We start from the raw sequence: 288,358 nt of genomic DNA on the forward strand, positions 1-288,358 counted from the left end.
GGAGAGGCCAAAGCAGCTAGTTTTTGCATGGCAGAGTACCAGAGAGAAGAGAGCTACACAAACCAAACCCCTTGCCGTCAAGTGGATTCCAACTCATAGTGACCCTATAGGATAGAGTAGAACTGCTCCACAGGGTTCCAAGGAACGGCTGGTAGATTTCAACTGCCTACCTTTTCATTAGCAGCCGTAGCTCACCCTAGCTCATAACCACTGCACCATCAGGGCTCCTGTGCAGGGAGAAAAAAACCCTGGAAATCTGCACATGTAGAGTGCACAGCTAAAGAAAAATCAGCACATGAGTGTGAGGAAACTAGCAGACACTGGAGAAATGATTAGAAGGAGCAATCCTGGGAACTCACAGAGGGCCAGAAATCGTTCATATTTCCATCAACTAGAGTAGAAAATTGTAATCTATAGGTCATTGGGTACAGTACTTAGCACGGTTTTGCCTCAGTAGTGGGAATAAATGTTGCTTTGATCCCACCTATCAAAGCTTAATAGCAAGATTCAAAGGACTATACTGTTTCTGAGTAACTTAACCACATCCCATAAAGAAGCTCAAAAATATTGGTAAGAATATAAAAATATTCCAGCACCCAAAAAGGTAAATTCACAGCATCCACTCAAAAATCACCAGCTATGTAGAGCCCCTGTGGAAAACAGTATGATGATTCCTCAAAAAGCTAAACATTGAATTACCATATGACCCAGCAATTCCACTCCTAGGTATGTACCCAAAAGAACTGAAAGCAGGGACTCAAATAGATACTTGTACATCAACATTCACAGCAGCAATATTCACAATAGCCAAAAGGTGAAAACAACCCCAATGTCCATCAACAGATGAATGAATAAATAAAATAGGGCATATACTTAGAATCTTACTCAGCCATTAGGGGGAATGAAGTTCTGATACGTGCTATGACACAGAAGAGCCTCGAAAACATTGAGCTGAGTGAAGTAACTCAGACGCGAAAGGACAAATATTGTATGATCTCACTTACATTAAATAACCAGAATAGGCAAATACGCAGAGCCACAGTTTATTAATGTGGTATAAGAGGTGGTAATAATGAGGTATTGATTAAGAGGTACTGATTTCTTATTAAGGGTGATGACAAAATTCATAAGCAAATAATGGGATGGTTGTACAACGGGGAAGTGTAATTAATGTCACTGAATTGTACACGTAAAATTGTTAAAAAGGCACTTTATATATATTCTACCACAATTAACAAAAAACTATGAAAGATATAAGAAACTCAAAACTACAATGTCTTAGATAAAAAATACACTAGATGGGGTTAACAGAAGATTAGACATTATAGAATAAATACTACAATAAATACAACTAAACATGAAGATATAGTATTAGAAGCTATACAAAATGCAATCAAACAAAGACTAAAAAAAAATGAGCAAAGCTTAAGTACAGTGTGGGGCAATTTCAAGTGGCTTAATGTATGTTTATTTGGAGTCTGTAAAGGGTAGGACAGGAAAACATATGTAAATACATAATTGCTGGAAAATTTCCAAATGCAATGGAAACTGTAAACTCACAGATCCAAAAAGGTTTATCAACACCAGGCATAAGAGACATGAGCAAAACTACACCATGGTACATCATAAAGAAATTGCTTAAAGCCAGTGATAGAGAGAGAGAGAGAGAGAAAAAAAAAAACGAATCTAGAGAAAAATAGACACAGTAGGTACAGAAGAATGGTAAGAATGAAAACAAAGGCCTTAGTGGAAACAACGCAAGCTAGAAGACAGTGGCGTCATGTCTCTAAAGTACTAAAACCGAACACAAAACAAACAAAAGTATCTACTAGAACTCTACAACCAATGAAAAAAAATTTCAAAAAAGAAAACAAAATAAAGGTATTTCCAGACATGTGAACCTGAAACAATTCATCACCAGCAGACCTGCACTAGAAGAAATGTTAAAGGAAGTCCTTTGGGCAGAAGAAGACTAATATCAGATGGAAATCTGTCACTATCCCAAGGAAAAAATAAAGAGCAACTGAAATGCTAACTACATGGGTAAATATAAAGTACTTTTATTGTTATTATTACTTAAATCTCTTTAAAAGTTAAGTGACTGTTTAAAGCAAAAATAATAGCAATGAATTTTGGGTTTATAACACATGTAGAAGCAAAAGCAAGACTCATCTATATGCTGCCTACAAGAAACCCATTTTATATATCAACTGTTGGTTAGAAATGAGAAGGGGCTTTCCCTAGTCTTTAATTAACTGCTATTATTATTATTTTTTAAACCATTTCCTTTAAAGTGCCTTGAATCATTATAAAATGTGCATTTAAATATATATGTGATTCTTTCCCTAAGCATTTTTGATTTCTCTACAGCTATCTCTCCTTGGCCCCTATTTTGGGTCAAAACTAACCACAGAATATAAAATCACGGCACAAAGGGAAACCGTGGTAAAGAAACAGACTGGAAAGGGTTGTGCTAGTTGATCAAAGAAAGCACGTTAGAAGTCATTGCTGAGAAAATAGGATTTTGCTCATTCTGTTTCACTGGCTGGCCTGTCATGAGAAAAACATTAACTGCACTATTCAGGTCTGTAATTGACTCATATGTGTCTACGTTTAAGTGCAATGGTATTTTTAACTGAAAAGCACCATTAAAAAAAAAATCAGCACTCTTTTTGGGTAGCACTACGTGAGTTATGCCTGAAGATAAAGGGTTGTTATGTGCCGTACGGGTTAGAATATAAACTGAAGAGTAAACATTTTAAGTAGAAGATCTTGGCTCAATAATTGGGGAAAATGTTCCAACAATTAGAATGTCTGAAAATTGGAATGGGTTAACCATGTTAGTTTCAGTCATTTGAAAAATTAAAATAGAGGTTGGATTCAGGGCTGTGCTAGCCTATAGGGAACTTTCAGTAAATAAGAAAAAGGGACCCTTTCTGGTGGATGACTTAATAAAAGTTGCTGCCCCTGTGTAGCTATATGCCCAGCCTGGTTACCTGGCTTAGGAAGCAGTCAATGGCATAGTTTCAGCTCCACCTTCCCCCTCAGAAAGCAGCCTTTGTGCAGTGTCCTCTTGCTAGAAATGTTGTAGATAAACTTCTCGAGATAGACATGATTTGGAGTTGATACCTTCCAAGGTTGGTAAGTCTGTATTCCTGAGTGTTACCTGGGTATAAATCAGTGCTTTAGGTGTCCCAGTATCCAACAGATCACGTTCAAAGAAGCACAATGCAGCAATCGTAAGCAGTTTAAGAAGAATTTTAGTCTTTACTAAACCACCCTAGTGCCTCTCAAAATCCATTACATGAGATCCAATTTATAACCTGCATACTATTTCCCAAAAGACTCTTGCCTCACTCGAGCCTGGCTCAAGTCCTTCACACTTCATAATTTCTTCAGAGGCTCTCACGTGCCAACCCCCTAAAAGCCTCTCTGAAACTCCAGTCCATGAGCCTTCTCTCTTTCCTCACTTTCTCTTGCATCTCCCATCTAGTTTTTCCTGTGTCTATTCTCCAGACTCTATATTGAGAAAAAGGAAATGTGTTGGCAAAGATAGAACTTTCCTTAGTTTGGGCGAGAATGGGGAGAAGTTGAACAAACAAAAGTAAAATTTCTCAGAAGTGTGTTCTTTTGCTCTCCTTATCCCCTCTCCCCAGCCCTTTTGTTGTTAGGTGCCATTGAGTCAATTCCAACTCAAAGCAGCCCTGTGCACAACCAAACAGAACACTGCTTGGCCCTATGGCGTTTTCACAATTGTTGCTATGGTTCAGCCCATGTTTGCAGCCACTGAGTCAATCCATCTCGTTGAGGACCTTCCTCTTTTTCGCCCATTCTCTACCAAGCATGATGATCTTCTCTAGGGACTGGAAACATGTGCAAAGTATGTGAGACGAAGTCTCACCATCTTCGCTTCTAAGCAGCATTCTGGCTATACTTCTTCAAAACAGATTTGTTCGTTCTTCTGGCAGTCCATGGTATATTTACTATTCTTCACTAATACCATAATTCAAAAACGTCAGTTCTTTGGCCTTCCATATTCATTGTTCAGCTTTTGCATGCATATGAGGCAATTGAAAACACCATGGCTTGGGTCAGGCACACCTCAGTCCTCAAAGTGGCATCTTTGCTTTTCAACACTTTAAGGAGGTGTTTTTGCAGCAGATTTGGCCAATGCAATGAGGTTTGATTTCTTGACTGCTGCTTCCATGAGAGTTGATTGTGAATCCAAGTAAAATGAAATCTTTGTCTACTTCAATTTTTTCTCCGTTTATCATGATGTTGCTCGTTGGTCCAGTTGTGAGGAGTTTTGTTTTCTTTATGTTGAGGTGTAATCCACACTGAAGACTGTTGTCTTTGATCTTCATCAGTAAGTACTTCAACTTCTCTTCACTTTCAGCAAGCAAGGTTGTGTCATCTGCATATCGCAGGTTGTTAATGAGTCTTCAATCCTGATGCCTAGATCTTTGTATAGTTTGGCTTCTTGAATTATTTGCTCAGTATTCGGTTTGAATAAGTGTGGTGAAAGGATACTATCTTGATGCACACCTTTTCTGATTTTAAATGACTTTGTTCTGTTGGAACAAATCCTCTTGATCTACGTACAGGTTCCTTATGAGCAAAATTAAGTGTTCTGGAATTTCCATTCTTGGCAACGTTGTCCATGATTTGTTACGGTCCACACAGTCGAATGCCTTTGGATAGTCAATAAAACATGGGTAAACATCTTTCTGGTATTCTCTGCTTTCAGCCAAGATCCATCTGACATCAGCAATGATATTCTTTGTACCATGTCTTCTTCCGAATTCAGCTTGTTCCTCCTAGCGTCTCTAATTTTCTCTCTCCATCTAGTTTCCTGATTCTTTAACACCATAGTTTGCATTCCAGCCTGAAATATGCTAAATAATCCTTGGGTAATTTCAGGAGGAGGAACATTCACATGTTGATAATTATTGCGTGGACACTGTTTCCACAGATTCCTCTACTAGATACTAAGAAAAGAGGTAAAGCAAGTTCTGTGAAAAATCCTACTCACAAAGAATTTACAGTCTCATGAGCCAGACCAGATAAAGTCACATGAAATAAATATAAAGGAAGCAAATCAACAGACAGTGAAAATGAATACAACTTCACATCCACGACTGGCCTTAGAGTTAGTTACCTGGATGTTGAACGCACAATATGCGCAGAACTTTGAGTCAGAGAGAGAAAGCTTCATGGAAAAGGTAAGAGTTGAGTAAATGTTTAAAAGAGGAAAAAGAAAATGTAGCTAGAGAAATTAGTATAGAAATAGATAGAAGAGTCAAAGTAATATGCAGCAGATAGTGAACACACCTACTGGAACAGGTGGTCCAGGTAGAGTGGGAACGGTGAGAATGCAACTCCCTGTTCTCTGAGCTCCATGACACTTGTTCTGTGCCTTGAGTTACGGTTATACTTTTTTGTATTTTCTTCAGTAATTAGTAACTTCTAGAAAATAGAGACAGAGTCTTTTACTTCTCTGGCCCGTCTATAGCACCTCACACATGGTCTAGCAAATTTTGGTTGTTAATATGTATTTGGTGAATTAAAGAGAGTTGATGGTTCTTAAAAGAGCTTGACGCTCAAGGCAGATATTTTTTACTAGTTAACCTAAACTATTGTTTTGGTTTAAGAAGATGTCTGCCTTGAGCATTATGCTTTTTTAAGAACTATCTATATGGGGTCAAACTGACAACAGCAACTTGAAAGATTAGCTAGGAAGTTTAGGGGGCAGTGAGTTTATGTTAATGGGGGAAGAACAACTCAGAAACGGAGGATGAGAATGGTTACACAACTCGGAAAATGTAATCCATGTCACTAAATGATACAAGTAGATACTGTTGAATTGCTGTATGTTTTGCATGTATATTCTCAAAACAACAAAATAAAATTATATAAAACAAATGGAGTTGATGGGAGGCTAGTCAGAGGTGCGTAGAAGAGTGGAAAAGGGTCACATTGCTTATGCTAATGAATTTATTTGCCCTTGGAGATAACTGGCCGTTCAAACATTTAAGTGATGTGATCAAAATGATGAAGAAGAATTTCTCTGATGTTCCACGTGTGGGACAGAAGATGATAAGTTTTTTTTTTTTTTTTTGGTTTGTGTAGGGGCTACCTGGACATTTGGGAAGAGAGGTCCCCTATAGATGATACATAATACTTAACTTTAGTCATTGAAACTTTTGAATAAGAATATTTAGCCTCCTTGAATTATATGAACTGGTCAAATTAGTCTGAGAATTTCATGTGTATAAATGCATTTCTTCATAAAGTTTTTGGTTTTGCTAATTAAACCACAGAGTATGTGATATTATGCACTAGAGTAAGATTTTGGCATATTTTATTGATGTGTCAGTCTGTTTAGGTTACAGCCTTAGAACTACCCTCTGGGGGTAGTTCTCCTCTGTCCTATAGTGTCATTATACGAGTCAGAATCAACTGGATGGCAACGGGGTATACAGATTCATCTTCTGAAAATCCTGTTCATGGGAATTCTTTGTTGCTAGCGTTTAGTATAATTGTTTTGTTTTTTGATGATTGAAACTGCACAGATAATAGCTGTCTGTTGATTAGGGATTTCAGTCAAACTTTCATTTTCTCATTTTGTCAGTATATAAGTTTATGACTTAGATGTGTTTTGAAAAATATCTTTTTTTGTTGTGCTTTAGGTGAAAGTTTCTCATTAAACAATTAATATAGAAATTGTTTTGTTACATTGGTTGCCAAACATGTGATGTATGAACACTCTCGCCTTCTTAGCCTTGAGTTCCCCATTTCTATTCATCCAGTTTTCCTGTTCCTTCCTGCCTTCTCATCTTTGCTTTTGGGCTGGTGTGTGCCTTTAGTTTTACACATATATGGTTGAACTACTTGTGTTATTTTTTGTTTTACAGGCCTGTCTAATCTTTGGCTGAAGGGTGAACCTCAGGAGTGACTTCAGTACTGAACTAAAAGGGTACCTGGGGCCATACTCTCTAGGTTTCTCCAGTCTCCATCAGATCAGTAAGTTCGGTCTTTTTTTTTTTTTTGAGTTTGAATTTTGTTCTACGTTTTTCTTCCGTTCTCTCTGGGAACCTCTATTGTGATCCCTGTTAGAGCAGTAGGTGGTGGTAGCCAGGTACCATCTGGTTGTGCTGGAATCATTCTGGTGGAGGCTGTGGTAGTTGTGGTCCATTAGTCCTTTGGACTGATCTTTCCCTTATGTCTTTGGTTTTCTTCATTCTCCTTTGTTCCAGACGGGGTGGAACCAGCAGATGTATCTTAAACGGCCACAAACAAGCTTTTAAGACCCCAGGCACTACTCACCAAAGTAGGATGTAGAACATTATAAACTATGTTATGCCAGTTGAGCTAGAGGTCCCCCGAGACCATGGTCCCTACCCCTCGGCCCAATAACTCAGTCCCTCAGGGAGCTTGTATGTGTCTATGAAGCTTCTGTGACTTTGTCTGGTCAGCTTGTCCTGACTTCCCCGGTATTGTGTGCTGTCTTATCCCTGCACCAAAGTTACCACTTATCTATTGTCAGTATTTTTCCCTCCTCATCCCTCCCCTCCCTTATAACCATCAAAGATTGTTTCTTTCTGTGTGTAAACCTTTTCATTATGAAAATTATCTTTATTTATTTATTTTTATAAAATAAAAGATAGAGACAGTCCTCCCCTGGATTATGAAAGTCCGACCTTTGGACAACTGCCCTAAAGCCTATTATGTTAAAAATTGGAGTTAAATGGAATAGTTTATAACAACAAAAGCATGCACTACTTTGTCTACTTTGTGATGCTCATGAAAACATCACTCAGTTTGGAAACATTTCTAAGTATTTTACATGCATGGGAAGGTAAAATATATACTATATACTAAGACAAACATTTGACTGATGCTAAATAAGAACCGTATGTACCTGTTCTGACTTACTTACAAATTGGACTTAAAGACAGACTTAGGAACAGATCTTGTTTGTAACCCAGGACTGCCTGTTCTCATTATAAAATCCACACACTTATGGTATGTATATAAAACAAAATTAGATTGCTGTTTGTGAAGGAAAAGCAACATAGCATTTTTATTAAAAGTGGATTTGCATTTATCTGGTGCTTCTACCTTTCAAACTAAGAGAAAGGGTTAAAATGATACAACAGTCACTAAATGGGGTTCTATCTATAAGGGTGAGGCCTTCCTTGGGTGATCCAAACAGTTAAGCACTTGGCTACTGACTGAAAGGTTGGTGGTTGGGCCCCCCCTAGAGGCACTTCAGAAGAAAGACCTGGTGATCTGCTTTCAAAAGGTCACAGCCCTGAAAACCCACATAGGGCTGCCTTGAGTTGAAATCAACTAGTTGCCCCAAACCTGAATTATCAGATAGTTTGGAAACTTAACATAATGTAAGCAATTGGGAAAATACAAAACAAATTCTATTCTGTAGATAAAAATAAAGAGTACATAAAAAACCAAACCAACCCCATTGCCGAACAGTGGATTCCGATTCAGACTCATAGTAACCCCATAGAACAGAGTAGAGCTTCCCTACAGGGCACTGGTCGCAGTAGTTAAGCATTCCAAAGCTAGCCAAAAGGTGGGCAACTCCAGTCTACCAGCCACTCCTTGGAAACCCTGTGGGGAAGTTCTACTCTGTCCTACAGTGTTGCTATGAGTCAGAATCGACAGCAACGGGTTAATGAGTACATAGATATCTACATATAGATAGTTAGGATTTATTTATTTTAAAAATAAGGTATTTTTGCACAGGTTGAAACCAGTGGTATCGTCTTTGGAAGGCTGTGAGTAGCTGTTCACCTAATTTAAAAACAAAGGGAAAAGGTACGGCAGGGACTCTTAAAAGTAGCCAAGAGATCCTAGCACTTTGTTATTCTAAAGGCTTCCAGAAATCAGATTTCAACTCTCTGGACAAATGGGCATTAAAAGGGGGTGTAGTGAACTATATATATGGTATTCTTTTTCCTGGTTTCATGTTTTTACTTAATAAATTGAATTTTTGGTTTAATTCCAATAGCATAGCTCATAAATGCAGGCTTTTTCTTCTGGGTTGAAAAAATAACAAAGCAAGAATCTTTGGCAACCTATCTGTTCTATTGTAAACTGTAACACCCTTTCTAAAAAAGAGAAACTCCCCAAAGTTATGTGAAAGGAAGCTAGCCCCTCCCTCCCACCAAAAAAGGTTGAGGACACCTCAAACAGTAGTTTGAACCTTTCTGAACCATTCACTTACAAGAGCCTGAGTGTATGGATTACATGAGTTAGAGAAACTCAGAGAAAATTGAATGAGCAGTTTCAGAAACAAGGAAGAACTTCAGCCACAAATATTTGCTTATTGTGATGCTTATTTTCCTAGCCCATGAGCTGAAATTTCAGTTTCTTTATAAGAATTGGCTATGTCTTTCCCAGACCAGGCAGTACGCTATCCGAATGTCTCTGTATGAATGAAAACCTCATTCATCAGGGAATAAAAATGATAAAAACTTTTAGCAATGCCCTGCCATATTTCTGGGTTTTGTAGAACTGACAGTTATCTGATACATTGAAAATATGTACTTCTCAAAGAAGGCTGGCTTTTCTGACTATATTTTGCATGGCAGACCCCTCTGGCAGTTTTATGTGTTTGCAAAGCTTGTAGGGGGAGACTGGACTCCCTGAGTGCTTCCTGTTTCATTAGCATAACCCCGCCCACTTCCAACACACGCCCAGAACTACCTCATTAACCATTTGGGATTGGAGCCAAAAACATAAGACTACAGAGAATATAAGGGGGAATTACCGGCGAAAGAGCTCTAGACCAATTTAAGACTAAATCCATGACTTTTCCAAGATCAGAAAATATTGCGATAACAGGAAACATTTCTCCATTTCATTCAGATGAGACTCCAAGGTTTTCATCTAAAAAAATTTTTTTTAATCTAGAATAATTAACTACACTATAACGAGACACACAGCCCAGCTGCATATATTTAAGTTCTTTTGTTAATCTCTCTCCCTCTCTCTCTTATTTATTTCCTGGGTAGCTTTGACATTGTAAACCGCAGAAGAGTTGGAGACTGGCATTGAAAGGAGGTGTTGGGCAAAGGTTTTTTTCTTTTTTAAAGAAGTTTACTTCAACGAGAGGAAATCTGACAAAATGACAGGGGCAAAGAGGAAAAAGAAAAGCCTGCCCTGGAGCAAGATGCGTGTCCCTCATTGTGAAGACATTACGAGGTGGTGTAGAAGGCGGCTACCTGTTTTGGAGTGGGCGCCGCAATACAATCTGAAAGAAAACTTGCTTCCAGACACCGTGTCTGGATTAATGTTGGCAGTTCAACAGGTGACGCAAGGTAAGGTACTGCGTTTCCTTTACCTGTTTTCTTCAGAATAGATGTCACTCTGCTTTCATGGAAGTGTATTGTGATCTAGGATCAGCAATTTAGCGAATGAAATGAATATTTAACTGGAGAAATAAGCACACTGAATATGTATGTATGAAAGTTTTCCTAATTATTATTATTATTATTTTTTGCTATTTTGATAGCTATTAAGCATTGAATGAATTTTTGAATGGCATTACATATTTGCAACTTTAAAATTCATGCTGTATAAAAGAGTAATCGCAGGAGAATGAATTTCTATAGCTTGACCTTGCTGATATAGTTTGCAACGTTTGCTGAATCAAGCTATAAAATATCTCCTGGCTTGAGCACAGTCTTTTGTAAGCCTAATTAGCAGCACACAGTTACATGTTGTAGCCTTGAGAGTTGCTATAAGCAAGAACAGAGCTTTGTGTACATAAAAGAGGCTCTTTGCCAAGATCATTATTTGCAAAGAGAATCCTGTATGTCCTCAGAGCTTGTGTTTTACTGGACATGCTGATTTACTTCTGTATCACTTTACCTACTGCATCTATTTCTTAACAAAAATTTGAACTGGTGAGGACTCGGATTTTAAAGCATATTCTTTCTCAAAGCATATTCCAAACAATATTCTGGATTAGATAGGTGTTTCCCTTGGTGAAAGCCAGCTAACTGGTGTGCGTGTTTACGTGTTTTCCTTAAAGGCATAGTCACTGTAGTTTTGACTGATTCAGGTAACAATTTTCTGCTCAGAGTAAGGAGAGGAATGGATTTCTCACCCTTGAGAATTAGAGCAGTTTCCTTGGCACAGACTCTGTAGGTTTATATTTCTTTGCAGTTTCACTGCTTCTCTGGTTTTAACTCTTATTCATACTGTTAACTTATAAGCACTCTTTTAATTGAATTATTCTGTAGCTGGAACCAACTGGTTTGTGTATTTGTGTTTTTATTATAATTAGGAACATCTGCACTAGTGGCTTTACTTTAGGATCCATGATACTGTCATGCTTTATGGGATTCCATTTCACTGAATAGTCTCGTATTACATTTTTAATGACCATTTTGCTAATAACAATGTATAGTAATCTTTCAGAAAAATGTGAAGTAAATAATGGGTACCAAGCCAAAAAAAAAAAACAAAAACCCGTTGCCTTCAAGTTGATTCCGACTCATAGTGACCCTACAGGACAGAGTACAACTGCCCCATAGGCTTTCCAAGGAGCAGCTGGTGGATTCAAACTGCTAACCTTTTGGTTAGCAGCCGAGCTCTTAATCACGAGCCACCTTATTTTTTAAGTCTTATTTTTACTTAATTTTAAATTTAAAATTAAATACCATAAGTGCTTCAAAAACTTAGGTGATGAATTTGAAAGGGATTTTTTTGCCAAATAGTTTCAACCTATGTTTTAAAATTGTTTTGCTTTACTGTAATATAAAATGAACACGAATCATGTATTTTAAAAATCATGTTTCTGCATCTTTGAACATATCAGATTAAGAAGGAAATTTAAGATGTGAGAAAGTTACCTGTGATACATCATTAGTGGTGTCATTCATGTTTAAGTCTTTGGTAGTTAAATGTGTGGCTTTTATTTGGGTTTTCATTTTGAAACATTTTGTTTTATGAGTCATGTATTTCATTGGTTATAAAGAAACACAATCGCCAGCCCCTGAACGATGAGAAGCAAAATGCTTACACAGTCCTTCTGTCTTGGGAAGGCATAGATTTAGCTGCTGGTCCTCTTGGAAGGCCTAGTAGTATATGGACAAGACTAAGACTTTTTGTTGGCTTATGAAAAGATGAACCTTAGAAGTACCTACTCTTTTAAAAACAATCCTCTCAAGTTTTCTCATACCCGTCTGTTATGGAGAATTAAAAAGTGAAATATCATCAGCTACCATTTGTTGTAAGGGCACTGTGCGCAACCCCTTAAATACATTAGCTTACCCTGTTGTTTTTCGTTGTTGTCCAGTCGATTCTGACTCATGGTGACCCCATGTGTGCAGGGTAGAACTGCTTCTTGGGATTTTCAGAGCTTGGCCTTTCAGAAGCAGATTGCCAGGCCTGTCTTCTGAGGCATCTCTGGATGGGTGGCCTCAAACAACCAACTTTTCGTCTAGTAGTTGAGCACTTCATCATTTACACCACCAAGGTTAGCTGTATCCTGACACAATTCTGAGAGACAGTAGTCACATCTCCATTTTACATGAGAGAAAACGAAGGCTAGAAGAGTAAGTCATTTCCCCTGGACCTCATACCTGATAAGAGATAGAGTCAGAACTTGATTCCAAAGCCAACACAGTTAATATTTTATACTTCTACACTGCCAAAATAACCAACCTTTTCATAATACCAATGTTATTAGTAATAGAAGACATTTCTTTGGACAGGTACAATATCCTTTTTTTCAAATTACTTTTGCATTCAGGTTTCATCCCTGCAGTTTTTAAACTCAAAGGCAAAGTAACAAGAAAAGTAACTACAGTAGGATATAGAGTAAGGAAAGCATTTAGATATCATTAGCTGCTATTTGTGTGACTATAATATCTGCAATCATTATCCGTGGCATTTCTTTAGGAAAATTAGAATAAAGAAGGGATAATTTTTACCTTTGCATCATGACACAAAAGGAACGAATACCTTTTTTTCACTCTACTGATTTTTTGGAGAGCTTTTCAGGTACTCAGCCTAGTTAAATTATATTAAATTGTTGAATTCAATGTGTTTTTGACCTACACATATGGCAAGTTTATATGGTCCAATCTAGGATGGAAAACAATCCAAACTTGTTTTCCATCCTTCTCTTCCTAGAAATGAATTTAAAACTAAGGAGGACAATGGAAATAACAATTGAGTGTTTTCTATATGCCAGATACTTAGCACTTAAAATTACTTTATTATGGATTTCCTAATTGTTAAATAAAATAGATGCTTTTCTTTTTTTTTCAGTTCTCATACCTGACATATCTATAGCATTTTTTGTGTTGTCTATATCCTTTCTAAAACTCTTCCTCCTCTTAGTTTTTATTTACTGCTCTTTTGTTTTTCTCATACTACTCTCTGGCCTTCTCTTCTTACGAGCCTCTACAGATTTGCCTCCTACTCTGTCTACCCATTAAACATCAGTGTCCTGGAGACTCTAACCCTGGCCTCCTTCTCCAGAAATTCTGTGGGCAATTTCATCTGCATACAAGGCTGTAACAACCATTACTGTGCTAATAAAACTTTCTTCTCAACCCCAGATCCACATATTCAGTTAGTCAAACCTAGAACATTCTACAAGCCCTTCAAATGCAATATTTAGACTTCAAAGCCAAACAAAGTGAATGGCCCCACCATCTTAAAAAACAGAATTGTAATAATTAATAATAATAACTGTTATTATTAGGCACAAATATAAATGCTATTCTAAAATCACTTGATGTGTATACAAAACTGAAGCTCAGTGATGATAAATAACTTGCCTAAAGTCACATAGCAACTTAGTGGAAGAGGTAGGATTTGAATTCAATGGGTCTGGCTCCAGAGACTATGCTTTTGCCTTTATACTAGACTAACTCTCATAGAACGTTCTGAGAGTCATCGCCAAGTTTTCCCTGTCTTTTACTATCCTACTCACTTCCACTAGCAAATAATCAGCCACCAGGTTCTGTTGTTTCTACTTCCTAAATATCTTCCCAGCCAACTAGTCCTGCTTCATGTTCCTGATGCTGCCCTAGTTCACCCTCTGAACTATTGAAATCATCTAGTGGATCTTCATCCTCTGCTCTGTCTCCCCCTGTAGGCCATATTCCATACTGCAGCCAGAGTGGTCAGAAATCTAAACACATTGCTTTCCTGTTCAGAATTCTTCAGTGACCCTTTATTTCCTCTAGGATACATCCCAATTCTTCCGCATAGCCTATTAGATCATTAATAATGTGGGCCCCTTCATACAAAGCTCTACTCAAAGAGATATCTCCTCTGAGAATCCTGCCGAACTCTCCTGGGAAGACGTATATCTCCTCCCCTCCTACTTCCTTTGTACTTTTTACATTATCGCTATTAGGCCTTAGCACAATGTATCATAATCTTTTGGCACAACTCTTTCCACTGTGGTCTGTATGCTTTGGGAACAAAGATAATGTCTTAATCTTTACTCTTGTAGCAACTTCTCTATTGCCTGGCACATAGAAGTAGGTTTTCAATATGTTTGTTAGAAGAATGAGAAACAATTCAGCTCCGAAAGTTATCTTGCTCTATTGAACTATGCTGCTGCCCGAGGTAGGAAATTAAATGAAAATATTATTGTTTTCGAAATAAACTTAAGATGCTGGTAGTAAACAATACATTAAAAATAAGAGTACCAAAAAACCAAACCAAACCCATTGCCATTGAGTGGATTCCAACTCATAGTGACTCTATAGAACAGAGTAAAACTGCCCCACAGGGTTTCTAAGGATTGCCTGGTGGATTCAAACTGGTGACCTTTTGGTTAGCAGCTGAACTCTTAACCACTGTGCCACCAGGGTTTCCAAAAATACGAGTACTATAATTAATTTCTTCCAACCCCTCCTACTTTCCTGAAGTTACAAACTTGCAACCTTGCAGACAAATCTGGTAAAAGACATGTTTCTTTTGTCCCAAAGAGTGTTAGCTTTTCCTTTAGCCAATGTAGATATTTCATATAAAAATCAGATGCCTGGCTTCTTTTGGAAAAGGAGGAGTTACGGCCATATGGGACCCACATTCCTATGAAGAAAAAATCTGCTGGACCTTTATAGAGGCTGCCGCCTTCAGACAGGGCATGACTTGTTCATTTTGCCCAATCCCCACTGTGCACGTATGCACTGATAACTCCCTTCCTGCTGGTATTCCCATTACCTGCCTAGTCCTACAGACTATGAACCTATGGGTGTTTGAATTTATTTCCCCTGCCAAGACACTTTCTTACATATGTTGTTGAAGTGCCTTCGATGCACCTTTGCATAAAATCTTTAAAGCGAAATTACGTAAGATTACATCCTTAACCTAGATCCATGGAACTTTCAGGGTCTGTTAACTTGTACTAACGCATTCTTTTATAGTCCTATGTATTTTATGTTACTTATTAAAAAAGGATTCTGGGAAGGTGTCCATAGGCTTCACAGACTGCCAAAGTCATTGCCCTCTCCCCAAAGTAACTAACTATCAGTGCAGATGTGTTCATTTCAAATTAATATAAAACAAGCTTTAGGCCATTCTGTCACTTTGTTCAAATATTTCTTAAAGGAATTTTTATATAGTTTTGGATATTTTAAAAAATTGGGAAGCTCTCATTACTAGCACAGAGGTAAGAACTGTTATAGCTAACATTTTCCACAGTTATACTTTTTAACTGATATTTCATAGCACTTTATTACAAATTTGTTTTTTTTTTGTAAATGAGCAAGTATTCATAGAGAATGTTATTGACTTAAAACATGTCACCAATATGGTTGGCAAGCTAAGTAGTAAAAGACTTTGGTCTCTAGAGTGTTTAGTTCACATTCTAGCCTGGATGACCACTTGGGGAGAAATAATTACTTTGTTTCCAAGCTGATAACTCAAGTGTTGAGACAAGATGGGCGCCTAAGATGCATGACTTGCCATGTAAGACCTAATCCCCTGAGGAAGAAGATGAGAAGGTTTTGCTTTGCATTCCAGGGGATCACCTAGGATTTTTATTCCTAAACCATGAAAATTTTAAGCTGCCATAGGGTTGCCTGATGTTCAAACCACAACGTTTTGAACCACAGGCACAAGATGGATGTTCCTTATAATTATGCAGAATGTGTGGCATTACTGGCACCAAAACATATGTGTGGAAGCTGAGCCTCACTGGGTTCCTGAGGGGGGCTTAGCGACATGTGGAACAATAAGTGGAAATTCCTGAAGCATACGGCATTCCAAGGATTAAAGGCTTGCCTGGGAATTTCTCCCTGCATGGTCACAGCCTGGGGAATACAGCACCCTAATATTAGCTAGGAAACCCCAGTGGCATAGTGGTTAAGTGCTACAGCTGCCAACTAAAGGGTCAGCAGTTCGAATCCGCCAGGTGCTCCTTGGAAACTCTATGGGGCAGTTCTACTCTGTCCTATAGGGTCGCTATGAGTCGGAATAGACTCGATGGCACTGGGCTTTTTTTTTTTTTTGGCTTTAGTATTAGCTATGTATCTGTAACCCAGCCCCCTTAATCACTATATCTTCCTGCTATTAACATTTTTTTTTTTCCTCCAGGAACCATGTCAGCTAAATATTGTACTTGCCCTGACCCCATAAACAATACATCCAGGAGCTAGTAACACTTCACTGGCTTTTCTCTTCTCCATTTCCCCTCGTCCCTTGGCCCATCCTCAGCATAGCTCCAGGCTCCAATCAGCACTTCTGATTGATTTCTTTATTTTTCCGAAATGTAAACGGACAGTGATTTGATCTAAGAGGCCCCATTTATATATTTCTTCACTTAGGATAACACTCCTTATAATATTTAGAACTGTCCACATGGAAGAGCCCCTGGGTAGTGCAAATGGTTAATGTGCTCAGGTACTAACCAAAAGGTTGGAGGTTCGAGTTCACCCAGAGGTGCCTTGGAAGAAAGCCCTCGTGACTTAGTGCCACAAAAATCAGCCACTGAAAATCCCATGGAGCACAGTTCTACCGTGACACGCATGGGGTCACCATAAATTAGATTTGACTTGATCGTAACTGGTTTTTTCCACGTGAATGGAAAATTGGAATAAAGTTCTTGATCTTCTCTTTTAGGGTGTTGAGAACTTGACAATGTTTGCAAGAAAATAGATTGGCAGTGAGTGTGAGGATGAGGTGTGTGCACTCCATAGTAGTAGACTTCTGTTTTTGCCAGCACATAGCCACCCCTGCTTCTTTTAGTAACTGCAACTCAAATTTATATTGGAGAACAAACCCTCATCCACTTTTAGTACATGTGGTTTGGGTGGGATTTTACTTCTGGCTTTAGTCCAGGCTGCCCAGTGGACTGAGTCCTCCTAGACCAGGATTCTCAATGTTGGCTACTCATTGGAACCACATCAGAGCTTAAAAAACACTGGTACCTGGGTCCCATCCTATATAATTAAATCAGACTTTCTGGGAGTAGGGCCCAGGCACTGAGGCATTGTTTCTTCTTTTTCTTTTTTAAAGTGTTTCAGATTCTAATGTGTGGCAGGATTGAGAGCCTGGTCCAGGCAAAGTTATTGGTCTGACTGAATTCCTGTGGCCCAAGTCTTGATAATTAGCACAATTCCATACACCCACCAGTGATTTCTTTCTTTTCTTTTTTTTTGGAGGGATGAGCTCAGCCTCCTAGGCACAACAGGCCAGTTATTTCTTATGTTAAAATGGTAATGGAAGTACAAATGACTCCAGCGGTCCAATCAGTCTGGATTCCAGTATATGTGTGGTACCTTTTATGCAGACATTTTTCTTTGTGCTGGGTCAGCTGGCAGTAAGGACAATGTGACGCTATAGCTTCCCAGGGTTTCTGCAGCCTGAGAATGAAGCTAAATATCAAAAGGCATAGCAGAGAGAAACCAAGTCCTAATGACAACTAGAATACATTTTTTCCTTTGCCTATATAGGCTTAAGTTGGATTACTTGTAATCACTTTAACTATACATACGAGTGCTATTACAAGTTAAAGGTATTACACAAATTGGGTCTAATCTTACAAAAGCTAGAAAGATAGATATCATTCAAATTTATATTTCCATGAGATGAGGAGTTTGAGGCTCAGAATATTAGGTGACTTGTCCCCAATTCTGCTACTGCTAAGAGGGATGTACAAACCTAAGTCATCCAGGCTCAATTGCTCACCCCTCAGAGCCTTCTGTTTTCCTATTTGCTTCTAGCATAATGGACATAATCTAAGTGGGACTAGGGCTGAACTCCTGAGACTCCTTCCACCTCAACCTCTCAGGCTGCCCCCTCCCCATGACATGTCACCTTCCTTGATCAAATAAAATTCAGTCTCTTTTTGAAATCAGAAGAGGGTTCCACTGGTGGGAAGAAGTACCGGTACCATGCATGGGCAATTGTTCTTGCCCTTGAGGGTCTTTCATTGCCCCCCTGCTAGGCTGGTTTAGGATGGGAAAGGGAAGAGAGACATACTTTGGCTTTGGTCCTACATGTAGCAGAGTCGAGATGAGATAAATGTTCAGTTGAGATTTCGCTTGTTGTTAGGTGTCTTCCAGTAGGTTCCAACTCATAGCAACCCTATGTACAACAGAACAAAACACTGCCTGGTACTGCTTCATCCTCACAATCGTCACTATGTTTGAGCCCACTGTTGCAGCCACTGTGTCAATCCACCTCCTTCATGGTCTTCCTCTTTTTTGCTGACCCTCTACTTTACCAAGCATGATGTCCTTCTCCAGGAACTGGTCCCTGAACAGCATGTCCAAAGTAAGTGAGACGAAGCCTCACCATCCTCCCTTCTAAGGAGAATTCTGACTGTACTTCTTCTAAGACAGAGTATTCATTCTCCTGGAAGTCCATAGTATATTCAATATTCACCAACAGCATAGCTCAAATGCATCAATTCTTATTACTAAAGGCTAGGGAGCAATAAAAGGCGAAAATAGAGTACGGTGAACCCATAACCAGCCTTACTCATCTTTCTTCATTTGGACCATTTCATCTCAGTTTTGACTCTCTATCAGAGCAGATGCCATCTCTCACCCTTACCAGTCCCAGCCCAGACCACCACTGTAGACATTACTCTCTCGCATTATGAATCCAAGAGAAGAAGGCTTGTCTTGGGCTCTCCCCACCTTTTTGACACTGGAGATGACTGCCCACCAGGCAAGAATCCACTCTTGTTCATGGCCTTGAGCCTCATCAGGATGATTCCATCTCAGTACAACACAATACCCACTTATATGAAATATCTAGAATAGGCAAAGTATATAGAGACCAAAGTAGATAATAATGGTTGCCAGGCATATGCTGGAGGGAGAGGAAAAGGTAAAACTCATTGCTTAGGGGATACTGAGCTTCTGTTAAGGGTGATGAAAAATTCTGGAAATGGATAAGTGTGATGGCTGAACAACTTGATGAACATAATTGATTTCACTGAATTGAACATGTGAAGAGTGCTGAGATGGAAAACGTTTTGTTACACATATATTTACCACAATAAAATACAACAGCAGCAATAAAAAACCACAATGGCCTTTTTTCTCCAGTCTTTGTTTTTAATCATCTTTTCTTTTCCCTATATACATGTTTTTTATGAGTTAATCCATTTCTATGCCATCAATTGCCACTTCTCTGCAGGTGTATTGTAAAAATTTATTTCCAGCCAAGTTTTCTTTTCCTAGCTAGATATAAATATTCAGTTGCCTATTGGGCACCATCTCAATGTCTCTTGGGGACGTATTTAAAATTGGAGACATCATTTTCCCTCCCCCAAACCACTCCTTATCCTGTATCCCTTGTTATATGGACATGCTTGTTCTTAGAATTCCTTGAGCCACACCATTGCAAATGGCTTTATGTCTTTATCGCTCTACATAGTTCCCTTGCTTCTCACCATTTTGTAGGCCCTTTTCATTTTCTCTTCTACCTTCCTTCTTGTGCCTTCCCTCATGGCTCACTCCTCAAACTTCAAATGCTTCCCCGGAATTGAATCCCACCACAGGCGTGTTTTGATTGTCTTGTATAATGCTAGAAGCCAAGATTTAAATATTGCAATATTTCATTTTAATATTGAGGGATTTTTTTTTTCTTCATTTTAAATCTAAACATCTAACAACATTGGACCCATATTTCCAAATGGCAACAATAAGCTTGACTGGTTGACTGGTGCCTGCCCCCTTTCTATGGGCGCAGACTTTCCAGTTTGTCATGGTCTCCAAAACTTTATATTCTTTTGTCATCAGTACTGCTTCTGTCCTGTTGTTCATCCTGCTTTATCTAAAGGCAGGATGATCTCAAACCCAGCTAATCTCCCTGAGCCTGGCCCCTCAAACCAGGGGCCTATCTATGGAAAATAGTGCCTATAGCAATTCGTGTTAAATTGCTGAATGATCTCTCACAGCTGGGGATGGACACTGAGATGGCCAATAGAAACTGCTCATTAGCATCCCACCTCAAGTGGCAACTAGGGTACCACCCTACCTTCCATACCTTAGTTAGACCTCTGCCTCAGACCTACCTTCTCAAATGTCTTGATTCTGTCTACTTCTTTCTATATACAGTGCCACAATCTAAGTCCCATCTTCCGCATCCCCATCCATGAGAAAGAGCTACACTTGGAGGGGTTATAGTTGAATACTCTGAAAAAGACATGTTACCTGGTAGGAGAAAACCATGCCTAAGTGTGTATATATTTTTTCTCTTCTATTAATTCTTATCCATGCTACCAGCATGATAATAAGGTCAGGCTGGCCTGAAGTTGATCTCTGATATGTTTCTCTCCCTTTCCGCAATCAAATCCAAACCTTAGCTTTATAAATAAGAAGGAAGCCCCACTTAGATCTCAGGTCTAAATTCTGCTGTGCCATTCCAACTTTGCTAGAGCTCTGCTTTACTCACTAAGTCAGCTAATATAGTAGGACTTTTATTGACGTTCCCTAAATGCTACCTGTATATATAGTTCCCTTGAGATCCTCTCCAGGGAAAGGGTAATTAGCAGGACTTGATTTATTGAAGTGCCATTTTATGTAATGCCATATGTCTGTAGCGAATCAAATCTTTCTAGCTTCTTAAGACTGCCACTTTGTTCTCGATATTGATCCACTTTTTTTTTTTTATTACCGAATATTCATTTCATGGTATGCTATGTAGATGGGATTTTACTGCTTCTTCATGCTCCTAAATAGAAGCATAAAAATTTTTGGTGGCTCTCTAGCTTATACAACCTACTGGAAGCATAAAGTATCTGAAAGCAATACTCTCTTTAAACTTCCAGTAATAAAATGTTCCCACCCTTAGATACCCACACCAGAATGAGATCTTCAAGGCTGAAATAACAAGATCATGTTCTCATTTACTTTTGTACAAATTTCTAACATAGAGCACAGAAAAAATAATAAGCTCCTTGTGGGCTGGGTTGTTGTCTTATACTTCTCCATCTCTTTCCAAGAACATAGCAGAGGTCTGTATTCTTTCAAATATTTTTAGAATAGAAGTGGATAAAGAACCATACCAAGATAGAATAGCATTCTTGAAAACAAAATAATTAGATAGGGGTAGGTGCTTCCAAGAACTACACATAAGAAATCAAACCCAAACTGTGTGGGTAATGATGAAGGGATATTTCCCTCTGGTGACTGGTTGGCAGTGGTCTTCAGTGTTGTTATTAGCAAACCGCATTATAATCAGCTGCCTGGTTCACAGATCAGCATGCTCAGGGTTAAAAGGTACTACAAGCAGGTCTCCCAGGGTAAATATACATATATTCAAGAGCCACAATTGTGTGAAAACAAAATTCCTACAGAATCAAAGAAGGTCAGCGGTTCTAAACACATTGGGGATTGAGGCAAATCACAACATGTGGGTCCTTTCATCTTATAGTTTGTTATACAAGTGAAATCTCATACTTGAAACCTGCTCCTCACTGGAAAAGTCTTTGCCTGCCCAGCAGGGACGGATTACCCAGCAAACAAGGTATGCAGGGTTTGCTTGTGTTTATTTACTAATCTGTAGTGCACGTTTCACCTGTTTTTCACCACCTCAAAAATATATAAAGAAAAACATATGCAATGATAATAAGAAAGAAAGAATATGGTTTATTTAAATACTTGCTAGTTTGAAGCAAAGGAGCCCTGGTGGCGCAATGCTGAAGCGCTCGGCTGGGAAAAGTCAGCGGTTCCAACCCGTCGGCAACTTTGAAGGTGAAAAGACTGGCAGTCTGTTCCGGTAAAGATTACAGCCTGGGAAACTCTATAGGGGCAGTTCTACTCTGTCCTGTAGGGTTGTTAGGAGTTGGAATTGACTCAGTGGCACACAACACACACATGCAATTTGAAGGGAGTTGAAATAGGAGTGCTTAGCAGAGTCTAGGTGTTAAAAAGCTTGTATAACATACACAGTGTTTGAACTTATTTTTGAAGGTGATGGAGAGCCATTGGCAGCTTTAAGGAGTGACATAAGTTTTATGTTTTAGAATGATCCCTCTGGCAGCATCTTGCATTGCATGTTTGAAAGAGGCAAAGGACTAGTTAGGAGAGGCTGGTTAGGAGAAACTCTTATTCAAGAAAGAGAGCATTGTGGTCTGAACAGAGAACAATGGAAGAAATGACAGTAGGAATAGAGAGAAGAAGACATAGTCCACCAGTGTTAGGTAGAATAGATAAGATTTCGTTGGTGCCCCACATGATGTGAGGGTAAAGAGAAAAACATATTTTTGATGACTTCTAGATTTCTGAATTGGGTGACAGAATGGGTGTTGATGCCATTTTCTGAGACAGGCCATAAATAAACAAGGAACATTAGTGTTTGTTTTTGTTTTGTTTAGAACACTTGTTGTTTTGTTGTCATGGAGGGGTTGGTGGTGGAAGGGACCAAAATAAACACTTCCCATTTTAGCCTTGTCTTTTTAATTGAGATATCTTCAGTTGATGTCCATTTGGGTATGGGGCTCAGAAGGGAGATCATTAAGATGTAGTATATTTAGTGGTTATGATCATGGGATTGGATAATTCATGGATAGTTTGTAGAACAAAAGGAACAATCAGGATGGAAGGAACCTTGGGGAACACTGATATTTAAGAGTGGTAAGTGGCTGAGGAGCCAGCAGAGGGGAATGAGAAGACATAATCTACAAACATTATGGTGTTCTGAGAGCCAAGGGGTAAAATTTTTAAGAAAGTTGTGGTTGATATTAGCAATTTGAGAAAAATATGTATATGAAGCATAGAGGTCCCAGGACAAAAATAGTAATGCTTAGAAATTAAAAGAACTCAATAAGAAGAGGGCCCTGGAAAATAAGCCAATAACAAAACCGGATGCACTAAAACAAACAAACAAAAAACATTTGTGGTAGAGTTGATTCCAACTTGTGGCAACCCCATGTGTTACAGAATAGAACTGCCCCATAGGGTTTTCTTGGCTGTAATCTTTACAGGAGCAGATTGCCAGGCCTTTCTTATGCAGGACCTCTGGGTAGATTTGGGCCACCAATATTTAGTTTGTTAGTCAGCTGCAAACTCATTGAGCCACCTAAGTACCAAAACAAATGCTTCACAATTCTTTAGGAACCTGGGCAACTTTTGGAAAGGCCATTCATTTATGAAAATTGTGTTCCTCCTTCAACCTTCACATCAAGTCTTACCTTCCAATAAACTTCCTGTGATTATGTCTTCCATCATTTCTCTACCTTCTCTGAACTTTGACTGCACTGACTAGCCTATAAATTGCACGTGTAATTGTTCAGTGCTGGACAATGTTTTGTTTCAGGCAAAAACATTATAGTTCATATTTTGTGTGCTTTTTTTCTCTCATGGCATTTACTGTGGATTTGGGTACATAATAAGAGCTTTATAAGTGCTTGTAGAATACTTATAAGACCTCAGTTTTGAGTTCCAGCTGCATCACTTGGGCATTTTTTCTAAGTTTTCCTGTATGTAAAATAGAGCCCTGATGGCACAGTGGTTAAGAGTTCACCAGCTAACCAAAAAGTTCATCAGTTCAAATCCAGCAACCACTCCTTAGAAACTCTGTGGAGCAGTTCTACTTTGTCCTATAGGGTTGCTATGAGTCAGAATCAACTGGACAGCAAGAGGTTTGGTTTTCGTTCTTTTATATGTAAAATGGGGATAATAATACCTGATACATAGAGTTACTTTGGAGATGAAATGAGAGAATGTATAGTGCTCGGGGCAGAATCCAGTACAAAAGAAGTGTCTAATAAATGGTTAATAGTTTTATTTTTCTCTTCTCCTCCCTGGTCAGAATATAAACTCCACAAGGACCGGGATTTTTACCTGGGCTATTAATTGTTATATGTCAAGTGGCTGGCAAGTAGTGAGTGCTTAATTCTAGGTAAATGTTTTTCTACCTGTAGGTTTTAGTTTTGCTACTTGAAGGTAAGAAGGTAAGAAGAGGGAGAATATCAGCTTTGCAAGACATTTTCCAAAGCATTAAAGTTTAAGAAATTCTAGGCATCTTGCAAGATGTTAAGGACAACCCTCGAATTTGCCAAGAATGAGTACTTCAAACTTTACTTGTAGCTTATTATTGATATTAGCTGCTAGATATATAGCACTTAACATCTGCAGGTACTCTGTACATGACTGTGCACCTATTTTATTTCTCTTCCATTTCCCTTTCCTCCCCTCTCACCCAGTTGAAAAATAGAAAAGAAAACAAATCCAAAGGGGACTGGGGGAGAGATGCTGAATAGCCTAATTCGCCTTTTAGGCTCATTGCATCTTTCTATTTGGGTCTCTAGGCATGTGAGCCAACACTATGTACATGACTGGGTAAAAGAACATTTTAATGACTATCAATATCCCATGGGTCCATGATCACTCTCCTGCATAAACTGTTTGGAATATCACTGGAGAACAGTACTGTGCAGAGAATGTCATCGTGATTGCTCTGGCCGGGTTTCATGTGGCTAAGCTGCCGCCTCTTCTAAGGCAGCATTGTGTGAGACGGGAGTGCCAGCCTGGACGTCAGCTCCTCCGCTCTGACAATTGCTCCTCAGTGTTGTTCAGCGTCAGAGATTAGCAATGTGTGTCTTTCCCCCTGCTGCACACTGATCCACTTGAAGCTGGTGAGCTAAGTAATCCTCTCTGGAAGTAACTGGCTTATCTCTATGTAGTAAATTAACCCTTTCAGAGTCTGATGGCTGTACTTAATCCATTTTTGAAGTCATTTAAAGCATCACAGCCTGCAGAATAATGTTATCTCACATGCTGGTCTAATGTGGACTTTATTATGTAATTTGTTCACTAAGGCTAAGGGATTCCTTCTTTTGATCCCCTGAACATTCTGATTTTGAATGTAGTTAAGTAACATCATTTTTATTAAAAATATTACAAGGTGGGAGTGACATAGAAAGTCCTACAATTTTTATTAGTGAGCCAAAAAAAAAAAAAAAAAAGGAAGAAAAAAATTATGGGGTTTCAAATTCCAGTTTGAGAAAATAAATTCCCTACTAATTTGCATTTGAGTATTATTATTACCACTACTTTCAATTCACATGACATATTTTACTTTTCAAGGGTGTAAATGATCCTTAATATAATACTTACAGGCCCCGCTCCTATCCATAAATCCATAGCTATAGTGAAGATTCCAGCAGATACAAAGAGTAAAGACTAGGGTTTGCTATGTAGGATTTTACATCTTAGAAAATTAATAGACACTGAGATTTGACATGCATAAACCTGTTTAGTTTATAGCAAGGTAGTCATGGCAAGGCACATAAGTAAGACCTCACAACATTCATTTAGAACTGAAGAATTTGAATTAACAATTACAATGTTAGTAACAGTTGCTAATGTTTAATGGTTAGAGTCCAAATCTTTAGACTTCAGGGTTTTACCTTTAAGGAGAGGTCTTCGGAGGAAGGCTTAACCATGGCTCAAACTTGGTAGAGGTTCCTCGTAGCTTGAGTCCAAGGTCAGCTCTGGTAGACAGACTGTTACATTGCTCACTTTTCTCAGTGAGTGAGCAGAAATTGAGGGTTTATGTGTGGATTTATTACCTTGGCTCCACACGACAAGGGCCAGTGTGATGTCAAAGACTAGTTTGTTGGGTCTTTTACTTCAGGATTAGAGAGTAGCCAAATGACATATCTTCAAGTGTAGAAATCCGGGAGGTTGTTTAGATTTATGTCTCAATGGTAGTTTACAAAGATGAATTATGTTATATCTTCTTTATCACAGCATGTCAGGTCAAAGTCAACTTAAAGGTTGTTTATGTTCTTTACATACTGCATGTTTCTATGTTTCTACGCTTAAGTTCAGAAAGTTCCCAAATAACTTCCTTACAACTTACAGTTTCTGGTGACTTATAGTTAATATTAGAGAGCATCACAAAGGTAGATGTATTTCTAAGTTCATATTATGAGTCCTTATAGATATGTACTTTGAAAGCATAATTGTGCCTTATCCTTATGACATTTGAGGTCATTATAGAAACATACAGAACAAGGTCCATCATAATTCTTCTCCAAAATCAGGTCTCCTTGTTGCCATGACCACTTCTTCCTCTGAGGCTTACCTTTGGACCTGAACCAACCATCCTTCTCCCCCTTCCTGCAATCACTGGGCCTTTCAGAAGTTAGAAGTTTATGTGAGCAAAGGTTACTCTAATCAGAATTCAAACTCACATGTCCCTCTTTTTACTTCGGTTAAATTTTGCTGAAGCAAAACAATTTTTTCCCAACAATCTATTTAAAGCTTTCAGCCAAGGACATGAAATGCTGATTTTTTTTTTTTTTTTAATGCAGTATCTCTTATCATCCACTCCTTTCTACATCCCACTTACTTTTTTTTTTAATTTTATTTTGTTTTTAAGAATATACACAGCAAAACACACACCAATTTCTACAGTTTCTACATGTACATTTCCGTGACCTTGCTTTCATTCTTGAGTTGTGCAACCATTCTTTATGTCTATTGTACTTTAGATGAAGGTTTACTCAACCAACTAGCTTCTCATTGAACAATTAGTACACGTATTGTTTTGTGACATTGGTTACCAACCCCGTGGCATGTCAACACTCTCCACTACTCGACCTTGAGTTCCCTATTACCAGCCTTCCTGTCTCCTCCTGTGTTCTAGTCCTTGCTTTTGGGCTGGTATACCCCTTTAGTCTTGTTTTGTTTTAAGGGCTTATCTAATATTTGGCTGAAGGGTGAACCTCAGGAATGACTTCATTACTGAACTAAAAGGGTGTCCAGGGACCATTCTCTCTGGGTTTCTCCAGTCTCTGTCATGCTAGTAAGTCTGGTCTTTTTTTTTGTGAGTTAGAATTTTGTTCTACATTTTTCTCCAGCTCAGTCCTGGACCGTCTATTGTGATCCCTGTCAGAGCAGTTGGTGGTGGTAGCTAGGTACCACCTAGTTGTGTTGGACTCAGTCTGGTAGAGGCTATGGTAGTTGTGGTCCATTAGTCCTTTGGACTAATCTTTCCCTTGTGTCTTTGGTTTTCTTCATTCTCCCTGGCTCCAGATGGAGCCTCACTCTCCTTTTCTGAGTTGTTCCTGCCCTATTAACTTAACCTCACTGCCCCTAAGACTCCTATCTAATCTTTCCAGTTGCTGTTGTCACTTTGATCCCATATAGATAGTTCTTAAAAGAGCATAATGCTCAAGGCAGACATCTTTTACTAGTTAAGCTAACTAATGTTTGGTTTTAAGAAGACTCCAGGGGATATTTTCAGTTTAAGGTTTAAAAATTATCTCAGGGCAATAGTTTCAGGAGTTTATCCAGCCCTCTTGCCTCCATAAAGCCCATAAGTCCATGAGAATTTTAAATTCTGTTCTGCATTTCCCCCCTTTTGATCAGGATTCTTCTATAGAATCTTTGAAAAAAATGTTCGGTGACGGTAGCTGGGCATCATCCAGTTCTTCTGATCTCGTGGCAAAGGAGGCAGCTGTTCACAGACACAATTAGCCACACATTCCATGTCCTCCTCCTGTTCCTGACTCTTCTTCTTCCTTTTTTGCCCTAGGAAAATAGAGACCAATTGTTGTGCCCTGGATGGCTGTTTGTAGGCTTTTTTTTAAGACCCCAGATACAACACAACAAACTAGGAGGCAAAACAGAAGCACTAAACACATTACTAGGCCAACTAACTAGGTACATCCCACTTACTTTTGGTTTGTTTCACATGTAGAATATGAAAACCACTATTATAGGCTCATTCTTTTCCTCTCTAGAGGCTTTCATATTCTGAAGTAAATATGGTAAGAAGAAAAAGGAAATGGCATATTTCATGAACATTTGAATTCACACTGCACACATGCCTCTTGTTCCTGTCATTCATGGTCACCACCTGATATTTAAGTCCTTTCTTTTCTTTCTCTTACCTTCCTTCTAATACTGCATTGTGTATCCTCCTCCTTGCCTTGTACAATGGTATCTTCCTTGCTAGCCTTTACCCCAGTATACCCTCAGAAGCCCCTCTTCCTTACTGAATACATCCTACACATTCAACCTGTTCACAACATACTCTTTTTACCTGTTTGCCTTAAAATATGGCTCTCTCCTACAAGGGCATTATCTCCCAGACCTCCCTTTTAAGTAGAAGTTAATCATTCTTCCACAAGCCTTGGCAATTCACGTATATAAACACATTATACTTACATTTGCGTGCTCAATATGTGCACTATTCAATAATGCATCCACATTTGCATGTGCCCCTTCCAAGGCTAACTTTATCACATGGTCAGATATTTTTGTAAAATTTGCAAAAGTAAGATTTTATAACAGAAATTGATTAAGAACACTGTATTCAACTCAGCTTCTCTTGGGTCATTATTCCTATGTCTGGAGGTATTGGAATGGCTGCAGATATTTCTGGAATCTGTCTAAAAGGAAGTTGCCACAAAATCCTGACATTGATAGAGATAAAATAAAAGGCATAATATGGCACTATAACAGGGGCATTGTCAAGAAACCGGTTAATCGATGTCTGTAATTCAAATAATATTTAGGTTTCTGCAAAAGAAAACTTGAAATGCTCTGAAGTCTTAGAGCTATCAAGGATCTTGATAGAGGTTTTCCCAAATTGACAGTTTAAGCTTTATATGATGTTATTAACTAATCACAAAGCAAAAATAAGTTTTTCTAAGTGTTAATGTTAAAAAATAAACTTAACAATGCTCTCTCAGCTTGATTCCCCTAGAAATTAGAAACTGAATCAGAGGGCTTATGTGTTACTATGTTATCAGGGTGTGCAAACTCAGAGAGCAATAGTGAGGAACTAGGGAAGTGAGAAGGGAGGGAAAGATAGTAAGAGGATGCCTGCTATGGATCTGGCCACCCCTAAAGATAACTGATTGCTCTATCAATAGGACCTTACCCCTAAGAAGCTATTACCTGCATCTCTAGATGCCCTCTCAGTGGGGAGAAAAAGGGAAACATTTATTCACTAGCTTACTCTTTCATTAGTCAAAGATTTTACCTCATGGGTCTACTTCTGAGTTGTCATGCATGAGCCTGGGCATTAACAGATCCCAGAGAGGTGCCAACAGGGAAGCCTTGGGGTTTGAGAAAAGAGAGACTGTCACATGAAGCCAGAGAGATCCCCAGGGACAGGTGAGGCCAAGAGTACCTGAAATGATGCATAGGAATACACAAGAGGGAAAGCCAAGATTATTTTTCTATTCTTTCTAGTGAAGATATTGCAAAAATCATTGTCATATGAAGAAATATTCAGAGACTATATAGCCTAAAATTTTAGGAAAAAAAAAATAGTTATAGAGACAGTTAATTAATAAAAATACCTTTTTTTTTTTTTGGTGGATATTTGACCATGGAATTTGCCAGCTTTTTAAAATTTGTAATTTGGTGTGATTTCTCATTCTAAATAAGTATTCAATTTTGTAACTAATTTCATGCTTGTAATTTTATCTTCATTTTTCTAGAAAGGGCTCCCAAATTGTATCAAATTTAGGATTCATAAAACTTTTATCTGCTTATGAGCTTACATTTATCCTATCTGAAAACTAATAAGGAAATAAACAAACTTAATTTTTTCTTGATCGCATGTCCCCATTTGGCATCAAGCCTGTTTCTCTCCTCTCTTCACTAACATAAGTTTTGAAAGATTAGCCCATATTTCCTGCCTCTTCTCCCTACACTCATACCCATGCCTTGACCTGCTCACACTTGGCTCCTAAGCCCTCCACTACCCAGGAAATACTCTTTCTAAGATCACCACTGTTCTTTCTATAGCCTAGTTCAATGGGCGTTTCTGCTACAGACTCTTTTTTTTTTTTTTTCTCAGCCCTGGCTTCCGTCTACCTTTTTCTTCCAGTTATTTTCTATGTGTCTGGCAACTGTGTTCACTTTCCAAGTTTTGGTGTTGACCAGGCCTCTGTCTTCAACCTTCTGTTCATCTTACTCTTACCAGACCAATTTCTTTGGGTGACCAAATCAGGGTTTTAGCTGTCATTTAGAATATTTGTGATATGTCCTGCATCTTTGGCCCTGTAACACTTCTATGAAGAAGGTGGTCTGTGCTAAAACCGTAGATCATGGAATTGATTTGTGTGTTTTGTTTTGGTGTGTGTGTATAATACTATTTTTGTATGATAGAACTAGATTTCTTTGGGAAATGCTGTCTCCTTCTCTACTGCCTCTACCTGGATATCTGCAATAGATTCCTAACTGATCATCTTCCTGTCAGTCTTGTGCATCTCCCATATAACTGCCTCAATGATCATCTCAAAAAGAAGCCTTATCACGTTGCCCCCATTAGAAGAATCTTCTGGTGGCTCCCATGAAACTCAAGATAATGCTTATATTGATTTCAAAAGTCTCCATCAAAAATGGCAAGTTGCATAGGTTTTATGCACTCATTAAAAAAATCCATTAAACCCACTGCTGTCAAGTCAATTTTGACTCAGAACAACCCTATAGGACAGAGTAGAACTGCCCCATAGAGCTTCCAAGGAGCACCTGGTGGATTTGAATTGCCGACCTTTTGGTTAGCAGGTGTACCTCTTAACCACTACACCACCAGGGTTTCCTCTGTACTCATTGTATAAGGTGAAAAAAGTTTCAGAGATACTTTTTAAAAAAATACCATGCAAAATATATAAGCATGCAATTTGTTTGTCACACATAACAATAGTGAACATGAGTAGTTAAAGCAAAAGGAAGAAATGATGAAGTAAAAGGGTTGAACAGAAGATTTCAAAAGACAGCTCAGGAAAACAAAGCAAAGTATTATAATGACATATGCAAAGACCTGGAGATAGAGAACCAAAAGGCAAGAACACGCTCGGCATTTCTCAAGCTGAAATTACTAGAAAAAAAGTTCAAGCCTCGAATTGCAATGTTGAAGGATTCTACAGGGAAAATATTAAACAATGCAGGAAGCATCAAAAGAAGATGGAAGGAATACGGTCACTATACCAAAAATAATTGGTTGATGTGCAACCATTTCAGGAGGTAGCATATGATCAGGAACCGATGGTACTGAAGGAAGAAGTCCAAGCTGCACTGAAGGCATCGTCAAAAAACAAGCCTCCAGGAATGGATGGAATACCAATTGAGATGTTTCAACAAACAGATGCCGCACTGGAAGTGCTCACTGGTCTATGCCAAGAAATTTGGAAGCCAGCTACCTGGCCAATCGACTGGAAGAGATCCACTTTTGTGCCCATTCCAAAGAAAGGTGATTCAATCAAATGCAGAAATTATCAAACAATATCATTAATATCATATGCAAGTAAAATTTTGCTGAATATTATTCAAAAGTGGCTGGAGCAGTGTATTGATAGCGCACTGCCAAAAATTCAAGCTGGATTCAGAAGAGGACGTGGAACAAGGGATATCATTGCTGATGTCAGATGGATCCTGGCTGAAAGCAGAGACTACCGGAAAGAAAGATGTGTACCTGTGTTTTATTGACTATGCAAAGGCATTGGACTGTGTGGATCATAACAAATTATGGATAACACTGCGAAGAACGGGAATTCCAGAACACTTAATTGTGCTCATGTGGAACCTGTACATAGAATAAGAGGCAGTCACTTGAACAGAACAATGGGATACTGTGTGGTTTAAAGTCAGGAAAGGTGTGCGTCGGGGTTAAGTTCTTTCACCACACCTATTCAATCTGTATGCTGAGGAAGTAATCCAAGAAGTTGGACTATATGAAGAAGAATGGGGCATCAGGATTGAAGGAAGACATAATTATCCTGCATTATGCAGATGACACAACCTTGCTTGCTGAAAGTGAAGAGGACTTGAAGCACTTACCAATGCAGATCAAAGACCACAGCCTTCAGTGTGGATTATACCTCAACATAAAGAAAACAAAAATCCTCACAACTGGACCAAGTTGTCAATGATTTCATTTTACTTGGGTTCACTTTGAACACCTGTAGAAGCAGCTGTCAAGAAATGAAAAGATGCATTGTATTGGACAAATCTACTGTGAAAGGCCTCTTTAAAGTGTTGAAAACCAAAGATGTCACCTTGATGACTAAGGTACACCCGACCCAAGCTATGGTGTTTTCAGTCGTCTCATATGCATGTGAAAGGTAGACGATTAAGAAGGAAGACTGAAGAAGAATTGACGCCTTTGAACTGTAATGTTGGGGAAGAATATGGAATATACCACGGAGTGCCAAAAGAAAGAACAAATCTCTCTTGGAAGAAGTACAACCAGAATGCTTCTTGGAAGCAAAGATGGCGAGACTGCGTCTTACATACTTTGGACATGTTGTCAGGAGGAATCAGGCCCTGGAGAAGGACATCATGCTTGATAAAGTAGAGGGTGAGAAAAAGAGAAAGACCCTCAGTGGGATGGATTGACAGAGTGGCTGCAACAATGGGCTCAAGCATAACAGTGATTGTGAGGATGGCGCAGGACTGAGCAGTGTTTTGTTCTGTTGTACCTAGGGTTGCTCTGAGTCAGAACCAGCTCGAGGGTACCTATCAGCAACAACAATTTAAGTATCATATTTTTCATTCAATTTCTCCTCTTTCAAAGCCATTAGTTTTCCTTTTTGTAGCCACCTCTTGTGTTTAATTTGATCTTCCTCCCTAGGAACACTGAGACCTCTTAAATTGGTTCTAATGGGATTTTATGTCCTCCCAGCCCACATACAAATTTGGCTGTTAGGGTTTTTCAGACAGGAACAAACAAGTACCAGTGGAAGCCACAGAAGCTTCTGTCCTTGTCAGCAAAGATAAATCATTTAAGACACAGGAAGATCTTCCCAGGACTGAGTAGAATAAATCTTCTCTTTTTATTTATTTATGTTTTATTGTGTTTTAAGTGAAAGTTTACAAATCAAGTCAGTTTCTCATACAAAAACTTATACACACCTTGCTATGTAACCTTAGCTGCTCTCCCCATAATGTGACAGCACACTCATCCTCTCCACCCTGTATTCCCTGTGTCCATTCAACCAGCTCCTGTACCCCTCTGCCTTCTCATCTTACCTCCAGACAGGAGCTGCCCTCCTAGTCTCGTGTGTTTACTTGAGCCAAGAAGTTCACTCCTCATCAGTATCATTTTCTGTCTTATAGTCCAGTCCAATACCTATCTGAAGTATTGGTTTTGGGAACCATTCCAGTCCTTGGGCTAACAGAGGGTCCGGGGGCCATGACCCCTGGGGTCCCTCCAGTCTCAGTCCAACCATTAAGTCTGGTCTTTTTACTAGAATTTGAGGTTTGCATCCCACTGTTCTCCCACTCCATCAGGGATTCTCTGTTGTGTTCCCTGTAAGGGCAGTCATTGGTGATAGCTGGGCACCCTCTCATTCTTCTGGTCTCGGGCTGATGTAGTCTCTGGTTTATGTGGTCCTTTCTGTTTCTTGGGCTCATATTTACCTTGTGTCTTTGGTGTTCTTCATTCTCCCTTGCTCCAGGTGAGTTGAGACCAACTGATGCATCTTAGATGGCCGCTTGCTAGCGTTTAAGACCCCAGAGTAAGTCCTTTCTTAACTCTGGGATTTCTTTACACTGTTCCAATACTTCTTCAGATCCACATGGTCAGTAGGATAGAGCAGACCTTCCAGAGTCACGGTCACAAGGATGGGACAGCTGTTCTCTGAGGAGCCTCATAAGATTCTGCTGGCCAAAAGCCTCCTCTTCTTCCCAAAGCAATGGTAGAATCCAGCTTTTTACTCTAGGTTTCAAGGAGATGCAAGTGCATTTCTCTGCCATTCATTTCTTGGATCTCATCTGCCACCAAAGAGAATACAGTTGAGTACATGTGATGGTAGAATACACTCTGACTCAGATGCTCCCTCCTAGTCCTGCCAATTTGCCTAATCCAATTTTTGTATTATACTAGAGAAAAAATTGGGGAAGAGAAAGTCTGCTATTCTGAATCTTAGATAAGTTTCCACCACTTAGATAAGTTTTTACATCTAATTTTATCTCCTGGAACTCTCTCAAATGAATTCCCTTTGCTAGCCATACCAAGTGACTTGTCATTTTGGGTAAAAATCAAACTTTTTTAGAAATCTGTTCCTCTGCACATGTACCTTCTACCTAGAATGATCTCAACCCCTCTCCTCGGACATATACTCTTCATACTTTTTCACCCATCTATTACTCATCCCTCAATACTCAGTGCAAGTATTTTCTCGTTTGAAATCTCGGGATCCATCCATTCAATTCCTGTCTTAATGTTTAGTTACCTTTAGTAGCAGTGAATCGAAATATGTATTATTTAAGTCTCCTTGAAACTCTAAGTGTGAGGTAAACATTCTAGAACTTTTTGTTTGAGGGAAACTCAGTTTTAGAAAGATATCAGTTAGGAATCTATCATTACATGTGATAGAAAACACAAGCTGATGTGGCATAAGTGAAGAGGGGGCTAACTGGATATGTAAATGGAAGTTCTGGGGTAAGACTGGAGTGTCAGGGATGGTTTGCCATAGAGGAACAAACAGTGTCTTCAGGATCCCAGCTTTCATTCTTTCATTGTGACTCCACCCTCAGAGTCTCTCGCATCATGGAGGGCAAATAGTGACTCTAAACTTACATCTTCTTGGTTAAAGCTAATTGAGAAAAGAACATTCTTCTCATTCCAGTGAAAGTGTATTGGCTTTTCATAGGCTGTGCGTGAATCTTGTGCCCTTCTCTAAGCCAATTGCTTTGGTGAGGGGAATAGCAAGCTGTAACTGGCTAGGCTGAACCAAGTGTGTATATTCCTATGCTCTGCCCATGTGCTTCCAGTGGAAGGAGTGATTTCCTGGAGGAAACTGAGAGCAGCTTCTACCAATAGTAGGGAGAATGGAGTCTGGGTGGCTAAAAACAACAAATGTCCTACACAGGAGCTAACTGGCCTGTATAGCCAGGAGGCAGGCAAGTGATGTTATCCCTGTGTTCTAGACAGGGATTTCATCCTATGGGAGAAGAGAAGGAACAAAAACACTTTCTGGGGCTTTGAAGTGTTACACGCATGTCTCCTTATCACTGAAAGATGATTTAAGAAAAATTCAGCCAGCCTGTTGGGGGCAGTCTTTGATTAAGTTGGAGCAGGAGCTTGCCATTTTGTGTGCCATATGAAGGTTATATTCTGTATCTAGAACTGAGAAGTGAATATTCTGAGCTATATGTGGGAGTTAATAGCAATTTACGAAGTATTTAGAATTCTAAAGACAACTGAAAACAGCTTTCCCTATTATCTAGCTGTTAACCTAGAAAAATGCCTCAAGTTCACCTTGCCGTTCATTTCCTTTGGAGATTGCTCCAAATAGAATTAATACATGACGTGAGGTTATTTGTGTGACATACAGAATCCATCTTGTCCAGTTTGCCAGTAGCCTGCACAGAAGCATTCTATGAACTGTATGAGTCCAGACTTTATGTGTGTGTGTGTGCCCATATGCCTGCAACTAGCTTGCATTATTAGACTTATAAATGCACGAATTCTGCTTCTATTCCTGTGACAAATGATGCTTCATTTGAAGAGGAAATGAAGTGAAATGTTTAGCTGATAGGCCATGTGTAGTGACTGTAAAACTGATTCTTATCTTCCCATTATCCTGATGTTAAGCGATTTCATATATTTCCGCTACCCCCTTAGGAATTCAAGAAAAGCTTTCAAACAGGAAAAGAGGGAGAGGAAGAAGGAGATGAGAAGGATGGGATAAAAGAAGGGAGGGAGGGAAAGGGAAAGAGGGAGAGAGAGAGAACACAGAATTGCATAACACGGTCATATTTGATTCAGTAGCTATCCCTACTTTCTAGCTGTTAACCTAGAAAAGTACCTCAAGTTCACCTTGCCTTTAGTTTCCTTTGTTCATACAAGCTGCCCATTCGTTTTCATTGAAAAGGCTTCTCATAAGAACCTTAAGTCCTGATTAAGGAATGCAGCACAGGATTGAAACTTTCCTTTCCTTTCTTTGGGTCTTGTTAGAATTTTCTCCAAATTCTAAACTCTTTTTCTTTCCTTCATGGAATTATTGGTGCTTAGCCCTTATTCCTTGGAATGAGAATTTTAAAATGCTACTATATTTAGCAATTCTAGGCATTAATAGGAGTCCTGGTGGTGCAGTGGTTAAGTGCTCAGCTGATAACCAAAGGTCAGTGGTTTGAACCCACCAGCTGATCCGTGGAGAAAGATATGGCAGTCTGCTTCCTTAAAGATTACAGCTTTGGAAAATTTATGGGCAGTTCTACTCTGTCCTGTAGGGTTGCTATGAGTTGGTATCAACTCGACAGCAATGAGTCAAAAGGTTAGGCTTGAATAAATACCAAAATGTATACAAATACCTCTGATGCTCAGTATTCAAGAAGTCACTCTACCACCACTATCCTGAATCCCCAGGCATTTATAAGAAGTAATTAAGCTTTTGTCACGGGTTAGCTTTTACTCTTATCAAGTATCTTTACTTAGGGGGTGTTATTTGGATAGTGGTATAATTTATCAGGTAGTGTGACTTATTAGGATAAGAATCTCAGCATTGGTTTAAAATAAATACCTCAAATCCTAGCGTTGCTTTTCTACCATAGCCAAAGGCAATAATTGTTCTGTGAGTGCAGCGTTTCGTACTGAAAGCATTTTTCTTTTTCGGTTTTGGTTTGGTGAATTAAAAGAAAAAACTGAATATAGTGCTTTAACATGATATTGAGAAATGAAAATGTTTATTAATTACCAAAGTGAAAGTTTTCCATTTTTGCAGAAGATAGGGAAAAGCTGTCAATGGTTTTCTGCATGGTAGTTCCTCAATTACTGGTCACAGGTAAGGCAGGTTAGGTCTCACAGGAAGGGATGACTTTTTCTCATTTGCACAAGGGTGCTCGATGTTCTAACAGCAGCTCTGGATAGACGCAGCCTGGGCGCAGAGGCCAGGAGCCTTCGAAGGGCTTTGCTGGAGCAGAGCAGCCTGGGTTCACCCTTCTTGATATTTTTGTGTAGAATTTCTTCCTTGTGTACCAGAAACTGAAGATGCTAATGGAACAATTAAATTATATGACTTCTTTATACTTCTTTTTTTTTTTTTTTGGTAAAAATTTTTGTGGACACATTGTTCTACAAAGCTTTACAAGACCGACCACACTTCTGGATGTGGTTGACTCATCTTTTAAAGTTACAGGCGTTGAATCCTAAGAACATTTGTCCTTGAGAAGTCTGCAAATATAATTTCTAGTGATGGTAGATGGGCTTAACTTTTACACCTGAGTTTTGAGCCAGCAGTTCTTCAAAAGACCATATTTTACATTTAGCAACTTAATCTTTAGAGACTTATCATTTGGGGACTAAATTGCCTAGATACTATTTTTTTTTTTTAGATACTATTTTTGACAACTCAAAATATAAAACTTAAATTATATTGTGTTGATTTAGGGATTTTGAATTAGAAGTACAAAGGATATGATATCATTTAATATTCATTAAGAATAAATATTTTGTTCCTGTTCAGAATATGAGATTGAACTCTTCAGTATTAAATGATCTTTTAATTTCTGTCTCCTCCTGCTCCCTCTAGAAATTGACACCTAATGGTGTTTTGCGGGAAGGATTAACATACTAGAAGGAGTTAATTTTACTGGAACGGTTTTCCCATTGAGCAGTGGTAGCTTTTGTGTTCTGGGTAGCATTGGAAGCTCCTTAACTAAAGGTGGAAACTCTTTTGGTATAGTGGTTAAGTGCTACAGCTGCTAACCAAAAGGTTGGCAGCTCAAGTCTACCAGGCACCCCTTGGAAACTCTATGGGGCAGTTCTACTCTGTCCTACAGGGTTGCTATAGTTGAAATCAACTCGATGGCAATGGGTTTTTTTTTTTTTTTTTTTTGTAACTAAAGGCTACTGACTGTAAATTATTGTTGTTCTTGTATTCATGCCTGAGGGAAGTAAGACCAATGCTTCTGGGTCCTAGCTGCTTGACCTCACAACGAAGAGGTATAGCAACTCAGCCCACAAAATGTCGAGTTCCCAACAGGGTGGCTCCCTATATGTAATTCCAGCTCCCGTTTTGCAACTTTGGATACATCACTCAATTTCTAGGCTCAGTCTTTCACAGTTCCCAAACTGGATTTTTCTGAGTAAGTGTTATTACCTGGATACAGATAAAACTAGTCTGACTGAAATAAAAATCCGTATGTTAAAATATAAAACATCGTCTTCTCTGTGATAACAGTTCTCTTTATCTCCGATAGTGATTGAATCACCTCTTAGTAATCTCAGCCAAGAGATTAGAGTTGTAGCAGAGGGGGAATCGGAACTACCTATCTCCTTCATGGAAACTCTGGTGGTGTAGTGGTTGGGTGCTACAGCTGCTAATCAAAAGGTCGTCAGTTTGAATCCACCAGGCGCTCCTTGGGAACTCTGTGGGGCAGTTCTACTCTGTCCTGTAGGGTCAGTGCATTTGTTGGTCAGGGGTCAGACAGTGTGCCTAAGAAAGCTATGCTTCCTTCAGCTTGGGTGGGAGGTAGAGGAGGGTGCTCATGGTCAATGTTCAACTTGGCACTCAGGGATGCTTAGCAGTGCCACGAGCCCTGAAAATGTTAGTGATTTTGATATGGGAATGTAGAGTCTGTACTTTTCTACTGTAAAAACCATTGCTACATTTACTAAACCTATTTTGTCTTTAAAAAACTGCATCTTTAAAGACTTCTAGTGACCATTGTTTTGTGGTTGTATCCACCATAAATCTTCAATATGTGATTTTTGATCTTTAAAAAGAATTGTCCAGATGATCTCAAGTTTTACACATTCCCTCTCTTTTCCTCTTTCTCTGTCCCCCAGGCCCTTTTGGTGCCCTTTGGCCTAATAGCCATTTTGTTTTTAATTCTTTGACACTTCTGTTGTGTTGCTTTTCTCTTACCTAAGATTAGGTAATAGACTTATAAGGCTATATATTAGATTATATTAAAAAAAAAAAAAGTTACCATTGAGTCTATTCCAACTCATGGCAACCCTATAGGACAGAGTAGAACTGCCCCATAGAGTTTCCAAGGAGTGTCTCATGGATTTGAACTGCTGACCTTTTGGTTAGCAGCCATAGCATTTAACCACTATACCACCAGGGTTTCCTAGATTATATTAGATTAGGTAATAAAGATATCTATTAGCATTTTCAACAATTTGTTTTTTCTAAATAGTTGAGTTGGAGAGTTTTAACTCTGCTCTTATTTGAATTGAATATCATGTTTTATTAACCACTGAGAAGAGTGTAGATAATTCTACTAATTTCTAACTAATTAATATTTTCACCATTTTTGAAAGATTGAATGTATTTTAGCTTGTGTCTGTGTATGAAAATATGTATGCAGGTTATCTTATGAACCAGAATAGAAGTTAATCAGAAAAAGACAACTTTGTACTGCCTCCTCTCCTTTTGAGATGTGTATGTGGGGTGGGGAACGCAGGAAGGGTCTTGTAGTTATAATTTTCGGAAGAAGTTTTAAAGTACTATATATCCGACTTAGTCCATTCTTCCTTTATTTTGCGCCATTGTTCATTTCCATTTAGTAGGGAAATAGATTCCCACTGAGGGTGAATGACACTGTTACTTAAAGTGAAAGTTCAGAATCAGTGTAACATGAGATAAAGGAAGCATCTACATGGTTTCTGGTACTCGGAGTATCCACTGAACTGATATTTTGCATTTAATTTAAAGGTCTGGAGGCTTTCTTAAAGATTGAGAGTCTACATGTTTTACATGATTATTCCCATTTTAACTTGATATGAATATGAGGTTTAGAGAGATGCAGTTTTTCAGCTAATTTTGTTGTGGATTTTATTTGAGATAGAGAGAGAGGTAAGTGTTATTATAATAAAGCCAGCAGATAAACCAAACAAACAAAAAAAAACAAACCCACTGCCATCGAGTCAATTCTGATTCATAGCAGCCCTATAGAACAGGGTAGAACTGCCCCATAGAGTTTCCAAGAAGCGCCTGGCAGATTTAAACTGCCAACTCTTTGGTTAGCAGTCATAGCACTTAACCACTACGCCCCCAGTGTTTCCAGGCAGATAAACAGGAGGTACCTATTCAAAGGGAGGGCAAACCATTTAGTTTGTATTTCAGTTGCCTGGTGCAGGCAGAGTAACAATGTGGCCAATGAGTCTACCTCATGCCAGTTCCAGTCTATGGGTATTGATTACATTGATCAAAATTTAGTGCCCAGATAAATCATCCAAAATGCTTTGTTAGTTATGTCTTATGCCCCTCCCCACCATTGATTCGGTACATCTGGGAGATCTTCTGATAGGTGAACCTTATTTTCTCTTACTGTAAAACTCTCCATTTCTGTCTCTTAACAGGGGTTTTTTGTTAGGTAACTCATTCTGAATATGGATGAAAAAAAGTTTTCTAGCTTTCTATATGACTGGTGTAATGCACACCACCCACCCCTACCTGGTTGCTGTCCAGTTAATTCCGACTCACAATAGTTTTTTTTACAAAGTTGCTCACACTATAAATGCCCAGGGGTTCTTGTTGGTAGAAGTGGGAAAATTTAGTCTTCCTGTGCACACCTGGCGTCAAGACTCATCGCTTAACACCATCCTTCCAATCAACCATATTGCTGCCTCCAGCCCTGCCCATGCCATATTCTAGAGCAGCCTCTGCTACAGTCTGTTCCTTCTTTAGTCACTATTTATTTTCACCAAATATTTAGAAACAGATTATCAGTAAGCAGCTACACAGATAGTTTAAAAAAATAAAGGAAAGAATGATCATTTATAGACCTTTCATGTGTTTTAACTATAGCTAAAATCTTTTTTTATTGTGCTTTAAGTAAAAGTTTACGAATTAAGTTGGACTCTCAACAAAAATTTATAAACACCCTGCTATATACTCCTAATTGCTCTCCCCTCTAATGAGACCACACACTCCTTCCCTCCACTCTCTCTTTTCGTGTCCATTTGGCCAGCTTCTGACCCTCTGGACCTTCTCATCTACCCTTCAGACAGGAGATGCCAACATAGTTTCATGTGTCTACTTGATCCCAGAAGCTCATTCTTCACCAGTATCATTGTCTATCTCATAGTCCAGTCCAATCCCTGTCTGAAGAGTTAGCTTTAGGAATGGTCCCTGTCTTGGGCTAACAGAGGGTCTGGGGACTATGACCTCTGGGGTCATTCTAGTCTCAGTCAGATCATTAAGTCTGGTCTCTTTTTGAGAAATTGGGGTCTGCATCCCACTGCTCTCCTGCTCCCTCAGGGGTTCTCTGCTGTGTTCCCTGTCAGAGCAATCATCAGTTATAGCCGGGCACCATCTAGTTCTTCTGGTCTCAGGCTGATGTAGTCTCTGGTAGATGTGGCCCCTTCTGTCTCTTGGGCTCACAATTACCCTGTGTCTTTGGTGTTCTTCATTCTCCTTTGCTCCAGGTGGATAGAAACCAATTGATGCATCTTAGATAGCTGCTTACTAGCATTTAAGACCCTAGATGCCACTCTCCAAAGTGGGATGCAGAATGTTTTCTTAATAGATTTTACTATGCCAATTGACTTAGGTGCAGCCTGAAATCATGGTCCCCAAACCCCTGTCCCTACTACGCTGGCCTTTGAAGCGTTCAGTTTATTCAGGAAACTTCTTTGGTTTTGGTTTAGTCCAGTTATGCTGACCTTGCCTGTATTGTGTGTTGTCTTTTCCTTCACATAAAATAGTTCTTATCTACTGCCTAATTAGTGAAAACCCGTCTCCCTCCCTCCCCGCTCTCATAACCATCAAAGAATATTCTCTTCTTTATTTAAACTATTTCTCGAGTTCTAATAATTATGGTCTTATACAATATTTGTCCTTTTGCAACTGACTAATTTCACTCAGCATAATGCCTTCCAGATTCCTCCATGTCATGAAATGTTTCACGGATTCATCATTGTTCTTTATCCATGCATAATATTCCATTGTGTGAATATACCATAATTTATTTATCCATTCGTCCATTGATGGGCACCTTGGCTGCTTCCATCTTTTTGCTATTGTAAGCAGTGCTGCAATGAACATAGGTGTGTATATATCTGTTTGTGTAAAGGCTCTTATTTCTCTAGGATATATTCCAAGGAGTGGGATTGCTGGATTGTGTGGTAGTTCTATTTCTAGTTTTTTAAGGAAGCACCACGTCAAAAAAATCTCTTGTATTTCTTGAAAAGTATTTAATGCATAGCTACAAAGTCTATGTACTAAAAGAGGAATTAAACTTCATTTAAAAAATGGTAAAAGTTAAACAGTAAAAATTATTGAAATTGGATCCAGGCTCCATAGTGTGCATAATCAATTGGCCTAAAATTCAAGGGATCCAGATTTTAACACCATCTCCCTTCCTCAAGATTCTGTAACTTTCAAAGTTCCTTGTGCCTGATTAAAAACCTATAATTAAATTGATAGACTTGAATGTATGTGTCTGAACCTATCTTAACTAGCCATTTAATGCTAATGAACAACCATAAACAAGATCATTTTGATGAACTACTTCTCATGCATATTTTGGTCATGTTAAATCACCTGTGCTTATTTAGACAGGCTTAGAAAAATTTTCTATGTGCATATAACATATAAACTACCTAGGCTGTAGGCTGCACAAGGAATAAAAATGAGCAGTTATGAGTTATTTCTTACTTTTTGTATTTAAAAAAGTTGATTTTTTCAGTTCACCATTAGAAAACATACCTGGTATATACAGATTAGGGTCCAATGAGTGGAAAGCAAATGGGTCCATACATTGGCCCTGCACAGTGTCAGTTTGACTGAGCAACCAGCCAACTTTGAATCTGTGTCCTTTTTGTTCCAACCTCAGTCACCTTTCCATGTCAGCCTTCTCATCTGCCAGTGGTACCTGGTCCCACCCACCTCACAGACCCTGTTGGGCAAATAAAATGAAACATGTAAAAATGCTTCTAAAATCTAGGTATATGTACATATATTTTGCTGTGATAATATCCAACTTACCTTTGTATGGAAGACCTGAACCACCACTACCTTGTAGATGTCTCCGCAATCAAGGGAAAACATAGTAATCCCAATAATGGTTTTTGGAATCGAAATATAAACACAGCTAATGAGTGAAATTTCTGTTATTTAGGACAGTAACACTAGACTGTTGTTGAGCAAGAGGAATAATTAAATTATGGTTCATTTTGTCCTTTAAGAAACCAGTATCCATTCTATTGTGTTATGGATTGTCTTGGGGTTGTAAGATGTTCCTAATTACCCTGGTCTTCTTACAGGGTTGGCCTTTGCTGTTCTCTCATCTGTGCACCCTGTGTTTGGTTTATATGGGTCTCTGTTTCCTGCTGTCATTTATGCCATATTTGGAATGGGACGTCATGTTTGCACAGGTAATCATTTCTATGCTTTTGCTTTTCATGTTATTAATGAAGGGGATGTAGAAGTGACCGTTACTGATTTTATTTCCAAAGCAGTTCTTGCCTCACTGTTAAAAACGTCAGCAAATATTAGAGTAAGACGTTTAACTTTCTGTGTCTCAGATACTCAATACATACTGTGATTTATTGCTATATAACTATTTTTTTAACTATGTAACCAAAATTATTGTTAAGAACTCCTTGTATTTTTAGGCTGCAAAAAAAGACCATAAAAGAAAGGGGGATATTCTGAATTTAAAATGAAATGAGAGATGGTAAGCATTTTTAGGAAGATAAGACTAGAAATTTCCTATACTTTAGGTTATTCAAATAGTGAAAAATATTTTAAATGTACTTGGCATTTGGACTAATGATCTTTTAGGTTTCCTCCAATCTAGATTCCATAATGCCGTTTGATTAGTATAGTTCTTGCCTTGCCTAGCTCTGTGTTACCAAGTAAAATGGTGAACTGTTACAAATATTCTGATAATAGAACAGGCTGGTTAAAAACAAAACTTGGGTTTTGGAGTTAGGTAGATCTGAGTGTATGTCTCTTTTCATTGTTTGAGACTTACATGACCTTGGGCAAGTTTTTTACTATTTGCTTAATTGTAAAATCGCAAATAAATAAAGCAAAATAAAACAAAAAACCTCTTATGACTGTAAAAGACTGTAGTGAGAATTAAATGAAATAATTGAGGTACAGTGTCTAGCTTAGCACTTAGTATGTAACTTAATTAGTTGTATAGTAAGATTCAATAAAAATTAGATATTATTATTCTAAAATAATACCTTAATAAATGTTATGAAAGTCATAACAATGGAAGTATTTTTAAACTGAAGTTATCCCTAGAGACATTTTTGTTTATTTTGTGTATGTAAGATCTCAGCCTCTAAGTAATTCCTACTTCTATTTCTTCAGTGATCAGTTTGTGTTATTGAATGTCTTAGTTTCCTATTGCTGCTATAAGGAATTACCACAAGCATGGTGGCTAAAAGCAACACAATGTATTGTCTTAAAGTTTGGAACATCAGAAGTCTGAAATGGGTCTCACTGGGCTAAAATTTAGGTGTCAGCTGGTGTTCCTTTCTGAAGGGTGTAGGAAAGAATCTTTTTTCTTACCTTTTCCCAATTCTAGGGGCCACCTGTGTTCCTTAACTCAGAGCCACTTACTTCATCTTCAAAATCAGCCTTATAGCATCTTCACGTGTCTTTCTGACTCTGATTTTCTGCTTCCCTCTTCCACATTTAACAGGCCCTTGTGATTTTTGTGTGTGTGTGTGTGTGTGATTACAAGAGCCCTGGTGGAACAGTGGTGAAAGAGCTCAGCTGCTTAACCGAAAGGTCGGCAGTTTGAATCCACCAGCTGCAGCTTGGAAACCCTACGGGCAGTTCTACTCTGTCCTATAGGGTCATTTACAATACTGCTACCTGAAGTGTGGTCCATGGGCCTACAACATTAACATTATCTGGGAGCTTGTTGGAAATGCAAAAGCTTGGCTCCCATCCCAGATCTATAGAATCAGGATCCGCATTTTCACAAGATATTCAGTTTATTTATCACTTTATTAAGTGCCTCATTATTTTTTTTTGTCCTAACATAGCCCTCCCAAATGGACATTATAATGTACATATTTAGGTGAAAATAAAGGCCCCAAATTCAGAAAGGTTCTGTGAGATCACAGATTAAACTCGCCTGTACATGGATTACAACCCACATGCGGCCAAATTTAAAGCCCAAGCTTTTTTCTTTGTTAACAGTCTGCTCAAGAATGAACTTTTATTTTGTGTTGATGAAAACAGAGAAAAGCACAACAATGAATTAAGAATCCTTGAAGCCTATTATTTCTGAATTATCCTGCTTCCTCATTTCCTAACAAGTTAGTTTTATTTTTCAAAACATTTGAATATGTCAGCAGGAACAAAAAAAGATTGTTTCCTCTGTTAAACAAATGATGAAAGAAAAAGGCAAAACTAATTTGCCCAATAGGCCATAATTACTGTAAAATGTCAAAAATACATGATTTGATATGTGCCTAAATGTACATTTACATAAACCGTGTTATCTCCTAAGGAATCATTGTAGACATTTTACTGGTTGCCTGGTTTTGAAATTGCCATGTGTATAAGACTCTGTTTTTAACATGTCTTATTAGCTTCTATAGGAACCTTGTAGTCTACTAGTTAAATAATATGGGTGAAAAATACATATAATTTACAGACCAAGTATAATCAATATATCACACTTTTTTAAAAAGAGGTTATGATTTTTTAATTGTAAGTATATATAAAAAATTTGCTGTTACAACATTTTTTACATGTATAATTTGGTGACATTAATTACATTCATCATGTTGTGCAGCCATCACCACTGTCTGTGTCCTCATTTTTTCATCACCCTTAACTCATCGCAACCTTATAGGACAGAGTAGGACTGCCCCATAGGGTTTCCAAGGAGTGGCTGGTGGATTCAAACTGCTGGCCTTTTGGTTAGCAGTAGAGCTCTTAACCATTATGCCACCAGGGCTCCTAATAAAACCTCCAAAACCAAATCCAAACCCATTGCCGTGGAGTTGATTCCAACTCATAGTGACCCTATAGGACAGAGTAGAACTGCCCCATAGGGTTTCCAAGGAGCACCTGGTGGATTCAAACTGCCGATGTTTTGGTTAGCACCCTTAACTCTTAACCATTGCGCCACCAGGGTTTCCAATAAAAGCTTAGTGCTCCCTTAACAATGACTCCTTCCTTCCCCCTCCTTCCTACCACTGGTAACCATTAATAAACTTGGTTTCTATAAATTTGCCTATTCTTGATAGTTCATATAGATGAGATCATACAATATTTGTTCTTTTATGACTGACTTATTTCACTCAGCATGTTCGCAAGGTTCATCCATGTTGGAGCATGTATCAGGACTTCTTCTCTCTTTCTGCCTGAGTAATATTCCATTTTATGTGTATACCACATTTTGTTTATTCATTCATCTTTTGATGGACATTTAGGTTGTTTCAAAGTTTTGGCTATTGTGAATAGTGGTGCAATGAACATCGGTGTACATTTCTCTGTTTGTGTTCCTGCTTTCAATTTTTGGGGGTATATGCCTAGAAGTGGAATAAAAAATGAATCAAAAATCACTTTATCTTGGATTTACCTTCAACTTGGGCAAAATACAATACCAAATCACTAAATGCAATAATGAATTATGTTAGAGGCATCCTAAACAGCAAATAATTCATAAAGTCAAAGTATAAAAGCACAAATTAGCTATTTTACTCAATAATGTGAATTTTCTTCTTTTTATTTAAGACACTACAAATTTTTAAAAAGGGAATAAATTAGTTTATTCTCATGTCTTGCAAAGAATATGTCTTAGAATAAAAAGGAAAAGGACAGAAGCTAGGGTGTAAATTAGAGATTTTTTAAAAAAATAACTACGTTTAGCAATTTGGAGAAAATATTAGGGAGACTATAAAGGGTACTTGTCAGAAGAAAAAAAAATAAACAGCGTGATAGGTCTTAATGCTAGATGATGCTATATGTGACTTTTCATTTAATCATTCCCTATATTTTATAACTAGATATCTTATCATCATCTTGCAAATAAGGAAACTGAGAAAAGTTATGTATGTGACCAAGATCACAAGTTACTATCCAGAACTGGGATTTGAACTTAAAAAAAAAAGTTTGTTTAACTCTGAGGCCCGTATTTGTTTCCCATTAGACCCCTTATACCCATAGAACTCTTTTTTTTTCCTCCATAGAATCCTTAAACTACTAAATGAGTATTATTTAAGGATACCACTACTAGACTTCATAAGCCAACCAGGGAAAAAAGCTGAGAAGGTGAGGGAAAGACTAGAGAAGCAGAGGGGAGGTGACACAGACAAGGAGAGACCTGTGAGGTGGGGCAGGTAGAATGTCATCCACAGCATCCTCACCTGTTCTGTGGGAGCTCCGATGCTCTGGATTTCACTCACTCCTCGGAAACAGCAAAGTAGCATCATTGCTGAAGGGGCCACCACCACTACCACCAGTTGCCATAGGCTCAGTTCCGATTCACGGCCACCCTATGTGCGTCCGAGTAGAATCCTGTGCCACAGGGTTTTCAATGGCTGTTTTTTCAGAAGCAGACCACCAGGCCTTTCTCTGAGGTGTCTCTGGGTGGACTCGAACCACCAACCTTTTGGTTAGCAGCTAAACATGTTAACCATTTGCACCACCTGGGGACTCCTGCTGAAGGGCAGTACCCCCATATCCGTGTTGGCACAGCTACTGCTGGGAAAGTCTCTCTCTGGAGATGTTCTTGAGATATCACTCACACACTGGTGAGGCTCATTCTCCTTCCTCCAACAATGCCTCCTTTTAAAAAGTCCTTTCTCTCCTACCATTCAGTTCCCTCCTATCCTCCCCTACTTTCCAGGAAAGATAGACCTTAAGTCAAAAATTAACCATGGTATCTTCATTTTCAATTCCACAGTTGCTTTTATTTATTTATTTATTTTTATTGTGAAAATATGCACAGCAAAATTCAGTTGCCTTTGTATAAAACCTTTTACTCTGTGTTCTAGGAGATTTAAAGATCTTTAGACACACATTTCTACCCTCAAGTGTATCAGACTTTGAGAAGTCCTTTTGTGACATACCCTGAAAGAACTGTTTTACTAAGACCAGCTTCCAAGGTGACTGTTCCTTACTTGGTGTTGCTCGTATTGGCCACTAGTATCTTGCCTCTAATTCTCAGATTAATTCCTTGATGAGTTCTTAGTTTAATACTTTATGATGAAGACAATGAGATTATTGTTAGTATTTTTGAGAATGACTTAGCTCACACAGAGAACTGTAATTGATTTACACTATATATTCTGTACCACTAACTCTCTGGAAAAGAAGAACAGAATAACAGAACATAATAGAACATTCTGATCTTAGTCTTATTAAGATAATAACTATCATTTATCAGATGCTGAGGACATGACATACATTGTGCTATGTACTATATTACATTATCTCATTTAAGCCTCATAGCAACCCCATGGGGTGAGGAATATTATCTGTTTATAAACAAGGAGATTGAGGTGGCAGTGCTGGGCTTTTAGGCCAGGAAAGGGGCCACGACCACCATGCTGTTCTAAATCCACAGCACATGCTACCATTCATATCCAGCAAGACAAGAGGATCGTCTGTGTTGGATTTCCACAGGGGCCTGTTTCTGATTGACTCTTGTCTCTCTCATCCTATGCTGCTGAATACTTTGTGTTGGGGTGTCTGCATCTTGCCTTAGGCCATTTTTCATGAAGTCTCACATATGAACCGGAACAAAGCAAGATCTTTAATGGGCCAGGGGGAAGGTTATGCAATATTACAGTTTCTCTTGTTAACCCCCTCTGTGGGAATCAGCATTTCCCTGTCCTTGCAACAGCATTCTCAGGCATACTGTGCAGATATGAGAGGCATCAAGGCTCTTGGCAGGAAGAAGAGAACAAACCGAAAGGAATTTTGCGTTTGTGCTAGGCCGTGACTATTCCTGGGAAGTACCCGTCTAATGACAGCAGACAGAAATGGTATGTTTAGTCAGTTTAAGTGCCTCAGCGTGTTTTTGTACTATAATGAAGGTGTACTGTGCAATGCGACAAACTGTCCCTGGGTGGCCCAAATGGCTTGCGCTCAACTACTAACCTAAAAGATTGGCGGTTTGAACTCACCCAGCAGCCCTGCAGAAGAAAGTCCTGATGATCTGCCACTGTAAAGATCACAGCCCAGAAAACCCTATGGCGCAGTTCTACTCTGTAACACATGGGGTCGCCATGAGTTGGAATCAAATAGAAGACAATGAGTTTTTATGGTGTTTTTTAAATCACAGAGGGTAGGAAGGTTAAGTCTGGCTGGGAAGATCTGGGCTGGATCCTTGGTGGACATGGAACTTGAGCCAGATCTTGAAAGGCAGGTAGGGTTTGCACAGGTAGGTTGGAGGAGCCCGTACTCCAGGTAAAGAGCTCTGTATACTTAGCCACTGGACTTACTGAGGTCTTTATATTTATCAGCTCATTTCTATTCCTTTAAAACTCTGCCATGTAGGTGTTATTATCCCCATCCTGTGGATGGGGCAGTTTAGACTCAGAATAATGTACGTTAGATTACATCATAGATAAATGGATGAATTGGATTCAAATCCAGACCATGATCTCTTAACTGATCTACTAAGGGCAGTCTGCCGATCTGCACAGAGATGGAACATATATGGCCCAAAGGGGCATAGCAAGGAGACGGGTGTGGCTGTGTGTTGAATGGAATTATGTACATGTAGGCAGGTTTCTGTTTATTGGTGGAATGTGGTATAGAGTAGGGATGTGGGGCAGATTATTTCTAATACATCTATTTGGTTTGACAACATGGATTCAACTTAAATGATGGATTCAACTTAAATGATGGATTCCAACATTTTTTATTGTTTTTTTTTTCCTAACAAGACCCCGTGCTCACTTTTTTAGGCACCTTTGCTTTAACGTCCTTAATATCAGCCAATGCAGTGGAACGGCTTGTCCCTCAGAGCAGCCAGAACCTCACCACACAGAGCAACACCAGTGTCCTGGGCTTATCTGAATTTGAGATGCGAAGGATCGGTGTGGCTGCAGCGGTTTCCTTCTTGGGAGGAGTGATTCAGGTAAGTAACATTGAGACTTGAGAATAAACAAAGCGGGAACAACAGCACAGCGGAAGCAATTTAGTGCTTTATTTTGATTCTTCTTCGTGCATTTGTCTCTCCAGATAGGTAAAGTGCTGATGTGTTTTACCTTTATGGAAACACTGTCTACTGCATAGAGTAGTTACTCTCTAAATATTGGTTGAGTGAATGAACGAGTACCAAATTTTGAAGTTATAAGGAAACAGTGTTTGACTCTATAAGAATGGGCTTCCGTATAAGGCACTGAGGCAGTCCTTGTGCTTACAGTGACCAGACAGTCACTTCGCAATGTTTCAGGAGAAATCCCTACATGGGAAGATGTGACTAGATTTCTAGAATCCTAACCAATTTTAGGAGCCTCTGGATGGTACAAACGGTTAATGTGCTTGGCTGCTAATTGAAAAGCTGGAGGTTTGAGTTCACCCAGATGGACTCAAAGAAAGGTCTAATGATTCACTTCCATCAAATCAGCCATTGAAAACCCGATGGAGTACAGTTCTACTCTGACACGCGTGGCGTTGCCATGAGTCAGAATTGATGCTACGGCAACTGGTTAACCAATTTTAAGATTTTATGACTTTACTGCCAACATCAGTAACAGGTGGCTCTTAGCTTGTCCCATAAACTTGCTGGCCTTTGCTCCTTCCAGCATCAGGCATGTATGTTGTTGACAGGTTCGCTGTAGTCTTGCTAGTTCTTTAAAATGTCAAAATTTCTAATTTACTGTTTTAAAACATTTGTCACTTTAAAAATTAGATAACTGAGAAGTAAGTATAAAAGTAACAAAGGTCTAAATATTAGAGCACGAATTTGAGTCTTTGATCACATTTTTGCTTACTTCCTCATTTTAAGCTGAATTAAGTGTAAGTATCTTTCCTGAATGTCAGTGTTCTGAATCGGTTGATGCTCTATTTTATAGCGTACCATTATTTATAAGGTCAAAGATCGCATAAACTCCAAGAAGGGAGAAAATAATTGATGACTGCCTGGAATTGAATAGTAGGAAGAAATGATGTGACCTAAAAGGAAGATAGCATTAAAGTCTCTAGAGTTACACTGCCTTCCAGCTATGTATAAAAGAATGAAGAATTAAGGATGTCAGCACAAAATAACTCAAGTCTTCATGGTTCTTTAGAAAACTAGTCTGATTGGCAGCTTTGCCTAATAAATTGATTAACCTTGAAGATCTAGCAGGTAGTTGCTATGGCTGATGGCTTTCATGAAATAGAAACTAGTGTTCTGAGTATCTTGTTACCTTTGCTATATTTTTTAAAGCACGGATGAAGTCGGCGTATTCTGAGTCTTACACGGACAAGCTCGGCACCATTTTCTTCCTCCTTTGGCTTGTGTGGAAACCCTGGTGGTGCAGTGGTTAAGTGCTACAGCTGCTAACCAAAAGATCGGCAGTTCGAATCCGCCACGCGCTGCTTGGAAACTCTATGGGGCAGTTCTACTCTGTCTTGTAGGGTCGCTATGAGTCGGAACCACTTGGGGGCACTGGGTTTGATTTTTTTTTTTTTTGGTTTTTGTTTGTGTGACACCCTCTAAGAGATCTGGTGTTTGTCTCCATCTCAGAAATAATCTACCATGTGAACTGGTATTCAGACAGGGATATGTTACCTTGGATTTGGTGTACGTTTTCAGAAAAATCCCTGTACTAACACAGCAAAGACAATATTGCTACTCCCTCTGTTTCAGTTATATTCCATTCACACCCCTCTTTGAATTTACAATTTTTATTAGTTTTGGACTTTCTATTTTCTTTAAAGCATGGGACAAATAGTTTTAGGTATACATCATAACGACCCTATAGCATAGAGTAGAACTGCCCCATAGGTTTTCCAGCGAGCAGCTGGTGTGTTTGAATTGCCAATCTTTTGACTAGCAGCCGAACTCCATTAATTAACATGCTAGCCTATCTAAACGTTGAAGTTTATATATTTTATCATGTTAAGAAAGTATTCATTATTTTCTCTTTTTGTGAATGTTTTTAGTAGAAATTAGAAAAGTGTTAAGTATTGCTGAAGGCTTTTTCAGCATTATAGAAAAAGTAATGTGATTTTTTTCCCTTTTAAATCTATTACATGGTACATTATATTAATGGGCCTCTTAATATTGAGCCAGCGTTAAATTCCTGGGTGAAATCTCACTCGGTCATGGCGTATTTTATTCTTAATGTGGTATTGGATTCTGCTTGTTATTTTTTTATTTACTACTTTGACATCGTTATTCTTTCGTGGTATTGGACTGTAGTTTTTTCTACTCTCTTTGCCAGGTTTAGGTATCAATGTTTTACCTGTTTCTTAACCTTCATTTCCAATGCTTTGGAGCAATGGATAGCGTATTTGGACAATCTAGTCTTTGAAGATTTTGTAGAATTTTACTTTGAAGTAATTTGTTGGCAGGCACTTGGTCAAATTTTATAATATGTGTTTCCCTAGAAAATTTTCATTTCTATCTAGATTTTCAAACTTATTTGCATATAGGTCTTCAAAATGATCTTATGATTTTTTTTAAAAAACCTTACATTTCAAAATATTTTTCCCCTTTGATATTTCTTATTTTTATTTGTACATAAATTTCTTTTCTTGATGAAATTAACTAGTGGTTTGTCTATTTTGTTAATTCTTTTTTAAAAAACCCAGTATTTTGAAATATTAAGTCTACTTTTTTTCTGTTCGCTTTCTCTGTTTTTTTTTTTTCCCTATTTTATATTTACTTTTTTTTTTGGTTTTTGAAATGGGAATTCAATTAATCTATTAGCATTTTTCATTTTTATTGATGAGAGTATTTTTATGTTAAAAATTTTTCTTATGCTTATTGCTTGAAATATTTTATAGATTCTTATATATAGTTTTTCATTATCAATATTCTTAAGAAATTCTGTGATTTTAGTTTATATTTTCCCTTCTGCCCAATAATTGTTTAATGGAATGGTTTTTAATTTCCAGGTAGATAGGCCTTTTTGATTTTCAATTTTGTTAATAATTTCTAGTTTTATTGCATTGTGGTCAGAGAGTATTATTTATAATATTTCTATATTACCTAATTTATTAATGCTTTTCTTGTGACCTAACATGTGATCAGTTTTTATGAATTTATTATGAACATTTTGGGAAGGGAAGGTATATTCTCTATTATCAGTGTGTAAAGATCAATATATAGCCATAAATTCTGCATTATTGATTATGTTGTTAAGTCTTCAATAGTCTTACTCATCTTTTGTCTACTTGATTTTTCTTGTACTAAGGATGGTGCATTCATTATTGTAGGCTGCCTTCACCAAAATAAGCAGATCTTACTTTCTAATGATTTGCTTACCTTTTAGGTAAGCTGTAGTATGTGTGTGTCATAAACATAGATGTATGCAAATGTCTCTCACTCATCATCATTTGGGCAAAATAAATTATTTATGTTTCTAGTATAAATAAAGCGCACTTACATAACTGCAATAATGTGATGTGATATGTTTCTGTGGTGCACGTTGGATTATGGTTCATTTTAAACAGCTTTATTGAGGTATAACTGACATACAATAAATTGCAGATATTTAGAGCAGTCCCTGAGTGTCGCAAATGGCTAGTTAGGTACTCAACTACTAGCCAAAATTTGGCAGCTTTAACCCACCCAGAGACTACTTGAAGATAGGCCTGGAGATCTGCTTCTGAAAGATCACATCCTTGAAAACCCTATGGAGTAATTCTACTCTACACAGGAGGGGTTGCCATGAAATGAAATCAACTCAGTGGCAACTAACAACAAGCACATACAATATGATAGGTTTTGGCATATATAAATGTATATATACACACATACATACATACACACCAAAAGATGCATTGAAAGAAGATGGAAGGAATGCATAGTCATTGTACCAAAAAGAAATGATTGACTTTCAACCATTTCAGGAGGTAGAATATGATCAAGAAATAATGGTACTGAAGTAAGAGGTCCAAGCTGCACTGAAGGCATTTGTGAAAAACAAAGCTCCAGGAATTGAAGGAATAGCAATTGAGATGTTTTAACAAACGGATGCAGAACTGGAAGTGCTCAGTGGTCTATGCCAAATAATTTGGAAGACAGCTACCTGGCCAATGGACTGGAAGAGATCCATATTAGTGCCCATTTCAAAGAAAATTGATCTGACAAAATGTGGAAATTAACAAACAATATCATTAATATGACATGCAAGTAGAATTTCGCTGAATATCGTACGAAAGCAGCTGCAGCAGTGTATCTACAGGGAACTGCCAGAAGTTCAAGCTGGATTCAGAAGAGGACATGGAACAAGGGTTATCACTGCTGATGCCAGATGGATCTTGGCTGAAAGCAGAGAATACCAGAAAGATGTTTAACTGTGTTTTATTGACTATGCAAAGGCATTTGACTGTGTGGATCATAACAACTTATGGGTAACATTATGAATAATGGGAGTTCCAGAACACTTAATTGTACTCATGAGGAACCTGTACATAGATGAAGAGGCGGTTATATGAACAGAACAAGGGGATACCGCATGGTTCAAAATCAGGAAGGGTGTGTGTCAGGGTTGTACCTTTTCCACATACTTATTCAAGTTGTATGCTGAGCAAATAATCTGAGAAGCTGGACTATACAAAGAAGAACTCAGCATCAGAAGTGGAGGGAAACTCATTAATAACTTGAGATATGCCGATGACACAACCTTGCTTACCGACAATGAAAAGGATATGAAGCACTTACTTATGAAGATCAAAGAGCATAGCCTTCAGTATGGATTACACCTTACTTAAAGAAAACAAAAACCCTCACCAATGGGCCAATAAGCAACATTACGATAAACAGGGATAAGACTGAAATTTTCAAAGATTTCATTTTACATGGATCCATAATTAACACCTATGGAAGTAGCAGTCAAGAAATCAAAGGACACATTGCATTAGGCAAATCTGCTGCAAAAGACCTCTTTAAAGTGTTAAAAAGCAAAGATGTCACTTTAAGAACTAAATGCACCTGGCCCAAGCCTTGGTGCTTTCAATTGCCTCTTATGCATGTGAAAGCTGAACAATGCATACAGAAGACCAAAGAAGAATTGATGCCTTGGAATTATGGTGTTGGCAAAGAATATTGACTATACTATGGAATGCCAGAATGGACAAATCTGTCTTGGAAGAAGTACAGCTAGAATCCTCCTTAGAAGCAAGGATGGCAAGACTTTGTCTCACATACTTTGGGTGTGTTATCAGGTGGGACCAGCCCTGAAAAAGGACATCATGCTTGGTAAAATAGAGGGTCACTGGAAAACAGAAAGACTCTCAACAAGATGGATTTACCTAGTGGATGCAGCATATGGGCTCAATCATAACAACAATTGTGAGGATGATACAGAACCAGGCAGTGTTTCCTTCTATTGCACATAGGGTCACAATGAGTTGGAATCAGCTAGATGGCACCTAACAACTACAACATACACACATGAAATTATTACTACAATCAAGATAATGAAATATCCATCACTCACCCAAATTTTTCCTTGCCCATTTGGAATCCCTTCCCCCACCCTCTTGCTCTCCCCAACTTCCATCCTGAATACCAGGCAACCACTGATCTGCTTTCTGTCACTATAGATTAGTTTGCATTTTCTAGTGTTTTATATAAATGAATTCACTGTACTGGTTTCTTTCACTAAGCATAACATTATTGTTATTTTCTAGTTCACTGTAATAGTTTTGTAACATGTCCAAACCAACCACCCAACCACCCAACCAAACACCCAAACACCCAACCACCCAACCAACCACCCAACCACCCATCCAACCACCCACCCACCCAACCAACCAACCAAAACAACCAAACCAACCAAACCAACCAACCAACCACCATACAAACCAGTTGCCATGGAGTCAATTCCGACTCAGAGGAACGCTACAGGGCAGAATATAACTGCCCCATAGGGTTTTGGTTAGCAGCTGAGCTCTTAACCACTGTGCCACTAGGGCCCCTGTAAGATGGTAGGAACCCCTATCACTAGAACTCATGTAATTTCTGATTGCTGCTAATACAGTAACTAAACAGACTGGTGTGGGGATTTTTTTTTGTTTTTATTCTTATCTATTTCTAAGGCAATTTAATTCCTTCATTTTGCAGAGAAAATCTTTCAAATGTAACTGATGCAATTTTTTGCTATCGGTGTTACTTTTCAAAAAAAAAAGAAAAAGGAAGTTCTCTAGCTTAGCTAAAACGCAGTAGCAGCCAAGATAGGAACTGCTTTCTCATTCAGGGCAATGAGGTGTTAATTTCAAGGCAAAGTGGAACCATTTAAAATGCCAGTATCAATAAGCCTTTCTCTGAGTGTATGGGGTGAGGAAGGGACCACTCAATAAGAGTCAAGACATTTAAAACCATTGTTCTCTTCTCCCTGCAGTTTTTATTATTCTCCATGACAGGCTCTTTGCCCATTCCCTTTTCCAAGAATTCAACAGGGTCTCAGGTTGTCTCCTGCCCATTTCCATGTGTAAGTTTCCCAAGATCTACTTTTATGAAAAAGTAGACAAGATTTCTGCCCTGGAGGATAAGGGGGTATACAGCCCCTTTGTCTGATTCTTAGACAAGCTTGGGGTGACACAGGGGGGTAGGGTATCGAGTGACAAAGCCTCGTATTATTGTTCTGATGCATTCTGAAAATACAGTGTTATTTCTTCAGGGAAGATAAAAACTAGACTTAAATAAGAAAGTCTCCATTTATTTTTAGTTTCGTAGTAAATAAATTTTTGAAAGTATTAAATAATAGAATAATGAATACAAAAAGGACTTAAAATGTAGACTAGTTTACTCTGCCTGTTCAACATGTAATACTTATCCTTTCCAGAAAGAAAAGTCATTGACTTCATTCTTTTGAAATGCGGAAGGGCAGTCTAAAATCTCTTATGATAATGTTTCACTATCTTACAACTATTATAATCAGGAAGTCATTACTCTGCCAAATCTAAATTTTTCCATGGATAGTTTGTACCTGGTAGATTTTTATTTAGAAGTTAAGAATAAACGTAATAAAATTAGAAGTATAACATTCTTAAAATTATAAAAATGAAAATTTCTCATTAAAAACAATAATATTTTTGTCCCATTATATGCCAAGCTTTGTTCTAAGCTCACTACATGTATTAATGCATTCAATCCTCATCAGCATTTTATGAAATATATATATAGATGAAAAAAAAAAAGAAGACAAAAATCAGTTGCCATCAAGCTGACTGTAACTCATGGAGATGCCATGTATGTTAGAATTTGGACATAAGTGACTCTTTCCACGTGCTCCTATAGGACATTGTTCATGACCTGACCTTAGAAGGCTTCTCAGTCTACCAGGGAATATTTTTTTTTTTTTTACCTAGTTGTCTCCCTCTAGATAGTGAGTCTATGTAGAAAAGAGACTTTATATAGTTCCAGCAGCTGGTGCTTAGTAAATGGGAGTTGAATAAATTGAACAGGAAAAAGTTAGTTAAATGTTAGTGTATCGCTGTATTAAATAACTGAAATTAAGTTTTTTTTTTTAACCTTTTCAGATTTACCACTTTCTTCTCTACTCCCTCCCCTTCAAACTAGGATGTAGGAAATGTGTCTATAGCTGTTTAAATTGTAACACAATTCCTAATGAAAAAGGAGTAAGAAAATTACAATTTTCTAATTTGATCATGGATTTTGTCAGATTTTATCCAACTCAAGGAAACACTGGTGGCTTAGTAGTTAAGTGCTACAGCTGCTAACCAAAAAGTCTGCAGTTTGAATCCACCAGGCACTCCTTGTAAAGTCTATGGGGCAGTTCTGTTCTGTTCTATAGGGTCGCTATGAGTTGGAATCGACTCAGCGGCAATGGGTTTGGTTTTTTCAGTATCCAGCTCAAATGTGGAGTGACCCAATCAATGAACTTGTCCACATTTTCCCACAAGTGCCACACTTCATTAAACCTAAAAATGTAACTACTCCTTCACTCCCAACTTCCCTATGTCTTTTAATAAGGCGGAAGGGCCAAATTGTTGTCTAACCCAGAAGGCTTGACTCTCACTTTCTCTTGATTCAGGGCTAGTTTTTGGCTTGAAATGTCTAGAAACTGAAAAGATTATGGTGCCTCCTTCAACCACATAATTCCTAGTAAAAACAATTCTTAAGGCCAGTGAATTTCTGACATATTACACATGAAAAAAAAAAAATCAAATTAGAAATCATGTTTGTTTTTGAAGCAGATGATTAGTTTGCCTACTGTAGGTAATCCAACATAGCACACCTCTCTGCCCTCCATCCCTGTTGTCTAGTTTAGGTTCTTTTGTCCTTTTTCTTTTAGCTACTCCTTGAATAATAACCTTTTAAATGACCATTTGTTCCACAGTCTATTTTCAGATAAATCCTGCCATGCTCAGCTCTGATTTTTTGTGCCAATGTGCAGCATATTTCTTGGCAAAATCAGGTGTTTAATAAATGTATAGGCGAGTACTGTCACTCACTCCTGCAAAGCTTCCTATTCACTGGTTTTGAGGTGGTCCATATTCTGATTTCAAAATTTCTTGCTTTATTTCTGTTATTCCCTTTTGGGTAGTTGTGTTCCTTTTAAGCTAACAACTCTGTATGCTCTGAAAATATCCCATGTGTTCCTGATTGATACTAATACTCATCCTCTTTCTGGAATGTTTTCTAGTAATTTCTCTCTCTAGAATTCCTCTGTAAGTATCAAGGCAAAATATTAAGCCTATCCAGCAGTATTCCCTTCTCCCTCTGATATCTAGTAGTATTTTTCCTATTCTTTATGTTTTTACTCGTGCCATACCTCTGAAACCCAACAGTCTGCTGTCCTCTGTACAGACCCTCTTTTTCCCCCATATCCATGCACAAAGAACTCAGGTACTCTTTGTGGACACCACACATGTTAGGCTTACCTGAGGATTCTGTTGGAGAGGTGGAGGAGTTTTTCTTTTCTTTTTTTTAATTTAATGAGAATTTTTATTTTAGAATAATTTTAGATTTACAGAAAAATTGTGAAGATAGCACAGATTATATCCATAAACTCCACACCCAATTTCCCCTATTATGAACATCTTACATTAGTATGAAGTATTTGTCACAATTAGTGAACCAGAACTAAAGCCCATACTTTATACTCAGAGCTCCTTAATTTTTACTTTATTATTATTATTATTTTTTCTGTTCCAGAGTCCAATCTGGAATCTCACATTACATTAAGTTTCATGTCTCCTTGAGCTCTTCTTGGCTGTGACAACTTTTTAGACATTCCTTGTTTTTGATGATTTTGACAGTTTTGAGGCATTTTGGTCAAGTATTTTGTAAAATGTCCCTCTGTTGGGATTTGTCTGATATTTTCCCGATGATTAGACAGGATTTTTGAGGAGCTCACAGAGGTAATGTGACGTTCTTACCACATCACATCAAGATTACAGACTATCAGCATGACTTATCACTGTCGATGTTAACATTGACTGTGAAGTTCAGGTAGTATTTGTCAAGTTTCTCTAATGTAAAATCCCTCTATTGCTCCCATTTTAATACTGTACTCTTTGGAAGGAAGCCACTATGTACAACCCACACTTCAGGAATGGGGGTTATGTGCCGTCTCTTTGAGGGTGGAGTTCTACATGTTACTGGAATTCTTCTTCACGGGAGATTTTCCTATTCTCCCCTTTAATTAATTAATCTATTTAATCATGTATTTAATATCAGTATGAACTCAAAGCTACTTATTTCATATTTTGGGTTGTAATCCAGTACTACTTGTCTTAGTTGTCTAGTGCTGCTATAATAGAAATATTACAAGTAGGTGGCTTAAAAAAAAAAAAAAAGTATTTTCTTCCAGTTCAGGAGGCTAGAAGTCCAAATTCAGGGTGCCGGCTGTAGGGTAAGGCTTTCTTTCTCTGTTGGTGCTGGAGGAAAGTCTTGTCTCTTCTGAGTTTCTGCTCCTGGGTAATCTTCATGTGGCATAGCTTTTCTCTTCCTCCATTTCTGGTTGATAGCTTTTACTCTTTTTTATATCTCAAAAGACATTGACACAAGATACATGTACATTAATCCTGTCTCATTAACATAACAGATACAATCCATTCCCAAATGGGGATTACAACCCCAGGCATAGAGGTTAGGATTTACAACACACATTTTTGGGGAACACATTTCAACCCATAACATTAAACCCCTTGGTCCCCCCAAATTTATATCCTTCCTGCATGCAAAACGCATCCACCCCATCACATCATACCAAAACTCTTAAATCAACTCTAAGTTCAAAATCTCATCTTCTGAATTATCTAAATCAAATATGGGTGAGAGTTTAGGTGTATTCCATCCTGGGGCAAAATTCATCTTCATCTGTGAAATCTAGACTGTAAGTTATCTGTTTTCAAAGCACAATGGTGGAACAGGTACAAAGTAGACATTTCCATTACAAATAGGAGGAATTGAAGGAAAAGAAGAGAAAACCAGCACCAAGCAGGTCCAAACAGGAGAACACATTACATTGGCTCTCAAGGCTTAAAATAATCCTCTGTTCTCTGAGACCATCTGAGCAAAGGCCCTGCCCTCCATACACTGAGTTTTGGCCATGCTCTTTGGATTCTGGGTGGAGACCCCTTGGTCTTGAGTTTCAGCCCCATCCTCCAGGCTCCCTGGGATGGAAACTCTGTTCCCTTGGCTTTGGGTGGCCCCATTCTCCTTGTCCATCTGAGTGGCAAGCCTGTATCCTTGGCACTGGCAGGCCCTGTCCTTCTGTACCTTGTGCACGGAAGCCCCACACTCTCAGCTTTGGGCAGTGGCCCCATCACCCTAGCACACCTTAACAGCAGGCCTACACTCTGGAACCGAACTGGCAAAGTTTGGACTCTTCAAAACCTATGATGCTGTGGCCCCCATCCTTTGAGATCCAAGAGACCGTGGTTCCACCTTGTGAAATTGAGAAGTCCCTGCTTGCCATGTTCCTTCCAACAGTTCTGCTGATCTCTAAGCTGCTCCAAGGATGGTCCTTTTCTTTTCTTGGAGGACAACAGACATAGCTCCTTTGGCCTGTTTCCTGCCTGTAGAATTCCAAGAGGCAGACAGCATTCTTTCCTTTCATTCTTCTCTGTCCCATTCAGTCTAAGCTGATAGGGTTTTTGACTATGGTAGCTGGTTAGATCCATCAGTCACAGGCTTAATCTCTTTAACAAAAGATTGTGTAGCCACATCCTTGGTGAACATTCTAAGACACGTGTTCTTAATTTGCACAACAGAATTTTCCAAATCTTTAAGTTTTGTTTTTATTTTGCAAAGTTCATTTTTAGGTCCATCTCTTTCCTCTCACATTTTACGATAAATGGCAAGGAGAAACCACATGGCCCATTTAAGATCTTGCTTAGAAATCTCCTCAGCCAGCTATTCAAGTTGACCACTTACAAGTTCTACCTTCCACCAAACATTTGAACTTAATTCAGACAAGTTCTTTGCCACTGTGTACAAAAAAAAAAAAAAAAAATTGCCCTTCTTCCATTGTCCAATCACCTGTTCTTCATTTTCTTTTAAAGCTGCACCAGAAGCACATTTAACATCCACATTTCTAGCAACATTCTTGCTGGCACCATATTATTCTCTAAGAGGTAGAGACTTTCCTCTGTATTTCTCTTCACTTCCTTCTGAGCCCTCACCCATAATATTGACACCCATAATTCCACAATAGTCAGTGCAAGGCAATCTAGGATTTTACTGTTAGGCACTTTAAAACTCTTCCAACCTCTACCGATTACTTCCACATTTTAGGTTATCTATTAGCGCAGCGGAAACCCTGGTGGTGTAGTGGTTAAGTGCTATGGCTGCTAACCAAAAGGTCAGCAGTGCAAATCCACCAGGCACTCCTTGTGAACTCTATGAGGCAGTTCTACACTGTCCTATAGGGTTGCTATGAGTTGGAATTGACTTGACAGCAATGGGTTTGATTTGGTTTATTAGGGCAGCACCCCACTCTCAGTACCAAATTCTGTCTTAGTTGCCTAGTGTTGTTATAAATGAAATATCACAAGTGGGTGGCCTTAAGAAACAGAAATTTATTTTCTCCCAGTTCAGGAGGCTAGAAGCCTGAATTCTGGGTGCCAGTTCTAGGGGAAGGCTTTCTCTCTCTGTTGGCTCTGGAGGAAAGTCCTTGTCTCTTCTGAGTTTCTCTTCCAGGGCAATATTCATGTTGCTTGACATCTCTCTTCCCCATCTCTGCTTGCTAGCTTGCTTTTACTCTCTTTTATATCAAAAACATTGACTCAAGATACACCCTACACTAATTCTGTCTCATTTACATAACAGAGATGGTCCATTCCCAAATGGGATTATAACCCCAGGCATAGAGGATAGGATTTACAACACATATTTTTTGGGGGGACAAAGTTCTGTTCAAAATACTACTTTATTTTTTTTTTTGGCTAATATGTTCCAGCTTTTGCCATTGAGAGTGCTTTCAGTTTGTTCTGTATTCAGTTGACTTATACCCACCATTGTGTTTTCTTTTTCGAGCACTTCCTTCTTTTCTGGTACTACAAACCGTCCAGGCTCATAGATATTTTTCTTGCCCAGTAGAGCCTCACCTGTTTCTCTAAGGAGCTCTGGTTCCTTTTGTTGGAAAATGGTATTAGAAGCCATGATCTAGGTGTGCTCATTGCAACTGGGGCGTTGTTGCTCCTAAGCCCTGTTTATTCTCCTTTATGCTTCTGTTTAACACCCCTCCCATCATCATTTAAACTCTTTGTATAAGCTCTTTTAAAGGATTAAATGTATCTTTATCTTAGTATTTGATAGTAACCTGTGCTTAGCCTCCAGTAGGTGTTCAATAAACACTGATTGAATGGATGAATAAATAATTTGGTATAACGTAAGAGCCAGATTTTAGGCAAATCCATGTACCAGGAAATATATGCTGTGTTCTATTCGTTTAGGTAATATAGTTGTTTCTTCTGCATGCTCTTCTTTTTTCAATATTTGAAGGCCGCTTGAAAAAAACAAAATGAAATCTGAGATACATTCAATTTATATAGAACACATGGTGTTTATACAAGCATTACCAAAAAGTATCATGTTAGTGAACCTTACTAATGTGTGTCAGAGGTTTTCAGCATTAGCCCAGAACATCAGCATTACTACAAACAGCTGAAATATATTGTACAAAACACAGTTTCTTATAAAGTGTTGCAAGGCCAAGTTTTGAGAGTAGGCTGGCCAGATTAGAGTTATTATCACCCATATTATTAGTAAAAGGATATGATGTGGGTTGTTTATTAAGTCATTAACTTAAAAAAATTCCTTAACAATGGTATAAAATTTAAATACTGGTCCTTCAAGCAAAAAACTCTAGAAGGACTCCCATTTTATATATTTAAGTTTCACATTAAACATACTTACATCTGTGTACCCCTTTTGCAAAACTTTGTTTTTTGATTATTTGCGACCCTCAAGCTGTGTACATCAGCCTTTGCATGGTAGATCCTAACCTCAATGTGAATAAACTTTTGGAATTTCAGTGATGGGGAAAGGGAAGTTTTTCGATTTATTTTCTTTCTTTCTTTTTTTAGTTTCTGTCTTTGTCTTGGGTTATGGAGAATGTTGTCATCCAGCAGAGAGTAATTTCTCCTCAGTTAAATCTCCCATGTTTGCAATCATGCTTCACATGCCCAATGGTTTGTATCAGGTATGAGATCTTAAGGGACTTGTTGATTTTCAGAGCCAAGAACTCTCCATTTTGGAGATTTATACCATGCTGGGAGAATTTTTTAAAGCATAAAAAACTGTACAAATAGAATATTACAATAATATTGTGAGTCGATAATTTTTAAAAGAGGATACTCCATCATTTTTGATTTCTGTGTTTCTATATTTTCAGCAGCTTGAAATGATTGAACTCTTTTTATATCTTGTACTTTTTCTGGACCCTTCCATTTTTAATATTCAAGTTGTAGAAATGACAAAGAAGCTGCTACTTGAGGATAATGGTTTAGCTGGAAGTGGCAAACCAGTTCAGGTTTGGTAAACATTGGTTCTCAGGCACAGCAAATCATTAACCCCTCTAAGTAGGAGCTGGAATTTAGGAAACAATCAAAAAAAGAAGGTAAAATGGTGATCTAAACAAAAAAAAAAAAAAACAAACCCAGCGCCATCGTGTCAATTCCAACTCATAGCGACCAGACCTCCTAAATTAGTTTGATTCTCAAAATAGATGAGATATTACCTGACCTGCAGATGAGAACTTTCCAACATTCCATGTGTGCATAAAATTTCATATACGTAAACAGGCTTAGGAAGGTCAAAGCTTTGGATTGCTCGTATGCTGCATTTAATTGAAATGGAAATCCAACCCTGGTGTTCATTTTACCCTCATCACCTGTAAGAGTTAATGTCATAAGTCAAAAGTAAAGAGATACTTGGGAAAATAGGTTCAGTATTTTTATTAACTGATTGTGTTCTCAGGATGAAAAACAGACTATAAATTAAAGGTTACCAAGAAGATCAGCATGTTCCACTTGTATCCACACCATTGGCTGCTTGTGTAATACTCTCAGAATATTTCTACCATGACAAACTGACACATAGTTTGTAAAAAATGCTAGTAGCAAAGTCTGCTGCTTTGGCATTCTATGTTGGCAGTAACGGATTGTTGGATTTCTACTTTGGCAACCCATATTATTTTCTTTACTACATATTGAATAAAGGGTGGCTGGTAAACTGCAGGAAACCCTGGTGGCATAGTGGTTAAGTGCTATGGCTGCTAACCAACAGGTTGGCAGTTCAAATCCACCAGGTGCTCCTTTGAAATTCTATGGGGCAGTTCTACTCTGTCCTATAGGGTCGTTATGAGTCAGAATTGACTCGATGGCAGTGGGTTTGGGTTTTGGTTTTTGGGTAAACTGCAAGCAATTCAAATAAAGTTCTTTCTGCACTGTGATGGTTAAGGTCTTGTGTCAACTTCGTTGGGCCACAATTCTCAGTGGTTTGGCAGTTATGTAATGATGTAGTTTGGCAGTTGTGAAATGATGTAATTTGGCAGTTATGTAATGATATAGTTATTCTCCATTTTGTGATATAATGTAATCACCTCCATGATGTGATCAGCCAATCAATTGTAAGGGGGGTTTCCACGGGGATGTGGCCTACCTCCAATATGGATGGATAGTCTGGCAAAGCTCATTGATTTTTGCTAGCTCTGGATCCTGCAAGTGGTTCATCATTATCCAACCTCTGGTTCTTGGGACTTGAGCCAGGAGCCTGCTGTGTTGCCTGCTGATCTTGGAATTCATTGGGCTTTACAACCTGTGAGCCAGCAGCCTGCTGGTCTTGGATTTATTAGCCTCCATAGTCCGTGAGCCAGCAGCCTGACATCTGACCTGCTGATCTTGGGTTCATCAGTCCCTGCAGCTACGTGAGTCAGAAGAAGTCTTCAGCCTGATGCCTGACTCATGGACTTGGGGCTTACTAGCCTCTACAACTCTTGAGCCATTTCCTTGATATAAATCTCTCTGTCTCTCCCTATTTATATATACGCTTCACTGGTTTTGCTTTTCTAGAGAACCCAGCCTAAGATGTGCACTGCTAATTTCTTCCAAGTTTTCTACATTTGGAGAATGTGGTACGCTCCCTTGCTCATTTTCAAAACTGGTGGCTGATTTCCCAGGTTGGGTAAAATTCATATGACACATCCTGGTGTTCCTGGTGCATCACACATGCTGCACAGTTCATAGGTTTCAAAGTTCTTTCATATACTACTTCACATTCACCTTACAACAACTCTGTAAGATAGTTAGGACAAAAATCACTCTAACAACTTATAGATGATGATGAGTCTTGGAGAATTTCAACATGTCTTCTATAGTCACAAAGCTAGAACTTGGTGGAGCCAGGATTCAAACCTAGGCTTTCAAATTTGAATCTAGGTAACTCCAATACACTCTAATACAAGTTTGGAGCTTTATTGCTTTTGTCCAAGGAACATTGTTATAAGATGATAATGTGGAAGTGGTATATTCTACAAATTATGTTCTGCTGGCAACAGATAACTTTTTATACATCTATTTTCATCGCTGTGAACTCTTTGATAACAACCTCATTGCTCTTCTTCCCTCCGATTCCTTTAATAGTTAATCTTATTTTCCAGCAAAAATTTTAAAACCTGACGTAAATATTATAATTAACATACCGAGAGGCTATGTCAGCAAGCTATGTCAGCACAACCTACTTTATTTTCCTTTTTCCAGTGTGGATACTCATGATTGTAATTTAAAGTTACTTTTAAAAGAGTAACATTTACTTTTTATAGTTTCCATGACCAAGTTCACACAGCAGTACTAAGTAAAAGAGTGGGTCATCTTCTAAAACTGTCTACTTATCAATGGAAAGACGTGAGTGATGAAAAGATTTTTGGTTTTTCTTTTTGCCTTTTGCCCAGCAGGGCTCAATGCACAGCTTCTACTCAGGAGTTAATGATTTGTCTGGGCATGAAATGGTTTGGGAATGAAGGGTAATGCTAGGAGCAGTGAGGGAATGTTCATGGAAAATGATTTTTCTACTGATTCCTGAGCTTCCTAAGACATGTCTCTTTCCTCTATCTCTGTCATTTGCTCTTTCCCATATGCAAGTAACTCCTGACATGTAAATACTTAATACTGGTGCTGAAGAGCTGGTTAACAGTGTATCTGATCAAACAGTATGTTTCCATTTCTCAGAACCTGGGAGAAAATGAAGGATTGGCTTTCTTTCCTCAGTGATTTTGAGGTTTTAAGCCTACTGGGTGTAGTGAATTGTTTCTTTCTTTTTTTTTTTTTAATTCAAGTTACAGATATGATAATGCAAATTTGATTTCTCCTCTGCAGAGCCCCATATATTAAATGACTTGAGTATATTTCCCTTTCTCACAACACATGTGAATAGAAAAAAAGAATAAATAATAAAACTAATTTTGCTAACAATTTTAAATGAACCACTTATTATACCTAATACTATTTGGAAAGTCTTGGAACCTAGTAATATTCTCAAGAAAACCTAAGGTATTGTGTATATAAAGTTAGGAAACCCGTTTCATATCAGTTCTCTGTGTCTGTGTAAAGTGAAAACGAAAAATGCTCGGATATTAATTCCCCTAGGAGCTTTGATGAGTTTCATCTGAAAGTATCCTCTACCTCTTTCTTTGTCCCCTTAGTTGGCCATGTTTGTGCTACAACTGGGCAGTGCCACCTTCCTGCTTACAGAGCCTGTCATCAGTGCGATGACAACTGGGGCTGCTACCCATGTCGTGACTTCTCAAGTCAAGTATCTCTTGGGAATGAAAATGCCATACATATCTGGACCACTTGGATTCTTCTATGTGAGTTTTCCATATGTCTTTGTTCATATATTGTGTGTGTGTGTTTTACAAAGTAGAATTTGTTTAATTACAATACTGAGATTTTTTTTAAATAGTAAAGCAATTTTGGTATTGAAATAAAATCTTTTAGGATTTTTAAATATGATTTCAGGTGTGAAACTAGTCTAACGGAGTGATATCTACTAATTTTGGAAACAATTCCTTATATGAATAATTGAGTATGATTTAAGACAGGGCATGATTAGAAAAAAATAACTTGAATTTTTTTGTGCGCCAGATATATTTCCAGTTACTAACGGAAGACATCTACTGTGATTGCAGCCCATTTTAACAACAGAATACTCTACCACGTTTTATCAGTATAGTGAACCTGGTATGGAATCCAGTCAGAGACCTGGTCAAAGCTGGTGACTGGAGCTCCAATAGCAGAAAATCAGTTATTAAAAGCCAACCTGACCTAAGAGAAGGAGGCTTGGTGGTGCAGTGGTTAAATCACTTGGTTGCTAACCAAAAGGTTGGCAGTTCTAACCCGCCAACCGCTCCGTGGGAGAAGGATGCGACAGTCTGCTTCCATAAAAATTCACAGCCTTCGAAACCCTGTGGAGCAGGGTCGCTATGAGTCAGAATCAGCTCATCAGCACTGGGTTTGGTTTTGAGTTTTAACCTGAGAGAGGAATGTGTGGCCAGTTTCAACATATTATTCTAACAATACTCCATTGTTCTCGGTCTCCTCTTGAAGTTTCTTCTCAGGAACTCCTATTGGTGCTTTATAAGAGAATGATTTTCTTACTAATTAGCTCCTTGAGGGCAACTCAACTTCATTTTATTTAGTGTGATGCTATATAAAAATAACATTGATGCTGTTGATATTACATAAAAGTGAGAGTATTTCCATCCTTCAACAACCTTCTTGAATCTTATTAGCTCAATAGTAGTTCAGTATGTGGATGTATGATAACTTATTTATCTACTTCCTTGTTACTGAGATTGTTTCTTGTATTTTATGATTATAAATGGCCCTGTGGGGGAACTTCTTTAGGCATATTATTATTGTCTTCATTGCTTATTTCATTAGGATAAATTCCTAGCAATGGAATTACTGAGTCCATATATAACAATTTTGTCAAATTTCAGCTTTGAAAAATTGTGTCAGTTGATGTTATATTCTCACCTCATCAGTTCCAACTCTGGTTATTACTGTTTTTTAAAATCGTCACTTTAATATGGTTAAATGTGTGTTTCTCTGATTATTGGATGATGTCGTTAATAAAGATAGCCATTGGCAGCACAGACCTATAAGCTTGTTCCGAATTCTTGTGATTTAGGATGAATGAATATCCTGCTCAGTGATTCATTCATTATAAGGAAGCTTTAAACCAAAACAGAACACTGGAATCTGGACTTGGAAGCAACGTAATTCCAAGCTCTGGGTCAAACAAAAGCAGACCAAGGTAGCTTCAAGTTGTTAAGTGATTAGCTAAGACATTTGGTTACCAAAGGTCTACATGGCTGAACCAAATACGTGATAGATTCTGCCTTAATGACCTCTTGGCTGGGAACTGGGGTACCCTGGACTACTACTGTCTCTACTTTCGTTGATTGTGTTAGAAGCAAGGTAGGCTAATGCAGGGCCGACATTTGGCCTTTCAGGCGTGTTTCTCTGCTGGCAATATGCATAAAATGCTATGTTAAAGTCTTTTTGTATAGGACTTTTTTTTTCTTTCTTCATTTTGTGTTCTTGTGAGGTAAACTGCTAGCTACTTTATCTCAGTCTTAGGTCAAGCACTGTGAGTTTAATAAAGGGACCCTTGTGAGGTCTCACATTAGAATGGTGTGAGATAAAAACATAGACATAGTTTTAGATCGTTGGTTTTAAATTCATACTACTCAGTTGGTGGAAGCTATGCTTTGTGTTGAGGAAAAAGGAAGAAAAGTTTCTCTTCAGTGTCACAGAGTTCTGAGCTGTTAGTCTGTAAAGTAGAAAAGGTGCTTTTGTTCTTTGCTGACGCTGCAACTTCAAATATTCTGGTGATCTGAGCATTAGATTAAGGAATAAATTTGCATCATGTATAGGTTACACTAGAACATTTGGAAAGTCTGCTTTGGTGCTGTTGCCATTAAAACCAAACCAAACCCATCACCGTTGAGTTGATTCTGACTCATAGAAACCCTATAAGACAGAGTAGAACTGCCCTATAGGGTTTCCAAGGCTGTAAATATTTATGGAAACAGACTGCCACATCTTTCTCCTACAGAGCAGCTGGTAGGCTTGAGCCACCAACCTTCCCATTAGCAACTGAAAGCTTCAGCCACTGTGCCACCAGGCCTTAGATAATCTGACGATGATAATAATAAATCAAAAAAAAAAAAACAAACCCAGTGCCGTCGAGTCGATTCCGACTCATAGCGACCCTATAATGGAAATCTGAATTTGCCCCTGGATCATTTCTCTGGTATGTGAAGGAGCAGAGCTGGAGGCATTAGCCTTGGTCATCAGGTCAAAGACATACAGGAGAGTAAATTAACACATTCTTGGGATTTTTCATTCTTTGCCTATGCTCCCTGCTTAAGAGCTTTCAGCCACTGATAGATCGGTTTTGAAAGCTGCTCAGGCTGATGGGAGGTAAAGAACATATTATGAATATTCCTTGGTACATAAATTAGCATCTACATCATGCCCCTGTGCATGACCCAGTCACCGCTCCTAATAGTCTCAGGTGGATCACCCACTTTTATCAACAGAATTTAGGTCAGCCAATCAAAATGTACATTAATTAATTTTGGTAGTGGCAAGCCCTGGTGGCACATTGGTTAATATCTAAGGCTGCTAACTGAAATGTTGGCAGTTCAAATTCACCAGCCACTCCAATCCACCAGCTGCTCCTTGAAAACCCTGTGGGCCAGTTCCACTCTGTCCTGTAGGGTCACTATGAGTTGGAATTGACTCGAAGGCAACAGGTTTTAGCAACCCTTAGTGTTCACTTTAAGAGATAACAGCCTTCTGCCTTGACCCTGTTCTTAGGTGACTATAGCTTGGCTTCTCTTCCTTTTGCTGCTATAATTGTTTCCACAGTGTCTTCTTCTTGGGGCATGCCTGATTCTGTGCTACTAAGAATACAATTCTCTACTGCAAATAGCTAAAATCTCCACTCAGTTCTTGCATTAGTGGAACGATTTTAGGGAACAATTTGAATCAGATACAGGAAACTGTATGTGTCCAGCTATGACTCCTCAAATTATAGAACAAACCACCAGTGAGCTTGGCCAGAGGAATCTCCCCTAAACATGGTATAATACTTTTTCCTTCTCTGCATCTGCTATGTAGAGCCCATGCCTACCAGTGCCAACAAGCTTAGAGTGATTAGGCTGCTCTGTTCTCTTCTAGTTGAATGCAGTTAACCAGCTTTCTCAGGAGAGGGGTTCTCTCAGAAGTGTCAAGCCCTACCAGGCTTTCCTCTGGTTTTTGGAGCACCCTCCCAGAATTCCTGGGGTTCACGTATGCAAAGGAACCCTCCGGAATACTGTCTTGACTCTCCTGTTTCCCTGGGAAGAGTTGGATATAAAACCAAAAACCAAACCTGTTGCCATTGAATTAATTCTGACTCATAATGACCCTATAGAACAGAGTAGAACTACTTCCATAGGGTTTCCAAGGAGCGGCTGGTAGATATGAACTGCCGACCTTTTGTCTTTTAACTACTGTGCTACTAGTGCTCCATTTTTCTTTTAGTTTTATATTTATATTTACAGATTTTTTTTTTTTTTTTGAGTTAACTTCTATTTCTGGTGTTTTTATCAGGGCCCATAGAATCATGGTGTAGTCCCTGGGTGGTACAAATTGTTAATGAGCTCAGCTACTAACTGAAAGTTTGGAGGTTTGAGTCCACCTAGAGATTCCTCAGAAGAAAGGCCTGGTGATCTGCTTTTGAAATATCAGCCATTGAAAATCCTATGGAGCACAGTCTACTCTGACTCACATAGGGTGGCCAAGAGTTGGAATCAACTTGAGGGCAACTGGTTTTAAAAAACAAACAAACATAATCATGTAGATATTAATTAATCTGTCCTTTTTTCTTAAAGGGAAGCAAGAAAAATAGGGGAAAGAATTTTAGAATCAGAAAGGTTGGGATTCAAATCTTAGCTTTAGCCTTGACCTTGAGCAAATGACTGACTTCCAGTTGCTTGTTTTGTAAATTGGTGGTAATAACACCTGTTAGCCATTCACAAAATGAGATGCTGGGAACATAGTAGGTATTCATTAAATGGAAGCCATTATCTTTCTTCTTACTAGTAATGAATTCTTAGATATACCGAATTATAGATTTTAAAATGTGCTACTTAAGTAAAAATTAGAGCCCTGGTGGCACAGTGGTTAACATCTCAGCTGCTAACCCAAATGTTGTCAGTTTGAGTGTACCAGCTGCTCCTTGGAAATCCTATGGGGCAGTTCTACTCTGTCCTATAGGGTCGCTATGAGTCAGAATTGACTCAGTGACAATGGGTTTTACTTAAGTAATAGATACTAATGCTTTTTGTCTATCCAAAACCCATTGCTATTGGGTCAATTACAACTCAAAGCAACCCTATAGGACAGAGAAGAACTGTCCCCTAGAGTTTCCAGGAAAGGCCTGGTGGATTCAAACTGTCAGCCTTTTGGTTAGCAGCTGTAGCACTTGATCACTATGCCACCAGGGTTTCCTTTCTGTCTATAGAGGATTCTTAATCAGATATACAAAACTAAATAATGAAGCAAAGTTGTATCTCTTTTTACAACTTGTCAGTAAAAATCACTTGAAAATTTATAGAACTTAAAAAGTAAATCCATCTGCTTAATTAATGAGTCATCAGAAATGTGGAAATGTTATATTTTTTAGTTTATTTTTATTAAAAAATATTTCCATCTATTTAACTCACCCCCCCCCCCCAGTTATAAGTACATCTAATAAAGTATAAACAGGGCTGCAATATATTTAAAAATAAGCAAAAGCAATTGTGTTATGAAGACCACTTTTGTCTTGGGACCCTGACTCACCAGTTAAATTGTTCTGTTCTTGCCTTCTTTAAGATTCAAATAATTGACAGCTTGGTTCCTCACACAGATTAAGACGGAAAAGTTAAATACTTCCTGTCGAGTTAAAAAAAAAAAAAAAGCATTTTTTTTAAATTGAGAAATGATGAAGTATCATTTCATTAGAAAGGATGTTTTTTCCCAAAAGGCACAATAAAAATCACAAAAATTCCTAGTTTGTATTAGCACATGTGGATTTCTTTGAGATGGTGCCAGTGTCTCAGCCTGTAGCAGCCTATGATAAATTTGTCAAAGCTGGTTTCACTGGCATAGCTTTATATAGATACCGTTCTAAATAATTATGTACAATTCCATACATTAAACCCAAGAGCAAAAGGCAAGCTTGGCAGTCTAGTCAACTACCCTTCTTGGAAGTTTTTATTTCCTTCTTTAAAAATGAAGAATTTTGGAGCAGGAAAGCAGTTTCATTCCCACCCCTATGCCTGAAGTATAAGTGAAGCACTTTCCCAGTTTAGATACCCCTCCAGGCTGCAAAGCAATAATCAAGGATGTTAATAAAGTGGTAGAGAAATGTCAGAAGGAAATTGGAGCCAATGAAATGTTTTCTTTTACAGGGAATGAGATCACAGTTAAATATGTACAAATGAAGTTTATATGTGGAGAACAAATCTACTTTGAAAACATAGGGCCTCTGGGATTCCTGAATCAAGAACATGCTTTGGTGGTTTGTGAAAGCCCACATTTTCTCTGCAGTTATGTGACAGTTCTATTGTGAATTGCAGGGATGTTCAATATACCCTGAAAAATGGACAGAAAAAGTTAGTTGAAGGGGAAAGAAAAGGGGTATCCATCTGCAGCTTGATTCAATCAGTGATGCCAAGGATAGAAAATGTGGCAGGTTTAATTTGGATACGGAACAATTCTATGGAAATCTGTAACAAAGGTTCCTTTAAAAATCTAAATCAGAGGGCAAATATTTTTGCAACTCAACCGTCTTGGGCTAAGCACTCTCCATCCCCCACTGAAAAATGCATCACCACAAAATCCAGTGTTCAAGTAATTCAAATTAAACTTATTTTTCTAAACAAGGGATGGCTGGATGCCACCGGGGCCTTGGCACACTTGGTTGTGCCTTTGGTCCAAAAGAGTATCATGTACCCATGTTGTCTCTGGCTGTTTAACATACCATGCTTCTCCTACATCACATTTTAATCTGAGACTTAATTTATCCCTTGAAGCAATAACACATGGATTTATTCCCAGTATGGGATGCATTTATTGATCAGAAATTTGGAAATAATGATGTAAAAATGGATGGAATGTTGGATTTTTCTTCCTTTTTTTGTGTGCGTGCTAATGAGAATGCAGCCTTAAGTCAAGATTCAGCTTAACATTTTTCTTGTTTTTTCCACGGTGTGTACTGTTTTAAGAAGAAGAGGGAATTGGAGAACTTGATCTTAATGATACTCATTCTAAAATGTTTAATGATTTAATGATATGTAGGCGAAGACATGAGTCAGAATCAGCTTCACAGCTATGGGTTTGGTTTGGTTTTTTGGTTACGCAAAGGCAAAGTTTATAGGAGACATCAAACTCTTACAAACAGAGAGTAGCAACATCAATTTGGGGAGGTTCAGAGATGGCGTTATAGATCCCTGATCAGTACTTTAGATCTGCTCAGAGGTGGGGTTCAAATACAATCAAGTGGAAAGCAAGTTGGGGCTGGGGAAAGAGCACACCTGGGCAAAGTGGCTCTTGTGTACAGGCTTTAGCTGCTTCAAAGAGCAAAGGCTTGGGCTGAGAGCTGACTTTGGTTTACTTACCTGCAGAGTGGGAGAGTTGGACTGAATATGAAGCTTCAAACCCTGAAGTGTTCAACAAAATAATCTGTGAGCATTTACAATTTACACATGGATAAGTCTGCTTCTAGCCTTGCTGTTTCAGAATCTCTAGCAGGTTGAGTATGAGGCACCCTTGATGAAAGAGCCACTGAAATAGATTTGCTCAAATATTTATTGACCGCCTAACGGTCACTGAGAATGCACTTGAGAAACAATACCCCTGTTCCCATGGGGTTTTATGAAAGTACTGAGGAGGAATGTGGAATAGGGCAGGAGAAGTTAGACAAACAGTGGTGAACAAGATAGTCTCAGAGAGCGTTAATGAAGGAAACAGGATGCTGTGAGTGAGGCGGATAATGGAATAGAGTGAAGGGCGTGGGTCTGTTTAGATGAGATGGTCACAAAGACTGTTCTGAGAACAGACCTTTGAGTGGAGACCAGAATGATGAAAGAGACCCAGCCGTGGAAAGAGACCCAGCCATGGGTTAAGAGTGTTCTTGGGATAGGAAACAGTAAGTGCAAAGCCCCTAAGGCAAATACAAGCTTGGCATGTTGGAGGGACAGAGAGAATAGTTTCGGTCTTAAGAGACTTCCCAGTGGAATTTCAGAAATTCTGTAACTGTATTCCATTAGCTCCTGAGGTTTGGCTATGAGATCAGACCTTACTTGTGTTTTATAGACGTTAACAGGGAAGACATGGGTTTTACGATGAGACAAACCAAGCACTGCCGCCCAGCTCCACTGCTTTAGTCTTAGTGAGCTTTAAGCAATTTGGGGGTCCCTGGGTGGCACAGTGAGTTAAGGACTTGACTGCTAAATGAAAGGGTGACAATTCAGACTCACCCAGAGGTGCCTTGGAAGAAGGGCCTGGAGATTTTCTTCCAAAAGGTTACAGCCTTTAAAACAGTTCTACTCGGAAGCAAACGGGGTTGCCATGAGCTGGAATCTACTTGATGGCAACTGGTTTGGTGTTTTGGTTTTAAGCAATTTGCCTAATCTCTCTGAACCTTATTTTTCTCATATGCTAAATGGAAATAATAATGCTCACCTTGTATTGAGATTTTAAATGAGTCACTGCAAATAAGATGGCTAGTATAAAAAAAGAAAAATATAGTGCCTGGGAATATTAGCTCTCACATTCTTCTTGAGAGTGATGAAGTTTAAAGTCTCTCCATTGTTTTTACCCTCAACTGTCTTCTCCCTAAAGGCTTGTGATACAGAAAATATGAAAATTTCTCCAAGTGCAGAGTAGAGAGAAGGAATTTGGGTGAATTCAGTATATAGATATAAGTAGACTTTCACCAAATATGTGTATATTAAGAGAAGCAGTCATGGTCCCTGTACTCACAGCTTTTAGACTCAGGTGGGAAAGTGTTATTGCTTCCCTTGTACTAACATGATTCTGCTGCCAGTGTTGAAGGCCCGACAAGGCCACTGGTTTGGAAGAGCTGCTATTCGTGACATGCAGCAAAGTGTCATCAAATCCCACCACTAACAATCCTAACCCGAGACTCCATACTCCGTGGTAGTCTCCAGTTCAAAGGCTGACATCTCCCTACCACATCCTGAGGAAAAAGGAAGCAGCAGGCCATCTTCAAAATGTTATTCACTAGACTAAAAGAAAAGAACAGTGAGAGAGGCTTTGGTAAAAAGGTAAAAGTGTTGGTCTAGGGTTCAGGAGACCTGTGTCCAGTCCTGACTCTGTGACTCATAAGACAAATCACCTAGGGCAATTCACTAGCCTTTGCAGCATTGGTTTCTACATCTATAAAATTATAGTGCAGAACTGGTTGATTTCTAAGGTCTTTTCAAACTCAAACAAGTCTCTTCTAAAATCTTGCCCTGGTTAGGTACTGTTATGAATTGAAATGTGTCCCTCTCAAAGATGTGTATCAAATTGGCTTGTCCATGATTCCCAGGGTCGTGTGATTGTCCACTGTTTTGTCATCTGATGTGATTTTCCTATGTATAGTAAATCCTACCTCTATGATGTTAATGAGGTGGTATTAACAGCAGCTGTGTTAATGAGGCAAGACTCAATCTACAAGATTAGGTTGTGTCTTTAGTCAATCTCTTTTGAGATATAAAAGAGAGAAGTGACCAGAGAGACATGGGAACCTCATACCATGAAGAAAAAAGAGCTAGGAGAGTAGTGTGTCCTTTAGACCTGGGGTCCCTGTGCTCAGAAGCTCCTCAATGAGGGAAGATTGATGGCAAGGACCTTCCTCCAGAGCTGACAGAGAGAGAAAGCCTTTCCTTGGAGCCAGCACCCTGAATTTGGACTTCTAGCCTACAAGACTGTGAGAGAATAAATTTCCCTTTGTTGAAGCCATCTACTTGTGGTATTTCTGCTACAGCAGCAGTAGATAACTAAGACAGGCACTTGGGGTGAAATCTTTACCACGGCTACCCACCATGCCTACTTAGCTATGATAGAGGCTCAGTTAGTTGGCGTTCTCTCTTAATGGATAGTAAAACTTTCTGTTTAGTGTTATTCTGCTTAAAAATACTTCTATCCTGGTTAACTTGAAAAGGAGGGGATTTTCTATGGTACATGTAATTCAGAGGGTGAAATCTCAAGTCCCCTTTTCCCTCTTTGAGTTTATTCCCATAAGTAAGAAATATTTGATTTGGTAACTGTATTAGTTTTCCTGTGACTGCTGTAACAAATTACCACGAACCTGGTGGCTTAAAACAACAGGAATTTATTCTTACATTTCTGGAGGTCAGGGGTCCACATTCAAGGTGCTGATAAGGCCTCATTAGTAGTTTATACCTATTGTAGAGTGCTGATAGATTTATTAGAGCTTGCTGATAGGGCTATCGTTGCGCTGTTTCTCAAGTGAAACACAAACCTATTTATGACAGATCCTGAATAAAAAGATAGTACAGGAATGGTAAATAGTGATGTTAAAGGGTCCACATGTTCTTCTTGGTACAGAAATACCTATTAGAATGTTCATTGTGGTCCCTTTACAGATAGTTCAAATATATGCTCATCGTTGCTACTGAACAATTATCATCAAGGATACACTAATACCCTTAAAATGGTACAATCATTTTTTCTTTCAGATAGATTTTGTCACAGCAAAACCTAGACCAACCAGCATGCTAGGGGAAAGGATATTTCAATTGATAGAATTCTCTGGTTAATTGAGGACTGAGCAGAAAATTCATTTAGTTTGTAACACTAGTTAATATTTTCTAAACATTCGAGTTCTTTTTATGTGTCTCACGAAGTTCAAGAGTGAACACACTTTAGATTTTTATTCTTGCCTCGGGGTTCAGGGCCAGTTGTACAATGAGAAACTGTTGAATAGATATGATCCCCATGCAAGCCTTGGGGGTCATGTGTTTGCTTAGTTTTTTCCTAACTGAATATTAACTGCAAACTTTTTCAGCCTTGGGTTTTCCTTCAGTTTTATAAAAGTAGAGTAATTAAGAACCTAATTATTTGGATTGGATTAATTATATCAAAGATGGATTATTTAAAATTTTACTGTAGTATTACCTTAATATTTAGCTCAATGCCTTGCACATACTAGAATTTTAATAAACATGTTGAATGTATAAATACATGATAATTACAAATCCCCCCAAATTTATGATATAGACTATCTTGGTATTGAGAAAGGAAGACTCTGGTTCTTTCCTCTCCTTGTTGCACTGCTTATCCAATGTAAAAGCTACCCCTATTTATGATTTATTGTTAGCCCAGAGTATTCATTCATTCATTTATTTAACAACATTTATTGAATACATACTGTCTGCCAGAACCTGATCTAGGAATTCATCAATGAAAAGAAAAATCAGGTTATACAGATGACCAAATAAAAATCCATTAAATAAATTGTGTGTGTGTGTGTGTGTAAAATCCGTTAGGTGTTTCAGAAAAGCTTATGCTCTAAAAAACAGAATAGGGAATAAGATATATACACTGAATATTTTATTCTTTGAAACATCTCAAAATGGGTTTGTGTATGCACACAAATATTTTATGTTTTATGTCAAATTTTAATTTAAATGGTCAATTTAAAGAACTAATATTTTGGTATCAAAATGAGCTAAACTCCTGTTTTATTAAATAGATTTGTAGATTCTGATAAAAAAAAAAACTTATCCATATACATATAAACATTATTTTTGCTTCTCTGAGATCTGGGAAGCAAATGATCCTCCCCAATAGGATTTTTTATCTACTGGAATCTCCAGTGTGTGACAGCACACTCAGACGACAGGATTTATGCCAGAAATGGGAAATTTAATGTTACCTAGAATGTCTGGACCTATATTAAATGAGCAAATGTGAATATGTATGTGTGTCTATCCCTTTATCTGCCCTATTTGGGTCTCCATATGCCATCCATCTCTTCCAGTCTGCTGTGACTTGTCTACATGGGTCCACATGACAGTCGTTAGAGCCACACTCCTCACAGCCTGCTTTTCTATTGTGTTCTGATGCTGGTTGTAATGAGCCTCTGCCCACCCCTCATGTTCTTCTCGAGCATCTTGTGAGACATGCTTCGCTCTACAAGTTATAGTTTAATCCAGACAGACAATAAGCCACAGGGGGGGTTTCTCATTCCTTTCATTCTGGGGTGGTCATTTTTATTACTACAAACACATGTTCTTGAAATGCACATGACAGCAAATTTGGTATGGCTTAAGGGTTTTGCATGTTTCCTCCCTTTCTTGTGGAGGCAAGAAAGTCATAGCATACTTTCAGTGTCATGGGCTGGGGGTGGGGGACAGAAGGAATAATCCTCTAAATGGTTTAAATTATCAGGATGTTTGGCTTGTTTTCGACAAATCATCTGAATAATATCCTCTATTTTATCCTTGGGTCTTGATAAACCAACAGAAAGCCATATATTTGGATAAAATTTTCTCGATTTCCTCTTTGCCCCATCCCTTGTAGAGTGTATCTCACTGAGAGCATTTTGGGGTTTTGTCCTGGTCTCTGAGTGAGGAGTAACTATGGAAAATGGAATCTGTTCATTTGCGGAAGGAATGCTATGGACAATTACTATCCAAAACATGGAGAGATAGAAAAATATCATCTGGATCTTAGGTAGCTATGATACTGTAGTACCTAACTTTCCCCCCAGTAGTATGGAATAAAATAGAACACTGTGAAAATATAACATGAAAAGCTATTTGATTCCTAATTTATTCCTTAATGTACCTAATATACAACAGGTGTTTTAACTATGTAGCCATAGGAGATTCTGGGTTACTGGGATTATCCTAAACTGTTTCCCCCAGTGAGACTTCACTTTTAACTGAGTACATGTAAGAAACACCATTACTTACATCAAAGACTCATTATAATCATCAAACGGGATAATGCATTTAAAACTCTTGGAATACTGCCTTGTATTTAGTAATTACCCAATTAAAGTGAGCTCTGAGTATATTTTCTTTGTTTCAAAGAGTTACAGTGCTAATGATAACATAGAATAGAATTGAGATTCAAATAGCTTGATATTACATCAGATATTATCCCGATCCCTGCACCAGATGGGTTGAATTCTTTGAAAACGTACTAAACAGAATTTTAAGAAATACTAAGGCAAATAGTCTCTGTAAGTTCTTTTAGTCATTTTTAATGTTTTCAGTCATAGTCAAATTATATTTCAGATGCTAAGGAGAAGGGCAAACAATACCAAAATGTTGGGCTATTATCTGAATAGCCTGTATGATAAAAACTAGTTTTATCACCTAAAACTGGACTTGAGAAATCTGCTGTGGACTAATAAAAATAAAGGTGTAAAAAGCAGATTCCGCATCTTCTACAGAAGGAGGTGTTAAGAGACATGTCAGAGATAAGCATTTTGTTGTGTGCCTTTGAGTCAATACGAACTCATAGCAACCCTATAGGACAGAGTAGAGCTGCCTTATAGGGTTTCCTAGGCTGTAATCTTTACTGGAGTAGATCTCCAGGTCTTTTCTCCTGTGGTGGGTTCGAACTGCTGACCTTTTGGTTAGCACCAAGCGCTTAAGTATTGTCAGAAGGACTCCTATAAGTATTGTAGGTCTGTTAATAAAATCTTTGAAATTACACAAATGATACATCTTTATGAGAGGATATGAAATATTTAGACAAGCACTAACATCTCCTTACTCAGAGCTATTAACATTCCAGTTATATCTACAGAAAGTATGAAATTTCATTTTATTTTCCAACAATGTGGTATCAAACCATACATATTTATTTGAAATCTGCTTTTCCCACTTAGCACTGTAACACTAAGGCCTTTCCATGTCAATGAATTTGTTTTCCAAAATAGCCAGTTTAACGGTTATACCCACCAAAACCAAACCCAGTGCCGTCGAGTCGATTCCAACTCATAGCGACCCTATAGGACAGAGTAGAACTGCCCCATAGAGTTTCCAAGAAATGCCTGGCTGATTCGAACTGCCCACCCTTTGGTTAGCAGCCGTAGCTCTTAACCACTATGCCACCATAAAAAAAGACTGTTATAATTGTGTGTATGTAACCTAGTGAATTCAACCTGTTTTCTTGTTACTTTCCTCTTTGAAGTGTTTCAGTTTCTTTTGCTGTTTTAAACAACGCTTTAGCGAATATCTTCCTCACCTTGTAAAGCAAATTAAGGCCTTTTCATATGACCGTAATTGTACTCTTAGCTTAATTTCTTGAAGTGGAGTTGCTAAGGCAAAGAATAAGCACATTTCAGAGGTTTGATAAGTTTTATCAGATCACCAAAAAAAAAAAAAAAAATTGTGCCAATATATGGGCATGTGAGTGCATGAATATAGGGGCAGTAGAGGAGGGTTCCCATTGCTTCCCTCAAATGTCATAACTGATTATAACACTGATTATTATCATTTAAAAATAATTTGTAATGTGATAAAAGAAAAATCATTTCTAATTGTCTTAATTTACATTTCTTTAGTTACTGCTGTGGTTGAGGTCTTTGTTCTTATGTTTGCTGGCCATTCAAAATTTTATTTTTTGTTAATTGTATATTTATTTCTGTTTTCTGTCCATTTTTTATTAATGTGTACATTTTTTACGGCTTCAATGTTTACATTTAACTCTTTTTTTTCCCAGAATTCATTTTATTTTGCTTAATATTTGTCCAAACATTGTATACTGAGTAATTTTTTCTATAATGCAGCTGCTATGTTTTTGGCTTTCTTTGGTTTCTATTTTTTCGTGGACACTTTATACTACATAGTATCATATTGTTTCAATTGATTTTACATTATTATACACACACACATATATACATGTACATATACAAGACTCCTGGTGGTGCAGTGGTTAACAGCTATAGCGAGCTTCGTCTGCTAACCAAAAGGTCAGCAGTTTGAATCCACCATCCGCTCCTTGAAAATCCTATGGGGCAGTTCTACTCTGTCCTATAGGGTTGCTATGAGTCAGAATCGACTCAATAGCAACGGGTTTGGATACATATACAGGCAGTCCCTGGATTACAAATGAGTTCCGTTCCTAAATCTGTCTTTAAGTTGAATGTGTACGTAAGGCAGAACAGTTAAGTACGGTTCATATTTAAAGTCAGGTAGTCAAGTGTTTGTCTAGTATATAGTATACCTTTCTATGCATTAAAAATATTAACGAAACACTTCCAGATACACTAAAACATCTTTAACATAATAATACAGTAATAATAATGTTTTGATATATGTCATAAAGTAGCACCCATTTGTTATTATGAACCATTCTATGTCCCTTGAATTTTTAATATAATACACTTTATGGGCGTTGGTTTGTAACTATGGGTTGTATATAAGTTGGACATTTGTAACCTGGGGACTGCCTGTGTGTGTGTGTGTGTATATATATATATATATATACACACACATATATATATTTTTATGTTTTGTGGTATAAACCCATCATAATTTTTGTGTTTCAAAATTATCTTAGTTATTGTTGTACATTTAATATTCTGTATGACTTTGAGAAGCAATGTGTTAATTTTCCCCACAACAAAATTCTAACTGGATTTCTTTATATCAAATGTACATGTATAAATAGGAATGAATTTAGGCTAGTTATTATTTTTCCCCTGTAGCACTTACATTAGTTGCCTGGTGCTGCCATAACAAATTACCACAAACTGGGTGGCTTAAAAGAACAGAAATTTATTCTCTCACATTTCTGGGGGCTAGAAGTCTAAAATCAAGATATTGGCAGGACATGATCCCTCTGCGGGCTTTGAGGGAGAAGCTGTCCTGTGTATGTATTCTAGCTTCTGGTGGCTGCCAGTAATTACTGGCATTCCTTGGATTGGGGCAGCGTTATCTCCAATCTCTGCCCCTATCTTCACATGCCTTCTTGTGTGTGTGTATGTGTGTGTCTACATGGCCTTCTTATAAAGACACCAAGCATTGGATTTAGGATCCACCTTAATCCAGTATTATTTTAGCTAATTATATCTGCAAAGAGCCCATTTCCAAATTTGTTCATATTCTGAGGTATTAGGTGGACACAAATTTTGGGGGGATACTATTCAACCTAGTACAGCATTCAATTTAGGGTTCTTTAAAGTCTTAGCCTATCTTTTTAATGATAGAACAGATAGTTATATAATTATCAACAGTATCCTAAATATTACTGGCATGCAGTTGAATAAATATAGGCTTTAGTTTTAGAAAAGGCTTTGATTTTATTCCTTTTCTTTGATATTACTCATATATTTATCCTTCTTTTCTGCCAAGGTGGATTATCCCAAGTTACCAATATTGACTGTCTGATAAATTGTATCTTCTTCCTAGAGAGTCCCTGGGTGGCACAAATTGTTAAACACTTGACTACTAACCGAAAAATTGGTGGTTTGAAACTACCTAGAGGTGCCTTGGAAGACAGGCCTGGCGATCTGCTTCTGAAATGAATCTCAACTGCAGACCTTTTGGTTAGCAGCTGAACCCTTAACAAATACGCCACCAGGGTTTCCTCTGAAATGTCACAGCCTTGAATACCCTATAGAGCAGTTCTACTTTGCACATATGGGGCTGCCATGAGTCCAAATCAACTCGACAGCAACTAACAATAGCAAAAACCTTCTTCCTAGTTTCAAGCAAATTCTTCGATGTGAATATACATTCAGCTAGGCTTTCTTACTTTTCAAGATAGATAATTCCATTGATTTCTTGACAATATTTTTCTTTAAATCATACACACCTCCCATCATAATCTATGCTTTAAAGTTTTACAAGTATCATCTTTAGGCAGAACATTTTTCCCAACCCCTTTCCCTCACCTCCCCTCTATCCATAGCCTGGATAATTTCTATTTATCTTTTTTTGGGGAGGGCTCCCCTGACCACCACCACCTCTAAGATACTTATACTTTAGGTGCCCCTTCCACATCCATAGCACCATACTGCACTAATCTATTGCTTTACTTAGCAATTCCTCCACTAGACTGAAAGTACCATTCCTGAATGCTGGCAGTGCAGCTATATTGTTCACCACTGTAGATCTAGCACTGGGCATAGTGTTTGACATAAAGTGTGTGGCAATAAACTGATAAATACTGAATGATTGAGAACATGGTTGTGTTTTACATTAAGTCACATATATGATGTCAGTCAAATACCAACTCTTAACTCCTTTGGGTACAGTTTGCATGTGTATTTGTTTAGGTGGCTCAGTGTAGAATTTTCACCTTCCATGTGAGAGACTGTCTTAGTCATCTAGTGCTGCTATAACAGAAATACCACAAGTAGATGTCTTTAACAAACAGAAGTTTATTTCCTCACGGTAAAGTAGGCTAAAAGCCCAAATTCAGGACATCAGCTCTAGGGTAAAGCTTCCTCGTACTGCTGGCCTTCTCATCAGTCTTCTCCTGGACTAGATTTTCCTCGCAGGGACCCCAGATCCAAAGGATGCACTCTGCTCCCAGCACTGCTTTCTTGGTGATAGGAGGTCCCCTATTTCTCTGCTCACTTCTCTCTTTTATATCTCAAAAGAGATTGCCTCAAGACACAATCCAATCTTGTAGATTGAGTCCTGACTCACTAACACAACTGCTGCCCATCCTCCCTCATTAACATCATAGAGGCAGGATTTACAATAGATAGGAAAATCACCCAGTACCAGGAATCATGGCCCAATCAAATTGATGCACACAGTTTTGGAGGACGTAGTTCAGTCCGTGACAGACCCAGGTTCAGTTCTGGCCCACGTACTCCATGTACACCCACCACCCATCTGTCAGTGAAATCCGCATGTTTCTGTGTTGCCAAACAGGTTTCAGCAGAGCTTCTAGACTAAGACAAAGTAGGAAGAAAGGCCTGGAACTCTACTTCCAAAAATCAGCCAATGAAAACTCTATGGATCACAATGGTCCTCTCCACAACCAGTCACGGAGATGGTGCAGAACTTGGCAACATTTCCTTCCTTCGTGCATGGGATCACCATGAGTTGGAAGCTAACTAGATAGCAGCTAACAACAACAACAGCATTTGTGGAATAGTGGTGGGGGTGCCTATAGTTTCTTTTCTGCTCTAAGTGATGATTATGCATGGAACTATTTACTAAACTAATGAGTTATAACATCTCTGTCCATTGAAGTGTCTAGGAAGGAACCAGAGAAGTCAGTTTCTCCAGTACTTTCTCTGTATAGGAAGGTGCAAACCCTGAGTTTGATGGAAAATTTAAGAGCAAAGCAATTTTGTACATGGAATTGAATATGTAGATATGTTCTTCATCATCACTGACCTCCATTCCTGCAGTCATTTAAATCGTTTTGTAAACCATCGCTGAGTGTATTTGGGGCCAGACTTGGATGTTGGTATATTGTGGATGATCCTGAATTATGTTTGTATTTTCCCTATAGATTTATGCATATGTCTTTGAAAACATCAAGTCTGTCCAACTGGAAGCGTTGCTCTTATCCTTGGTGAGCATCGTGGTGCTTGTTCTTGTTAAGGAGCTGAATGAACAGTTTAAAAGGAAAATTAAAGTTGTTCTTCCTGTCGATTTAGTTTTGGTAAGTATGAAATCAACATTTAGACATTCTGCAATGCACCATTTGCCAGTTGTTGGGGTTATGTGCAAATGCTCACTATATTGTCTATGGCAACTCACAGCTACTCCTGTCTCTCATTAAAGTAGGGCTAATTTGCGTAGCTATACATTAATGTAAGGACAGGAAACATTTTGAATCAATAATTAAAAAAAGAAGGCACACATGTTTCAATTTATACAGCATTTCTCATACGCTCACAATTTCATACATAAAAAAGAAAACATATAGCTTAAGATTTTAAATAAGGAGACGTTTCTATGGGTGAGACTCAGGTGATCTCCGCCATGATCTTCTGGAAAACAATAAAAAGCTCTATCACATCCTATTTGTGTGGCACAACCGTAATATACCTAAAAATATTATCAGTTGACAAGTGTCCATTTATGATTGGCAGATTTGTTGACGTTTTTGTTACTGATCCAATTTTACTAATATTGAAATGATACTCATTGTTTTCATTGGCCAGGGCTGGCTCTCCAATTTTTTTGTTGTTGTTGTTGACTCTGGCAAAGAAATAAATTATACTTTACTCTCAAAGCTTAGTACATTAAAAAATATATATATCCTTTTGAAATTTTAAGATCCGCTATAGGGAACTCTCGACTAAACCAAGAGTTAAATTGAAAATGAAATATTAACACAACCACAGTCTACTAACTTGTCATTAATAGGCTTTGGTTTTTTAATGGTCTTTTGGGTTAAACATGTAATATGTCAAGTGGTGTTTAAATAAATTCCTATATTGTAATATCCTTTCAGACAGTTAAAATGATATAGGTTCGTGTAAATTTATGCTAGCACCTTGGAAAATATCTCTGAAGGATAAGACTGATGCCTATAACACTAAGAAATGGTTGACATTTCCCCACATCTAAGCCACGTATAATTCTGTACTCTTGGTTATTTGCTGCAATACATGTAACGTGTGATCTGTGTGATGTGTATGTTTGTGTGTGTGTATTTCAAATAAGCCATTAAATTATAGGATGCTATGATTATTAATTTTAAAGCAACAACTATAAAACTTACCATCGTATTCCAAACACCTATAAAACCCCATTGCCATTAAGTTGATTCCAACTGATAGCAACCCTATAGGACAGAGTAGGACTGCTCCATTTGGTTTCCAAGGAACAGCTGGTGGATTTGAATTCCTGAGTTTTTAGTTAGCAGCCATGCATTTAACCATGGAGCCACCAGGGCTCCATGACTTATAGATATTAAGAAATGCTTATTATATCTCGGGAAGCATTATTACATAGTTTCATGAAACCAAAAAAATAAAAATAATCTTAGGGAAGAAGGTCCTTGGGCTAGTAATAGAATAGTTGTTTATTCCCCGCAATAATAGTAAAAATTCTCCTTATAATAAAATAGAAGATAATCTATACAGTCCTACTTCTAACATTTGCAAGGTCCAAGGCAAAGTACCAATGTAGGCCAACATACTTAAAAATTATAGATCAAAATGGTAAATGACATAGGCTCTGTAGCTCTGTTTTCTTATCTTTACTAATGTACCTTAGTGATGACCTTGAAGGCCAGGTTCAAATAGAGGATTCTCCTTTTCCTTGACATTCTGCCAGAACGTGGGAACATGGAGAGAGCCAGCCTCTGGACCTGTCCCTTCTCCTTCCACTCCAGGTCTGTTCACCTACAAGGGGATTCATATGTACAGATGTGGATATCCCTACCCTATGTCCAAGCTCTAAACATATCCCCCCTCCATGACCACTTCCACTGTCCTTTGACCTCCCCTTGGGCCATTCTGGAAGGATAGGCTTGGAGAAGTGACCTGCAAGCAGGATTGGGGCCATTTGGGGGAGAATTGCAGATCCCTGAGTACACATAGGGTGGCCCATATAGAGGGATATAGGTTTAATTTGGGCATATTTCCCTGCCCCCACAAAGCTCCCATCTTATGGGAAGGTCTACAGTTGGAGATGGGCCAGATTGGGACCCTCTAAAGCACTGGGCCCACTCAGGGCAGGATACTCTCTTACCTAGGTGCCACCCTTGTACACACTTATGATAATGAAATAATATTGAAGAACTGATAGCTAGACTGATAAAAGAAGTTTAATTATGTTAATGACATATAGTGGGGAGGTAAGAAACTGCCTGAGAGACTAAGCCAGTGACTTGGGTTACTTAATTTTCATGTTAGTTTTGTGTATTGAGCATCACGCACTCTTGCATTTTCAATAAGGATCCAGTATCTTGGGGCTATGGTATTTTTTTTTAAATTTTTTTTTTATGGTATGTTTTCTTTTATAGTTTACAATATTTTATGACCTGGTCTGAATGTTTCATCACAATTTATTTATTGGCTTAGGAATTTGAATTTTTTAATATGCCAATACTTCTGATTCTAACCTAATGGCTTATATCTTTAGCTACTGGTGTCTTTAGAAAATACTCTAAGTATATCATAACATTTACAACGTTTTTTTTTTTTTTTGACAGTATAGCCTGAGTAGTTGTGTTCTTCTTTTTAATCTTAAAGGCTATTCTTCTTTTTGAGCCCATTGGATTTTTAAAACCTTTGTAAGTTTGGCCAAGTATTATCATTGTAAACAGAAATACACATACAGAAAAAATTCTGCTAATTGGTATTATTGGACATTGTTAGATATTCCTTATTTTGTTAGTGTGATTTCCTTGTACTTTTTTCTGGCCACGTATATGATAAATTTATACTATAAATGGTTAATTGGTATGTCCTGTTTAACAAGAAAAGTGTGATATATAAAGAGTTCCAAACTGAAGTCATAGCCTTGTGAAATTTTCAGTACCGATTAAAATTATGAGAAGAATGAAAGGAGAATCTGAAAATAGCTTGAAAGCATTAGGGTGGCATGGCTTGTACAACACAGGCTAATCTGGGCTCTGATATCCACTTTAAAGATGTTTGTAGTGCAGGCAGAGAACATCTTACCTTCCTTGCTATCTCTCCAGAACAGAAGCCCAGGGCGCCTTGAGACTCCAGGATGGCAATATTGAAAGCGTTGAGCACAACAGGGTATCATCTTGTATGTTTTACTTCAGGAAATAATAAAAGCTCAAAATTCAAAAATATTCAAGGAGATTGTAGATCATCATTGATCATTAGGAATATTTATGCAATGTCTTAAACTCTTGAGAAGACGCTGTCGTGAAGAGAAAATGTGCTGTCTTACATAAGAGACACATTTCAGGTTGGATTGGGATGTCTGCCTACAGACCACACCTATATTCTGTGCTTTGCTTTCCTTCAATATTAGACATAATTGGGTTGATACAGGGTAGCCTATTAAAAAGTTCATCTTATGAGATGCCATTTAATTTTTGAGACTGTGAATTAAGTACTCTCAACACTCAAAGGATTTTTTAAATTAAAAAAAACTTAATTTTTGAAATCCGTGTAACTGCTGCATTAGTCTTGACAGTCAGGGGAAGCATAACAATGTTTACTTTTAAGCCTACTTTTAAGGTGTTTCAGAGGTCAGTAATACAGTTTTCTCCTTCTTTTTTTTACACGGAATCACATAGATTGTTGCTGCATCATTTGCTTGTTATTGTACCAACATGGAACACGCATATGGATTAGCAGTGGTTGGCCATATTCCAAAAGGGTAATGTAGTTTCTCTTGTATTCTTTGTTTGTTCATTTTTGATAGAGAAAGGGAATGGGTGGGGTTGGGTATGGATTTCGCTTTTTCAAAGGCCTTGTATGGGACAGGAAGCCCTGGTGGTGCAGTGGTTAAGGCTTTTGGCTGCCAGCCAAAAAAAAAACAGGTCAGCTGTTCGAACCCACCGGCCATTCTGTGGGAAAGACATGCGGCGGTCTGCTTCTGTAAAAATGTGTAGCCTTGGAAACCCTCTGGGGCAGTTCTACCCTATGCTATAGGGTCACTATGAGTTGGAGTTGACTCGGTGGCAGTGGGCTTGAGGGTTTGGGTATGGGGCAAATTTCTAATTCCTCTCTATTTTAAAATGAAATAAATAAAGAACTACAAGTATAGAAAAAGAGTAAATTCCTAGACTGTTCACCTATTACTAAGGAAGCTGATAACTGTTTTGTACAGCATTGTTTCAGGTAAAAAAAAATTGGAAATTATTTGAAAAATAAATGGAGGGTATTGTATTTGGAAATTAGAGTCATGCCAGGGATTTAGCCTGCCATATTCCCCGCCATCCCACATATTCTTATGACGCTTTTTACTTTACTTAAGACATAATAAAGGTAGGCAGGTGTCATCTGAAATAGCAAACCCTCAGGCCTGGGTAGGTATAATGCCAAGAGAGAGGATGGAAGTAGAAAAGAAAAGAGAACATGTGGACATTAAGAGGACATTTAATGGAGGCAGAGGTGTTCACGTTAATAGGGTGGTTCCAAATATAAACTGAAGAAAAAAAAATGAGGCGATCTGGGAAAGGGGCAGTGTCATATTCTCTTTTAATAGGATGTATACACAACAACATTTATAAAAGTGGGGCGAAGGTACAGATGCTGGCTCTTCTAAATTTTTATCCTTCAGTCCCAAATTTCGGTTTCTAACTACATTAAAATGCAGGAACAGTAGAAAAATTCTCAGCGATTAAAAAGACACATAAAAAAAAAAAATCCTCTCTTTATCCTATGTAGGCTAATGGTGATTACCTGAATCAACTTGAATTTTCAAAAGGGTTCTCTGCGTTTCCACTTTTGAAATGTTTCTAGAACAGTTAATTGGTTTTAATAATTAGGCAAGCTCAATTTTCATGAAACAAAATTTTTCTGTTTTGAGATGAGCAGTTTTATGCTGCATATATCTTAAAGCCTGAAATGATACAAATCAATTTGTCTTAGGGATAAATTTTAGTAAGTAGGTTAAAAAAAAAAAAAAAAAGATATGTTTTTCTTCCATTCTTTTTAATTCTCCTTTATTTTGAGGGACCTCTCCATAGCCTGAGGAGCCCTGGTAGTGCAGTGGTTAAGCACTTGGCTGGTAACCAAAAGGCTGAACCTACCAGCTGCTCCATGGGAAAAAGATGTGGCAGTCTGCTTCCATAAAGATTTACAGCCTCGGAAACCCTATGGGCAGTTCTCTGTCCTATCAGGTCACTTTGAGTTGGAATCAACTCGGTGGCAGTGGGTTTGTTTTTTGTTTTTGTTTTTTTTCCCCAGACTCAACCTCTTAAGAAATCATGAAAAGAGATGGAGATGATATCGAATCCCAGCTCTGCCATTTACTTTGTGACTTTAGATAAGTTTCCTAATCTTTCTCAAAATTTTCCTCCTCCATACAGTGGGTATGATGATACTCAGTCTGGGAGGGTTGTTGGGAAAATGAAGTGAAATAGCTAATGTGAAACAGCCAAACTTTCTACTTGTAGGGCATTTACAAGGTGTGAAATTAAAATGAATTCTCTTACCTTTTTTTTTTTTTTTTTCCCTACTTTGCCCCTGAGGAATTTATTTCTTTGGTAAGTCTCCAAAGTAGTGTCAGGGATAAATAAATGATGATATTTTGGCTCAAATTATTTTCAGAAGACAATAAGACAATGGTTATTATTTGAGGGAAATATTTTAAACAGCTCCTTGAAACTGTGGGGCTGCTGCTGTAGATCCATATTTTGCTGCAGAGGGTAGATGGAGCCTTTAAAAATATGTTTCCTAACATACTTAATGCATAACTAAACGAACTGTGGAAGAGTGGAGGTAAAAACATATTTAAGATCATGAACTCAATGAGTAAATTTCGGGAGTAACTCACAAATTGTAGCTTATAGTAAACTAGTGTTTGCATACAGTTCTGTAGAGTTTACGGGGGGAAATACAGTCTCTAAGGCCAGCCAAATAAATATTTGGAAAGGTTCAAATGAAAAAAATGGTCCAGATTTACTTGTGTCCTGATACAGAATCAAGAAATTTTTGTTGAGTCAGGGTTACTGCGGTGTAACCTGAATTCCTAGGGAGTAAGTGCCATTTAAGATGTTTGGAGCTGTCCCTGTGGTATTCCTTGTGATTTTGCTTTTCTGCTAAATAATGTTGAAAACAAAGGGCTTCTAAGAGCATGGCTGCATGGCTTTTCCCATGGGCATTTCACTTATTCTATATAAACTTCAGAGTCATAACCACAGTTGAATTCATTGCAAGTTGTTACAGAAATTACATGAAGGTTGATGACTTCAATATGCTCTTTCTTTTCACAGAATTCCTCCACCTAGAGCTCCCCCCATGAACATCCTCTCTGCAGTAATCACTGAAGCTTTTGGAGTGGCACTTGTAGGCTATGTGGCCTCATTGACTCTTGCTCAAGGATCTGCCAAAAAATTCAAATATTCAGTTGATGACAACCAGGTGGAGTATGCCCCCACACCCTCTCCACTCGCATTGTATCATTGTCATGTGTGCTCCCAGATCCCGAACATGTTGGATTTATGAAAAATATAACTTTCCTAAATGTATAAAAAGAATGAGTAGAAAACCAAATAAAATAAAATAAAAATCTCTAAATTATTTGTAAAGAGCAGAAAATCCAACCTTCATGGGTTGGTTAACAATATAATTTTTCTTTTTTTCGAGAAGCATACTTGATATTCTCTTTGGTTTGTTTTTCGAAGGGAATCGTAATCTATAGGAACATTTGTAATTGCAGGCTAACTTTAAAAATTAGGGATTTCAAAGTACAAATAAGTAAGCATAACACGAATATTATTTATTCTTCTTAGTAAAAAACTAAAAGAAGGGAGGATGTATCCTTTGAATACCAAATGATACAGATTACATTGGCTGTATTTCTGAATACTCTTCTGCCGGTGTCTTGTTTCAAGTCCAGTGGCTTCACAGAGGTGTACATTCTGCAGAGACAGTGTGGTGGTCACACACGCTGAATGGCTTCAGTACTCTCATGTACCAATTGCTGTAGAGTCAATTCCGATTCATGGCGACCCCGTATACGTCACAGTAGAACTGTTTCATAGGGTTTTCAGTGACTGATTCTTTTGAACGCAGAATGCCAGACCTTTCTCCTGAGGTGCCTCTGGGTGGACTCAAACCTCCAACCTTTTGTTAGCAGCCAAGTACATTGACTGCTTTTACAACCCAGGTACTCCCGCCCTGACACTCAGTGGTTCTTCAGTTTCCTCATGCATAAAAAGTAGATGTATTTATTCAACAGAGGTTTATTGAACTCTATTATGTACTGGGGCCCTCGTGGTACAGTGGTTGAGAGCTCAGCTGCTAACCAAAAGGTCAGCAGTTCAAATCCACCAGCCACTTCTTGGAAACTCTATGAGGCAGTTCTACTCTGTTGTATAGGGTTGCTACGAGTTGGAATCAACTCAATTGGAACAGGTTTGGTTTTGGTTTACTAGATACTAGTCACTGTTCTAGGTACAAGGGATACATGGGTGAACAACAGACATCATGTCCTTCCTTTGCTCAAAAGCTCACTGAGGTTTCCCATCACACTCAGAATTAAAGCCAGGCTTCTCAGCACAGTTTACAACAGCCAATGTGATATACCACCACCCCTTTTTCCTCTCTGAGATCTTATCCCTTTTTCATTCTGTTCTAGCCACATTTACCTCTTGCTTTTCCTTGAATCCACCAGTCATGGCCTAGGACATTTGCACTTACTGCTCCCTTTTCCAGGAACTCTGTCCCCAGTTATTCAAATATTCCCTTCTTGGTGAGGACTCCCTGGGTAATTGAAAATCATAAACTCCAGATCTTCCAATCCCCTTCTTTGCTTTATTTTCCTTGTGTATCCTGTCTACCGTTAGCATTCCCTGACCAGAGTGCCATCTCCATGAGGGTAAGGATATTCATGTTGTTGACTGGCAACAAAAGAGGCAGGGAAAAGCATTTGTAGGCTTTTGGAATATTCCAGTGAAATATGATGACTTGGAACAGGATGTAGAGTCGGGAGATAAGGAGCAGACAGATTCTGGATTGGATGTGGATGAGGGGGAGGAGTCAAGAATAACTCAAAGCTTTTTCGACCTGAGCAACTGGAACTTGAAACGGGGAAGAGTGTGGGAGGATCAGGTTGGAGGTGGTAGAGAGCAATTGCCCTGTTTATCACGTTTGAGACGTCCAGTGGAGATGGTGAGTAGCACATTGGCTATGTGAGTCTGAAGTTTAGAAGAGTGGTCCAGGCTGGAGATGCAAAACTGGAAGTTGTCAATGTGTATTTTGTATTTGGGTAGCTAAGGTATAGATAGAGAAGAGAAGTGGTCCAACATTTGACATTGGTTAGATAAGAAGATACCACAAAGGAAATTGAGAAGTGGTGGCCAGGGAGGTAAGAAGAAACCAGGATAGTGTCTCATCCTAGAAGCCAAATGAAGAAGTCTTTAAGGAAGAGGCAGTGAGCAACTGGTTCAAATGCTGCTTTTAGATCAAGTAAGCTAAGATTAACCATTGGATTTAGCCTTGTGGAGATCGTTAATGCAAAGTCTGATTATAATGACTTAAAAATATAGATGCAAAACAGTATAAATAAATACTATATAATTCCCTATAGAATTGTTATGAGTAAACTTCTTAGAACAGTTTCTGGCTCATTGTAAACACTCAGTAACTTAGCTATTTTTATCATTCTTTAATTTCAACTGGTGTGGCCAACAGAAGTTGAATATAAATAAGACTCATTCTTCGACAAGTTGTGCCTGTGGTCTCTGAAAGTCTGTTGTGATTAAGAAATGATATGTTCTCCTGTTATCAATCTTACAGGAATTCTTGGCGCATGGCCTCAGCAATGTGATTCCTTCATTTTTCTTCTGCATACCAAGTGCTGCAGCCATGGGAAGGACTGCTGGCCTCTACAGCACCGGGGCAAAGACACAGGTAACTTAATGGTTCAGCAGAGATAAAAGGATGCCTGAAATGCATCGAGACAAAAGTTTATTAGGGGTTACCAGCAGCTTAGGGGAGGGAGAAATGAGAAGTTATTACTTAAGGGGTATTAAGTTTCTGTTTCGCCATACCAAACCCATTGCCGTGCAGTCAATTCTGACTCATAGCGACCCTGTAAGACAGAGTGGAACTGCCCCGTGGGGTTTCCAAGGAGCGTCTGGTGGATTTGAACCGCCAACCTTTTGGTTAGCAGCCAAACTCAACCACTGTGCCACCATGGCTCCAAGTTTCTGTTTAGGGTGATGAAAAACATTTGAAAATGGATAGTGCTGTTGGTTGCACAACCTGGTGAGTGTAATTAATGTCACTGAATTGGACACTTAAAAATGGTTAAAAAGGCAAATGTATTGTTATGTATATTTTATCACAATAAAATAAAAAAAAAAAGAATTGCCTGGCCTTCACTTCTGTTCTTGGAGAACAGGGAAAGCATGCTTCCCTTTCAAGTCCTGAAAAATATTTGCATTTCTTCATATTTTTTCTAAGTAGTTTCAAGGACGTTTCTGTCTTCACTTTCTTAGGAATGGTGCTTCTTGAAGCTGAGTGATTCAAAGAGCAAACTAAAAAATCCCCAGTACAAATGGCAGCTTTATTATTAGTGACCTTAGAAACCAAAGCTCCCTCTAGTGGTGTCTCTAATATTGATTTTTGCTGATCTGAACATCAAACCCATGGTCATGCAGTGAGTGGGCTCAGACTGATAGTGACTCTATAGGACGGAGACGAACTGCCCTATAGGGTTTCCAAGGCTGTAATCTTTAATTAAGGAAGCAGAGTGCCACATCTTTTTGCCGTGGAGCGGAGCGGCTGGTAGGTTCAAACTGCTGACCTTTTGGTTAGCAGCTGTGTGCTTAACCACTAAACTACCAGGGCTTCTTGATCTAACCATACTAATTTGAAAATTTGCCATTTTTGCTCACTTTCTTTAAATAAAATGAAATCGGCTAGGCAAAAGCAGTCCTTGGTACAGAAATTTCTTCCGATGGAAACATACAAGTATGTAAATGTGGAATTAGATATCTACGCATTTTAGATTAAAGAAACAATTACTGTATTTTGTTAGGAATTCAAGCTAATTCAACGTATATTGAGAAACTGCTGTATATCAGGTGTTTTGCTGGCTACCGGTGAGAAAATTATGATGATGAAGGTGATGGTGATGATGATAACAGAGGAGGTGGAGGAGATGGTGGTACTGGCGGTGGTGGTGAGAGTAGCATTACATTCTGGGCATCATGTGTAATACTTTTTAAATGAATGAACTTATTTAGCCCTTCAGGCCACCCTATTATATTATTATCCTGAGTTTCCAGATGAGAGAGTTGAAGAAAATAGAATTGAAGTAACGTATCAGGTCACAAAGCTAGTGAGCGTCAGAGGTGGGATTCGAACCCAGATAGCTTTACTCTAAATCTTGCACTTGTAACCACTGTTTCATACAAGGAAATCCATGTATGTCTCAATATCAGAAATTCCCATGAACAGCTAATTATTACTAAAACAATTCATGTTTATTTAATGAGAATTTATGAAATGTTTAATGGACTCATTCAAACATTTATTAGGAATCTGCCTCATATTAAGTTCTATTTTTTTGTTCTGGGAGAATAAAGATGAATAAGATATGGTTCTTGTCCTTAGGGGCAAGTGGTAAGAGGACAATGATGAAAAAGGTATTAGAATATAGCATAAAACTGACTAATACAATTATTGTCAATGTACCATGGAGCAGAAAGGAAGCAATGACAAATTTTGAGTATATTGTAATTGGACAAATAACTTCCATAAGTCCAGCAGAAAAGTGAAAACCTCAAACAACTTTGGTTTTCATGACACCAAGCAATTTAATTGATTTTTATGCAGTTAGATTTCAAATGCTGGTTTAACATTTGCAAACTGTATCTCAAAAGTTTTTGACCTGAATTTGAGTGTTTAATACAGTGTACTTACTTACACATCATCCCTTACTCTGAGAACACTTTTATCTGTAAAATTCTAGGATTCCGTAGCGGTCTGCACATGGTTTCTGATGAGCGTACATTGAATTTCCTTTCTTCACATTCAGGTTAGATAAGCTAGTGAGTGGTTAAGGATGTGGGTCCAGAGCCTAGGCTTATATCCTGGCTGCACTGCTAGTGGTGACTTTGGACGAGAAACTTTCCTTCTTTAGCCTAAGTGGACTTGGCTGTTAAAGTAGGATTATGTAAGAATTAAATAAATCATGTTTATTTAGCACAATGCCTGAGTATCAAGCAAATACTCAATGAATGTTGACTCTTATCCCTGATTTCATTAATATTATTATAACATATTTTTCTAATAAAAGATTTTCAGAACATTTTCTTTAATATTGAATATTAAAACATATTGTTTTGGTGGAGATGAAGTAAGGCAGTTTTTTCTTGTCCAAGTTGCCATTTCAACTTGCTGGGGGATCTTGGGCAGATGAGTGTCTTTATCTGTCACATGGGCAAGGAAGGTTGACATAGAATGTCTGAGGTGTCTTTCACCTTGAACTCTGTTGCACATCTGTAGCTTCCTTAGGCATTTATTTACCTGCTTTCCTAACTACCATTTTAATAATATCATCTGAATAATCTTTGTAGTTTTCAACATGTAATGTCTAAAAGATAATACTTTCAAGAAACTCGTACTTATTTTGAAATCTTGGCATTGTCTTCATTTGAGTTGGGCAGGAATTTGTTTGACTTAGAGGGTAGGGGTGGAGGGGTGCGCATTCACTTTTCTATTCTAGAGGCTACAGACTTGAATAATTAGGCCAACAGAACTTTTCTAAGGACTTTTCCAGATATTTTCTGCATGGTATTCTACTCATCAGACTTCAGAAGAAATGATAGAAGTCTAACAAAACACGAGTTCAGGGAAGCAAAGCTCAGTAGCAGAGTATTTCCATACTGCTCTGCTTGTTGAGATGGTTGCTGATCTTCCCAACAATTCCCATTAAGTTGCATAGAGAAAGAATCTGATTTAATGTGCATGCCCAAATTGAAGATGCTTTCCCATGGTAGTCATTTTAGACCTTTAACATCCACAACTGTTAAGTTTATGTGGGTATAACTGATAACTGACGTGGTTTGAAGAAGGCACGGGCAAGCCAAGTCTTAAAAGTTTTGTTCTAAATAGGCTATTTATGAGGCCAGTTTTTCTATGTGACAAGACTTCACAAAAAAAAAAAAAAACCAAAACAACCCTTTAAATGGCTCTCTCTCTTAGGGACTAGACTTAAATCCAGTAAATTAACCTAGAAAACATTAAAGCCCTTTGCCTTCTAGGCTAATGACAACCAATCAAAGGACCAGTGGGAACCACTTTACAACTTGTTAATTACCGATTGACTCTTACTCAGAAACATTTGTACAGTACTTCTGGAAAAAATTATCTTTTAAAATACATATGTGATTATATTACTTCCTGCTCAAAGCTCACAAACAGCTTTGCATAGGTCTTAGAATGCAGACCTTTATGTGGCCTACAAAGCTCTGAGTGTTTCCTTTTACAGAATCATCTTCAGCTGTTCTCTACAGCTTTAACTTTCAGGTTACATGGTCCTGCTTTGGTTCCTTGCAGGAACTATGTTTTTTGTCGTTGTTGCCAGCCAAAAGGCTATTGCACACGTTGTGGACTCTAGTGTCTGTTGTTCCCTTTGTCTTTGCAGCTCTCTTCCTCCTTCCAAGTTAACTTTTCTCATCCTTCAGATATCGCTGCCATGTCTAAATCAACTCTGTTCATTTTCCTCAGAGTCCTTAACTCTGTTTGACATTAAATGTTCATGAGTGTGATTTTGGTATCACTGGGTGGTACAAATCGTTAAAGCATTGACAGCTAACTGAAAGGTTGGAACTTCGAGTCCATCCAGAGGCACCTTGGAAGAAGGGTCTGATGATCTACTTCTGAAAATCAGCCATTGAAAACCCTACAGAACACAGTTCTACTCTGACACATGGGGTCACCGTGTGTCACAGTCAACTCAGCGGCAACTGATTTTTTTTTAAAATGTGATTATATGATTGATATCTGCTTTCCTCTCTTGACTGAAAGCTCCCTGAAAACAGGGGCTCGTATCTGCCTTTCTTCACTGTATTCCCTGTGACCATGGCACACGGTAGGTTTTCAATAACTCTTTAGAAAGAATGGATGAGAAATGAAAGTACCCAGTAATTATAAAACTAGTCAGTTTTGCTGGCATGCTAAGGGACAGTACAATTCATGCAATTTTTATTGTTACTTAATATGGTACATTAAAAGTCAGGAAAATTCTGCTTGAAACCAGGCTTAGGATCATAGACTTTAGGGAAGTGCTGTCCAACAGAAATATTACATGGGCCACACAGGTAACTTTAAATTTTCTAATAGCCACATTAAAAGAATAGAAAGAAACTGATAAAATTAATTTTATTAATATATTTTAATTAAGCCAATATATTAAAATATGATTTCAACATGGAATCTATCTAAAAATTACCTATGCTGTATTTTATATTCTTTTTTTTTGTAGCAAGATTTGGAAATCTAGTGTTTACTTTCTACTTATAATGTATCTTAATATGAACTAGCCACATTTCAAGTGCTTTAGAGCCACAAGTGTGGCTGTATTGGACAGCAAATTTAGGATCATTTTACATACAAGTGGCCTTCTGTAGATAACATGGTGAGTAGATGGTAAAGCCTTTGAATGCTTTAGAAAATCAAATTAAAATGTATGAATTAAAAGAACAGAAGATACTGATCACTTAATACCAAGTACACTGGTCGAAGGCCCAAACCGATTCCTACCCTCCACATGTAGAAAACAGTTTTACAGTGATATTCTCTTTAGATGCAACATCCAGAGCGTGAGTGCCTAAGAAAGGCCTTTAGGAGATGCAAGCACACAGACTGATATCAGAGTCTTTGTGCTGCCTAGATGAATAGCACAAAAACATGTTGAAGTCTTCCTTCCATCTTTACTTCAAAAGACCGCTAATTAATGAAGTGAGCACAGTAGCCCCGGCCCTCTTCCCTGCGTGCTTCTCTTTGTTTCCAATGAATACATATGGTGGTGCTCCCCTGCGGATGGAGACTAGTCACAGCAAAAAGTGACAGAAGACATTGGCATGTTTTTCTGCAACACTGAAATTGCCTCTGGCCAATTTTGCCAAACTATGTTCCTTTATCTCTTCAGGATTTGGCCAATTTCTTTAAAGCCTTCTTAATCTAGCCTTACCATTGCCCATTGTTGTTGAGTCGATTCTGACTCGTAGTGACCTTTTTGGACTTAGAGTTTCCAAGGAACACCTGGTGGATTCAAATTGTTGACCTTTTGTTTAGCAGCTACACCTTTTAACACAGTTACCTAATATCATCTCTCTATATATCTTTCTGCCTTTTCCCACCTTTTCCACCAACCCAATATGTTCTACAAGCCTGTTCATATAGTGAGCCCTCTTGATCTATTCTCCATTTTTTGACAAATGCTTAGTGAGGAAACAACTGGCATTTCACTCATCTTCCAACCATATACAAGTATGCGTAACACTAATGCCTGCAGAGTAGTCTTTGTAAGCAATGGACAAAATATATAATATTTGTGTGAGAATATAACAAGGAGAAAATACAGGCTACTTCATTTTCCTTTACGCAAAATTAACTCTTAGATAAACCCTCTGAAGCAGTTCTGCTCTGTACACGTGTAGTGGACATGACTGACTCACTGGTAAGTAACAACAAAACAAAGTTTCTTTTATGAGTAATATTTAGCCCTGGTGATGCAGTGGTTAAGGCACTTGGCTGCTAACCAAAACGTTGGTCATTTCAAACCCGCCAGCCACTCTGTGGGAGAGATGTGGCAGTCTACTTCTGTAAAGATTTACAGCTTTGAAAGCCCTATGGGGCAGTTCTGCTCTGCCCTATAGGATCGCTATGAGTCAGAATCAACTCGATGGCAGTAGGTTTGGTTTTTTTTGTGTTTTGTTTTTATTTAGTCCCCTAATGACAGATTTCCCATGGAGGAATTATTTTCCCCTTCATATGCTGAAGAGTGCTGGCAGTGAGTTCCGTTGTATATTGGAAGAGAGAATAGAACTCCCTCAGCCTCTGCCAGCAAGGAAGAGTTGTTCTCATGTCCATTTGAAAGACTGCTTTCTTACTTGAAAAGTTTCAGCTGTTCCCACTCTACTGCCCGGGCCCCCCACATACACCAGGTTCAGGACAAGTCCGATGCAGGACTGACTCGGGCTGTATGCAAGTATGTAAGCAATTGTTACAGACCCCTTCCACTTTCCCAATGCCTTTTTATTTTTAAGTCAGATTTACAGAGATATAATTTAGACACAGCACAATTTATCCTTTGTAGGTGTACAGTTCAATGTATTTTTAAAAAATGGACAGTTGTGTAACCACCAGCACAATTAAGATATGGAATATTCCCATGAGTAGTCTGTTGTATGGATGTCCCACAATTTGTTTATCCACTCACCAACTGATGGACATTTGAGGTATAGCTTTGGTGTTTATGAGTAAAGCTGCTACAAATATTTACCCACAAGTATTCATTTGGACTTTTGTTTTCATTTCACTTTAGTAGAAATTTAAGAAATTATCAAACTGTTGTGAAAGAAGCTGTAGCATACTGCATTCCCACCAGTAGCCTTGGAAATTTCCAGTTGCTCCAAGTCTTTGTTAGCATTTGGTTTTGATTACTTGTTTGTTTATTTTTAATTTTACCCATTCCAATCAGTCCTGATTTCCTTCCGTATCTCCATAATGTTGTTCTCGGCATCTTTGTGGGCTTTTGACAGCCCTCTTTACTCTTGTTAGAATGACGGTTTGACCAAACATTTTTATGTCACGAACATTTGCTTATGTGAAGTAGGATTTCCCATCAAGTTGAGCATAGCTGTAACCAAAAACCCAGCCCATTGCCATCAAGTCATTTCTTGACTCATAGTAACCCTATAGGAGCCCAAACCAAAAAAAACCAAACCTACTGCCTTTGAGTCGATTCCAGCTCATAGCGACCCTATAGGACAGAGTAGAACTGGCCCACAGAGTTTCCAAGGAGCGCCTGGTGGATTTGAACTGCCAACCTCTTGGTTAGCAGGCCCAGCACTTAACCACTGCCACCAGGGTTTCCCCTATAAAAAAAAGGGGGCCAGGTATTCTGAATTGCCTTTTGTCAGTGGGCTGAGTAGGTTAGAATATGATACTGATGACTTCTTAGGTTGAGTAAAATTACGTCTGCTTCACTGCCAGAGGCTGCTTCCGTAATCCCATAGGAACACTTCATAACTAGAGTCCATACTGAGAAATAACTTTTAAAGATGAGAGTAAATTCTTCGCTGGAATTTTATCGTCAGCACAGAAGAATCCCAAGCTGCGTTTTTCAATTACTCAAGCAACCCCCTATGAAAAGAAGGAGGGGAGTCAGGTTTTGAGGAAGAAACAATAGACTAAAGAACTTTTAATTGAAATGTCACTTTCACTATTAAACAAAAAAGCCGTTCCTGTGACTGTGTGATAAAAGTTGATGGTGTCCAATTTCTTTGTGTGGAATTGCTTTTCTCTCATCACTGACTTAATTTGATTGCACCAGTTTGTCAGCTGTCACGTTTGGCTTCCCTCAGCTGCAAAATGTAGATAATGACAGCCTATGCAATTTAACAATCATGTGCCAACATTTTGTTTCTCCTAATCAAGATGAACTAGAATTATCTTTTGTCCCCCTATAACTCTGAAATAATAAAAAAAGCTCAAGGCTTTTCTTTTTTCTCTGTGTTCTATTTTACAGGTGGCTTGTCTAATATCTTGCGTTTTCATCCTTATAGTCATCTATGCAATAGGACCTTTACTTTATTGGCTGCCCATGGTACAGTAATGCTTTTTCATCATTTACTTTTAATAGGAATGATTGTATATTAACAATTTCTTAGAAGACTAACAATCCCAATCATCCTAAATCTGGAAACCATGTTATGTAATCAATGGTTGAATGGGAAGGGGTGGAAAGATGCCACATTTGATGTGGGTGGGATGGAAGGATATCATGGTGGTCTTCTAATCTTAGGCATATCAAAATAGCTTTGTGGAATTGGATTTATTCTGTACTCATTTGGAGGGTGTAACTAGGCTCACTCTGGTATAAAAAGTAGACATTGGAAAAAATTTATCAGAACGGTTAAATGAAAGGGCTGCCTTTTGATAATGGTGAGTTTCTCATCACTGGTGGTTTTCAACAGAGTTAAGAATGTCACTTGTTGAAGATATTTTAGAGGAAATTTTTGACCTAAAGGGTTACGTCCTGACTCTGAAATTCCATGATTCTATATACATGAGTGCTAGAGCAGAACGCTAGTACCAGTGGCTCATAGGCCTGGGTGCCAAAGTGACACAAGTAAGACATTGGCTTTAAAAAAGCCAGAGACAATGTTGGTCCTTTCTGTCTCTAATTCTACATTTGTTTAATGGGAATAAATTGTTCCCACTGGAGGATCTTCCAATAATCAAGTTCATTTTTGAACATTATAAAGCTTTGCAGGTGAAACCCCATAATTAATGCTCAGGGCAATTATAAGGACATATTTGCTATAAAACACTCAACTTTTTGCAACAAATTTCAAATAAAAGACAGTAATTAGTATTATGAAGTTAAAGGAACATTCAGCCTTATAACATTCACGCTTATCATTCACAAATTTTCTTTTCTTTTTTTGAATAGCATAAAATTTGCACTGCAATTTTCTTGAATTGATGTTATATTCCTCCAGTACAATAGTAGATTAGTTCTGAACAAAAGGAAATATCTCATTATTGCTTCAGTCTTCTAAACGATGATTGCTTTTCTCTAGGAAGTACTTTAAAAACCAAGAAAAAATACCTTAGTTCTTTTGAATTGGGATTAAAGTCTTCATCTTGCTTCTTCATCAGCTGATCTTTCATTTGTAGTGTGTTCTTGCGAGTATTATTGTTGTGGGACTGAAGGGAATGCTGATGCAAGTCCGGGATTTAAAAAAATATTGGAAAGTGGATAAAATTGATTGGGTAAGTAGAAATTTGACCTGAAATTTCCCCCTTTATTTTAAGTACATGTTACCCAAATAAGCTTTATTACTTTCATTTGCCAAAAATGGATTTTGTCATTTGATACTTGCCTACATCACACTCTCAGTTATTATTTTTTAGACTCTTAATAAAAGCATGGAAGTGTAAAATGTGTTTATAAGAAACAAATGGAATTTTTCAGATCTTGATGGCTCTGTATTTGAGAATGTATAAAGGAATGCTAGTTATTTGAGTGGATTGGGGATGCTCAATTTATGGTAGGATTATGAATAAATTTTGGAAGTGAGGCTCATTAAGGAAGTACACAGTAACAGACATATAAGCATTTATAATGTGTGAAAGATTGGGGATGCTCAATTTATGTTAGGATTATGAATAAATTTTGGAAGTGAGGCTCATTAAGGAAGTACACAGTAACAGACATATAAGCATTTATAATGTGTGAAAGACTAGCATTAATTGCTAAGAAATAGGCTATATTAATACAGGGGGAATCTTCAAATAGTGACCATATTTATTCTAAATACCAAAATACCTTATAATTGTCTTTTAAATGGATTACATCAAAAGTTAATAGGATATTGCAGGAACAGATTTAAATTATAATACTGGGTAATGATAAACTGTGGCTTCTACTACCAGAAGTGTTTAGCACATTGACTCTAGAAAAGTAGATTCACGCAAGAACATTCAAAATTCTTCCCCCTTCCAAGATGGGTGAAGTGGCCCTGCCATGTATTTCATGGGTACCTCCCTCTTTTTACCTCTATTATGGCATTCACTACATTGTAATATAATGACCTATTTATTCCCGCTCCTTCATACCCTTTGCTCTGAGAGACTTTGGGGGATTATTCATGCTGATGCCCACATTCATAATACTCTTCCTGAGGGTCAGCGTTACTGAGCTCCCACCAAAGCACAATGCTGGGTGCCATGGGGAGTGTAGGGTGAATAAAGAACGACTGATCCTCTCCAGACTCTAATCATTTGTGCCAGGAGCAGACATGGAAACACTAATTTATTATACAAGGCATTATGCAATATGACCTAGACTTAAAAGTATAAGCTTAGTGCTGGCGAAGAAAAACATGAAGACAGGAGCGTTTAATTTGGACCGAATTAATAAGAAAGTCTCCCACAAAGGGCTAAAATATGAAAGAGCATTGTTTGGTAGGCTAACAAAAAGCCAAAATTCACCAGGCTGAGAGAGGATCATGGCTTTTTAAGGTGATATGTGTAAAGTAGCACATGGAAACAGAGAGATGAAAACTTATCTAACAAGCAACTTGATAACCCTATGATGAAGTCATTTCTAAGGAATTCATTAGTCACATAGGAGAGGGCACATTATCGTATTGGAAGGGGAAGAATATGATGTCAGGAAAGGCTTCTTGTAGGGAGTGATTTCTGAGTTGAGAATTGAAGAATGAAGACATTGTCTGGGGAAGAAAGAAAAAGAACTACATATGCAAAGACACAGAGATGAGTGTGAACATATTTGACTGAAAAAACAAGGAATTCAGCGTGGGTAGAACAGATAGTGTGCAGGTGGGGGTAGTAAGATAAGGTCAGAAAATTTAAGAATGGCCACATATGCCTTTCGATTTAGATAAGTGGTCTGCAGTGAATGGAGAAGAGGGGATGGAGAAGATGGAGATGCAGGGAATGGAGAAGAGAGATTTTTGATTAATAATTCATAGAACTTGGGAAGATTGGTACAAATGGTAAAGCGTTCAACTACTAGCCGAAAGATTGATTGTTCAAACCCATTTAGAAGGGTCTGGGAAGACACGGTCCTGACTGTAGTGTCTTGAATATTGAAGGAAGGAGAACATTGGAGGAGAAGAAGATTTTTGGGTGAAATTAATGAGTTTTCATTTGGACATGTTGAAAATATCTGGTAGACAGTTTGAAAACTGGTTCAGTAGCTCAGATTGGTAGTCTTATGGATGACAGTTAACAACTTGGAGAAGTTAAATAGTATAGTGTTGTATGAAAAAATGGATTACAGGATCTAAACTATTTCAGACCCAGTCTAATTATTAAGGTAAAATGACATCCTTTACATCCTTTCAGCTCGGTAATGAAGTCACTCCTGAGGTTCACCCTTCAGCCAAAGACTAGACAGGCCCATAAAAAGAAAAGGAGACTAAAGGAGCACACCAGCTCAGGGGCAAAGACTAGAAGCCAGGAGGAGACAGGAAAGCTGGTAAAGGGAACCCAAGGTTGAAAAGGGAGGGTGTTGACATGTGGTGGGGTTGTTAACCAATGTCAGAGAACAATGTGTATACTGACTGTTTCATGAGAAACTAGTTTGTTCTCTAAACCTTCATTTAAAGTACAGTAAAAAAAAAAAAAAATGACATCCTTTTTGTTTCTTTATTGTTATAGAGTGATGAGGAAATTATTTAATTTTCTATTTTCCTTAATTCTAGAGCAAAGACTGTGAGTATAAAAAGAGAAAGTTTGAGATCAGTGGTGTGGATATAGCAGGTGCATGATGATTCTCTGGGACACTGGGTTTATCTTGACAATGACCTTGTGTTGCTGACGTGGACAGGTGTCTCTTAGCAGCTAAGGGCCTACACAATGAAAGCCATGGATTTTTGGAATATGATCCTGTCATAGTGTTGAGAGTGAGAACACTGCACAGACTTTTGTAGGTATAGAATAGATTAATCAATGGACAGGGCATGCCTAGAATATGAAGAAGGTCACCAAAGATGTGTGTATGTGCAAAATAATTTGGAGGTTGAAAATTTTTAAAAATGTAAGTAGTTATTCCACAAAAATTTAAAACTTTTTTTATTTCTTTAATTTTTTTGTAGTAAAGAATTTTACTTTGATTTGTAGGTCAAAATCCTTTTTGAAGTAATGAGGAAATAGGACTCTGAGCCTGACTCACAGTCTCAGAACTGGATTTGAGTACCTGAACAGCAAGGACAGAATTCAGATGGACAGAAATTTAATAATATGAATCAGTCACCAAAACTGTTAGGGTAACAAGGGGGTCAGGAAGAGGTGAGGCGACTCAGTAACTGCTGAACTGTGCTTTACACGATGCATTTTCTCTAAGGAGCAAAGACTTGTGTTACCTACTTGAGGCCAGCTTTGGGGTTAGCTTGTGGTTGGAGCTGTGAGTGCAAACAGGTAAGGAAGTAAATAGGAAAATACAGTATAAAAACACAGGCCCCAGAGCTAACCAGTTCCTGTTAACTGTGACCACTAGCATTTGTATCTTTATCAGGAGTTAGTACAGAATAGTATCAGGAGTTATTCTAACCAGTGGAACTATTTACTGATCCATGTCATTAATTTCCAGTGGATATCTTTTTTTTGAAGCCACAAATGTATCCTTAGGAAAAAGCTAAGCACTTGGTGAGCCTGGCTTACAATAGATGGCAGTGTGGGAAAGTAAATATGCTTTAAAAATAGAACCAGGTGTTAGCAAAATTTTTGGTTGCTCTAGTGAATCATGGCCTCCAGGTCTGCAGTTCTTTAGATGGTTAGGACCAGGCTTCACCATTCCCTATGCTGTATTGAATCATGGAGGCCCACCAGTAGGAACTGGACTTAAAGCTTTAAACAAAACTAACACTGAACTTGTTGCCATCGAGTCAATTCCAACTCACAGCAACCCTATAGGACAGAGTAGAACTGACCCATAGAGTTTCCAAGGAGAGGTGGATCCGAACTGCCAACCTTTTGTTTAGCAGCAGTGTGAGGTCTTATCCTGCCACACTCACACAGATTCAGTCAGCACTGGGGGACCAGTAAAGCTCAGAGCAATTGCAGAAAGTTGAGATAATGATAAAAAACTTAAGGTTACTTTGTATATGATCACATGCAGGTGTTACATTAGAGGGAAAAAGAAACCGCCCTGTGTGCAAATAGAAGATTTGACAGTCTACTCAACTGAATAAAGGCAAAGGTCTCAATGTCCTAGAGGACAACAGACTATAAATGATAGGCTAATAAATACTTACTTAACATTATATTTGTACATGATAGATCTTAATGTCAGAATCATTTAAAATATATTTTATCTTTTACTCCATAATATTTATTTCATCTATATCAAGAGAAATTTTATAGACAAAACTCCCTTGATTTGCTTCCAAGGACTCAGCTTTTCAAAATACCCCATCATTACAAACCGCTCAAGCTCAGTGCAGATAAATAATACAGACAAAAGAGAAGCATTTTAAGTCAAAAATACCCTTTAGAAACATTGGTTTCAAACCTGCCTGGAAAAAAACAACAAAAGAAAACTGTAGCCTCCCAAGAGTCTATGCTATTATTAGATTATAGAGGAGTTTCTAACTCTTTCATTTGTTGTTGAAGATATTTTAAAGCGATAATTCAGCTATTGGGACAGAAAGGAATCAATTTAGAATTGTCTGTATAAGCAGAGTGATGTTGGCAATTTGGGTGGGGAGGAGAATTTGAAAATTCCATTGGTGTGCTATTTGATAAATGTAGGATTTCATGTTTAGAAAAGATAACCTTCTAGATTTCAGAAATTATTTTGCTTCTAAAGATAATTTTCACCAGCAATAAGCTTTGAATTGCCAACTATAATAAAATATCTTGTTGCAATTTATAATTTCAGGTGGTGGACAAAACTACAGTAACTTTGGAAGTCCAACTAAAAGAGAAATAGAGTTTCTTACAATCTTTTGAAATGTTCCTGAAAACTAAACTGGCCCTGATTTTTCATTTTCACCACAGATGGCCCCTTGTGAATAAATTTATAATAACCTTTATAGTGGTTGGTCAAAAAGTGGCATTGGCACTGATCAATTCAGCCATTTATTTTAACGTTAGGCTTAAACTACATTATTTATTTATTTATTTAGCAACCTTCCTGGTGGCATAGTGGTTAAGTGCTACAGCTGCTAACCAAGAGGTCGGCAGTTTAAATCCACCAGGCTGTCCTTGGAAACTCTACGGGGCAGTTCTATTCTGCCCTATAGGGTCACTATGCGTCGGAACCGACTTGACGGCAGTGGGGTTTTTGAACCATGAACATCAGCTTTTTTGTTTTGTTTTGTTTATAGTTTTTATTGATGATTGAACTAAAGGTGTTGGTAGTGTCTAGAAATAAAAGATGAAACTTTTCCCCGCCTGTGCCACTGAGAGTCGGGAGCCAGGATTTGATTCTATATTCCTGGGTTCTGTTTGCCACTTCTTAAATGATACATACATTCTTGCTGATAGGTTTGGTGAAAGGAATATTGTAAATAAGATTATAAGGAATTTAGCAGTCATGAGAAAGATTGGAATACCAAAGGACCTGTATGTATTTTCTGCTTCTCTTTCAGGGCATATGGGTCAGTACATATATATTTACAATATGTTTTGCTGCCAATGTAGGATTGCTGTCTGGTGTTGTCTGTACCATAGCTATAGTGATTGGACGCTTCCCAAGGTAAGATCTTATTTAAATGCTGTTTATTCTGACGGAGCAGCAGAGTATATGATGTTGTTAGTTACTTTTAATTCTTGTGATTAAAGTACAAGTGAAACATGAGTACTACAATGTCATGTTTTACTTAGTATTAGACCATTAGAGATGAATAGGTAGGAAAACGTTCTATCTACATATGATACATAGCTATGTTGGTCTTTGAAGAGAAATATCTTGTCATTACTATTAAATTGAATATATACCCTGTTTGCCTTGGTTGCACAACAGTTTAGTGCTTGGCTGCTAACCTGAAGTTGGTGGTTTGAATCCATCCAGCGGCTCCTCAGGAGAAACATCTGGCAATCTGCTCTCGTAAAAATTACAGCTTAGAAAACCCTAGGGGACAGTTCTGCTCTGTCACATGAGGTTCCTAGGAGTCAGAATCGACTCGATGGCACCTGACAACAACAATTAAAGTAAATACATTAGCTCAATGGCCATATACTATATCCCATGGCTCTACATTTTTGCCTTAAGTGAAGGAATGCAGTAATCAATGTCAGTGATACACAAACCATATAGTAATAGAATTATTTGGAAAATTAAATAATCTAAGCAAGTTTTATTTTTCAGGAACCAGATTAATCCTTAATAAAAATATTTCTAGGTAATGTTTCGAGGAGCGCGTTTTCTCTTTCATCTCTTTACTAAGCACCTGAAACTGTTTCTCTGTTTTGACCAATTTTCTCCCTTTGTTCCCAGTGCTCATCATCTGACAGTGCTGTACTCGCGTCTCGTCCTTCCCTTGGGATTCTTTGTGAAATAATATATTCTTAAAATTTTTAAGTTTTATCTGTATAGGTTCTATCTTTAGATAATCTATATAGATTCATCATTATTAGTTTCTAGTTTTAATGTAATAGCTCTGATTCCACCTTTATTTCCTTTTCCCTAAAAAAACAGTTTGTTAAACATGTATACTTTCTAGGCTTCTTCTCTCTTACAAGTCTTCTTTACTAATCTACTGTTTGTTGCTGGAGATACGGGATCCTGGGAACTCAATGAGGTAAATTACATTTGTTAATCTCTGCTTAGATGCCTCCTTTGTTTCACTCTATCCCTGAGCATCTATAGATTTACCAGTGCTTTATGAACAAACGGATTACAGGATCTAAAGCATTTCAGACACGATATAATTGTTAAGGTAAAATGACATCCTTTTGGTGTCTTCCTTGTTATATAGTACTTAGGAAGTGACTTACTTTATTTTCCTCAATTGTAGAGCAAAGACTGTGAGCATGAAAAATATGAAAGAAATGGAGTTTAAAGTGAAGACAGAAATGGATGGTGTAAGCTTAGCTTCCTTTTTCTTTTGTACAATTATTGATATTTTTATGAGTCGGATAGTTTTAAGTTATCATAAGGCAAATTATGACACTTAAAGGCAGGATAATTCTGTTTTTAATGAGGTGTGAACTTTTAAGGGTATATATGAGATACCACACATATGGTGATCAACATGCAAGAAATAAAAAATCAAGAAAAAAAAATATGTCATATTAGCATTCAGACAAGATGGTATCATTGTTCATAGAACTACAGTTCACAGTAGGAGCATGGCCCAGACAGGACTGGACATTTGGAAACGTCCTTTCTATTACTGAGTTGCATGAAACAGGTAAACTAAACTATCTGTTCTGAATTATATGATGGAGGAAGATAGGGAATAGGGAAGGGGATAAAACAAAGCAGGTTTGTGATATTGCTTTTATTTATTTTTTTAACCTCAGTCAACAAGACTGTATTAGCAGAGGGTCATTAAGTCCATGTTTATGGAATGCCAATAGGAACAGTTTCTTGCAAGTGGATACCTTTTTAAGGAGACAACTTACATAAATTATCTCATCATGCCTATGCCTAGGCAGGGCAATTGATTATGTTTGAGTTTAGTTTCTTGTTCCAAGAGATAACCAAAACAGTTTGAAGTGAGGGGGGAAAAAAAAATGTTGATTTGAATTTTTTCCCAATTTCTAAAAATTGGCCTCACTTTGAACCTGCTTTGTAAATGTTTGGTTAACCTTTTTTTCTTTGTTTTTCACATTCACTTGTTTCAGTATTTCATTGTTCTCCTCAGAACAGAAAGAACTGACCTCCACTAGAATGATGAATAAATATCAAGGTATTTCCAAGTAGACTAGAAGTAGGAAGTAGCATTAGGAGTCCTGTGATATTCAGGGCTTATGGAAAAGAATTATCTGGTTTTTAATAAGTATGGAAAGGTTTGCTTCCTAGAGAGCTATTTGAGCTCAGAGCTCCTAGCTGAAGTTTCCGCCAATGATATCTTTCTTTCCTTTCCTATACCTTTCTTTTCTTTCCTTAAATTCTCCATGGAATTTAGTGCTCATGCAAAGTCCCAGACTGATATTCTGGGCCCCCAAGTCCTCTGTGTATCCACATCACAGGTAGAGCTATGTGCCTTAGCCTTGACATTCTTAGCTTTTATGTGGAATTGGACTTTGGGTTCAATTGTCCTAAAGCTTAAACATCACTAGTTCATGAATTCTATCTAATCCTTACCTTCACCTTGAGCTAAACCTGTGAGGAAGTGAATGAGGGATTTTGTAGGAAGTTGAAAATGCTGAAAATTTCTCTATATCTCCAAACTTTGATTGGTTACATTCTAGTCACTTGCCTGAATAAAAAATAAGTGTGTCTCATGAAAATCTTGATTTTACTAGACTACTACACCTCGCCATTTAATGGTTTTGTATCAGAAATAAGAGGGAAGCACACCCTAAGATAGAACAAGATTTGAACATGAGCTTGTAGGTGGAACTAACTTAAAGAAAACAAAGTATGGTCATGTTCTGTTACTTCCCTCCATTCATGCACTCTTCCACCACTTCTTCACATGAAATATCCTTTCCTGGTTTGGGAAATCTCTTCACACTCAGTGAATTCAACCCCATTGAGAATTTCTTTTCTGAAACTATTTATATCTGTATCCTTTAATGACACTGGAGATTGCATGATAGAATTTGGTAAGACTAACAGAAATACCACAAGTGGATGGCTTTAACAAACAAATTTATTCTCACGACGTCTTGGAGGCTAGAAGTCCAAATTCAGAGTGCCAGGTACAGGGGAAAGCTTTCCTTCTCTTTCTCTCTCTTCTGGGGGAAGGTCTTTGTTACCAGTCTTCCCCTGGCCTAGGAGCTTCTCAGCACAGGAACCCCAGGTCCAAAGGACTCACTCTGCTCCTCTCTGCTCCCTTCTCTCTTATATATCTCAAAAGAGATTGACTCAAGATACAGCATAATCCTGTAGATTGAGTCTTGCCTCATTAACATAACTGCCTCTAATTCTGCCTCATTAACATCATAAGCCAAGCCAGTGTCATCGAGTTGATGATGTCATTAACATCATAGAGGTTAGAAATCACAACACATAGGGTAATCACATCAGATCACAAAACGGTGGGCAACCACACAATGCATGGCCTAGCCAAGTTGATATACATTTTTCTGGGACACAATTCAACCAATAACAGACATATTCATTGCAAATACCATTTTTCCACAACATAAACAGCAACTATAAATGTGAACCTCTTCAGATGGAATACACTGGAATCAAATTGACTATATCCGGGAAAAGAGATGATGGAGAAGCTCAATATCATCAGTCAGAACAAGGCCAGGGGCTAAAAGTGGAATAGGCCAACAACTGCTCATTTGCAAGTTCAAGCTGAAGCTGAAGAAAATTAAAACAAGTCCATGAGAGCCAAAATATGACCTTGAGTATGTCACACCTGAATTTAGAGACCATCTCCACAATAGATTTGATGCATTGAACGCTAATGCCTGAAGACCAGACAAGTTGTGAGATGACATCAAGGACATCATACATGAAAAAAGCAAAAGGTCATTAAGAAAGAAAAGACTAAAATGAATGTCAGAGGAGACTCTGACCTTGCCCTTAAATGTAGAGTACCTAAAATGAATGGAAGAAATAATGATGTAAAAGAGCTGAACAGGAGATTTCAAAGGGCAGCTTGAGAAGACAAGTATTGTAATGAAACGTGCAAAGACCTGGTGTTAGAAAACCAAAAGGGAAGACACGATCAGCATTTCTCAAGCTTAATGAACTGAAGAAAAAAATTCAAGCCTCGAGTTGTAATGCTGAAGGATTCTAACGTCAAAATATTGAACGACACAGGAAGTATCAAAAGCAGATGAAAGGAATACGCAACAAAGTCGCCGTACCAAAAATAATTGGATGATGTTCAGCCATTTCAGGAGGTAGCATATGATCAGGAACCAATGGTACAAAAAGAAGAAACTCAAGCTGCACTAAAGATATTGTGAAAAAGCAAGGCTCCAGGAATTGACTGAATACCAATGGAGATGTTTCAAAAAATGGATGCAGTGCTGTAAGTGCTCACTGATCTATGCCAAGAAATTTGGAAGACAGCTACCTGGCCAACTGACAGGATGAGATTCACATTTGTGCCCATTCCAAAGAAAGGTGATCCAACAGAATGCAGAAATTATTGAACAATTTCATTCGTATCACATGTAAGTAAAATTTTGGTGAAGATAATTCAAAAACAGCAGTACATTGACAGGTAATTGCCAGAAATTCAAGCTGGATTCAGAAGAGGGTGTGGAATGAGGGATATCATTGCTGATGTCAGATGAATCTTGGCTGAAAGCAGAGAATACAAGAAAGATACTTACCTATGTTTTATTGACAATGTAGAGGTGTTGACTGTGTGGATCATAACACATTATGGATAACGTTGTGAAGAATAGGAATTCCAGAACACTTAATTGTGCTCATGTGGAGCCTGCACATAAACCGAGACAGTCGTTCCAACATAACAAGGGAGTACTGTGTGGTTTAAAGTCAAGAAAGGTGTGAGTTGGTGTTGTATTCTTTCACCATACTTATTCAACCTGTATGCTGAGTAAATAATTGGAGAACCTGGACTGTATGAGGATGAATGTGGCATCAGAATTAGAGGAAGACTCATTAACAACTTGCGTTATGCAGATAACACAACCTTGCTTGCTGAAAGTAAAGACGACTTGAAGCAATTTCTGATGAAGATCAAAGACTACAGCCTTCAGTAAGGATTACACTTTGACGTAAAGAAAACAAAAATCCTCACAACTTGACCAATAAGCAACATTATGATAAATGGAGAAAATATTGAAGTTGTCAAGGATTTCATTTCATTTTACTTGTATCCACAATCAACACCCATGGAAGCAGCAGTTAAGAAATCAAAGGACACGCTGTATTGGGCAAATCTGCTGCAAAAGACCTCTTTAAAATGTTAAAAAGCAAAGGCGCCACTTTAAGGACTAAAGTGTGCCTGACCCAAGCTGTGGTATTTTCAGTCTCCTCATCCAAAAGCTTGACAATGAATAAGGAAGATTGAAGAGGAATTGATGTCTTTGAATTATGGTGTTGGTGAAGAATATCGAATACACATGGACTGCCAGAGTGGTGAATGAACAAATCTGTCTTGAGAGAAGTATAGCCAGAATACTCCCAGGAAGCAAGGATGGTGAGACTTCACCCTACATACTTTGAACATGTTATCAGAAGGGACCAGTCCCTGGTTAAGGACATAATGCTTGGTAAATCAGCGGGTCAGTGAAAAAGAGGAAGACCCTCAGTGAGATTGATTGACACAGTTGCTGCAACATTGGGCTGAAGCATAGCAACGGTTGTGAAGATATTTTTTTCTGTTGCACATAAGGTTGTTATGAGTTGGAACCTACTTGACAGCGCTTAACAGTAACAACAACACCAATTCTTTAACAAACATATGTTTTCCTTATTGTCTTAAAACAACATGTTGGCATAGTCATATGGTGTGATTATTGGGGCAATATAAGACTTGGAGTTTTGTGATAATGACAGGCCCAAGGGTTTATGTTTAATTTTTGGTTTGTAGGAGGTTTACTCTTGATTAAAAGTCAGGTTGGCAACTTAAAGTTTTTTTTTTTTTCTTCCTTGAGTTGTTTATTTTTAGCAAATCCCCTTACCTTCTAGAGTTCAGTAAGTTTTGTAGAATGAAAACTTTTTGATATTTTCTGGTTTAAACATCTACCTTTTTTTAAAGACAAGTTTTGTAGAATGAAAACTTTTTGATATTTTCTGGTTTAAACATCTACCTTTTTTTAAAGACAAGGAAACAGGTTAAATGAATTGTCCAAATTCACATATCTAACATTTTCTCTCTCTTGCCTTTCTTTACCTACGTGCATTGTTCTTTTCTGTTTCTTCTCTTTAATGTGAGCGCTAAAGCTTGGGGACTATTGCTTTATTTAGTTGGTGAGGCGTCATCATTTCTTGGAGTTTACTGTCATCTCAATTTCTAGGTCAGACAACTGTCCCAAAGGTTGTAGACTTCAGTTGCACATGAAGACCTGGGACAACATGGCAAAAGTAGATACCTTTGTGCTGAAACTCTTTCTTGTCTCTTTCTGCATCACTGTTCTACCTCCTGGCAATCCAGTGTAACCTAGACCTGCCCAAAGCAAAATTATATTCCTGATTCTACCTCTCTTTATTGTTCTCCCCGTTAGGACTCTCAGTCCCTAGAAAGCTAAAGGAAAGCTATGTCACTGTGAAGCAAACGACTGACAGTCGACCCTTTAGGACATATTTTCATCTTTTAAATGTACTGTTGCTTAAGTAAATTACCTTTTAATTGGTAGGTTGGGAGGATAGGTCTTCCTGGTACTCTGTGAATATTCTAAGCTGCTGCTCCCCAGAAACCATACTGTAGGGACAAGGGCTACTTTCTGAAAAGCTTCAGACCTGTCTCATGCCTATGGATGTTTCTTACCCACTATGGATGTTTCCTAGTGAAGAGCAAGTACTTGTTTTCCCGAAGAAGCATGATAGTAGATTAAATTCTCTAAATAAATTTTAATAATGAAAATCTTAGCTAAGAGATTGCTGCCACAATCAAGTGGCATTTGGACTTGTTAGATTTAGACATGTTAGATATAATTGTCCTCTTTTTTTTTTAACTCCGAGCTCTGAATGTATCCCTTTTCTCATCCAAAAGGACACCTTGCAGCAGATGAAAATTTTCTCAATAAACAACCCTCTTGTTTTCCTGAATGCAAAGAAGTTTCACACTGATCTAATGAACTTACTCCAAAAGGAAAGTGCCAGCAACCAACCACTTGATGATATTAGCAAGGTAGGATCAGCTGTTGCAGGATTAGAAAACCATGCTAGAGGTAACCTTACTATTTTATGATACTGAAAAATGTGTACCATAAATATGATTCATCATAAGTGTTTGGAGACCTCTTACCCCAGCAAAATCTAATACTGTATTATATTTTTATTGGGTTCTTGGCAGTTATCATTTAGATAATCATTGTCTTGTTTGTAAATTCATTTACCCAACATATATCTAATGAACATGTGTACCACATACTGTAACTCTGAGAAGAGTAAGACATAGCACTTAGTTTAATGGACATTTTACAGAGAGAGAAAATGGACATAGAGAATTATAAAGGAGATAGTATATGATAAATGACTTCAGAGAAGCACACGCAATTGCCATTATTATGACATTATTATAAAATGCCAACATTCTGTATCTCTGTATGTTTTTCCAGTTAACAGAAATAGTGAATCAAATACGTATCAGTATGATTTAACATCAATGAGCCATCAGTGATCACTTGAATCCTTAAGCTCTCTGCAATGTAGTGTGGTATTTAAGAGCATTGACTTTGGAGCTAAGCTGCTGGGTTTGCCATTTGCTACTTGTGGGTCCTTTGTCGAGTTATTGAGTTTTTTGTGCTTCAGGTTCCTCAGGTGTAATCAAGATAATTAAATGAGTTAATACGTGCAAAGCACTTAGAATAATGCCTAGCACTTAGTCAATACTATTAAATATTAGCTAATATTATTATTAGGAGCCCTGGGGGTACAGTAGTTAAGAGCTATGGCTGTTAACCAAAAGGTCAGTAATTCAAATCCACCAGCTACTCCTTGGAAATCCTATAGGGCAGTTTCTACTCTGTCCTGTAGGGTCACCTATGAGTCAGAATCAGCAACAGGTTTAGTAATATTATTACGGTTGAGTGCAAGCTTTATCCTTTCCATGAAGCTCACATTGACTATTCCAGATCACTGAGATTTCTTCTTTCTCTTGTATCCTTGAACATATAATGTCTCCCAGTGACTCAGGGAAATGGGAGCTCTTGGCCCTCCCATCTCTGGTGCCTCAGGAGCTGTCGTGCACCACATTCGTGTCCCTCACTACTTCATGCTTATGCCCCTGGGCCTCACCCTGATCCATACCATAGAGGCTCACATGGAATTGGACATGGAATTTATGGGGCCCAGTATAAAATCAAAGTGTGGAATCTCCTGTAAAAAAAAAAAAAAAATCAAGAATTTCCAGACGGTGGCAGCAGAACATTAAACCAAACGTGAGACCCTTTTAAGCATGGGGCACTGTGAACTGTGCAGGTCACATGCCTGCAAAGCCGGTCCTGCCTGTGTAACACCAGACCTGTGCTTACCCTCACTGTGCTCTCCAGGATTTTACTTTCATCAGGATGTTAGGAACCATCACCAGCGGTTTACAGCTGAAGAGAACTTGCTTTCATGCTGAAGGGGAAAATGTATTTCTACGTCTACTTCTTTTACAAAGCCATGTTACATCTCATGGCAGTGTTCAGCTAGCTGTATTATGACATTAGCTTAGTGGGAAAATTTGTCCTGAGCTCCAAATAACCTAACCCAAAAGAAGTTTTTGGTTTTATTTTTTCCAGAGTTTGAATTTATGGAGTGCCTGGTAGAAGTGAAAATTCTTATAACTGATTATTTATTGACTGATCAGCCAATAGCATTTTCTATAGAATATTATCCTGCAACACTAAGTTTGCTCCAATTTGCTTTCAGAAATGAAAAGTTGGCATGTGATTATCCTGTAGCATGTCTGCTAAAAAACAAACCTCATTAACATAGCCCCTTTGTGGGAGTACCACATATATGATTTTACCTTCTTACCACTTGAGAAATTTGAGTCTAGTAATCAAATAGAGTCCCTTGGATTCAAGTCACTGCAGGTAATGACACCCAAAGGAATTCTTTAAACTCAGAAGTTTATGGTGGTGAGAAAGGCTTTGTTGAGAGAGCCCCGCCATAATCAGAACGATGCAAATATTGTATCTATTTACTTATTGTGAATTTTTAAAGAATTTACCAAGGGTTGAGATAGCAATCTCAAAGTCATGCTCTCTGAGGAACTGAGGATCAACCCTTAGAATGGTTAGATGGGTGGTCTGGTGTAGATGGGTATTCTTTTGGGTATCCTCTATTATCCCTGACATACTGTCTCTGTGTAGGATATCTACTTCTTTTTTCAAGGATTATGTACTCATTCAAAGTTCATTTTAAATTAATAAGGCTGCATCAGTTGATCTCTAGTGCAGTTTTGCCTCCTTGTGTCATGCTTAGCACAGTGGTTTTCAGTTGTCTGGCTCCAGTGCCTCTGTCTTCCCTTCTCTGGGAGCTGTGTTTTCAACAGACAGAGGCGATGGAAGGGCCATTCGGAACACCCCAGGGCAGGAAGAATCATAATCTATTCAAAACAAACACTGAAAATGGATCCCTTGTTTTGTTATACCATGGCCCTTCCTGAATATCATCATTAATTATCTTCCTGGGTGCAGAAGCTTAGCGAGGACCTCAGTGGTGCTAGTGTTTGATGAATTCGTGTGCAATATTGTATAGGATACACATAATAATATTAACCACTATTTTTGGCTTTGCTTTTCAAGAGAAATTTTAATCTGTTGTTTATCCAAAATTTACTTTTGCTCAGACAGGGCTTTTTTTTTTTTAAGTAGAAATTATTTTTAGAACATTTTTAGATTTATAGAAAAATTGAGAAGGTAGTATAGAGAGTTTTCATATACCCTTTACCACATTCAGGTTCCCCTATCATTAATGTCTTACATTAAAATGGTACTTTTTTTTTTTAATAATAATTGTACCAGTGTTGATATATGATCATGTACTAAAATCCATACTTTATTGAGATTTTTTAAGTTTTTACCTACTGTCTTTTTCCTGTTCTCAGATTCCATTTAGAATACCACTCCACATTTAGTCATCACATCTCCTTAGGCTCCTTTTGCTATGACAGTTTCTCAGACAGTTTCTAGACATTTCTTGTCGAGTCTGAATGGTAGTGATCAGGTATTTCGTAGAATGCTTCTTTACTGGAATGTATATGAAGTCTTTCTCATGGTTAGACTGGGCTTTTGGGGGGTTTTGGGGAGGGAGGCCACAAGCGTAAAGTGTCCTTGTCATCAAATCATATCGTATCAAGGGAATATCAAGTTGATTTATTACTGTTGATACTGACCTTGATCACTTGGATGAGATAGTGTTTGTCAGGTTTCTCTACCATAAAGTTATTCTTTTCTCCTCCTTTCCATACTGTACTCTTTCAAAGGAAGTCACTATGTACAGCCCAAACTTTATTTTTCATGAAAGGTTGATTTCATGGGGAAAGCAGTAGTGGTTAGGAACATGAAGCTTTTGGAATTAGAAAAACATAAACTTTCATTTTAACCTAGGCTCTTACCAGCTTTGTGACTTTGTTCAATTACTTTAACCTTTCCCAGTTTTAGCTCCTGCATATGAAAAATTGGATGAGAAACATCATAGGATGGTTCTGAGAATTCAATGATCAAAGTCTTTGACATATATTATTATAGAACTATCAATCATCATCATTGTCATCATCAATAATACTTATTTGAATAATACTTATTTGAAAAGTAGATAGCAAGTGATCTCATTAGATGTATCAATTATTGGCAATTTTCAAACAAGTTTAACTATTAGAAACAGAGTCATTATATTCTCCAGCATTTCTATAATTCAGGACTGTTTCTCAGACATATTTTCATACATCTACAAATGAGCAGTTAACTTTTGTATATATGTAATCAGCGGCTTTCCCTCACAAAATGCTGTCTTACTTTTTCTTAATGAAAATGAAGTTGACTTCTGATTGGATAGCCTACATGAAAAACACATGTAAATGTTAAATTTCTGATAAAAAATAAAAGCAAACCTAATCTTGTAGAAAATATTCCAGATGGACTTGACAACATAAATTACCTACTCAGCTGATACTTAGAACTGATTTTGATTTTATTATTTTAAAGTTTTTTGTATTTATCGTTCTCAAAAAAGCTAATGAGAAATAGTTTTGGAGACCATCTTTTTGTTATTCTTTATGAATAAAAGAATGATGTGCTTTTTTCAGGAACAAAAATGAATTTTTATAACATTATTCTTTTTTTAACATTTGTTTTCATTTCAGTGTGAACAGAATATGCTTCTCAATTCTCTATCCAATGGTAACTGCAATGGTGAGTTAGCTATCAAAAAAAAAGTTTTTTATGTGTTCTGACTTGAAAATAACCAGAAAATTGAATCTCTTCCTCATCTACTCTCTCCTGCCTCCTCCACTGCCTTCTCCTCTCGTCCTACATCTTCTCCTCTTACTCCTTCTCTTCCTCCTTTCTACTTTTCTTCTTCCTCCTCCTCTCATCTCCACCTCCTCTATCTTTTTTCCCCTTTTCCTCCCCAATCCTATTCCATTGTTGTATTCTCAAGTGGACAGATGAGAGAGACTGTGGAACTCTTGCTGTCTCTTTAGTGACCATACATTAGGCCATAATGCAAGTTTCTCAAATAAGGAATGTTATGTAGAATAGGTTTCTGACCACCATACAATTAGGTAGAAAATTGTATAAGAAAGAAATTTGCGAAAAAGATAACTTGAAAGTTTTCATATGTTTAGAAGTTAAGAAATACTTTTTCAAGTTACCCACTGGTCAAAAAAGAAATCATATTGAAAATTAGAAAAAAAAAAAAAACTAAATCATAAGGAAAATACTGCATCTCAAAACTTTCAAGAAATAGCTAAAGCAGTGTTAAAAGGGAAATTTATATACTAAACTACATAGCATACATCAGAAAAGAAGGCTAAAAATTAATGACTTAAGGGTTTTACATTTATACCAAGAGGTTAAAAACATAAAATGAACATAATGAAAATAGAAGGGAGGAAATAATAAAGATAGAAGTAGAAATTAATGACATAGGAAAAAAAATATAATTAAGAGAATCAAGAAAGCACAAATCTGGTTCTTTGAAGAAAATAATAAAGTCATTAATGCCCAGATAAGACTGATAGGGAAGAAGAGATAAGGCACAAGTAATAAATATCAGGAACAACAACAACAAAAAAAGAATATTACTACAGATCTGTTATGGATTGAATTTGTTCCCCCAAAATACGTGTTGGAATTTTAACTGCCACGCCCGTGGACGTACTAGTACAGGTTACCGTTGAGTCGACTCAGATTAACGTTGAATTTAATCTTCCCTGGCTCTGGGCCTGACTAGGATTCTCCTGACTAGAACATTTTCCATTTTCTGCCATCCAAGTCTTACACTTTCTTTGAATCTTAATAGAGAAGTAAGAAAATTGAAGAAACACACTCCTTGCAATCTTGTTGGGTAGAAAATTATGCAAATAAGAAGTCAGTCAGCCCATACAGAGTAATATACAGTCAAGTACAGCCTGGAATTCAGTATCTTCAGCTGTAAAATGGAAATCATGGTAATAGTAAAACAGGGAGATTACCACATGCTTCACTTGATCACATATTGCCTTGTACGTTTATAGAGTTGTTTTATTTGTGTATATATTTTTTCTAACTAGATTCTTAAGGCAAGGAATAGATTTTCAATTTCTATTGCTTTATCCTTCTTTGCCTAATGAACACTTAGCCAATTAATGAAAATTATAATAAATATTTGTATAGCAGTTCACAGTTTTCAAAGGGCATTCTTCTCCTTAACCCCGAAATAGGTAATAAATACTGTACACTTTGTCTTAGTTACCTAGTTCTGTTCTAACAGAAATATCACAAGTGGGTGGCTCTAACAAGCAGAAATTTATTTTCTCACAGTTTAGGAGGCTAGAAGTCTGAATTCAGGGCATTGGCTCTAGGGCAAGACTTTCTATCTCTTGTCTCTGAGGGAAGGTCCTTGCTCTTTTCAGCTTCTGTTTCTTGGTTCCTTGGAGATCTCGTGTGGTGCGGCATCTAACTTCCCCATCTGTGCTTGCTTGCTTTGTTATTTGCTCAGTCTGCTCTTTTTGTATCTCAAAAGAGATTAATTTAAGATACACCCTACATTAATATTGCCTTATTAACATAAAAAAGAAAATCCATTCCCAAATGGGATTGTGACCACAGACATAGGGGTTAGATTTACAACACATAATTTTGGGGGACACAATTCAATCCATAACACCTTCCATTTAAAAAATAGGTAATAGCATACCCTGGAAAGAAGCTGAGGTCCGTAGGCGATCACCAGCTCATTCTGGATTATGCAGTTAGTTAGAGACAGAGGCAGGACTAGAGTCTTCTGTTGAGGGCAGGCACACACACAGGAAAAACTGCTTAAATTGGGGTTTGAGAGTATCGCTCTGAATGCAGTCTGCAGGGAGGAAGAACGAAGGGTAAGGCGGTGAAAATCCAGATGAGGAGGGAAAGGCTCCATTGGCCTCTGCTTGGTCACATGGCAATAGAAATGGAAAAATGAGAGGATGGAATCAAAAGAGAGTTCAGAAGTGTCATGAACATAATCTGATACTGTTTAGGTGTTGGGAGAAGGGAGAAGGGAATAATACAAAATGATTTCAAGTTTTGAAGCACTAAATTGGAATGAAGAGGCAATCCAGGAAAAAGAAACCCAGGAGGGCAGCTAAAAGGGAAGATGAATTTAGCTTGAGGGAAATTTTTGAATCGTTGAACACATGATAGAATGATCAAAATAGATGAAACTGGCTACATAAATTAAAGATGGAAATTCCTGTATTATTTCTTGCACGGTAATTAAATTTGCTCACTTTTGGAGGAATCTTCCACTACCATATGTAGTAGTCTGTGTCTCAAAAACACTTTAGTCATGCTATGCCAATGCCAACAGACACCCTGGTGAGGTCTCTGTTAACATTATGGCTTGGCAGGCTGTCTTAGTCATCTAGTGCTGCTGTAACAGAAATAACACAAGTGGGTGGCTTTAACAAAGAGAAATTTATTTTCTCACAGTGTAGTAGGCTAGAAGTCCAAATTCAGGGCACCAGCTCCAGGAGAAGGCTTTCTCTCTGTTGGCCCTGGAGGAAGGTCCTTTTCATCAATCTTCCCCTGGACTAGGAGCTTCTCAGCACAGGAACCCCAGGTCCAAAGAATGTGCACTGCTCCTGCCACTGCTTTCTTGGCGGTGAGAGGTCCCCCCCTCTCTGCTAGCTTCCTATTCCTTTTATTTCTTGTAAGATAAAAGGTGGTACAGGCCACATCCCAGGGAAACTCCCTTTAGATCAGGGATGTGAGGTTAGGGTATTACAATCCCACCCTAATCCCCTTTAACATAAAATTACAATTGCAAAATGGAAGATAATCACAAAATACTGGGACTCATGGCCCAGCCAAACTGATACACATATTTTTTTGGAGGATGTAATTCAATCTATGACACAGGCCCACCTCCATCACCTCTGACTCTGACCCTCTTGACTTCCTCTCATAAAGACCCTTGTGATTACCTTGGGCCCACCCAGATAATCCAGGACAACCTCCCCATCTCAACAACAACAACAACCAGTTGCTGAATTGATTCCGACTTGAATGTGACCATATATGTTTCAAAGTAGAAAGGCACTGTATGAGGTCTTTATGGCTGTGACCATTTGGAAGCAGATTACCACATCTTTCTTTCAAGACATTTCTGGGTGTATTTGAATTGTCAACCTCTCTGTTAGTAGCCCAGTTGTTAACCCTGCCACCCAGGCACTCCCCATCTCAAGTGCCTTAATTTAAGCACATTTGCAAAGTCCCTTTTGCTATTTAAATTAACATAGTCACAGGTTCTGGAGATTAAGATATGGACATCTTAAACAAAACAAAACAAAACAAAACAAAACAAAACAAAAAAACACAAACCCATTACCGTCAAGTCATTTCTGACTCACAGTGACCCTATAGGACAGAATAGAACTGCTCCATAGGGTTTCCAAGGAGCAGCTGGTGGATTTGAACTGCTGACCTTTTGGTCAGCAGCTGAGCTCTTAACCACTATGCCACCAGGGCTGCATGGACATCTTTAAAACCCATTGCCACTGAGTTGATTGCAACTCAAAGCAGGGTTTAGAACAGAGAGGAACTGCCCTGTGGCTGCATCAAGTCACTGCTAGACCTCCTTACACCAAGTCACTGCTGCTAGACCTCCTTATCACTTTCTGCACATCTTTTCCTGTCCTCATAACACTTCAAATTACTGGTTGAAATGACTCGTTTCTCTGCTTGAATGTGAGCCTGTTGATGGAGAGCAAGCTACACCATCTCTTTTGTTCACCTCTCTATTTGCATTTTTTTTTTTTTAGGATAGTGCTTAGAGTAAGTAAGCATTCCATACATCTACATTGACTAACTGCTTAAATGAATGAATAAAAGAGATGAACAAGTAATATGTGCACGTTTTCCACAACTAGTGTTGCAGTTTGTCATAAATGTTTTGTATCTCTTTATTTTCTTGAGAAATTAAAGACCTATATCTGCTTCTGAGTAATTAATGGATATCAGTAGAAAATGCCTTCTTTTAAAAAATTATGAGTGACTCACAGACTGTCAAGAACTTTTTGAAGTAGATAGAAAGTGCTCCTAAATTATGCAGATATGAATACTTTTTAATTAAAGGAGTTAATGAATTTTCCACAGGAAAGAGCTGGCTTCCACAGTCTGGAGTTAATTGCCTTCCCACACCTGATGGTTAATTTCTTTCTGAAATGTTGTTTTTTGTAGATAAATCCCATCATTTACCGCATCCCACATGGGTAGAGATTCCGAGTTTACCTCCTTTTGCCTTAGGCAGGATATTAGCTGTGCGTTTGCTTTAGTCTTGTAGGTTTATGTGATTTTTATTGCACTGGTTGATTTACTTAGAAGCTTAGAACACAAGGTTATTGCTGTAAAATCTGTACAATAGAAGAGCTGAGAGGATACCACATAAAAGAAGACTTCACTTCTTGCAAAGATTTCAGAAATGTCCGTTGTATTTAAATTTTCATTTGAGTGAATTAGTAACTTCACCAATAAGGATGTCTTTTTTATCTAGAAAAGCCATCATGAATTGCTTCTACCAAGATGGCTTATTTAAATTATCATCCACAACTACATGGCATAATTTTTTTGTTTTGCTTTATTTTATTTTGTTTTTGATGGTTTGAAAGCCTACACATATTTTTGCACATTTATTTTTACAGTGGAGTGTAAAAATAAAAGGCAAAGCCAGCAATGGAATGAACACACTGTGTGGATATTGAAAGGGAAATTTTTGTATCACTATTGATAAAGCCCAAACATTTTCATAGTTAATAATCTATTACCATTTAAATTTTGAAATAAAAAGAATGGCAATTACAATTTTTTGTTTATTGTGCTTTAAATGAAGTTTTGCAGAGCAAATTAGTTTCTCATTAAACAATTAATACACATATTATTTTATGACATTGGTTGCCAACCCCATGACATGTTAACACTCTCCCTTCTCGAACTTGGATTCCCCATTATCAGTTTTCCTGTCCTCTCCTGCTTTCTTGTCCTTGCCCCTGAGCTGGTGTGCACATTTAATCTTGTTTTGTTTTACAGACCTGTCTAATCTTTGGCTGAAGGGTGAACTTTAGAAGTGACTTCAGCACTAAGTTAAAAGGTTGTCCGGGGGCCAAGCTCTCGGGGTTTCTCTGTCAGACCAGTAAGTCTGGTCTTTTTTTTTTTTTTTTTGTGAGTTAGAATTTTGTTCTGTATTTTCTCCAGTTCTGTTCAGAACCTTCTATTGTGATCTCTGTCAGAGCAGTCCATGATAGTAGCCAGGCACCATCTAGTTGTGCTGGACTCAGTCTAGTGGAGGCTGTGGTAGTTGTGGTCCATTAATGCTTTGGACTAATCTTTCCCTTGTGTCTTTGATTTTCTTCATTCTCCTTTGCTCCAGATGGGGTGAGACCAGTGGAATATCTTAGATGGCCACTCACAAACTTTTAAGACCCCAGATGCTACTCACCCAAGTAGGGTGTAGAAGATTTTCTTTATAAACTATGTTATGGCAATTAAAATTTAGAAGTGAAATAATGTGGTAGGAGGAAAAAAAAATAAAACTGCTTCTTAAAGAATGTTCCATACCTTTTTACTACTATTTATATCCATAGATTAATCTCTCTGGAATATATGCAGATTGTTTTTCACTATAGTATTTTAAAATTCAGATTGACAAATAAGTTTTTGATCAACTAACAGTGGCTTCCTAAAGTACTGAGTTAACAAAATTCTAAGGCCTTTTTTGGCCTCAGTGTAAAAAAGTACCATGATTGATTAGCCATGCCTACCCTGGAGATGGAAAGGGGATGATAGAGCTCATACAATATGGTCATGGATAATAACTTATGTAGCCTATTTCAAGGAAAAGCAATGGATTGACATCTTTTCTAAATACAATAATTGCCAACATTCTTTCAGATTACAGCTTCTTTTTACCACAACTGTTCTTGTAGGTATAGCTAAGACAGGTCTCTTATTTTTTCTAGTAAATAAACAGTAAGACTTAGAAATCTCAGGAAAACTCATAATTTCAAATTTTTTAGTGTTCTATATCAATACTAATAATTTTTCTATAGGAAATTTAAGCAAAGAATTTTACATTGTGGCTTAAATTGAAATATGCACTATTTTGTAAAAGGTGTGTCATTTAGTTAGATCAATGGTGGATAAGTGAATAGAAAAAAGAGCTTTATGGAATATCAAATTATGTCATCATGCCATTTTAAGATCTATTGTGGAGGAAGATGTCAGTGGTTTATTTAATCAAAGCCATTGGATTTGTTCGTTTATGTTTAATAAGAGTACTCATCTTAAGCAACGATGTCCTAGTTATTGTTTGAACAATCAGCTCTCAGGGGAGTGGGGCAGAAGCCCTACTTACAGTGTTTAATAATTTCTGTGGTGTAAATACTTCCACAATGGATGGTTTCTAGCATAACATGCTGTCATTATATGTGGGGTTAGGAAGAGATGTACATAGTTGACATTAAAGAACCAGTGTGAGCTGGTGCCAATCTACCATTGCCTTCAAATATTGTTTTCTAAAACAGATAAGTTCAAAATGTTTTATCTAGGACACCTTCAGTGTTTATTTTGTACTTTCTGTTCACCTGTTTTTACTTCTAAGCAGCATTTTTTTTAAAAATGTACTATTTCCCTCATAATTCCCTCTAACGCTAATTGAGAGACAACCATATCCCCCACTTTTCTGTAGCCACTACAGGGGAAAAATTGGGGCATATTAAATGGCAAAACAATTCCAATTAAGAGTTTATATATTTGGAGAATCTCATAATAATGAATGAACTGGCATTTAGTTGATAGAATTTGCCTACCAGTGGTAGAGGAAACAGCCTACGTGAAGCTCTGAGAGCCACATTGCTCTTTAGATGGACCCCAGGTGTGGCCTATCATTGTAATATTATCACCTCATCTCATGGCCCCAAGAATGCCCACAAGAAAGAGATTATGAACTCTACTCAGTGAAATCATTTTTTCCCCTAACAGCTACATTCAGAGGCAGATTTAATATTAACTAAATTAAGCTTAAGTTTTAGCGTCCCTCACCCAAGCCCCTTCCAAAAGTGTGGGTCTTCTGCTTAATGTGTGACTCCAAAATTCTAGAAAGTCAGGCATCACAAAACAGAGGAAACAGTGTGGTATTTTGAAAGGACTACAGAAGGTTTAGAAACTATGGTTCTGGTCTCTGCTTAGCAAAATCATTTAAACTCTTTGAACCTCAGTTTGTTTATGAAATGAGACTGGTAATTAATATATTCTGTATTCTTCTCTAAATCATATCATACTAACTGAAATAACATTCTAATAATACAAAATCAAAGCTTTCAGAAATAATCTGTAGTTAACTGAAAAGTGTTCAGAATTTGTTAAACATGACGCTATTATTTTCCCACCATTCAGGAAAGTCATCAGCAGAAATCTCTGAGAGTTCTTCCTAACTCATGTCTCTGTCTCTCCTACAGACGAGGTCTCACAGCCCTGCCCGAATGAGAAGTGTTGTTTAATCCTGGATTGCTGTGGATTGACCTTTTTTGACTATACTGGAGTCTCCATGCTTGTTGAGGTATTTGCACAGCTTATGTCAGATGGATTCCTTCCCTTCACAGAAGTGATGGGTTTTCACCATCCACTGTCTCAGCTCCAGGGTCTTGAGCCTGCTCATTTCAGTGCTCACCTCTTCCTATTTTCCCCAAAGGACACTAGACTTTATGCCTCCCATCACTCCAGATTTGTTTTCAGGAGACTCTTCAAGCTTCTAGGTGTGTGTACATTTGGAGGTATTCACATGGGATAGGCTGGCAGGACAGAACATAGACTTGAGATATAGCTAGGCATAGACCCTGCTGGATAGTCAGCTTAGGAAGCTTATAGAAAGAAGGAAAAAGTCCCTTCCAGGTCATAGGCTGCATGAAAAAGTGGCCTTGGTGATAAGATAAAAAAAAAAAAAAAGGTAGGAGGATATAAAATCTAACAAGATACCATTCCTGTTCTCCCAAACGGTGCCTGATACAAAGGCTGTTTTCTCTGTGTTTCCTTGGGCCATGGTGCCTACTTCTCTACCACATTACCTCCACAGGACTTTAAAACTGACTTAGCTTACAATCTTCCATTTTCACAGATGAAAGAACGCCTAACTTTGCCAATTCAAGGAATACCCTGGACACTTGGGATTTTTCTTAGTTATTTTGAATAAATACTAAGTCAAAAAGGAATTCATCCCCTTTCTTATTTCCTCCTGTTCTCTCCACCAATCCCTAAAATTGGGGGTAAGGGCTCTTGAGGGTGGGGCAATACCTGTTCCTCAACTGTCCTCAGTCTTCTAATGTCTTCTGTTGCGTGTAGCTCGGCTCATGCCATCTTTGGGTGTTGCTCCCCAGTATTTGTTCTTTCCCCAGGAGATTTTTTTTCCGCTGGCTTTAGAGAGTCTCACCCTATGTATGTGTGGCTTTGTATTCATCCAAAGGCTTGCTCAAAACTTTAAGAAAATTTTTGGAACTCTTTCTCTGCATATCACCCTCCTTTCCATTACTTGATCCCTCAATTTTTATCAGCCCAGTAAGCTGCTGCAGTTTGTTTGGATTTTTCTCATCATGGTGTGGCCCAGATAGGGCTTGGTAGCAGAAAGTTGGAGTGATTGCAGGGCTCACCTCATTTACTTTCCTTCTCTCAGTGAACTCAGTTCTGTGCAGCCTATTGCCCAATGCCTGAAAACAGTTGTTCATATATTTTTGTCTTGTTTCCTACTTATTTGTAGAGGTTAGGATAGTCTTGCATCAGTTACTTGTCATGGCCAGAAGTGAAAATCTGACTTATACTTCCCCCTCCTTCATACACCTGCAACATTTTAAAAGGTAGTTATGAAAGATGATGCCAGAAAATATTTTCTTGTGAGCATCTTAACGACCACGGACAATGGCTTTTAAAGAGTTAAGATCAGTAGTCAGTCAAAGCCTCATGTTGTGGACTTTGATTGCTTTCTTGTGGTGGTGCATAACTTGTGCCTCTACTCATTTATATTTTGAATTTGATTTGAAATTTCCAATGTTTCAAACTCAAGATAGTACAGAGGCAAACTTCAGTATAGCTTCCTATGAAGGTAAGGGTGGGCATATGTGGAGGGGAAGCTGTGTAGTATGTGAAAGTCTAGAGGTGTGATCTCAGCTCTACCTCACTGATTGTGAAGTATGGGAAAATCATCTAACCTGTCTGTCTGAATCTCAGTTTATTCATTTAGTAAAAATGAGGGATTTGCACTAAGTGACCTCACTGGGTTGTCTGGTTACCTTCTGGTGACATAATTCTAACAGAATTAGCAGATATTCAGAAATTAAGTAAGTTATTGCAAAATAATTGATTTTTTTTTTTTTTAAGATCCCGGACCTTAAATCTAGTGGCTACTTTTGGCTAGTCACCCTTTTCCCCACATAATGTGCTTTTATTTTCTTATTGTTCCATATAAAACCTTTGCATCGTTTTGGCCTAGGTTTCAACCTGAATATATTTTTTTCCATCTAAATCTGGATTGTAACCAGAGGGTTCCTCTTCATTTGTAGAATCTTGTGTTTGAAATTTTTATTCTGTGTTGCCATGGTCTAGACGAGCACTCAATCTTTGATGTGTGTAGATCATCAGAGGTGTTCATTGAAAATGCAGCCTTCTGGGTCTTGGTTCTGATCCAGGAATCTTCATTTTAAACAATAATAGATGATTCTGAAGCAGGTGATCTAAGGATTGTATTTTGAGAAACATGAGACTAGGATTGCTCTTTTAATATAAAGGCCAGTATGTATATTTTTTTTTTGATCAATTGTATTTTAAGTTCTTTTCTGAATATGCTGTAATATTTATTGGCTGCTCTTTCTAAATATTGAAAATCAGGACTCAGGATTAGTGAAGAGGGGAAAATGGGTTTCTATTCCTATTGAACTTAGGGTCTAATTCAGAGAAGCCCAAACAATCTGGATACTGGACATGTGGGAGACAGAGCTTTATCTTTTTATTCATTTTAATGGTCTTTGTATTCTATATAATGGTATATATGCATAGAACGATGGCATAAATCAACTGATGCAGTTTATTTTTAAATTGGCAGAAAATGCTATTTACCCTTGGCCAGGTGTTTCTCATTCACATATACAAATCCAGCAGTTTTGTATTGACTTACCCTTTTAATTGATTCATTATTATTTGGCTTATTTTATCATAGTTACAATAACATTAAGGAGCCCTGGTGATGAAGTGGTTAAGCACTTGGGTGCTAACCAAAAGGATGGTGGTTCGAATCCACCCAGTGGCTCCCCAGGAAAAAGACCTGGAGATCTGTTTCCGTAATGGCAGCTCTACTCTATCACACAGCCTCGCTATGAGTTGCAATGAACTCGACGGCACTCAAGAGCAAGATAACATTGCGATATATGTTAATTAATTGCAGCTTTAGAGATAGACAAGTCCTGAGTTTCAATATTAGCGTATACCAGTTCTATGATCTTGGCCAAAGTATTTGTTTGCTTTTCTGTAAAGTGGAAGTAGAAATAACATTTTATTAAGCTGTTATGAGGCTCAGAAGTGATACATTGCATATAAAGCATGTAACAAAGTATCTGGGAGTTTTAGTACGTACTCAGCAATGCCAGTGTTGTTAAATGCCATCTAGTCAGTTCCAACTTATAGCGACCCTATGTACAACAGAATGAAGCACTGCTGGGCCCTGCACCATCCTCACAGTCATTGCTATGTTTGAGCCCATTGTTGCGGCCACCGTGTCAGTCTGTCTCACCGAGGGTCTTCCTCTTTTTTTGCTGACCCTCTACCTTACCAAGCATGATGTCCTTTTTCAGGGACTGGTCCCCGCTGACAACATGTCCAAAGTATGTGAGACGAAGTCTTGCCATCCTCACTTCTAAGGAGCATTCTGTGGCTGTACTTCATCTAAGACAGATTTGTTCTTTCTTCTGGTAGTCCGTGGTATATTCAATGTTCTTCACCAACATCATAATTCAAAGTCATCAATTCTTCTTTGGTCTTCCTTATTCAATGTCCGGCTTTCAAATGCATGTGAGGTGACTGAAAATATCATGGCTTGGGTCAGGTTCACCTTAGTTCTCAAGTGACATCTTTGCTTTTTAACACCTTTTAAAGGGTCTTTTGCAGCAGATTTGCCCAATGCAATACATCATTTGATTTCTTGACTGCTGCTTCCATGGGCATTGATGGATCCAAGTGAAATGAAATCCTTGACAACTTCAATCTTTTGTGTTTATCATGATGCTGCTTATTGGTCCAGTTGTAAGGATTTTTCTTTTCTTTATGTTGTGGTGTAATCCATACTGAAGGCTGTAGTCTTTGATCTTCATCAGTAAGTGCTTCAAGTCCTCTTCACTCTCAGCAAGCAAAGTTGTGTCATCTGCATATAGAAGGCTGTTAATAAGTCTTTCTCCAATCGTGGTGCTGCATTCTTCTTCATATAGTATGGTTTCTCAGATTATTTGCTCAGCATCGGTTAATTATGGTAAAAGAATACAACCCTGACGCACACCTTTTCTGCTTTTAAATCCCTCATTCTGTTTGAACGGCTGTGTCTTGGTCTGTGTACAGATTCCACATGAGCACAGCTTAAGTTTTCGGGAATTCCTATTCTTCTCAATGTTATCCATAATTTGTTATCATCCAGACAGTTGAATACTTTTGCAAGGCCAATAAAACTCAGGTAAATATCTTTCTGGTATTCTCTGCTTTCAGCCAAGATCCATCTGACTTCAGCAATGATATCCCTAGTTCCATGTCCTCTTCTGAATCTAACTAATTTCTGGCAGTTCCCTGTCAATAATGGTAGCTGCTTTTTCTTATTTTACAGAAGTCATTTCTTAAAATGCAAATAGTATCACTGCAGCTAATATTCTTCCTTAGTTCCAGCCACCCTTAAAGAGGGACAAGAGTAAAGAGCCACAAGGTTTCTTTAGCCACAGGTGTCCTCATGTCTTGCTGCTTTCTAACAACACTGCTTGGATTGTTTTCTTAGTTGCTTTAGTTTAAGGACTGTAGGGACTGGGGGTTGTAGGTTGAAGGAAATGGGGTGACCTCTATTTATTCCTGTACTTGGCACACTGAGATGTCAGTGAACTGGAGATTATGTTTATCAGCGTCAACAAACCACCTGTAGCTATGTGCTTGTGCTTCACTGAGCTTAAGAAAAAGTCAAACACTGGTGGGTCACCTTGAACTAATCATTTTAACTTACAGAAACAAGAGCTATTTATTCAATGGTAGAGTCTCATTCTATGTATGTGGGTATGTATGTAAGTATCTATATATCAATCTACCTACTTACCCACCTACTTTTTTATATATTTATGCTTAGAGTAATGCATCTCGTATTGTTTCTCATTTCTCTACCTGTAGGGAGAACTTGTTATTGCTGGAAGGATATGAGGGAAGTATTTTATATATTATGAACACTCTTAGAATGTGTTGCGAATGCATCTTTCTATATTTTATACACAAGATACATCATTATTATATAATTAAATCCATCCTCCTGTTACTAAAATGTCGAGATTAACTTTCACTCAGTTTCATGGACTGAGTTGGATCTGGATAAATTGCAGATTGGGGCTGTCAATAAATTGTTCTTAAATGAGATTTTCTATGACTTAAGGCAGACTGTAAGGTATTCCAAGCAAATTAGTTAGGATCTTTTATCTTGATCTTTAAAAACAGAAGTTGGGAAGTCATGCTTGGCTTGGATTATAATGGGGTTTTCAATTCACCACCCATTTAGTGCACCCATGAATCTGCTGAAGTTAATGTAATGTATTACTATGAGAAGTAGAGCTGAAGCTCTCATCGCTTTCCTAAAGGGGTCCTTGGCTTCCAATAAAAGAAGCTTGAGAACAATTTGGTATTTTCATTATAGGGAAAGAAATGTGATGTTATTATTTTTATTAAATGAAGAGAAAGATGTAAGCAGACAAGTTTAGTTGCAGTAAAAGGCGATGTCCTGCTGTATCAATTTCACTTTGCCAGAACGAGTCTCTTTTAGAAGCTTACCAGGTTATGCCTGAGTGTGTTACAATGCCTCCCTCTGGTGGTCTGACTTCATAATTTTTTTTTAACTAGTAATTTTCAAGTTTCTTCTGAAACCTGTCTCATTCCTTCCTGACAACTATCCTGAATTAATTGTGGGTATACAATTTCAATTCCTGCAGGTTTACATGGAATGTAAGAACAGAAACATGGACATAGCATTAGCCCATTGCACAGGTATGAGAGTGTCCTTGGCTAACATTGAACATGATCATTCTGCTACTACAGGTATCCTTATCGCCTGTGCTTTGTCGTAGATTCCTTGATAAAAGCAATGCAGTACTGTGGAAACCTAGACTCAGAGAAACCGATATTTTTTGAATCCGTATCTGCTGCAATAAGTACCATCCATTCAAATAAGGTGAGCCAAACAAGTTAGCATGTAAACATTGTAAGAAAATTTAGAATGCAGAGTCAAAGACTTTGCAATAAGTTAGCATATCACCCCACTGGCATCTAAATTTTACTTAAAAATTCCCGTCCTCAGAGTCTTTTGTAACAAGTAAAGGAGTATTCTTGTTTCTTTTTTGGGTGACCAGTTATGTGAACAATTGCTGAATAATTTGGATCACCCAAGAGTATCACTGCTTACAGGATTTGGCGATCACCTATTAAGTGCAAACCACTTGCTTATAAAATACACGCTTCTGTCAGGGTCCACTACCTGGCACTTAAAAAAAAAAAAATAAGCCACCTGTCAAATGGAAAAACTCTAAATATAGCCTCTTAGTTTTTTTCTTACTTTGATACACTTGCCTCTAAGCTTGTATTGCCATCGTTGGAAACAGTATTTGCAGAGCCCAGCACTCATTTGATCTGAAATGTCAAAGTTAGTTTCCAAAAACTGGGCTTTATAGTTTAGTTTTAGAGCTGTTCTAGAACTTTTGTTTCCTGCAATTTTTCTTTGACTTTTGAATCGTGCTGCCTTTCCTCATTCCTAGAACAGCATTTGGTGCCTCCCAGAGTTATCCCTATTAGATTCAATCAGAACAGTATGTATTTACAGAATTATAATAATAACATTATTATTATTATATAAATAACATTTTTTGAGCACTTAGTATATTCCAGGAATATTCTAAGGGCTTTACCTCTACTGGAGCCCTGGTGGCACAGTGGTTAAGAGCTCGGCTGCTAACCAAAAGTTGGCAGTTTGAATCCACCAGCTGCTCATCGAAAACCCTATGGGGCAGTTCTACTCTGTCCTGTGGGGTCACTATGAGTCGGAATAGACTCGACAACAATAAGAGGTTACCTGTATTAATTTGCTGAATTTGTCATAACCTTATGAGGTCAATATTATTATTATATAACCATTTTTAGAATGAGGAAACTGAGGCCTAGGGAAATTACAATAGTTGTAAGTGGTCAAGCTGGTTTCAAAGCCAGCAGTCTGACCTTGGACCTGGAGCTTTAAAGCTCTATACTCTGCTTCCTTATAGAAAGTCTACTTTCTTTGCTTGACTGACAGCTTGCTTCAGTGATGGCTTTTTTTTTTTTTTTTTCTTACTATGGTGCCGATTTAAGAGTGAGATCAGTAGCACATGCTTATTTCTTCTATTTCAGAATGTGGGCAAACTTGGCGACCACAGTGAAGTCTGAGGCCCTTTCGCTGAAGTATAGCGCTTGTCTGGCCGCAGCCTGGAGGAGGCCATAGTCTGGCATTCTGCACATTGCTTTCGTTGTTACTGTTTAGATCCTACTACAATAAGTCTACTGAGACTTAGTAATCATATAGCCACTTGTCAAGGATTGCCAACAATTTTTAAAATCTTTGTTAGTAAGAAGATTCACTTAATAGGTTATTGTATAGTTTTTTATATAAGAAAATCAGTAAGCATTTAGTTTTAGTTTACTAAAAGTTAACATGACTTTTTCCCTTTTACCATAGTATTTTGTGGTGTTATATTTCTGTTTTCTTGTTGATTTGTAAAACTGAGAAACACCTTAGTCACATGATAAAAGATTTGGGACATTTGCAAGCCATTTGTAAAAACCTAGGATAGTCTAACTAATACATAAAAACAAGTTAGCAAATGTGCCATTTTTCCCTTCAAAAAAAAAAGCCACTAAACATCAGTAGGTTAAATATTAATTTATACAATAATGCAGTAAACCCACTGCCGTTGAGTTGATTCTGACTCATAGCGACCCCATAGGACAGAGTGGAACTGCCCCAGAGAGTTTCCAAGAAGGGCCTGTTGGATTCAAACTGCCGACCTTTTGGTTAGTAGCCGTAACACTTAACCACTACGCCACCAGGGTTTCCATACAATAGGATATCAAATTCACAGAAAATAAATCAAATGAAAGCAAACAACAAACTAGAAACCATTGTTCTCCATACCCCATGGGAGAATTCAGGAATGTTTTCATATTTGGGAGATAACTGGCAAGTCAGTGAAACCCAGTTCTTAACATTAGTCCATTTTGTTGTGAATATTGGAAAAAATACTTAATATCTTCAGACCCACTACTTCTAATCACCACATTCCCATCCCTCTAAGAGGCTCCATTTTCTGCTTAATTTTTGTTGAAGCCAGAAAATGTGGAAGTTGCACGTTTTATATATTTTCACCAGTATGATTTTTAGATGAGAAATCACCACCAGTAGAATAGTGTTATACTATTTCAGTATAAAATTAAATGTAATAATTTGGAACTTCTGTATTTCACACAGGCAGTCAATATAATATAATCCAATAATCTATCTATATTCATATAGATACATAGATCTCAATAGCATGTTTTTCTTTTTTGGTTAGAGGAGAGCTTGGATGTATGTTTATATGTAAGGCCACCAAACCGGCAGTATAATTGCCAAATAAATACCATAATCCAGCTTGAACCAATACGTTATTGTTTTCATGCATGTGCATATATTTTCAATCACATTCAAGTACAGGTTTCACAATTTTCTCTAGCAAATTGATTTACCTAAGAAGAAAACTCATTTTCAAAAATAAGTGCAGATACAGTTATACTTCAGTTTTATGTCATTCTCACAGTTCTAGAAATTAATAGTGTAAGAAGAAGTTGGAAACTTTAAAGTGAGTTTGAGAAGCAGTTTGGAAAGACTAGTCATACATGTGCTTTTACAGGCATCTCTGTAGGAGTAAATTCTAGTGACTGTCAAGTGATGCATCACAAGGGTCCCTAGCAAATGTGTGATAAAATTCATATGATTCTTTCTTTTAACATTAATTACTAGGTAGAAAAACATAATAAAATGAAAGGAGAATAGTAAAAGTATGTTTTCAATTCTCATAACTTATACAGCTATAACAACTTTGATTGAAATGAAGTACAAAAAATTGTCCTTTGTCGCAATGGTAGTCTCAATCCCTTAATCACTGATTTGGAGTAAAATGTGTAAAGCCAGTTGTTAATTCCCATCAAACATTGTTTCAGGGAAAGGTGGAATAGTTCAAGGTAAAATTTCCTTAGAGACAAGAATTTTACTCCGCTTTATCCAATTGAATTATTCTAGTGGTGAATGGTGGTAATATTCACCATCACAATCCATTGGTTACCGACAGATAAGCATGAGTCAAGAAAAGTAAAGAAATTATACTTGCTATGAATGGCACTGTTTTTTTTTTAATGTATAAATTGGAGCCCTGGTAGTGCAGTGGTTAAGCATTCAACTGCTAACTAAAAGGTCAGCAGTTCAAATCTACCACTTGCTCCTTGGAAACCCCGTGGGGCAGTTCTACTATGTCCTATAGGGTCACTATGAGTCGTAATTGGCTGGAGGGCAATGTGTTTTTTTTTTTTTTAAATGTATAAATTGGAGCCCTGGTGGTGCAGTGGTTAGATGCCATGGGTACTAACAGAAAGGTCGGCAGTTCAAATCCAACAGCTGCTCCTTGGAAACCCTATGGGGCAGTTCTACTCTGTCCTATAGGGTCGCTATGAGTTGGGATCGATTTGACAGCACTGAGCTTATACATAAATTAGGAGCCCTGGTGGCACAGTGGCTAAGTGCTAGCCAAAAGGTCAGCAGTTCAAACCCACCAGCTGCTCCACATGAGAAAGAAGTGGCAATTTGCTTCTGTAAAGATTTATAATCTTGAAAACCCAAGAGGGCAGTTCTACTCTATCCTGTATGGTCTATGAGTCAGAATTGACTCGATGACAGTGCGTTGGATGTATAAACTGATATTTTGCTATGCAACTATAGCCCATAATTGAATTCATGCACTATAGAAATTTTCTGATTTGTTAGAGATTATGGACCATGATGACACTAAAATCATATGGTTAATTGATGGGTGATGTGTTCTATTTTATTGTTGAAGGTAACACAGAAATGTCTGAACAGTTGTATTTGAATGTGTTTCAGTGTTTGTAGTACAAGTTCAATGGATGAAACTTTAAAGCCAGTACCTTGGGTGTCAAATGTTAATGTTATATCCTAAGTTAAAAAAGAGCAAACCACGTGCCATGTAAGCCTCTTGTCCTAAAGCTCCTCCTGGACACTAAGGCCACAAAGACTGATGACCTGGAGGAACTCCCTGGAATTGAATTCTGAGACGCCAACAGTTGCATATGAGCTGTAGCCACACACGATTCTAAAATATAAATGTTTATTCCAAAGTGGGCCTTGACAGCACAAGAACTATAACGTGGCCAGGATGCTGGAGTGTTTCTGCAGTCACAGAGTTATTTTTATGAGGTCGTGTTATTTTATATATGATAAACTACTTCCATATTACTTATTGTGGTAAAATAAAATAGGAAAAAAATTAAAAATGACCTACAAGAGTGCTCAAAACCTAATGACATATGTAAATTAAGGGTAAAATATATAACCAGGAAAAGGCGCTTAACATTACATTTGTGCAAATTAAATGCCCTTAAATTTCACCATTTGTCTTTCATTTTAAAGGTTATTTGCCTCCCGATTATATGATTCAAGTGTTTTAAGATCTAGCTTGAACTACTTTGCAGTAATTTATTTGACAGATCTCTATTCTATAAATACATAATGTAATGAAGAAAGAGATCTTTCTTTTTTAATGAAAACATGAATGTGTTAATATCCTGTATGGATAGTGTTTGACATTTAGTGGCTACCAAAGTATATTAGCATGTCATTGAACTTAGAAAGGTACATGCTGTATGCCATGGGTGATGATCCAATTCTATATAGAACGTGCTTTTTGGCAGTGAGTTTGTTGCCAGATTTCAAATAGGGAGTTAAGTGGTGCTTTCACAGTCCAAAGACTTTTAGTTAGAAATCATTTAGTTTAATATGCTGCACTTATTTTTTTATATTTTACAATGCATAATTATCTTTTTTATAATTCTTTGTACTAACTCAGCATGTAACAACCAATTTACATGGAAATAAATTGAAATATGATAGCTATTATGTTTAAATGAATTGTGTCCGTTATTTTCAGTGTATTTCCACTCCTGCAAAGCAAATAATACATATTGCTTTCTTAGACTGACCAGAGTATTATGTGTTGAAAATTCCTGAGAGAATCCATGACTCTTGGTAATTTGTTCTTATAAAATTTCAACCTGCAACTGTGAGGCATTATGCCTTAATTTATGGATTGCTGATGAGAATACTTTATACTACATGGCTACATTTACATAATCTTTCTTTACCAGGTTTTATATCCTTTTTGTTCTTATTTTAACAAATGTGTACATCTGTATTTTTTATTTGTTTAAGTTCTTCATTTACACACTGTTGTTTGTTTTTCCTGAGTTCCTAGGCTGAGATCAATATTCTAAACAGCATTTTAAAGGTTACATACAGCATTTTAAAGATTAAACAACAACAACAAAAAAAACCTGTTACCTTTGAGTCCGTTTTGACTCATAATGACTCTACAGGACAGAATAGAACTGTCCCATAGAGTTTCCAAAGAGTGCCTGGTGGATTTGAACTGCTGACCTTTTGGTTAGCAGCTGTAGGTCTTCACAACACTGTACTACCAGGGTTTTCATTTTAAAGATAAGGTGTTGGAAATATAACAGTGAATAAAACAGAAAAAAACCAAACAAAAACCCTGCCCTCATGGAGCTTACATTCTAATAAGGGAAAGACAGACAATAACCAGGGTAGACTAAAGTACATTTATTGTAAGATAGATGGTAACGTGTGCTAAGAAGAAGAATAAATTAAAGAAAGAAGAGGCACAGCAGAGGGAGGGTGTCCCTTCCCTAGATAGGGTGAGAGGAACAGTGACTAAAAGGAGTTATAAATTTCCTGAACAGTTTTTATTTCTTTTTTTATGTATGAAAAACAGATGCACTAGAATTTTATGTATGTCTAATATAATGTGATGTTTTCACATTCAAAAACATCATAAATAATCATGAACTGGTTGGTTAAAACATTCTGCTGCTAGAGACGATAGATGAGCATTGATATGACAAACTCTACCTGGACATTACCTGGCTACTCAGATTAGGTTACTGCCATGAAACAGAGTAGAGTTAAGTGGTCAATGATGGGTTTGCAGTATACCGATGGGTATTCAAAAGCTAAAGAGCCCTGTGGCCCAGTGGTTAAGTGCTTGGCTGCTAACTGAAAGGTCAGTGGTTCTAACCCACCAGCTGCCCCTTGAGATGAAGACATGGCATTCTTTATCAGTAAAGATTACAGCCTTGGAAACCCTATGGGGTAGTTCTGTTCTGTCCTATAGGGTCACTACGAGTTGGAATCAACTTGACAGCAATGAATGGTGGGATTCAGAAGCTGAGACATACTATATTCTGGTAATGGTTCTCAATGATTAACCATGCTATTAAAGAAGATAGAAATGAATTAGATCGTTTTCTTTAGGCCATTATATTGTTTCAAAGAAAATAACAGCAGGTTCCACCAACTGTGGAATCTTAATTCCACTAATTGTTCCGACAACAGGCTGCAGAACAGAATTCCTCTGCTAACTGCAGTGACCCACTTTTTTTTTTTTTTTTTTTAAGGGTGCTCAGTTACTGCAAATAATCTCTTTCAAAGTACTCATTATATAAAAATCTTCACTCATCTTCTATGGACTCAGCAATAAGAAGGTTATTTTGGTCAAATTCATCTCTTTCCTGTCCTAAATAAAGACCACTCTCTCTAGTAAGTGTTGGAAGCTTTCTAGTTTGTTTTTCCTATTTGGAGCTTATTGTTTCTATGACAACTTTTAGATAAAAAGTCCGGTAAGAATCCATGCTTGTCAAGAACAGTTGCTCCGTTAAAAAAATAAGTTTTTTCAATAATGAAATAAATACAAATAATACTCCAATCTTTATTTCCTTTGGTGCTAGAGCTGGGTTTTTTTCTTTCTTAGATTTGAAGCAAATTTCTAGTTTGTGAGTCCAGAAAAGCGAGGAAAGACAGGGCCTCTTTTAGATTGCAATATTTCTTCCAAGTTGACTTCCACATTTTATTCCCCTGCTCCTACACTTCCATATGTCATGATTTTATATCCCACATGGCTCCCAAGTTTTCATACTCCCTATTAAATTTGTGGTAAGAAGTTCTTCAGTACTTACTCAGAGTTCTCCAGTTCTCACACAGTTGTGGGGCTGGCAAGTCTGAAATCTGTAGGGCAGGATGACAGGTTGGAAACTTAAGTGAGATTTCTATGTTACAGTCTTGAGGCAGTCCTTCTCCAGGAAACCTATTTTTGCTCTTAAGTTCTTCATCTGATTGCGTGAGGCCCACCCACAATGTCAAGACTAATCTCTTTCACTTAAAGTCAACTGGTTGTAAATGTTAACCACATGTAAATACCTTCACTTCAACCTTTGGACTAGTGTTTGACTGAATACTCAGGAACCATAGCCTACCCAAGCTGACACATAAAATTGACCATCACAGGAAACAATTATTTAAATGAAGTTGGCTTTACTTAGGCTAAGTCTGAGAGTGCAGTGAATGCAGTGCCCGGGCAATGGATGGAATTTGGGGGTAAAACAAAGACTTAGGATAGGGTAGGTTTACAGAAGGTAGTGGGTGTATCAATAGCAGGTTGATTGGTATGGCCAACCTTATATGGTATGATTTCAGATGTATCTAAGTGTCCCCTGAGTCCAAATACTGACTTCCCCAGTTTTCAAGGGGCCTGAAGTAGTTGTTCATTTAAAATAAACCAAACCTAGTACCATTAAGCCAATTCTGACTTGTAGCCACCCAGTAAATATTATAAGAGGAAACACACCCGTAAGCCATTGACACACCTTACATTAGCCTTAGGAAGACATTAGCCTTACAAGACATGTCACCAAAGGCCTGAGAGAACAAAGCACAGAATACATTTTGATGAGGAAGGATGGTTAGAAATGTCTTTAGGAGCTTTGGGTGCTGCTGAGGATGAGGGAGTGGTATTGGGAGGCAGGCTGGGAAGGTAGAGGAGGCAGCGGGTGGGATGATATTGGGGAGACATACTTAGTGCTGTTAACTCAGGCCATGTTGAATGACCAGGGTCATCCTTCTACCCCCCAGCCCTGGTTACATAGATTGGGTGGGACTGGAGTTCATGAAGTCAAGCACAGTTCTTCCCACTTAGTATTTTTTCCCTGGGCTTAGACCCATGTCCTTTGCGTTGACTCTGGAATAAGAATTTGAGAATAGCAGTGTGGTTGCCAAAATCAGAACCCGACATACAATTCTTTTTTGATGTAAACCTTTTTTTTTTTTTAAATTGCTATCTTCACAATGCCGATGAAAACACTGAAGTAGTAAGGGCCTAATTTAGCAGAGTAGAGGCTTAAATCAATGAAAAGCAATCAAATTATAGTTCCACTTCCTCTTAAATCTTTGTTGAAACGTGATAAAATCTGCACCAGAATCATCGTGGGGATTTGCTAAGTATGCAGATTCAAACACCCTACACAAGTCCCGGCGCATCAGAGTTTCCTTGAGGTGGGCTTGTGAAAATGGGATTTTACACAGTTATGTCTAGTTTTCTACCCTAAAGTTTTAGATTCACAGACATAAAGGCTTTCTTTAGCTTGTCATCTGAAAGAAGCCCAGCACACTGATTCTTACATACCTATCATTTCATCACTTGCTTGGTTTGAGCTCGCACATTAGTGGCAATGTAGGGTGGATATAGAGTATATCCACAGTGCTCTTCTTAGGTAGCAAGAATTAGGTGTATAGTTACGTCACATTGCAAAGGACCATGTCAAATTCACCATAGTTGATTTATTTTTTTTTAATAAACATTCACTCTTTTAAAATTACTTCTAAATTACACAATAAAACATTAATATATTACTTAAGCGAAAAAACAAAACACAGATCAGGCTAAAGTACCCTTTGATAATCTTTATCCTGTTACCACAAATTTTTTTAATTGTTGTAAAAATAGGTATAACACAACACTTTCCACTTCAACATTTTTCATGTGTGCAGTTCAATGACACCAATTACACCGCGTCCAGGAACCATCACCAATATCCATTGTCAATCTTTCCATCACCACAAACAAAAACTCAATGTAGGTTTTTGATTGATCTGAGTTTTGTTAGGGTCAGTAATGTATCTGAAACAGATTATCCTTAACCATATATTCTTGAAAGAATTTCAATAGATTTCTTATTCAGTATCCTCTATCATGGAAAAGCTAAGTTTCCACCATTTTTCACAAATTTGTACTGCTCCCAACAGATATTGATGCAGTCATATAAGAAAATGGTCCCATCTTCCGGGCTGCTCCACACACATATCCATTAGACATACACCATAAAAGAGAAAGAGAGATTTTTCCTTCCCGCCTAAGGCTCCATGGGTAATTATTTCCTTTCAACAGCTTCATTGAAATTCCCTGTGTAATGCTACCAGAATGAATTAGAGTTAAACCTTCTATTTTGCACATATGGAGCTGGGATAAAGGGAAGGAGCCAGCAATATTACTCAGCTACTTTCAGTTTGGGGATTGAGGCTGATATAAACCATCATAACTCAAGAGAAAATTATATTCAATTATGAATCACTGCCAGATGTGTGAATGTATGTCTTCAGGTTTCATTTTCTGGACTATGCTTACTGTATTATATTTCTTAATCGCTTTTTAAGTGATTCTTTTCCTACGGGTAATGGATTCAGTTACGTTAAATGTTCAGAAGATCCAAAAATTAATAAAACATATATTTGGACTCCATCTCACAGTCCAAAAGCTAAATCTGCAATGGTTATAAAGTGAATATTCTGTAACAGTGTTTTGCAGCCCTAGGCGTGCACCAGGGGCCCTCACTCTGCCTCTTCGCATGCCACGCTTCCCCAGGGTAAGCATTCAGGCTAAAGCCAATGTGAGGGAGAAAGAGAATAAAATAATGCAGGACGTAATAATTGTTAGAAAAATTACTTGTGATCTGGGGTAAAAATGGACGGGGTAGCCGAGATGTGTGGCATGGAGATCTTGGATCCCATCTTGTAGTATATGCCAAAATCAAATCAAAACTGTTGCTGTCAAGTCAGTTCAGAGTCATAGCAACTCTGTAGGACAGAGTAGAACTGCCCCACAGGGTTTCCAAGGAGTGGCTGGTGAATTTGAACTGCTGATCTTTTGGTTGGCAGCTGAGCTCTTAACCAGTGCACCACCAGGGCTCCCAGATTGTTTGGTATCCAAACGAGGTGACTAGAAGATGATCACATTTCTTCAGATTGCTGTCCCTGAAAATCTCTGGTTTCCGCCTGAGATGAGACTTCAGTGCTACCTGTCAGTGTTCTCACTTGTGCTCACTGACTCTACCATTTCTATTTTCAAGTATTCTGGACAGTTGCCACACCCTCAGTCCCCCTTCTTAACTCCTTTCCTAGGGCTCTTCCACAGCTGACCTTGGACCACCTTCCGAAAGCCTTTATGCATTTCTCCCTAAATTTCCTGCTGCTCCCCTGGCCACCTAAAGGTATTTGCCTCCAAATCCACGTGCACTTGTATTGTGTGAGCAGCATTGGTTGAGATGTCCTTTCTCCTATTCAAGGTCAAATCTGCTACCTAGAGGTTTTTGCATTCCCCTTTCCCCCCTTGTTTTGCTGGTTTACTTTATTTTTTAAAAATAAAAACTGCCATCTTTTTCTTCCAGCCGCTGATCTATCAATGATTCTGTCTTTTTTCTGGTATCTTTAACCTCTTTTACTTGACTGCATGTAGATGTTATGCTTAATATTTGTTTGTTGGGTGGATCAATGAAATGATCAAGCAATCAAAATAAAAACCATATAAAAAGACTGAAAACCTAAGAAATGACTAAGGTGAATAAATTGGCATCTTTAAACCACTGAGAAGGCCAGTGTGGTTAGGACAGGGTGAGCAGGGCCAGGGAAAGTTTACCCAATAAGTAAGGTACACACGGGCTTACTTGTGCTTACTTACCAATCTGTTGTGTACAACTTCACATAGTTTTCCCCACGTCATGTGCACAACAGATTCGTAAATAAGCATGAGCAAGCCTGCGCGTACCTGGTTTACTGGTCAATCCACCTGTGATTAGGGCAGCAGCTTCAGGTAAGTCTGCAGAGGTAAAAACCTATGATGACTACAGAGGTAAATCTGAAAAATCTGCTGTCTGTACTGAACACTTTAAACCTAGTAGCTTTTAATCACACTTACACTGCTGTTTTCTTACCTTCAATCCTAGAAATCTAATCTCAACTTTCAGATGAAGTAATCAAGCGCCACTAAGATGCCGTCTGAGAGGGACTCAGAAGCTTCAGTTACCCAAATATCTTGCCAGTTTGTGACAACTCTCAGAATTTCTACTGATAAAACTCCCTTTTGTAGTAAAGCATTAATGCCATGTTTGCAGTTAAAACACTGCAATATGATAAGGAGAAATCAAGATATTAGCTCACGCTTACAATTTACTATATTTTATTGACTACGAAAAGCCCTGACTTGGGTGATGGAATTTATAGGAAAGTGGATTTTGGATCAATGGAAAGATGACCTCTGTAGCAGTCAACTGTGCTGTATTAATTATCTACTGCTTCTTAACAGACTGCTCCAAAACTTAAAAAAAAAAAAAAAAAACCTGTTGCCATTGAGTCACTTCTAACACATAGCGACCCTATAGGACAGAGTAGAACTGCTCCATAGGGTTTCCAAGGAACAGCCAGTGGATTCGAATTGTCAACCTTTTGGTTAGCAGCAAAGCTCTTAACCACTGCACCGTGAGGACTCCAAAATTTAGTGCTTTATTATTCCTCGTGATTCTGTGGATTGTGGTCTCCCAGGCTCAGTGGCTGCTGTGTTCAGCTGGTGAGTTGCCTGCGGGCTGGGCTCATCTGTTGTTGCTGTTAGGTGCTGCTGAGTCGATTCCAGCCCATGTACGGCAGAAGAAAACACTGCCCAGTCCTGCAACATCCTTCCAATCTCTGTTACGCTTAAGCCCATTGTTGCCACTGCTGCGTCAATCCATCTCATGGAGGATTTTCTTTTTCGCTGATGCTCTATTTTGCCAAGCAGGATGTCCTTCCTCTGGGAGTGATTACACCTGATAACATGTCCAAAGTATGTGAGATGTAGTCTCGCCATCCTTCTTTCTAGAGAGCATTCTCTTTGTACCTCTTCCAAGACAGATTTGTTTCCTCTTTTGGCTGTCCATGGTGTATTTATATTCTTCTCCAACACCACAATTCAAAGGCATCAATTCTTCTTCTGTCTTCCTTATTCATCGCCCAGCTTTCACATGTGTATGAGGCGATTGCAAAAGCCATGCCTTGGGTAAGGCGCACCTTAGTCCTCAAGGTGACGTCTTCGCTTTTCAACACTTTAAAGAGAACTTTTGCAGCTGATTTGCCAAATGCAATGCATCATTTGATTTCTTGACTGCTGCTTCTATGGGTGTTGATTGTGGATCCAAGTAAAATGAAATCCTTGACAACTTCAATCATTTCTCCATTTATCATGATGTTGCTTATTGGTCAAGTTGTGAGGATTTTTGTTTTCTTTATGTTGAGGTGTAATCCATATTGAAGGCTGAGGTGTTTGACTATATCAGTAAGTGTTTCAAGTTCTCTACACTTTCAGCAAGCAAGCTTGTGTCAACTGCATAACACAGGTTGTTAATGAGTCTTTTTCCAATCCTGATATGCCCTGTTCTTCTTCATATAGTCCAGCTTCTCAGATTATTTGCTCAGCATACAGATTGAATACATATGGTGAAAAGATAAAACCCTGATGTATACCTTTCCTGACTTTAAACCATGCAGTATTCCCTTGTTCTGTCTGAATGACTGCCTCTTGATCTATGCACAGGTTCCTGGTAAGCACAATTAAGTGTTCTGGAATTCCCAGTCTTCGCTATGCTATCCATAATTTGTTATGATCCACACAGTCAAATGCCTTTGCATAGTCAGTAAAACACAGGTAAACATCCTTCTGGTATTCTCTTCTTTCAGCCAGGATCCACCTGACATCAGCAATGATATCCCTGGTTCCACATCCTCTTCTGAATCCAGCTTGAATTTCTGGCAGTTCCCTGTCAATATACTGCTCCAGCCACTTTTGAATGATCTTCGGCAAAATTTTGCTTGCGTGTGTTATCAATGATATTGTTCAACAATTTCCACATTTGGTTGCATCACCTTTCTTGGGAATAGGCATAATTATGGATCTGTTCCAGTTGGTTGACCAAGTAGCTGTCTTCCATATTTCTGGGCATAGACAAGTGAGTGCTTCCAATGCTGCATCAATTTGTTGAAACATATCAATAGGTATTCCATCAATTCCTGGAGCTTTATTTTTTGCCAATGTCTTCAGTATAGCTTGGACTTCTTCCTTCAGTACCATTGGCTCCTGATCATATGCTACCTCCTAAAATGATTGAATACTGACCAATTCTTTTTGGTATAGTGACTCTGTATTCTTTCCATCTTCTGTTGATGCTTACTGCATTGTTTAATGTTTTCCCTGTAGAATCTTTCAATATTGCAACTGAGGTTTGAATTTTTTCTTCAGTTCTTTCAGCCTGAGAAATGCAGAACATGTTCTTCCCTTTTGGCGTTCTATCTCCAGCTCTTTGCACTTGTCATTATAATACTTTACTTTCTCTTCTTGAGCCACCCTTTGAAATATTCTGTTCAGCTCTTTTACTTCATCGTTTATTCCTTTTGCTGTAGCTACTCAATGTTCAAGAGCAAGTTACAGAGTCTCTTCTGACATCCGTTTTGGTCTTTTATTTCTTTCCTGTCTTTTTCATGATCTCTTGCTTTCTTCATGTATGATGTCCTAGCACAACTCATCTGGACTTTGGTCATTAGTGTTCGACGTATCAAATCTATTATTTTTTTTTTTTGAAAGTTTACAAATCAAGTCAGTTTCTCATGCAAAAACTTATATACACCTTGTTACATACTCTCAATTGCTATCCCCCTGATGAGACAGGCTACTCCCTCCCTCCTCTCTCTTTTCATGTCCATATCGCCAGCTTCTCACCCCCTCTACCCTCTCATCTCCCCTCCAGGCAGGAGATGACAACATAGTCTCAAGTGCCCACCTGATCCAAGAAGCTCAGTCCTCACCAGAATCCCTCTCCAACCCATTGCCTGGTCCAAACCCTGTCTGAAGAGTTGGCTTTGGGAATGGTTCCTGTCCTGGCCCAACAGAAGGTCGGGGGGCCACAACCACTGGGGTCCTTCTGGTCTCAGTCAGACCATTAAGTCTGGCCTTTTTACGAGAGTTTGGGGTCTCTATTCCACTGCTCTCCTGCTTCCTCAGGGGTTCTCTTTTGTGTTCCCTCTTGGGGCAGTCATCGGTTGTAGCCAGGCACCATCTAGTTCTTCTGGTCTCAGGCTGATGTAGTCTCTGGTTTATGTGGCCCTTTTTGTCTCTTAGGCTCATAATTACCTTGTGTTCTTGGTATTCTTCATTCTCCTTTGATCCAGGTGTGTTGAGACCAATTGATGCATCTTAGATGGACGCTTGCTAGTGTTTAAGACCCCAGATGCCACCCTCCGAAGTGAGATGCAGATTGTTTTCTTAATAAATTTTATTATGCCAATTGACTTAGATGTCCCCTGAAACCATGGTCCCCAAACCCCTGTCCCTGCTACGCTGGCCTTCGAAGCATTCAGCTTATTCAGGAAACTTCTTTGCTTTTGGTTTAGTCCAGCTGTGCTGACCTCGCCTATATTGTGTGTCGTCTTTCCCATCACCTAAAGTAGTTCTTATCTACTATCAAATTAGTTAATATCCCTCTCCTACCCTTCCTCCCTCCCCCCTCTCGTAACCATCAGAGAATATTTTCTTTTCTGTTTAAACTATTTCTTGAGTTCTTAAAATAGTGGTCTTATACGATATTTGTCCTTTTGCAACTAATTTCACTCAGCATAATGCCTTCCAGATTTCTCCATGTTATGAAATGTGTCACAGATTCATCACTGTTCTTTATCAATACGTGGTATTCCACTGTGTGAATATACTATAATTTATTTATCCATTCATCCATTGATTGGTTGCTTCCATCTTCTTGCTATTGTAAATAGTGCTACAATGAACATGGGTGTGCATATATCTGTTCTTGTAAAGGCTTTTATTTCCCTAGGATATATTGCAAGGAGTGGGATTGCTGGATTGTATAGTAGTGCTATTTCTAGCTTTTTAACGAAGCACCAAATCGATTTCCAAAGTGGTTGTACCGTTTTACATTCCCACCAGCAGTGTGTAAGTGTTCCAATCTCTCCACAGACTCTCCAACATTTATTATCAAATCTATTCTTGAGATAGTCTCTAAATTCAGGTGGGATATACTCAAGGTTGTACTTCAACTCTTGTGGACTTGTTCTAATTTTCTTCAGTTTCAATGTGGACTTGCGTCTGAGTAATTGATGGTCTGATTTGCAGTTGGCTCCTGGCCTTGTTCTGACTGATGATATTAAGCTTTTCTATTGTGTTTTTCCACAGATGTAGTCGATTTGATTTCTGTGTATTCCATCTGGCAAGGTCCACATGTATAGTCTCTGTTTATGCTAGTGAAAAAAAGGTATTTTCAATGAAGAAGCAGTTGGTCTTGCAAAATTCCATCATGCCGTCTCCGGCATCATTTCTATCACCAAGGCCATGTTTTCCAACTACCAATCCTTCTTCTTTGTTTCCAACTTTCACATTCCAATCACCAGTAATTATCAATGCATCCTGATGGCATGCTTCGTCAATTTGCAGACTGTAGAAGTTGGTAGAAATCTTTAATTTCTTCATCTTTGGCCTTAATGGTTGGTGTGTAAATTTGAATAAAGTCATATTAACTGGTCTTCCTTGTAGGCTTATGATATTATCCTATCACTGACAGCGTTGTACTTCAGGATAGATCTCGAAATGTTCTTTTCAATGACGAATGCAGTGCCATTCCTCTTCAATTTGTCATTCCTGGTATAGTAGAGTATATGCTTGTCTGATTCAAGGTGGCCAATACCAGTCCGTTTCAGCTCACTAATGCCTAGGATATCAATGTTTATGTATTCCATTTCATTTTTGATGATTTTCTGAGATTCATATTTCGTACATTCCAGGTCCCGATTATTAATGGATGTTTGCAGCTGTGTCTTCTCCTTTTGAGTGACGCCACATCAGCAAACGAAGGTCCCAAAAGCTTGACTCCATCCATGTCATTAAGGTCAACTCTACTTTGAGGAAGCAACTCTTTCCCAGTCATATTTTGAGTGCCTTCCAACCTGAGGGGCTCATCTTCTGGCACTGTATCAGACAATGTTCTGCTGCTATTCATAAGGTTTTCAATGGCTAATTATTTTCAGAAGTAGACCTCTGGTTTCTTCCTAGTCTGTCTTAGTCTGGAAGCTTGGCTGAAACCTGTCCTCTATGGGTGACCCTGCTAGTATTTGAATACTGGTGGCATAGCTTCCAGCATCACAGCAACACACAAGCCACCACAGTATGACAAACTGACAGACACGTGAGGGCCACACATCTGTGGGCCTATCTGCGACACCTCATGGTTGGGGCTCTTTATCCACATGCTTTTTTAAATTGGGCTTCTTCACAAACCTGGTAGTTTCAGGATTCCAAGGGAATGAGGCAGAGGCTGCAAGTCCTCTTGAGACCAAAGCTCAGGAACTCACAAAACACCACTTCCACCACTTTCCTTCTACCACAGGCTAGCTCAGTTTCAAGGGGGTGGAGAGATGGACTCCAGTTCTGGATGGAGGAAGCAGCAAAGTCACTTTGCAAAGGAATGTGAGTAATGTTGAAGCCATTAAACAATCTACCTCAATCCAGCCTCTGGTGACAAATTATTCATATTCCTACAACGTGCAAAATACGTTCAGCCCCATTTCAGGATTCCAAAGTCTCACCCCAATTATAGCATAAGGCTTGAAGTCCAAGACCTCATGATAAGAACCTGGTTTGGAATGAATGAGACTCCATTGGTCCAGTTCCTTGAGTGCAGATTTTCTTGATGCTAAGACATGTGAATTAAAATATAAGTGAACTTCTAGCCACACATTCAACATACAATGGTAAGACAGGGACACAATAACCAAAATAGACATTCGTGTTCAAAAAAGTATGAATGGAGAAATAAGCTCATCTGGCATCCAGATCTTGGTTTCTAATACCATTATCCAATAGAGAGGACCAGAATCCCTTGAAGAAATGGCTGATCTAGGCCTGGAACAGTATAACTCTAAGAAAAACATCAGACATACCCAAATTGAATGACATTCTTCAAAATACCTTATGAGTACTCCTCAAAACTGTTATGGTCATCAAAAACAAAGAAAGGCTGAGATACTGTCACAGAACAGAGGAAGCTAAGGAGACACGGTGACTAAATGTATTATTGTATCCTTCAAGTTATCCTGAAACAGAAGAAGAACATTAGGGAAAAACTAGTGAAATCTGACCAAACTGTGGAATTTAGTTAATAGTAATGAACCAATGTTGGTTTCTTAGTTATGACAAACGTACCATGTTTACGTAACAATAAGGGAAAGTGGGTGAGGAATATATGGGGATGCTCTGTATTACCTTTGCAACTTTTCTGTAAATATGAAACAACTCTAAAATAAAAAGGATATTTAAATTTAAAAAATGAGTATGGGGATGGGAAGCACACAGTATTCATAATTCTGTAGCAATGCTTAGCAACAGCCAGGCACATGTCACCAGTTTCCCTTCCTCTTGGGACAAGATGTTCCTTGATTAGGCTCCAATTCTGCTCCCTGGGAGTGATTCTCAAATTCGTTGTTTTCCTTGGATCTTCTCTCCACCCTCTAGCCTTTTGATTCTGGTTTCCAAGACGTCTTCCCCTTTGATCAAAAATAGGTTGTGCTTACAACTGAGAAAGACTACTTCTTTTTAATAGAAATTTGAAGGTTCATAGGCTTTTTTTGTTGTTGTTGTTGTTAGTTTGAACTGTTTCTGTCCCTTTTAGTCCAAGAAGTCAGTATTTGTGTCAGTAAAACTTTCTTAAAATTATGAATCTCACCCAGGCCAAGCGCAGAAAGCAATGTCCATAATTCTTCTTGGGATAGATCTCTCTCTACTTTGGCATGTAAACTGATGTTGGGCAACACCCTTATGATTCTTAGAGGCATTTTAACTGATTGCAGGTATACTAACCCACTGCCATCGTGTCAGTTCTGACTCATAACCATCCTATAGGACAAAGGAAAACTGCCCCATAGGGTTTCCAAGGAGCAGCTGGTGGATTCAAGCTGCCGACCTTTTGGTTAGCAGCTGTAGCTCTTAACGACTGCTCAACCCTACTAGGCACCACCTTAAACCTTTCCAAGCTCTTAATGAAGGATTTTACAACTACCTATTTGAATATTTATCTTAGGATCATTTCTTGCCTTGACAATCTTCTACAGGATAAAACTGTGAATCAGCTTTATTTTTCGACCCAGAAATTTCTAGCTCCTCTATATTTAATTCTGCTTTCAAACAGAACAATTCTCTAGGTAGCTCATCTCTCTCTTCCCTCATTTAATTAGATGTGGCTAAAAGAAACCAAGTGGCACTTTCAACATTCTTCCTGACACACTCATTAGCCAGATTCACGAATTCATTTTCTATATTCCAAGTTGCTGCAGGCAATAGTTTTGCCCATTATTCTGTCACTGTATACCTGAGTTTCCCTTTTTCTAGCATCCAACAGCAGTTTCCCCTCTGTGCTTCCAGGCTCCACTAATAAATCACCTTTCAGTTTCTGCCTGCCTCCCAATCCCAAAACCAATGCCATATTGTTTTTAGTTCTTGCTATGTCAGCCCCCAATACCTGATACCCACATCTGTATCACTTATCTATTGCTGCTTAATGAAGAACCCTCAAAATTAGTGGCTTGAAATAGTAACAATTTATTATTTCTTAACATTCTGTGGGTTGGTGGAGTAGGTTTCTGTGATACTTCCTGTGCTCATTCTCGCGGCGGTGCACAGCTAGGGGGCTGTCTGGAATTGGGCTCAGCTGGGATGGCTGAGGTGGCTGGGACTTTTCTCTCTACGTAGCTGCCATGGGTTCTTCTCTTTGTAGTGCTACCTGGGGGTAGTCCAGACATTTGACTGCTAAATAAAAGGTCGGCAGTTCAAATCCACCAGGCGCTCCTTGGAAGCTCTATGGGGCAGTTCTACTCTGTCCTATACGGTCGCTATGATTTGGATTTGACTCAAGGGCAACGGCTTTGGTTTGGTTTTGGTGTTTAGGGTCGTTATGAGTTGGAATGGACTTGAAGGCAATGGTTTTTTTTGTTTGTTTCTTTTGTTAGTAGCAGTGCTATTTTCTGAAAAATAGCTTACACTCCTTTTGATAATGCTCTTTCCCACCTCTGTTTCTGTCACAGTCTCCACAACTCTCCCAGTCGCTTTTATTCATCTTACCCTCAGAGCACTGGTATTAAGCTGTTGTTCTCTAGGTATTCCACACATGGTTGGTGGCTCCTTGGGAATTGTTTGTTTCTTGAATACATTCACGTCATTTACTCCAACCAGTTATTTACTTCTTGTTTGTTTTATTTACTAAAATATTTTATAAAGAGATATAATTAAACAAAATAATTTCAAAATTTGGTTAGTTCACAAAATCCCACAGTAAGATTTATAGTGATTTTCAGAAAAAAAAAAAAAAACACATTTATATAAGCATCTTGCCACAGTGAGTGGGATTCGAGAACCCCAAAAGTTACTGCCTTTCCTCAAACTACCAAGAATGATTGATTAGAGATTCTGGACCCTTTCGAGCTTCTTCCAAGTGAACAAAAGACAGTCATGCTCAGAGTCTTGGTGGCATTTAGTCAGCCCTTTTATGCGAGTCTAATGGTTTGTGTGTGCGTGAGAATTAACAGTAAATTCATTATGAAAACCCATTTACCACAGGGTTGACACCAGCAAAAGCCTGAGGCAGCTAGGGGAATTCTGGGATACAACATCTGTTTCAGCAAACATAACTCAGACATTCCGAATCCGTGCTCGCTCATTGGTGCTTAATAGCTTCTTGAACAGCTCTTTTTCTCCTCAGGACATACACATTCAGACACAGAAAACCATAAAGGCCAAATGTCTTCTTTCATTCTCCCAGGCTTAGCTAGCTAAAAGGAAACTGTCAAGAGCCATAACAATTGGCTATGTGAAAAGGAAATAATAATAATAACAATAATAACAAAAAGAAAGAAAGGAAAAAAAATTGATTTGCAGATCTGACTCGTTGAAAATATTTTTCTCCCTTTTACTCCTTTTGTGTCAGATTTTTATGTATATTTTTAGAAGTGTGTATAATTTGAGCTTACCTACTTTGTTATGATTTACTGGCAATAACTTTGCTGAAGTGTAAATGGCCTCACATACTAATTGGGTGTGCTTCCTGTGACATATGCAAACTGACTTGGAAACTAACATATGCTGTTAATACTCATAATAGATCAGCTTTGTCTGAAATATTTGTGCCCCAAATTACCATTTGGCGTGTCTTCAAATTCAAATCCACCTTCTGCCCTGAGATGAAATTCAAGGGTTTGTTTTCTGTTTTATATATTTTGAGAGGCTGCTTTCACTGTTACAATACGGAGTTTTCAGTGTTTACATTATAGTGACTATTTATGGGGGTTTAATATGTTGCTTGTTGCAAATCACATCCGACGGAAACTTGGCAGAGTGGCATAGAGATGTGGGACCACATTCAACTATATTTAACATCGTATCAGGCGGCTGATCTTCTGAAAATCTATGGTGTTAAATGGTATTTAGCATAATCTTACTCTTTTTATCTTTTGCTTTGTAGAAATAAAAATTGCTGTTGAGTCCTATAGTAACTTTGCAGAAAAATTGTGTTTTCTGGTTGTCAACAATTTACTAAGTGATGGGACAGAGAGGCAAACTAAAATCAGCCTACTTGTTTTTGAATTGCTAATACTTTGTGGATTGTTACTGGGTTTTTGGTCTTATTATCTGTTAACACATCCTCCTGTGGCTGAGTAGAAGAAGGAGGCAGAAACTGAAACAAAACAAAACAAAAAAACATATGGAGATGTTAAGCAGTAGCAAAGTAGCCAAAAGGAAATGTTTGGCTTGTACTTGCAAGAGTGCTTTTTATTAATTCTATTCCTGTTTGAAATATTGAACTAAATTTTCAAGTCTAATTAGCTAGATACTTCTGGATAGGTGGGAGGGGAAGAAGTAAGTCCTTCACCATTTCGGCAACTTAAATTTTTAGACGTTAAATACTTTAGGTTTTGGGAGAGTCATGATCACTGTGGGGACATTGTTGGTTCAGTGGTAGGCTTCTTGCCTTCCGTGTAGGAGACCAGGGTTCGATCCCCAGCCAATGCACCTCCTGTGCAGCCACCACCCACCTATCAGTGAAAGCGTGTGTGTTGCTATAGTGCTGAATAGGCTTCATGGAGCTTCCAGACTAAGATGGACTAAGAAGAAAGGCCTGGCAATCTATGCCTGAAAATCAGCCAGTGAAAACCTTATGGATCACAATGGTCCAATCCCCTGCTGATCATGAGGACTGTGAGTGAATAGCGTTTCATCCATTTGTGCATGGGGTCCTCATGAGTTGGGGCCACCACGAATTGGAGCAACTTGACGGCAGATAACAACAACAACACAGTCACTGTAATGATTCAGAATCAGATTGTGTGCATACTAGCACCTTCAGTTGGACTTTACCTTCAAAGGAAAAGTTTTGTTTGTTGAAAAAACACTGTCGGAGGAAGCAGTTTGCCATAGATCCTCAACATTCCTGCACATTTTGCTGAGCGTGCGAACTTTAAGGTGTATTAGTTCCCTGATAATATGCAGTCTCTGTAACTAGTCACATGGGCCACTGAGCAGGTCAGGACACCACAATGTGACGGTGTATAACTGCTCACTCCCCCACGGAGGAGACTGGCTTGTTTGCTGCTTGCTCAGTAAGTACCGGCCCCTTGGCTCTGGGCTCCTCAGCTGCAGTACAACCCACTGCCTTTGTAGTATCCATCTGGGCTTGTAGTGTCACCCTTGGGACTTGGGGACCCAGGATCAGGTGGCACTATGCTGATGAACCTGCTGTTTGTTGTCCTGTCTTGTTTGCCCTTGGCATCTATGGAGTGATGCTAAGTTCATTCCTTTCCTTCCTCTGTGAGGCTGGGGTTCCTTTCTGACAAATATATTTTGAAAGATCCTCAGGAAAATTGAATTGAATCCTAATCACCTAAAAACAGTGTATTGGGAAACAAAAAAGAATACACAATGGAAGGTATTTTACATACATAGCAATAGAGACACTATCCTTACTTTTAAAAAATCATCGCCGAACTCTTGCTACAATCAGATTAAAAATATTTCCCATTTATTGTTGCTTAATATGCACATTTGTCTCTTTTATTGTCTCAACAGCCTTATGCGATGAGTGTTATCACACACCATTTTCACACACGAAGTAAGTTAGGCTTAGCTAGTTTAATAACCTGCCCAAGTCAAATGGCTTTTGGACCCAGGTCTGTCTGACTCCAAAGCCAGTGCTCCCAATGTCTAAATTAAGCTGTTGTAAGGCCGATGACTGCTTTATGTATTTTCCATTTAGTTCTATTCTCTGATATCTGTTTTATATGCCACAACATTTATTATTTTTTTTTAAATTGTGCTTTAGATGAAAGTTTACAGAGCAAATTAGTTTCTCATTTAGCTATTTATACATAAATTGTTTTATGACATTGGTTGCAATTCTCTCAATGTGTCAAGACTCTTGCCCTCCCCGTGGGTTCCCTATTTCCATCCGTCCATTTTTCCTGTCCCTTCTTGCCTTCTTGTCATTGCTTTTGGGCAGGTGTTGCCTATTTGGTCTCTTATACATCACTAAGAAGGAAGCACATTCCTCACATGTGTTATTGTTTGTTTTATAGACCTGTCTAATCTTTGGCTGAAGGGAGAACTACGGGAGTGGCTTCAGTTCCAAGTTAAAAGAGTGTCCAGGAGCCATAGTCTAGGGGGTCCTTCCAGTCTCTGTCAGACCAGTAAGTCTGGCCTTTTTGTGTGTGTCTATGTGTGTGAATTTGAATTTTGTTCTTCATTTTTTCCCCGCTCTGTCTGGGACCCCCTATTGTGATCACTGTCAGAGTCACTGGTGGTGGTAGCCAGGTACTATACAGTTATTTGGGGCTCGGGCTGGTGGGGGCTGTGGTACTTGTGGTCCATTAGTCCTGTGGACTAATATTGCTTCTTGGTTTTCTTCATTATTCTTTGCTCTGAACAGGATGAGATCAGTAGATACGTCTTAGATGGCTGCTTGCAAGCTGTTAAGACCCCAGGCGCTACTCACCAAAGTTGGATGTAGAACATTTTCTTTATGAACTATGTTATGCCAATTGACCTGGATGACCCCCGTGACCATGGTCCCCAGCCCTCAGCCCTAGTAACTCAGTCCCTCAGGGCATTTACAACATTTAGTCTTGAAAGCATAGTCTTCTGTGTCCAGATGTGGCTCTTTTGCTCTTTTCACCTTACAACATTGTTTTTTTTGAAATCATAGGCCATACATTTGGGATAAAATCAGGATTTTAAGTCATATTTGAGCCTTACTTAAATGTCATGGAATCTGGGCTGTTTCTAATCAATAACGTAGGATATTTAAAATAAAGTTGATTTTTCTTACCAGTAAATAACTAGATGTCCCAATAAACATTGAAATTACTTTAAATAAACAAACGCAGGGCATATGGCATATTTAATTTGATCCATTTTGTATACAATAGAATCTAGTTTTGCCAGATTACTTGACACTATAGATACAGGAGTAGAATCTGTGTTAAACGAAGGACCAGACAGCCTGAGGTGGATGGAGTGGAGTAATCCTGTTGGACACATTTGATCTCTTATGTTTAGGGTTTTTTTTTTTTTTTTTTTAATGCTGCTGGCTGGATCCATTACAATAACATAACTACAATAACGCAAAAACAGCTGATTCTAATAAGTCAGTCTGATTAAATTTATAAAACTTTACGTATTGCCAAACTTCTAAATGTATGTGGATAATTACCACATAATTGAACATCTATTGGAGCTCTGTAGTATTTAGGCCAAAACTTTACAAAATAAAAACAGACCCTAAAAGGTACAGTGGGAAATAGCAGAAGTGGATTCCTCTACACTTGCAAGCGTTGCTTTGGAGAATCTTTATCTTCTATGCTTAACATTGGAAACTTTTGAGCAGTTTCAATTGCTAAGCTAGTGCCTAACAAAGTTAAATGGCACTTCTAGCTTTGTTGTTGTTGTTAGGTGCCGTCGAGCCAGTTCCGACTCATATAGACCCTATGCACAACAGAACGAAACACTCTGGTCCTGCGCCATCCTTACAATCGTTGTTATGCTTGAGCTCATTGTTGCAGACACTGTGTCAATCCACCTCATTGAGGGTCTTCCTCTTTTCCACTGACCCTGTACTCTGCCAAGCATGATGTCCTTCTCCAGGGACTCATCCCTCCTGACAACATGTCCAAAGTATGTAAGAGGCAGTCTCACCATCCTTGCTTCTAAGGAGCATTCTGGTTGTACTTCTTCTAAGACACATTTGTTCGTTCTTTCGGCAGTCCATGGTATATGCAATATTCTTCGCCAACACCACTATTCAAAGGCGTCAACTCTTCTTTGGTCTTCCTTATTCATTGTCCAGCTTTCACATACATGCGATGTGATTGAAAATACCATGGCTTGGGTCAGGCACACCTTAGTCTTCAGGGTGACATCTTTGCTCTTCGACCCTTTGAAGAGGTCCTTTGTAGCAGATTTGCCCAATGCAATGCATCTTTTGATTTCTTGACTGCTGCTTCCATGGCTGTTGATTGTGGATCCAAGTAAAATGAAATCCTTGACAACTTCAATCTTTTCTCCGTTTATCATGATGTTGCTCATTGGTCCAGTTGTGAGGATTTTTGTTTTCTTTATGTTGAGGTGTAATCCATACTGAAGGCTGTGGTCTTTGATCTTCATCAGTAAGTGTTTCAAGTCCTCTTCACTTTCAGCAAGCAAGGTGGTATAATCTACATAACGCAGGTTGTTAATGAGTCTTCCTCCAATCCTGATGCCCCGTTCTTCTTCATATAGTCCAGCTTCTCGTATTATTTGTTCAGCATGCAGACTAAATAGGTATGGTGAAAGAATACAACCCTGACGCACAACTTTCCTGGCTTTGAACCAATCAATATCCCCTTGTTCTGTCCGGACAACTGCCTCTTGAGCAATGTAAAGGTTCCTCATGAGCACAATTAAGTGTTCTGGAATTCCCATTCTTTGCAGTGTTATCCATAATTTGTTATGATCCACACAGTCAAATGCCTTTGCATAATCAATAAAACACAGATAAACATCCTCCTGGTATTCTCTGCTTTCAGCCAGGATCCATCTGACATCAGCAATGATATTCCTGGAACCAGGGATATCACTTCTAGCTGTATAAGATGAATTATGACTCCGTCCATACAGAGGGAGCCCAGGCAGGCCTGGTGGATTAAATCAAATTGTTCAGGTGTAGAGTATGGGGAAAGGAGAAAGATGTTCAGGTTGTGGGGCCTGGAGCTTATGCCATTTAGCAGGCTTTTTAAATTATTAAAAAAATATATACATGAAATTTGGTATGAAAAGAAATATTTACAATGAGAAAAGAAATAAAGCAAATTATATTTTAAAAAGTGGACACCACCACAAAATCCAAAAAAATTACATTTTGAATTAATTAACTTCTGGATTCACTTCTGTAATACTTTTTTTTTACATTTTTTTCCTGCATATTTTTTGATCACCTCTTCACACAGAAGTAAAAACTATTTAATATTTTTTATAGACAGAATAGAAAGAAAATTCAATATTTCCTTTAGCATCGTTGATTAAAATTTGTATTTTGATATTGATAGTTTGGAAAATCTTTCAGATTCACAATTTGTTACTAGTAATGTCATATAAATATTTAGGGTAATTGTCAAAGTTGTAGGAACCTCTACCCAAATTTCTTTCACTTATCAGCTGTACCTTTTTTGGGTATTTCAAGTTTTCTTATGCAAAGACTACTCTTAAATGGTGTTTACATTGACAATTAGCATTAACAAGTTTGTTAATGAAAACCCTGGTGGCATAGTGGTTAAGAGTTTGGCTAATAACCAAAAGGTTAGCAGTTCAAATCCACCGGGTGCTCCTTGGAAGCCCTATGGGGCAGTTCTACCCTGTCCTTTAGGGTCGCTATGAGTAGGAATGGATTGGACAGCAATTTTTTTTTTTTTTTAGTTTGTTGATGACGCTCTCTGTTAGTGTAGAATTCTGAGTATTTTATTATCTTTGCTGCTGTCGATATTGGTCAAATAGCAGATAATTTAAATCTTTTTTTCCAATATGTTAGTATGATTTCTCCTCTTCATTAACTGGGTTTTTAAACAAGCCAAGAGCCTATTCATTACTTCTATTTGGCAATGATTTCTCCCTCTTAAAGAGTTACTACTTCTGGTATGAGTTTTTGTTGTGATGCAATTCATTTCTCAGTATAGAATCATTTTATTGATCTCATCTTTTTTTATTCTATTTCCTATTCCATTATTTCTTTTTTTACATTTTTAAATAGACAAAATATACAGCCAAATCAGTATTCTGTAATTTCCATTTGTTTTATCGAAACTTTCCAAAACATCCTTCCAAATTTCATTTAATATAGCATATTACCAAACTCTCTTTAGCCAGATTCCAAAAAATAGCCACAGTCTTGCTAAGACAATGGCTGTAAGGCAAAGTGTGAAAAAGGAGTAGTTGGAGTAGAAACAGATACCAGTCTTAACCAATTGAGGTTACAATGTCTTACTTCTGGTAAGTGTCAAAAATATATTCAATCATGTAAGCACATTTCTAAAATCTTTCCCATGCCTTTTGAAAGGACTCACACAGGTATGAGGCCTGAAGCTTAAAGCTTTGTTAGCTTCTGATGCAGTTGTTAAGGTCTTGCTGTTAACCTAAAGTTTGGAGGTTCTAACCCACCCAACAGCTCTGCTGGAGAAAGACCTGGGAACATGCTTCCGTAAAGATTACAGCCTAGAAAACCCTACTCTGTCATATGGAGTCATCAAGATTTGAAATAAACTCAATGGCATCTAACAACAACAACAACAAGATTCATGGGAAAAGGGCCTCTGCTGCCCACTTGAGGAGGAGACCAACCAGGGACAATCCCTAGAGCATGTAGTCTCTGAATCTCCAAATGGCTTCCCTGGTAAAACTTTCTAGAATCTTAGCCTTGCAGGGACAGAAAAGAACTAGGAAGGATGAGCTGGGCCATCACCCAGGACAGGTTCGGATTTGGACACTAGTAAGAGTGATAACTTGGGTTCAACTTTCTCTTCTGTTCTCTACTGAATAAGCAAACCACCAATGTAAAGAAATAAAAGATACAAGTGAATAAATTACTCCCCCAAAGTTCCTCTAGTTCCTTACACAGGCAGCCTAAAGTTTACTACTCAAAGCAGTTTCAGAATTGGGTAACTCTCAAGGTCAGAGGGGTAAAAGTCTCTAATTTTACCAAGATTATATACACTAGGAGAGGAGCCATTTCAGTTCTCCAAGGTCTGCTGGTACACCAAATCTGTGGCAGGCCTAGTCAAGTAGCACCACAGAGAAGAAGGCTTTAACACAGGCTGGGATGATCAACAGCTCTCATTTGCCCAAGACTGAGGGTTTTCCTAGAATGTGGTTCTCAGACTAAAACTGGGAGAGCCCCAGGTGAACCTGGATAGTTTGTCACCCTAAATCAGAAAGCTTGATCCCCTAAATGTAATCCAATATCACAATGTTTCCTAGAGGTCATAACATGGGCTTTGGAGCAAGCTAAGTTGAGTTTGAATCTAATCACTAATAACAGATCTTGGGTAAATGGCTTAGGCTGAGTCTCATTTTCCTCACTTGTAAATTTGAGGTGATAATGCCTGTATTATAGACCTTTTGTGAGGCGTAAATGACCCACCGAATGTCAAGATTCTAGTACAGAGTCTGATACCCATCAGCATTTCAAAAATGGTGGCTGTCATGTATATTATTGAGGACCAATATCAGCCTAGTAAAGCTTAGAGATCGTGGGGCATTCCTGGAGCCCAGGGACAAGTAAACCAATTACCCAGGTGCTTTAGTGCCATGTCGTAGAGGGATATCCCTTAGTCAATTTATGTGGGCTCATTTGTTTTGTATTGCTATTCTGGATGCCAAAGTGTCTGGGATTTTCCCCCAAAGCAGAACACTGGGATAAAGCAGTGATCAGTTGAGCTAGAAGATCTAAATGGAAGCTCCAACCCCAAGGTATATGAGAGGGGAAAGGAGCAAGGGCAGTGGTAGGTAACACAGCAGGGGCTGAGCCACAGGCTGCAACTATCTCAAGGGCAGAAGTTTTGATTTCTCTTTTTATCACAATAATGGCAGGTCCATCAAAAGAGAGCAATAGTCTCTGTTGCTGGTGGTGGTGGTGTAAAGTGGAAGGTTGGCAAATATCTTTTAGAAGCTGGGAAAAGGAGAAGGTTCCACTTTTGTTGGTTAGATTGTTGGCTTCATGGGATAATCAAGTACAGTAAATATTCAGTACTCTATAAATTTGTTTAGAAAAGGGAAATGTTTTTTGTTCAGCTGCAGGAGCTATTCTGGAATCTGGTAGGGCAATTGGGTGAGCAACAATCGAATAATGATGTTGTTGTTGTTGTTGTTGTTAGTTGCCGTTGAGTCAGCTTCGACTCATAGCAACCTTATGTATAACAGAACAAAATGTTGCCTGGTCCTCTGTCGTCTTCATGATCATTGGTATGCTTGAGTCCATTTTGCAGCTATTGTGTAATGGCTTCTAATCTAGGAGGCTTATCTTCCATCACTATATCAAACAATATTCTGTTATGATCCATAAGGTTTTTATTGGTTAATTTCTGGAAGTAGATTGCCAGACCTTTCTTCCTAGTCTGTCTTAGTCTGGAAGTTCCACTGAAACCTGTCCACCATGGTTGAGCCTGCTGATTTGAAATACCAGTAGCAAGGGAATTACCTACTAGTTCAAAAAGCAGACAAAAAAAAAAAAGTATGTTTTAATTGCCATAAATTAGTATTCTTAGATGAAAGAATCATTTAACTCAATGAAATAGTTGTCGACAACTGTTGCATAGATTGGGAGCTCAGTAGTGTTTCGCTTGAGTTTCTTTTGGCTGATCCTGGGAAGCCTTGTGTCCCGCACAATGAAGAAGCGGTAGCTGGTGTGTTGGTGCATAAATGAGAGCAGAAAGGGTGGATGGCATACAGGGGTGGGGGTGGCAGAAGTTTAAAATGCAAAACTTTGCTCACGGTTTTGCAGCTTTTTCAAAATGGTTGCATTTTGAAACTTTAAGAGTGAAGAGAAGCTTTGCTCTGTGCAACTTCATGATTGTCTCATATAAGGGCTCTAAAGGAATATATCTTCTCCCTTAGAGAAAGAAGTAATCTTTCTAAATTAATATAAGCTATCAGCTTTGGCACATCACGTGGCAAATCTCATGCTAAAAATCTGCATACGTCGCAGTAGTAGAGCCCATAAAATCCTCTTGGAGGGAAAAAACAAAACAAAAACGGAAACATCCCGAGGCATAACATGCAAAACCACTTTTCGATAATCAAAGAATCATTGCGAATTTGGCTGACGATCCTGTACTAAATGGCTTTCATTGTTGCTCAGAAACTATACGCTATGTGAGTACAGCACATTCCACATTATCTAAAACTCAGCCTGGGAGGTTGAGGTTGTTTTCAGTCCAAGAAGGGAATGAAGGATGGCTTTTTACTTAATTCCCATGCCCTGAAACACGCCCCTAGCAAAATAGTTGACCTTTCTATGTTACGTTCATGGAACTGAAACGCTAACCTGATTAATAAGGATGCTAAAAGATTAGCTTCCGCCTGTGATTGCTTCAAATGCCACTAAACCAGAGAAATCTAGATAGCCTGGTCCGTATATTTCATTTCATTCCAATTGACCATGATTTCCAAAATAAGTGTGCACTTGATTTTTTCCCTAAATAGTTGGAAAACCCACCCATAATCCTATTTAAATACTGCTTTTACATTAAGATGGAAGATATTAAATAGATGAGGCCACTATGAAACCATTGTTTTCTATTGTTATTTTTAAGAACCTCTCTTGTCTATGATCGTGATACCTAGGAAAGCTCACACAGTAAATGAGACATCATTTTATATACTCAAAAATGTCACTTGTGCGGGACACAAGGCTTCCCAGGATCAGCCAAAAGGAATTCAAGCGAAACACTACTGAGCTCCCAATCTATGCAACAGTTGTCAACAACTATTTCATTGAGTTAAATAATTCTTTCATCTAAGAATACTAATTTATGGCAATTAAAACATACTGTCTGCTTTTTGAACTAGTAGGTAATTCCCTTGCTACTGGTATTTCGAATCAGCAGGCTCAACCATGGTGGACAGGTTTCAGTGGAACTTCCAGACTAAGATAGACTAGGAAGAAAGGTCTGGCAATCTACTTTCAAAATGTTTTGAAGGTCCAGGCAAAGTATTCTTTTTTTATTAATGTGGTAAAAATATGCATACCAAACATTCATCTCCACATTCTTCATGTTGTGCCACCATTATCGTTATCCTTTCCCCAAATATTCCACACCACTAACATAAACTCAGTGCCCTCCAGACAAAAACTCCCTTTTCCCCCTACTTTGACCCTCGTAACAGTAATAGTCTTCGGTTTCTATATATTTGCTTTTTTCATGTAAGTGAGGTCATATAGTATTTGTTCTTTAGCCAATGACTTATTTTGTTCAGCATAATGTTTTCAAGGCTCATCTATGTCATGGCGTGCATCAGAACTTTATTTTTCTTTATGGCTGAATATTTAATTGTATGTATGTTGCACGTTTTATTTATCCATACATCTGTTGATGGACATTTCAGCTGTTTCCACCTTTTGACTATTGCAAAAGTGGAAATGAACATTGGTGTATAGGTTTCTGCTTGTGTTCCTGCCTTCAGTTCTTCTGTGTATATACCTAGGATTGGGAATGGGTCATATGGTAGATCCATGGAATTTTGCTGCACCTGAAACCCCCCACCTCCTCATTTACAGATTTTCTTTGGATGGCTTATTATTTCCATGAAATTATGATTTCTAGGACATTCCAACATCCTGATGAACAGTCCATCTAATATCCCAGTCTCAAAGATTCTCCTGCTTTCACTGTGCCTCCAGCCTTGTCTTGGTTTAACCTTTTGTCTTCTCTGTCTTATCGATATGAGTTAGCAGAGAAAAATCACAGTCTTGTATATTGGTGTTATTATGGGGTGGATTCACCAAATCCAGCCTAGTCTCAGAGCCATTCACAAAATCCTTCATTTTCCCTGGTCAGCTCCTTCCAATGACTGTCTCATATAAGGGCTCTAAAGGAATGTATTTTCTCCCTTAAAGAAAGAAGTAATCTTTCTAAATGGCTATCCCACACCCTCATCACTTTCTTCAATTCTTCTACCACATCCCTACCAACTCTTTTTCATTTGATATTCTTGCATGTTACTTGAAAGAAGAAGAAGAAAAAAAAATACTGGGCCACCTGGCTTCCGTTCACTGTCTAAAATTTTCTTCCATTGGAAAAGGTAAAGATGTTTTTCCCTTGTCTTGCCTGTCCCCCTGGTCCCATCCCATGCCATTTTCCCAGGAATTTTAGCCACTAGTCATTCTATTTGCATGTCTTCAATTTCATTCCCACTCTTGTCTCCTTTCTGATTGCTTTAAAACATGCTCAACTTTCTCTCATTTTTTTTTTAACCTTTCTGTTTGCATTGTACTTGAATAATGAGAAATAAACAAAAGTATCCTAGGACAACCATGAAACCACTTCTTATTCCAGCCTGTCTTCAAAATCAAACTCTTTGAAAGATTGGTGTATATTCATCTTCCTTCTCCTCATTTCCCATTTAAGCCACTTCTGTCAGAATTCCTTCCCTATTGCTTCTCTGACATCATTTGAACAAATGCTACCCATAATCATAATTGCTAAATTCCATGGACAGTCTTAATATTATCTCTTAGAGAAGTTCCCCGGAGTATTTGACTGTTAAATTTCTTGGATGGTCTCCTTTGGATTTTAGGATCCTATGCTTCTCCTCCATCACTGACCATCACTCCTTCAAGGTCTGCCTTGTGTCTTCTCTTCCTTTTCCACTGTACTAGTCAGGGTTCAACCACAGCAATGAGATATACATAGTAAGAGATTTATTTACTACAGGGAAATGGCTTATGCAACCATAGGGGGCTGGCTGAAGAGTCTCTACATTTAATGCTGAAATGCAAAGTTCACAGGCAGGCAGTCAGGAAAGGAAGATTATAAACAGATTGGAACCATGAACATGAACAGGAATCCCACTAGGACATGCTGAAATTGGTATCTATTCTTGTTGCCTCTGACCTTAGTGATGAAGGTATCCTGCAGAAACTGGGACCCTTTATCACAGAGCTGAACACACACACACACACACACACACACACACACACACACACACACGGATCTGGTGAGAGAAACTAAAGGAAAATCCAGGGAGAAGGGCGAGCAATTGTAGGCCTAGCTGCTTCTTCCTGCCACTGAGGTGAGCTAGAAGATCAGTAATCACAAGTATTTGTTAAAAATACTGTAGCTGTGTCCTCCCTTTCAACCTCTAACTCTAGCAAGAAAATCTCCAGCACACCCTACCTGAAAGCACACAAGAAAAGGGAACTCTGGGAAATATAGTTCAGTCTAACCAAGTTGGCACATTACAAGGCCATCCAGACCAGCTGCTGCAGAGTCAATTCTGATTCGTGGCAATCCCATGTGCGTCAGCGTAGAACTATATCCCATAGGATTTTCAATGGCTGATTTTTTAGAAGCAAGTCTCTTGGCCTTTCTTCTGAGGAGCCTCTGAGTGGACTCAAACCTCTAAACTTTTGGTTAGCAGGCAAGCTCACTAACTGTTGGTACCACCCTGGGACTCCACACACATTTTCTGGCCACTTGAACCCTTTCCATGACTTCAATTACTATCTTTCTGCAGATGATCCCCAACTCTATATACCCAGCTCAACTAACTTCTCTCCTGAGCTATAGACATAGATATCTAATGACCTGCTGGACAACATCTTGATATTTCACATGACTTTCAACTTGTCCAAAAGGTATGAGTTCTCATCTCTGTGTTCTTTGTATATTTCTCATTCTGGTTAATGGTACCTTTATTTACTTTAGTTGCCTACACCAGAAACCTTGGAGTCATTCTATGTAATTTTCCCTATCACACCTATAACCAAAAAAAAAAAAAAAAAACCCTAAACCAAACCTACTGCTATCGCATTGATTCCAACTCATAGTGATCCTATAGGACAGAGCAGAACTGCCTGGTAAGGTTTCCAAAGAGCAGCCTGTCTATTCGAACTGCGACCTTTTGGTTAGCAGCTGAGCTCTTAACCATTGCACCACCAGGGCTCCAACTTATAACCAGTGAATACTAATTCCTACTGAGTTTGTTTCTAGTCTATATCTCAAACCCACTCTTACCACTGCTATTATCCTAGTTCAGGGCATTATCATCTCACATATAGGTCACTGTAATTGCCCCCTAACTGTCACTCTGCCCCCTCTCCCCTTGCCCCATTGTCCTCTGTGCTCTAAGTATAAAAATCTGATCATAATACTTCCTGTTTAAACCCTCCACTGGCCCGAATGGTGTGAAATCCAAACTCCTTTGTGTATCATGTATGATTCTCAGTGATTTTGACCTTAACCTACTTTTGCAACTATGTTACCTGTTATCCTGTGTAATGAGTATATTTTCTCCTTTTTACAAGCTGGGCCTATTTTAGTATTAGTCCTTCTCTAAAAGTTCTCATTGTGTATCTAGAGGAAAAGAACTGTTTCTTCTCTAGTGCTAGACTGGTTAGGATGGGAGTCCCTATGTGAAGAAAGAACTAATGAATGTTATTGTTTCTATTTCACGGAAGGTATAAACAAGGCAGTATATTGTCCTTTACTAAGTTGCCTTCTCCACCCTGTGGAGAAAGCCTATGAGCAGGAAAATGAAAAAGCCATAGATGCAAATGAAAGCAGAGGTAAGAGTCAAATGGAGAGAAAGATGGAGAAACAGAGTCCTAATAAATGTTCTGTCTCTGGATTCCATTGTCCCTTTTTTATAGTTTGATTGTTTAAACCAAGGAAACTCCAGCGGCTTTAGTGGTTAAGAGCTACAGCTGTTAATCAAAAGGTCAGCAGTCTGAATCCGCCAGGCAGTCCTTGGAAACCCTATGGGGCAGTTCTACTCTGTCTAATAGGGTCGCTAGGAGTCAGATTTGACTCGACGGCAACGAGTATTTAAACCAACAGATTTCCCTTTTATGTTTATGCTCACCTGAGCTGCATTTTCTGCTAATTTGCAACTGAAGGAGCACTGACTTGTAGAGTCCCCACACATGCATTCAACGTTTAGCCACCCCACACCCCGTTCAGAGCCCTCCATGCGCTGTGTTGTGTCACTGTGCCTCTGCACACAGCGTCCCTCCTCATATTTTGATTGATGAGCTGGTGAGCTCATGCTTCAAGACTCAATTTAAGCATCATTTCTTACCACAGTCTTTCTTGATGCCTTCAGATTAAGATGGCCATTGGGTTTTGGAGGCCACACCATAGCTGCAGCATTAACCACTTTGTATTTATTTATCTATTTTTCTTACTACGTGGTAAAATTTTTTAGAAAAGGGGCCTTGCCTTATGCATTTCCTATAAGTCATCTATCACAGTGTCTCACATAGAGAAAGTGTTCTATTAATTCTTGCTAAACAATAAATGATCTTGCAGTTCATGCTTACTTTTTTGGAGAGGGTTATTTTTGTGCTTGGAGGGAAGCCTTGTTTATTAGTTTTTGGAAATACTTGGTGGAACTCTCCATATAATTACTTCATTATTGAAGAAACAAATGTTATTGTTTCTTTTGACGGAAGATATAAATAAGACAGTTTATTGCATCCATCAAACATATAATTTAATAAAATATATGGGAATAGAACTGGGAAGGGAAGCTCCTTCAGGACTTAGATTTATGGGCATTACGAAGAGAGGTAGATAGTAACATGAAGTAATCTATAGGGTCGATATGAGTTGGAATTGACTCGACAACAGTAGGTTTTTTTTTTTTTTATTAATCCAGGGGAGACTGAGAGAAATCTTGTGACACAGTTTTCAGCATAAATACTCTTGTGATTATCAGCTTCAAATTTAGTCTGTGTTATTGTCTAAGAGTTAAGCTCCATGTTCATTTTTTACAGATTAACAATAATTAATTTACTTATGTTTAATTGTTCAGAGAAAGCTCTACAGAGTCCCAAGTTAGATCAGTCTCTCCTAATATTCAAAACAAAGACTGTCAAAATTAGTCTGTAAAATTACATGAGAGACAATTGTTGTGTTTCATTTTCAAATTCTGTTATATTGTTCACTATCAACCCAAGGAAATAATTTTAGTCATTTAATGCTATTTTATTTTACTTGAAATTAATTAATCTCCTAATTGATAAATAAAACAAACAAAAAAATAGCTGCTGTAAAATTGATTCGGATTCATGGTGATGCCACCTATGTCAAGGTAGAACTGTGCTCCGCTGAGTTTTCAATGACTGATTTTTCAGAAGTAGTGTGCCAGAACTTTATTCCAAGATACCTCTGGGTAGATTCAAATCGCCAACTGTTTGTGCCACCCAAGAATCCTAAACTGACATATAGCTATATCTATATGTGACTGTTTTATATATGAAGAAAGACTTTTTCCTTCTTAATCTTCCTTATCTCCAACTGAAATTTCTCAAAAAAGAACTTTAACATAACTGTTCTTTTACTTTTTAACTGTGCTACCACTACTCAGAGGTGGCTTTTTTCTTTTCCTTTCTTTCTCTCGTTTCTTTTCTGTCTTTCCTTTTTTAAAATGCATGTCAAATGTCAGTGAGCTAAAAAGAGTTAAGTAAGCAAAAAAATGTAAGCACAACTTCTTTCTAACTTGATATCCTTGCCTTTAGCCAACCACTTCTATTCTTTTTCAGCGAGCCAAGTTTAAGAGCCCTCAAAAAGAAACTGAGACCAGGTCTCTTCCCGCCCTTAATATCTTCCAGCAGTGGTGGGACCACATGAGAGAAGCATAGATATTAATAATAATTTGCTGTCAGTGGTGGTCATGACACACGGCAGGAAAAAAAATCACACAAATACTACGCTTGTCAGTCATGCAAATTGGATTTACAGTGTATAAGGGCAATCAGGTCTTCAAAAAATCTGTAAACAGGAAAAAAAAGTGTTTATATATGTGTGTGTGTGTACATATATATATATACAGTAACCAGTGGACTCAAGTATGGCAATAATCATGATGATGGCATAGGATTGGGTAACGTTTTGTTCTGTTGCACATGGGGTCACCATGAGTCAGGGCCAACTCGACAACTAACAACAACAACAAAAACTGGACCGACCCTAAGTGACAAGAGTGAGTCATTGCCAATGGATCGCAGGTCTACATGGCTCAGATGAAGCCCACCATGTAGCACTGATTCATGACAACAAAATAACAACCTACCACTTTTTGAAAGCTGGACAATACCAAATTGGCAAACACTGAAAATGTGCTTGAAGTAAATAGTCTATGGATTGAAAGAAATTTTTGTTTATCTAATCAAATGTTCTTAAACTTTAGTGAAAGAGAGACAGTGAGAGGGATGGGAGGAGTCCTGGTGCCACAGTGGTTAAAGTGGTTGACCGCTAACTGGAGTGTCAGAGGCTCAAACCCACCAACCGCTGCTTAGGAGAAAGATGTGGCAGTCTGCTTCCATAAATATTTACAGCCTTGGAAACCCTATGGGGCAGTTCTGCTCTGTCCTGTAGGGTCATTTTGAGTTGGAATCAACTCAAACTCAGTGGGGTTTTTGTTGTTTTTTTTTTTATGAGAGGGATAGGATGTGGTCCACAGATAACGTTAATGCATTTTAAGGTGGAATCATAGGAGCAGTCAAGACATTAATTTAAATGAGGTATTTTGTTTCAAAGCAGTCTATATTGATCTTCTGTTATAACAATTTTATTCCGACTGCATCAAATGACGGATGGAGACGCAGTTATCGTGTCTGATGGATGTGGTCCTGTGCAAAGGTGCAATGCTCTGTGCTTCCTTATTGAATAATTGAGCTTACACTTTTTCCCACAGAACTACTTTATGCTGCATTTTCAACTAAGCTTTAAAATTTCTATTCAGTGAGAAATACAGTCTTGATCTTTATTTTATCAAGTGAGAAGTAATTTTGCAAGATTGAGAACATAAAAATTGTTGGATATAATTAGGTTATCAATTTGTTTATGATAATGGTGCTATGGAGTGGTTTGTGAAGATACATAGGGTCTAACAGGATATCAGCTTCAGAGTGTTGGTTACAGCTTCAGCTCTTCTGAATTTCCCTACGTGACTTGTTGTGGACCCCTCAAAAAGATATTTATCTAGGTACTTCTTGATCTTTATTTTCTGATGGTACTATCTTTGAGTTAGCAAGTTCCATTTTTGCTACCCACTTTTAAAACAAAATTACCTTTTTTTTCCACCTTAAATTTTCCTCTCTCCACCTCCAGTGGTGGCCCTAGTTATAGTATTAAATGTCTATGGTTTTATGGGCTTTATACAGGGAGAACATCAAAACTGAGAGGAACTAATTTTGAAGATCACTTAGTTGAATTTTGTATTACAGAGTTGTAAACTAAGTCATGGAAAGGGTTAAGTGCTTTTTCTTAAAAACAAAACAAAAACAATGTATGGCAAAGAAGAAGAAGGAAAAAAACCCCTTAACTCCCATATCTTTTTGCTTTCTGTTTGATCTTTCTCAGGCAGAGTATTGTAGGGCAAAAAAGGAATGAGATTTGAAGTCCGAAGACCTGGGTTTAAGATCGGTTTTGTCAATATGTGATTTCAGTCACTCTTCTGCAACTCAGAAAAAACTTCCTCTGAACCTCAGCTTACTTAAGAGCAAAATGGAGATAATAATGATATTTCTCTTGCTGGGTTTTAAGATTCAAGTAAAATATTTTGTGGGGAAGATTTTGTAAACTATAAACGCTATTTTGCTATTAGTTATTACCTTTCCCAGGTTATCATTTCTATATAGGGGTTACATTCTGAATACTTATAAATGTCATTGTATGGAAGTCAGTTTTTCAACCCTTTGGTTACTTTGATCCATACAGAGGTGTGGGGCTGGGGTTTCAGGGTAGGGTCCAGGTCAGTTGGAAACCAGGGAGATACTAACAGGCTAGAAGAAGCTATTTATGAGTCAGTATTATTATAGAGTATTTCAGAAGTCCCTGGGTGGAGCAAGTGGTTAAAAGTTTGGCTACTAACCAAAAGGTTGGTGGTTTGAATCCACCAAAAGATGCCTCGGAGGAAAGGCCTGGCCATCTACTTCCAAATGATCACAGCCATCGAAAGCCTTCTGGAGCTCAGTTCTACTCTAAAACAAATGGGGTTGCCAAGAGTTGGAATTGACTTGATGGCAACTGGTTTTTTTTTTTTTTTATAAAGTGTTTCAACATTTTAATAACTAGTAAAATCATACTAATGGTATCAGCTAAATATCAGTAACCTTCTTAGTGTATTATGTCCTACTTGAAAAAGTTACACATAAATAAACCTACCTATGGGGCAAAAATAATGACATCTTTGCATAAAAGACGGCATACATATTTAGCTTACTCTTTGGATAGACTGGGTTTCTCTCTTTTGCCATGAGAGAGGCTGGTCATGCTTTCTAAAGATAATAAACAGTACATTAAAATCGCTTACTGAAACCCTTTACCGTCAAGTCAATTCTGACTCATAGCCACCCTCTAGGACAGAGTAGAATTGCCCAGTGGGGTTTCCAAGGAGCACCTGGTGGATTCAAACTGCTGACCTTTTGGTTTGCAGCCAAACTCTTAACCATTAAGCCACCAGGGTTTCCTTACTGAAGTGACTCTCAAATCTCAGGGCTAGATTTCTAATCATTTACCTGTGAAAGTTGATTTGATAGTGTATTTTCTCTTTTGGCGACCAGTTACCTACCCTTAAAAGTTAATAGCTAGAATTGCAGCACAACTGCCTTAATTTCATTTGTTACACGTCTCTAGCCAATGGTTTTCTTTTGATGATGTGTACTGCTTTCATAAATTTTCCTATTTATAATATTATTCTAAATGTGACCATAATTATGTAGCTTTATGACATCCTCATTGAGACATAATTCATATACTATAAAGTTTGCCCTTTTAAAGTATACAGTTCAGAGGCTTTATCTTCACAGAGTTGTGCAACCATCAGCAGTACCTTATTTCCAGAATATTTTTATCACTTTAAAAAGAAAGAAGCCCCAATAACCATTAGCAATCATTTCCCTTTCCTTTTCTCCCTAGACCCTAGCAACCACTAATCTACTTTCTGTCTCTATAGATTTGCTTATTCTAGATATTTCATATAAATGGCAACAGATGATATGTTGTCTTTTTTGACTGGCTTCTTTTGCTTTGCATAATGTTTTCAAGGTTCATGTATGTTGTAGCATGTATCAATACTTCATTACTTTTTATTGCCAAATAATATTCCACTGTATAGATGCACCACATTTTGTTCATCCATTTATCAGTTGATGGACATTTGGGTTATTTCCGCTTCTTGGCTACTATGAATAATGTTGCTATGAACATGTATGTACAAGTTTCTGTGTGGATATATGTTTTCATTTCTCTTACATATACACTTAGGCACAGAAATCCTAGATCAGGCAGCAGACATGTGTTTTCAAACTTGCCCAACTTAACTAACTTTCTGCATACAAAACCCAAACCCGTTGCCATTGAGTTGGTTCCAAATACAACTGCCTCATAGGGTTTCCAAGGCTGTAATCTTTATGGAATCAGACTGCCACACCTCTCTTTTGAGGGGTGGCTGGTGGGTGCAAACCATTGTCCTTTCAGTTAGCAGCTGAGCACTTCACCACCGCACCACCAGGGATCCTTACTTTCTGCATAGTTAATATAAATGTTGGGGATTTTTTCAGTGTGTATGTATGTGTGCCTTTACATTTATATGTGTATATGTTTATCTATCTGTCTATGTATTTCTTAATAAATGAAATGAGCCCTGGTGGTGCAAGGGTTAAGAGCTTGGCTGTTAACAAGGTTGGAGTATAGAACCCATCCAGTGGCTCTGCAGGAAAAGGACCTGGCAATGTGCTCCTGTAAAGATTAAAAAAAAAAAAAAAAAACAGCCTATAAAACCCTACAGGGAAGTTCTACTGTATCACATGGGGTCCCTGTAAGTTGAAATCAACTTAGGAGCACCTAAAACGAAAATAAAATAAACCCAGTGCCGTCGAGTCGATTCCGACTCATACCGACCCTATGGGACAGAGTAGAACTGCCCCATAGAGTTTCCAAGAAGCGCCTGGCAGATTTGAACTGCCAACCCTTTGGTTAGCAGCCATAGCACTTAACCACTACACCATCAGGGTTTCCTAAGGGCACCTAACAACAAAAAAACAAAAATCAAACTCTTTGCCGTTGAGTCTATTTTGACTCACAGCAACCCTATAAGACAGAGTAGAACTGCCTTATAGGGTTTCCAAGGAGCAGCTGGTGGATTTGAACTGCAGACCTTTTAGTTAGCAGCCAAACCCTTAACGACTGTGCCAACAGGGCTCCAATCAATAAAAACATTTATTTATGAAAATTTCAGCTTTTGAAAGGGTATGAATCTTTGATGGTTACAAGGGAGGGGAAGGGTGGGGATGGAAAAACACTTAATAAACAATAGATTAGTGGAAACTTTGGCTACCACCACTGACTGCTCTGACAGGGATCACGATAGAGGGTCCTGGACAGAGCTGGAGAAAAATGTTGAACAAAATTCTAACTCAAAAGGGAAGACCAGACTTGCTGGCGTGACAGGCACCGGAGAAACCCTGAGAGTATGGCCCCCAGGCACCATTTCAGCTCAGTAATGTGGTCACTCCTGAGGTTCACACTTTAGCTAAAGACTGAACAGGTCCACAGAACAAAACAAGACTAAACGGGCACACCAGCCCTGGGGCAGGGACTGGAAGGTAGGAGGGAACAGGAAAGCTAGTGATAGGGAACCCAGGGTTGAGAAGGGAGAGTTTTGACACGTCACAGGGTTGTTAACCAATGTCATAGAAAAATGTTTGTACTAACAGTTTGATGAGAACTAGTTTGTTCTATGAACCTTCATCTAAAATACAATAAAAGAGAAAAAAAAAAGGGTATAAAAATATCACCTGAAAAAATTACTGAAATAAGTATTTAGATATCCCATTGGGACAACAACAATGCCATCTATAGAATATGCTAAAAGCCTGAATATGGAGAATTAACTTGGACATTTATGATAACTTGATGTTGCCCATTGGCTACCATAGTTGGAGTCGTCATCTCTAAAAGGCAACGATTAAGATGGGTTCAATTAAATGAAATACTGACTGTAAAGAACTTCAGTGTGCCTGAAAATTTTTAAGCTTTGATTACATGGCATCTACTCTATGTTTTCATATATTTAAGTCTCATTCCTTATTTTCTTCTTTTGTAGTGAAATTTTGTATAAATTAGACATCTAGCAGTTGGTATTCAGTTTAAATGGCATAATTATCAAAGGCATTCCATTCAATCAGCTATTAAAGCAGCTAATTCTAATCCGTATTATGTGATGTGCAAAGAGGCAATAAAGACAAAAATAACCTGATGTCTATTGTAAACTTCATTCCAAGTATCAATTGCAATCAATGCCAGTTAATAGTGTTGATATGTAAATTTGATTCTTTATATTTTTGAGAATATCAAAATGTCCTTTCATGTTCATAAATTAGGCTACCCCTCAAAATGCAGTTTTTATTGTGCTTTTCAAAGTTAGAACAATCTTTTATATCATATTTTAAAGCAAAATTTAAAAAAGTCCTACTTAAAAATATCAAAGTCAGATCTAAATGTTAACTGAATATCTTTGAATCATTCTCCCTCAAAATTTATATATAAAACCTGGCTTGCTTGCAAATGGGCTATTACTTTTTCTCTTCTGATAATCCTGATAAAACAAATAAAAAAGCCTTTAAATATTCACCTAATGCTTCCATTTGTTGCTGTGTGGTTTAGCCAACTACCACCATTTTGTACTTAATGAGTCTCTGCCCATCCATGCTTGGGCAGGTGTTATTTCTGAAAAGGCTTAATTGTACTTCCAAATCATCCATGATTCATAGTTGGTATTCTATGGGGGCCTGCAATAAAGCCAACACATAGTCGACATACGTTAAGCAGCAGGGCCATGTCAATGGCCAACACTTATACCTCTCTTTCTTTCACTAAAGGGGGATAGACTTTATGAGGATAACATAGAAAGTACCCATAGAATTTTTAAGAAATTAATGTAATAGAGCATGACTTTGGAGGCAGAGCGTAAATAGAAAGTTATTTCCTTTTGGCAATTTTATTCTGTAACTCCTCTCCCTAACTCCCCAGTGACATTGCTCAGAGGGATAATGCCACACTTTCTGTAAGCCACAGAGACAGGCAAATTCTCAGTACAAGCATGGAAGTTCTAGCACTGCAGAAACTTACGGAAACAAACAGCTGGAGCAGTTTAAATTCTGCTGTGGAAGATGTGCCATTAAGAGTTCTTACTTTAACAATTTCAGGTAGATATTGAAGTGTATTCCTAGTTTCTAAATTTATCCTGATATAATGAACGATGGGGAACAGAAACAGATGGAGGCTTGGACTGGAGTTGGCCCAAGGGGCACTTAGTGACTAGTATAGTATTTGATTGTTATGAGTCAGAATCGTCTTAACAGCAAGTGGCTTGGTTTTTTGTTTTTACAGTGCTTGACGAATTCAGGAGGAGACTCAGGTGAGACTCTGGATAGATTCATTCTCTCAGTCACTCCTGCCTGAGGGTTTCATCCTTGCCCTAGCCAGACGGGACTGAATTAACCAGACTGTAGTTAGGTCTGTAAATGATTTTAAAACAGCAGAGAGTAGTAGTGAAGAACACAAGTTCAAATTCTGGCTCTAAAACATACTAATATGAGCAAGAAACTAAGTGTTGTAGTGCCTTGGGTTTCAGTAAAATGGAGACGATAACATTACTTCATCAGTAATGTTATGTCATCAGGAACTCTTTGGTCCCATCAGTTTCTACACGTATCTCTGCAATGCTAGAACTCCCATGCTTATTCTTAGAAATTATTTACTCTAGTGGCTTGCAGAGTCAGACCTGACCTTTTCTTTCTGGGCAGTGTCAGTGACAGATTAGGAAGAAGAGTTATAAGACGTCCTGGCACATAGACAAAAGGAAGCAAAATAATAATGACAATACATCACGGTGTCAAAATTACATTAGATTTTGTTTAAAGCACATAGAACAAAGCTAGCATACAGTAATTAATAAATGATAGTGATCATATTTGTTTGGTTCTGTATTTGATTACTATTTAGGAAACTTAATAAAGTTTATTGAATGATGGGGGTTTATTCCTAACGAATCTCAGCAAATCATGTTTTTATAAAGTTCTGACCTAAATCTCCACTTCAGATATTAGCAAGAGACGATAGTCAAATTGCTGGTTCCAAGCTGGTGATTGTCCTCAACATTATTGTGCTTCCGGGACTGACTCGGTGAGCAAAAGACCAAAACCAAGCCCATTGCTGTTGAGTTGATTCCAACTCATAGCAACCCTATTGAACAGAGAAGGTCTACCCCACAGGGTTTCCAAAGAGCAACTAGTGAATCTGAACTGCCAACGTTTCGCATATCAGCCAACCTCTCAACCACTGCGTCACCAGGACTCCGACTGGTTGAGCAGTGCCTCTTAAATCCATGTGCAGTTAGACTTTTTCCTTCCTGGTTGAGCTACACGTTTCCCCGGCAGGAGCCCTGGGATTGAGATTCATGTTCCTTGCCTGGGAGTGGCACTTCTATTATGTATGCTTCTCCTTTTATGGCCATCAATTTAGCTTTCAATCTCCACAATATAGCGTTGGTGAGAAATTCTTTTTTTGGTTTCTAGAAATGCTGTAAGTTTACAGGCTCTGCATTCAACATTTCACTCATCCACGCTAGGCTTTCATTTCTTCCAGGATTGACTATTTTAATTTGTTCCTGGTGGCATTCCAGATTGTTTGCTAAACTGGCTGCAGATGGTTTTGAATGCTGCTGCTGCCAGCGTTGTTACTAGTACTTGATCTATAGATCATATTTCTCCCATCTTACAATCTCTATCTTAGCTGACTCTTAGACAGCATATGGCTTTTAAAATCCTTTTAATGACCTATAAAGCTCTCCATGGCCCTGATTCTGTTTACTTTTCTGACCTTTTTACTTTTTTACACTCCAACACAGACTCTTTAGTCATCCAATGTGATGTCGTCTCATAGTGCATAACCGATACAAGTGGGCTAGTAATTGAGTTAGAGTGCAGGCTGCTCTCAGCCTGTCCCAGGCACCAGACCAGAATGCTCTGGAGAGCGCATTGAGGGCAGCTTTGTGGCTAACAGCTTTAGATATATTTAAGGAATAAGCAATTTTCCTTAATACTTACCTTCCCTCAATGAGTTATCTTTAGTTATTTCTTAATTGTTTTTCTTATCTTCTGGCCGAAGAAGTTAAAGAATGCCAAGTCCTTTCAGGTGGGTGCTTGACTGGTGAGGTTTAGAGCCATCATTCAGTGGAAGTGCTAGAAGGAGATGCTGCTCTGTAATGACCCTAGTTGTCTGGGGAAATAACACAATGGAAGACACTTATCTGAAGGGCCCACTAGCTGTATCGAGGCATCTTTTGGGTACCATTTGACTTACTAGTAGTGATCATCAGGATAGTCTCTGAACAGCAGAGGAGTAAATGGGTATAACTCGTCCTCCTTTCCATCTAAATTACATAACTAGCAGGCAGGATTTATGTTTTCCTGCATTGTTGTCTCTCTCTTTTCATAATTCTTCATATAAATTTAACCAGGAATTAAATAGAATAGTATTTTTCAGTGCATGCTGTGAGAGTTTTCTTTTTGGGGGGCAGGTTGGGTAGGATAGGTAATTCTGTTCTTTTATCAGTTTAGGAAGCAAATTGAGAAATAAGACTCAGAAACAGAGCTGCAGGTCAAACGTAAACTTTATTACAGATAAATCTGATTGAAGAGCATGACTCTAGATTTGGAGTCAAACAGACCTTATAATACTATCTCTCCTTCTAAACCTAGATTTTAAAATAGTCCATCCGAGGGAGAGTTTGGTCTTCATAGTAGTCACACTCACCCAGAGTTACTGTTTCATGTTGGCTCAGAACAGAGAAGGAAGAAGAGAAAAATACTCCTTTCCACTATAATTTCAACTTTTTAAGAAATTGGTTTGAAAGAATTTTGTCCCTGGAAATGGTGGGCTAGATTATTTGGATTACCTTTTCTTGCTGAAAACAATAAGAAATAGTGGAAAAAATGCATAACTATGTCTATATCTTTATATCATAATGGGAAACTTCCAGACCAAATATTAAATATTTCAGAAAAGCTCAAACCTAGAGGAGTAAGCTACTAATTTAAATATTTAGCATTAAATATGATTAAATGGTAACAAGGGATAACCTACTAGAAGAGGTGAAGGAGAACTCTAAAAAACATATAAATAATAGATATAGGGGCAACCTAGAGCTAAGAAAGCATCCTGTTTGCAACCCGTCATGAGGATGGTGCAGGACTGGGCATGTTTCCTTCCCTTGTGCGTGGGGTCACCATGAGTGGGGGGCTGATTTGAAGGCAGCTAACAACAGTAACAACAGCTGGGAGAGAGAGCATTCAAGGAAGAAAAAACTTAGACCAGTGTTCACTATGAGAAAACGTCTTAACTCTCCCGGAATCCAGATTTCTGAGTCCAGGGAGTTGGGTGATCTACCTGGGCCATTTGCCCTTAAGTGTTCTTTTGCACCTTGAGCCTTGAAGCTCACTTTTGACTCAATGGTCTAGATAAACTTGTAAGACCATTTTGCCTTGGGCATTATGGTTTTTTGAAGAATTCAATTAGTTTCGGGAAATAGACTCTAAAGGTCAGGCTGGCAATTATGTTTTAAGGGTAAACTGGTAATTATTTTAACTGTTCTTCAAGACAATGCCGGATGAAATTCTTCCTAACCACAAGTTGTTTATCAGTCCTGTTCTGGATCTTTTTCTAAGGTAAAGCCTTTAGGATTTGGTGTAAGAATTTTAGAAGTTCTCATCGTCAGAACATTTTTGACTCTCTAGTCAAAATGTTACCCCAATTTGCAAATCATATTATTAAATAAACTTCAATCAATTTCTATTAATAGCTTAATATAATTTTTGTTTTAACAACTATAAGGATGGGATTCAGACCTCATTGGAAAAGGTATAGCTGTGGCCCTCTGGATGTCTGAGAAATTTGCTAAGGTGATATAGCCCAGGACTGGCAAACAGGAAACTACCCTCAGCAGTGCCAGTGAAACTCACTAGAAAGCCACATGACAGAATGCTATAAGATTTGCTTGGAAACAGCCATCTGGAGTGCTTGAAACTTTCTGAGAATCTGCCCTTAGAGGTGCTGGCAAAGAAGAACCCGCTCTTTGGTTTGTGGATGATTCTCTCTGGAAAGTCATCCACTGAGGTGCTGCTGAGACTCATTGGAGGGTGAGTGCCACTGAATGTCCTTTGTGTTGCTGGCAGCTGTATAACTCGGGAGCAAGAAAAAGAAAACACGCTGGAACCAGGAAGAAAAGCCTCTTCTTCCTGCAGTGTCCCTCCAGCTCTCTCTACTGACAAAGTTAACATGGCGCTAGCAGGAAAAGGAGAAATATTTACAAGGTCCAGCTCCAGTATCACAAAGCTAGAAGGAGGAAGGGTGAGAGAGACAATATATTGATAACTGGTACAAAAGAGAATATTGTATAACAAAAGTAAACAGTTGTAGTTACCTGCAACATCTTTCAAATATAATGTGATCTTAAAGAAGCAAAACCCGGAAAAATGTGTAAACTGTGATTCTATTATACACAAAGTTGAAAATAACAGTGGTAAATTTATAAAGTATAGCAAGAACATGATGGCCATAAAGTCACTGTAGTGTCTCAAGTGCGGAGAGAAACGGTTGTGATCTGTAAGAGATACCCAGTGGTTTTGGTAATTCATTTTGCTGGAAAGTGTCAAAAACCATCTACAGTCAGTTGAGCTGTAATTTTTACCTCATGAAACTTGGAACTCTAGAAATGTTGCGAATTTCAGATATAACTGCATCCTGGAAATCAGATATCATTAGGATTCCCTATTGTTTTATTTTACTGTTCTTCTTGTCTCCACTTGGCTTCATTCTTAAGGCAGATCCTCTCTACGAGATAGTCAAGATGGCTTCCTGCAGCTACAAACACACATCCTCTTAGAGTTAATGCTATCTCCAGTGGAAAGCCTTATTGGATACTCTGGAATCATGGGACCACATTGAGATGGCCAGGCATCTATATGAGTCATATTCCCTACTGTCTTTCTTTAGGGGAAGGTATTGTAGTTTGAATGAAAGCCCACCAAGACACGAGGAATGAGAGACAGGTTATTCTCCAAAGGAAAAACAAATCTATAAAGCAAAGGAGGGGAATTAGGAGACAAGTGAAGACAGAAACCATAGCTCTAATAATCCATTATGAGATCAAGATTGTTGTTGTTGGGTACCCTTGATTTTGACTTATAGAGATGCCATGTGACACAGTAGAACTGCCCTATAGGGTTTTCTTGGTTGTATTCTTTACAGGAACAGATCACCAGGTCTTTCTCCTGCAGAGCCTCTGGATGGGTTCCAACCACCAACTTTCGGTTAGCAGCTGAGCACTTAATCATTACACCACGAGGGGCCTTTTATGGGATCAAGGTTGTTGTTGTTATGTTGTTAGGTGCTGTCTAGTTGGTTCCGACTCACAGCGATCCTATGCAGAACAGAAGGAACTACTGCCTGGTCCTGCACCATTCTCACAATTGTGCTAAGCTTGAGCCTATTACTACAGCCACTGCGTCAATCCATCTCATTGAGGGTCTTCCTATTTTTTGCCGACCCTCTACTTTACCAAGTATGATATCCTTCTCCAGGGACTGATCCCTCCTGACAACATGTCCAAAGTATGTGAGATGCAGTCTTGCCATCCTTGCTTCCAAGGAGCATTCTGGTTGTACTTCTTCTAAGACAGATTTGTTCGTTCTTTTGGCAGTCCACGGTATATTCAATATTTTTCACAAACGCAATTCAAAGGCATCAATTCTCCTATGGTCTTCCTTATTCATTGTCCAGCTTTCTCATGCATATGAAGCGATTGAAAATACCATGGCTTGGGTCAGGTTTATCTTAGTCCTCATGGTGACATCTTTGCTTTTTAACCCTCTAAAGAGCTGTCTTGCAACTGATTTGCCCAATGCAATGCATCTTTTGATTTCTTGATGTTCACATTCAAAACACCAGTGATTATCAGTGCATCCTGATTACATGCTCAATCAATTTCAGACTGCAGAAGTTGGCAAAAATCTTCCATTTCTTCATCTTTCACCTAAGTGATTGGTGTGTAAATTTGAATAATATTTGTATTAACTGGTCTTCCTTGTAACCATATGGATATTATCCTATTACTGATAGAGTTGTACTTCAGAATAGATTTTGAAATGTTCTTTTTGACAATGAATGCAACACATTCCTCTACAAGTTGTCATTCCTGGCATAGTAGACCACATGATGGTCCCATTCAAACTGACCAATACCAGTCCATTTCAGCTCACTAATGCCCAGGATATCATTGTTTATTCATTCCATTTCATTTTTTGACGATTTCCAATTTTCCTAGATTCATACTTCGTACATTCCAGGTTCTGATTATTAATGGATATTTGCAGCTGTTTCTTCTCACTTTGAGTCATGCCACATCAGCACATGAAGGTCCCGAAAGCTTGACTCCATCCACAACATCAAGGTCAACACTACTTCGAAGAGGCAGCTCTTCCCCAGTTGTATTTTGAGTGCCTTTGAACCTGAGGGGTTCATCTTCCGGCACTATAACAGACAATGTTCTGCTGCTATTCATAAGGTTTTCACTGGCTAATTCTTTTCAGAAGTAGATTGCTGGGTCCTTCTTCCTAGTCTTTCTTAGTCTGGAAGCTCAGCTGAAACCTGTCTGCCATAGATGACTCTGCTGGTATTTGAATACTATAGCTTCCAGCCTCACAGCAACACACAAGCCCCCACAGTATGATAAAATGACAGACATGTGGGGGGATCAAGGTTACTATATTAAAAAAACATTTGTCTTATCATAGTGTTGCTGGATATCATGTAAAGAAATGTACAAAAAATATTGTTAAAAACTGACTAGAAAAATTGTATACTCTTTGATTTCTAAGATGTTTAATGTTGTATACAATGTTCTGGAAAAATCTTGGCCTCCTAAGGTACTCTTAGAAATTTCTGATGGAAATTTAAATTGGTATTTTTGGAAAACATTTTGTCATTGTGTAACCAAGAGATTTAACGAACTAATACAATTTGACTTAATAGCTCTGCCTCTAGGAATTTATCCTGAGGAAATAATCAGAGATGAAGAAAAAGAACATGTATAAGAATGTCAGCCGTATGGGTATTAGAATTGACAAAAATTAGAAACAGATTAAATGTGCTACAATAGAAGAATGATTTAACAATTATGGCATATCTAAAGAATGAAATATTATGCATCCGTTAAAACTTTAACAACGTGAAAAGTGCTCAGGTAAAGAAATAACTTTAAAAATTATGTATGTATTATGATTCATACTTTATTCTGGTAAATAGTTATAGTTATTCAGAGTCACACAAAAACATCAATAGCTTTTTTTTTTTTTTCCTGGGGAGTAGGATTACATGTGATTTTACATTAATTTTTTTTAATCTAAATAGATATCTATTGTAACCATACAATCATTAGAAAATCTTTGTCTCCTGAAAAGTGTATCCTAGTTAACTTGAATAATATTATTGTTATGCTGTTGAGTTGATTCTGACTCACAGCAACCCTATATGACAGAATAGAACTGCCCTGTAGGGTTTGCAAGGAGTGGCTGGTGGATTTGAACTGTCAACTCTTGGTTAGCAGCCAAACTTTTAACCACTGCACCACCAGGGCTCCCTAGAACTGTTCCATAGGGTTTCCTAACCTGTAATCTTTATGGTAGCAGATCACCAGGTCTTTGAACTGCTCACCATTTGGTTAGCAGCCCAGTGCTTAACCAGTGAGCCACCAGGGTTTCTTGATGATATTACCTTAATGGTATTATTTAAAAAAAAAAAAAAAAAACCTGTTGCCATTGAGTCAATTCCAACTCACAGTGACCCTACGGGACAGGGTAGAATTGCCCCATAGAGGTTCCAAGGAAAGCTTGATGGGTTCAAGCTGCTGACCTTTTGGTTGGCAGCCATAGCTCTTAACCACTACACCATGAGGATTTCCAGTAGTATTATTAGACATTATCAATTTGGGGTTTCAGGTGTCTTGTCAATAGTTGCGCGGCAATGACAATATAACTAATGCATTTCCACAGAGCCCAATGTAAAACAGGGCAGCTAAGAACTCAGTTCAGAGATCTCTTACTACATCAGGGTGTTTGTAACCAAAGGGAAGAAAGCCACTGTGAAGGCTGGAGTGAGTTAATAGGCAATCAAAAGATTAAAGAGATAGTCTCTGTTATTCCTAAGTGGTGTTAGAGGATGTCAGCTTCCTAAGGCCACTTCCTCAGCATCAGCTGTGCCCTGCAGGGTGTCTGGCACATAGTAGATGCTCACTAAATATTGATCAAATATATCGTTTTCTCATCCACTAATATAACAACTCAACTAACTCTATCAGAGAGCTATGACAGCATCTCCTCACTCACCACCTCCATCTTTGAAATGTTTCAGCTTTGGCAGGGATGAAGAAAGGCTTGTCAGTTGGCATTTATGGAGAAAGGAATCAAGCAATGTGTGGCCTGGATGAACTCCAGGTGATTCCTGCCCTCTCTGACAGGATGTGCTCTGTGGTGATTGTCATGCAAATGACCCTGGAACAATCACTGAACAACAGAAACATCAAACAAAAGCAGCCTCTGGATTTTCTGACAAACCAGGGATAATCTGCAGGTGCATACTGCTGCTGGCATTTGTAAGTTCTTACATTTGGCGGTAAATATTGGGAGGGGGCTCTGTCGGCAGTCTTGAGGGTGGTTAAACCTGGGTTATTTGATTTATGGTGTTCCAAATCGGAACAGAAACTCATTCCTTGCCTGACACGCAGGGATTCTTGGCAATAGACATAGACTGAATGGAGCTCACCTAAACCTGTTTTCCATTGACTTTTACCCTTGTATTTGCTTCTGCTAAGAAATTGAAAATGCCGAAAGGCAGCAAATAAAACCTGTGGCCAGGATATAGCTTTGCAGTGGTTTGGCAAACGCTAGGCACACTGAGTGAAGAGCAAAAGGAAAACAACTTGGGAATCCACAGACTGAAAAGGTTGAAACGCATTTGTTACAGCATGTAGCCACATGCCTCCTGGTAGAGCCATTACAGTGCATGAGGTGAGTGCCATAGGGATATTTTGTGTCTCTGACAAATAAGGGAAATGTCACCAAAACCTGCTTGGGCTGAAGTCCAAAACACATTCTCTGTATTTAACAGATTCTCAGTCGGCACAGGCGAGTTGAGATGTCTCAGCCATTGTGTGCCAGCAAAGCATCACCTAGAGGTTTGGATCGTAACCGAGAGTGGAATCATTTGAAATCCACGGGGTTCGAGGAAAGCAGAGCACCATAGCTCCCGGTGGCACACTGCTCATTGCGTGACCCACATTTAAACAGCAGCAGCCTGCTGAAGTCAGGCCATAAAGGGGATGCCTGGAGGAGTCCTGATCAGGAGGGGAGGGAAGACAGGGAAGATGAATGCATAATATCTGGAGTCCACAAAATTTATTTTCTCCCAAGGTTTACAATTATGGGGCAGAGGGAAGAAGGCTGAAGACAAAGGTGGAAGTTACTTTGCAGGTCATGAGTCAGATGGGGAAATAAAGTGTCATGCCTCTCCTACAGGAATGCTGAAACCTGAAAGGATCCCTGAGGACATGTGGTACACACTGGGACCCCTGTAGCATTTGCCACTGAAGAGATACTTGAACAATGACAGCCAAGCAGGCAGAATGGGGAAAGTGAACCAGCAAGTGCACTCAGCCCAGTGTTGCCTGTGAGTTGTCCTTGCTTGGCTCTGAACCAGTTATCTTGTTTGAGAGATGCCCACCTTGGAAAATCTGAGTGGTCCTTAATAGCAGTGGTTCTTAAAAGTCAGGAGTTTTTGGGTGGTCCAGTCAACTCGCTTGGTGGCTAACTGAAAGTTCGGCAGTTGGAGTCCTTCCAGAGGCTCCTTGGGAGACAGTTCTGGTGATCTACATCTGAAATATCACCCGTGGGGTCACCATGAGTTAGAATCAACTCAGCAACAATGGGTTTGGTTCTTAAAAATTAAGCATGTCCCAGAATCTCCTGGAGGGCTTGTTCATACACACACTTCTGGGCCCCGTTCCTAAAGTTTTTGATTAAATAGGTGGGGGATGGGATGTAAGACCTGCATTTCTAACAAGTTCCCAGGTGATGCTGTTGCTGCTGGTCCGGGCTACAAAGTTTGAGAACAATTGCTTTGCAGTATGCAATGGCCTGGGACGTCTTTATAGGTGGTTCTGGTTCTTGGTGGTTCTGATTCAGGAGAGATGTGGTTTGTTGCCTTAGTTTCCCAAACTATCAATTTCAGAGCTAATAGGAAAAAGTAGAAAGTAAACATGTTAATGTTTAATAATTCCTTGGAGTGTGACAACTGGGAGTATTGTGTGTCATGTATTTTGTTTTTCTGTTTCATTCATCCATGGGGAATATGGATGTAGCTATTCTGCTTGTCGCCTTTTCCTCCTGACTTAAAAAGCAGTACCAGCTTATAACATTTGGTTGTGACGTCAAGCCTCAAAACTTCCTTGTAGCCACCAGGGCAGCAAGGCAAATTCAAAGTGAACGACTGGCAAAGATTAAACATTTCTCGGGAGACTCTGCTGCCTTTTTTGCACAACCAGCTTAATTAAGAATCTGTGGCAATATATTAACCACAAGCTTATGGTTCTCAATATGCCAATCAAACATAATGAGATAAATGCAAATGTCAAAGCACAGACTCTTTGCCTAGGAATATCTGAGGGCTTAAAGCTGTATCCTCAGTTGCTAGAAAGGAATGGGAATAGCTGGGCCTGGGGAGGATGGGGTTTGCCCACTGCAATTTAATAAAGCTGTGGTGTGACCTCTAGGACTGAGATATTCTACATTCAGGTAAGATCTGAGGCTCTGAAAATAAGGCTAAAAATCTTTGGTGTACAACATCACATTGATGATGATATTATTATTATTATTAATAACGTATCCCAAAACGCTTGCCTGCTTCTAGCGAGTCGAGCTAGAAGTCAGGAGTCAACAACCAACGTTCTACATCCTACTTCAGTGAGTAGTATTTGGGGTCTTAAAAGTCTGCAAGCGGCCATCTAAGGTACAACTATTGATCTCTTTCTGCAAAAGAGATCAAAAGAAAGTGAAGAAAACCAAGATGCAAGGAAACGATTAGTCCAAAGGACTAGTGGACGACAGGAACCGCAATCTCCACTACTCTGAGACCGAAGAACTAGATGGTGCCTGGCAGCCACTACTGACCACTCTGACCAGGATCACGATAAAAGGTCCCAGTTAGAGTGAGAAAAAAATATAGAACAACATTCAAATTCATAAAAAAAAAACCAGATTTACTGGCCCAAGAGAGACTGGAGGAGCCCCCGAGACTACGGCCCATAGATACCCTCCTAACTTGGAAATGAAGCCATTCCTGGAGACCACCTTTCAGCCAAATAATAGACAAGCCTATAAAATAAACAATAACAGCTGTGAAGAAAGTGCTTCTTAGAACAATTATCTATATAAGAACAAAAGAGCAACATCTGGTCAAAAGAAGAAAAGACAGGAAGCGGCAGAAAAGCACGTTACGGATTGAAATGTGTCCCCTCAAAATGTGTGTCACCTTGGCTAGACCATGATTCCCAGTATTGTGTGGTTGTCCTCCATTTTGTAATCTGATGTAATTTTACTATGTTTTGTAAATCCTAACTCTACCCGTGGTTAAGAGGCAAGATTAGGTTATGTTAAAGAGGACTAGGGTGTGATGCAGCACCCTTACTCAGGTCACATCCCTGATTCAATGTACGGGGAGTTTCCTTGGGGTGTGGCCTGCCTCACCTTTTAACTTACAAGACATAAAAGGAGAAGGAAGTGAGTGAGCAGAGAGATGGGGACTTCCTACCACCAAGGGGCCCGGGATCTCTGCACTGAGAAACTCCTAGACCCGGGGAAGATTGATGATAAGGACCTTCCCCCAGAACCAACAGAGAGAGAAAGCTTTCCCCCAGAGCCGGTGCCCTGAATTCGGAATTCTAGACTGTGAGAGAATAAATTTGTTTGCTAAAGCCATCCACTTGTGGTATTTCTGTTATAGCAAGACTCTACATCTAAGACAACTGTAAAAATGGAAATGGGGGACTCGGGGTGGTAACGGGAAGAGTGCTGACACAATTGCAGGGATTGCAACCAATGTCATGGAACAATTTGTGTATAAACTGTTGAATAGGAAATTAATTTGTTCTGTAAACCTTCACCTAAAGCACAATAAAAAACAAACAAACAAAAAATGAAAGCCTGCATCCCAGGTCTGTCACTCTAAGATCTTAGACAGGTCAAATGACATCTCTTTTTCTGAATATCTTGTTAAGTAGGAATGCTAGAAAGGAGCCCCGGTGGCAGAGGGGTTAAGTGCTCTGCTGCTAACCGGAAGGTCAGTGGTTCGAACCCACCAGCTGCTCGGTGGGAGAAAGATGTGGCAGTTTGCTTCCATAAAGATTATAGCCTTGGAAACCTGATAGGGGAGTTGTACTCTATCCTATAGGGTTGCTATGAGGTGGCTTTGACTTGATGGCAACTGGTTAGATAGTAGCTGACTTTGTTTCACAATAACGCATATAAGAAAAGAGAGTAAGATATTTAATTACGTTAATTTATCTTTTCAATGATTGTGCTAAAAATGTTTAAAACAGAGGACTGTCATCAACTTGGTGAATTTGGCTCTCGGGCAGATTTGGCACATTTATAACTGGCTGAACAGCTTGCAACTTAAACAGATGGTTGTTACCTGTAAATGCATATTCTGGTGATGTGCCGAGGGGCTTGCCTTGCTGAAAGGCTTGGTGGTGTTCTCCATTTTTACTTAAGACCCGAATAAAAGTCAGTTGTGAATTTCATGAGTGTCACAAATTTGGAAGTGGTAGCTAATATCATCTGTGAATAAATCAAGCCAAATATTTTTTTTCCAGTTTGACTATAGGGTGATTATAATGTCACCATTTAATAAACATAAAAGTAAATGTTCCAACAAGATTAATTTTTTTTTCTTTAAATGAACAGAGTAGAACTGCCTTATAGGGTTTTCTTGGTTGTAATCTTTATGGAAGCAAATCACCAAGCCTTTTCTTCCATGGAGCCACTGGGTGGTAGGTTTGAACAGCCAACCTTCTGGTTTGCAATAGAACACTTGACTGTTGTACCACCAGGCAGGGCTCCTTACCTAGGGGATAAAACTTAAAATCATATGTGTGGAAAGCACCTTTAGGTTTCAATATGAGGCATCAGTGTGGAGTCTAAGGAAGTTAATGTAATTTTTGTTGCCTTGAATGGATTCTAGTATTCAGAATGAGATAAATGACTGTATTGCACAAAATTAGCCAGACTACGTCCAGTATCACCACTGTATTGATTGCAGAGAAAAGCAGTCAGATAAGTGAAGGGAGTAACTTCATATGAGGTGTGGTTGAATGAACTGGGGAGATTTTAGCCCAAATAAATGAAAAATAAAGGAAGAACATAAGCTCTGATTTAAAGTTCTTGAAGGATAGCAATGTGAAGAGAAGTTATAATTAATATTTTATTTAAAGCCTTGGGACTATAATTAGAATCAGGATTTAGGGAGGTAGATGTTAGGTCAGCATAAGAAAGACATTTCTTAAAAAAAAAAATTATCAAAGTAATAGTGTACACAGTTTACAGAAGCAAAGGATGCTACAAAGCAAATAATTAAAAACCACAGTTATCTTCACCTTCCCGCCCTCATCTTTGTCCCCAGAGGCAACCTCTAAGAACTATTTTCACTTATTCTTCTGGCATTCCCTCTTCTTTCTAAATACAATATATGTTCTACTTTAAAAATAAAATTTAATAACTTCTACTATGTCGTCATTGTTGTGTGCTCTCCATTTGATCCGGACTCCTAGTGACCCTATATGACAGAGTAAAACTGCCCCGTAGGGTTTCCTAGGCCGTAAACTTTACAGGAACAGATTGCCAGGTCTTTTCTCCTTCAGAGCTGCTGATAGGTTTGAACTGCCAATATTTCAGTGAGCATCCAAGCACTTAACCGTAGCACAACCAGGGCTCCTGACTTTGGTTCTCTATCACCCTACCTTCCCCTTCCCCATTCTCTCAATATAATTAAATAACTGTTTCCAGTTAAATCAATATTTAGATGGCACGTTACGAAGACAGGTATGTCTGAGCCACTTAATGTATTATGGTTACGTTTTCCTCAGAATTAATGTTTGTCTTATTTTTTGTTTGCTTGGTCCATCTTCTCCATGAGGTACTATTCATCGATTCATCCCTGTCTTAGTCTTCTAGTGCTGCTATAACAGAAATACCACAAGTTGGTGGCTTTAACAAAGCAATTTATTTTCTCACACTTTAAGAGGTTAGAATTCCAAATTTAGGATGCCAGCTCTAGGGGGAGGCTTTCTCTCTCTGTCAGCTCTGGGAGAAGGTCCTTGTCTCTTTTCAGCCTCTGTTCCTTGGTTCCTTGGTAATCTACACGTGGCATGGCATCTATCTTCCCCCATCTCCACTTACTTGCTTGCTTAATCTGCTCTTTTATATCTCAAAAGAGAGTGACTTAAAACACTTCTTTTACTAATATTTCCTTATTAACATAATAAAGAAAACCCATTCCCAGAAGGGATTATAACCATAAGCATACCAAAACCCATCACTGTGGAGTCAATTCTGACGCATAGCAACCCTATAGGATAGAGTAGAACTGCCCCATAGGGTTTCCAAGAAGTGGCTGATGGATTTGAACTGCCAAGCCGAGTTCTTAACCTCTGCACCACCAGGGCTCCAACCACAAGTATAGGAGTTAGGACTTAACAACACATATTTTGAGAGGACACAATTCAATCCATAACAGTGTGGAAATTTTTATATTCATTGTGCTTTGGAAACTCTTCGCTTTTAGTTCTGAAAAATTTTCTCATGTTCTTTCTCTTTTTTTTTAAACAAATTTTGTCCCTTCACTTTTTGTTTTCTTTCTGGAACTTCTATTAGTCAACTGTTGTATATTCTGAAGTTTCTAATTTTCTCGTGTTGTCTCTCTGTTTCTCCATCTCTTTTTATTTAACTTTATATTCTGGAGAATTCCACTATTTTATCTTTCAATAAGTGTATCAACTTTTTGTTTTCATTGCATTATTTTGAATTCCCGGGTAGTTCCTACTTGTTCTCTGAAAGTTCTGTTCTTATAGAATCCTGTTTTAATTTTATGAATGCAGTATCTTATCTCTTTGAGAATATTTTAGTATTAATTTTTTCTGCATTATCTGTCTCCTCCAAGCCTCTCTTCCCCTTATTTTTTCTGTGCAATGGTTTGGCCTCAGCCTTTCATATTAAGGGCTTTCCTAAAAAATAAATGTTGGGATAGCCAGTCATATTCTAGAGGAAACATGTTAGATTGGGTTCCCTGGGAAATAAACCCTGTGAGGCAAGTTTACTGTGAATTCCCTTAGGATCAATACCTGAGAGGGAGAGGGGGGAACTGAATGAGAATATTGTTACAATCTGTCCTCAGGCAATCCATATAGGAAGCTTCGAGATTGAGATGACTGTTCAGTTGTTGCTGTTAGCTGCAGTCCAGTTGGTCCTCAGCTCATGGAGATTCCATGCACAGTAGAAGAAAACACTGCCTGGTTCTGTGCTATCCCCATGATCGGTTATAGATCTGACTGTTGTGATCCATAAGGTTTTTCATTGGCTGATTTTTGAAGTAGATTGCCAGGCCTTTTCTCCTAGCCCATCTTAGTCTGGAAGTTCCACTTAAACCTGTTTAGCATCATAACAACATGCAAGCCTCCACTGATAAATGGGTGGTGGCTGGACATGAGTTACATAGACTGGGAATTGAACCAAGGTCCCCTCAGGGAAGGTGAGATTCCACCACTGAACCACAAATGCCCTCAACTATCTCTTCAGAGAGGTACCAAATTGAAGCAAGAGGGCTGGGCCTATTTACCCCACATCTATAAGTCATTGGATGTGGGCTGTTCCCCAAGAAATGGGTGTGATTTGGGGCAAGACAGCTTTCTACATTTGAGAGCAATTTGCTGAGTGGGAATCTGCTCTGAGTCATAAGCAAGTAACACTTCCAGCAGTTGGGAGTACCACCTTGATCCTGAGGGAAATATTTGGGTAACCTGCTTCAGCATTCACTACAGCAAAGTACTAAAATGCTGTGATGTGGATGAAGTTAGGCAAATGGTAAACCTTACAACAAGGTAATCTTTTTGTCCATTTTTTAGGGAAAGTCTCAAATGTTAGTATCAGTGGTATTTCTCTTGAGCTTGTAAATTTCTACAGAGAGGAAATTGGGGAAAGTTTTGGGTGGTAGCCAGTGATCTCAAAAGCTAGACAAAGAACTCAGCATTCAATGGGATTACATCTAATCCCATTATTTTTAGGAAGCATTTAGCCTTCAGCATTTAATGTGTCAGAAACCCTGATGGCGTAGTGGTTAAGAGTTTGGCTGCTAACCAAAAGGTCAGCAGTTCAAATCTACCAGATGCTCCTTGGAAACCCTATTGGGGAGTTCTACTCTTTCCTATAGGGTCACTATGAGTTGGAATCGACTCGATGGCAACGTTTTTTTTTTTTTTAATTTACTGTGTCCGGTGTCCAAGTGTCGATTATCCTTATGGCTCAACATCTTTAGAAAGCAAACCAATATGCATCTGTCTGGGTAGGAGAGAGGATAATTTCCTGGCTTTATGGGATGAGGGGAGGATCTGGGTGCCTGACTCTTCTTATATATCCTTTCAGCAAATTCTCCCATTTTTAGCTCCATATCCCATCTCAGATATACCTGATACACCAAGTTCTGGAGCCTTTCATCGGCCTTATCTTCTTCTTTGCAGGCTTGAGTTTAAAGTTCCTCTATTCTGTCCAATAAGCTTCTAAAATTGTGTGGATATTCCTGGCTCTTTGTTCTTGTGGGAACTTTAAGTTATTTTCTTGTTTCACTTGGATTTTGGAGATGAAGATAAGAGATAAATGTGTTGTTCAGTCTTCCATGTTTGACTTTAAATTCCAGTAATTACTTTCTAAAAGGCAGAATATGCTGTCTCAAGAGGTGATGAATTCTCAGTCACTGAAGGTGTTCAAGCAAAGAATGGACAATCACTCAAGGGGCATGTTGACAGGATTCCTGCCTCAGATTGAAGCTAAGAGCTAGCTTCATCCAGTCCTGAGATTCGATAGCTTTATATGATATGGAAGAAAGGGCTTTGTGTCCATGAAAGGAAATGCTACATGAAAATCAGAGAACTGGAGCCCATCTACCGCAACCTCCTCATCTGATGAATGTATGTAATTTTGGGTCCTTTTTTGATCTGACATTCTTCTACTACTCAAGTCTCAATTCACACTACTCCCCAACACACCCTTGAATTCCTTTGTACAACATTCTGTGAACAGAATTCCTGGCAGTTTCTCATATGCATCATGCTAGTTCAAGTTCCAACGTCTTCAAGCATACTGCTCACACTTGGGGTGCTCGTCCCACTTTTTTGTCCAGCCTACACCTATTCTTCCTCCAAAAACTTAGCCCAAGATTTCTTCCTTCCTAAAACCTTCCCTCAGTGCCTGCCTCAGTCTTATTCAGTTGCTTCCTTTCTGTTTCTCCCACTAAACCGTACATTCCTTGGAGGCAGGGATAACATCTTTTGCAGTTTTGTGCCCAGCACAGTACTTAGTGAATGGTAAGAGCTCCATAAATCTCTGTTGATTAGATTTATAAATGAATAAGGACGCCATCTGAAAAGGCTCAAGTAACTGACCAAGGACACATGGGAGATCAATGGCAGAGTTAGCTGGGAACATAAAAGCGTTTTTAAATTTCCAGTAAATTTTTCTGCCACACAAACTTATGTTTTCCTACTTGCATATTTTCACGCTATTCTGTTGTAAGATGACCAGTCTTTCTTTCTTTCCCATTTCCTTCTTTTTTTTTTTATTCTCTATTCCATTCAACAGTGATTAAGTGACCTCCTTTTGTTAAGTTTGGAAAATACAAATATGAATTCTGTTCATCAACTCTAATTCCATTTTTCTGTTACATATGTTCAGTCTTTCTCAAAGCTACACCTAACGTTCCTAGAAACCCCTGAGGTTATCTCACATTTACTCAGATCAAGGCCTTTTGATTATTACTGTTTATTTCCATTTTTATCCTCTCTGCTGTCTATCCCTTCAGGGGGGTTCCTTGCTGAGTCTCCATTGCTTTTAAAGCCATTCCATCACTTACTATTGCTGATGCTCCAGGCTCGCAGGAGAATTCTGATGTCTGTTAGAAGTATCTACGGATGCTTCTCCTTTCTTTGTGTTACATGTCATCCCGCTGGCTCTAACACAGAGTTCCTTGAATCCAATTGTCTTACAAAGTTTATAAATATTACTGGCCACCCATCCTCCTTCCTAGGATTTAAACATAAATCATACAAGCCCATAAGGAGTAAACCAGGGGCAAATTCAAGTGATGGTGACTTAACTGCCCTGTCCAAGACCTCAGGCTTTGTCATTGGGCAAATCTGTCCTGTGCAAATTTCTCTTCCCTTAGTATAAGCTATTTCCCTCAAAACTTTTCAATTCCTCACCCAAATAAGCTCAAGCTGGGCCTGCTCTTCCAGTCTGCTGGAAATGCTCAATCATGTCTGGATTCCAGCAATGAACATATTTTAGGCTCAAGCTGAGACCACCTCTAGAAGAAGAACACAATGAATTACATATTCTAGCTGAGTGTATGGATTCACGAATGGATAAGCAAGACAAAGGATCAGTGCCCACGGAGCAAGTAAATACTCTGATTATCTCTTCTGTCCTGTCTGCACTTTGGGGGTCAAACTTAGGTCAACTTCCCCACATTTATTCCCCAAAATTATTTGGATGAGAAGGCAGAACATTCATTTGTCTTCTATGTTATTACATTTAAGATATTGCAATACTAAGATCTTGCATTAATAGAAATCTTACCTTATGGCGGGCAGTGTTCTAAGAGCTTTACATGAATTAACACATTTAATCCTCATAATAAAACCCTATGAAATAAGGTAATGTTTTATCTCCATTTTATAAATGATGAAACTGGATCACAGAAAAATTAAGTACCTAGCCCAAGATAACACAGCAAGTGGCAGAGCCAGGATTTAAACAGATTCTGATCTGGCTCTAGACTCTAAGCTCTCAAATGCCGTGTGGCTCTGATCTTTCTTATTAATGTAAGATAATATCCTCCAAGTGATCTGTATGCAACAATAAACTTTACAATAAGTGACACAGAAAGTGAATAACAGAATAACCATTATCTATGACTAATGAACACTATTTTCTAGGCACTCTGTTAAAATGTCTTACCTATATTATTCACTTAATATTTACAACAACTCTGTGTTTTTTTGTTCCTGTTTTAGTGATGGAATACTAAGACACAGAGCAGTTAAGTAACCTTCCTAGTTTTACACAGCTAATAAGTGGTGGAACCAGGATTCTAAGCCAGGTCTTTGGGAATACAAGTCTAATATCGGAACAACCTCTCAAGACTGCCATCCATGTAATTTAGAGGAGGCTCTAGGCTTTATTTGACTTAGTGTTTGAAGTTCACTATCGTTGCAAGTGTCACATAGTCCAGGACATGTAGTACAGTTAGTAATCATGGAAGCATCAACACTTTGTGGTTGCTGGGGGGCTGCCAGGCCATCCTGCACTTCAATACTTGTAATTTCTCGTCACTTTGCAGCTCACTATTCATATTCATACATAATTTCACTTTTAAAATTCTATGCCACACAAGCCTTTCAAGATTTGGAAATTCATGAAAGCCTGGGGTAATCCCTTTTGACCATTATGAGACCAAGTTGCACTTTCTTGCATGTTGACTATTCTCATAAGTTATGTTTCTATATATACATGAGTTTGTTCATATACCTCTGTATATAGCACATTGCTTACTATCTTAAGGTTGCACTATTTAAGCAATTGCAGAGTGGTGGAAGACTCAAATTCTTTGTAATCATTATTGCTTTTCTAGATGTATTGTTCTGGACATCTGAGAGATCTCCATATTTTTACTTAAAAAAAAAAAGGAATCATTAACTGTTATTAGCACCATAAAGTAACATCATGATATATAGCAGGTACTAGTTCTATCGTAAAGGCACATTTGTTCTCCAGTGTTTTTTAAACAATTATTTTGAGAAAGTGGGAATTATAATAACTATGTCTTAGAGATAAAATTGGGTTATTCCACAAGATGTCACTATTTCCCTTTTAGTGGAAATAGTTTGCCATCAGATTGTTTCTAAGATATTTTAAATTAATAAAATGAAGTAAATAATTTCTTTTTGCACGGAAGAGTCAACCAACACAACATACTGTTTATAAAGGGACACCTTTTGATATTCAACCAACCCAGCACTATAAGCTACCTTTGAGCTGGGCACAGTACAGCCTTCTTAGCAAGGAGCCTGATCAGTATAGTACTGACATATTTTAAAGAGAAGGATTCAAGTCCAGTTCAATGGTCTGGTTAGCTCTAAAGAAAAATGTGGGTAAAAAAATTTCTTCTTAAAAAGCAAGAGTTTCAATTATAGTCTACAAAACTTCACAGCCACCGTATACTTGCTCCTCTCTTCTTGGGAGTTATTGAACCTTTCCAATTTTATTGACTCAGTATAGAAGATTATAGAAGATTAAGTTCTAAAAACACTAGAAAACAGAATGAGAGAAATACACAAAGGGTCTATGTCCTGTCGTTGGGAGCTTTAGATTTATTTATTAGTATTGTTTTCCTGAGGTACAATATGCAATCCATTTCAATAACCAGATCAAATACAGAGGGCTCAATTTGATTTTGCATGGAATAAGTGTAAAGGCCATTTTTAACTCACATTATTTTTGTAACTCATGCCATGTTTTATTTTCCTGTCTAAAATGTCTTAGCCATGAGTCTTTGAGAACAGATAAACAGATTGGTGAGGAAGCCCAGATAAAACATTGACAACAGCTTTTGATTTTTTATAGCCTGTATTATCTTGTTTCTATTATGCACATTTTAAGAAATCTACCTGCCAACTCAACAAAAAAGCAGTTTGATGACTTGGTGGGAATGGACAATATAGATGAATTCATTCAGCAAACATTTATTGAGCTTTTGCTGTGTTTCTATTGTTTTGACGTGGTGGTGACGGCACAGACATGAAAGATAAGGTTCTAGTCCTCAATCAACTTCCAGTCTAATGAGGAAGATAGACAAGCCAGGAGGTGTAATACACTCTTAGGGCAGTGGCAGCTGTACTCATAGGAGGTAAGCACCATAGTCTGACAGATTAAAATAGGGGAGCCTGCAGCTCATGTTCCAGAAACCGTAGCAGCCCAATAAGTCAGCAGTTTTACTTGAGACCATCCACCTAATGTTCAAAATAGGGGAGCCTGCAGCTCATGTTCCAGAAACCGTAGTAGCCCATTAAGTCAGCAGTTTTACTTGAGACCATCCACCTAATGTTCAAAATAGGGGAGCCTGCAGCTCATGTTCCAGAAACCGTAGCAGCCCATTAAGTCAGCAGTTTTACTTGAGACCATCCACCCAACGTTAGACCATGAAAAAAACACCCAATTCAGGGTACATCTGAAGTAAAGAAACAAAGCATCAGGCCTGCTTTTTCTAGATTAGCACATGCAAGATGTTTATTTTCAAAATAATGTTTTATTCAAGCAAGAATGAAAATAAATTTATTTTTAAATATTCCCTAATAGAATCTTAGGCTTAAAATGATCCTGTCAGATTGAGTTTGGAAACACAAGCTTTTATGTTCTCTATACTAAGTAATCTGTTTATTTCAATAACAGAAATCTGAATGTTTCACTGGAAAAACACATTGTGGGAAAAGAGATTATGTCAAGGCTTCTTTTTCATTGTAGAAGCCCAATAGGTCTTAACATAAAATAGAGTGGGAATTATTGGTTATATCATTGAGCTATTGATCTGGGAGATAATTGCATAGATTGGTAGCATTTTAACCAAAATAAACAGTTATTTTTCTTCACAGAATAGTATTGTTTTAATTCTTGGCCAAAGAGAGGACATTTTTTATTCTTGTTTTTCATAGTTGATATATGTAGATTAGTGTTTTCTCTTGTTCCCCTTTGAAGTTTTGGTATTTTTAAAAACCAATAGAAAATATCAGAAAACTTCTGGGTTGGTTACAAAAGTGTATGAATGGGGAAGAGAGAGAAAGCCAAATATCCAGCAATTGATTCTTGCTAATAAAAGTTACGGGATATACATAGAATGGAATACTATGCTATCATTAAAAATAGTTCTGTAGGAGAATAGTTAATGGTAAATAAATACATTCATGATATGTTTTAAATGAGAAAGCATATTACAAAACTTGGTACGGTATAACTCAAATTCGTATTTAAAAAACTGTACTGTTTTGCTGGTGTGTACTTAATTTTACAAAAGGAATTTATAATCCATTTGTAAAAAAGAATTTTAAAAAAGCAATAGAGGTTGTGTATATGTGTCTTCTTTTTTTGATTTTTAAGAAAAAAAACTGCTCTTCAGTCTTATTTTTTTATTCTGCTGTTATTTCGAATGGATACAAACTATCCCATAAATTTGTACGTAGATATCTAGTAAGTACTTTTAAGGTATTTATTAGTTTTTTTTTTGTTTGTTTAAGTGATAATAATTGTTGAGTATGTCTTTGCAGGAAAGAAATGACTGAGGCCTCAAGTTATAGCATTTACAATTACTTGGATTTCCAGGGAATATATGCAAAGACTACATTACATATAAAAGTACATTGTTCATCTTAATGTTTGGCCCCAAATCTCCAACCAAGTGAAATTCCTTGGGCCTTATCTGCTTCCCAAAGGCTCATAATTTAGTGCTCTTTAAACACTAAATTACCTCCTCCTGGCATTCTTCTCCCTAGGCCTTAGCTGGGTTACTACTTGGACTTCTAAAGGCAGAGATTTCTCCTCACAGGTGGGAGAAGTTTCCTGGTCAGCTCACCTACTGGGGCCATGTCTTAGTTACCTAGTGCTGCTGTAACATAAAAACCACCAGTGAGTGTCCTTAAAGAACAGAAATTTATTTTCTCACAGTTCTGGAGGCTAAAACTCCAAATCAGGGCCTCTGCAATTTCTCCTTGGTGGTAGTCTCAGGTGTTCCTTGATTTCCTGGCTTGTAGGCAATCCTCACATGGCATCAGTTTTCCCCAGTGTGAGTGTCTCTGTGTCTAATCTGATCTTTTCATAACTGAGAATTGACTATCTTTAGAACCCACTCTATGTGAGAATGAGCTAATTAATAAACAAAGAAAACCCTATATCCAAACAGGGTTACATATGCTTTGAGAAAATACAACTTTATCCATAACAGGCAGCATGAGATTGAAAGTCTCAAAAAATAAAAATAAAGTAATCCAAGTCTCCACCTCGTGGAACAGAATAAGCATAGATTATTCTCGCTCGTGCAACTCCATTTGTAAAGCCTTTACTTTCACTAAGAGCTATACTTTCACTGTAATGACTTTGATGTTAAAGTTCATTGTGTATCCTTCTGGAGGGTGGAGGTTTGAGCTCTCCTACAAGGTTTGATTGTACAAGGTCAACAGGGATGGCTGATTAGCTTCCCTGGCTAACTTTCTCTAATCTCATATCTCATGGTTATGGAATGGTAGAAGGCTACAAAAAAAAAAAATCCATTGCTGTCGGGTCGAAGCCAATTCATAGTGACCTTATAGGACAGAGTAAAACTATTCCACAAGGTTTACAACACTGTAAATCTTTGAGAAAGCAGGTTGCCACATCTTCCTCCCATGAAGTGGTTGGTGGTTCAAATCATTGAACTTTCAGTTAGCAGCTGAAAGCTTAACCACTGCACCAGTAGGGCTCTTAGAAGACTACAAAGGCAGACAGCACATAGGACATGATTAATAAGAAAAACATAAGCAGCAATACAACCTCCATGTGAAACACACACACACACACACACACCACTACTAAGAAAAGCAGTTCATCTGATACAATATAGAAGTGGATTGGAAAATATCCTAAATAAATCCTTGTTTTGTTTCCTGGCTTTCACTGTTCAAATTTCAGAGGACAATTATTATTGTCTTCAAATGACTTTTATGATTCTATTATTTGACTAGAGCTCAGATTGTCTTCTCTAGCTTAGTGAACCTCAGCTCAGATCTCTGTTGGCTGGTCTGGCTAATTTGATGTGGAATGTGATCGTACCATTCATTTCCTGACTTGATGATGGTACACATTATCTTCATTAACCACCACTCCTCTGTGAGTTTGTCATACTATGGTGGCTTGCATGCTGCTGTGATGCTTGAAGCTATGTCACCAATATTTCAAATAACAGCAGGATCACCTATAGTGAACAGGTATCAGCAGAGCTTCCAGATTAAGACAGATTAGGGAGAAGGACCTGGCAATCTACTTCTAAAAAAAAAAAAAATTACCAGTGGAAACACCGTGAATAGCTGTGGAACGTTATCTGATATAATACCAGAATTTGAGCCCCTCAGGTTAGAAGGCGCTCAAAATACAATTGGGGAAGAGCTGCCTCCTCAAAGTAGAGTCAACCTCAATGACATAGATGGAGTCAAACTTTCAGGGCCTTCATTTGCTGATGTGGCACTACTCAAAATGAGAAGAAACTGCTGCAAACATCAATTAATAATCAGAAAATGGAATGTACAAAGTATGAATCTAGGAAAACCGGAAAAATGAAATGGAACACATAAAGATGGATATTGTAGGCATTAGCGAGCTGAAATGGACTGGTACTGGCCATTTTGACTCAGACAATTATATGGTCTACTATGTCAGGAATGACAAATTGAAGAGGAACGGCATCGCATTCATCTTCAAAAAGAACATTTCAAAATATCTCCTGAAGTATAACACTGTCAGTGATAGGATAATATTCATACCCCTCCAAGGAGGGCCAGTTAATATGACTAGTATTCATACTTATGCACCAACCACTAAGGCCAAAGATGAAGAAATTGAACATTTTTGCCAGCTTCTGCAGTCTGAAATAATCAAAAGTGCAATCAAGATGCACTGATATTTACTGGTGATTAGGACGCGAAAGTTGGAAACAGAGAAAAAGCATCAGTGGTTGGAAAACATGGCCTTGGTGATAGAAATGACCTCAGAGACTACGTGATAGGATTTTGCAAGACCAACAACTTATTCACTGCAAATATCTTTTTTTCAACAACATAAATGGCGACTACACACATGGCCCTCACCAGATGGAATACACAGGAATCAAATCGACTACATCCATTGAAAGAGACAATGTACAAGTTCAACAGTATCAGTCAAGAACAAGGCCAGGGGCAGACTATGGAATACACCTTCAATTGTTCTTGTGCAAGTTCAAGATGAAGCTGAAGAAAATTTTAAAAAGTCAAAAAGGGGCAAAGTATGACCTTGACTACATTCCACCTGAATTTAGAGACTATTTCAAGAATAGATTTAACACATGAAACACTAATGACCAAAGACTAGAGAGCTGTGGGAGAACATTGTGAATGAAGAAAGTAAAATGTCATTAAAAAGATAGGAAAGAAAGAATAGACCAAAATGGATGTCAGAAGAGACTCTGAAACTTGATCTTGAAAGTAGAGTAGCTAAAGTGAATGGAGGAAATGATGAAGTAAAAGAGATGAACAGAAGATTTCAAAGGGTGGCTTGAAAAGACAAAGTAAAGTATTATAATGAAATGTGAAAAGACCTGGAGTTAGAAAACCAAGAGGACACAACACGCTCAGTGTTTCTCAAGCTGAAAGAACTGAAGAAAGAATTCAGTCCTCCAGTTGCAACACTGACGAATTCTATTGGCAAAATACTGAACAGTGCAGGAAGCATTAAAAGAAGATGAAAGAAACACACACAGTCACTGTAAAAAGAATTGGCTGATGTTCAACTATTTCAGGAGGTAACATGATAAAGAACCAACAGCACTGAAGGAAGAAATTCAAACTTCACTGAAGGCATTCAAGAAAACAAGGTTCCAGAACTGAAGGAATACCAATTGAGATGTTTCAGCAAACTGGTGCAATGTTAGAAGTGCTCACTTGTCTATGTCAAGAAATTTGAAAGACAGCTACCTTGCCAACCTACTGAACAGATGGATATTTGTGCTCACTACAAAGATAGGCGATCAAACAGAATGAGGAAGTTATCAAACAATATCATTAATATCACAAATAAAATTTTGCTGAAGATCATTCTAAAGCTGTTGCAGCAGTACTTTGACAGGGAACTGCCAGAAATTCATGCCGGATTCAGAAGAGGACATGCAATGAGGGATATCATCGCTGATGTCAGATGGATTTGGGCTGAAAATAGAGAATACCAGGAAGATGTTCACCTGTGTTTTACTGACTATGCAAGGGCATTCGACTGTGTGGATTATAAAAACTATGGATAACTTTGCCAAGAATGGGAATTCCAGAAAACTTAATTGTGCTCATGAGGAAGCTGTACTTAGACCAAGAGTCAATTGTTTGAACAGAACAAGGGGATGCTGCGTGGTTTAAAATTAGGAAAGGTGTGCATCAGGGTTGTGTTCTTTCACCATACTTATTCAATCTGTATGCCAAGCACATAATCTGAGAAATTGAACTATATGAAGAAGAACATGGAATCAGGTTTGGAGGAAAACTTATCAACAACCTGTGATACTCAGATGACACAACCTTGCTTGCTGAAAGGGAAGAAGACTTGAAGCATTTACCAATGAAGATCAAAGACTGTAACCTTCAGTATAGATTACACCTCAACATAAAGAAAACAAAAATCCTCACAACTGGACCAATAAACAACTTCATGATAAACAGAGAAAATATTGATGTGGTTAAGGATTCGTTTTGCTTGGATCCACAATAAATACCCACAGAAATACCTGCTGAGAAATCAAACGACGTATTGAATTGGGCCAATCTGCTGAAAAAAAAAAAAAAAAACCTCTTTAAAAGTGTTGAAAAGCAAAGATGTCACTTTGAGGGCTAAAGTGTGCCTGACTCAAGCCATGATGTTTTCAATTGCCCCATATGCATGCAAAAGCTAGACTACGAATAAAGAAGACCAAAGAAAAATCAATGCCTTTGAATTATGGTGTTGGCTAAGAATATTGAATGCACCATGGACTGCCAGAAGAACAAAAAAGTCCACCTTGGAAGAAGTATAGCTGGAGTGCTTTTTGGAAGCAAAGATGGCAAGACTTCGTCTCAAATACTTTGGGCACGTTATGGAGAGGATTTGGTCCCTGGAGACTCACCTGGTGTTTGGTCATTAGTGTTCCATATGTCAAATCCACTCGAGATGGTCTCCAAATTCGGGTGGATTATATTCAAGGCCATATTTTGGTTCTTATAGACTTTTTAAAAATTTTCTCTAACTTCAACTTGTACATGAGCAATTGATGGTCTGTTCTGCAGTCGGCCCCCGGCCTCATTCTGACTAATGATATTGAGCTTTTCCATTGTCTCTTTCCATAGATGTAGTCGATTTGATTCCTGTGTATTCTGTCTGATGAGGTCCACGTGTATAGTCGCCATTTATGTTGTCGAAAAAAGGTATTTGCAATGAAGTCATTAGTCTTGCAGAATTCTCTCATGTGATCTCTGGTATTGTTTCTGTCACCCAGGCCGTGTTTTCCAACTACTGATCCTTCTATTTTTTTCCAACTTTAGCATTCCAATCATCAGTAATTATCAATGCTGTTTGATTGCATGTTTGATCAATTTCAGGCTGCAAAAGTTGGTAAAAAATGTTCAATTTCTTCATCTTTCACATTTGAATATTAGTCATATTAACTGGTCTTCCTTGTAGGCATATGGATATTATCCTGTTACTGACAGCCTTATGCTTCAGGATAGATCTTGGAATGTTCTTTTGACAATGAATGTGACTCCATCCCTTTTTGATATGTCATTCCCAGCATAGTAGACCATTTGATTGTCTGATTCAGAGTGGCCCATACCAGTCCATTTCAGCTCACTAATGCCTGGATTATCAATCTTTATGCAGTTCATTCCATTTTTGATGACTTCCAATTTTCTTACATTCATACTTCATACATTCCATGCTCTGATTATTAATGAATGTTTACCAGCTGTCTCTTCTCATTTGAGTCATGCCACAACAACAAATGAAGGTCACAGAAGGTTGACTCCATCCATGTCATTAAGGTTGACTCTACTTTGAGGAGGCAGCTCTCCCTCAGTCATATTTGAGTGTCTTCCAACTTGAGGGGCTCATCGCTGGCACTGTATCAGACAATGTTTAGCTACTATTTGTAAGGTTTTCACTGGGCAATTTTTTCAGAAATAGGCTGCCAAGTCCTTCTTCCTAGTCTGTTTTAGACGGGAATCTCCACTGCACTGTGTCTACCATGGATGTCCCTGCTGGCATTTGAAATACCGGTGGCATAGCTTCCATCTTCACAGTAACACACAAGCCATCACAGTAAGACAAACTGACAGATGAGTCAGTATGCCACACAGAATTTTTATCAGTTTGTGAAATGCGATATGGTCTCCTCCGTCCTTGCCAAGCTGTTCCCTCATCCTGGAAAATTTTCTCTACTGTTCACTTTGGCCCCACTAACTCATACTCCAGGCTTAAGTATTTATCCTTTGTTAAATATGTCTCTTCCCTCTCCCCTTCCAATTACTGTCTCTTCACAATACATAATATTGACTTGGGCACTTGTAAAAAGTGTTTCTCTAGATCCGGACCAGGAATCTAGCCTCTTTCTCGTCTTGCTGATGGATGCAGTGGTGACTGCCCAATGGTGGAGGTGGGGGAGAGAGAGGAACATTCTTCCATTATCCCCCTCCTTCACACTCCAGCACTAACAAGAAAGCCCTTTCCTACCCAGGAAAAAATTATTAGAAAAAAGACACTTTCCAAGTAGCTTCTTCACAAATTTCTAACCTGATTATCTTAGAAATGCAAGGTAAATTTCTCTCAACTGCAAATTACTGCTATTTCAAAATAACTTCTTCTTATTTTTGCATTTTTGATTCCTTCTCCAGCATATTCATCATCAAACTATTAATTTCTCTCTGAAGCACCCCTTCTCCTCCATTCCCCAAATTAGTGACTTAAAATAGCCTGCACTTTTTTTTTTTCTCAAAAGAAGTTGCTACTCCTTACCCAGTTCTGAAATTTCACAAAGATGCACATTAATGAGATTTCCTTTTCACCTGCTGTACTGGGCCCCAGACGGGCTCTTTCTTTTGCTGTATTAACGTACATTCACTCTTGGAAATAAGGAGCCTTCATGGTTTAGTGGTTTGGCACTAGGCTACTAACCAAAAGGTCAATGGTTCGAAATCACCAGCCACTCCACAAAAGAAAGATATGTCAGTATGCTTCTGGAAAGATTACAGCCTTAGAAGCCCCACAGGGCAGTTCTACTCTGTCTTATAGGGTCGCTATGAGTCAGAATCAACTTGAAGTGCTTTTATTAGGAATTTTATTTAATGATTAGGAGTGAGTGTTCTGGAGTTCTGAAGCAAATTGTTTTACATTATGCAATTTAAAAAATCTTTCTCTGGTCCTCAGTAAAAAACCCCATTGCCGGGGTGTCAGTTTTGACTCACAGCAACCTTATAACCCTCAGTATTCTTATCTAAAAATTGGGATAATAATTTAACCTACCCCCTAGTGTTCCTATGAGGATTAAATAAGAGTGAACATGTAAAGCTTTTAGAACAATGCCTGATACCCAGTTTTATTTTACACTTGGGTTTGAACAAAATGGATTTGTGTGGAAGATATTATTGTTCACTAAAGAAAGATTAAACATCAAAGAGAAATTTTAATAGGGAATTTGGTCAAGGAAATGATGAAGCCATTGCAGTTTTTAATTTCCTGGGCTTTATTACAAAGTACAATGGATGAGATTAACCAATATTCGCTAAGTAGAGAAACCTACACTTTCAAATTCAGTCTCTTTTCTCAAATAATTTTTCAGAAACTAATGGAGCAGTGGTTAAGAGCTAGGCTGCTAATCAAAAGGTCAGTAGTTCGAATCCACCAACTGCTCTTTGGAAACTCTATGGGGCAGTTCTACTCTGTCCTACAGGGTAGCTATGATTCAGAATCCACTTGATGGCAAAGATTTTTTTGTTTTTGTTTTTTTGTTGTTGTTAGTAAGGAAACAGGAGGCAATTGGATTCAGTGGTAGAAATCTCACCTTCCTTGTGGGAGACACAGGTTCAATTCCTGGCAATGTACTTCAAGTGCAGCCACCACCCGTCTGTCAGTGGAGGCTTGCGTGTGGCTATGATGCTGAATAAGTTTCAGCAGAGTTTCAAGGCTAACACAGTTGAGGAGGAAAAGCCTGGAGATCTACTTCAGAAAAACCAGTCAGTGAAAACCCTATGGATCACAACAGTCCGATCCCATTGTATATGGGGCTGTCACTCGTGAGGGGCAGCTACAGTGCAGCTAAGAACAACAGTAAGAAAACAATAGACTTCTGTTCTTGTTTATCTCGTTCTGTTCTGTTTATCCGAAGCTATATTTACCCCTCTGCCTTTTACTACCTTGCCTTTCACAATCATTAGAGTTGGGCAGAAATAGTCCCAGGCAGTCTCTTGAAACTTTTTTATGGAAGACTCTTTCAATGCTTGACCGAAGAGGAACCCACATTCTGCATTAGGATTTTACACAACTCCTGGACATGCCTGAGAAAGAACATAAAATTCATCACTCAGGGACATCATTTGGATTTGTGACTCTCTCTAGAGGCCGGTGTACCCATAAAACAATGAATGGATTAGATCCACTCAAACGTGGGTTTTTTTTTTTGTTTGTGACAGATGTAATATTGATAATATCCTTAATTTAATAAGTCATCCAAATATAATTCAGTGCACATTTCTAGTATAAATTACTAGCCATATTCATCTTTCTTGACTGTTAATAACACCAGAAGAGTGAGCACAACTGCATAAAAATTCCATGTTGAAATTTAGAAGGAGGGCTGCTTTTGTAGCAGGACTTGCTGATCCTCCTTGGAGAAGTGTCTCGAGTGCAGCCTCTTACAGAAAGCCAGCTCATGCAAGCCAAGCTCGGTCTTACTGTGAATAATTTGTAGCCAGGCAGGTAACAGTGGGGAAAGGAAAAAATTCCTTAAAAAGCTCTATCAAATCTGGCCTCTTTCCTTTATCGCTACACAGTTCTCTCCCCGTCTTCTCCTGTAATGGATTTCTGCCTGTTCTGAGTCACGGGGATTTAGAACATAGACAGCAATGTCTGTTCTTTTTGGAGCACATAGACGCCTCTGTACTAACGGGTGACCTGAAAATAGCTGGGGAAATCAGACAGCATGGGATACAAATTTACATAAAATGAATATTTCGACTGGAGTGTCAAATGTAGAGCTATAGATTATATGCCCTTCTGATAGTATAATATGGCAGCAAATGAAGAAAAAAATACATGTGAAAGTTAGATTTAAACCCACTGACCTTATTTCATGCCCCATCTCTATTTAAGTCCTACAAACTGGCTCAGCGTTACTAGCAGAACTGCATCCTTTAAGAACGCTGTGCTATTGCAATGACAAAATATATTTTATCACAATTCTAGCTTGACCTCTATGTTGCATTTGACCTGAGTAATCAAATCTATTTTCTTCAAATATCTCCTTCCTTGGTTTCTAAAATATTCTACACTTTTAAAACCTGACATTTCTAAATCTTCTAGTTTTCCGAGTTTCCTTTTCCCCCCATTATTAAGTCTTTCTTCTGGGTAGGGTCTTTTGTGGGTGTGGGTGCTAAAGACCTTGTATTTCTCCCTACAATATTGTTTTATTACTTGATCACAACCTTAGAACAACCCCATATCCTTCTTAAAGTGCCTGTGATCACCTCTATATGAATGATTAAAAAATCCATATGTCCAAACCTATTTTGGAAGTGTCTGATTCTTCCCTCTCCTTTCAGGCCTCATATGCAGTTAGTCATTGAGTCGTACTGATTATTCTTCTAAAATATCTCTAGGGATCAGAATAATAGGTGACATCATCGTTGAGAGGATGACATTGGAAGACAGGCTATTTCTCCAGAACTTGTGCTCCTGCTCAGCTTCCCCGGTTTAATCAGTGATATCACTTCCCCTGTTTCCTCACCTGAAATCTCAGCGTGTGTGCCATTTTCTCACTTCGATACTCCATATGAATTGCTTTTAATAGTCATCCCCTCTTCTTTGGGGCCACCTTCCTAGTTCAAGCCCATCACCCCAAATTACTCCATTTTTCTATGCCCATTATCTCACAAGGGTGCCAGATTTATTTCCCAATTATCAGATTTTCATCTCTGAATCTGCATTTAATTATCTAGAAAAAAGAAGTGTTAGATAAAATGATCTCTATTCATCTTTCCAATACTTGAAATTCTACATGTTGTTACTTAAGCTCTATGATTCTATATTACTGTGTACTTTTCCCCAAAGTCTTAATGTCTACTGATTGCCCACCAAAGAAATATCACATTAACTTTCCCAGCTTTCAAGACATACTCTGGTCATATTCTGATATGGCTGTACCTTACTGAGTAACCAACTGCATTTTCCCTTAGACCATTGTCCTCCCTGTCATCTAGACAGTACAGTGTGTTCTGGCACGTGCTCCCTTCCATTGTTCATACACTTGTCCTCATTGTTAATTAGCTTTTTTATCTTTTTGCTGCCTATTCTTTAGTACCAGGGAGAGTATAAAGTAAGACTGATGTGTGATAGATACAGATGAGAAAATAAAATATAACATTGGGCTGGGTCTCTTGCTATGGTCTCTGACAATTTCTCTCTAACGATACTCTTCTTATAAAGGGCATAATAGCTGTTGGCAACCCTCTATTTACACCCTTCAAGCTCATTAACTCTCGTGGAGGACTTTGACCCAGATTGGGCCATTTATTGCTATCAGAGGAATGTTCCACCCTGAATGAACAGGCCTGGAAAACATGTTCTCCAGTTGCTGGCAAACAGTGGTTTTTGTGGCAAGGAGTGGATGTGGCATCAGCTCTAGCCAAACCACAAAGAATGTGTTAACAGAGGTGAGAAGGAATGTTGAATAAATCAAAATAACTGGTGTTCGCTATACTCTGTATAAAAAAAATATAGGCTCAGTTAACATAATATGGACCTAAATATGTGAACTTGTATGTAAACATATTCATTTATTCAATAACCGTAATATAATTTTGTCTACCTGAAGTCAAATGTGCAGCGATTGGGAATTTGGCAGACACATCCAGCTGTCTAGTAAATATCCATGCTCCCCTGCCACAAAAGAGAATATTTGCTAAGAAGCTAATGCCCAGATGACTACATTTCCCACTCTGCTTACATCTAGGTGGTGCCATGAGATTAGCTCTTTTAAAAGGAATATGACAGATGTTTCGATTCCAAGCCAAACTGATTAAGCAGCAGGTGTGCCTTCTCTCTCTCCTTTCTGTTTCCCTGACTGAAACCTTTAAAGTATGGTGGAGCCACCATATGGAGAAATTCTGGATCCTGAGTCACCACAATGAGGTTACATGCCAAGCATTCTCACTAATTGTTGTGTGAGCAAGAAATACTATTTGATTACATCAAATCACTGAAATTTGGGGATTTATCTATTGTAGCAGCTAGTGTTACCCTAACTAAACAGGAAACAGCCAAACTTGACATCATTACCAAAAAAAAAAAAGATTGATTGTATTAAATTGACCTAACATTGGTTCCCTTCATTAATGCGTAACAAAAACTCCTTGAGGACAGGGATTTTCCCCTGTCTTGTTCAGTACTGTATCCCAAATAGTACTATGAGTACTGACACGTAGTAGATGATCAGTAAATGTTTGTTGATTAAGGGTGTATTTGTAGTCTTGTGCTGCATAACAAATTATCATGAACTACTCGCTTACATAACATACATGTAGTATCTCCCAGTTTTCATGGGTCAGGAGTCTGGGCATGGCTTAACCAGCCCTTCTTCTTAGGAACTCAAAATGCTGCACCTAGGTGTTGGCCAAAACTGGGTTCTCATTTGAGACCCCAGGTCCCTTTTCAAACTGATGCAGTTGTTGGCAGAATTCATTATTTTGGGCAGCAGTAGAACTCTTATCAGTTTGTTTTATCAAAACCAGGAGGAGAGAGGTTCTGATCTCTAGGCCCTCTAGGTCCTGGACATGACACCAGGGATATCACTGCTGATGTTAGACAGGTCCTGGGCTGAAAGCAGAGAATACCTGTGTTTTATTGACTATGCAAAGGCATTCAACTATGTGGATCATAACAAATTACAGATAACATTGCAAAGAATGGGAATTCCAGAATAGTTAATTGTGCTCATGATGAACCTTTACATAGATCAAGAGGCAGTAGTTTGAACAGAACAAGAGGATACTGTGTGGTTTCATCAGGAAAGCTGTGCGTCTGGTGTTGTGTACTTTCACCGTACTTATTCGATCTCTAGGCTGAGCAAATAATTCGAGAATCTGGACTATATGAAGAAGCATGGAGCATCAGAATTGGAGAAAGACTCATTAACAACTTGTGTTATGCAGATCACACAACCTTGCTTGCTGACAGTGAAGAGGACTTGAAGCACTTACTGATGAAGATCAAAGACCACAGCCTTCCATATGGCTTACACCTCAACATGAAGAAAACAAAAATCCTCACAATTGGACCAATAAGCAACATTATGATAAAAGGAGAGAAGATTGAAGTTGTCAAGGATTTCATTTTACTTGGATCCACAATCAACAGCCATGGAAGCAGCAGTCAAGAAATCAAAAGGTGCATTGCCCTGGGCAAATCTGCAGGAAAAACCTCTAAAGTGTTGAAAAGCAAAGATGCCACCTTGAAGACTAAAGTGCACCTGACCCTAGCATGGTGTTTTCAATCACCTCATATGCATGCAAAAGCTGGGCAATGAATACGGAAGCCTGAAAAAGAATTGATGCCTTTGAATTGTGGTTTTGGCAAAGACTATTGACTATTCCATGGGCTGCCAAAAGAAGGAACAAATCTGTCTTGGAAGAAGTACAACCAGAATGCTCCTTAGAAACAAGGAGGGCAAGACTACATCTGACATACTTTGAACATGTTATTAGAAGGGATTAGTCCCTGGAGAAGAGCATCATGCTTGGTAAAGCAGTGGATCAGTGAAAAACAGGAAGACCCTCAACGAGATGGATTGACACAGTGACTGCAACAATGAGCTCAAGCATAACAATTGTGAGGATGGTGCAGGACCGGCAGTGTTTCGTTCTGTTGTACATGGAGTTGCTATGAGTTGGAACCGACTTGAGCACACCTAACAACAACAACAGCAACAGGCCCTCTTTCAAAGAGCTCAGTTGATTAGGCTAGGCTTATCCAATACAATCTCCCTTTTGATTAATTTGCAGCCAACTGATTACTAACCTTAATTACATCTGAAAAATCCCTCCACCTTTGCCATAAAATGTAACCTAATCGAGAGAATGACTGTCCCATCATCTTTGTCATATTCTATTGGTTAGAAGCAAGTTATAAGTCTTGCCCAAACTCAAGGGGCAGCATATTATACAGGGGCATTATTCATTGGGGGTCATCACGGAATTATGCCTACCACAAAAGACAAAAGCTATTGAAAAATTGCTCATTTTAAATGACAAGTACAGATCATTATTTTAAAATAAAGTTGGAGACTACTTGAAAGTTTGCTATAACATAAATTCAGCATTTTTAAAGATTTTAAATTTAGATAATACTTTTTTAAAATTAGTAAAACTTTGATGAGACGGTGAAATAAATATTATATTGCCTTGCATTCTTTATAGACCTTGAGTAAGCATAATATAACATACATGCTTATTTATGTCACTTTAGAAAAATTATAACAAGGTAAAACTTTTACCAAATGATAGTTAATAATCTATTTTGAGAGATAGTCTTACATTACACTAGTAATTAAAAGAATAATGAGGACAAAGTATTCTGTTTATGTAAGATTGGTATTAATTTGGCAGATATAATAATTATTGCATGATATATGTTGTGCTGTTGTTAAACCTGGAGGACCTATCATCTAAAAAGTTACTAGAAATGTATTTCTGCTTTTCAAGGTGGAGACTTCTCTTCTCGCCTTTGTGATAATCCCCATCTTTACTCTGGAGAGGTCTACCTTTGTGAGTTTTTAAAAGTGATTCAGATATACAGAAAAGGTACCTATGTTTTCTTCTGAGAAAGTCTTGAAATCAGTAAAGTAACCCATGTTTAAGACTGAGATAGTAAATATTCTAATTGGTAATATGATTTTGATTTATAATATCCTGTGTTGACTATCTGTTCTTCATTTGTTCTTAGGGAAAGTATGTGTTTGTGAGTTTTCCTGTATGATCAGGGAGCTGGTGCCTAGATTTTTGTTATTTCTTTTCTTCTGGTAGCTTTAGACTTAGTTTGCTCTTCTTTTTCTAGTTATTCAAGTTGTAAAGTTAGGTTATTGATTTGTGCTTTTTCTTCTTTTTTTAATATAAGCATTTTGCCTCTATAAACTTTTCTATGAGCCCCCTGATGGTGCAGTGGTTAAGGGTTCAGCTGATAACCAAATGTTTGCAGTTTAAATCCACCAGCCACTCCTTAGAAACCCTATGGGGCAGTTCTACTCTGTCCTATAGGGTCGCTATGAGTTGGAATCGACTTGATGGAAATGGGTTTTTTTTTGGGGGGGGCGGTTTACTTCCTCTCCTGTATCCAGTATATTTTGGTATGCTGTGCTTTTATTTTCATTTGACTCTAAGTATTTTCTGATTTCTCTGTTGATCTCTTCCTTGATGCATTGGTTCTGCCGTGCCAAAAAGGAGAGAGATGGGGACAGTAGAAAAAGTTTTCTTACTACTTAAAAGTAGCCTTTTACTTGTTTCAGTGTGTAGTTAGTTGCTGTTGTCTCAGAGTTTTTATAGAGTTGAGATAACAGATTTCTAGTTGCTTTTCTTGGTGCTTGTGTGGAAAGCTTTGGAGCTTAGGCCTGCTGCTCACACTGTTCCCAGCTATCTCTCTTTCTTCTTTTAGTAAAGTCTTGTTAAACACTTAATCCAGTTTTAGTTGTGCTTTAGAGAATCGAGGCATGAGCCTACCGCTCTGTTTGGAGTGAAGCTAAAGAAGGCAAAGTGCCAGGTATGCAGGGATGGTTCAACAAAAAAATCAATGTAATCCATCACATAAATAAAACAAAAGACAAGAATCACATGAACTTATCAATTAATGCAAAAAAAGGCATTTAACAAAGTCTATCACTTATTTATGACAAATACTCTCAGCAAAATAGGAATAGAAGGGAAATTTCTCAACATAAGAAAGGGCATTTATACAAAGCCAACAGCCAAAATCATCCTAAATGGCGAGAGTCTGAAAGCATTCCCCTTAAGAACAGGAACAAGACAAGGATGTGTTTTATCACCACTTTTATTCAGCATTGTGCTGGAAGTCCTAGCCAAAGCAATTAGGCTAGAAAAAGAAACAAAGGGCATCCAAATTGGAAGGAAGAAGTAAAAGTATCCCTATTTGCAGATGATATGATCTTATACACAGAAAACCCCAAAGACTCCATAAGAAAACTACTGAATCTAATAAAATATTTCAGCAAAGATCAGGATACAAAATAAACATACAAAAATCAGTTGGATTCCTCTACACCAACAAAGAGTACATCAAAGAGGAAATCACCAAATCAATACCATTTACAATAGCCCCCAAGAAGATAAAATATTTAGGAATAAATCTAACCAGAGATGTAAAAGACCTATACAAAGTAAACTACAAGATGCTACCGCAAGAAACCAAAAGAGACCTACATAAGTGGAAAAACATACCTTGCCCATGAATAGGAAGATTCAACATCGTGAAAATGCCACTTCTACCCAAAGAGATCTATAGATACAATGCAATCCTGATCCAAATTCCAATGACATTTTTCAGTGAGATGGAGAAACAAATCACCAACTTCATATGGAAAGGGAAGAGGCCTCAGATAAGTAAAGCATTACTGAAGAAAAAGAACAAAGAGGGAGGCCTCATACTACCTGATTTTAGAATGTATTATACTGCCATGGTAGTCAAAACAGCCTGGTACTGGTACAACAACAAATACATAGGCCAGTGGAACAGAATTGAGAATCCAGATGTAAATTCATCCAAAAATGAACAGCTGATATTTGACAAAGACCCAAAGTCCGTTAAATGGGAAGGAGACAGTCTTTTTAACAAATGATGATGGCATAACTGGATATTCATACACAAAAAAATGAAACAAGACCCTTGCCTCACACCATGCACAAAAACTAACTTCAAATGGGTGAAAGACCTAAATATAAAATCTAAAATGATAAAGATCATTGAAGAAAAGATAGGGACAATGCTAGGAGCCCAAATACATGGAATAGAGAGAATACAAAACATGACTAGCAATGCACAAACACCAGAAAAAATACTAGAAAACTGGGAGCTCCTAAAAATCAAACGTTTGTGCTCATCAAAAGACTTCACCAAAAGAGTAAAAAGACAGCCTACAGACTGGGAAAGAATTTTTGGCTACAACATGACCAATTTGGGTCTAATCTCTAATATTTACAAGATACTGCAAAACTTCAAAAACATAAAGACAAATAACCCAATTAAAAAATGGGCAAAGGATATGAACAGGCACTTCACCAAAGAAGACATTCAGGCGGCTAGCAGATACATGAGGAAATGATTAGCCATTAGAGAAATGCAAATTAAAACTACAATGAGATACCTTCTTACCCCAACAAGGCTAGCATTAATCCAAAAAACACAAAATAATAAACGTTTTAAGCAGTCATGGAGATACAGGAACACTCATACACTGCTGGTGGGAATGTAAAATGGCACAACCACTTTGGAAATTGATTTGGCGCTTCCTTTAAAAGCTAGGAATAGAACTACTATACAATTGGTATCCAGCAATCACACTCCTTGGACTATATCCTAGAGAAATAAGAGCCATCACACAAGTAAATTTATGCACACCCATGTTCATTGCAGCCTTCTTCATAATAGTAAAAAGAAACAACCCAGGTTTGCAACAACAGAAGAACGGAAACAAATTATGGTACATTCACACAATGGAATACTACACAATGATAAAGAACAATAACAAATCTGCAAAACATCTCATAATATGGATGAATCTGGAAGGTGTTACGCTAAGTGAAATTAGTCAGTCGCAAAATTACAAACATTGTAAGAGACCACTATTATAAGAATCCAAGAAAAGTTTAAACACAGAAGAAAACATTCTTTGATGGTTATGAGGGTTGGGAGGGAGGGTGAGAGGAATTCACTAAATAGACAGCAGACAAGAATTATCTTAGGTGAAGGAAAGGACAACACATGATACGGGGGAAGACCACACAACTGGACTAAACCAAAAGCCAAGAAGTTGCTTGAACACAAGCAAATATTTTGAGGGACAGTGTAGCAGGGGCAGGAGTCTGGGGACAATGGTTTTAGGGGACATCTAGGTCAATTGGCGTAACAAAGTTTATTAAGAAAATGTTCTGCATCCCACTTTGGTGAGTGGTGTCTAGGGTCTTAAAAGATAAGGAGTCCCTTCTAAGATGCATCAATTGGTCCCAACCCACCTGGAGTGAAGGAGAATGAAGAACACTAAAGACACAAGGAAAATATTAGCCCAAGAGACAAAAGGGGCCACATAAACCAGAGACTCCATCAGCCTGAGACTAGAAGAACTAGATGGTGCCCAGCTACCACCAATGACCACCCTGACGGGGACCACAACAGAGAGTCCCTGATGGAGCAGAAGAAAAGTGGGGCACAGAACTCAAATTCTAGTAAAAAGGCCAGACTTAATGGTCTGACTGAGACTGGAGGAACCCCAGAAGACAAGGCCCCCAGACTCTCTGTTAACCCAGAACTAAAACAATTCCTGAAGCCAACTCTTCAAACAAAGAATAAACTGGACTATAGGGTCGCCACAGGGCTGCCATAGGGTCTATAGGGTTGCTATGAGTTGGAATCAACTCGCCGGCAGTGGGTTTTTTATAAGACATAAAATGATATTCTTGAAGAGTATCACTTATAAATGGTACTCTTGAAGAGTGTACTTCTTAGTTTACGTAGATACATGAGACTAAATGGGAAGCTCCTGTCTGGAGGTGAGACAAGAAGGCAGAAAGGCATAGGAGCTGGTTGAATGAAGAAGGGAAATTCAGGATGGAAAGGTGGAACGTGCAGTCATATTATGGGGATGGGAACTAGGGTCACACAACAATGTGTGTCTAAATTTTTGTATGAGAAATTAACTCAAGCTGTAAACTTTCACCTAAAGCACAATTAAAAAAAAAATAGCAGGTGAAGGACCCTTCTCCCCACCCTTAGACAAACATAAAAAGAAGCTCAACTCAGAATTGGGGGACAGTGTCCAGAAGCCCTGGTGTCCCAGTAGTTGAGAGCTCAGGCTGCTAACCAAAAAGTTCTCGGTTCAAATCTACCAGCCGCTCCTTGGAAACCCCATAGGGCAATTCTACTCCATTTTATAGGCTTGCTGTGAGTCAGAATTTACTTGATGGCAATAGATGTGTGTGTGTGTATGTGTGCGGTGGGTCCATAATCATTTCTTGGCTGTTTGAAGTGGCTAGTGAGAACCAGAATAGATTTAGACAGCATCTAACAAATGACCTCAGGATACTCAGAGGCACTTGGGAGATTAAAACCTAACAAAATACTAGGCTGCCTTATGTTAAACAGGATGAGTACTCGTACTAATATGAATTATTTAAAAAAAAAAATTAGTACTTAATTTGATGTCACACTCTTGTGAGGCCTTAAAACAGTTTTTTTGACTTTTTACTCTTTCTGTTCTTTATCCAGTTCTGGACAAAACAAATATGTTAAACTTCTCAACTGTAGGTAGAATTTACAGTTTTAACTTTCTTTTAAAGGCCTTGATTACATCTAAAAAAAATAAAGGCTACAGGACAACAGGAAGAACAGTGGTGTTAGAGCACTTAAAGAATAAAAAAATAGTAACTTAAAATGAAAATATATTAATTTTATAAGTTAATTCCTGAACATAAATTTATATATGCATTAACTTTATATGTAAAACAAACCAAACTCCACATATGATTACTAATCAGAATCTTAGTAAACACAGTTGGAAAATACCCAGTATATTTAAACTGTCAAAATATCTACTTAAAAAAACCCTACATTTCATTTAAAAATTTGGTAGAGGGATATAATCGCAAACAGAATGAAATGTATTTGATTTAGGATTTGGTAAGATTCGTTAGCTTGAGATAGATTTTGAAAATATTTGGTATTTTAAGTCAAGTAAATAGCAGACAAAAGAGCTTGTTTTTATGCCACACCCTCCTTCCATCTGTAAGAGATTTTCTGATTTGTCATGCCAAGAGCTGACATTATAAAATTTGTGACTCCTCCCAGAAAATAGCAAGAAAGAATCTGAAAAAAAAAAAAAAGTTATGCCATTAAGAATGGCTGAGACCAGCAGACACACACAGCTATGCCTGTTGTGTGCTGACTCATAGCGAGCCTATGTGACATAGTAGAACTGCCCCATAGGGTTTCCTAGGCTGTAATCTTTATGGGAGCAGATCACCATGTCTTCCCCCTCCCCTGCCGAGGAGCAGCTAGCGGGTTTGAACTGACAAACTTTCCATTATCAGCTGAAGATTTAATTAACTGTTGCTCCACCAGGGCTTCTTTATAGCTATAGAATGGAGAAGAAAATTCCTGAGTGGAGAGATGTAATACCTGTCTTCATATTTTTGAAGGACTACCAAAGAATTAATGAGGGTTTTTTTTTGTATGTTTTGAAAAGAATGACAGAGTTTGGAATAATAGAAGTTTTGGAAAGTAGAGATAGACATAATCCAAGGATGAGCTTTCTATCAATGGCTGTTCAGAAATGAAACATGTTGCTTCACAAAATAGGCAGTTACCATTACCACATATGAGAAAATGACCTAGCTGGTCAGAGACATTGTAGAAGGAATTTTCTCATGAGATGGGAGATGGAAGGTTAGACTTCTAAGCTCCCTTCCACCTCTAAGATTCTATGATTTTGACAATCTTGTTCACCATTTCATTTTGAATTAAAGGTTTATTTAATTAAATTTATTTAATTTATTAAATTAAATAAATTCATTAAATTAAATTGTTTATTTTTTTTTGCTTGGTACCCGTTGTTTCTTACGCGTTTTCTTTTGGCCTATCTTTTGATTGACCAAATGCAAATACATCTCTACAGATTCTGCCTACACCTCACTAACATTTTCAAAAAAAAAATGAAAAATTGAATCAATTATGTAGATGCTTTATCTAACTTGACACTAAGCATGCACAAGAGGGTGGGATATGAAGCATCATCTTTTTAGGGCACACTGACTGAGTTGTTAATGTTACTTCTGAGCTGAATATACGAAAGAACATGGTAGCTTTACATTCCAGCCTAGTGATACATATTACAACAAAGAAATCAGTGATCTGGGCTGCTATTTCTTTTTTTTTCTTTTTCCTTTGGCTTTTCATAGTTTACAATGGAGCCCTGGTGGCATTGTGGTTAAGAGCGCGGCTGTTAACCAAAATGTCAGTGGTGTGAACCTACCAGCCACTCTGTGGGAGAAAGAGGTGACAGTCTGTTTCTGCAAAGATTTACAGCTTTGGAAACCCTGTGGGGCAGTTCTACTTTGTCTCCTAGGGTCACTGAGTCAGAATTGACTCAAGGGCAATAGGTTTGGTATTTTTTGGCTTAGGGTTTACAAGAATATTTCTATCCCTTATTTCATTTAATCTCACCACAGGTGGGTAAAGCTGGTATTAGTAATCTCATTTTATAGATGAGAGAATTGAGATTGAGGGACTTAAAGCAGCCAGCCCAAGGGAATATACCTAGTAAATGCTAAAACAGAACTGCTTAATGATGAAGTAGGGTCTTGAATCCAAGCCTTCTGTCTCCAAGATTTATTTCCCTTTAGCATCAGAGGCTGGTTTTACTTCAGAAACTTTTCTGGAAAATAGGTTTTAGAATTTACAATTTAATGTTCTTACACCTCAGTGGAGACTGTCAGAATCTGAATACATTATCAAATGCAAGGAAAAAAATTATGGTGCAATTAAAATATGGCAGAACATAATTTATGATTACATAACTTAATTCCATTTTCTCTACCTTTAGTTAAGGAAGAATGCTGAGTGGTGGCCTTTTCTGATCTAAAAGCAGTCTATTTCCTCCTCTGAATTACATTACCACACGTTTAGTATCACAGCAATTTTCAGCTGAGATTTTATTTGTAAAAGTAGAATCTACTTGATACAATTTCTTTTTATGACTGATAAAGCCTTTTCCTCTTCTCCTCAGTGGACTGCTTCCAGACCTGATATTTGTAAATGTGGCTCCGTCAAGCCATGGAGTCTTCTGTAGGTTCTAACCCATACCCATTGCAGTCAGGTTGATTCCAAACCATAGCAGCCCTATAGTAATCCTATAGGACAGAGTACAACTGCCTAGTAGGGTTTTCAAGGCTGTAAATCTTTATGAAAGCAGACTGCTATATCTTTCCCCCGAGGAGTTGCTGGTGGGTTTGAACCACCAAACATTTGGTTGATAGCCGGGTGCTTAACCACTGTGCCACCAGGGCTCATTTGTTATGAAATTAGTCACATACGATCCTGTAGCGCATAGCAACTGCACCACAAGGGGATAAATTGCCTCTTGGTAGAAATAAAATATATACTCCTGTTCTTCCCCATATTTTGCTAGGCTAAATTTCTGAGGGACTAGGACATAAACCTCCAAAATATCATTGGATATGGGTGTTTCCGTAAAAAAAAACCAAAAAGCAGTTGAATCAGTTGGTTAACAAATACACAAAAGAAATCTTATTTTTTTTCCCCTGCATGTCAGCTGGCAGTTATGGTAAATTTTTTGGTATTGCGTAGACATCAGCATTGTCTACATGACGCCAGAACAGCTTGTTGATGAAAGAAAAATGCAAACAAATGAGTTACATAATGTTATGCAGCTACAACTTCAATTTTCTTGATTAACTATTCTGTGTTTTTTCTGAAGTGGTAAAATTATATTATGCTTCATAAATTCTTTCTTATGGATATAAAGTCAGGGAGTAGTTTTCTTGATTTTGAAATAAAATTGTTAAGAACCTATTTATTAGTTTAGGCAATGAATCTAAAAATAGAACTGCCTTTCAAGGACTTCAACTTAAAATGACCAGTTCTAAATGAGATCATGTTTTATTGGCTATGGTAAAGAAATAAGAAAAAATATGTATAATACACACACCCATATAATTTTATATGCCACATAATGAATTAGTAGTAGAATTTTGGCTTAGAATATTTTATCTATGAGTAAAATCAGTAATGGATTTAAATAATAATAAGGGTAATATAATTAGGTATTTATTTAGGAGTCACTAGAACGCATAAGCACAATCAAAGATGATCACTCAGAAAATACTTAACAGAGGCTATGAAGGGACATTGTTTGGGCCAAGGAAAAATAACATTTATTAAACAATGTTGAAATATGTATAAGAAAATTTAAGTGCTAAATTGTACATTTGATAATTGTTTAGGTATTTCAAGGAATAAAAGATTGATGAAGACCGTGTTAGAGAGGAGGTGCTCCAGCTGAGCCTTAAAGCAAAGGTCAAGTTTGAATTGATAGAGGTGAGAAAGGAAAACATTCCAGATGAGAAGGGCAACTTGAGGGAAATCCTAAAGGTAAAAGCAAGCAGGGTTTACATTTTCATTTTATTTGTGAAAATATAATAATGCGAATGTCTTAATGTAAATGGCTTAGGTCTAAGACTAGAAAATGTCTTGAATTTCCATCTCCTTTCTGATTTTGTAGACTTTGTCATTGTTGACGTGTTAGTGGCAATGTTTATTAGACAATAATACAAATAATAAGGGAACTATCTCAGTAATCCACTTATTTTTCTTATGTGCACTCATAGTGTTCAGCTCAACATATATCAATAAACAACCATTCTCATATGCAGTTCTCCAAATCCATTATTTACCATTAAAATGGCAATTTACAAGGAATATGATGAAGAGAACATGACCTTCTGGGATTTGGAATAATGATGTCATTCAGCTAGACTTCAGGGCAGGGCCTGAGCTAGGGCAAGAGTGCAAGACTGTGTCAAGTGCTGTTATCATCACTGGCTCCTGTACTAATGTTCCTTGGGCGTTTTTTTTTTTTTTTTTTTTTGAAGTTTCCCTTAGTTTTCTTAAAATAAGACAAAATGTTTTTTTTTCCAACACCTAGTGGGAAACTGATAACCCTTAAATATTTATGTGAAATGTGTGAGATGTGCCAAGTGGTATTTTATCTAAAGTCAGATGTCATTATAGACATTCAGAGTTTCACAGTTATGGAAAGAACCAGAGGAGAGGTAGAAATGACCAGAGAAAGGAGATAATTCCTCAGGAGAGTCAAGTAAGACCTTCTGGGAAATCCTTCCTGAATATGTTGTATTTCTTAAAGTGTGGCAAGTGAGACAGTTTTTGGTAGTTCACAAAACAACACTTTGATTTCAATAACTACGTATTGACTATCCACTAGTGAATTAGGAAAAAAAAAAAAAAAAAAAGCATATACGGCATAAAACCACAATTTAATGTTGTGGTCTTAACGTGTGGTTCCCAGACCAGCAGTACCAGCAGCATCTGGGAAATTGTTAAAAAATGCAGATTATCAAACTCCACTTAGACCTGCACAACTCTGAGGATGAGGTCAAGCAATTTGTGTTTTAACAAGCCCTCCAGGTGATTTTGATATGTGTTAATTTTTTAGAACCTCTAATTTGATGAGTGTCCCTGAGTGGTACAAATGGTTAAGCACTGGACTACTAACCAAAAGGTTGGCAGTTCAAATCTACCCAAAGACTCCTTGGAATTAAGGTCTGGCTATTTGCTTCTGAAAGGTAACAGCCTTGAAAATCCTATGAAACAGTTCTGCTCTGCACAAATGGAGTCTCCAGGAGTTGGAATCGACTCATCTAATAACAGTTTGATGAATTATTTAGAATAAGATTAAGTAAAATACAGTTTATACAGTTTACTTACATTAAAATTTAAGTTTAATGAAAATAAATTTCAGTATAAGGAGCATGTGGATAAGACAAATGTCATGAAAGTAGTATTTGAATTAGTGAAGTTTAAGACTAGTGCTCTCCTGTGGAGGATTGTAAGGACTGTGGTTTGGCAAGAATTCACAGAAGGCACAAATGAGAAAAAAAGGAAAGGCCAATGTAAACTAACATGTGTCAGTAAAGACCATTTAGAAGATCTACTAACAAAATCAGTAAATCATAATTTGTGACTATCTTGCCTAATATTGAATATATGAACCCAATTTTTACAAATAATCTAGATAAGAACAGCAGTACGGTAAGATCCTTGACTTTATGGCTCAAACACACAAGCACTTCCCAGAAGGCCTGAATTAGTGGACGTTGTGTTTGTTAAGACAGAAAATGTTAAAAGCAAATTAGAGTCATCTGGGTCAGAAACCCTGCCCTCAGTTTTCCTTCTTTTTGGCAGTAGCCCAGATTGGACATTCCTTGTACCACTCTCTATAACCCAGAAATTGTGCAAATATCAAGGGATACATATTCTGTTTCACAGAGAAGGCCAAAGGCAGTTTATTTCAGCCTCCTATACAAACAAATGTATAATCCTACTTTTTTTCAAGACTTTAATGTGTGTGTGTGTATGTGTGTGTATATATACATATATATACATACATAGATATATAATGCAGAAAAAAAAGAAAATGGCCCGTTGTCGAAAAAGTAGTCAGCAGAAATACAAATGGGTATGTCCCAGATTTTGAAATCATCACGTAGAAACTTTAAAATAACTATGATTAGTATATTAAATAATCAAGTGGAAAATGTAGACAACACACATGAACAGGTGGGAATTTCAGTAGAAGGATGAAAAGTATGAAAGAGAGGCAATTGAGAATACCAGGCATGAAAAATATATCAGAAATGAATAATTCTTTTGATGCACTTATCAACAGACTATACACAGCAGAGAAAACCATCAATGAACTTGAAGATAAGTCAACTGAAATGATCCAACATGAAATACAAAGAGGAAAAAAAAAAGAGAGAGAGAGAAGAAAACAGAATAGAGCATCCAGAACCTTGGGACAATATTGCAGTACATAAAATACCTGGAAATGGAGTCCCAGAAGAAAGGGACACAATAAAATAAGTAGGGATGTTAATCAAGAATTCTTCAAAATAGACGAAAGCCAAAACACAACAGTTCCAAGAATTTCAAAGAACCCCATGTGGGATAAATACACCTAGGCACATCATAGATAAACTGCTGAAAGCAAAAATTAAAGAGAAAAGCTTGAAACAGCCAGATTATACAGAGAAGAACAAAGCTAAAAATGACAGACTTCTCACTAGAAAGTAAGTAAGCCAGAAGAAAATGAAGTGACATTTTTACTAGGTAAAGGAAGAAAACAAAACAACTTGTCAGCTAAGAATTCTAAAAAAAAAAAATAAGAATTCTATATACAGACAAATAACCCAAAATCCCCCAGAAATTATTTTTAAAGTTATTGAATACATTGACAACTCTATCAACCAAGTTGACCTAATTAAACTCTACAGAACAATCCACCCAACAACAACAGAATACCATCTTTTTTTCCCAAGGGCACATGGAACAAGAAAGGCCGTATTTTGGGCCATAGAACATCAACACATTTAAAAATATTGAAATCATACAAGATATATGTTCTCTCACCACAATGAAATTAAGAAACTAATAACAAAAAAGATATCTGGAAAATCCTTACATATCTGGAAATTAAAAGAAAAAAAAAAAAACTTCAAAATCACTTATGGCTTGCGGAAGAAACCACAAAGGAAATAATGAAACGTTTTGAACTGAATGAAATCAAATTCACAACCTATCAAAATTTATGGGATGTAGCTAACATAGTGCCTAGTGAGAAATTTATGGCATTAAATGCCTATATTAGGAAAAAAAAAAGATTGTAGATTTTACACAAGTGCTTTCAATTTTGTACACATTCTTAAAAAAAAAATAAAAGAGACATAACAATTTCCAACTCACTGATAAGGCCTGCATTACACTGATACCAAAGCCAGACAAAAATATTACAAGAAAATTATAGATCAACAACTTTCTATGAATATAGATGAATAGACATTTCTCCAAAGAAGATATACAAGTGGCCAACAAGCTAATAAAAATTCAATATGATTATTTTTCAGGACAACACAAATTAAAACCATGAGGAGATACCAATACAAACACACTAAAATGATTAAAATTTGTTAAAATTAACAAAAAGACTAACAATATGAAGCACTGGCAAGAATGTGGGGCAACTGGAATTCTTATATACTGCTGGCAGGAATGCAAAATGGTACTGCCACTTTGGAAAACAACCGGGCAGTCTTTTTATTAAATTAAGCATATGCATATGACCCAGCAATTCCACTTTTTGGTATTTACCCAAGATGAATGAACATACACAAAGACCTGTAGAAAAATCTTAGGAGCTTTATCTCTAATAACCAAGTACTAGAAACTACCCAGATATCTGGCAACTGATAAATGGTAAACAAGTTGTGGTATATCCATACAACTGAATACTACTCAGTGCATGCGTGCACGCGCACACACGCACACATGCACACACGCTGTTCATACTTACACATGCAACAAAATGATGGATATCAAAATCATTAAGTTAAATGAAAAAAGCAACTCCACGAAAGATTTAATACTATATGATTCCATTTATATGAAATGTTTTAAAAGGCAAAACTGAAGAGATAAAAGAAATATTAGTGATGGTCAAGAGTCAAAGGTAGAGGGAGGGAATTTCTGAAAGCTGCGTTGGGGAACTCTTGCGTTAGAAATGTTTTATATGTTGATTTTGGTGAAGGCTACTTGGCTGTACAAAGGAGCCCTGGTGGCACAACGGTTGAGGGCTTGGTTGCAAGCAGACAGGTTAATGGTTTGAACCCACCCAGGAGCTCTGCAGGGGAGACCTAGCAATTCACTCCTGTAAAGATCAGAAAACAAAACAAAACCCGTTGCCATTAGTCGATTCCAATTCATAGCTACTCTATAGGACAGGGTAGAACTGCCCCATAGGATTTCCAAGGAGTGGCTGATAGGTTAGAAATGCTGACTTTTTGATTAGCAGTCAAGCTCTCAACCACTGCACCACAGCCTAGAAAACCCAATGGAGTAGTTCTACTCTGAGTCAAAATCGACTAGATGGTACCTAACAACAACAACATGACTATATATAGTAGACAAACCTCATTGAATCGAGCAGTTTAAATGGGTGAATTTTATTGTATGCAAATTACATATAAAAAATGGAATGATTCACATAAAAATTTTGCATTTCCAGCGCTTAAAAATTTCAAATGTCTGACACTATTTGGCCCACACATTCTGGGAGAGCAAAAATTGGTTGGAGCTAATTAGCAACCACCGACTTTGGGAAGTTCAAGTGCTCTCCAGTTTGCCACCGTTCCCAGTAATTCCTGTTGTTCACAATACTGAGGCCAAGTGTCAGAGAACTATTTCTCTATACCTATGTATTTATCAAAAGTGAAATAAATAAAAGATAGTCTGAGAAGGCTTTGTGTTTTTATTTATGTAAATGAAGGCTATTCATATGTGTTAATATGTACCCTGTTTCATTCATCCATTTATACTTTCAGTTTGGGCCTTTTAGGTATTTGAATATGCCAGCCACACAAACTAGCTCGTTAAATGTATTTCTTTTTCTTTAAAATAATCCAACAGTATGTATTCAGATATCTTTAAGATTGTAGATTTTTATCTTGCCAGAAGAAAGAGTTAATATTCAGACTTGAATAGATCCTTTCTGTACATAAAAGAATGTCTCCAAGTCAAAATGATTCATTGTGATTATTGCTTGTAGTCATTGGTAGTGGAGAAGTCCACAGTCTTTATGCCTTCTGTTAAACATTCTGAATCTCCACCAATCCACTCTTTCTCTTTTCCGTAGCAGCCCATGTTTATTGAATCCTATGGATTCTTGAGTCCCTGGGTAGTGCAAATGGTTAGCAGCTGAGAGGTTAGAAGTTTGAGTCCATCTAGAGTAACCTTGGAAGAAAAGCCTGGTCAACTATTTTTGAAAAATCAGCCATTGAAAATCCTGAGTACTGTTCTACTCTGACACGCATGGGGTCGTCATGAGTTTTTTTTTTAAATGGATTCTTAGTTTCTATGTATTTGCTACCCTTGATGGATGAAGAGGTTCTTGGAATCAGGGACCATTTGTCATTCTTGCCTGGAAGACAGTACCCAGCAGAGTGACTGGCACATAGCAATATTGAATTAGTGAATAGAAACATGCTCAGTAGATGGACATTCTTTCAGAGAGCTTAGAAAGCTGATTCAAGTAGAAATATTATCCCTTGGGTATTCTGGGTTCTTGCTCAGAATCCCAATGAGCCTTTTAATGTTGAGCCCCTTTTTTGATTCTGGCACTCAGGATTTCCGTATTGATTTGAGAATTGGAACACTCTCATAACCCACTTCTCTATTTTTAATGAAGTATCAGGAAATTCCTGGGTTATGAACCACTGACAAATACAACTCATAATTACAAACCAACCCCCAGAAGCCTATTATATTAAATATTTGAGGTATACTACATGGTTTGTAATAACAAATATGTACACTTTGTGACACTCGCCAAAATGCTATTATTATCATTACTGTATTATTATGTTAAAGATGTTTTAGTATACCTGGAAGTGTTTCTTTAATGGCTTTTATGTATAGAAAGGTACGCTATACACTAAAACAAAACATCTAACTAACCGACATTAGATACGAACTGTACCCAGAGGTGTAACTAAGGTATAGCAGGTAGGTGCTGCTTGTGGTGTGCCAAGGAGCAGTTTCTATTGGCCATCACAGTTTACATTACCAGCTGTGAGAGATCATTCAGTAATTTAACTCTAATTGTCCCAGATGCTATTTATTTATTTGTAGACAGGCCCCTGATCTAATTGTTCTAATTTACGTACAAATTTGGCTTAAAGACAGATTTAGGAACGGGAATTATTTGTAATCTGGGGATTGCCTGTATTTCTATGTTTCCTTTAGCCCAAGAATTTCCAGCAATGGTTTCAAGTCATCACTGACTTCATGATGGAAAATATTAGCATATCACGTAGATGATTTCATAGACGTGGACATGGGTTTGAACACGAGAGTCATGTATAGGAATCTTGTGATTTAAAAATACTGCTCTTCCTCCTATTTTTCTTCCTTCTCTTTCTTTCCCATTTATCCACCTGCTTCTCCCTTGTTTCCATCACATTCCTATTCGGAATCAGCCTGACAGCAGTGCATTTTTGGTTTGATTATAAGAATGGAAACACTGGTGGCATAGTGGTTAAGAGCTACGGCTGCTAACCAAAAGGTTGGCAGTTCAAATCCACCAGGCACTCCTTGGAAACCTTATGGGGCAGTTCTACAGCTATGAGTTAGAATAGACTCAATGGCAATGGATTTGGTTTGGTTTATTATAAGAATAAGAAGAAAGCAAGATATAATATATTAGAAAGAATACAAAGTAGAATAAAAAATAATTAAATGCAAGAAATAAAATATGTAGCTGGATAGAGCTCTGGAAACATAATGATAAATCTTTCAAGGAAGAGTGAAATCCAAATAAAATTGTTAAAAGCTCCATCTGTGAGCGTACAAGCTAGCCAGAGGGTGGGAGCGAGGTCAGAAGTATTTGTGTTTTTAGAGTCTTCCTTTCAATGGAACAATGTACAAAGTAAATTGAAGTATGTCGTTAAAAAGACATTGCTAAGTGTCATTCAAAGTTACCTCCTATGAAAAATGGTTTTTCCTCCAAACAACTTTATAGGTAATAAAATTCCAATCTAAAATCTAGAAAAGCCTTTCCAAGTTCTAAAGATTTTCATAGAAGCTCAACCATCTTCAATTCTCCCTACTGAGGATGTTGCATATTTTTGGAAATGATTCAGAGAACAGCTAAGCACCATCTGTGCACCATTTACAGGAGAAAATAAAGTATCTTTAAATTATTTAAATTCTGAGATTTGTTATTCTTGTTGGACAAAGTGGAATCAGTTTTGCTTTTAAGAAGCAAGTTACCCTTACTCAATGTATACTAAAGAAATAAATATCTGAAAGAAAAAAATCTTGCTGAAGAAAATATCATGACAAACACAGACATGCGCTAAAGATACGTTCAAGACAATTTTTCAAGCTGCAGGAAAAAGATTTCAGATAGAAACACATAACTATGCAAAGGAAGGAACGGTTCATGACATGGTGAAAATGTGGGTAAATGTAAAAGCTTGTCATAAAAAAGTCAATGTGTAAAATTGGAAGCTATCTGGTAAGTTGTATGAACCTAACCAATAGGCTGGAGTGATCCTTAACCTATTGGCGATTAATGGAAACTAATTCACAGGCTTTCTCTATAGTATACGGAGTATTTAATTGTTTTTCAAACGGTTTTAGTGATTCAGACATGCCAACCAATTTGTACAAATTTTATGCCTTTCAGTGAGGGAATCACAGTCTATCCAACTGAGAGAAATTAAAAATAAAAACAATAACTTAATTCATTAAACAAAGTAGTTTAAGATTGCAAATACAGTCTCAGCCTTGAATTATTATTATTATGAATATTTTATAATTAAAGTATATTTTAGCAATAGGTAATGTTTCTTCTAATTTTTGAAAAATTTTGTAAGCAGATGATCTTTTTAATGAGCCATAAACTATGATAACTACACACACGTAGATGAACTCTTTAATCAAATAATACTTATAGAATAGATAATTGATATATTTAATGATATGTATATTACCATTGTATTGAATATCAAGTAGAAATATGATAAGAAACATATATAAATGATTTCAATTAGTCTTATTTATATAGCAAACCAAAACCCAAACTCACTGCCATCAAGTTTATTCTGACTCAGCCACCCTACAGGACAGAGTAGAATTGCCCCAAAGGGTTTCCAAGACTGTAAATCTTTACAGAAGCTGACTGTCCCATCTTTCTCCCACGGAGTGGCTGGTGGGTTCCAACTGCCGATCTTTCAGCTAGCGGTCAGGCGCTTTAACCACTGCACCACCAGGGCTCCTTTATTTACATAGAAACCAAAAACACTAAACCCGTTGCACTGAGTCAATTCCGACTAATGGATGTCCTGTAAAAAAAGAAAAACCAAACCCAGTGCGGTAAAGTCGATTCCAACTCATAGTGTCACTGTAGGACAGAGTAGAACTGCCCCATAGAGTTTCCAAGGAACGCCTGGTGGATTCAAACTGCTGACCTTTTGGTTAGCAACCCAGGACTCTTAACCACTACACCACCACAGCAACTCTGTAAGATACAGTAAAACTGCCCAATAGGGTTTCCAAGGAGCAGCTGGTAGACTCGAACTGCAGGTCTTTCGGTTAGCAGCCGAGGGAGCTCTTAACCACTATGCCACCAGGGCTCCTATTTATATATAACCAAAACCCAAAAACCAAACCCAGTGCCGTCGAGTCAATTCCAACTCATAGCGACCCTATATATAAAATCTAAAATTTTCCCTTTCAGTTTGCTAGTTCTTCAGTGACATTCCTTTAATATCAATGACTATAGTTTTCCCTTATGTCAGCATTTATTCACCCTCATTATTATCATCATCTTAAACAATTCAAGCACATATACACAATATTATTTGCTTACATTGAAGCCCAGGTCCTTCTCAATGGTTTAGGATTCTTTATTACCAATGCTTCCCCCACCATCTCGTACTGGATATTGGGTATACATTCTAAACATGTTATGAACGTTCATAGCAGCATTATCTATAATAGCCAAGAAGTGGAAACAATCCAAATATCCATAAACTGATGAATTAATAAATAAAATACTGTATATCATTACAATGGAATATTATTTGGCAAAAAAAGAAATGAGGTACTCACAGGTACTGGAATAATCTTGCAAATATTAGGCTTAGTGGAAGAAATCAATCACAAAGAAACACATATTGTATGATTCCGTTTATATGAAATGTCAATAATATTACAGAAACAGGAAGCAGATTAGTGGTTTCCTTGGGCTGGAGAGGCTGGGGGGTTTGAAGAGGTGATGGCTAAGGGGTGCAGTGTTTCTTTTGGGAGTAATGAAAATGTTTTGAAATTGATCATGATGATGAATATACAACTCTTTGAATACACTAAGAGCAATTTTATTGTGCACTTTAAATGTGTAAATTCTATGATATGTGAATTATAGCTCAGTAAAGCTGTTAAAAACTGTATTAATATTTTATAATAATTTTCACCCTCATTCTTTCACAAACATAGGTGCTACAGTATGGGTAATTATGTCTTTATAATAATGGTTAATGGAATGTATGCTTGTGTGTTCTCTAGAATTTTCTAAGGTAATAGCTTTATAGCTTTAGGACATAAATATGCATATTTTCAGAAAGGAACTCAATTTATTCTCAGTATTTCTACTGTGCTCTTCCTAGCTATTTTCCATTATACCTGCTATAATCTATAGAACCTCAGTATCATCCAATAAATTATCATTTTGTAATTTCAAAGTTCGACTTGCACTCATACAGAAACAAAACAAGAAGTACAATTGGTTGCCTTATTTCCAGGAATAATTTTTAATTTGGGGGAAATTTTTTACATATTTTAAATTTAATCTAATATTATTTTAAAATTTAATAATGTTTATGGTAAAATGAAAACATTTAAATATGTTTATATTTAAAATGTATTTGTATATTATGTTGAGTAAAAATATTTTAGGGTTTGCAGGACACATATGATCTCTGCCACTTAATTCTCTTTCCTTTGTGGTGGTGCACTTGTGTTTTGTTTTGCTTGCAACCCTTTAAAAGTATGCAAACCATTCTTAGCTCATGCACCATACAAAAATGGTCCCATGGGCTGTAGTTTCTGACTTCTTATATAGAGTTATGAAATTGGCAAATAAGGAATTTAAATATACATGTGTATGTGTAGATATATATATTCCGAACTGTCCTAGTTATCTAGTGCTGCTATAACAGAAATACTACAAGTGGGTGGCTTTAACGAAGAGAAATTTATTCTCTCATAGTCTAGGAGGCTATAAATTCAAATTCAAGGTTCCGGTTCCAGGGGGAGGCTTTCTCTCTCTGCCAGCTCTGGAGAAGAGTCCTTGTAATTAATCTTCCCTGGATGAGGAGCTTCTCAACACAGGGACCCAAGGTCCAAAGGACGTGCTATTCTCCTGGCTCTTGTTTCTTGGTAGTATGAGTTTCCCTGTATCTGTGCTTGCTTCTCTCTTATATCTCAAAAAAGATTGGCTCAAGATACAACCTAATATTTTGGATTGAGTCCTGTCTCACTAACATAGCTGCCTCTAATCCTACCTCATTCACATCATACAGGCAGGATTTACAACACATAGGAAAATCACATCAGATAAGAAAATGGTGGGCAATCACACAATACTGGGAATCATGGCCTAGCCAAGTTGATACTCATTTTTGGGGGACACACTTAAATTCATAACACAAACTAAACCCATTGTCTTTGAGTTGATTTGGACTCATAGCAGCCACGTAGAACAGAGTAGAACTGACCCTTACTTAGGGTTTTCAAGACTGAAATCTCTTTACAGAAATGTACTGCCAAATCTTTCTCTCATGGAGTGGAAGTGAAAGGAGTTCAAACCGCTGACCTTTTGGTTAGCAACCAGGTGCTTTAAGCACTGTAACAACCAGGCATCTATATATATGTAGATGTAGGTATCTTTGTATGTGTGTGTATGTATATCCATATATATATATATATGGATATGGATGTATATATATAAGTGGATATATATATCCACCACTTGCCCGTCAGTTTGTAGTACTGTGGTGGCTTATTGATGCTGGAAACTATGCCACTATTATTTCAAATACCAGCAGGGTAACCCATGGTGGACAGGTTTCAGTGGAGCTTCCAGACTAAGATAAACTGAGAAGAAGAACCTGGCACTCTGCTTCTAGAAAAAGTAGCCAGTGAAAACTTATGAATAGCAGGGGAATATTGTAGGATATAATGATAGAAGATAAGTCCCTCAGGTTGGAAGGAACTCAAAATACAACTGAGGAAGAGTTTCTTCCTAAAAGTAGAGTCTACATTAATGACAGGGATGGAGTAAAGCTTTTGAGACCTTCATTTGCTGACTCAAAATTAGAAGAAAAATCTGCAAACATCCATTAATATTTGAAATGTGGAATGTACAAAATAGGAATCTAGGAAAATTGAAAGTTGCCAAAAGTGGAATGTAATGCATATATATGGATAGTCTGAGCTAAAAAAGACTGGTATTGGCCATTTTGATTTGGACAATCGTATTCTTCTACCATGCCAAGAATGACAAATTAAAAAGGAATGGTGTCACATTCATTGTCAAAAAGTACATTTCAAGATCTATCCTGAAGTACAATGCTGTCAGTGACAGGAAAATATCCATACACCTACAAGGAAGATCAGCTAATACAACTATTATTCGAATTTATGCAACAACCATTAAGGTCAAAGACGAAGAAACTGAAGTTTTTTTTTTTTTTAACCAACTTCTCAAGTCTGAAATTGATCAAACAAGCAATCAAGATACACTGATAATTACTGGTTATTGGAAGGTGAAAGTTGTGAACAAAGAAGAAGGATCAGTAGTTGGAAAATATGGCCTTGGTAATAGACATGATGCTAGAGATTATGCGATAGAATTTTGTAAGACCAATGACTTATTCATTGCAAATACCATTTTTCAACAACATAAACAGCTACTGTACATGTGAATCTAACCAGAAGGAATACATAGGAATCAAGTCAACTAACCCCACTACCGTTGAGTTGATTCCAACTCAACTACATCTGTGATAAGAGACGATGGAGAAGCTCAGTATCATCAGTCAGAACAAGGCCAGGGGCCAACTGTAGAACAGACCATCAATTGCTCATAAACAACTCCAAGCTGAAGCTGAAGAAAATTAAAACAAGTCCATAAGAGCCAAAGTATGAGCTTGAGCATATTCTACCTGAATTTAGAGACTGTTTCAAGAAAAGATTTGACGCATTGAATACTTATGACTAAAGACCAGATGAGTTCTGGAATGACGTCAAGGACATCATACTTGAAGAAAGCAAGAGGTCTTTAAAAAGAAAGAAAAGACCAAAATAGATGTCAGAAGAGACTCTGAAACTTGTTCTTGAATATAGAGTAGCTGAAGCAAATGGGAGAAATGAAATAAAAGAGCTCAACAGAAGATTCCAAAGGTTGGCCTAGGAAGGCAAAGTATTATAATGACATGGACAAAGAGCTGGAGACAGAAAACCAAAAGGGAAGAACATGTTCAGCATTTCTCAAGCTGAAAGAACTGAATTAAAAATTCAAGCCTGGAGTTGAAATATTGAAGAATTCTATGGGCAAAACAGTGAACCACGCAGGAAGCATCAAAAGAAGATGGAAGGAATACAGAGAATCACTGTACCAAAAAGAATTGCTCGTCATTCAATCATTTCAGGAGGTAGTATATGATCAAGAATCAATGGTACCTAAGGAAGAAGTCCAAGGTGCACTGAAGGCATTGACAAAAAACAAGGCTCCAGGAATTGATGGGATACCAATTGAGATGTTTCAATAAACTGAAGCAGCTATAAGTGCTCACTCATCTATGCCAGGAAATTTGGAAGACAGCTACCTGACCAAATGACTGCTTATGCCTGTTACAAAGAGAGGTGATACTACCAAATGCAGAAATTATTTAACAATATCATTAATATCACATGCAAATAAAATTTTGCTGAACATAATTCAAAAACGGTTGCAGCACTACATCGACAGGAAACTGCCAGAAATTCAAGCTAGATTCAGAAGAGGATGCAGAACCAAGGATGTCATTGCTGATGTCAGATGTATCCTGGCTAAGAGCAAAGAATACCAGAAAGACGTTTACCTGTGTTTTATTGACTATGCAAATGCATTGAACTGTGTAGATCACAACAAATTTTGGATAACACTGTAAAGAATGGAAATTTCAGGCACTTAATTGTACTTTTGCTGAACCCGTACTTAGACCAAGAGGCAGTCATTTGCACAGAACAAGGGGATGCTGCATGGTTTAAAGTCAGGAAAGGTGTGTGTTAGGGTTTTATCCTTTCACTATCCTTATTCGATCTGTATGTTGAACAAATAATTTGAGACCAAAAACCAAACTCATTGCAGTCAAGTCGATTCTGACTCATAGCGACCCTATAGGACAGAGTAGAACTGCCCCATAGAGTTCCCAAGGAGCACCTGATGGGTTCAAACTGTCAACCTTTTGGTTAGCAGATCTAGCCCTTAACCACTACGTCACCAGGTTTTCTAATAATCCCAAGAGGCTTGAGTATAGGAAGAAGAGAATGGCATCAGGATTGGAGGAAGACTCAATAACAAATTGCACTATGCAGATGACACAATCTTGCTTGCTGAAAGTGAAGAGGACTTGAAGCACTTACTGATGAAGATTGAAGACCACAGCCTTCAGTATAAATTACACCTCAACATAAAGAAAACAAAAAACCCTCACAATTGGACCAATAAGCAACATCATGATAAACTGAGAAAAGATTGAAGTTGTCAGGGATTTAATTTTACCTGGATCCACATCAACCCATGGAAGCAGCAGTCAAGAAATCAAAAGACGCATTGCATTGGGCAAATCAGCCGTAAAAGTCCTCTTTAAAGTATAAAAAAGCAAAGATGTCACTTAAAGGACTAAGGTGTGCCTGACGCAAGCCATGGTGTTTTTAATTACCTCTTCTGCATGCAAAAACTGGACAATGAATAAGGAAGACTGAAAAAGAATTGATGCCTTCGAATTATGGTGTTGGTGAAGAATATCGACTATACCATGGACTGCCAAAAGAACAAACAAATCTGTCTTGGAAGAAGTACAGCTAGAATGCTTCTTAGAAGCAAGGGTGGTGAGACAAAGTCTACCTTGGACATGTTATCAGGAAGGACCAGTCCCTGGAGAAGGACAGCATGCTTGGTAAGTGGAGGTTCAGTGAAAAAAAACCTCAATGAGATGGATTGACACAATGGCTGCAACAACGGGCTTAAGCATAACAAAGATTGTGAGGATGGCGTAACATCAGGCAGGGTTTCATTCTGTTGTACATGGGTCACTATGAGTCAGAACCTAACAACAATAATAAAAAAAAAAAACATATATATATGTATATATACATATACACACGTGTGTATACTTATATGTATATATAATTTAAAAGAAAATATGAACATATTTGGGAGAAAAATTAAACCCATCAAGAAACTATCAACTGGAACTTCTTGAGACAAAAATAAGAATATATCGGGTAATAAAGTCACTGGATACATTTAATAGCATATTATATCTCAAACAAAACAGACAAAAACAAAGCCATTTCTGCCAAATCTATTCCAAATCATAGCAAACCTACAGAACCAAGTAGATTTGCCCCATAGGGTTTCCAAAGAGTGACTGGTGGCTTTGAAGTGCTGATATTTTGGTTAGCAGCCAAGCTCTTAACCACTGTGCAACCAGGGCTCCATATTATATCTAATATGTAGAAAATGTATACAGCGGCAGCAGTAATAGAAAATGTTCAGTGACTATGAATCAGGGCAATTGACAAAACTGAAGCACACAGAGAAAAAAAATATTGAAAACTTAACAGTGATTTAGTGACCTGTTTGACAATAATGAGTCTTTTTTTTAATGCGTAGTGATTAAGAGCTACGGCTGCTAACCCAAGGGTTGGCAGTACACATCCACCAGGCACTCCTTGGAAACTCTGTAGAGCAGTTCTACTCTGTTTTATAGGGTCACTATGAATTGGAATCGACTTGATGGCAATGAGTTTGGTTTTTGGTTTTAACACACACATAATCGAAGTCCTTATTGGGAAGAAGGTCAGGGAATACAAAGTTTTCTTTGAAGAAATAAGATAGAAAATGTCCTAAATTAGGTGAAAGATACAACTTTATAGACTCAAGATCTCAGTGAAAACAAAACTGGATACATATGAATAAAGCCACACTTAAAGCCAAAACCATTGCCTTTGATTTGATTCTGACTCATAGGGACCATTTAATCCAACTACTAAAAACCAATGATGAAGAGACAATTCTTGAAAGTAGTCAGAGGAAAATAATACATTATATATAATGTAATATATAATACATTACATATAAGGGGACCGAAATAAGAAATACAACTAAATTCCCATGAGATATAATGCAAGACAGAAGACAAGAGTAAATTCTTAGAGGATTGAAAGAAAAAAATATTACCTGGGATTCTATGTTGTTGTTGTTAGGTGCTATTGAGCTGGTTCTGACTCATAGCAACCCTATGTACCATAGAGCGAAACATTGCCCAGCCCTGCGCCATGCTAAGAATCGTTCGCTTGAGCCCATTGTTGCAGCCACTGTATCAACTCATCTTTTTGAGGATCTTCCTCTTTTCCACTGACCCTGTGCTTTACCAAGCATGATGTCCTTCTCTAGGAACTGGCCTCTCCTGATAACATGTCCAAAGTATGTAAGACGCAGTCTTGCCGTCCTTGCTTCTAAGGAGCATTCTGGTTGTACTTCTTCCAAGATAGGCCTGTTCGTTCTTTTGGCAGTCTGTGGTATATTCAATTTTCTTCATCAACATCACAATTCAAAGGCATCACTTCTTCTTTGGTCTTCCTTATTCATTGTTCAGCTTTTGCATGCATGTGATGCAATTGAAAATATCCTGGCTTGGCTCAGGTGCACCTTAATCTTCAAGGTGACATTTTTGTTTTTCAACACTTTAAAGAGGCCTTTTGCAGCTTATTTGCCCAATACAATGTGTCTTTTGATTTCCTGACTGCTGCTTCCATGGGTGTTGATTGTGGATTCAAGCAAAATGAAATCCTTGACAAACTTCAATCTTTTCTCCGTTTATCGTGATGTTACTTATTGGTCCACTTGTGAGGATTTTTGTTTTCTTCATGTTGAGGTATAATCCATATGGAAGGCTGTGGTCTTTGATCTTCATCAGTAAATTCTTCAAGACCTGTTCACTTCCAGCAAGCAAGGTTGTTTCATCTGCATAGTGCACGTTATTGAGTCTTCCTCCAATTCTGATGCCCCATTCTTCTTCATATAGTACAGCTTCTCAGATTATTTGTTCAGCATACAGATTGAATAGATATGGTGAAAGGATACAACCCTGACACATACCTTTCCTGACTTTAAACCATGCAGTATCCTCTTGTTCTGTTCCAACAACTGCCTCTTGATCTGTGTACAGGTTCCTCACGAGCACAATTAAGTGTTCTGGAATTCCCATTCTTCAACATATTATCCATAATTCACACAGTTGAATGCCTTTGATAGTCCATAAAACACAGTAAACATCTTTCTGGTATTCTCTGCTTTCAGCCAGGATCCATCTTACATCAGCAATGACATCCTTGGTTCCATGTCCTCTTCTGAATCAGGCCCGAATTTTTGGCAGTTCCTTGTTGATATACTGATGGAGCCACTTTTGAATGATCTTCAGCAAAATTTTGCTTGCATGTGGTATTAATGATACTGTTAGATACTTTCCACATTCTACTGAATCGCTTTTCTTGGGAATAAATATGGATCTCTTCCAGTTGGTTGGTCAGGTCTTCCAAATTTCTTGGCATAGAAGAGTACTTCCAGTGCTGCACCCGTTTGTTGAAACATCTCCATTGATATCCCGTCAATTCCTGTAGCCTTGTTTTTTGCCGATGCCTTCAGGGCAGCTTGGATTTCTTTCTTCATTACCATTGGTTCCTGATCATATGCTACCTCTTGAAATGATTGAATGTTAACCAATTCTTTTTGATATAATGAATCTGTGTATTTGTTTCATCTTCTTTTTATGCTTCCTGTGTTTTCCCCATAGAATCCTTCCCTATTGCAACTAGAGGCTTGAGTTTTTTTTTCAGTTCTTTCAGCCTGAGAAATGCAAAGTGTGTTTTTCCCTTTTGGTTTTCTATCTCCAGCTCTTTGCACATGTCATTGTAATACTTTGTCTTCTTGAGATGCCCTTTGAAATCTTCCGTTCAGTTTCTTTACTTCATCATTTCTTCCTTTTGCTTTAGCTACTTGACATTCAAGAGCAGGTTTCAGAGTCTCTTCTGACATCCATTTTGGTATTTTCCTTCTTTCCTGTCGTTTTAATGACCTCTTGCTTTCTTCATGTATGATGTCCTTGATGTCATTCCACAGCTCGTCTGGTCTTCAATCATTAGTGTTCAACGTGTCAAATCTATTCTTGAGATGGTCTCTAAATTCAGGTGGGATGTACTCAAGGTCGTACTTTGGCTCTTGTCAACTTGCTATAATTTTCTTCAGTTGGAATTGGCTTGATGGCAACAAAATTCTATAGCCAGCAAAAATATCCTTCAAAATGAAGATAAAAATACATACTTATAGAATTAAAAAAAAAAAGCTGAGTGAATTTTTCACTTGCAGGCCTGCATTGAAAATACATTCAGTAAAGTTCTTCAGGATGAGAAAGATTTCAGACAGAAACTCATATCTGTACAAAGGAAGACACAGCGTCTGAAATAGTGAACGTGGGGAAATATGAAAGATTACTTATCTTAAAATTGTATTGGGATATATTTTACAATATTAATAATATATATGGAAGTAAAACAAATGACACGAAGAACACAAAAGGCAGGAAGGCTGAAATTGAAGTATGTTGTTTTAATGTTCTTACATTATACTTGAGTCCACAGTATCCCAAAGAAGTAATTCTAGAAAAATGCATCTAAATGGGCATATCTAAAAATGTATTATGATTTAGAAGTATTCTATTTGAAAGTTTTCTTAGTCCCTGTATTTCCAGAAGAAGGCACTGTAGGAAATCTGGATCATACCTTGGTTTGCCATTTGCCAAACACCAAATTAAGTTTGATTATGAAATGCATGCAGGGGGAAAGAACATAAGTATATTATTCTTCTTGCTTGTGATGGATAACAATAAGCAGATATGCTGGCTTTGACTGAAACACACCTGGGGAAAAACTTTTGCTGAATCTGGACATTTGACTCATAGTAATATAATATTTGAATGCTGAAAAGGAAGTCGAAGTTTGCATTTTCCCACACTTAACACAAGTGGGGAGAATAGGATTCTATCAGTGTGATGAATGCCAGGAAGGTGTCATAAACAAGTAAGGAGTGTATGTGTAACTAAGAATTTCCAGGGGAAGGAGAATAATAAGAAAGTTTTCTTGAATTTTCTTATGAGAAAATCACGCATGTTTTATAGAATTTTTTTTTTTTTATTAATAATAGTGTAAAGTTCTTTCACATGTTTTTATCCCCTTGACCTTCTGGATAGCTTTGGAAAATTCTTCCAAAAGAAGGTGGGATTTCACAGAACACGTATCTCCACAAGGAGATGTCTGTGCATTTGCTTTGTTCGATTGTAGTAATAAATGATAGAATTGGCCTTAAGTGAAGTGTGTTAAGTGTATGTTGAAACCTTGAATTATCCAAGGACCATAACTTTGGAGTAGAATCAATCTCTGTTAAATCTTAATGTCCACCAAAATAAGATACCGTGTAAAAATCATAGGTACAATATATTTACTTCATATCCATAAGCCTGATGCATACATATTGCTGCTAAAAAATTTGGCAAGTTAACAAAGGTGTAAGACTTAATTTAATAGCATTCAAGCACAAGTATTGAGTTGTATAGCTGTCCATAATCACAGACAGGAAATTGAACAAATGTTTTAAGACTGAGAGGTGTTTTATGAGCATAATTTTACCAGCAAAGAAGTTAATAGTTTGAAGAAAAGAAATTCAGCACTAGCAAATAAATGGCAAGAGATTACATGCTTGTCTCTTTGCCAAAGTAGCAGGCTTGTTTTTAAAGCTTATATAATCATTTATATTTTAAGAAGGTTTTTGGAGAAATTGAAAGACAGCTTGGGAAGCTGACACTTCTCTCTTCAAAACAGAGAAACTTTTAAAATTACTTTTTACTGTGAAGTCAGTAAAGCATGTTCCCAAGTCAACAGTATGAGGCATAATAAACTCACTGACTCAGAAATGTTGGTGAAGGACCTACTATATACTTTCCTAGGCACTGAAGGTTCTTCAGAGAATAAAACAATTTCTCTGCTCCCAAGAGATGTACATCCTTGTGGAAAGAGACAGGCAAGAACAAATAAATCCGTATCATGTCAGTGCTATGAAGTGTTACTAGTAAAATAAGCAAGGTAAAGAAACATGGACAGACACTGGCTGGGTGTGATTTTTCAGAATGCTCAGAGGCCTCTATTTTAAGACAAAATTTAAGCATAAACAAATTAAATGATGCAGTGATATTTACCTGCCTATAGCACCAAAAAAAAAAAAAAAAAAAACAAACAAATGGCACAGTGGTTAAGCATTTGGCTGCTAACAAAAAAGGTTGGCAGTTTGAATCTACTGGCTGCTCCTTGGAAACCCTGTAGGGCAGTTCTACTCTGTCCTATAGGGTCACTATGAGTCAGAATCAACTCAGTGGCAATGGGTTTGGTTTTTTGTTTATTGTACATATAGGCCTAGGTAGTGCTCCAGGCAAAGGGATTAGTAATTGTAGAGGTCCTGAGGTGGGAGTATCCTTGGAATATTCTAGGACCAACAAGAAGGAGAATACAGGGATGTAGCTGAGTAAAGAGAGTAATCAGAAGGAGTGGTAGAAGATAAGGCCAGAGAAATGGATAAGGACAAGATCCCATAGACTCTTATAAGCAATAATAACTTGGAAATTCATTCCAAATAAGATGGAATGTCATGGGAAATATTATAGCTGAAGAGTTCTAATCAGGGCTTTGGCATGAAGGGAAGCGAGGGTAATTGTGGGCTACTGAGATAGCCAGGAAAAATATAACGGTGGCTTGGATGAGGACTAATGGTGGTATTGATGAGAAATGGTTGGATCCTGGAAATATTTTGAAGTTAGAACAATGGAATTTGTTTATGGATCAGATCTGGTGTATGAAAGAAAAAGAGGGAACAAGGATGACTTCAACATTATTGTCCTGAACAGTTGGAAGAATGGGATTGCTATTTATTGAAATAGGGCAAATGAGGGAGGAGAACACTTAAGGGGAGAAGAATCGAGTTTAGTTTTATAAAAGTTAATTTTGAGATGCCTTTTAAACCTCTAAAAGTTGATGCTGAAATGAGAATAAGATATGAATATACAGTTGGATATATTTCAAGGAGATATCAAGGTAGAATTATAAACCTGTGAGTCAACATGATAAAGAGAATATTTAAAACCATGGGATGAGATGAGATTACCAAGAATTTGTGAGTATATAGGGAAAAGAAGTGATCCCAGGACTCAGCCCTAAGACATTCTGGTGTTTAGAGGTTCGAAAGAGAAGGCGGAGTAAGGATAAAAAGATGAGAACAATGAGGTAGGAAGAGAATCTACAGAGTAGGGTTAAATGAAAAATTTAGTTTAAGAAGAGTGGAGTGGTCAGGTATGTCAAATGCTGCTGATTATTCAACATTCGTTGGCCTAATACATGATAATCTGTAATTTACCCAGAAGTTGCTTTTTCTTGTTGGTTCACCCTTACAGCCTATTGCTGTAAAACTGGAACCTCCATCCTGTATGACAGTACCAAATGGTCAAAATCTGCAGTTATTCAAGGCTTTAGGGTCACAGGGGATAAAAGCTAAGATATAAAAAATGATGAGTAATACTCCCACACCAAAAACAATGAACCTCATGGTTCCACCAAACTCTTATCTCCCCAAAACAAGGAAAGAATCATCAGGGAAAGAAAAAGCGACATTGTGTGGTATCAAAGGATCTAGAAATATGGCAAGGGTTCCTCTTGGGAGAGCATTGCTGCTTTATCATTAGTCCAAGGCCTTAGACCAATTAACCTAGTGGAGATGTAAATCATTCTAATCATGAACTTTAACATGGCTTAGGGGGGCTAAGTGTTAAATTAAAATTGTGACTTTTAAATATATAGGCTCCCCTTAACTAAGATTTATATCTCTGTCTTCTCCACTAACATAAAACAATCAAGAAATTATTATGTATTTGGGTAAACATATTTCATATGTGCCCTACTCTAACAATAATTTTAACCTTTTGTGTCTGTAACTAGATGAATGCAATATTTTAACATAACATCAGGCTGAGGTACTTTGATTTAATGCATTTGAACATGATGCCATAATCATTAAATATGACTTTCCATAATGACAAAGAATCTGACACACATAAATTCAATTTTCATATCATTGGTATAAAGCCTACGAAATCAAATGAAGAGTTTGATGGCACAATGTATTTAAATTTAAAGTAAAATCAAATATTTGAGGATCTTTATTTTATAAAATTAAAATAAATTACATTGGAAAATCAAGAACAAGGGCCCAGCTAAAAGAAATTCCTTGCTCACTAGGTAAACTATAGAACAAGAAAGATGGGTTCCATTGAGTAGTCTTTTCTTGAGAAGGTGTCCAGATGGTAAATAGAATTTGAGTTGGACTTGGGACTATGGAAGCATGCATAAGACTCAGCCAAGGACAGCCCTTTTAAAACCTCAGGCAAAGAAAAATTACAGGCTACTGTTTTCCTAAGGCAAAGAAAAATTATAGGCTAGTGTGACTCTGGGTCCCACTAATGGATTCTTTACGGGGTCTTAGCAATATGTGTATGGGAAGGCGGAGCATGGACTGGTTTCCCACAGTAATTTGATGCCACAAGCAATTCTCCTCTAATGGAGTTATAATAGACTCTTTACTTCAAACAAACATTGATATTGGTGGACGTTAATTTTCATGGTGTTTTCCTCTGAGAAAGGAGGAATTTTGTTCAGGATGATAAAACCCTGTTTCAATTTATGAGATGAAAGTTTTTAGGGGGCAGAGGAAGAGGAGTCTATGTTTTTATGCTTTATCTGGGATTTTTCTCAACTCTTTTCTGCTTATTCCTCTGGCCATATCTATATTCATGATTCACTGCAAAACATTGATGACGTTGCCAAATGGCTGTGCATTGTGGTCTTTACAATTGTTGAAATAACCACATTGTTGGTCAATATGATAGAGTCACTAAAAGCTGTCTAAAACCAAACCGAAACAAAAAATACCATGTTCATTGGATGTTGTGGTGATCTTTTTTTTTTTTTTTTAACTCTATGAATTTACTATAAAATGTCCCATCTGATAACATATATTGGATTGTGGATTGTTTCGGAATTGAGCATCTATGAACATCACTGGAAGCAAATATCCAGGACTTGATATATGAGGTTTAGGGTTCTCTTTGCCTTCTTGTTTTTCAAAAGATTGGGATTTTTATGGTAGCAGTGGCCAATCTCAAGCTCTGATCCTGGACTTAATCACTAGCCTGTAGCTTGATATCTACTCCTGACTCAGAAACAATTTCCTTTGAGGAAATAGTGCTTATGATTTAGAAGTGTCATTTTTTGTCAGTTTGTAAACTCATACCCATGCATACCAAAAAGTCTTAGTTTTCAACAGATACGTTAAAATTTGTCAGCTTTTCATTATGTTTCGTGAAACATACTTGCCATACAGACTATGCACTCTAAAATGTTCTAGTATTTTCCCTGAAATTCCATATCCGTTTAAAGGTGATCTATGCTAACTGTAAATCAATCTGCATGTTGCTGCTGCTTAAGACTCTTCAGTGGTTTTCCATTACCAACATGGTAAGATCCAAACTCCTTAATATGGTATATAAAGCCTTTCTCGATCTGCCCATTTGCTCTTGGAAAAACATCTTGCAATTTACCACACTATATTGTTTCTTACCTGTGTGTCTTTATCAATGCTGTATCCTGTGCTTAGTAAGACTTCCCCTTTTCCTGTTTCTCCAGTTACCAGTCTTATGCACAGAAACAGATTTTACTCCCTAGGAAGACTTTCCTCATCACTCAGGTCAAGCTATCGGCTCCTCCTCTGTGTTCTGTCTCTGGCACATTTCTATCATTGTGTTGCCCCCTTAAATTATCATCTTGTCTATTTTTGTCTCTGTATTCCCCAAGATTCTGTGGTCTCCCTGAGAGCGGGAATATCAAACTTTAATTGCTTGTCAAAAGCAGCGCATAGCTAAACAGTGAGTAATCACTGAATGAATGTTTGTCAAGTGAATGAATGAATGGATGGTGAGGAAGAATCGTTAATATCGGACACTATCAGTTTTAGTGTGTTTATTTTACTGATGTCGTTTCATCCAGCCTCTCCTAAATACCTAGAAACAACTGCACCTTGAAGGATGCACCACACATTGCGTTATGATTTAGTTCAGAAGGAATTTGATATGCTACAACAACCGAAGGCATTGGTGAGCCCTGAGAGACAGCGTGTTCATGCCGAAGCAGAGTTGTAATCTTCCTGAAGGAACGGAGCTCCAGCTTGTGATTTATTGCTTGGAAGTTTCCAGCGTGAGTACAATTAGCGCACTCTTAGAATGGCTCCAAATGATGAAGGATTTAATTACATCGAGGAGCTCTACCTCCAGTGCTAGAGACATAGACATAAATTTGTGTTTCTATTTAATTTGCTTGAAAGAGTTTTGATTTTAGCCACAAATTTGAATTTAAATGAATATAACTGGAAGCTATAGTTAAAGTCCATTATTCCTGGGAATCCAATGATTTGAGATAAAAATGTTTACATTTGTTTACTGTAAACCCAATTCTCAAACTAAACAACAAAGTTCACTTTTTCTTTCTTTTCAGGCAGCTGCTAAAAGACGGGTTTTCAAGTTACCTAATGATACTTTTAATGATACAGTTCCTTGCCTTTAATGGGGAAAATCCTAGATTTTGCACATTTGAGAATTATATCATTTGTTTTAGTCATGGAAATTTAAATATATAAGCTTAATGTATTTAATATTTACTATAGCAGCCTAATTCTTATAATTTAGAATATTTCTAAATATAAATATTTGATATACTTTGCTTAGTAAATTTTTAAAATTGAGATAAAATTCACATAACATAAAATTCCATTTTAACTATTTATAAAATTTAGTGGTTTTGCTTTATTCACAGTGTTGTGCAACATCACCACTGTCTAAGTCCAGAACATCTTCATCACGCCAAAAAGAAATATCAAACCCATTAAGCAGTCACTCTCCTTCCCCTTGCCTACCGCTCCTGGAAACCCACTAATGTAGTTTATGTCTATGGATTTTCCTATTCGGGACATTTCATATGAAAGGAGTTATACAATACAGGGCCTTTTGTATCTGGCTTCTTTAACTTAACATAATATTTTTAAGGTTAATCCATGTTGTAGCATGTATCATTCTTCATTCCTTTTTATGGCTAAATAATATTCCATTATATGGCTATACCGTATTAAGTTTATCCAGTCATCTGTTGATAGGCATTTGGGTTGTTTGCACTTTTTGGCAATTATGAATAATACTGCTACACTCATATATAAGTTTTTCTGTAGACATATGTTTTCAATTCTCTTGGATATCTCCTTAGGCATGGAATTGGTGGGTCATCTGGTAATTCTAGGTTTAACTTCTTAAGAAAACTGCCAAATTCTTTTCCATGAAGGTTTCATCATTTTACACTCTTGCCAGGAATATGTGAAGGTTGTGGTTTCTCCACATCCTTGCTAACACTTGTTGTTTTCCATTTTTTTTTTTTATTATACCCATCCTAGTAGGTGTGACTAAGATGTGTCCAGCCCAAGTCGTGATCTTTTCAGTTGCCTCACATGCATGAAAAAGTCAGATAATAAAAAAGGAAGACAAAAGAATTGATGTGTTTGAATTGTGGTGTTGGTAAAGGATATTGAATATACCCTGGACTGCCAAAAGAATGAACAAATGTCTGAGAAGAAATACGAACTGAATTCTCTTTAGAAGTGAAGAATGTGATACTTCAACTCACTTACTTTGGGCACATCAGCAGGGAAGACCTATTGCTTGAAAAGATTTCATGTTTAGTAAAATAGAGGGCCGATGAGAGCGAAGAAAACACTCAGTGAGATGAAATGACACAATAGCAACGACAATGGATTCAAATATACCAGCGATCATGAGGATGGTGCAGGACCAAGCGACACTGCCCCGGCTAGAACTTCTAGTGCAATACTGAATACAAGAGCAAGTGCAGACATCCTTGTCTTATCCTTGATCTTAGGGGGAAAGCTTTCAATTACTCACCATTAAGTATGATATTTTGTCAGGTTTTTTTTTTAATGGGTGTCCTTTATCAGTCTGAGGAAGTTCCTTTCTATGCATAATTTACTTAATGTCTTTTACGATGAAACCTGTTAGGTTTTGTCAAATGTTTTATCTGCATCTATTGAGATGATCCCAAATTGTCCTCCCGCCCTGATTCTGGTAGTATGATATATTACATTGATTGGTTTTTGTATGTTGACTCACCATTACATTACTGGAATAAATACTACTTAGTCATGGTGTGTTTTTTGAATATTATACTGAATGTGGTTTGCTAGTATTTATTAGGGATTGAATTTTTACACCTATATTCATAAAGGATATTGTTTGGTAGCATTCCTGTCTTGGGATGTCATTGTCTCACTTTATCAGGGTAACACGGGCTTCATAGAATGAGTTTGGATGTATTCCCTCCTCTTTTTTTTTTTTTTGGAAGAGTTTGAGAAGGATTGGTGTAAATGCTTCTTTAAATGTTTGATAGAATTCACTGGTGAAGTCATCTGGCCCAGAGTTTTTCTTTGTTGGAAGTTTTTTGGTTACTGTTTCAATCTCTTTACTAAAGATCTATTCATATTTTCTATTTCTTCTTGAGTCAGTTTTAGTAGTTTGCATGCTTCTAAGAGTTTGTCCATTTCACCTTGGTTATATGATTTGTTGGTATATGCTTTTTAATTACTATTTTCTTATAATCCTTTTTAGTTGTATAATGTTAATAGTAATGTTCCCTCTTTCATCCCTGATTTTTGTAATTTTATTCTTTTCTCTTTTTCACTTAGTCTAGCTGCAGATTTGTCATATTTATTGTTGTTTTAGAACCACCTTTTGCGTTTGTTGATTTCCTTTATTGCTTTCCTATTCTGTATTTTGTTTATCTTACTCTATTCTTTTCTTCTTCTTGTTTTGGATTTAGTTTGCTCTTATCTTTCTAGTTTCTTAAGATGAAAGATTAAGTTATCTATCTGAGATTTTTCTTTTTCTCAATGTAGACATTTAAAGCTACATATTTTCCTCTGAGCACTGCTTTCACTCCACCTCAAAAGTTTTGGTGTGTTGTTTTTCATTTTTGTTAATCTCAAAGTATTTTATAATCTCTTTTTTGATTTCTTCTTTGACTCATTTGTTATTTTGAAGTAAGTTGTTTAATTTCCATATGCTCTTTAATTTTCCCAATTATATTCTGTTAATGATCCCTCATTTTATCCCATTGTGCTAGGAGAACATACTTTGTTTGACTTTAGTATTTTTAAATTTATTGAGACTTGCTTTGTGGGCAATATATATCCTATCCTGAAGAATGTTCCATGTGCACTGGGGAAGAACTTTATAGTCTGCAATTGTTGGGTGGAATGTTCTATATATATGTTAGGTTTAGTTGTTTATAGCTTTTTTTTAATCTTATATTTCCCTACTGTCTTTGTTATCTAGTGCTGCTATAGCAGAAACACCACAAGTGGATGGCTTTAACACACACAGATTTATTTTCTCACAATTTAGCAGACTGGAAGTCCAAATTCAGGGCCCTGGCTCTAGGGAAAGGCTTTCTGTCTGCCAGTTCTATAGGAAACCTCTTATCTCTTTAGCTCCTGTTCCCTCGTTCCTTGGATATCTCCATGTAGCTTGACATCTATCTTCCCCATCTCTGCTTCTTTAATCTGTTCCTTTTATATCTTGTAAGAGATTGACTCAAGACACACCCTACACCCCACAAAGAAAAATCATTCCCAAATGGGATTGTAACCATAGGAATAGAGATTAGGATCTACAATACATATTTTGGGAGACACAATTCAATTCATAACACCTACTGTTCTTTGTCTAGTTATTCTATTCATTTTTGAAAGTAGAGTATTGAAGTCTCCAACTATTGTTTTGTAGTTGTTGTTAGGTACCATCAAGTCGGTTCTGACTCGTAGCAACCTTGTAAGTCAGAATAGAACTGCTCCATAAGTTTTCCAACGAGTGACTTGTGGATTTGAACTACCGACATTTTGATTAGCAGCCGAACTCTTAACCACTACACCACCAGGGCTCCACTATTGTTTTAGAACTGTTTATTTTCTCTTCAACTCTGTCAGTATTTGCCTCATGTATTTTGAGGCTCTTCTCTTGGGTGTATATATGTTTATAATTGTTAAACTTCTTGATGGATTGGAGCTTTTATCATTATATAATGTCCTTCTTTGGTTCTTTTAAGAATCTTTGTCTTAAAGTCTGTTTTATCTGATGTTAGTATCACCACTTTCACTCTATTTTGATTATTGCTTATATAGAATATTTTTTTCTGATCCTTTTACTTTCAAGCTATGCCTTTGAATCTAAAGGCACATTTTGTATAATATCGTGGGCAGCATAGTTCTGGCATAGTACGCTTATGGGGGGAGGGCATGGTTGGTAAAAAAATGTAGAAAGTGTATGTTATTTACATAAAAATATGGTAATTACATCTTTATATATTTTGCACCCATCAACATAGATTTATAATTTTTGTTTCATATAGTTGTGTTTTAAATCAAATAGAAAAAGAGGTTTTGCAAACAAGACATGCATTAATTCTGACTTTATATTTATTTATGTAATTAACTTTATCAGTGTTCTTATTTCTTCATGTGGATTTGAGTCACTGTATAGCATCCTTTCATTTTAGCCTGAAGGACTTCTTTCAGCACACCGGAAGGGCAGATCTACTAGCAACACTCTCTCAGTTTTTGTTTTTCTTCTAATTTTTGAAGGATAACATTGATGAATATAGAACTCTTGGTTGATAGTATTCCTTTCAACATTTTAAGTATGTCATTCCACTCCCATCTTGTGTCCATGGTTTATGATGGAAAATTGGCTGTTAATTTTATTAAGAATTCTTATATGTGATGAATTTCTTCTCGGAAGCTTTTTTCAAGATTGTCTCTTTCTTGGGCTTTTGACTGTTTGATTATAATGTATTTCAGTGTGGATTTCTTTGAGTTTATCTTGCTTGGAGTTCATTGAGCTTCTGGAATCTGTAGATTGATTTTTTACCAAATTTGAGAAATTTTCAGCCATTATTTCTTTAAACATTCTTTATGTCCCTTTCTCTCACTCTCTTCTCTTTCTAGGACTCCCATTATGTGTATTTTGGTATGCTTGATGCTGTCTCAGAGTTCCCTTAGGCTCTGTTCATTTTTCTTTATTCCTTTTTCTTTCTGCTTCTCAGATTGTGTTGTGGATTAAATTGTGTCCCCCAAAAATATGTGGTGTAAATCCTAACTTCTGGTTTGTGGTTATAATCCCATTTGGGAATGAGTTGTCTTTGTTATGTTAATCAGGAAGGGTTAGTGTGGGATGTGTCTTGAGTCAGTCTTTTTTGGGATATTAAAGAGATTAAACAAGCAAGTGAGCAAGCTGAGACAAGGGAAGATAGTTGCCAAGCCACATGGAGATCACCAGGGAACCAGGGAACAATCTGAAGAGACGAAGATCTTTCTCAGAGCCAACAGAGAGAGAAAGCTTTCCCCTAGGCCCAGTATCCTGAATGCAGACTTCTAGCCTCCTAAACTGTGAGAACATAAAATTCTGTTTGCTAAAGCCACCCATTTGTGGTATTCCTGTTACAGTAGAACTAGATGACCAAGACAGACTGGATAGTCTAAACTGACCTAGCTTCAAGTTTGTTGATTCTCTGTTCAAGTCAGCTTTTGAGGCCCTCTGATAAAATTTTCATGCGTTTATTGTAATTTCAGCTCCAGAATTTCTATTTGATTCATTTTTATTATTTCTTCCTCTTTATTATATTGTATATTTGGTGCAACATTCTCCTGGTTTTCTTCAGTTCTTTATTCATGTTTTAAATAACTGATTTACAATTTTTGTCTGTTAAGTCCAATGCCTGGGCTCACTCAGGGAAAGTTTCTGTTAATTTCCTTTTTTCCTCTGAATGGGCTGTAAATTGTTGTTTCTGTGTATACCTCATAGTTTTTTGTTAAAAACTGAACATTTTTAATATTATAATGTGACAAGCCTGGAAATCAGGTTTTCCCCATTTTCTGAGACTTGTGAGTTGTTGATTGTTTAGTGAATTTTCTGAACCAGTTTTGTAAAGTCTATATTCTTTTCATGTGTGAACACCGAAGTCTTTGTTGTATTAACTTACTGGTCAGTTAGTGATTAGACTAAGATTTCCTTAAGCAACAAAAATATCTTCTAGTCTTTGCAGTTAGGCTCTGTGTGTATGTATTGGGGCACACTTTCAACACTCAGCTAGTCAGTTTACACTAGCTTTACCTTTCACTCCCTACTTGCACCAAGACTGAAAGTGAGCCAAAGAGATTAGAACTTTATCTGGTCTTTTCTAAACATGCACTTAACCTTACACAAGCACATGGCCTTCTAGATCCCAAGGAATATGTTAGAAATTTTCAAAGCCCTGACTCCCCAAACCATCTCATTCCCCAGCCTTTCTTCTCAAACTTTTGTTTAGTGTATTGTTTGCTCCAGCTGCATTGTCCCAGGTAACAGCAATCTGATTTCAACAAACGCCCCCTGGGTAGCTGTCTCAGCACTGGGTGAGTTCTGATTTATGTAAGATAAGGTCAAGCCCTCTGAACTGGTCCTCTAGTCACTAAAAAACAAACACCACAGTTCTTTGCGAATAAATTGTGGCAATACTTCTACTAGATATGCAGGCTGTTTGCTTCCCAGCCCCTGCCAAGCTGGAGAGTAAAAGATCAGACCAGGCTAAGTTAAAACACCACAAAGCTTGTAGATTTTATTAAGTTCCAGCTGGTTATTCTGGATTCAGGTTTTTGGTTAGTTTCCAGAGTTCTAAAAAAAAAAGCTAATTGTGGCAGTTATCACCAGATTTTTTTTTGTTGCTTTTATGGAGTGATGGACTTTTGCAGTTCTTTACTTTGCCATGTTTGTTGACATCATTCTTCAATAAAATTTTTAAAGCCTTTATTGCTTGTTTGTAATCTAACAGTTAAGTTTGGAGTTAAAATATCAAAGAGAGATAGGTATTAGGATAAATGTGGAAAATTCTAAAGAAAAAAAAAATTTAAGATAGCTTTTAGGGAAAGACTTACAAGCAGTGAACTGGATTATTTTCAGAGTTTTTCCATACCATAAATAAGAACAGGGTGACATAGAATTGAAGTGTTAAATTTGGTCATAATCAAAATAGATGTACTCCCCAATTTGTAAACAACTTGGTTTACAAATGCAATACAAACACAGAATGACCAAGATCTGTCCACCATTTTCCCTTTTTCTCCCACTCAAATAATGATTTAAAAAGTAATGAATGAGAAGCAGTAATTTTTTGTCCATAGTGATGAGAAAACTGGCATTGATTAAAGGTAATGGATATACAACTTGACTATTGTAGCTGTTACCACTAAACTGCACACCAGAAAAAAGAGAAAAAAGGAAAATAAAGTGTTTTATATAATTTTATGACTACAACAGCAGCCTCCTACCCTTCCAAAGAAAGGCTGCCCCTGTTGATACTACTTAGACACAACTGAACACTTCATGGGGTTAGTTTTCTTGGATCTAAGGTTTAGGGTCATGGCTTTGTGGGTCTATGTGGTCAATTGGCCTAAAGTTGTTTTTAGAGTTCTGTTTTACCCACTAGTTCAGTGACTAGCACCTGGGGTCTTAAAAACTTGTAAGTGGCCACCTAAAATACAACAATTGGCCTCAATTTGTTTGTAACTGCAGTGGAAGGAGACCCAGGAATCAGAGAAGGAAGTGAACTGTAGGTTTAATTGCTTCCATGAACTGCAACCTCTTCTGCCATAAGACTAGAAGAAATGGGTAATACCTGGCTACCATTACTGAGTATCTTGATCAAGGACCCAATAGATGGGTCCTGATAAAAGGAAGAATATTGTGGAACATAGCTTCAAAATTGTATGGAAACCAAACTTACCAGATCCATTGAGACTGGGGGAAAGGGGGGGACCCCTGAATCTATTGCCCAGAAATAATACTTAAACCTTTAACTAAAACTATCCCATGGAACCATCATTAAGCTAAGCAACAGTTTAGCTTAATTCAGAAAAAATGTTTGCCTTGAGCACTGCACTTTTCTAAAGAATTATCTGTATGAGTTCAAACAGACAATAAAAAAAACAAACCTAGTGCCGTCGAGTTGATTCCAACTCATAGTGACTCTATAGGACAGAGTAGAACTGCTCCATAGAGTTTCCAAGGAGCGCCTGGCAGATTCGAACTGCCAACCCTTTGGTTAGCAGCTGTAACACTTAACCACTATGCCATCAGGGCTTCGAAACAGACAATAGTTAATCTAAAGTACAGATGAGATCTTTAAGGGACCTAAACCTAGTGCTGTCTAGTCATTTCCGACTCAGAAAGCCTAAAATTAGTGGTGATGTAACAATATGGGTACAGATAATGAGAATGGTGACACATTGTGGAGTATGTAACCAATGTCCTTGAACTGCACATGTAGAAGTTTTGAACAGGAAAAAAAGAAGAGACTATTTTATTAAACCTGAAAATTTAATAAAAAAACTAATTAATGAAAAATAAAGAACTTATTGTTAATTCCAAATATTCTGATACAGAAATTACATTCTATCTGTGTCTTTCGAAAGTGCCCTGCAAACTCAGCCTCAGTGTCTGTAGTCAGGATGGAAAGAACATATAGGCAACACATGTGATGGAATGATATGAAAGGGAGGGAAGATGTGATGTAGCCAGATTATTTAAAGCAGTTTAAGATAATTTTGCTTTTGCCAGGCTTCTCCCTCAATCCTTAACTCTCATGTTTTTTTGTTCTTTGTTTTCCCCAGCAATCACACTGATCTGATACAGCCACTGATTGGTTTCAGGACTCAGGTTGATCTGGGCGGGACTGCTGGAAGACTTTGCCTAAGAGCTACTAGATCCCAAATGGCATGTTTAGCCCAAACAATGTTCTACAGGCATAACAGTATTGTCCAAGACAATATTTATTGCAAAATTTTAATATTTTTATCTACGTGGGTTAAATGGACAACTGTGGGGTGCCTCTGGAATTTATTTTATACATGTCTGTATATAGAAAGGGCAACTGGTGGCATAATGGTTACGTGCTGCCGCTGCTAACCAAAAGGTCAGCATTTTGAACCCACCCGGTGCTCCTTGGAAGCCCTATGGAGCAGTTCCACTCTGTCATATAGGGTCACTATGAGTCAGAATGAACTCAACGGCAACGAGTTTAGTTTTTTTGTTATTTTGTATATATAGAGAGGGATATAGAAACTTAGATAGTTCCTGTGAGGAACACAACATTCATGTAACAGACTCATAAATGAACTTTTGGAAACCAGCTTATTCGTAAATCAGGGAGCCTCCATTTATCAAACACCTTTTGTGTACTACAATAGATTCTCTCTTATTGTAGCCATGTGACAACCAGTTCTGTTTTGGTTCCAGTCAGGTTCATGCAAGTATTTTCTAACACTGCTTAGCCTCAGGCCATCCATGAAGACCTCTCTTGACACAGCTGCTGGGGTAGAGCAACTCTTCAAATGATCACTCAGGTGTAACCTGGAAGTCCTCAGAAGGGCAGGCCTTTGAGTGATGGGAGGCAAGAGCATGTGGATAGACGCCTCCTCCTCTTCTTACTCTGTAGACATTTCTAAAATGTGCTTCACAATGTTCCACAAGAGGTTTTGCAGGATTGAACTAACGTTGCACCATAGCAGCAGCCAACTTGGGGAGGCATATTTGTATTAATTCTCTCTCCTTCCTTGCTTTACTCCTCAACTCTCATTTCTATTCTTGAATCACATCTCCTCATAAAGTACTCCTACTTAAGGCTTTGTTTGAAGCTCTGGTTTCTAAGGAACCCAGGGAAAGATATCCTGCCCTTAAAATGATCCTTATATTGATATAAATTAGAGGTTAGAAAATGCAAACAAGCAAACAACAACAACAAAAAAAAAAACAGATTCTGCCCCCATTTGTTTAGCTCAGTACGTATAAGCAAATATATATTGGAAGGCACACACATACATACAAACATTCACCCCTTTTTTTCATCTGATGAAAGAATTGAAATTCAAGAATATGGTGTTATTGAAAAAAAACAATTTTTGATGGTTATGAGGGAGGGTAGGAGTGAGAATGGAAAAACACTAAATAGACAATGGATAAGTGGTAACTTTGGTGAAGGGGAAGACAGTACACGATACTGGGAAAGCCAACACAACTTGTACAAGGCAAGGTCATGGAAGCTCCATAGACACATCCAAACTCCCTGAGGGACCAAATTGCTGGGCTGAGGGCTGTGGGGACCATGGTCTCAGGGAACATCTAGCTAAATTGGAATATCATAGCTTATAAAGAAAATGTTCTACATTCTACTTGGTGAGCAGCATCTGGGGTCTTTAAAGCCTGTGAGCAGTCATCTAAGATACTCTACTGGTCTTACCCTTTCGGGAGCAAGGAAGAATGAAGAAACCTAAACATACAAGGGAAAGATTAGTCCAAAGGACCAATGGACCACATCTACCATGACCTCCACCAGACTGAGTCCAGTACAGCTAGATGATCCCTGGCTACCACCACTGACTGCTCTGACAGGGATCACAATAGAGCACAGAGCTGGAAAAAATGTAGAACAAAATTCTAACTAACAAAAAAAGACCATATTTACTGGCCTGACAGAGCCTGGAGAAACCCCGAGAGTATGGCCCCTGGACACCCTTTTAGCTCAGTAATGAAGTCACTTTTGAGGTTCATCTTTCAGCCAAAGATTAGACAGGTGCATAAAATGAAATGAGACTAAAAGGGTACAACAGCCCAGGGGCAAGGACTAGAAAGCAGGAGGGAACAAGAGAGCTGGTAAAAGGAAACCCAAGGTTGAGAATGGAGAGTGTTGACACGTCATGGAGTAGTTAACCAATGTCATAAAACAATATGAGTACTAACTGTTTAATGAGAAGCTAGTTTGTTCTGTAAAGCTTCATCTAAAGTACAATAAAAAAAATGCAATCAACGAACAAAAAATAAATAAATAAATCAAGACTTCCCGGGGGAAAAAACATACGGTGCTACAGACGAGGTGTGTAATTCTCAGGCTCAGGGCTCTTGACTGGACAGTGGAAAGAAAAGGTTCTCTGTGCAAATTATGATTCCCTGGGTGGTGCAAAGGGTTAATGTGCTTGGCTGTTAATTGAAAGGTTGGTGGTTGAAGTCCACTCAGAGGTTCAAGTCTGCCTTGGAAGAAAGGTCTGGCAATCTACTTCTGAAAAATCAGCTATGTGCCCTATGAAGCACAGTTCTACTCTGAGACAGTTGGGGCCACCATGAGTCAGGATCAACTCGATGACAATTGGAAAAATAAAACCTCCAAAATTATAATATTGACTGGGGGCTCAACAGGCTACACTCTTTAGCTTAAAGATGAGAACAAATGAGTTCTCTACCTTGGAGGTACAGAGTATACTGTTAAGTATACAGTGATTCCTTTAAGTCTTTCCTGATGGGAAGATGAAGAGTCTTCAGTTTTAAAGTGCAGAACCAACTATCACAAAACAACTGTGAACAAAATCTCGTCATCAGTAGATGCAGAACTGAAAGCTTTGTTTAATGTGTCAAGTAAGAATATGATGTAGGCTCATTCTGATAGGCGCTATCACATTTTCTTCACACGACACCACATGTTCACACCGACTTATCTAAAATCCATGCACTTAAGTGCTTTGGCCGGCTCTCCCCGAAGATCACACATGCTTCATTCATAGACTGAATGCTCCATATGTGTCTTTTAAGAGTCCAATGCAAGAATGTGCAATGAAGGTTCTGTCACTCCATGTCATCATTGGTCCTACTTTGGCTAAGCTTAGACACTTTGTTTTTTCTGCTGGAGGAGAATCCTGAGAAAACTACTGAGTGGCAGTTATGGGATCCACAGATACCACTTGGCATCCCTAATTTGTCCAAATCATGCTCCAGGCTTGAGTTTTAAATGTTGATTTCCTGTGGGTTTTTCTGATTTAATACTCTCTGAATGGCATACAGTAGACTTAATGTTGAAAGAGGGAATTATCAGAAAGTTTATATGTCTCTGATAACACAAGCAGGTTATGTTACCAGGACTGGTCAACTGTAGGCAGAAGAAATGTCTGCCTTTCTGATTTTGCAAGAACTGGAAAAGCTTCCAAATGTCTTCCTGAGAACAAAATGCATACCTGAGCTTTCAACATTACCTGTGTGTATAACAATAAACGTGGAGTTAGAAGACGTGGCATTTGAGAAATGACTATGGCTCTTGCTCATTATATGGTTCTGATAGTGAGATAATCTCATTTACTCTTACTTTTACCACCTGTGAAATATGGACAAAAACACCTACATGACTACTTCACAGAGCTGTTGGGAGGAGCAAATTAGAAAATAAAAATAAAAAAGTATTTCAAACTATATACAGCCATAATGGTTTGCTTTTATTACTGTTAATAACTTCTCTTTATTACTAATAGCATGCCAAAAAAATCAAACCAGTTATTGTTGAAGCAGTTCCTACTTAAGGCGACCCCTGTGTGCAGATAGAACTACACTCCATAGGGCTTTCAAGGCTGTGATCTTTCTGAAGCAGATTGCCAGGCCTTTTTTGCAAGGTACTTCAGGGTGGGTTTAATCTGCCAACCTTTCAGTTAGTACAGTTAGTAGTCAAAGCACTTAACCATTTACGCCACCCAGGGACTCCTACTAATAACATAAATTTATGTAGTATCAGTCATCCATATCTTTATGTGAATTTGAGGATCTAAAAGTACACTTCAATAGGTTATACTCCAGGATTTCTGAACAAGGTGATAGAAAGAGGGTGCTAAGTAAGAGTGAGAAGATCCAGGAAGAATAGTCTCAAGTTTTGAAAATAAATTTGCCTGCTTTTAATAAGGTCAAGAGCTGATTTTGATTAAAATGATCTGGCCTGTTCCTCCCAGTCCATCAGGATAGTGGGCAGTATACTAGGTGGGCTCACGACCAGGGATGCTTACCTGAAGGCAGTATACCTTTGCAGGTAGAAGCAGGATGCCTTGAATCACCCATCTCAAACCCTCAGGACCAGAGGGGGTAAATAGAACAGCCATATTTATTTGTACCCTGTTCTTCGGTGGAGGAAGTGGGGCAAAGCTAATTTTCTTTCATTATAAAACAGGTATGACTCACGCCTAGGAATATTTCTGCATCTTAAAGATAGTCTGAGCACTACATTCTTGAAGGATAATGGGGCTGATGGTTTAAATGAATGAAAACCAAAGTAGCAATTTCCCTAACCCACCTACTCCAGAACAATGCAGTCACTCCCTCTCTGAACCTGCATAGCACTTCAGGTGTCTCTTCTTGCATTCACTGCTTTCTGATGGCATTATTTCATTTAGTTTCTCTTTCTCTTTAACTCCATTTAGATCTCAAGATTTCTGAGGACAGAAACAATGTCCTCCTCATGTTTATATTGTCTGCAGGTAATTGTAGCATGATGCCTTCTAGGAGTTGATGGTTAATGAAGGAAAAAAGAATGAATGCAAAATACAGACAACATTACTAATGCGTAAAACTAAAACAAAAAACCCACTGCCTTTGAGTTGAATCCAACTTGTAGTGATCTTATAGGACAGAGAACTGCCCCATGGGGTTTCCAAGGCTGTAATCTCAATGGAAGCAGACTGCCACATCTTTCTCCTGTGAGCTGCTAGTGAGTTTAACCCACTGGCTTTTAGGTTAGCAGCAGAGCGCTTTAACCACTGCACCACCAGGGCTTTTTATTAGTGCATATTGCTCTGATATTATAATATCTTTGCTGCTAATAAATTGAAGCGATATGCCTTGGTTATTTGAGTAAAAATTGAAAATGGGTTTCTACTTAGTAGTTAAGCCAGCCTGTAATTACTTAAGAAACAAAAAAAATTTCCTTTCTATAATTTCAGAATAAATACACCGACTCAAACTTTGCTTCCAAGCAAGAATAAGTCCAATCCAAATACAAAGCCATGTGTGAATGAGGAAAATCCTAGCAGACTTTCTATTTTTTAAGTGAAAAAGTGTTAAAAAGGAATACAACCTGAAATTTTTGTAACAAAGTAAGAAAAATGATTTGGAATTTCCAATGCATAAAGGATTAACATATCTCAAGGCTTTTCTTATAAAGAGAGGACACTACTCCAACAATGCAGTGTTTTTTCTTTTTTTCCCCATGGATTTCCCTGAAGAGGATAGAACTGTGACTTAGATAAAGGGAAGAAGAAAAAAGTCTAATAGCAAAAATGTGGTATTTCTACCGGGGAAGGGCAATCTGTAGTGAAACCATTAGTCTACAGATGAAATTTCTCTGAGAAAGCTATTTTGGAGAAATATAGAGAGGCCTCATACTGTGTGGAGCACAATGGTACTACTAGTAGGAGAGCCAGTGTATGACAGGGAAGTACAGAGTGGCCTGCTGTGTAATTAAAGAGGGATGTTAGGAAGATTGAGAAACCCCATACTGTGTCCACAGAGGATGCAGATACTTCTAGGGAGATGTGATGGAGTTATACAACTAGTCACCAGGCTTTCAAAATAAATTATGGGGTGCCTGTTAAGCTTTAGAGGTAGATGACACTGATTTTTCTTTGCAAACTGAAAGTGCTGATCCATTACTGATTGTCTACTAGGCCCATTTTTGATATTTCTTTGTCTTTTTTCCTGTTTCCTAAAGCTGTATAAGTTTGGGAAAAGTGACAGTTTATGCAGGGAGAGCTATGGGTATTGTCTTATAATAAAGTTTCCTCAAAAGATTTCAACCCAAAGTATGCCATGAAATAATACAAATGTTCAGGCGAAATACACAGCAAAAGGAGACATCGAGCTCTTAACGCACGCAGTCTGTGGCCACCATGCCAAATCAGCATCCTCTCACTCAATTGTCTCTTCCTTCCTCTTCTCCATGAAGGCCAGTGAAATTCATTTTATTAACTTCCTCTAGGCTCTGAAGAGAAGAAGACATATACTAGTTTGGGGTTCCTGGGGAGTTAAAATCTATCGTAGATGTGGTTTCTCTCCATTTGCATAGGTCCTTTTAGTATTGTATTTCTTAACCGTAAAAAAAAAAAAAAAACCGTAAGCTTTACAAAAACAGGCCTTTCTTGCTCCATCCCACCTCCAGATTCTGATTCAGTGGCTCTGGAGTGGCACCTAAGAATCCTGTTTTTAAATCCCTTTTTCCCCATTTGATTCTGATACACAGCCAAATTTGAGAACCGCTTTTTATGAGCCCTGAGGTTTTACGGGCATTTAACATATACTTGGAGCCCTGGTGGTGCAGTGGTTAAGAACTCGGCTGCCAACCAAAAGGTCAGCAGTTGTAATCCACCAGTTGCTCCCTGGAAACCCTACAGGGCAGTTCTATTCTGTCTTATAGGGTCACTATGAGTCATAATCTACTCTGCAGCGATGGGTTTGGTTTTTGGGTTTTTAACTTACACCGAAAGGATCAGTTGAGATTTGGCTGTACATTGTGTGATCTCCTGGATGTAGAAAATACTGTTTAATTGTTCAGGTTCACCCTAGCTTCTCTTTCCCTGGAAAATAGGAGTAAATATGTATGAACTGAAGTTCTATCACTGAACTAGGGAATTAGAGCTATCAAAAAGATTGTTCTTTGAAGAGCAAAAACCTATTCAAGACAGCGTGTCTTAACAGTGTCATGACCAAAGGTATTGAAGGAATCTAAGAGTGAAATGATGATGAGATTGTATATAAATACCAGGTTCAAGTGTCTATAAGCAGAATAGAGGTTGCAGGGCAGAAGAATCTCCAGCAAGTAGTGAATGTCTGTAAAAGACCAGGATGGGAGCAAGTGAAGAGGTTCAGGAAAATTTCTGAAATGGCCTTGGGCTGTCTCTGACACCGTTCATTGGCCAGCAGGTAGAGAGGAGTAGTGATTTGGAGGCTGCCTTAAAAGACAAAGAACAAGCGTTCTCTGTTTGTGGTTTTGCTTTTGCTCATATCCTTGGTACCTGTGCTTGGCACAGAGTAGCTTTTCAACAAATGTTTATTGAATGTATTCATTAACATGAAGAAGAATAATTTCCACCAGACAGTAAGGACTTAACTATCTTTCCTTCATTTCATGACAGATTTTATACTTGACAGTTCAGTCAATGACATGTCCCAATTTTCCCTAAAAGGCTGAACTTGACCTATAGGACTGATAGCATTAGGCCAGTGGATCTCAATCTTGCCTAAAAATTTTCATCTAAAAAAAAGAATCACCTAAAAATTGTTCAAACAATGATGCCTGAAACCAACCTCCAGATATTCTTTTAAATTGGTTTGGAATACAGTCTATGCTTTGGTATATTTAAAAAAAACACCAAACTAAGCCAAACAAAAACACCTCTCCAGGTGAATCTAATGTGTAGCCAAGGAATTGGATCTTCATAGATATGCTTAAAATCTATCAATCGTTTTTACTGCTTGGCTTCATACCACATTTATTTTAACACAAGCTAGGTCACTTCACTTTAAGATTTCTTGTAGCTTTGATTTCTGACTATGTTCATGATGAATACAAAAACAACCTAATGATTTGAGGGAAATAAAACAAAGAAACCAAAAATAGTTGCTGGTGAGTGGACTCCAGTCATGGCGACCTCATATGCATCAGAGTAGAGCTGTGCTCACTCAGATTTTTAATGGCTGATTTTTGAAAGTAGATCAACAGGCCTTTCTTCTGAGGCATATTTGGGTGGACTTGAACCTCTAACCTTTTGGTTAGCAGCCGAGTATGTTAACCATTCGTACCACTTGGGTGCTTTAGGAGAAATACTAGCTATAGTTTAAGCTGCTAAAATATGCCAGGAGTATCAGTATATGCCTAATATGTATGGTCATTCTGTCTTAACAATTCTAGCCTCCTGGTCCACTCACCCTTAGAGTCCTAAAAATAAATTATTAATATCCACATGTACTGGATCAATTATTTTGGAAACTTTCATATTTACTCCTATTCTTCTAATGATACGAGCCCATCTTCACCCAGTATGAATTTTTGATTGAGTGACAACAAATAGAATTTTCCACTCTACACTCTGTGTCTGTTAGCATTTGGACTTGGTCATGTTACTGTTGAAACCTTGACACTGCCCAGTGAATTTTATCTATGACTGACTTTTTAACAACTCATCTACAATAGGGATCCTCCATGCCAATTTCAGATCCAACTCCACTCAAATGAGATTCTAGACCATAGCTAGTAACCCTCCTCTCCATCACAACTCACACACAAGGAAAGGATTAGAATACCATAAGAGATGAGCCAGGCAAATGGAAATAAGGGGACATCATAGAATTATTACATATTAATTATTACATACTGAGCTTAATGTAAAGTCTTACATTTCAAGCTAGAGTTGAGTCTACTGATGTACGTTTATAAAATAAAAACCAAACAGAAATCCACATTCAGCCTCTAGGAACATTTTCTGTGTAGACACATTTCCTGAGCCCCAAAAGTCTGCGGGAAATGAATGTCCACTGTAGATATTTACCTCTGTGACTAAAAATGGGACACTCCTGTGAATTGCACTGACATCTGATGAACGAAGTTTTGAGAGGATGGGATTTCTATGGGTTCACCTTTCTAATGACCCTTCCTACTATAGCCAGGACAAAATGGGTCTTTCATCTGTTTCTCTTTTAGTTCTTTCTTCTTTTTCTTCTCTTCTCTTATGATTTATTTGTGATGAGTCATGTGTTCCCTGGACAAAGCGATTTTTTAAACTGAAAAAGAAGTGTGCATTACTCTGCTCATTTAATTTTAATACGTCACATTTGACTTTTAGAAATGCATCCAAGGTGCATTTAGTGTATCTGTGAGATTGCCGCTTACTCTCATCAAATCTGTTACATTCCTTAGCCTTTATAGTGCGCAGCTCCATTCACCTACAAAAACAGGCATTGTGTCAAGCTCTTTGAGAGCCTGTAATTTCTATATGAGCCTTTCACCATTTGGTTATTTCCTCCTAAAAGCAAAATGTAACAATTCCTGGCTAGGTATTCAGAGGATCACAGAGAAAGAGGGTGGATGAAATCTTGTATCTCTGATTTGGGTCCAAATTTCAGCATGTTTCAGTAAGTCCTAGTTAGCACTGCTGGTAATAAGCATAAAGGTTGAATATCTGTAGGCGTCAAGAAATATGGGCATACAGGGGAGGTCAGCACAACTGGGCTAAACCAAAAGCAAAGAAGTTTCCTGAATAAACTGAATGCTTCAAAGGTCAGTGTAGCAGGGGCAGGGGTTTGGGGACCATGGTTTCAGGGACTATCTAGGTCATTTGTCATGATAAACTCTATTAAGAAAACATTCTGCATCCCACTTTGAACAGTGGTATCTGGGGTCTTAAATGCTAGCAAGCAGCCATCTAAGATGCATCAATTGGTCTCAACCCACCTGGATCAAAGGAAAATGAAGAACACCAAGGACACAAGGTAATTACAAGCCCAAGAGACAGAAACGACCGCATGAACCAGCGACTACATCATCCTGAGACCAGAAGAACTAGATGGTGCCCGGCTACAACCGATGACTGCCCTGAAAGGGAACACAACAGGGAACCCTTGAGGGAGCAGGAGAGCCGTGAGATGCAGACCCCATATTCTCATAAAAAGACTAGGCTTAATGGTCTGACTGAGACTAGAGGGACCCCAGTGGTCATGGTCTCCAGACCTTCTGTTGGCCCAGGGCAACAACCATTCCGAAGCCAACTCTTCATACATGGATTGGACTGGACAATGGGTTGGAGAGGGCTGCTGGTGAGGAATGAGCTTCTTGGATCAGGTGGACACTTGAGACTATGTTGGCATCTCCTGCCTGGAGGGGAGGTGAGAGGGTAGAGGGGGTTAGAAGCTGGTGAAATGGACACAAAAAGAGAGAGTGGAAGGACAGAGCGGGCTGTCTCATTAAGGGGAGAGTAATTGGGAGTATGCAGCAAAGTGTATATAAGTTTTTGTGTGAGAGACTGACTTGATTTGTAAACTTTCACTTAAAGCACAATAAAAACTATAAAAAGAAAAAAAGAAGAAGAAATATGGGCAGCAGGCTGGAGAATCAAGAGACACTAGACCAATAAGTAGTCACATTTGTCAAGATTCATGTATGAGATGAAAAATGTTCTGTCTAGCAGCAATGCTGCTATTCTCTGCATAACAGTGTCTCCATCTCCCTGTGACCCTGCCTCAGGCAGGAGCAGAAAGATGGCTCATAAAAGGACAATGCATAAAAGCAGGAGGGGTTGAAAGGAATTAATTCTCAGAGAGGTTGATTTCCATACCTTTTCCATGTCTTTGTAGATACACACATGATTTTTTTTTTTTTTTAAAGAACTCAGATTCTCTCTGTTATTTATTGATATTGTAGAGGAAACAAAGTAAATTCCGTAAGATGAGTAAGTTTCCAAGATGTGTTTTCAACACAATAACATTCAGATGAATCATGAGTAATCTCTTTCAACCAATTCCTGCCTTTATTTTAAATAAGAATTGGCAACTCATTGCTACTAATTTGGAAAAGATTTCAAGCAAGTTAAGTGATGCTTCAGCCCATATTTCTAGCTTATAGGATGCCAACCACATTGGTTATAATCACAACAAATTGTAGCACCATTGCATGCATTTAATCAAGCATAAATGAAAATAATTCTCCATAGTGTCCAAGCACAAATACTCACCTAATCCTTTGTAATTATAGTCTTAAGCACAGATTCTTTTAATTTAATTCTCCCTTTATGAAAGGTTTGTTTTACTGTATTTTTACTGCAGATTATGATTACCGTATACCAAAACATAATTAAAAAATGAAAACAGACTCACAATTGCAAATCTCTAGTCAATCCTAGTTTTTTGCATGCAGCAATTTGCTGTGTCTCCTATAATAGGAAGCATTAAACTTGACATTTCCTTGGAGCTATAAAAATTTAGAGCTCACCTACAAACAGCTATTTATGGGAAAAATGACATCTGAAGTTCTTTTTTGATGTAATTTTGGAAGGTCTCAGACCTCTCTTATTTCTTTTTTTTCACTCAGGCCCACTCTTTCTATCCTTGCTCACTCCCCCTATTCTCAAATCTTAATTCTCACACTCTCTGCTTCCCATTCACAACACATGTCAGGGTTCTGACAGTGCAAGCCAGGCCACATGGCTTATTGGACCAATCTAAGTGAAAAAGCAGCACTGTGTCTGATTCACGTCCATGTCCCCAGGACCTAGCATGGTACCTGCAGCATAAAAGAAATTCAGTGAACACGTATGAATAAATGAAGCCACATTAAACCAGAGAAAGAACATAAACTATAATTTAGAAATTCCTCAGAACCAGCCCCAAATCAAGAAACATTTGTTTTGTGAGAAATTCTTATTCTCCTCCAGAATAACGGTTTCCAATGTTGATTTTAAAATAAAATTAGATTATGCTTCATGATGCCTTACTATGATTCGTGCATTTCCACAGGCAGAATTGAAGAAAAGATATGATGTAGAAGGGTTGAGCTGGTAAATAAAATAAATGATCATGTGTTAGCTCTACGCCAGCTAGGTTGATGAGCATATTTTTATTTCATATCATTACCTAGTAAAAGATACACCTTTCACAAATAAATAGAAATGGAATGACTCTAGGCAGTAAATGAAAATGTGTATAATTCCCTATTGTGAACCCATGAGCATAATCTTTTTTCTAAGGGAAGGATTCTGATGTCCAGTTGAGGTCAAACTTATCAAGACTTATCAATGAAGAATTTCAAATATTTTAGAAACTCTGTTCACTCACTGTGACGCTTAGTGTTATGGATAAAATATTGTCCCCCCCCAAAGCATATGTTGGCATTCTTTTCCTGTACCTGCACGTGCGAACTTGCTTGGGGAAATAGGGTTTTTCTTTGCAGATATTATCAGTTAAGTTAAATGAAGTCATACCTGAGCAGGGTGGGTCCTAATCCCAATCACTTTTGAGTGGTATCTTATAAAAGGTAAGGATAGGTACGATACAGTCACATGCAAAACTGTGAAAAAATAAATTTCTGTTCTTTAAAGCCACTCACTTTGTGGTATTTTGTTATGGCATCCTTAGAAGACTAAGATATCTACATTTTACTCAATTCCTAATATACACCTTTCTCTATTTTAATATCTAGTGGGCCATGTAAATATTCTAGATAAATATTATAATTAAGGAGATCTGCAGTAGCCTGCTCTTGAGTCTTTGAATTTTGCCATGAGATGGTCCAATGATGTTCCTTTTGACATCTTACCCCAGGCATTTGTGAGAAAAAATAATTTAACACTCCTAAGGCACAGCAACAAAAAACAAGACTCACTAATCACTAATTAAGTGAAACCCCAGTAATTTGACATTGTCACTAATTAAATATTATTTTATCCATCACAGCTAGAGAGTATAGTAGCCACCATATATAATGTGCTTTAGAATTTTCCTAAGGATTCTCCCTTCCATTATCTTATTTGATCCTCACAGTACTAAAGTTGTTTGACATAAACAGGGTAGATTTCACTTTTATAGATTCTTAAGTGATTGAATCAGGATTTGCATCTACATCTTCAGACTCTGTATCTGGTGTTCTAAGTAGAGGTAGAATGGGTATCTGTTGAATGTAGAGTCTTGTGTGTTCTCACCATACATTCACTAGACTAATTGTAGGCCATTATTATTTCTTCCTTTGGGTAAGGATCTCTTATAAGCTAGTATGACTTCCACTGGGTTTAAGGCATAAAACTTCAGCATGTTGCAAGTCAATGACTGTTTTGGACATTGGAGGACTGTGTTTCATATAATGGAGTAGGCCTTTTATCCCACTGGCAGGGACATAATTTAGAAACCTGTCAATGTCCCTCAGGCTCGCAGAATATTTGGGCATGAGTTTAGAGTAGCCTTTACTTTCAAAATTCAGGGATTAAGCATGGAGAGAAAGAGATCTTTTCCTCTTCAGTCTCGCTGTGAAGTCTTGGCTTTAACACCACTTTTTTCCATATAAACCAACTGGTTGCTGTCCCTTTGATTCTGACTCATGGCAATCCCATGTGTGTCAGTGTAGAACTCTGCTCCATAAGGTCTTCAGTGGCTATTTTTTATGAGTAGATCACCAAGGCTTACTTCCAAGTCATCTTTAGGTGGATTTAAACCTCCAAATTGCAGTTAGCAGCTGAATGTATTAACCATTTGTATTATACAAGGACATCTTTTTTAGGCTTATGGGTTACCCATGTACCTGCCTAACTCCGCTGTTGTATTTTAAGAATAATAAGAATGAAAATGTATTGAGCACGTAATATTCTCAGTCCCCTGTAAGTGGCTTTTTACATGTATTATCTCATTGATCCTTAGGAATCATTGAGGTCAGTGTTTTTAATTCCATTTTATTGATAAAGGACCTGAGTGTCAAATAACTACAGAGCTACTAAGTAACATAGCAAAAATTCAAATCTAGGACTATGTGGCCACCAAGGCCCTATTCTTTTCATTTTGCCTTTGTATTTGACCTTTCTTGAGGTTAATTTTGTGGTTATTCTATTGCTCCCAAATTCCCACCATTTAGATGTCAAAAGTTGCTGCTATCAACCATGCTTAGGTTAGAGTGACTAGGGAGTTAATGACTTCATTTTACAAGATGACACCAAATCAGTATTGTTTAAGTAAATGATCTTTGAAAGACACACTAAAACAGGAAGAATTAGTATGAATTAGGACCATAAAAAAACATTTAAAATTGTTGGAGTTTTACACCCATTATACAGCAAAGAGAAGGAAGAGAAAAAGACTATAAAAAAAGTTATGATTCAATTTCTCTGGTTGGTGAACATTCCGTTTTAAATGCTTGCGTTGAAACACAAATAAAATGAGTAGCATTACTACCTGTATAGCAACCACAGTAAGTGGAAAATGAGCCCTCCATTTGGCTGCACTTTGGAAGCCACACATCCAGCACATGTGACAAACCGCACTGTGCAAGTTACTGGTTGTCTGCAAGAGCTGAGCACAGAACTGCATCAATCAAAACGAGTTCCCTGGGCTCAAAGTGCTGGAGATATCACAATCATTAAACAGTAATGCAAATAAAAAAGCAATATCTCACCTCATTAGTACTAAATATGTTGTTTATTCTTTCCCCAAGTAAAATGTTTAGAAGCCTGCATAATGAGGGTCTCATTGACAGAGGTGTGGAATTATGAAGCTGCTAAACCCAGCGCGAAGACAGAGTGATAAAATAGATTGGATTTTGCAATAGCTGTGCTCAAAGCAAACTTGGTGGCTGGATTCCACATTAACACATTGTTTTGACATTCATGCACTCAGAGACTCTATTTCATGGTGACGGGGGATGTGACATGTGGGTGGAGAAGAGAGTGTTCAGGCTGAAGTTGAAAGCCATAGGCTAGGGACAGGGAAGGAAACTCGATCAGTTCTTGGTGTGATACCTCATTTTCTAATGGTATTTGCAGACAAAAGACCATGCAAAGGTCTAGAGACTTAATTAAAGCTGACAGAGTGCAGAGACCAAATTACAGTTGGGAATGTTTGCCTTGTTCAAAATAGCCCTTGTACTAATACTTAATAATAATAAAAGTCTATCCCTTTAATTCTATTCTGCAGTGTAAACCAGCACCTAGAAGGCACTTTAATGTTTGTAGTGAAATGTGCTGCTGTTCGTGAGTGATTCGTTATATGACAATGTGCTGGAGCTAAGGAATCTATTTTGCATGAGTTTGTGAGTCTTCCATGTCTTATCAGAATTAGAATCCTGTCATTTCTTTCACAGAATTAGTGGCCCTAGTTCATAATGTTGATCCCACCTTGAAATTGCCAATTCAGCCAGTGGAATGTGTGAATAAGAAAAAGAGCGTAAAATACCACCAGACTGCAGGGACAGGTGGGGGGCGGGGGCGGGGAGAGGGATTTATTGCTTTAGGGCCACCAAGTTTCTATTAAGGGTGATAGAAAAATTTAGAATGGGTAGTGGCGATGGTTGTACAGCATGGCGAACATAATTAATGCCACTGAGACGTACATGTGAGAACAGTTGAAGTGGTAGATGTTTGGTTATAGCTACTTTATCATCGTCATAATAATAAATGCCCATCAGCCTGTAAGGTCCTTGAGTGAAACAACTTTGCCCAGTTCTTCTTTGTATTCCCCCACATTGGCATGGGATCTGGCCCCTAGCAAGTATTCAAACAAGTGTTGAATGCCTGAATGAGAGAGGACACATTGTAGTTCTCCATTTCTACTGTGAAAATCCCAGGCTGCCAACTGGGAATTTGGGACATTGTCTGAAAAGACTCCTAATGAGGATTGTAGGAAAGCAAGCTTGTGAAGCTTTCATCTGCTCAACCAGGTTTCACCCTGTGATCCCTACCCCAGATTCCAACACCACTCACAGAGCCGTGAAGGTTATATTAGTGAGAGAAAGAAATAGCAGCCACGGTAGCATTATGTATGATCTGTTTATTTCCAAAGATCATTTTCATTTTTACGTTATACCACATTTTACTGATGGACACTTCTTCCCACTCTGGTTCTTTGAGGAGGAGTAAGGAGGTTGTTGAGGCAGAATTTGTTTGTATGGACTATTTGGTCTTTGAAGTTTTTCTAATGGAAAATTCTAGCCTGGGGTGCTGAGCTTCTTAGCCACAAGGACAACTGATCCCCTACTAGCACAAGTCTTTTATGTACACTAGAGGGCAGTGACTCCTTGGAATGTATGCAAGGGGTCTAAAAAACATTTGGACAAGTGTATCGGTAAAGACAAGATGCCATTATAATAAAAGGTAGATTCAGAGCAAAATGGGTGAAAGTATATTAGAAAAAAGCTGAACTTGTTTATCTTCAGTTGGTTAAAGAGGCAGTGTATAGTGTGGGAGGGTTTGGAGTGAGACAAAATTATGTGCCACTTATTTGTTCTGTGGTTTTAAAAAGATTCATTAACCCCACTGAGCCTCATTTTCTGCCTTTTTAAAATGGCATTCATACTCATCATCAGGTTGTTACGAGAATTCTATGAGCACCAAAATCCTTAGCATATTAACAACTATTATTACCATTTAGTTCATTTTCCCTGAATACTCAAACTGCTTGATGTGTGTATTCGGTGCCACATTTTTTTTTACCTGTTTTGAATTTATAAGGTGATTCAACCTCCAAGGCCTCTGATCGTGTGTCCATAACAAATAGTGTTCTAAAAATAGAGAAAACTAGTATGCTGTTTCATGCATTTTAATACATTGGTATTCCAAGTTTCTTTCTAATGAAGCAAATATGTATAGATATGTTGTTGTTGTTGCTAGGTGCCATCGAGTCAGTTCTAACTCATAGTGACACTATGCACAACAGAACGAAACACTGCCTGGTCCTGAGCCATCCTTACAATTGTTGTTATGCTTGAGCTTACTGTTGCAGCCACCGTGTCAATCCACCTCGTTGAAGGGCTTCATCTTTTCCTTTTACCCTGTACTCTGCCAAGCATGGTGTCCTTCTCCAGGGACTGATCCCTCCTGACAACATGTCCAAAGTATGTAAGTCTCACCATCCTTGCTCCCAAGGAGCATTCTGGTTGTATTTCTTCCAAAACAGGTTTGTTCATTCTTTTGGCAGCCCACGGTATATTCAATATTCTTTGCCAACACCACAATTCAAAGGCATCAATTCTTCTTCGGTCTTCCTTATTCATTGTCCAGCTTTCACATGCATGAAAATACTGTGGCTTGGGTCAGAATACAACCCTGACACACACTTTTCCTGACTTTAAACCAATCAGTATCCTTCATATGTCTGTCAGTTTGTCATACTGTGGCGGCTCGCATGTTGCTGTGATGCTGGATACCAGCAGGGTCGCCTGTGGCAAACAAGTTTCAGCTGAGCTTCCAGACTAAGACAGACTAGGAAGAAGGACCCGGCAGTCTACTTCTGAAAAGCATTAGCCAGTCAAAACCTTATGAATAGCAGCGGAACATTGTCTGATATAGCCCTGGAAGATGAGCCCCCAGGTTGGAAGGCACTCAAAAGATGACTGGGGAAGAGCTGCCTCCTCAAAGTAGAGTCAACCTTAATGATGTGGACGGCGTAAAGCTTTCAGGACCTTCTTTTGCTGATGTGGCACAACTCAAAATGAGAATAAACAACTGCAAACACCCATTAATAATTGGAACCTGGAATGTACAAAGTATGAATCTAGGAAAATTGGGAATCGTCAAAAATGAAATGGAATGCATAAACATTGATATCCTAGGCATTAGTGAGCTGAAATGGACTGGTATTGGCCATTTTGAATCAGATAATCAAATAGTCTACTGTGCTGGGAATGACAACTTGAAGAGGAATGGTGTTGTATTCATCGTCAAAAAGAACGTTTCAAGATCTACCCTGAAGTACAATGCTGTCCGTGATAGGATAATATCCATATGCCTACAAGGAAGACCAGTTAATACAACTATTATTCAAATTTACACACCAACCACTAGGGCCAAAGATGAAGAAATAGGAGATTTTTATCAGCTGCTGCAGTCTGAAATTGATCGAACATGCAATCAACATGCATTGATAATTACTGACGATTGGAATGCAGAAGTTGGAAACAAAGAAGAAGGGTCAGTAGTTGGAAAATATAGCCTTGGTGATAGACACAATACCGGAGATCGAATGACAGAGTTTTGCAAGACCAACGACTTCTTCATTGCAAATACCTTCTTTTATCAACATAAACAGCGCCTATACGCATGGACCTCACCAGATGGAACACACAGAAGTCAAACTGACTACATCTGTGGAAAGAGATGATGGAGAAGTTCAATATCATCAGTCAGAACAAGGCCAGGGGCCAACTGTGGAACGGACCATCAATTGCTCACATGCAAGCTCAAGCTGAAATTGAAGAAAACTAGAGCAAGTCCACGAGAGCCAAAATATGACCTTGAGTACATCCCAACTGAATTTAGAGACCATATGAAGAATAGGTTTGATGCATTGAATACTAGTGACCGAAGACCAGACGAGTTGTGGAATGACATCAAGGGTATCATCCAAGAAGAAAGCAAGAGGTCATTGAAAAGACAGGAAAGAAAGAAAAGACCAAGATGGATGTCAGAGGAGACTCTGAAACTTGCTCTCAAATGTCGAGCAGCTAAAGCAAAAGGAAGAAATGATGAAGTAAAAGAACTGAACAGGAAATTTCAAAGGGCGGCTCGAGAAGACAAAGTAAAGTATTATAATGACATGTGCAAAGAGCTAGAGATGGAAAACCAAAAGGAAAGAACACACTTGGTGTTTCTCAAGCTGAAAGAACTGAAGAAGGAATTCAAACCTCGAGTTGCAATAGTGAAGGATTCTATGGCAAAAATATTAAATGACACAGGAAGCATCAAAAGAAGATGGGAGGAATACACACAGTCATTATACCAAAAAGAATTAGTCGATGTCCAACCATTTCAAGAGGTCGTATATGATCAGGAACCGATGGTACTGAAGGAAGAAATCCAAGGTGCTCTGAAGGCATTGGCGAAAAACAAGGCTCCAGGAATTGAACTGAACAGAAGATTTCAAAGGGCAGCTCGAGATGACAAAGTAAAGTATTATAATGAAATGTGCAAAGACCTAGAGTTAGAAAACCAAAAGGGAAGAACACACTTGGCATTTCTCAAGCTGAAAGAAATGAAGAAAAAATTAAAGGCTCAAGTTGCAATATTGAAGGATCTACACGGAAAATATTAAATGACGCAGGAAGCGTCAAAAGAAGATGGAAGCAAAATACAGAATCACTATATCAAAAAGAATTGGTCAATGTTCAATCATTTAAGGAGGTAGCATATGATCAGAAACTGATGGCAATGAAGGAAGAGGTTTAACTGCATTGAAGACACTGGCAAAAAACAAAGCTCCAGGAATTGACAGAATACCCATTGATATGTTTTAACAAACGAATGCAGTGCTGGAAGTGCTCACTGGTCTATGCCAAGAAATCTGGAAGACTGGTCAACCCACTGGAAGAGATCCATATTTGTGCCCATTCCAAAGAAAGGAATCCAACAGAATGAGGAAATTTTTGAACACATATTGTTGAACTCGCACACAAGTAAAGTTTTGCTGAAGATCATTCAAAAGCAGTTACAGAGGTACAGATGGACAAGGGCTGCCAGAAATTCAAGCCAGATTCAGAAGAGGATGTGGAAGCAGGTATATCATTGCTGATGTCAGATGGATCCTTGCTAAAGCAGAGAATACCAGAAAGATGTTTACCTGTGTTTTATTGACTATGCAAAGGTTATTTGACTGTGTGGATCATAACACATTGTATGTAACATTGCGAAGAATGCGAATTCCAGAATACTTATTTGTGCTCATGAGGAACATGTGTTTAGACCAAAAGGCAGTCTTTCAAACAGAACAAAGGAATACTGCATCACTTAAAGTTAGGAAAGATGTGTGTCAGGACTGTATCCTTTCACCATACTTATTCAGTCTGTATGCTGAGCAAATAATCTAAGAAACTGGACTGTATGAAGAAGCAGGAGGCATCAGGATTGGAGGAAGACTCGTTAACAACCTATGATATGCAGATGACACAACCTTGCTTGCTGTAAGTGAAGAGGACTTGAAGCACTTGCCGATGAAGATCAAAGACCACAGCCTTCAGTATGGATTACATTTAAACAAAGAAAATAGAAGTTTCACAACTGGACCCGTAAGCAACATCATGATAAACAGAGGAAAGATTGAAGTTGTCAAGGATTTCATTTTACTAGATCTACAATTAATGCCCATGGAAGCAGTAGTCAAGAGATAAAAGGACGCATTAAATTTTCTTCAAAACACCTCTTTAAAATGTTAAAAAAAAAAAAAAAAGAGAGAGAGGAAGGAGAGAAAGAGAGAAGAGAAGAGAGACGGAGAGAGAGAAAGGAAGAAAGAAAGAAAGATGTCACTGTGAGAACTAAGGTGCTTCTGACCCAAGTCTTGGTGTTTTCAGTATGTACACTAAAGCCGGACAGTGTTTAAGGACAACCGAAGGAGAATTGACGCCTTCAAATCATGGTGTTGGCAAAGAATGCTGAATATACCATGGACTGCCAGAAGAACAAAAAATCTGTCTTGGAAGAAGTACAGCCAGAATGCTCCTTAGAAGCCAGGATAGCAAGACTTTGTCTCATGTACTTTGGACACGTTATCAGGAGGGACTAGTCCCTGGAAAAGGAGCTCATCCTTGGTAAATCAGAGGTTAGCAAAAAAGAGGAATACTCTTAATGAGAGGGATTGACACAGTGGCTACAACAATGGGCTCAAGTATAAGAAGGATCGTGAGGATGGAGTAGGACTGGACAGTGCTTGGTTCTGTTGTACATGAGGTTGTTATGAGTCAGAATGGACTCGAAGGCACCTAACAACAACTCTTAATTGTCAGAAATTAAATGTTTCTGCTACCAGGCTGAATGGGGCTCAAGTTGGAAATTAAGTGCAATTAAATGAATAAAGTTACTTTTTTGAGAGGCGTACTCGAGATTATGATCTGAGTGTTAGTCTCTAATACATATATAACTGAAGTCCCTGGGTGGTGCTCTTGACTGCTAACCAAAATGTCGGTGGTTTGAGAACACCTAGAGACACCTCAGAAGACAGGCCTGGCAATCGACTTTGAAAAATTGGCCATTGAAAATCCTGCGGAGCATAGTTCTACTCTAACACACATGAGTAGGAATTGGCTTGACAACTGTTATTTATTTATTTATTTTACACATATATAATAAATTCCCTTAGTTTGCATACACCCCGAGCAATTTTAAAATTTAATTTTCTTTCCAGGCTCTTGTGAGTACAGTACTGATGGCACATACTTATGTTTATATTTTTATGTAGTAATAATTATATTTACATTTTTCTGTGTTAGCTTGTTAACTAATTAAACACATTTTTAATTGAGTGCCTACTAAGGGCAAGTTGCTGTTCTGGATTCTGAGGATGCAGAACTGAGCAAAAGAGACAGAAATCCTTGCCCTCGTGGAATTTACCTTCTAATAAATAAGCAGAATATCTATTCTAATAATTTAACAAAATAAAAAAAAATAAATTTAAATTTGGTCAGGTGGTGATAAGGGCTATGGAAAAAGAGAAGCAGAGAGAGGGAGGGAAGGGTGGGAATGCAGTGAAGTTGGATTTTTAACAGGGACTCGAATTAAAGCCTTTCTGAGAAGCTGACATTTGCAAAATGACTCAAAAGAGTTAGGGGAGCAAGCTATAAAGATAATTAAGGAAAAGAGGTCTGGGTGACCCAAGCAGAGCAGACAAAGGGAAGGGTAGGAACAGGGGAGCTCAGAGAAGTAATGGCAAGCAGTGCAGATCAGGTAGAGTTTTGCTGGCCGTCGAAGAGAATAAACGAACTTTAGGGTTATACGGACAAGGTCCATGAACTTGACTAATGGGAATTTACCCCAGAAAACAGTTCTTCTCAAGGTGCTGCCAAAATCAGGCTTTCGAAGCTACAAGGCTCTCGGGAGTTTTGGAACGTGGTAATTTTTGCACAGTGATGTCAGACTCCTGGGCGACCATTCTCTCCCTTTGACGGACAGCATGCCTAAGGAAATGAGTCTTCCATATGATCTGAAAAAACAAAACAAACAAAAAAACACATGAGGCCCAAATACATACACATAAAAGATTTGTCACCACCCTTACCAAAGCAATGGGATGGAACAGTTTCTGTACCCTTTGGCATAGAGCTCTCATGATACCCTTTTGTCACGTCTTTCCCCTTAGTTTTTCCCTTGATCTCATCTTGAACTGATTTAAAAAAAAAAAAAAAAAGTACTAGGGGAAGTAGTCAGGAAAAGGAAGCCCATAGGGTGATTTGTGACTCTATCCAGATATCCTGGCCTGGACTCGACACCTTGCAGAGAGGTCCAGACATGTAGCCACACCCACAGCTTCCCAGTCCTCCCCAGCAGCCTGTCTGATTCCTGCTCTCCCCACACTCACAGCACTCACAATGCACAGCTCCAACCGAACACCCAGGACCACACCCCAGAGCTGTGCTAGGCATAGACCAGCAGGTAGATTTTCTTCTAGCCCTCAGATCTAAGAAACTGAGTATATTTTATTACTTGATTCTATTGCTTTTCTCATAAGTTTGCCAACAACTTATATGGAATAAATGTTTCCATTTTTAACTATGTTGTTTTTTCATCCTCAATCTGTTGTTATTTTTTATCTTCCATCTAGAATATTCACACTCATGATTTTAGCACCTGTGGAATAATCAGGGTTATTTAACATCATTCACTGTAGATCAAATCATTAACCTGTTCATCTCTTATTTTATTTGTTGATCATATTCAATGAAAACCCTTAATCAAGCATATCAGCTTTTGGCTTGGAGATATCCCAATACATGGAGCAATATGGTAATAACTTGGAAGAATTTTGTTTTCATGTTCGTAACATTTTTAAAGATTATGCTTCCCACACAACGATGAGGAATAGAGAATAATGACACCTTTCTTAATATAAGGAGCCCTGGTGGTGTAGTGGTTAAGAGATCAGCTGCTAACCAAAATCTCAGCAGTTTGAATTCACCAGGCACTCCTTGGAAACCCTCTGGGGCTGTTCTACTCTGTCCCGTAGGGTCACTATGAGTTGGAATCGACTCGACAGCAATGAGTTCTTAATATAAAGCTAACAATTGATGTTGAGCTTGTCTGTGCTGTCACAGTGAACTAAAGTAAGTGACGTTATAATTTTCATATAGCATAGAGCAGAGCCCTGAAGACAGATAGCCTAAGGATTAAATCCTCGCTTTCCTATTTAGAAGTATCATAATTTCTATACTGAATACTGCATTTCTAAAATGGGTGCAAAATATACTTGATAAAAAAGATCCGAATACAGATTGCATTTCCATAAATTCTTTATAGTATTCTAATGTAGGATGCAATCCAGTTATCTCATCAATATTAATGTAGTCCACCCCTTGATGTGTTTGATAAAACTGTGTAAGCTGGGATGAGTCCTTAAACTTCTATTTACTTTGTAGGCTAAATCTTACCACATAAAGGACTGTCTCTTTTCTGAACTAATGTGCCAAATCAACTTGGATCTGCTTGATGGTTCTCACACCTTTATTGCTCATAAGACAACATTTTTATGTCACCAGATGTAACCCAGATGGTATGTATTTATTTATATATGGATACTAGAAAAATATATAGTTTCCATCTGAAGTCTTTTACATACGATTTTTAAATTGATGTGAACATTGCCTTTTTTTTTCCCCCAACTTGCACCATAATGCAGTCAAAATATGGCTCCCAGGTGAATGAATACTTACCTGTCTCATGTGTATTTCTCTGTATTTCTGAGCTATGACTTCTGAATGAATGTGTCTTTTCAGGGTTGGTTTCCACTGGCTGAAAACCAATGTGATAGTGTCAAGTAACTATCATTATGTTGAAAGGCAGTGCTGATAAGATAAATTTAGAACATCTTTCATCTCATTTTCAATATTAACAACTCTTCTGTAGTCTTGCCAGCAGACACAAATGTGTGATAAAGTTTAGACATTGTAATCCTTTAGTCTCTACTGTTTTGATAAATACCAGACGTAAGGTGGTACTTGAAACACTATCCCCAAATCTCCAGGTTTTCAGAGAAAATGGTCCATCAAAGCTCATTATAAAACTATTTACAAAAGAAATTATAGGGCCAATTCAGTAGGCAAATATGAGATCACTGTCCCCTGTTGCCCTCTCTTTTCTCCCGTGAAGAGTTTGAGGTACATTGCTCAAAAACAAACAACAAAAACTGTACGAACATTTGTAATGGCCCTTGGAAGAATAGAGACGTAATTTTTAGAAGATATTTGGTAAAGATTATTAAAGAAAAAGATGCTTCTTTTACATTTCCCTCCTTCTGCTTCCACGTCTTCCTTTTCTCTGTTTTATGTTCTGCTTTACCTTTTTTTACCTTATTGTTACATGACGGACAGCAACACTGACATCTTCATTGCGTATTTAGCACGTGCATGGGCGCTTTGGCGGCCATAAAATTGCTCACAGAATTTAGAATTTATATGCTGACATATCTACTTACTATTCCAAAATAATGTAAGAATATCACAAGCCCTGTTAACTAGTATCTTTGAGGTAGGATAGAGGGTCAGGTTAGCACCCCCACCATCTGCTGTAAAACTTGGAGCATTAATTTATATTTGGCTTTCTTTATTATTTTTACACACAAATTGGAATGCTTAAAGGTTCCAGTGAACTTGGTCACTGAGTCAAAGGAAGACAGGAAGATGAGAAAATAGAGGAACTGCTAAACGATGCATATAAAATTCTTAAAATAATTAAGCATTTGGCTATTTATCTAGTATGCCCAAAGCTGCTCAAGTGAACTGGAGGGTCATCCATTTCTGTAACTAACCTCTAACACTGCCTTTTACAGTTGTGCAGAAGCCCAAGGACACAAGCTTTGAGGATACCCGGAAATTCAAACTCTTGAAGCAGCAAAGTTCCACTAAGTTCTTACTATGAAGAACACAGATTCTGTGAGGACAAAACCATGCCGTGTTGCATGCAGAAAAGAAGAACACACACTTTGCCCCCACTCAGTGTCACACACTGGCACATAGCAGAGAAAGCCACACCTCTCAGGTTTCTCTGAATCCTTCCAGATGGAAACAATTCCTCTGACTTCTGCCTGGGGAGGCTCTCACCACAGAACTTGGGCACAGGTCCAGAGACCACTATCCAGGTAAGGCACACAGCTTTCATACGATCCCAGTCCTGCTGTCCTCAACCACTTTAAGGCAGGTAGATTCTAAGATGGCCCCAAATCATCCCCGCCTCCTGGTACTCATGCCATTGTATAATGCCCTCCTCTTGAGTATAGGCCAGTTATAGCAACTTGCTTCCAGCGAACAGAACACAGCAAAGATAATATGATATCACTTCCATGGTTAGACTACAAAAGATTGTAATCCTGTCTTGTTAGCAGACTATTGTTTTCTTGGCTTGCATGCACTGATGAAGCAAGTTGCCATTTGGAGAGGACCACATGGCAGGAAACTGGACCTCTGGGTAACAGCCAGTGAGGAACTAAGACCTCAGTCTGACAACCTTGAAGAACAGAATCCTACCAACAACCATGTGGTCTTGAAAACAGATTTTTCTTTCCTCTGTTGAGCCTGGGATGAAATCTCAACCCTGACTGACATCATGTTTTCAGCCTTGTGAGACACCCTGAAATAGAGGGCCCAGCTAAACTGTACCCAAATTCCTGGCCCATAGAAACTATGAGATAATAAACTCATGTGTTTTTTAAGCCACTAAATAAGGAGCCCCGGTGACAAAATGGTTAAGCACTTGGGTGCTATCTGAAAGGTTGGTGTTTTGAACCCACTCAGGCAGAAGAAAGACGTGGTGATCTTCCTCCATAAAGATTACGGCCAAGAAGATCCTATGAGGAAGTTCTGCTGTGTCATGGGGGGTCACTATGAGTCAGAATCGAGTCAATGGCACCTGACAACAACAAATTTGTGATAATTTGTTGTGTAGCAATAGATAGATAATACACATTCCAACAGAGTACTTTCTAAATCCCTGTCCTGCATGTGAATCAAGTCCTGGAAGCCTGACCCACCAGTTTAGCACAGCCTGGTTCAGGTACAAGCATAACTTTACAACAATCTGTCTATCAGCTTCCTCCCTAGAGGCAGGACAATGGAAGGTGTTTTTGGATTATCTGTGGGTATCATTTATTCCTAGCCTTCCATTCTCAAGGAGAACTGAGAGTTAACTTAAGCAATTGTCTTTTATTTTTAATTTGCGTGAGAAGTGTAGTCACAAATTTGAAAGTATGAGGTCACAGGATAAAGAAATTGCATTAAAGCCCAGATGTTGCCCTTCTCAAAGCTACTTTATTTTACGTTCATTTCCTCTCTGGATTTTCACTTAAGTGGCATCTTTAACCTAGTGATTTAAAGATACTCACAAAGACAAATTAACTAATTACCTTGCCATCCCTGGTGAAATTCAATGGCTATGCTTGCACTGGTACAATGTGCCCTGCTATTAAAACTGGACAGCCTGTACATCGGATGTAATTGAAGTTGTTTTTTTTCCCCTCTACATCCTCTAAGGTGCATTTTTTTTTTCAATGCCAAAATTGATTTCTGGGGTCCGGCATAAGCCTCCATGGCTAATTCTGTTGACAGCAATAGAAAATCCACCACTGATTTTAGCACTGTAGAGATGGCTACTGCCAGGAAGAATAACTGAGTGCTGGGAGGCCAGGTAAGCACCTGGGGTAAAGTGTATGCAGCTTTAAGTCAGATCCTCGACCTCTCCTCCGCCTTCAATGTGCCGCGTCCCGGTAGAATGGTTGTGCAATAGCTAAGGCAACAGCTTACCAGGAGTATTGAAAACTCTGTCTATTATATTACTTTTTCCCTTTTCCCACAAATTAGAAAATATGCCTGGCAGTTTTGCTGACAGTTCAATAATGCAGTTGATTTTGCTGGTATTCTCAATGGCTTTCTCAGTTTCTGGTTTAGTAAATCAAAGCCAAAATAAAACTTAGAGGTAAAGAGATTTTAATTGAGTCTTTGTGATATTAAGTATCTGGGAATTTGACAAAAAAATGAAGAAATTGAGGTAATTTTGAGAGTCTTATTTTTTGTTGTTTGAGCATTTCATTGAGTATTACAACAGCTTTTTGATGGAACAACAAACATGTAAGAAGTCTTCCTTATGGACTTTCTGCAACTTGGAAGATTTGGGGGAAGCTACTGCCAGTGCCTTTTGTTTCTCCTAATGGAACTTACCTATGATTTTCTTGATAAAAATTGAGAATTTGGTGGCTCAAAATTACTAACACATTGCTAACTTACCAATCAATGAAATTGCTTCTTTTGATAACTGCATGGGATTTGTTATTTGTCAAAAGAGCTTTTATTCAACCAATGGTTAAAACAAGCTGTTGAGTCAGCGCTGACTCATGGTGACCCCACGTGTGTCCGAGTAGAGTTAGGCTCCTTAAGGGCTGATTCGTCAGAAGTAAAATAGCAGGCCTTCTGAGGCACCTCTAAAAAAATAACTCATTGCTGTCAAGTCAATGCTAACTCAGAGCAACCCTCTAGGACAGAGTAGAACAGCCCCATAGGGTTTCCAAGGCTGTCATCTTTACAGAAGCACACTGCCACAATTTTCTCCCTCCAAGTGGCTGGTGGGTTAGAACCACAGACCTTCTGGTTAGCAACTGAGCACTTTAACCACCGTGCCACTAGGGCTTCCCCTGGGTGGACTAACCTCTAGTTTTTCAGTTAGCAGCCTAGCGTGCTAACCGTGTGCACCACCTAGGGACTCTAAATGGTTAGAACACTATCACGAATATTACTCATTTTTATCATACCCAAGAAGTAGGTACTCTAGCCCCTATTTAGTGTCCTCATTTCGTGAAAAGCAAAAGGGCATAAATGGGAGAGATGTTTAACAAATGGATATTAAATGTAAAGGATGTTTTTATAAAGCAAATAGCCTTGATGAAAGTACTATATTTTTTTTCCCATGAGCAATGTTCATTCTAAATGTGTTGCCACAATTCACGGCAACAACAACAACAAAAGGCATGCTTTAGTTGTCCCTCTTCTCCCTGTCTTATAGTGCAATAAAGATATTGTGCATCTTTACCCAAGAGGCCAAGAGTTCCTGAGTGGCACAAATACTTAAGCACTTGACTACTTGCCAAAAGGTTGGCAGTTCGAACCCACTCAGAGGCAACTGGTGACAGGCCTGGTGATCTTCTGAAAGGTCACAGCTTTGAAAACCCTACTGAGCAGTTCTACTCTGCACACGGTGAGTCAGAGAAGACTTGATGGCAACTAACAGCTAAGCCATTACCTGAGGGACAAATATATGAGCTTAGAAACTAAATTCAGTGTTAAGTTTTAATTCCTTTGTTATTTTGAGAAATTGACAGAAATTGTGAAAATATGCCTGATGTCTTGTAAAAAGTTTTTCTGAAAGAAAAAAAGATGGAATAGAAATGTATGTTAAGTGGAGAATTTTATTATTCTGGCAGATTTTATATTCCCCAAATGGCCACAATAATATCTCTGATCTGACAAGTTTTCCTTGCAATGTGACAGTGTCATACCTCCCAATAAGAGGTTGGTTTTTGTGCACACCCCCCCCTCCACTTTGTCTGGATAGCTTCTGACTATGGTAGAGGTTATGATATTAGCCCTGGTGGCACAGTGGTTAAATGCTCGGCTGTTTACCAAAAGGTCAGTGGTGTGAACCCACTAGCCACTCTGAGGGAGAAAGATGTGGCACCTGCTTCCTTACAGATGACAGCCTCAGAAAGCCTGTGGAGGCACTTATACTCCATCGTATTATGGAGTCATTATAAGCCAGAATCAACTCAACTGTGAGAGCTTTTTTTTTTTTTTTTTTTAAGGCAGGCCATAGTAGAGTATATATCTTCTGCATATTTTTCTGGAAGCGTTTACTCTTGGAACATGGCCTCCATGCTATGAGGAAGCTCAAGCATACTTGGAGAGAGGGACCAAGCCCATGTGGAGAGGATCCAGATGTGCACAGTTCATAGGCCCCACAGAGGTTCCAGCAACCACCAAAGATGAGTGGTGAGCCTCCAGATGATTCCAGTCCCTCAATTCTCAAGTCACCTTCACCTCCTATTCACTCCATCTAATGCTGCATGGAGCTTTCCCCCCTGAATCCTGCCTAAGTTACAGATCTCTAAACAAAACTGTTAAAAAGCAAAGATGTCACTTTGAGGACTAAGGTGCGCCTGACTCAAGCCATGGTGTATGTTCAACCGCCTCATATGCATGTGAAAGCTGTACAAGGAACAAGACTGAAGAAGAATTGATGCATTTGAATTATGGTGTTGGTGAAGAATATTGAATGTATCAAGGACTGCCAGAAGAACTAACAAAACTGTATTGGAGGAAGTACAGACAGAATGCTCCTTCAAAGCAAGGATGGCAAGACTTGGTCACACATACCTTGGACATGTTCTCAGGAGGGAAGAGTCCCTGGAGAAGGACATCATGCTTGGTAAGGCAGAGAGTCAGAGAAAAAAGAGGAAGACCTTCAATGAGATGGTTAGACACGTGGCCGCCAGAACGAGCTCAAACATAGCAATGATTGTGAGGATGGCACAGGACCAGCCAGTGTTTAGTTCTATTGTATGTCACTCTGAGTCAGAACCAACTCGACGGCACCTAACAACAACAATAACAAGCAAAATTAATGCCTATAGTTATTTTTAGTTATAAATTTTGGGGTTATTTTTTCACAGCAAAAAGTAACACAATTCTTAACTCATTTTTGCATATGAGGCAACTAAAGTCATGTTGGATAAGGGATTCAACTAATGAAACAGAGCTAGTAATCTGTAGACCTTGACTCCACAGCCCGCCCACTTTCTATATTACAAAGTGGTTGTTTCTAAAAGCAGACCATCAGTGGTAATTGTTGTCTCTCATACTCACCTACAGATCTACAATTACTATGTCTCTATTGGGAATTTACAAGCTTATGGGTCAGATGTTTTCGTGGCTTTTAGAATAAGGAAAATACTTTCAGACCACCCTGATGCTGAGGCGATTTCTGTTTCCTAATTCCAAACCATTTACAAATTCATCTGGTCCAGATCTGTTACCCTCATTCCCTAGAAAATATGCTTGAATTATGGTGGCACTGAGTTCAAAAATAAATACTGAACACCTGATCAAGTAAATATGCTGCCGTTAGAAGGAAACAGTGGGAACACAAATTAAAAAAAAAAAAAAAAGGAACTACTTAGCATCTCATTTGCATTCTCCTTATACACATTGATTCCACTTCTATTTGATTTCTTTTCTAATACTATTCAAATTGCAAAATGTAACCTTCCTGAACATTTACAGCTGTGCCTCATTCTTTGTCTAATCATCTCAGGTGTTCTCACAGGAGAGCAGGGAGTGCTATTGAAGTGTTTCCCCCAGGATTTAAAGAAAGATGGAGGGTAAATGTCATCTTAGGAACTTACAAAGGCAAGAATTCCATTCCCCACACCCTCTCCAACCTCCCACCGCCAGATTGCTCACAAGCATTACACACAGAAATCATTTTTTTTAAGTCCTTTATTGCGTATCTTCTTCCATTTCCTCTTATGTGTCAACCAATAATTATTTAATACCTATTTAGTACATGGAGCTGGGCTGCTAACTAAAAGGCTGGCAGTTCAAATCAACAGCTGCTCCTTGGAAACCCTATGGGGCAACTCTACTCTGTCTTATAGGGTCGCTAAGAGTCAGAATTGACTCTACAGCAACGGGTTTGGTTTTGGGTTTTATTTGGTATATAGAATTATAGTGAAAACAAGGGTATAATCAAAAGCCCCTATAGGATTACGAATAAGACAGACGCAAAAAGCAAGTGATGGAAGCTTGTCATACCAAATTAAAATACGAAATATAAATTCTCTTTCAGTTGCTAGCGGTGCCTCTGTTGGAACGTTGAGAAGCCATCTTACATTGCCCCAGACCTTTGCCTGAAAACGCGTGTTTAGAGAGTTTGACCAACTTTAGGATAATACTGTCAAGTTGTTTTGTAAGATTGGGCAATGTAACCAATGCAAAAAAAAAAAAAAAAAAAAAGAACCTTTTATTTGCAACATCTTCTATTAAGTACCACGTACCATGAAACATTAAGTATCATTATTTGTCATCTCTAAATGCTAATTTAGAGCTGAGTTTATGTGGTCATTCAGTGGTAGAATTACCCCTTCCATGTGGGACACCCAGATTTGATTCCCTGCCACTGCACCTCAAGTACAGCAACCATGTATCTGTCAGTGGAAGCTTGCATGTTGCCATGATGTGAAACAGTTTTCAGTGGAGTTTTCAGGCTAAGACAGATGAGGGAGAAAGATCTGATGATCTATTTCCGAAAATCAGCCAGTGAAAACCTTACGGATCACAATAGTCTGATGTGCATGGCAACCCCATACGTCAGGGGCCAACTCAACGGCTTCTAAGAACAAGAGCATCCTGAGTCTAAAACATGTGGGTCAATGAAGAAGATAAAAGAACAGACAGTTGTTACTGAGTGTCTATTATGTATAAGGCACTTGCTACATATTTTCTCATTTAATTCTCACTAAAGCTCAGTGACATAGATTTTATTGTCCTTTTATAGCCAAGGAAACTGAAGCTGCAAAAGTTAAATAACTAATCTACTGGCTACAATGTAGCAAAGGTAGGATTCTAAACTCTACAATTTCAAGATGCGAGCTTTTGCCACCAAACCAAAACGTCCCTAAATAGACATGTACCTGGAAGCATGGTGTCAACTGAAAATGTACATTTAAACATCTTTAGTCCCCCACCACTGACTCTGTATCAGTTGTGTGACCTTCTACTTTCTGAACATTAGTTTCCCAATCTCTGAGATGGAATAGTGTCTGTCACAGATTTAGAGATTACAGAATGCTTTGCAGAGGATCTAATACCTGTGTGGTGAGCTGCTATTATTTCAGGAAATGAGGAATTTAACTTCTCAACTTGCTCCCAATAGCTCATGGGAGGCAAAGAAAGAACAGAGTTATTTATGTTTTAATCACCATGGCACTGGTGTTTTCATAAAACAATGCTTTTTTTTTTTTTTTTTAAGATAGTCTCACCCCTTTAGCTATTTCTTCAAAACACCTGACAAACAGGAGTCAATTCATTTCTCTTTTTTCTTCTTATTATTTTTCACTGCCCTTCTTGTCAAGATCACTTTAATAATTATCAGTTATGCCTGATCAGGCCTGCCTGGCTGACAGAGCGAAGCTCTAAAAAAGAAGAGGAACAGATGTCAAAAATGTATGGTTTTCTCTTTTTTGCCAAATGCCAGGCAAAGAATGGCATCATTCTGCTTGCCTGCCCATTCTACTGATGAATAGATCAAAATTGTTCACATAACAGCTCCTTTTGTAAAGACCTGTTAGCATTGCCCACCTATGTCCAGACTTCATCACACACAACCACAAATACCTGTAGGACTGAAAGTGAACAAACTCCCCCAGGATGACCGACCCAGTGTTGTTTTGTTTCAGTGGCTGGACAAATGGCACAGGAATGGTAACATTGACTGGAACAGAGATTTAGTCTCCTTTTGATTCTGTTTTCAGAAGATTCTTTTTCCCATACAAATTGGCCGCCATTTTAAGGACACATCACTGAAGATAAAAATGCAATGCCCTCAACAGTGGGAAGGATGGGAGGAATAGTTCATTACAGAAAATGCCCTACTGTTAGACAACCAAGCCCACATAAAGAGCTCAGAGAACACAGCAGAAGAATCATTTACTCCCACTCCCCACCCCCACCCCAGAATGCCCGTAGATCCTTATTCGATTAACTTCAGGGCATAAAGAATTCCTTCCTTATGATATCCATCTCTCTTCTCTATCAGCACCATCCTCTCCTAAAGCTCCAGACTGCTCTGCCTCTCTGTTATTATCCCACATTTGCCTTCCCTTGGCTTTTAAAATGTGTGCTCCTTCCTTTGGTTGTGTACAGTTTCCCCTGTAGTGGAACTCAGGTGCGTGGAGTGGAAAAATCATATCAGAGGTTGTACCTATAAGGAGAGGATGAGGAAACGTTACCCTTCTGAAGCATGTATAAGACAAGATGTTTTCCTCATTAAGTTAGAGCACCACTGAACGTATCTTAGGTGTTTGTAGTTAAGTCTTCACATGTGTTTTAGTTTAGTCTGGGCCCTACCCCTAAAAGGGGCATGGGCCTACCCCATAATTCTGGAGAATAGAAGACAAATTCTGTCATACCACAAAGAAAATAGAAATGATGATTTGAAGTTTGCTGGTATACCTCTTCCTGCCAGAATATCTGTCTCTAGATTTATTCTACAGTGGCAGGTCAAGATAGACACATGGATGAACATCATGAAATAGCATTTGTATGACAGTCAATGAATATTATATTGTAGAGCTGAGGTCACAACCATTTTTCTGTAAAGGTGCAAATATTAAATATTTTCAGCTTTGCAGGCTGTATGATCTCTGTCTCAACTACTCAACTTTGCCATTGTAGTATTAAAGCAACTACAGACAAAAATCCTTATTTACAAAAATAGGTGGCAGATGGCATTTGACCAGTGAGTGATAATTTTCCAACCTTGTGTAGAGGGTAGAAATAAATCTATATTCCAAACCTTTTCTTTCCTCGGTGGCCCAGTGAGGAATATGTTACTTTCCCCACTTTCTAAACACTTTCTTCAGTGACTAGAATCTTGACTTCTTTCTACTTCTTTTTGTTCTCTCTCTTTTGGCAATAAACACTAAAGAGTGAAAAAAAAGTCAGTCATAAAAGGACAAAAATAAAATGATCCCGCTTATATGAAATATTCAGAATAACATATGTATAAACCAAAAAAACCCAAACCCAGTGCTGCCGAGTCAATTCTGACTCATAGTGACCCTATAGGACAGAGTAGAACTTCCCCATAGAGTTTCCAAGGAGCTCCTGGTGGATTTGAACCACCAAATCTTTGGTTAGCAGCAGTAGCACTTAATCACTACGCCACCAGAGTTTCTGAACAAATATATAGAGACCAAAATTTATTGGTGGTTACCAAGAGTGGGATAAAGTAGAGAAAAGGGAGTCATTGCTTAGGGGGTACTGAGCTTTGGTTAAGGGTGGCAGAAAAATCTGGAAATGAATAGTGGTAGTGGTTGCACACCACTGTGATATAAGTAATGCCACTAGATTTTGAATATAGAAAATGTTGAAATGGAAAATTCTTTGTTACATGTGTATACTTACCACAATTAAAAAAAAAAAAAGAAAAGAACAAAGACCAAGCTATCAACCTTACCTTTCAGGAATGAAATATGTGTTATTATAGGACAAAGTAG

At 38.1% G+C, this 288,358-nt stretch overlaps 1 protein-coding gene across 1 annotated transcript; it reads left to right on the forward strand.

The window, feature by feature from the left end:
- The first annotated feature begins 10,150 nt into the window (after nucleotides 1–10,150).
- SLC26A7 (solute carrier family 26 member 7) lies at nucleotides 10,151–135,509 on the forward strand. The gene is made up of 18 exons (XM_003408387.2): nucleotides 10,151–10,343; nucleotides 43,648–43,758; nucleotides 50,278–50,450; nucleotides 67,648–67,812; nucleotides 85,514–85,666; nucleotides 89,237–89,319; nucleotides 91,883–92,030; nucleotides 94,410–94,523; nucleotides 102,379–102,456; nucleotides 103,533–103,628; nucleotides 108,977–109,083; nucleotides 110,345–110,411; nucleotides 116,153–116,290; nucleotides 120,458–120,506; nucleotides 128,288–128,388; nucleotides 134,030–134,084; nucleotides 134,165–134,268; nucleotides 135,474–135,509. The coding sequence occupies exons 1-18, from the start codon at nucleotides 10,151–10,153 to the stop codon at nucleotides 135,507–135,509; spliced, it is 1,971 nt and encodes a 656-aa protein (XP_003408435.2).
- The last annotated feature ends 152,849 nt before the right edge of the window (nucleotides 135,510–288,358 follow it).

This window comes from Loxodonta africana, chromosome 14, assembly GCF_030014295.1.
Source record: "Loxodonta africana isolate mLoxAfr1 chromosome 14, mLoxAfr1.hap2, whole genome shotgun sequence".
NCBI lineage: Eukaryota > Metazoa > Chordata > Mammalia > Proboscidea > Elephantidae > Loxodonta > Loxodonta africana.

Bases quoted from the DNA above. Each gene is read 5' to 3' on its own strand.
- SLC26A7 (XM_003408387.2), top strand. From the start codon at position 10,151: ATGACAGGGGCAAAGAGGAAAAAGAAAAGCCTGCCCTGGAGCAAGATG. The intron at 102,457-103,532 runs GTACAGTAATGC...TTTCATTTGTAG, and splicing joins TACTTTATTGGCTGCCCATG to TGTGTTCTTGCGAGTATTAT. The intron at 110,412-116,152 runs GTAAGCTTAGCT...CTCATCCAAAAG, and splicing joins TGAAGACAGAAATGGATGGT to GACACCTTGCAGCAGATGAA.